Genomic DNA, 271,830 nt, shown 5'->3' with positions numbered 1-271,830 from the left:
TCAGACGGAGGGCAGTCTAACCCGAGGATTTGTGATGTTTCCTTAAGTGTGCAAAAGTAAACAAATGTGAATTAGGTGGTGGTGACTTTATTTCAGTGATAAAAAATAAAATAAAAATTGCAATGTTTCTTTAAAAAAAAAAAGGGGGAAGATGTTGTGAGATTTGTTTTATGATTACTCTATGCTACCGTACTCGAAACGTCATATTGACGTAGCAGGAAATGTGTGAGGAGTAGGAGCCTGAGCGGGAACGTGTATATTGTTGCTGCACTGATCTGGAATAAAGACCGTGTTAAACTCAACAAGGCCGTGCTCCTTTCGCATGACAATGGGTAAAACTGTTAAATGCTCTTCTATTTGATGGCACAATGTACAATGTGTATGCACCATTTCTTATTCATACTGCAGAATAAATCATTGCTTAGACTGAGACTATATAAATTCAGTTTAACAGAGCCAGATTTGACACTAAATTAGTAACACACACACACACGCACAAACACAATAAAAAAAAAATCAGTTTCCAATTGTTAAAAAAAAAGAGCACTGTAATTTATTAAAAAAAAACAAAAAACATAATAAAACATAAAAAGAAGAACGTAAAGAAATGCACTGGCCGAGTTACAACAACAATTGCAGTATTAGATGTGCCTTTCAGGGGCGTGGCCTAGTCAGAGACAGCAGGAGCTGCAGTGGAGTTGGCCCAATTTGACAGGTGAGTGAACGTGTGGAGGTGAGTTTCAGCCCACTGTAGCTTCTTGTGATTGTTCTCATTTTGTATTTGCGTGTTACTGGATTTGATTGTTTGCCCCATTCAGTTAATGGCTGAAAGTGCATCAGCGCCTGTGCGGTTCTACCTTTTCTTTCACGTCATTTGAGCGGAAGTGTATCTGAAGCTCACTCTGAACTAAAATTTTGGATTGAAACAACGCAAAATAAAGTAAGTCAACAAAGTGACATGACTTGACAAACCCAGGTAACTAACTTTACATGGAAAGTCAAGTAAGTACCACTGTAGAAGTGCCCGTACGCATGTGCATCCACAGCTAAATATTTGAATTTGAGAATTTATGGCTGTCATTCAGCAATTCTTTGTAGAGCAACAGATAAACTGAACAAGACATCCTTTGCAAACTCACCTCATGAATTACGTGACACAAAAGAGCCATAAAATAGGATGTTACTTATCTGTTCTATCAGCGGCCTTCTCCAGCACAGATGAAGTACAGAGATCTAAGATGCATTGGGGGGGGGGGGGGGGTGAGCTCGGTGGCCACCTAGATCAGAGCAACCAGAATTTTACGACCCCAACCTGGAACTGGACGTCTCGGCTCATTCGGGCTTCCTACCTCCCTTCTGCCTCCCACCCATGTCACCCCGTTTGCTTTTAACAATCCCACTGCCACCACAACTCCTTCCCCACAAGTAATGCTCCATTTCTTTGTGTCCCCCCCGCAGAACTCCCACTCATTTCTTGTCTCGCACTCCCCCCAGAGTATTTGTTTTTTCATCAAATTAAATTAGAGGAATCAAAAGGTATCCCGGGCATCCTTTCACTAAGTTGAGTTAGGGAGCGAGGGACGGCAAAGATGAAAGGAAGTTGAGTGCAGTTCAGATGCAGGTCTTGGTGCGTGTGTTGCAATTTGGGGGTTGACCTTTGCCTGGGCCTAACTAAAAAAAGCATCGCTCCTTCCTAAGACCCCTAGAAGGATATTAAAGCAGCAATGGAGGACAGTATCAAGAGAATACAAACAGCAGACATGTTTTTCTTGCCTTTTTGTTTATTGACAAAAGCAGAAGTTCGACTTAAGCTATGATGAAGCACTGACTAAGCGCTTAACTGTCTCAAGTGTGATAGCCACCAGTCACCGTGAACACGCTATAAAAAGGGCATTCTCATTTCAAGGATGAAGAGACATTCATAGAAAAAACAATGTCATGGTTTCTGGCAGAAGAAAAGGCAGACATCTTGAGAAAACAAATGTTTCCTCTGAACAACTTTCAGATCAATCCGGATAAATATGATGTCATCAAAAAAAACTTTCACAGTAAAAACTGACACGCAGCACTGACAGCAGATAATCACTGATGACCTCTGTTGACAGGAAATAACCGCATCCTGACCTGCCCGAATAACCAATCTCATGGGCAATCTCTCCGAATGTCAGAAATTACTGAGAAAAAGTCAAATGTGTTTTAGATCTTGCATCATTTTCCCCTTCAATGACCCATATGGCCTTTCTACCACTGCAAAACTATGGCCAGTTTGTCACTTACAACAGAACACGCTTGACTTGGTACATGGTTGTAAAAACAGCTTTGCAATTTACATTATAGTTACTTATGATTTGGCTTTGACTTTTTTTCTTTCTAAATTTAGTTTCACAGCATGTTTGTTTAATTTTATTTTTTGAAAATGTTTTGTTTTAGTTTAATTTTTATTAGATTTTGTCTTAGTTTTATTTATTTATTTTATTCATGTATTTATTTATTTATTTGTGTGCAAAATAATATGTTGTAATACCAAAATAAATACATATAAAACCAACCCCCAAAGGGACAAATTCTTTGGCAAAGATGAAAAAAAGGACATTTTTGCTATAATTATACTTTTCTGTTGTTTTGTAAACATAAAACATAGCTTCAGTTATATATACAATATAACTATCAAACGATTACATTTTTAATCAGATTAATCACATCTTAGAATTTTGATTAATCACAATTAATCGCTTAATTAAAAAAGGCTTTTTTTTATCAACAATTTTTACCCATCAAATTTGAAGAGCACCTGTTACAGTATGTGTTAATTCTTTCGACATTTAATGTTATGAGAACGTCTTCAACCTTTTTTTGATCCACTGCACATGCTCATCCTCCTCTTTTTCCAATTAGTTAATTACTTGAGTAATTTAAAATGGAAAAAAAAGACCCTAGTAAATTCAAACATTTATTGAATGCTTTACTTTAATTCATGTAGTCATGTTTATTGCTCAAACACAACCTGTGCTTTAACGTAGTCATCCGCTGTCAAGATGAAGCATAATCTGTGGTAAAAAATTTATAGTGTGATTAATCTGCATTAATACATGATTAATGCGATATTTTTTTGTGATTAATTAATTAGTTAACGCTTTACTTTGACAGCATTTACTATATATATATATATATATATATATATATATATATATATATATATATATATATATATATATATATATATATACTGTATATATATATATATTATAACAAAATGTTATTAGTTGTTGTAATTAGTTGTTCGTTTACAAAAATAACCTTGACTGGGTAATATTGCTTTTCAAAACAGTGAAAAAATAAACATGATGAGCATTTCTGCACGCGGAAAATTGACAGTGACAGAGAAGAGTATAAAGAGTGATTTTCTGAAAAAATATGTTTTTGAGCTGCTTGCATACAGGGTGTAACACTAACAGTTAGTTATATTGCTACCTTGTGGACCTCCCATGGCAAAGCCAACAACACGGATACAACATTTTGAAAGATGCTTTCAATGTTCTACTGTAAAGGAGTGAAAGAGAGCATTGTGTATCATTGCGCTGGTCAAAGGTGGCCTTATACTCTATCAGTGCATTAAAAATAACATTTGTGATTGCATATAATTAATATTTCTGGCTACTTTGTCCTGACGATTATTTGCAGTCATAATCATGATCCACTTGGCTGTGCTCACTTGGCTCCCACTCAGTCATAAGCGTTCTCTGTTTATACACAATACTGACTAAATTGAACCATTCAGCTTCCCTAATCACATGAACTTAAAGCAATTCGAATTTAGAACATTATGAATTTGCATCGGTCATATGACTGCCTTTCACATTCTCCCCGCTTCAGACGTTCTTTGCCTGATTAGTCAAGTGTGAAATCAACCACAAGCTAGGTAGCTGTCAGAGCAGGGTGTGTGCATGCAGAACATCTCGCATCGCCAGCCTCCCCCATCCGCCACATATTAGCCCACAAAGGAGGTCAGTCTCCTCTCGGAGGGGGCAGGGAGCATGGAGGATGTTCACCTGGGACAGTGCAGGTAGTATGCCGCCACCCCCCACTGATCACCTGCTCTAGCGCACAAATCCATCCTTACTGTCTGAAGACAAATGAGCCCATTCAGAGCAGAGCGCAAGTACAGTACTAATGTCTTGGAGGGCTCAAAGGAGAGGGAGTCTAAACTCGCCATCCTCTTACATGCCTGTATAATGTCTGCCACCATTACCAGCACTCCCTTCCACCCAAATCACTTTCACTGGCAGGTAACTGGAGAAATGCATGAGTGGGTTCAGGACAGCTTGGCCTGTAGCCAGGAGAGGGGAGAGGAGGACCTTCCCTGTATGGATCCCCCTCCCACAGGGACGAACGAGTGAGACAGAGAATGGGAGGACAGTTGCCGCCCACAGAGACCCCGCCGTGCCTTGCTTAGACTCCTACGTTGTTCAGCTCTCTATAGTGGGCTAATGATGGTTGTGAGGGATTAAGTGACATGGCCTTTCTTTGGCTCTCCTGAAGTCATTCTCAAGCTTACCGCTTTCATAGCATTTCCTGTCAACAAACCCAAAGACCAAGGTCACAGCGAAAACGGACATGTTCAAGGGGATACGATAATGGAGATTTTGCAGATCCTTAAATCTTATAGTCACATGCTGAATTGTGGAACTATGAAGTCCTTGCAATGGTAGGATTCAGCTTCAGGTAAGGACTTGCATGGTTAGGGACCAGACAGTGCCACGATCAACCAATATTTAGTTTAAAGTGAAGATTCACTTTTGGAACCCATCCTCAGCCTCCTACTTTGGGTTGCTTTTTCAAATCTGTTCGCCTCAAAAAGTTTTGGAATGACAAGGTCAATTCCTTTGTTTTTGTTATAAATTGAGCAAAAAGTATTGGAACGGACATTAAAGTGAATAACATTTGATGGTGTAACCTTGACTTGCAATAACTGCATCAAGCCTGCGAGACATTGACTTCATCAGACTGTTGCATTCCTCATTTGAAAGGCTTTTCCAGGCCTTTACTGCAGCCTCTTTCAGTTCTTGTTTGTTTCTGGCTGTTTCTCCATTCGGTCTCCTCCTTAGGTGGTAAAATGCATGCTCTATTGGCTTAAGGTCGTTTCACCATGCACCAAAATACGACCAAGTGTTATCTATTTTAGAATAGCGACCCCCATTGGCCATGTAATTAATGAAAATATAGTAAAGTCAATCCAACCCCGGTCGTCTGGTCGGAAGATGAACGTCTGTCTATCTTACTGAGCTAACAGGCCTGTAATTACTTTAGTGTTTTTCATCATCACTGGGACTAATGGTTGGGGTTAGTAAGAGGCTCAGATTGTAGTATGGTTGACGTTACGAAACACATAGTCAACACACAAAAAAATACTGGCCTGTTAGCTCAGTCAGAAAGAAACTCTTCTTCCGACCACACTACCTGGGTTCGAGTCCCAGTAACTACACTTATGGTTCACTTTACAATTTTTTCGCTATTTACATGGCTGATAGGGGTCGCTAAATTTCAATACATAACACTGGGTCGTAATTTGGCACATTTAGAAACGAGCTATGTAGACGTATTAATTGGAAGACTGCCTCGGTGATTGACTTGGCCAGTCTAAGACCTTCCAATTTGTCTCCCTGATGAAGTCCTTTATTGTGTTGGCAGCGTGTTCTGGGCCATTATCCTGTTGCACGACAAAGAGGCTCCCAAATTAGTTTGGCTGTATTTATCTGTAAATTAACAGACAAAGTGGTTCTGTAGACTTCATTCTGCTGCTACTATCATGATGGTATTCTGAACGTTTGTCTGATATTCATCTTTTTGATCTGAAACGCAAATATCTTCAGTACACAGCATAAACAAAGGCATTGACCTTGCCGTTTCAATACTTTTGGAGGCGACTGAACGACCAACATGAGCAATGCTTTCACCAAAACAAAGTGGGATCTGGAAGTTCTCTACTGCCTTTACAAAAGGCAGTAATATAAGCTGGGAAGAGCTGAAAACCGTCTGATTTAGAGAACATAAAAATAATTTCATGAGAAGCACGAGTGGAAGGTCAGTGCAGTTTCCCTTGTTGATTTATTCAGACACTCATCCATGGTAACAAGCTTTGAAATTGTGGATATAAATGGTTGGAATGGGTTTCCTCCATGAGTGGCGCCACACTGACTCACTACGCAGAGTGGCCTTCAGGCTAATTTATATTTCTGCATTGAACTGATGCACTAAGATAGAATGCTGGTCCCAACCATGTACCAAACTGAAGTACACAATGTAACCTGACGTGCATATACATCACGTCCTCCCATGCTGCTATTTGCTGCTTGGTGGCAACATCAGTAAACTTTATATTAATGCAAAATTGTGACAGGGAAGCCTGTGGCCACCCAACTTGCATTTTGGTATGTAATGACAGCAATGCAAACGCTAATCAAAAAGGTTCCATGCTGAGCACATACGGCATGGCAACATTTACATAGAAGAAACAGAGTGGAAAGTTTTTTTTCATTACTCGCTTAATACTTCTCCTGAGTGTGCAATTCTTCACTGCCATAACACCCAAACGTTTAGCCGTGATTCATGTTTTTTAGTCCTTGGTTTGATTTCACTGGAAAAACACACACATACATAACACATATTGGCTTGATAAAATAAATAAAGGTATAAATAAATAAAACTTTTACAGTTTTGATTGGAAAAACCTCCATCTTATATGATGTCAAGCACCTGCAATGACAGACCGGGAAATACTTTTTTTTTCCCCAAACACTTTTTAAAATGCATGTACAGTCCTGCCACCATTACACAGGAGATGCATAATTTTTTTTAGGCGAAGAAATCATCAGCGGCATCATGCGCATTTACACATGCACAGCAAGCCTATCTGTCGATGATCGGTATGAAACGGCATTGTGCTCACTCATTGGCCCAGTGGGATGTTGCAACCCCAGCAACTTACCGGCCCTTATCTCTCCAGAGCAGACTGCGGCGTGATATGCATCTGTCATATTTGTCGGAAAGAAAAGACACCGTGGTGAGAGCAAGATGAGCAAAACTAAAAAAAAAAGAGAAAAAAAACAGGCCAGTAACATAAACTCACTTCCCTGCGGTTTGTGCATGACCGTAATCATTTGGTTGTTTGAGTCAACGTGATGGTCGAGGACGGCGCTTTGGACTTTTATTTCTGTTCCTATTATGACATAGAAGTGGCGATTGTCTGTCAATCAATCAATGGCGTGACACTTATCTGTGTCTTCTTTGTTGGTTTTATATAGTTCAAAAGAAGACCAAGCGAAATCATCTCAAAACCTTTTCCATTCAAAACCTTTTCTGTCAATAATAAATTAAAAATAAAGAAAGAAATTCCCTCCACTGTAACAAAAGCGGTCATTCAGAAGCACTTTTAAGTGCTTGCCGGTGTGTACTGATTGTCATTTATAATAAAATTTGAATGCAATTGGTTCATTCTCTATAGACGTCACACATCCCACAATGCACTGCGGCAAACGTAACTAATGTCACTTTGGTAGCACAAAAAACGTACAAATGCCACACTTTTACAATGGTAGACAGCGGTCGGTTCTGTACCAGAGTGTCTAACTAGAGGAGGCAAAATAAGAGGCGAGCATTTTACAGGCTCCCAAAAATGGAACCAAGGCATAGCCAATGGATCATATCAGCCATAAAAAGGGCCTAGAACAAGACAGAGAAGTGAGATCCTTCTCATAGTGGTGGCTATTGCCTGTATAGTATAGCAATCACTTCATATCAGGTAAGTCAATTACTGGATTAGTTAGTTAGTTATAGTTATTTATTACTAAATGATGGCCAAAAGCGTGATTCTGCACTTAGCAAATGGCGGCTGAACCAGCAGATGCTAACCGGATGCTAACTAGCAGATGCTTCCCACCACCTGCAGCATTCGGGTGAAAGAGTCTGTTTCGTTTATGTCGTGAAAACTTTAATTTTGCGCCACTGCGATTTTATAGATATTACACAGTTGAAATGAAAAACAGAAGCAGCAAAAACATTGTTTATGGCCAAATCAACAGACGCTAACATACCTAATAACAAAAGTGCAAAACATGAGTGAAAATGCTATCTTAGATGGTATATTGACCACACAGAAAGGGGGACATCAAATCCGAATTACACACACTTGTAACCTCCGAAGCTTTTGTATGATCGCAAGTACTCACCAGTGTAGTGAGAAGGAAATTCATTGCAGATCTGGAACACTCTCTAACATCCACATTTTTATATTTCTCACCAAAACCCGGTATTTAAGCGAGGGTGTGTAAACTTTCACTTTTCAATGTATCACTCCCGAAAACATAAGAAGGCCGTTAAAAAGTGGCATCAGCTATTTTTGGTAACACCTACCTCTTTGACAATGGAAGGAAGAAAAATGATCTTACATTGCTGTAAATTTTGACAAAGAAGGCCTTGCATAAACTCCAAGCTAATTCAACCTCTGACGATGAGATCAGACCATCCAGGATTTCATCATCCCGCAGATTATTGTAACCTTGTAACTTTGTGCAATCACCACAATTTATATGGAATATGGGTCACTTAATGTACTATATTTGGAAATATCCCTTGCATGGTTTAAGTGGCATGATTCTGATTATTTGCTTCCACGTTTCACAAGTCCCGTATATGTCATCATGGCAGTGTAAAGAGAAAAATATCGCATGGAATCAGATATCAGGCCTCTTCCAAAAATGAACATGATATGGATAGAAATGAAAGGCAAACCCTATTGGTCAGTGACTTACACGCATCTGCATCTATTAAAACACAAATAAGCAATGGTGAGGTAACCTGGATCTCAAGAAATGGGCGCTCAGGTCAACAAATGTAATGTACGTAACATTATATAATTATAATTACATTATTAGTCATCATTGTTTGGTCTTAAGAGTAATTATCTGCATTTTGGACATCTGTGAATATGATCAGCGACTGATCTCCGATATGAGTTATTTGAAATGTATAAGTAATGAAATTGGGCACTATGACCTGCAGTATAATTCTAGCCCTCTATGTATGACTGAAATAGACTTTTACTTACTTTAAGTGTTTGGTACTGGACAACATCCCAATTACTGTGACAGAGTTGTGATGCTGAGAAAACCAGAAGATGATCCTTTCTCAAAAAAGGAAGGTCAAGTGAACAAATATACTTTTTCTGTCGTGGTCTCATCCCTCTCTATGCTCCATTTATCATCTCAGACTGACTTTTAGCTTGCAAGTCCATCATTAATTGGCATCAAACACACACTCAAGCAAATTGCACACACACAGAAGTACACAGCGAGACATTTGTGTATGGAAAACATCTAATCCAGCTTATCCAGGCTGCCAGCCGAACAACTGGTGACACAGTTAATCACCAACATAAAAGGTAAAGACAAGACCAAATTGACTGATAGAATTATTCAATTTGCCAGTCTGATTAAAACATGCCGCCACTGTTACGGTTCAGTGGAGATCGTCTTCAGCAAAAAAAAAAAAAGAAAGACCACAAGAAAATTAATTTAAAAGTCAGTCATCTAAATGGCTTCATTCAATTACTGGTGCAAATAAAAATGAATCATAAAAGGCACGGACAAAAACCTTGCATAAGCTTTATGGTAAAAAAAAGTAATCAGGAAAGCACTTCAGCATTCTTGAAACAGGAGTCAAATTATCCAAACAAGGGAAGTTCCACTGGAACGGAAGACGGAGACTTCTATGACACCCTCTCCGATGCAGCCACGCTTGCTAGGTGCAACTCACGTGACCTTTGGTCCCATCCCAACAGCCCTTGCTCCTGGTGTGACCTTGTGCTACGTGGGTCAAAGCGAAGGGTGCGAATGAGCCAAGAAAAAACACAGGGAACGGAGACGGGGCTCTCTGATTTGTTTCCTTGGCAGGATGACAAAACTGCACGGAATGTTGTGGAGAGGGGAAAGAGAAGTGATCAAGAGCTCAAGGAAAAGGGGGAAAAAATAGATGACAGACACGGGGAGAGAAGCGCGTTGAGTAAGCCAGACTGGCAGTGCCTTCCATTGATTCATTTCCCCTCTCCTACTCTATTAACATTCTTTCTTTGTCCTTCTTCACTCTTTTGTTGCACAAGCATCAACTACATGCTCGCTCATCTTTTCGGCATTATGCCTCTTTCCTTGACTAATGAAAGCAATACAGGCTATGTGAGGGGCTTCTCTCGGCATACTGACACCAACGCGTTAAATACAACTAAAAGTGTAATTTATCTCCGAAGGATACACGCACACTCATACACGCACACACATAGCCACAGGAGACTGCAAACAAAAAAACAGAAAAGCAGTCACGAGAGCAAGCGGCTGCCTCTGTCAGCTGCATTTCACAGTGGTCTATCACAGGCAAAGGCTACACACACACTGAGCAAATGCTACCATCTTAAAAATACACAAATCGAGTGTCGGCGAACACACAAACACAAGTCCCAAGATGTGTGATGAATGCCGTGCGACAGCAGTAAGAAGCTCCTGTGATAAAGAGCCAAAAAACAGACACTCTGCTTTTAAGCACATCATGTCAGTTGACTAACTGAGCATTATGAGAAGAAACTGGGATATTGTCTTCTTTTATTATCCTGACACACTATATATTGGTTGAAAGTTAGCTGTCATTGGTTTAATAAAATATATATCAAAAGTTTTTTTCACAATCAACTCACTCAAAATGTTAATATTGTTGAGGTACTATGATTGTCCTGCATACCATTCCAAAATTGTAAAAAATAAATAAAAATAGATTAGGCCTCCTCACATTGTAGTATAGGGCTGCAAAAGACCCATCATGTCTGCCATCTAGTGGTGATAGGTGATATTACAACTTAAAACTACAGTCAACTGCATATTCACAGATTTTCACAGATCAGCACCCATGGATTTGCATATTCACATATCTTTTCCCTTAAAATAAAAAATTCCTTTTCCTCCATTCCTTATGGAAAACATACAGTAAGTTTTCATCTGTGTATTATGAAGAATGTTTTGGGTTTGTAAAAAATTAAACAAACAAAAGTAACGGTATACACACATACACACGCACACACAAATATATATATATATATATATATATATATATATATATATATATATATATATATATATATATATATTAGACTTTACGCTGGCCTGATCGGCTTCATCATGATCACCAGATTTTTCGCATTTTATGCTTGATCGGTGAAAGCCTGTCTAATGTCATAATTTGTTTGATCGATCAATGATGTCATTGATCGGATCCGCAAAATAGGACATTACAGCAAAAACAAACTAAAGCCAAAATTCTGTGCTAGTGTATGGGCGGCCAAAAGCTAATCTAATTTTAGCGTCCTTGTGTGCCGCGGGAGCTTTGCGCTGAGAGGCAGAAGTTCCGCCTTTGCGCCTTCGACCATCAAAATACAAAGTAATATAGCCTTCATATGTTTTTTATTATAAATTTTTTTTGATTGGTAAAAAGTCAGAAAACCATTTTATTTATGTCAAATAAAAGAAATAGACCAATGTAATGAATGGATGAACAAATTATTTTCCCGTGTGAACCAAAAAAGTCTATTCATCTGTGGTGACTTTAACATTGATTTGCTAAATCCAGCAATCAATGTTCTAACAATATCTTAGAGCGCCAGGACTGGAGTTCACTCTACATGGACCAAGATGCTGACAGTGCTCATAGTAAATTTGTGAATATATTTTGTCATTTGTATAATGAACATTGTCCTAGGAAAGAATATTGTACTAAGAGAAGACATAGAAAAACTATGATGTTTGGTAATGTTAAGAGTAATTATGAATTGCATATAACTATTGATGGTGTTCAGATTGAAAATGTAAATGAGACAAAATGTTTAGGAGTTATAATTGATGAGAAGTTGACATGGAAGTCCCACGTCAGACATATAAAAACAAAAATCTCCAAAAGCCTCTCAATTATTAACAAAGTGAAACATTGCTTGGATGGAAATGCACTTCGAAGTGTGGGGCAACACTTGTCAGATGTACAATTAATCCTCTAGTATTCTTACAGAAACGGGCAATAGGGATCATTCATAAAGTTGTTTTTTCTGGTCACACTCATGGTCCGTTTATTGTTGTATACTGTCTGAGAAGAGAATAGCACATTGTGAGCTGAGATGAGTTCCAGTTATCTGTTTTGCACAACGCAAAATACATTTTTTTACAACTTCATGTATTTTGAAACAGGCGTCGTACATAGACAAATTCTAGCAGCAAATCATGTGGATTCGTTAGAGGAGAGATCCAGTCACTGCTCTGTTTTAAGCTAACTTTAAACTAGAGCAAAAATTAACCAATATGGTCGTTTGGGGCAACTTGTCTCAGTCGTTTTGGGGTTTGTTGTCACATATGCAAAGAATGGGCCAATGAAAAATGCACCACTGGCAACTCGGCTTACCGGCCAGAATTGCCCTTCAGATGATGAATCTGAAGAATGAGGAAATTAGTTTTGTTTCTTTGTTTAAAAGTGGATTTTCTAGTTGTTGGAACTACAGTATGCCCACATGTCAGAACTGGTTTAAGTTTTATGATGAACCATCCAACCAATCCATTAACTCAAATGCTTTATTTTTAAAAAAAATTCAATTTAATCTCAAATGTCCAGTTTAAGGGAAGCAAAACAGGCACTTGAGGCTGAGAGCCATGACCTACATGCCATCAGTTCCTAAGTACTTTAATCTATTTCATAATATTTTATGTTAAAGTTTGCTCAATGACTATGATACATTTTCAAGATCAATGACAAACAATTTCTCTGGCTGTAAAAACAAAAACAAAAAAACTGGGGAAAATTGATATTAGTTGCAAAATCTAGTGTGACATCTTACCCCGTATAGTGTGACAACTTACATGTCTTAACATGTCACATGTTCACTCCCTCTATTTAATGGCTTATACTGTAAGTCTGCACTGACACAAAGTTTTTACACAAGGCACACTGTTCAATGCCTTCACTATTAATAATTACTATAATAACCTTTGTTTGTTATTAATAATCAAGATATATTAGCTGTATACTAGCAGTTGTTTTTTGTTTACTATACATACCCACTATTAATTCAATTGTGTAACGTATGTTAAAAGGGGTAGGACCTGATAAGTTTATGCTTCTTCCTACTCCTTTTCAAACATGTATGTATAGCTTATGACTGGGTGAAACACTGTAAAACTTTCTTATGTTGCTTGAATGTTGTGTTTGTTGTTTTGTTTTTAAAATATTTTGTCTTTACACATGTACTTTTATAAACAGTTTGTTTTTTCTTTATATATATGTTCGAAATAAAATTGAAGAAAAAAAAGTATGAAAATGACATAAATACAAAAAATATACCTAAGACTTTGGTCTTTCATCTGGTATACATTCTGTTTATATATGATGTATTCATTCCAAGAAATAGATAAAGGTATAAAAAGTGATACAACTACATAGCCCCGTTTTCCCGCTATATAGCATTAGTTTTAGTAAAACCTGAATGACTGGTTGGTTGATGTTGGTGATGGTGATTTTTCCCCCCCATTAATGTCAGAAACAGAGATGCAAACATGTAAACATTACATTATATATATGTTTATCAGCATTTTTGTGAATATAATTTTACCATTTTACCAACCATTCACACCTAGGGACAATTTAAAGTGTTCAATTAAGCTGCTATGCATGTCTTTGCGAAAACCCACACAGGCACACAGGGAGAACATGCAAACTCCACCCAGGAAGGCCCAGACTCAAACTCACATTCTCTGCACTGAAAGACGGATGTGCTAACCAGTCAGCCAACCGTGCCGCCTTGAAAGAAACATAAAAAAAAAAAGAATAAATCAATCTGCCAGTCTACCAGTTGCTCATCTAGTAGATAAGGAAAGCCTACAATAGACCTCCCTAGGGCAACATTTCCAATTTTGATGAGAACCAAATGACTGTTGAAAAATGGTCAAAATGATTCACACCTTCAAAATGAAATGTAGTTTTTGCAGGCAGAGATGCATGAAGTACATGTAGTCAATAAAATGGCCGCAGGGTGTGCATTGTGCCAAAAAAGGGAGCATAGGTGATAATGTGTTCTTTGTAAAATTCCAAGTACATCGTCTAGCACGGGGATGGCGGCTTTTTTGGAGGACAAAACTCATGTTTACACAAAGCGAGCAGCGATCACGAGTAAACGGCTCTGTTATTCAACAGTTTGAACGTAGTTTGTCTTCATTATATGCCCAACATGTGACAGCGGTCAGACCGAGTGCCCCCCTCCATGGCTCCATGGCTCCATAGCTCCGCTTCACAATTCTGCATCTTCTCTCGCCCCCGCCGACTCATCTTTACTGGCGCCTGTACGGTTAGTTAGAGATTGCCACAGGACATCATGTGACAAACAAGCAAAGCAACACACAAACACGATGCCCCGTCAGGCGCACACACGCGCGCGCACGCACACACACACTGAATCCAGCGAGGCCGCGCAAGCCTGCAAACTGGAAACACCAACACATTCATTCGTCATTCTGCCTCTCATTGACTTCTTTCATGTGGCCAAGTTGAATGAGCAGCGGCGCGCTTCAACAATGGAATCCTTTCTACAGGCAGCGTCGTCGTTCCTTGTCCGTGTGTCTTCAAGACAGTAGTGACCAGACACACCTTGAGGCAAAATGTTACCATTGGCCAACCAATTAAAGCCTATTTCTTGTTTCTTTTTTGGTGACAAGTTAATTTAAGCGTGTTGTAAATCAGAACATATATGCGTTGTCATTTTGGATGCTGTTACCAATAATATTTCTTGGAGAGAGGACAGTTGAGGTCTACGAGTACCTTGATTTATTCAGGGGGTTCCTTCATAATGATATATAGATGTTGAAATAATAGGAAATATGATTGTCTTGAAAGGGAGCCATGTTGACGACGACGACAATTCTATGGTGATCCCACACTCATTACTCAACCTCCTTACCTTCAGTATCCAACCCACCCAATGCTCCCCTGAACATTCCCGCTGCCCCCCACCCTTCTTGTCTGGCAGGCATCCAGAGGCTGAAATTCTAGACTGGACTGGTTCTGCCTGCTACAAAATTTAGGAAGCCATTAGCAACATCAAATCATTACTTTGGGAAAAGGGAGAAAACGATGCATGGGTGGCTTGAGGAAGGACACAAAAAGAGAGGAGAAAAAACACCGGGTCAGATTTCTGCCTGCTTTCAGACGCAAACTGAATGCAATCGTTTATACCACCATTCACGAGGACCATTTTGGCAAAAATCACTGACTGAGGAGAAATGAACAATAATACTAATAATTATGGGTGTCAAAAATAGGACTTTAATTTTAAGTTAATTTTAAGTTCCCTTAATGCCCCCCAATTTTTTTTTAACGCCCCTTATTTGGAAAGCCTGTACTAGGCGAATTGCAGTTGCAAAGCAGCAGACACATCCACGACAAAATTTAGCAGTAATACATTTAAGAATAATGCATTTATTTGTGGGGACTGAGGTCAAGTTGTATTTTACAATTTTGAAAATGTGTAGAATTTCACAAGTTACTTCATGTTAAATATTAGATAGCTCTTAATATGAAAAGAAAAATGCACTGTGCTGTTACCGTCTTACAAATGCAATTATGCTAATAAGTGGTAGAAAAATGACCTCAATACAAATCAATATCATGCTTGTTTTTAACTTTAACTCAATTTTATAAATTACTATGACATAACCATATCAATGACTAAAAGATGCAGCCATATATTTATTAGATTAACATTTTAACATGTTAACAAGAGTACACAGTAAATTTGACTCTATTTAGAGAGGGACAAAAAAGGCTCAGTTCTAGAGTAGGCTAAGATTTACACTAAGAAGAGAGTAAAATAATAAATTGAAAAAAAAAAGAAGACTTTTAACGGTTGAGGAACAAACTCACAACCTTCAGCTTGGGAGACACTACCACACTGAGCTATGCTTTTCTCCAAGAGCCCAAATGCATTGTTTTTGGTCTTGGAGGAAGATTCCATGCAATCATGAAATCAACTGCAGCTGACACGAATGATATACTAACAGAAAGAAGGAGCTGCATGGCTCAGGGATTAGATCAGATGTCTCCCAAACTGAAGGTTGTGAGTTCGTTCCTGCACCCTTGAGTCACTTTTATTTTATTTTTATTTTGTCCAATTCTTTATTTTACTGTCTTCCAAATATTACTCTAAAACTGAGTCTATTTGGTCCCACTCTAAATAGAGTCAAATTTACTCTACAGAATTTACTGTGTATGAAAACTTAAATATTATATAATCTAAAAAATATTTTATTGTAAATGTTATTGTACATTTAGAACTGCTATGAAATTTGCGATAAATCGTGAGTTAACTATCGAAGTCATGCGATTAATTACGATTAAAATTTTCCGCCTAACAATAATAACAACAATAATAAAAAAAGATGATGACATGTCGAATCGGTAAAATTACCAAATGAACAACACTGAGCTCTCTCTCTCAAAAATAAATATATAAATAAAAATAAATAAATAACAACAATAATAATAACAAGAACAATAATAATAAAATTTTGTTTAAAGTAGCTAACAATACTACAACACGTTGATAGTAGGGATGTGTTAAAAACTCATGTTACAGTATCAATACCCAAACAGGAGATACCATTGCTGCCTAACGTCACAATGCTACGAATGTGATTTTAATCTGATATGAATTTTTGGATTCTTTTCTAAACGACTGATTATTGATTAAGCAATTTTACATGCAACTTTGTACTCTTCCTTGTAACTTCAAAAGGAAAAAAATAAAGAAAAAAGACTTTCTGGAATAATGAATGTAGTGTTTTGTGCTGATGATTGACCAAAAAGTTTTAATTTTACACAACCAAGTCATGACTTGTGAAAAAATGTAAACTGTTAAGACAACAATCTCATAACATCTTAAGATTTGTTGTATTGTACATAAGTTACATCGATAAAAAATTTTTATGCACACTTTCTAAAGCATATCAAATGTAATCATAAGACAAATTGTGATGGCTATAAAAAAAAGTCTGATGCAAAACCAAATACATTTTGGATTCTGTTTTCTAGAATTACAGTACTTAGCGATCACTTGATCTATTTCTCTTTTTTGGACTATAATTTTATGGCAAATTTAAGAAAGAAAACTGTATTTTTCTCATGCTCTTGAAAATAAATAAAAATAAATAAATCAATACATTAAAACATTTTTTTTTTAAAGTTTATATATATATATATATATACATATATATATATATATATATATATATATATATATATATATATATATATATATATATATGCTAGAGCATACAGAAGACATTGATGCAGCCTCTGACCTGAAGAGAACGCTTAAAGCAATGGTAGTTATTACAAAAAACGGCCAGCAGGTGGCAGCAGAGTAAAAGAGATCAACCTGGGTCATGTTGCAAAAAGGCTCCCCCGCCCAGTTTTTTAAACAGATTTGTGAATAATGATGAAACGTATATACTATATTCTAATGCTAAATGTTGCAAAACGGAAACAGATACAAATATACTTTTTTTCCTGATGAAAAAAAAGACTAATCTTTCTTTTGGTAGGTTCCATGTTTTAATAGCAATAGAACACAATATTCAGTGGGCCTTGCAAAATCAGTCAAAATCCAGTAAAACAGCTGGGAGTGAAGGGGGTTGCTTCAGTGAAAATGGTTGGGAGTGAATGAGTTAATAGCTTTGTGTGCAAAGAAATGCAAATTCTTGCGATAATATTCCATCACATTCACATGCATGGCCAATTAAGAGGCTGTAATGACCCTTACATGCAAGTTTTTGGAACGTAGGTGGAAGTCAGAGGAGAATATGCAAATTCCACACTGGGAGGCCATAGCTGACATTCGAAACCCCAAACCTCTCAGAAGTGTCAGGCAGATGTGCTAACCACTAGGTGACACAATTGCCCTCCCCATTTCAAATCCTTAGATTTTATGAACAAAACTTGTATGAGTACACTACAAGCTCTCTGCATTTCTGTATCGAAAGGAATGCAAACTTCTAAACTTTCCAAACCCGACTTCTGTCATGAGCCTGAACACTTTTACTTTTCCCAACTTTCAGTTGCTGCGCCATCACCCCAACACTAATCCAGTTCAAATGTAAACAGACTTAGGTCTTCATTCCTCACTTAAACCGTATCAAATGTATCAAAGCAGAGGCTCAGTGGTGTCCCTGGTTACAGAGAGGTCAGGCCAGGGTCAGACAAGGCCACACACTCTACTCAATTAAGAGAGCCAGAGTGTCTGTGTGACTAACAAAGTGTATATTTCTGCTCATGCGCCGAAGGGAACCAGTGTATTTGGAAATGTATGCATGTGTACACAGTCCAGTTATAATGTCATAATGCGTGAGTTTGTGTGACTGAATGTAAATGTTGCGATGTACTGGGTTAATAGGTCAGCTCATGGATATAAAGGGTAGTGTATATAATTGTGTGTGTGTGTGTGTGTGTGTGTGTGTGTGTGTGTGTGTGTGTGTGTGTGTGTGTGGTTCCAGCAGAGACACGAAGTCTCAAAGCTTCAACACCCAGAAGGGAAAATATGCGAAAGGTTGTCTCTGGGCTAAAGACAATAATACAGTCAGTGTCTGCAACAACATTTTTTCTCTGGTTAAGTTTGATGCCCCAAAGGAGTCTTTGATGGTCTTGCAAAGCATTTGACTGAGCATCCTTGTTTTTCTTTTCGATACAACATGTCCATTCCCAGAATCCATGTGCAGGGATTTTGCAAGCAGGATAAAAAAAAAAAAGGATAAAAGGATATTCCGCCTTTCATCAAGTGCCTCTTACTGTGAACAATTAACAAGACATTATTAGCACCATGAAGCCACAGGAAATGGAATTGTTTACTCAAGTCAAACAAATGAATGATTGTTTTATTTCTGCTTAATTAGCATTTCAGCCATTTCAACAGATAATTTGGCCACTTTTTGCTCTGCCCTGAGGGAGATTGTCAGTTTTCTCTAGATAAAATCACCCATTTACCCTTTGACCCCTCTTAAAATGTATCGGTTTATCAATGGTCAGAGCGAATGTGGGAATCAACCACAACCACAGCTCCCAATACGCCACCATCTTGTCTGCTCGTTGACAATGAAGTGGTACCGTCCCAGGAGACTCTACAGTTTGGCTGTAAAGTTCCAATCGCAACATCAACAAATAACATGTTCTGTCACAAGAGAAAGCTATTTGGATTGAATCACGCTGATTAGCAAAAGGAAATGACGTCCAGTTCTATCTAGGCAAAGCAAAAAAAGGGATACCAATGTAACAATGATATTCAGATTCCTACCTAATCAAGTGCTAGGTACTATTAGAGTCAACAAATATGGTGGCCTCAAAATGTCCCTGAGGGCCGTTCAAGCAGAAGGGTTCTTCTCTCAATGCCAAGCCCATCACTCTTCCCCCCAGCACTCAACTGTCAATTCGACCCTGATCTGGGAACCCGGTCTTATCTGATCCCTCAGGGCTCCCTCAGGGGGTGGTGAAGAGGTAGCAGTGCTGGGGTGTCCCAGCCAAGCCAAGCCAAGCCAAGCCATAAACAGTCAAGTGTCTGACCTCATGGAACCTTTATCCAGTGGTGTGCAAGCTACCGCAACAGTGAGTGTGCAGTTATGAGGTGAAATGGATACAAATACACAAAATCCAGTTCACGTGGTTGAGATGTATTCGACATAAACAATGAAATTTAATTTCCCCCAAATTAAGTTGGGATAGGCTCCAGCTCTCTTGCGACCAGATCAGCTGCTATAGAAAAATGGATCGATGGCGCTCCATGAAAAGAACATTCTGCAACTGTTACGGTTTATTCCATAGAGAACTACGAAAAATAACAACATATGGTTGGAGTTGGCCACAATGTATTCCACAGGAACTCTTCAAGAAGAAGAAAGCGCAGCGAGCATTACCTGATGGGGAACTTTCAAATTCAATTTTGTGCCCAATAGAAAATGTAAATTTGTTAAAAAAAAGGAGATAACATCCATCCGTCTAGTCCTAAACGCTGGTAAAACATCTCTGATGTTAGATAAATATTGTATTATAAGATGTTACTTCTCCATCAAATACAAAAAAAAAAGTTTTTAAAAAGCCAGCCAAGTCTTAAGAAAAGAATGACACTGAGGGCTTTTTTTTCATGAAAGGCGTTAATTTGGTATCCTCCGTATTAGGGCTGGGTTAAAAAATAAATAAATAAATTGAATAATCAATACCAAATCGATTTTCCTTTTTGAGCCTGATATCGATTCATAAAACCATGAATTGAATATTGTAATACATATTTTCCCCATGAATTCATAACAGGCCAAATTGTTTTTTATTGTACTGTTTTCTTGAAATGTACTGTTCAAGTATTTTCTTACATTGATGAAAGGTCTGACTTATTGCACTTTAAAACAATTCAGAATCTTTTTAATTTCATATTTAGAATTATTGAAATAGAATTATGAAAATATTTTCATCTCATCCTTGCTGATGTCAATGTTTGAGTAACACTACAGTGATTATAACATGAGATACCATCATTAATAAACTAAATCATTTAACCAGTTACTGCCTCTGCAAAATCTTAATTTTATGGAGTTTTTATCATGTCAATATCGGATTAAACTGAAGTGAATCGAAGCAAATTGGGAAAAATCTGAATTCAATCCAACTGAACTCTTGTGAATCGAAATCGAATCGATTATGACATTAGAATCGATATTCAGCATATCTCTGCAAGGGAGGCGGGTTAGACCCGATCACAGCCGACTTCAATCATGGCCAGTCAAAGCTGTCCAATTCATTCCCTTAAGTGCTAGTGGCACACCAAAGTCTCAATATGGCGGGAGCCCGTCCTATGCTATGAAGTGGGCACATGGAGACCGCCCCCGTCCCGATCATTCGCGTGGGTTTAGCTATTAATGGCTGTATTTTGAGGGAGAATTAAATTAACACCGTCATATAAGATGGACACTGACACTTTTCATTGTGTCAAAATGTCATTTCTTCATTGTTGTCCCACATGAGGATATAATTGCAGAAATGTGACTTTTGTGAGATACTATAAATTCAAAATAAAGCAGCAATTGTTAATTTGGGTACTGATTTTTTTAATTTCCCTGATTGAGTTTGATTCAATGTCATGCACGCAGCAAGGTAGACAAGACAGCGTGTTACCTTGTCTCTCCCTATTTATCAAAACAGTCAATCATGACATAGAAATAAGCTTTGTCAGGTCTTGTAGCTAATCGTTGCAAAGATTCCCAGCAGACGCAGATCAGATTCAATTGGGGCCTTTTAATTAATAAAGCTGTTTATCATTGGCGGACATCAGGTGCTGGGACGTGGGGGGACATTGGGAACTTGTCTTTGTAATTGGGAGCTCTGATTAAACTCCGGAGGAAGCTTTTAAACCAGCAAGGTTATCAGTGTCCTTCGCTTCTTCTGTCATCATCTCCTCAATGAGGGAAGCCATTTACGGTGGCTTGATCACTTCTATTATAATCCCTGACGCCATTTCCCATTGTTTGACTCTGCTGAATTCAACAGGTGTCTGGTGTAAAATATTAACCATTGGAAATTATTATTATTGTTCAATAAATGATCATTTTGTCAGTTTCAGTTTGGCAACTGTGCCTCAGCACTGTAAAAGCTGGACAGCTCCAGTCCAGCTTGACGCGAATGGACACTTATTGATCCCAGCAGGCTGTGGTTAAGCAGCTCTAATGCATTTACACCCCACTACACATTGTTTGCCCCTCTTAATTATAACGAGAGCATAACAGATCCATACAATTCCCCTGATATTTAATGACATTCCCATTCTACTGCTATTCCCGTTTCTCCCATTATCTCCCCCACCCTCTGTCCTTCAGGCTCCCTGGGGTTTAACTCTAACGGTAGCATTTGTGGGGACCGCCTGGTGTTGGCAGGGTTAATCCATTCTGATGGCCAATAATGCGCTCTTTACCATTCATTCAAATTGTGTGTGGCACTATAGTAAACATGTCCAGTCTTCAAACAAGGCCTTGTTTTGCTGTGGATTTGTCCTTATTAGATAGTAAACATTTAATACAGGACCTGAGCTTCTAGTAGCACATGATTATAGAAGCTGGGCTTGAAAGAGAAAAGTTGTAAACTTCTATGATGTGACTCCACTATGAGTAGTCACATTTCTCTGCAGGATATTCAATTATCTAAATTTCATCACAGATATTTGGGTCCTCAACACAAACGGCATATTAAATTACCGTTAGTCATAAGCTGAAGCCCTGTTGTACAAACTACGGCTCTGGAACTATTTGCGGCCAGCCGTGCATTTTTCAGGGGCTCACAACATGACCAAAAACAAAACAAACCAAAAAATATTTGGCACGGCTCGCAAGGCTATTAAAGGTATTATATCACGGTATTTTAAACCCTTCCACAGTTAACTATAGGCATATAATGATTAAAGCTTACCTTTGACACCATGGTGATGTACTTTTTTATGGAATAGTAGGTATTTTGCTGGCTATTTTTCGAACGCGGAAGTAAAACGCCCAGTTCAGTAAAACCCCGCCTCTCGTCGGAGCCGGCTGGTGCGCGCACCGCCCACAAAACTCTGGAGCGCTGCGTTCGAGCAGGCACTCCTCTGCCACGCAAGACCGGCCAGCCCTTGCAGTCCAACCAGGTCTTCTTTAAACGTGGATCTCGGATGGATGTTCAAGTCTTCAATAAACATTTGAAACAAAACGGCTCCTTGCTACAAGAAATTGTATTAGCATTTTAACATGGCTAAAAGCTCCAAAAAGTTGATTTTTCACGTTACTGTCCCTTTAACTCCTTCACTCCCAGCCATTTTCACTGAAGCAACCCCTTTCCGTCCCGGCCGTTTTACTGGATTTTGACTGATTTTGCAATGCCCAACAGAATATTTTGTTCTGTTGTTATAAAAACATAGAATCTACAAAAAGAAAGATTAGAGTCAATTCTTTCATCAGGAAAAAATAATATTTCTTTCTGTTTCCGTTTTGCAGCAATTAGCATTAAAATATAGCTAAGTTTCATCATTATTCACAAATCTATTTAGAACTGTGGGGAATACATTAATACATTGTTTTTTTAGAAATTGTTTTATATACTGTAGAGCTTTTCTAAACATGCAACGATACAACAAACTATTTATGACTAAAATACCAACACAATTTCTCAAAAAAAAAAAAACTGCAGTGATACTCGTGAATAAAGATAATTCAATTATAGAAGCAAATAGTTTCTTCCCTTTTCTGATCTGTGTCTGAATAATTAAGATGCCACATCAACGTCAAATTAAGCCTTATCAGTTTTATCAGAGGTTTTATCAAATTCACTATAAAATACATACAATATATAATAGCTTGATTTATTGATTTTAGCGTGTTCAATAAATTAGGTGAAGGTTCCATTTTTTCCGTATGCCGCCCTCATATGAAAAAGTTTGAACACTCCTACTTAAAAGGAATGTTGTCAAGGTTAGCATGGAATTGGTGAGATTGATTCGTGGACAAAAGGAAAGTGAGGCATGTAGGAATCAATATCTATTTGAATTTCTTGTCGAAGGCGAAAACATTTTGTTAGCGGCCTGTTAAAATGTATCTTCCCTTTTCTTTCCATGCGTCTTTGCATCTTCTTGTCCTGGTATGCCAGGATCTAAAAGGAATGTCCCAACCCGCCTCCAACTATTAACCCGACGATGTTATCAAGGCGGAAAAGAAGAGGGCCGCCCATTGCCGAAGCCTAAACTAGAAAAATTACAATTTTAAAATGACCTCTAAGTTTAAAACAACCAACAGCAGAAGAAATACACCCACGTGACTAACACGGAGCATAAGAATGTAAGGGAGAGAAAAAAAAAGATGCTGCAGCATTTAAACACTTACTGTAAAAAGTGCCTCTAAATAAACACAGTGTGACACCAACTGTTTTTGAAAGCCTGAGTTTATGTTTTTACACTTACTGAATACAAAACTGCAGGCTGAGGAGGTGAAAAGAGGGAATAAAACATATTTGTATTTCCGGGATGGCAAAAGTCACATTTTTGTCAAACATCTCAAATTAAAACTGGAAGTCCTACTACACCATTGACTGCTTCATTTTAAATCCACTGTGTGGTTTATAAAGCCAAAATCTGAGAAAGTCAATGTCCAAATACTTCTGGTCCTGGACCTAATAGCATTCAATTATGGTAATCATTACGACTATATTTAAATATGAGCACAATTTATAGTTATCAAGTTTACATCTAAAAAAAAATCCGAAGAACAAAGGGAAGGATGAAAACAAATTGCAGTGTGTCCAAACCTTTGCTAGTGGCCCCTCGGTGTCTATATGCTGAGAGCAGTTTTCATTTCCTTTCTCGAGTTGTTTTATTAAAGTTTAGTCTCCTGAAGATGTGTGTGTGTGTTTTTTTTACTAGAAAACAAAAAACGATGAAATGTCAACAATTTGTGAAGGAATGTTTATTGATATATGGTCTGGAAGGTTGTTTTCTGTTATGTTATATCTTATGTGTAAATTTGTGCCTCTTATGGCTTTTTTCTCTGTCATTGCATTCACCTGTTATTTTAACTAAACTTAGTCTAAAGAGTCCTATTCTGCATGTCATCATCAAAATTTGCAAAAATAAAAATCATTCAACGTACATTTCTGGTAGAGATAGACCGATATGTTTTTTGTTTGTTTTCCAGGGCCAATGCCGATTAGTAGTCAAGGAGGTCCATAACTGATATTTGAAGCCGATATTAATTTTCAGTAAAAAGGGGAAAAAAATATTGGTGTCAAAATCTACAATACAAATGCCAATCTTGACTTTTCTCAGATTTTTTTCTCTCTTCATTTTAAATTTGTAGCAAAAAAATGTTCAGGGAGCTGCCAAGGTTATCAATATAATAATAATAATGCATCTGATTTATATAGCGCTTTGCTAGACACTCAAAGACGCTTTACAATAGAATGGATACATTATTCATGCACTCACACATTCACACTGTGGTGGCGGTAAGCTACTTAAGTAGCTACAGCCGCCCTCGGGCAGGCTGACAGAAGCAAGGCTGCCAGTGTGCACCTACGGCCCCGCCGACCACCACCAAACACTCGTACCTTCCATACACCAGTGTGAGTAGCACTGGAGGCAATGTGTGTGACGTGCCTTGCCCAAGGACACGACGACACATGACTTGGGGAGAGCGGGGAACGAACAGCCGACCTTCTAGTTACTAAACAATCGGCTGTACACCTTGAGCCACAGCCGCCACAATATACAGTATTTCTTAAAAAGTTAAATGGAAACAAACAAATAAATACCATAGCTTAAACTTTCACAAATCTTTGTTTTAATGTTGAACAAAACAAAAGTTTCAGAAGGTTCCCATTGTAAGCAGGATATATTATAAATTAAACTGAAATTTTAAATAAATAGTTCCTGAGATTTAAATGGTTTTAGCTTGATCTTTTATTGGCCGTCAGATTTTGAAAAAAGGCCGTTACCGATATTTGTTAAAATGCCAATATTGGCCTGGCTGATTATCGGTGTATGTTAATTCTGGCATTGCGTAAATGCAAAAATAGCAAATAGTTGTTGGGGTAGGTGTAGCAGTGGAGTGAAATAAAGTAAAATGATTTCTGACAGGTAACACTAGCAGTTAATCACTGATTACAAAGAAAGATGAGTCTTCTTATGCCTTTGAGACTCAATGGATTTTGGACATTCATACAATTCTTAGTAGGCACGTGTCAAAACTGAACATCCGTGATCACGGATTAGATTTCATGCTTCAAGAGTCATCATTTATCTACAGCCACTAGATAGACCCACATGGTTTCAATGCTCTCCTTCCTGTTGCCTTGAAATGACTGCCGGTCAGTATTGACTAAATATTTGTCCACAAATTACTAAGAAATATGAATGGGTAGATGGCTATAGATAGATTTAAAAGATGATATTTTTACTTTTGATAGAGCATCACAAATTTCGTTTCGTTTTTTCAGTGGGGGATTTTCACAACACATTTTTGAGTTTATAGTCTTTGGCAGTTTTGTATTGTAGTGTGTTAAACTGAAAAGTGATTATAATATTCTGCTTGTATTATTTGTATCAATATAATGAATAAAATTTGGCAGCATTTTTGGCAGAGCTGTTGGAAAACATCGTATGTATGAGATGGTACAAGTGCAGATAGTGTTTTGCATGTGTCCGGTATGAACTGACAACTTGCAACTTAAAACTCTCCGGATTCACCTTATTAAAGTGGAAATTTGTTAGTGTTTTACCCCCCACTACCTACTGTATTGATCCCCTTACATCCCACACGGCTCTATTTTAGTGTAGCATGTTCTTAAGTGCTTGGACCAGGGAGTTCTGTCCCGCGGCCCATCCGTTGGCTGGTTCCTAATCCAGTTAGGGCTGAGGGGGTCTGGCGTTTCCCGACTTGGCAGGGCAGACTGTGGTAAATGAGGTTTTTACTTGCCCCGGGGATGAAAACTTTAATGGAGCCAGCCACATGAACACAAAGCAGAGAGTAAGGCCAGGAAGAGTTGCATGGACAGGATGTGACGTAAGGAGAGTGGCGACCATTCACAGGTTGAGTGATGATGAGTCAATGCAGCAAACTAACTAAGCAGATGTAAAATGATCAAATTCAAAGGCAAACAATGAGGAAGGAAACACAGAGCGTTGCAGCTGAAAACATTATGGGTAAGCCACCGCCTCAACTTTGAAGTCTAAACACTGCAGTTTCACAATTGTCATAGCACTTGTGAAACTATTTTCAAGTTAACCACATTTATGAAACATCGGACCCTTTTGTGGTTACAAAATAGCTCCATAAAGCCCCACTTGGTCAATCACAGACTGCCAAACAAACAGACCCCCCCCCCCCCCCCCCAACTCCACCCAATCCCACCGGGGACCTTGGGATGAGCAGTGGACTCGGGGGAAATGAGGTAACGCATACACACCCACCAATGCTCACATTCAAATAAAAACAGTGGCAGTGTCACGCCATTTGGGCCTCTGTTCCTCTTCCTGTCCATCAGAGCTGTCAATCTGAGGACATTTCTCATTGCTTCCCCTCTCAGATCTCAAGCCACCTTTGGAGGTCTGGAATATTTGCTTCAGTCGGTTGCCATTGGAAACAGCCAGATGTTGGCCTCTGATTAGCCGGCGACGGTCAAATGAAATCAGAAGAAGTGAGATAAAATCGCACGGTGACACAGACTGGAGAGTGGTGGCTGCAAAGTGAACGCTGGGGGAGGGTTGAGTCATAGATGGGGGCGGTGGGCATTTGAAAATGTTTTCTACACATTTTTTGCTCACTTGAATGCCACGAAAGAACACTTTCCATGTATAAAGGAAGATTTTTCTCAAAGAAAAGGCATCATTGATTGTTCCCCTTACTCCTCTCAGTGTAACAAATGGATGATGTGGAGTGTTATGCAAAGAGCAAAAGAGAAGATGATGTGCAATGACCCTATCATGAATTTGAAGAGAAGTGTCTTTGTGGGCCTGATTGCACAAGTGATTACAAAGGCTAAAACCTGCACTTTCAAATGGCTTTTAAACAAAGTCTAAACAGCACTTCACGTCTCCCCTACCTGTCCCACAAGTGCTTAATGACATTCAAAGTACCATTTCCTGTCAGTGAAATTACATTAAACGTCTCCCTCTAGGTCCTTGTCCAAAGTGACCCCAACTCACGACGACTGATAAGAGTGCTAACTAGGTAAAGGCTGAAGCACTTTGTGAAAAGGGCTAGATTGAGAGAAACAGAGGGAGCTCGGCCCTGTCCCTGCTCTCTCTATTTTCCAATAAACTCCAGCAATCAGATCAGAGCTGCTTTAAAAGGACGACTTGATGGCAGCAGGCCATATTAGCCGCTGGTGTTTTCTGAATCTGATTAGACAGAGACAGTGACAGTTTCCAGTCAAATGAGTCAGGTAATGCACACAAATCATATATTGAGCAGTGAAACCCTAATGAAGCAAATGTATGTCTTTAACAGTGGATGAAGTAAAGTCTCACCTGCAAGCATGTGGTCACACGTAGACAGGCAGGACCTCTGGTGGCCATTTGTGGTGCTAATTGACTGGTGCGGGCCAGATGTCATTTGGACATATTAGCAGCTCCTTCGGGGTAAAGGTCTCAGCCTCAGGCTGAGTGTTTGTGCATGCGTGCACATAATTATGGTTGTGTGCAAGTTAGTGATTTATGCATGCAAAAACAACACACTTTCACTCCTGCGACCTCCCTGCTATAAGGGTCGTCTGTTTACGATCATTTAATTACCCCCTGATTGTTTTAGGCGCACAATGGGGAACTTTTCTTAAGTGCACTTGTGATATGAGAGCCTGGCACCAAGCTACTAAGTGCAACAGGCATTAGTTGTAAAAAATGGTCGCCATACAATAGCTATGGGACCACTTCAGAAGGGACCATTTGAACGGAAAAGAATTGGCAGTTTATCTATAGAACAAAAGCATTTGGGAGACAAAACTATTGGGTTCTTTTCAGTAGAACGATTAAAACTTTTTAAATGGAGACTAAACACATAAATAAACTTATAATGTTCAAAGCAATACGTTTGTGTGGGTGCCACTCACAATAATAAGCCTGATAACACTGACTGTGTTGGCACATGACTCTGGTAACTCTATCAACCAAAATAGACGCAGTTTGACATTTTCTGGGGCTGGAATGAAAGCTGAATAAATTGAGTGCCAAACACACAAAGGTACAGTTGTGGTTAAGAGAGACATGGCATGTACTCTCGGGCAAAAAAGTATTTAATCAGTCACTAATTGTGTACGGTTCTCCCACTTAAAATGATGACAGAGGTCTGTAATTTTTATTCGATGAACGAATCTTTTGAACGGTTCTTTTTAATGAACTGATTTGAAAGATTCAGTTCACCTAAAATAACTGTCATGCCCATCACTACTTCAGAGAGCTTGGACTAAAGTAACAAAAGGTTCCCATCAGTAACACACTACGGCGACAGGCGAACCAAATCCTCCAGTGCCAGATGTGTCCAACTGCTTAAGCAAGTTCATGTCCAGGCCCGTCTGAAGTTTGCCAGAAAGCATATGGATGATCCAGAAGAGGATTGGGGGAATGTCATGTGGTCAGATTAAACCAAAATAGAACTATTTGGTACAAACTCAACTCGTTGTGTTTGGAGGAAGAAGAATGCTGAGTTGCATCCCAGGAACAACATACCTACTATGAAGCTTGGGGTGGAAACATAATCTGTAGTCACCCGAGCTCTACAACACGGCCAGCTATCAGTATTGGGACAGAGGCAGAAGAGAGAAGGCTTGGAGAATGGTGTACAAGGAAGTTAGCATACCTGTTAGGTGTATACTAACTTGTTTGCTGCAGGAGAAAAAGAGTGGGTCGGCCGCAGTCCCAGTAACAAAGTGGAAGTACTCTGCGGTGCGTCAGTAAAATGAGCGTTTGGCTGTGTTTTTGTCATTTGTCAACAAAACAGGTGACCATCGTTGATACCGACCCAGTTATTAATGATTACATGGATGGACGAAAACCCGCTTCCGGCAATGCTTAGTCCATCAATTTTTCGTTAATTGTCAACAAAATGGGCGCCCGTCATTGATGGACTGACGGAATGCCCACCTCTGCCCAAAACATTACTGCTCTAGAGGAGATCTGTATGGAGGAATGGGCCATAATAGCAGCTACAGTGTGTGCAAATCTGCTGAAGACCAACAGTAAATGTTTGACCTCTGTCAAGGTTTTATTAAAAAGTACTGAATTGAACTTTTGTCATTGACCAAATACTTGTGTAATTTTTTTGTCTGCCATGTAAATGAAGCATTTTTAGTCATTTTTTAAAGCTCTTTGTGAATCGGGCCAGGCAATTTCGTACGCAAGTCGAAATGATCACTGTCATCAAATCAGGACTTCGAAAGAAGGACGCGAAAGAGAGAGGCTTCTCACAGTGCTTATATTATAAAACAAACTTCAAGGAAAGTAAACGCTGAGTTATGTGAGATTGCCAGTGTGAGGAAGCGACTGCATGGAGACTGCACCTTATCAGGGAGCTAAACAGAAAGCAGCGAGACTGCTTAACAGATTTAGACACTCAGTGAGGCCCTACACCTGGACAGAGAAGAATGAGGAAAGCTGGAACTGGAGTCAGTCCACCCCGATCAAAGAGATACAACACCATTCGAGACAGGTAGAAACAGAAAAACACAGAGACTAAGTTGACCAGCAGCCTGCAATCCCATTTACATTTTACAACGACAGCAGTTGCACAGCTTTGATGATAAAGTCACCTACAAAGCCTCTGGCTTGAAATCTAAGCAAAAAACTATAAACGGAGATGCGTTTACTTCTTTAAGAGTGTTAGCTGATAAAAGCAGACCACTTGCTGTGTAGTGCTTTATGTTAAACACATTTGTGCAACGCTACGTTACCTGACGCCTCCTGACCGGCAGATGATGGACTGTGGATCAGCTAGTTAATTTAGGACAGATAAAAGCCTCTCATCTCTGCCAAGGTAGATTACTGTAATAGCAGCCTTTTCATCTTTTGATCTTTTTTACGGCTGCATCTGTTCATTTGCATGTGTCAGAGATAAAGCTTTATTTAGGGTGCTTATTAATGGGAACAGGAGGGATTCCAGATACTAAAACCTGAGGAAGATTAGCGCTGACCCCCCGGGATCTTGCATAGATGCTGTTGATGTTTCTTAATACACATCATGAAACCACACACTAAAGAAAGTTATGTCACACACACCTCAGACAAACAAACTGGACGCTGTTGGACTTGAGAGGATTGTTTTAGGCTGCGGCCTGTCATCCTCCTCTCGGGCTGCATCGCTGCTGCAGATATGGTCGATGCGGACGGGTACTTTGTCCAGATCATCCGTGAGATGAGATGAGAGGAAGTGGGACGTATTGTTCTTCCTGTGGCGTTAAGCCCTCGGGCGATTACCCTGTCAGGAGGGAGAACTCAGCGCTGGAGCCGACTGCCACAAACTTGCACTAAATCCCAACTGATCGCAAAAGAGGACGATTTTACACTTTAGATTCCTCCCATCTCTTAATGCAGCCGATGAGGCGAAGGATCTTCTCGCCTCTCCCTCATCTTATCCAGCGCTGCTGTGCTCCTCAGCCGGCAGCGTCAACCCCTAAGCTTGCGCTGCGGGGATAAGACTCAACGCCTTGTCAGGCTAGATCAACGTGATTTTACAATGCAGTCCGAGACGGGGGCCTGTATAGCCGAGCGTGGCTAACCAACAGCATGCAGTCACTTTACGTGCTCAAGCAATGCTCGCCAAGTCACACTTGCTCTATCAAATCTAACAACAATCTAGTACACAAAATCTGCCACCTGCATCACCTAAATCTGACTACCTCACACATACCTACACTATCTGTGCTGTTTCTGTTTATCATCGGAGATGATCTCCCTGAATGCCTCATTGAACTCCTCCAACGGTTTATCTTATCTTTTTTCGTCTTCTCAGAAACACACCTCGGGACACTTTTTCAAATTCTTCAAAAGTCGTCAAAACATGTTTTCACAGATCACTTGAGGATGTCGCCTGAAGATGACACCATTTGTGCGAGGGAACAGGGGATGTTTATCTTAGCGGGCGGTTGATGGCTAACTGAGTGTATATTAATGCAGTCGGTGCTACAGCAAATGGTATTGTCAAAGGCTTTGATTGCATTCCTTTTTACACTAGATTCAATGACAAATTGGAAAGACAGCTCAGGGGCAAACTGATTGAAGTTGATAAGACAAATAATCACAATATTCACCCTTATGCAGCTGCATGATGACATCCTCCTCCATGCTTGATTTCCTGCATTTGATTATCATATAGGGCCACACTAGTATATCATCCACTCCCTCTTGTCTCTTCTTCTCTCTTTTAGTTTTACGAGTGACATTTGGGAATAAAGTAGAGTGTAAATCTCTGGCAGTAATAAAGCTGCTCTGGTCAACGTTCCTCGCTAATGCTTGTTCGTCTCTCCCTCATCACAAATTTGTACTTTTTACAAGACAAGGCCCAACTGCCTTTCATTTCCTTCTAAGTCATCTCTCAGTGTCAACTCTCTATCCACTTTGAGGAGACGTGGGCTAAGGCAAACATATAATCGGATTAAGCAACCGAAAAAGGAGCCACATGAATAAAGAGAATGTGCTCGTCCTTCATAAGCACACTCCTAATGACAAACACGTACACACACGCACGCACGCACGCGCACACACACACACACACACACACACACACACACACACACACACACACACACACACACACACACACACACACACACACACACACACACACACACACACACACACTTCATTTGCCTGACCACATTCCTGTAAAGGACAATCATGAATCTTTGCTAGGAATCCGCAAGCTGGTATGGTAGAGCTGCTGGTGGCAGCCCAATAAAATTACCCCTGGGTGGGCAGGGAAGGCCTACACCTTCCTGACTACAATTCATCAGCCAGTGGAGAGTGCCTTTCTCCCTGCCCCACTGACTGGATCTTAAAATGTATCAACCTTGCATGCGCACACAATTTCAGCAGAATGTGGTACAACCACAGGTGTCAAAACACGTGCAAACAGCTCCAAACGCTGATCAGTCAGCTGTTAAATAATGTTGTCGATTCACCAAATTATCAGTAAATCCCTTGATTATTACTCATTTAGAGTAACACTGCTGGCTAATTATTCAGACAAATACCGAAATGTCTACTCAGTCGGCATTTGAGTAGTCTTGCTCATGAGCCAGATCAGTAAATAAGACTGGAGATAGTTCATGTGTTATACAAAATGACTAAAGTTAGATACAATGATATCTATGCAGGTATTTGGTTTTAGAACAGTAAACCATCCATCCATACAACTTGACCTTATTGGGTTTTAGGTGGGCTGAAGATGATGTCTGCTGACTTTGGGCAAGGTACACCGATTGCCTACGAATCAACCTATTTACACTCACATTCATACCCAGGGACATCTTGGTGTCTGCAAATAACCAGAGTCTTCTGCATTCGGTTTAGGGTGGTTTGCTTACTTTGTCTGGCATGAGAAAAGTGTTAAAACTCAAAAGTGAGTTGACACAGCAATGCTCGAAACAACTCTTTTTGCTAATCAATTACTTAATTTGAGGAGCAATATTCTAATTTTTGAGGAGCATTTTTTTTTGCCGGTTAATTCCAGTGATCTGTGAAAATATAACAGGGAGTTGAATGTATGGCAGAAGCTATTGTCTGTTCAATTTGGGACAGTATTTGATACCAGAATAACTTAATTACAATCAGTGCCGTGCGGTCAGGATAGGCAAGGTAGGTTGAAATGAAAGTTGAAACTGTTTGGCTTTTTCTATTTATTTTAATAATTTCTTTCATTTCAGAAAGCCTACACTATCTGTAGGTTTAAAAGTAACAACATTTGGTGATTTTCATACCTCAATTAAAAATGACTCATTACTTTGTCTGGCCTGCAGGCAAAAATGCTGCAAAAATGATCCTCCTGAAGGCACACCACAGGCACACCACTACTGTGCTTTTCTTAGCCCAGTCCGCGTAGCAATGTGAGTACGCGCATGCGTAGTCAGTTTCCCAGTAGAAAAGTCCTTTACGCAAATAGGTAGATCGCTACGTAGCCTTTTTACGTCGTTGTATTATTTCTATGCGAACGTATTCGTGAATTCAAAACACACTTAGTGCACAGCAAAGCGGTAGGATGACGCCACTCTGGAGAAAATAAACTTATTTTCACACCTTTCTTTTGAGGGAAAACGCCATCTCTGGAAAGATGGGAGACCAACGCCTTAGGTACCGGATCTTCAGAAAAATAAAGGGACAAAGAATTATTCGTACTTTTCACAAAGAATGGTGCAAAAGGAAAGATTGGCGTTGTGGATGTGCTTCGATTAAATGGCTGTTTTACTTTGCATGGTGTTTGGCATTGCTATTGCTAGCTTGATTTTGTAAAAAAATTGGCTGTTTTACAGGGAGATATATACTTAATTACATTCTTTCCGGGCGTCTGGGTGGGTTTAAATTGTCAGTTTTTCGTTGTGCGGCAAATGGGAGGCAGAGTTCACTGCAATGTTTACTGTGGCTGGCTGACGGTGGCCCAGAACTTTAGCTGAGTGGCAAGTGTTGAGCTGCCGCACTGGAGGTGATGGGTACGAACCCCAGTCAAAGTAAAAAAAATAATAAAAAGAAGATTGCGGAGAGTAATGTTTTTTTGTTTTATTTATCTACCCACACAGAGGAGGCATATGTTAAAATAGTTTGAACGTATGGCATCTTGTATCCGAGCATCAAGTATCTCGAGGTCAGGCTGAGTGTCATTAAAATATGGTCACCCTAGGATACGTTGAACACTCGCCTGCCGACACACAAATTTGTAATTGGTGTGTATATTTGCGACTGCCTGCCTACCCAAACCTAGACCTCACTGCACGTTACTGATTACAATGACTCGTGGTTGTACATTGATTTTGCATCAAAACTTTAAACATGCGAGTCACACCAAGTACATGTTGGCGTGAAGATGGAGACTTGCTTGGGAAAAGTTAATGACAATTCTCTTTGCAACTACAAAGATTTGGAGTAACAGTGTTGACAGTATCTCAAATAAGTCAAAATACAGCCATTAGTAGCTACACCACTGGCAACAAAAGTGAGTACACCCCTAAGTGAAAGTGTCAATGTGTATACCCTTACATTTTCATACCCCCCCCCCAACTCCCAATCAGTCAATCGAAGCTAAACAAAACCAAACAATAGCATTAAACTGAACATTTTCTGACTATTATGATGCATCTGAACTCTTTAATTTCACCAAAATTTCTCTTGCATGCATAGTTGGCATGTCCAAATGTTTACTACTACGACTACTAAAACTACACTGAATAAACTTTTAGTTCCTAGTACATTACTTCCTGTCTTACTGCACTACATTTACAATGAAGGTGGCAGTATAAAAACAAAATATACAAAAGAAGAAAAGCAACATGTCAGCTAATATTGAGTTTAATAATAAACTGCATCAATATTCAGATTTGTGAGACTTGAATTAGATTTTTTTTATGAAGCATAAAGGATGTACAACAATTACTTCACAAGCCCTTTAATTATACGTGTCTCAAGTAATAACTTTTCACAATAAGGCATGATTCAAAATGGTAAAAGATACATACAAGATTACTAAAGTTTATACAAAGTAGGCGTCATCTTTATATTTCTGATTTTCATTGGAGCTGGGAAGTATTTGATAGATGGCATTGGAAAGTTAGGTTTATATTTTGTTCATTATTTTGCACTTTCTTTTCTTCCTTTGTCCTTTTTTTTACGGCAAAATAAAAATAATTTTAAAAAATGATAAAAGAAGCATTAGATATATGTTTTTCAAGCATTATGATGGAGTTAATCAAACACACTAAAAACAAAGCTAAGCTGGAATGCAGGAATGGACGATAGACCCTCGTTTTGCTGACGTTTTTTTTTTCTCCTACGCAATACAATCGTGTCCAAATAAAAGTGGACATTTATTACATAAGTGGCTTGGGCAGTTTATTTATTACGTCTTTTGCTACATATACACACAGCAGCCGGTAGTAAACCTCAATCCAGATACTCTTCTCTGGCTGGCCCTCCAGCACGAGTGCTTGTATCAATCGTGCTGTTGTTTCCTCCTTACCCTACATGACCCTGGAGGTGGAATTTACATAGAAACGCTCCACAGGAAACACAAAAGTGCATGTCAGGTTAGACCACATATTCGACCTGTATGTCATTTTGTGCAATCATTTAACACAACCTTTGTTAGCTCGGCTTTTAAAGGATGTCTGACTGATGTTGTGTCGGCCGACTTGCTAGCGACAACATAATTATGAGAATTTTTGCAAGAATACACTGACTACATGCGGTCAATATTTGGTTAAGGTCAGAATTCATGTTTCTGAAACAATCGAGGTAACCCGTTTACATGCGTGGCGGACAGAGTGACTCTCGTTAACATGGTCATTTGTGCTCGATTGGAATATCCTGTATAACGTCATTACGTAATGAGACGTCATTTCCACTTTTAACTTTCTACGGTCAATAAAAGACAAAATATTTATGTCACTCACCACGCTAAATAAAGTAGTCGGTTTCCTCGTCGTTCCAGTAGTGTGGTTCTTTGCCGTGAGCGGCATGTTTGTTTACACCGGCTTGAGTATTTACGGTACCAGTAGCACGGACTTATATACTTTTATATGTGTGTATTGGCACAAACTGAGGCATTTGCGCCGTAGAGACAAAATAATATGAAAACAATATATTCAAGCGAGGCTCCTTTAGCAAGTGGGGCGAAGCTGCACATACAAGTCGTTACTACGTAAAGCAAGATTCCTTGCGAATTCAAATAAGCGAAGAAGAAGAAAAGAAGACGAAGAAGAAAATGAAGCGCATGCGCAGAGCGAAAACCAGTGTGCCGTTCAGTCGAGGTATTCCGAATGCATTTATATGAGCAAGAATTTGGCTTATGAAAGGAGTAACCCAGGGGTCTTATTCGGGTTTTTTAAAAACAGGGTTCTTGCAGAAATCACAAAGTTAAATTTGAGACCTTTTTCAGACTTTTTTAGACCATTATGAGACATTTTTTACAGCAATTTCAAGTCATAGAAAGCTGGTGCTTTCTGGCTTTCACATGTGATTCAAGGGCCTTCATGCCCAAAGTCCCCAACTTATTTGTATTTTTTTTGCATACTTTGCCAGAAGCCGAGTGTCTATCGCCTGCTACCTCTTACAACCAGCTGGAAAACTCGGTACTTTCAAGCCAATTCTTGTTAAACTGACATTTGTCCACACTATTCTAACTGCATAAACTTGGTGGAAACGAAAATTTGAAAGGTACAGTACACGGTAGTGGACACACTGAGCCACCTAATTATATTGCTACATTCACACCAAGAGGGAAGGGAGCGCTTTGCCTCGCTTTACTCACTAGCGTTTCACTGCCGGAGTGTACACGGGTCTTCATTTGCGCACACCGGAGAGAGGGGCTTTGCTTTGCTTCACTTATTGCAGCCACTTCCACTACAGCAAAACTCCTCCCAGAAAATAAAAAGTTTCAACATTGCAATCAAGTGGCTGACACTGTGCTATAATGTTTTAGCTAATGCAGGGTTCTTCTACGTTAAGCCTTTTCGGGTGGTGGCTATGCCAGAACCAGCACTGGCCCTGTATATCGCTAGCCTTGGGCCGATACCTCACATCAGATTTTGATCAATTTAATATTTTTCAAATCAATACTATTCATTGTCCCCACATGTGTGTATTTTTTAGTTATTTATTTTACAAATGATTCACCAATCTTGAGTGTTGAAAATTGCTTGCTTCCTTTGATGATGCAATGTCAATAATTGAACAAACATTCTGTTATTGAGGATAACATCAACACAGCATATCACCAAAACTCGTCACTTCATCATCGCAAGCACGACACCACTTGGCAAAAAAAGAAAGAAAAAAAGATAGCTGAAATAATATAGAATAAAATAAGAGAATAAATAATGTAATGATTCCTAATAAGAGATAAAGTAATTCACAGTTAGTAAAATGTTACTCTAAAACATTGTATATTATACATTAAATTGTTGATTTCCTCACATTTATTGATCAAATTTCTAGGGCCATTTGTATGTCCAGACACCCTGTACAATACACAATAAAATTAATTTTAAAAACTAAATACATAAATAAAATAAAAGTAAAATATCTGGTGGCCATAAAAATCACATTCAAAATATGTGGTTGTACAAGTTTTTTTAAACTTGATTAAAATTCAATACAACAGCGTGACTAACAGTAGCTCCCATTTAACCGGTTTCCACACAAACCGTAGTGTCTGCGTCTGAACACTTGGTGCCACACTGGGTCACACCCACATAACGACGTACTTCATAGACCGCCGAAGAAGAGAGCCGCAAAGGGATAGCGTCATGTGCTAATTTAGAATCAAAGTTGTTAATAAAATGAATAGACAAATACAAGACTAATTGCTGAGAATGCTGCACAGATCATCAAACTCAATGTCCGCTACAGGCAAAAGCTAGATGCTATGCTGCTAACCGCCACAAACTACCTGCGCACTCGAACTCTATTGACTACAATACAATCGCACACCCTCAAAAGCACCCCTTTGCTTTTGGTGTGGACGTTTTCCCGAAGAAACACCTCAACAGGCACATTTTTTCCCTACAGACAGATACAATTGCTCGGATTGGACGGAGCAGATATAAGAATTTAAGACTTGGTTAAATTAAATTTTAGACCTGGGATGAAAATATGGGTGTTTTTTAAGACATCTAAGATCTAAAATTGATGCTTCTGAATTTGAGACTTTTTTAAGAACCCTGGGAACCCTGTAAAAATCCGAATAAGAGCATATTATTGCGCAAGTTTACATGGCCTTACAAAACCCGAATATTGCCAATATTCGGGTAAACGTAGTCAATGTTAGCGGTTAGCTCAACTATCTATCTGCTGCATCTATCCATCCAGCTACTGTATATCCATAACTAGATTGGTGTATGGACGCAAAGGCTGAATACTTTTTTTGGGTCTCATGTTAAGTTTTAAGCTCTATTACTGTCACAAAATGAAATAAATAAAACCATACCCTCCCCTGCATATCCCCCGGTTCATTCCACTGGGATGTAATTTTTAACCACTGTGAGTGTTGTGGAATAGATGGTGCATTTGTAGAACACACCCAGATGTGTGTTTGCTGCCCATGGATCAGAGCCTCTTTCACACAGGGGAGGGGCTATGAGAACCATGCTGTCACTTCCTGTGCCCGTAGGCCTCAACCAATCAACATCTGATAAGGACATCAGTTGAGCGAATCAGAGCCGAGCTCCATATTCACATGACAGGGCCGCCGGGTAAGAAAGTTGCCTGGGAGAATGTCTTGATCTCAATTGTAACCCTTTATACCCGACCCTCGTCCCCCTTCCCACCAAAATAGTTGTTTGGAGACAAAGTTCTTTTTTGTCTGGTCAGACATAATTACTTCCCTTTCATCTGCCCCCCTGTTCCCCTTGACCCCGACTCTGGGGTCAGTGGCCAGGATATCCCACTCTCCTCTACCAATAATGTGCCTTTTAGGGCAGATGAAGAGGGGCATTCATGCCAGGGCAGACAGGAGAGCGGCGAGGAGAGTAATCACTCCATCACACTTTGTTCCCCGTCTGTCCCAGCTCCTGACCAAATACCCAAACTGCTCGCCCAACTCCTCACATCAAAGACCTGCACGTGGACTCCGGCCTCAGTCCAGCACTGCACAGAGGGTGACTGTGTCACTAGCACCAGAGCAGCTCCCATGTACATGCAAATACGCAAAAGCCCCAGTTGAGATTTGGCAATCTCAACAGACACAACATCCGCTGATAACAAGATTTCAAACTTGTTCTCGATTTTGAAGTGTCAGGCAAGACAGTCGACCTACTCTAAAGCTATCTTCATAACGGACAATTCACAATGAAATCAAACTGTATTTCGAGTGGCCGAAGGTCGAAGCATTTGCTGATGGCACCACTAGTAAGCAAACCTTTCTATGTCATTTGACCAAGGCAGAGAAAACAGGATAAATGACTTGAATGATTTCCTTCTTGCGGGGTTGTACAGGAAGGCAACTTCTCTACAACTGTAGTTTAAAATTTGTGAAGTGTCAGTTGAAAAGCAGATGCTACATGAGATAAACAGCAGAAGTTTCGAAATGTGAATTGATTAAAAAAATAGACATGATGGAAATTCAGAGACGATCATTGAGGGACTAGCTAATAAATTCAGAAGATGGTAAGAAATGAAATGCTTTAACCTTGGATACGGTACATGCTAGCATACTACCATCATTTGTAATGCGAGCCTAGCCTGTCTTTGAGTGGTTCTTTTGATGACTGATGCTGTTTGACTTACAATCTCTTAGACTTTGTTAGCTGGTCTACTTTCCTGTTATCAAACCAAGAAGGCTATGATGGCTTGACTGAGTTTTCTGTTGCTTGGATTAAGGGCACAGATGTGCTCTTTTGACGGTGAAATGGATAGTGGGTGGATATATAGTCCACTCAGATCGGCATTCACTAAAATTCCATTCAATTTTCACACACTTCAACTTCAAACCCCATGACGGAGGTCTGCATCCCAGACTGTAACTTTTGCGCTACCATATATATCTATCGTGTCTGTAGAACTATTTACGACATCCACTTGCCTTATCCTTCTCAGGCACAAGTTCCTCTGGATTCATTTAGATGGATTTTTGGGGAAGAAAATAAAAAGAAAGTACACTTTGTGAGATAACACAAGTTCATTTCATTTGAGGTCTATGGTCGTCACATTTTTGTCACCTGGAAGCATCCTGGTTTACAAACATTTTGAATTGATCAACATTATATATTTGTCTGTTGTTACTTGACTATATTTGTTGTAGGTATCTGCATGAGCAGCATCTTCACAATCATCAGAAAGTTCAAGAATGTCAGAAATTGGTATAAAATCTACCTGCATGACACAACAAACAAAGACATCTTTGGTATAGACTGGCCTGCACGCACAGTGCACCAGACTCACCGGAGCCTTAACACGGGTAGACATTTAAGAGGCATCATTAGGTCGTGATATGACCCCTGTATGCTTGGTTGCATGTCATCATTTCTATGTATACTCACTGAAGAGAACTAAGAGAATGTGACTGACAGAAACTTTCCTGGCTGTGGTTTATAAGTCAAGTCTATATCGCGTGCGGCAACTGTAGCATTCTGAAGTCCACCTCTTCCAACCATGCATGGCTGACACATGATAGATACAAAGCACTCACACTAGTCAAACCTGAGAGTAGGGCTCGGCTGGTTACCCAAAGTCCATCCCAATAAATTTGGACTGAATGGTGATAATGATATACTGTATGTCCCGGTATTTTGTCGAAGAAGGGAAGTGTTACAATTTTAGTCAAAACTTAACGTTACATATCGCTGGGATTGGGCCGAAAGCCTCATAAATCACAATTTGGTGAATTTAAAGCTGCTGAATGAAGAAAATTCCATTTTGAATCGCTACTCCCACCTGTGGCCGAAAAATGAAACTGCACACACCTTTCTTCACGTACACAATGCGCATGTGACATCACACCCGAATCCAGTCTCTAAACTATTGGCCAGAGGCGTGCAGGAGTTCCCACTGTGAACAACTAAGGTGTTAATCTACTAATTAGAAGATGTTCCAGTCATAAATGGTCAAATAAAAAGGCTTTTGTATGATATTTTTGGGCAAATTTATGCAAAGAGCAGCTTTGATATTTTAAAAGTATACTATTATAACCATACTTTTAAATGTATATATTATACTACAAATTATTATCGAAAGTGTAGAAAATGGCTCCCTTTCTTTGAAGCAAGTAAACAAATGTGTGAATGAACATGTCAGTGCCATCAGAATGTGGCCCCTCCGTACTCAGCCACCGGCACCGCCCCTCAAGTTGTGCCGTTTACGACGGAGTTTCTTGTGCGGCACACACTTTTGGCTGAGCTCGACTGAACAGAGAAAAGAACAAATCTGATTGATGATTCGATTCTGATTCGATACAGAGCATTCACTCAAAAGAGTCGCTTGATTAAACGAGCTGTTCATGAACAAAAAAAGAAGAAAAAAATGACGTATGAATCTGGAGGAATTTAGCTCAAGACACAAGACAAATCATTCTAATAGCCAACAACGTCAAACAATTATTTTAAATAAGGCCATGAAAAGGCAATATTTGGCACCTCCAAATCTGTTTTAGTCGTCTTTAGAGCTCTTAGATACTTGAAAAATTCAGAAATGCTTCATCAGATTTAAATAACACGGTTACATCAACCGGTCCCACACAACTATTTCATTTAAATTGATGAATGTTGGATGACTAAAATTTTGCTAATGTTCTTAATTTAATACTACATTACCTAGTTATGTTGAAATTACTCAAAGTAATTGTGTTGAATTTACCTGATATTGTTAAATAAAAATGATCAATCCTCATTATGTAGAATTTATTTAACACTATTTTTCTCGATTTACTGAAATAGTAGCACTTTTTCGATTATTAAAGCAAAATAAAGGGATATTAAGTTATGCTTCACACTTCTCATTCACTTACTGATGGAGCAGCATCAGGAGCAATTGGGTGCTCAGTATCTGGCTCAAGGACACTTCATCATAGTGACTGAAGAGCCAGGTATTGAACCCACAACCACTGGTTTGGGGGACGACCACTCTACCACTGATCCATGCAGTCCTACTACAATCCAATATGTTAAATATACGAAACACAAATTAGTTTTGAGAGCAAAATGTGCCAAACACTTGGCCTAAAATGCTTGATGTGTTTGTGCTTGTCTGACTGTTTGTCCATCTGCAGCAAATGGCCATATGTATAATGGACTAGAAATTTACATGCAAAAACAAGATTGTTTTAGCATGCAATTAACATGCAAAAACAATATTTACATGTAAAAACAAAGCTGGTTGAGTCAATTCAACATAACATCATTGTGTAAATTCAACACAACTATATAATGTAGCATTAAGTTAAGAACATTAGCTAAATTTTAGTCACCTAACCTTAATCCAATTTAAATGAAAGAGTTATGTGGGACAGGTTGACGTAACCGTATTATTTAAATCTGATGAAGTATTTCTCTAGCGGTACGATTAGATGAGGTTAAAGTAGAGCTTTGACCTCAACTCCATCTAACACCTTTGGGATGAACTACAACGGAGATCTTGAGTTAGGCCTTTGGTTGGCCTACCATTGGTGACCCCATAAATGTTTTTCTGGATGAAAAAAAAAATCCCCTTTTCTCAAACTGTATCAAATAAATGTAAGAGACTTAGGGCACCACTTTCAACAATTCCTAAACGTGACACTCAGGTCAAAATAATACCTGGGCTGCTACAGCGACAAGTCTGTTTAGACATCAACCAGTTCGCCGGCAGCCTCCGACCTTTTAGTTTTACTGTGATCAATAGCTAGATTAATTGTTAAACGGGTAGAATGAGGAGAGTGAGGCGAAGTGTGTGTTGGTGAGGGGTGGGGGGCTTCAGAGCCCCAGGCAGGGGAGGGTTTCAGGGGGTGGGGGTTAAGATGGTGCTGACAGCCAAGCAAAGCTGAAGGGATTTAAAAGGCGAGTGGAGGGGAGCTCGAGCAGCAAGAGCTGGAGAGGGAGACTCAACCCCCAACCCCTCCCCACTCACCTGGCAGTGGAATGGGCGGCGGGCCGTCAGATTAGGATCTGAGAGGGGGAGATAACGAGTTTATTGCCCCCTGGACGGGGACGGTGGAGCCAGGCAAGGAGGAGGGCAGGCCAAGCAGGCTGGGCTTTGAGGCTGAATGCTGGGGCTGGCTGTTTGTGTTTGCTTTAACCTGCAGGGAGATAGATGCAACCAAACAGGGTCTTTATGACACAGGGGCCCAGCAGGGCAGTAAAACGTCAAGGCGAGAATGCTTCGAATGCCAGTAGCACCATTCAGACAACAGTTACAGCAATTCATCAATCACTCTTGTGACACACGCACACAAACATGCAAGCACGCGGCGTGCTCCACAAACACAACTTGACTGTGCGTGTCAATAAATAAATAAATAAATAATCAAATCATTTTCATATGTCTTTTTCCCATAAATTCATGCAAAAATAGAATCGTACTTAAAGTGAAAATAAAATGTTACTTAAAGGTCTAAATGTAAATGTGAAATTTACTGTTCACAGAAATGTAAAAGTATTTTCTTACATTTACAAAAGACCTGAATTACAGACAATTATTTAAAAATAAAAAATATATAAATAATATATAGATATAAAATCTAAATATATATAACATCAAAATTGGTACAGCGCGAAATTCTTATCTGAAATCGAAAATCAATGACGTGGATCGTCACTCGAATGCAAGTGCTTGTCATAACACTAGTAATAATAACACTAATAATAATAATGATAATAAAAATAATTACAGCGGCCAATACCATGATCGGCAGCCCTCATGTGGCCGTTTCAAATTCATTTTATTGCATGTTCTATACAAAATATGTATTTTATGAACAAATGGGGAAAAAATAGAAAATTTCCATTAATTTCATGTAATTTTCAGGAAAATTTCTATACAGAATTGCAAGAGCTAAGTATTTTTTTTTTTAATGATCTCTCATTGATTTTTGAGACATTTTCTGTCACAAAAGTAATAGTGGTATATGTATTTACTATTCAGTATCAGTGACTACTCAAGAGTACTCATACTCGTATCGTTCTGAAAAAATTGGTATTGAACATCCCTAATAGTAACAATAATAACAGTTATTATACTATTTAAAAAAAAATCCAATTTGTTTGGGCGCAGTGAGTGCGTTGTTCTGCTTTTTCATCGATTCATCTCATGTAATTTCATGTTAACACCGGAGTTATTGGAAATTGGATAAGCCTGATATTATTATAGGTAAACACTGAATAACGTGTGAAATTTATATGTATTCCGCAGCCCTGTGATCTTTTGTCACTGAATTCTGTGCACGTACTGGGAGCCTGTATTAGCTTTGCGTGTCTGGCCCAGGCGCTGGAAGAGAGATAAGGGGAGCGGATATGAGAAATATGAAAAATAGCACTGTGATAGGATGATCAGTGAGAATGAGCAATACAGACTGCTGTGACAAATGGGACAGGGAGCCAAAGAGGAGAGCCATGCAAAACCACATTAGCGCCAAGGACAGAATGATTTTCCGAGGAGTGGAGATGAAACATACATTCTTAGGACAAATAAGTCGCTAATAAGCACCTATAATATGACTTACTTAGTCATATTATAGTCACTGAATTCAAAATGGAACACTTTTTTCACAGCAGTTGCACTTTGGAAACTGCGCTAAGACGTCAAGATTGTACATTTAGTGATCAACTATGGAGGTAATGGAACTGCACTAATGATGTCTGGCTATGGAAGCTCGTCCCTTCATCACACAACACTCAGGAAATGAGCACACTGACATTGGGTGGGCATGCAAATGCTATGAAGACTTTCAAATATAAAGAGTGATCGTCAGACAAAGTAGTAGCAGTAAATATCGGCTCAAGTTTTTGACCATATCGTATTGGACACAGATTAGATTAAGTTAGATGGCATGATAAGTTTTGTACCCGTAGCATCAAGAGAACGGAAAAGAATATCTCTTCCTCAAACACACGCTTTCCCTTCAACACGCCCTCTCGTACACACACTTGAAGAGATTTGGGGGGCCCCGTGGAGCGGCACGTGAGCGGCCCTCTGTCAGCTGTGTTTGCAGTGAGGTAGGCGAGGGGCGCTGCGCATCAGGGAAAGAGAGCAGGGACCCGGGGAAACGGGAGAAAGAGGAGGGGTGCTGTGTGCAAAGGCCAAGGCCCGGAAAGCAGAGAAAAGAGCAGCCACAAACCAGCTTTCTGCCAGAGAGAGTGAGAGGAGGGGGCCTTTGGAACAATGCCGCTTCAGCTGCAGGTGCAATGGCTGAAGGCTCTGCGTGTGTGTGCGCAGCGAGCGCTTTCTTTTTTGTGTTAATTGCGCTGATCTGTTGTCTTTTCCCTGCTGCAAGTTTAACACACAGCTGATTAACATGTGGCCTTTTGCAGCCCTTGTGTGTGTGCGCGGAATTAGAGCGTGAGCTGCTTTGCTAGTGCAAGCGGAGTAATGACGCAGTGTTAACTTGATTTGCACTTGTATGGAGCACAGAGCAATGGTTAACACATCTGAATAAAGGCTTTATGTGCTACATGTCGTACAATTGGAAGTGCACACAGGCGTCAGTCACCCACTAGATTAAATAGCATATTCAGAGGATTAAAGGCTTTGTAGGAAAGAACAGTAATGCAATATTATATCAGTCACAAAATTTGGATCACCTACTGTCGCTTGCTGTTGCATTTCTGGTATGAAGAAAACTTTATTTAAATGACACTTGTTCTGACCTCTGCATAATTTAAACCACGGATGAGCAGTTTAAAAACTGGAGGGGACCACAATTTATCCTGAGCGCAACTGGGGGTGGGGTGGGGGTGGCACATAGGTCCATTCACTTCCTAACCAGATACAAGACAAAAATGCTATTTTAAATATGGTAAATGGTACTTTTCCAACTTACAAGGCCCTCAAAGCGCTTTACATTCGACGACTGATGATGACACAGCATCAGGAGCAACTGGGGGTTCAGCATCTGCTCAAGGATACTTCGATGTAGGGATGCTTGATTATGTCGAAAATATTAATCACGATTAATTTGGTAATAATTGCAATCACGATTAGGACGATCGTTAGTTTTTTGGTACAAAACAAGAAAATATTTAAACGTGCAAAAAATATTAAGATAAACACATTTCTTTTAAAATAAAAAAAGATGCAAATATATACATTTAAACAACTCAAAATTAGTATTAATAATCTTTTATTTTTGTTTACGATTATGCCGATTTTTTAATTGTGGAGTGTCATAATTGAAATTGTAATTGAATTTCGACTAATTGCACAATCCTACTTCGACGTGGTCACAATGGCATGGGATCAAACTCACAACCTCTCGGTTAGGAGACGACCACTCTACCACTGAGCCACACCACCCCCAATATGGACAAAGTATGTGCATATGTGCAAAATACATGCTCTCAATATATTTCATTTTTCGAAAACACCATTTTCAATGCATATATAAAATATCAACTAACCCAACTGCAGGCTTGAAGCAAACAGCAAAATAACCACATATGGTGATTCAAGGATGGCACAAAACTGTTTAAAAAGAAACCAACACTAAGTGAAATAATTAATTTTTGACAATAATCAACGTGCTCAAAATTGTAATATTATTGAGCCACTATGTTTGTCCTGCATATTATTCCAAATCCGCAAAAAACAATTAGGCCTATTCATGATGTAGTACAAGGCAGTATAAGACCCATTTTAAGCGTAACAAAGCCATATCAACCATCTAGTGGTAAATGGTGATATTACAACTTAGAACTACAGTTGACCCCTGCAAAATTACAGTTCGGCACCCACAGACTTGCATTTGTTTTCTTTTAATATTTTTCATATAATGAAAATATATTTTTTTCTTCCCCAAAATAAAATTATGCGGCGGGTCAGATCTTAACTTTAACACGTTTACATGCAGTCAATATTTGGGTAAAGGCCAAAATTTTGGGTCCGAAATAACCCGTTTACATGCATTACTCCCATCATTTGCGCGACGCACGTTCGTCATTTTGCAAATAGACGTCACTTCCGCTTTTAACTCTCGACGGTCAATAAAAGGCATATTAATGTCACTGACCTCACTCCAAAAGTGGGGTTCTTTGCTGCGTCGTTATGTTTGTTCACCTCTACTAGAGTATTTTCCTTGAATTGTACGGCAGAAAACGTATATTGTGTGCATATATACAAATTATGGCATTTTCGCTGTAGCGACACAAAATAACATGAAAATGCTGCGGAGAAATCAATGTATTCAAGTGAGGCTCGTTTAGCGGGTGGAATGGCGCCACACATACAAGTTGTTCCTGTACTCCAACAACCAAGATTCCTTGCAAATAGAGCATGCACATACGGCAAACTAATGCCCCATTCAATCGAGGTATTCCGAAAGTGTTATATGAAAAAATATTCCGGTTGCACAAGAGGTAATCCGGGGGTTTTAGCATATTCAGGTTTTTGTACATGGCCTTTCAAAACCCAATTGTTGCCATTATTCTGGTTTTAAAAGGGTTATTGACTAGATGCAATCGTACTCTGTGACCACAGGTTTAACTACACTGAATAAAAATATACAGGGTGAGACAAAACGGGAACTTTTTAACAATCCAATTAAAATCTTGAGTGATGGAAGAAAAATATTTTATTCATAGTAATTGACACTTTAAAACGTGGCATTTAAGAAACAATGATGGAATTTTCTTTTTTAAATTGCGTTGCAGATGACCTCTGCAACTTCTCAATGGACTAGCTGGGATTTCTTAAATGGTATGTTTTAGAGTTTCAATTACTATGAATAAAAAAACAATTCTTCCATCGCTCTTGGTTTTATTGGATTGTTAAAAAGTTCCCGTTTTTTTTTTGGTGTCACCCTGTATATGCAACACTGTTTTTAGAGACCTACCAATACTGTAAAATTGCACATTATGGAGAGCAACTTTGTGGCTACTGATTAGTGCTAAGGGCTGTTGAGTTTGATACACACTTTTAAAATAGAACATACAATTCGACCACAAAAATCGTCCGACAAAGATTTCAGCCACGAAACGAGTAATTGATGGCACAATCAATAGTGTCTAAAAATAAATTCAATTCTAATAAGATATATTAGTGTCATGATAGCTCTAGTTATTATTAATTTTCGTGAAGACACTGATCATGTTAGTGATTTCTCATAATATTTAGGAAATAAATCAAAACCAATATGCAAGACTTTCTTTCAATAAATCTCTCCCATTATTTACATTTTCAAATGATCCCTTGTACAGCATTCCCAGAAAATCACAATGCCCCATCACTGGTGAGCTAATTTTTGAACAGGCCCGGGGGGCTACTCATGTCGTTTTTGAAGTCTACTTGGTGCACCACGTTGGTGACCCCTGTTTTAGAGTGAGCTTTTACTGTGGGAAACCTCAGGCAAACCTGTAATATGTCACAGATATTTGCCACAGTATTTGCAATAAGCGACCTTTTGTGTACATAGAAAACAGGTCTTGCATCGTTGAGTTCAGCTCATGCAAAAGGGAAGCAAAAACAAAAGTGTTGCGGTTATATTTTTGTCCAGTGTGAGTACGCTTTCATTTAGTTAAATTGGACTTCAAAACACCACGGCGACTGAACCTATTAAGATCCGGGTCCTGACGCCGACCGTCTGTCCTTGACAGCTTCCCCGTGGTGCGAGATTGTTATATTCAGAGCTCACTCAACTGGATGGCCCTGTTTGGACAAGTGGTTCCTATCCACCACTGACATGAGACATCCCTGCCAAAGGAGGAAGGCCTCGCAGCCTGAGGGCACTCCAGGGCTGTTCCTTGGTCCTCTCATGCTGGCGGAGCGGTGCCCATGTACCACCCACTGGCTTTTTGAGGTGGTCCTCCCAAACACAAGAGGAGTGGAATTTGTGTGCGTAAATAGTGCATCCACGCATATTGTGCTTCAACACACACATGCACCTCAAAGCGAGAGCCCCGAGGCTAACACAGCCCTGGTGAGAGAGAAACACAGAAACATGTGTAAGAAGACACTTCACAGGGAGTGTGTCCCGGGTCCACACCCATCCCACACCTCAATCCGTCTCCTTCTGCACAGATTATTGGGAGAGAGCAAATAGGGGGTAAAGATGGGGAAGGACGATATGGAAGAGGGGGAGCAACAAAGATGAAGACAGAAACACATTTTGCTCTCCATCCCTCTCTGCCGATATTACTGCTTAATTAAAAGGGCAGCATGTGCTAAGTATTATTCCAGCTGAGATCCCTATCTCCAGTCTATGTAATAAGATCTTCAGCAGGCTTACAGCTAAATTTTCGAGCAAATTTCCTTCCTATTCTTTCCCCTTATTTCCTCTTCGCCGATGTGTTTTGTGCTGTCACTGCAATCTCGTTGCGTGGCTGAATTGTGAGCGCGTCGAGCGTGACTGTTTTGCATGTTAATTAATGTAATATTTTGTACACTACTCTGGAAAGCGCAAGTGTTCTATTGAATATGTTCCAATTAGGGAACGTACGCCCGGCACAAATCGGTTTGGGCACAGCGAAAACACATTTTTACATATTTGAGAGACAATAAAGAGCGTAAACAAATGTGAACGCTTTACAGATCCTAGCGAAGTGCTAACAACATTTTTGGTTGAGCCTTCCTCTCAGATTGTCAGTGCCAAAGCCATGTCTCCCCATCCCCACCTGCTCAATATCCTGATGATGATTCATGTCTGCAGCTAATGCTTCAAATCCAGAGATGGTGCCTGGCGTTAGTGTCAGGCTGTCTGCTTTTAAATGTACATCTCCACAACCTTAATAGCGTAACAGTAAAAATGTGCTACACAACTGCCATGATGGAATACACCATGAAAGCTGTTCATGAGGGCGAAGCTATTTTACTTTCATTGAAATCACACAGCCTTTAGATCTGCAGAACAATTCGTAATTGGTTCTAAAAAACACTCTTTTATTCACTGACGGACATTTTCAGAGGGTTAGTTTATATATGCCGTCTGATTTTATTACATATCGTAGATTGGCTGTAATGGCATGTAATTGATCATCTCCACGAAATAAGAAATAAGTTATATTCCATGACTATCTGTGTTTTTTGAAGAATTATTTGCATCCCCCCCATGCATTTCAATTGGTGACAATTATATGTGTGTTTTTGCTGGCCTGCAAGTACAGTAGAACGTACTTACAAATCAAATATGTTTAACCTTTTGCAAGTATACTTAAATGTATTTGTAATGTATTTGCCAGTCAAAAATGTTCACTCCACTCGGGCAGTTCCATGCCTCAGTGGTTTAAGGACAATAACAATACAAGAAAGTTTTGGGAAAAGCAAAAAAACACCATTCATGAGTCCAGAACATACCATCACCATGTTAGCATATTTACTGCATTGGATAACAACAATGAATGAAAAACAAAATAAAAAAATACTATTACCGGTACTGACTTCATGTAAAGTGGCAGAATAAAAAAATCATTTTGCAGATGGACATGAGACACACAACCTCGATTTAAAGACCAGCAGATGTAAAGATCAGTTTCCAACATATTAGCTCATGAGGCAAACATATAGATTTCCATGACACACACTCACATGTTATTGCCAAGTCATTCATAGAACACCGCTACACTGCGAGCCCTTTTTTTTTGCATCCACTCCAAAAGAGTGGCTTTGGACTCCCATTCAATCATCTAGTAAATTAGTTTAATCCTGCGACAAATCTGTACGTCTCCTGGGACGCTTCCAGAGGTGTCAATCTGAGATAAGGTCTGTGTGACAATAAAGCCACCAAACAACCATGATGGGGGTGCTGGCGTTTTTTTTTTTTTTTTACCGCTTTCATAAAATCAATGCCATTTGATTTAACTGTTGAAAAAAGACAGAGTTGACAATGACAAGGGCATGTAGTGTTCTAAGTAATGTTTTATCTTAAAAAAAAAAGAATATACTTCATATCTTCATTTATACAAGACTTCATTTATACAAGATATCAGTTTTAACAAATCAATTTATTTTGAATCACATTATTCTTTCTTTAAAAAAAATAGTGTAGCCTATACGGTGCATGAGAACTATATTTCAATATATTGAACGGTGCCTTAACAATTCCAATTGTTTTTCTCTTTTAAAAATAATTGTACCTTATCTTGATAAGCATAATAAGTATAGCATATTTTTTAGTTCTGACAAATACATACACAGTCTACTCTGCATGGGCCTATCACTTCATAAAGCAAACCTCAACAGACCTCTTCTGCCCTCCATTGACAATAAACGGGACTGCAGGTGATTTTGTGACGTGTGATAGAGGGGCAATTATACAATACTGTACTTACTGCATTTATAGCCAGCGTGACTGCATTCATAATATGCAGAGAGCCATGCCTAATTACAAAAATGTTGTTATTAGCAGCCCTGTCTCTGATTAGAAACTGTGGACTACAGTAAAGAAATCATCAGTGGCAGAGAACTGAGGATATGTGTATATATGTAGAATGTAGAAATAAACTGCATATCAACGTGCTAAAATTATTACACTACATTCGGATGTAATATTTTTCGTATTTTAATGATAACACGTTTTAATTAAAATATAAATTAAAGAAGCTTTCAGAAGATGCAAGCACTCAGATAATTGAGACTACTCTGGTTTGTGTGTGTGTGTTTTTTTTACTACTACATGACTAGAAAAGCTAGTGTTCAAAATTAATCTCATCTGTTTGAAAACATTAAATATACATAATCTGCTTCCATCTTATATTACGTGTGACAAATTTTACTTCTGATGTTTTAAAAATTGTTAATCATTTAAAAGTTTATCTGTAGTTGCACTTTTTTTTCTTTTTCTTTTTTACATTTAAATGTGTTTTATACTGTTCTGTGGTCATTTTACTCTCTGTGCATGTAATACCCCAAAACAATCACAATTTTTTTCAACTCACTCTATAAATGTCTAAAGCTTTCCCCAAACAGCATGCAGAATGCTAATTCTTACATAGGTCAGTTGATTTAATGTAAATCAGTTTAACATTAAAACAAGTGGGACCGAAAAGAAACACACACAAAAAAAGCTAAAAGGGAAACTTCAAAATGTTCTTTGAGGAAGATGAGATCACAGGCAGCAATTATATAATTCTTGTCAGCCGATGGTGCCGATAGCCGGAGAGGAATGTGCACACTCGCGCACACACTTGCACGCAGACAAACTAGCAGGAGAATAGCTCTCTTGACTGCATTTTTAAATGCTGGAAATTTATGGGGGGGGGGGGGGGGTCACATAGATGTCAAACGCAGATCGTGTAACTTATATTGTGCAAGTGTGTGTATTTGTGTCTGACTACATGTGTCAGGACCTCAACATTGGGCCCATGATAAAAGCAATTCTGGTTTCCTCCTTTTTTTTGTGTCCATTTGGTCACTCTCTTTTTAGTTGTGATGAAAGTCAAAACGCCAAGTGTTCCCTGATGCCTCATACAGATTGGAACAGAGCAAGACTTATGAAGTGGGTGTCGTAGGCCTTGCAGTGAGAAGTGAGAAACATGTGCTTTCGATCCTCATCACTTCACATGGATGCTAACACGATGACCAGGATGCAAATTTGTAAAGTGAATGCTTAGTGAGTCAGTACAGTATGCCGATTCCTGATGAGCTCTCAGAAAAATCTGGGCGTATCATTGACGCTACACATCTCTACATCTCCCACTTTACAAAACCCATTTACAACATCAGGGAGTGAAACACAAAGGTCCCAGGCTGAGCCCTCGTCCTCAATACACACACACGCGCACACATGAGCGGTGGGGCCACGGGGTCTGCTGCTAGGTTCCCAGGGAGCCTCACTGGTCTGATGGAGGCACTTTGTCTGAAGCCGGGCAGACTACAGCAGACTCCAGAAGAGATGCCTATCAGCTACTGGCTATGCTACGGCCCGGAGGAGAGAGAGAGGCATAAAGAGGGAGAGAAAGAAAGAAAGAAATCCAGGGCAACAGTGGGACATGCTAAATGAAAAGATAACCAGCATAAACATTATACAAATCAGAACAAACTGTTGGTTTCTAAAGAGAAGATGAAAATATTCCACGCAATCCAATATTTTGTTGGAGTTTTCAAACTTCCACGTTCCAACGTTATTATGACAAATACCAGCATCAGCTAAACTGCAATATCAAAAAGTGCTCTCTATTGACAAAAGTATCCCTCTGGCATGTGATTTTCTGTAGAAACAGTAGCTGTAGAAGCCGTATGCAAGTGTTGACATGTGGAGTGGTGTATAGTCAAGCTGACGGAGTGTGAGGTCAGCAACACAGTAAAGGGTCAACAAGGATTGTGACCTCTCCAGGTGTGGCCTCCTCTTGGTTCCAGTACACCCTAGGCACATGCAGATATTAGATTCTGATAGTATGATAATCGAGAACAAAAATATCACGGTATTAAAATTATACCACTAAAATGACCTTTCTTGAAATATTTGGGTAAATAAAATCAGCATTTTTATTGAACACAGTCTATTCCATTTTTAAACAAAATATAAAATATTTAGTACAGAAGAAATGTGTATATTATTAAGTTTAAATAAATGAATGAATGAATAAATAAATAAATAACGTTCTTGAATTCTTTTTTAGCAAGTCACAGTGTCCCATCTCTGGTGAGTTATTTTACGACAGACCCATGGGCTACTCATGTTGTCCTTTGGGCTAACTAGTAGTAGCGGGCACTTTTTTTACTTTTTCTTTTTTTAAGAAAAATCCCATTATCAGGCCAAAAAAAAATCATTTGAGGCAATTAACTTCAATGGGGCGGTTCATTTACTCTCTGAAAGCAGCCAATCACCTTGGCTTTTTAAAACCATGGTAAACCGTCAAACTTATCACCATCAGGTAATCAGCCCATGTCTAGTTCCTTCAAACTGCTTTTAGCAGTGTCGTCATGCCAGTGCGAATCCTGCTAAATGATCAATTACAGTCTAAAAGGGATAAGCAATATATAGTTACAATACCCGCTGTACAATGTCAGGTATTGTACGGTGCTACGCAGTATGCACAAAAAGCAGATACAAGCGCCAATGCAATTTCTTTTCCTCTAATCTCTCTGATTACTGAGGTAGTATGTTGTGTGTGTGTGTGTGTGTGTGTGGGGGGGGGGGGGGGGGTTGTCTGACAGCGACAGAGCTAATGTGGACTGTCGGCTGTATGGCGACTTCTTAGTTACAGCGTGAGGACACAGCGTATCATGGGGGGTGAGGGGTAGGGGGGGTTAGGCTAGAAGGACTCGCACTGTGACCCAAGGATCTCCACGGCCTCAGCCAGCGGAAAATTAGATTACAACGGTGGGAGTGACAGAGGATGGGGCGTCAAGAAGTCTAAATATGGTGGGCTCAGTACGCCCATAATCACTTTATACAAGTTAGACGAACAGAAAGACTTATCTCCTCTTCGCTGTCCAGATTGCCTCTGCTGGTGTCAAGCGTGTGTGTGTGTGTGTGTGTGTGTGTGTGTGTGTGTGTGTGTGTGTCTACCACAAATCCCCTACAATAGTTGCACCTCTGTGGTGTCCTTTTACATGGAAAAAAAATGCAGCAGTGATATGTCTAACTAGATGGCTTTGATGCAGTAGCAGCCAAAACAGGCCGAGCTAGATGGTGCAAGTCAAAGGACTACATTTAAGAAGAAACAAAGAAGAAAAATCCACGCGTCAGAAAAATTTATGAAAACTGTCATGTTTGGGTTTGAGAAAAGCTAATGGCAAACATATTTTATGTTACACATTGGATTGATCAATAATTGGGCTGATGTTCTGGTATAAATCAGTCAGTCATCATTTAGTTATCACAACAAAAGAGGAAACGTGACAGTGGCTGGGACTGAACGATGGCAGATGATGACAAGAATGGAAACTAGTGGAGGGGGGTGATGAGAAGAGACAGAGCAGAAAATTGAAGTACATGAAACATGACACAAATGGACAAAAGTATTTAGCTAATGATTTATTATTAAACAGAGCAGGAGGCTCGTCCCAGCACAATCCCCCAGCCTAGCCCAGGTTCCGGCCCTATTGTAGGGAGATGGGGAGGCAGATAAGCGGGGCTGTAATGGTAGTCAGATGGCAGGTGGGACGGCTGAATCCGGGGTTAATCACTGCTAAGTGCTGTGGAGAAGGGAGGACACGGGGCCCTGGCTGAAACACTGTATCCTTGAGGCCAATGGGAGGCCACGTAAGTCAGCCCAGGTAACTCATCTCGGCTGCTCACCGAGACAGCTGGACTCCTCCACTGCTGGCATAATGGTGTTAACATCAACACACTCCCAAATGTTGTTCGGCTTTTTGGTACATGCACCAATCTGTCTTATTGCCTGGAGCACTTCCAAGCTACAAGTTACTTCTTCTGTGTGCATGGATGAAGATAATGACAAAGTGAAGCCTGAAAACATCCATGCATATGCCTCTTATGTGAAAAAACACTACAACTTCAGAAGTAAACTTGTGATCTGATGATTTACATAAGAACATTCTTTATTTGAAATACTTTTCCAGGCCTTTTCTGCTGCCTCTTTCAGTTCTTGTTTGTTTCTGGGTGTTCTCCCTTCTGTCTCCTCTTCAGGAGGTAAAATGTAGGCTTTATTGGGTTAAGGTCCGGTGATTGACTTGGGGCTTTGTTGTGTTTGGGTGATTGTCTTGTTGCATGTTGAAGCTTCTCCTGATTAGTTTGGATGCCTTCAGAACTCACTGAATTCACTCATGAGTTACGTCATCAATAAAGATTAGTGAGTCTGTTCTAGAAGCAGCCATCTAAGCCTAAGTCATGACATTACCGCCACTATGCTTTACAAGTGTGTTTTGGATCATAAGTAGATCCTTACTCCATACTTTGTCCTTTCTATCAGTTTGGTAGAGGTTAATCATGGTCTCATCAGTCCATAAAACTTTGTTCCAAAATGTTTGTGACTCAATCTCTGTACTTCTTCTGCAGCAGAATTAATTCCAAAGTCTACAAAACAATTTAGTCTGCCAATTTACATAAAAAATGCATACAAGCTTCTTTTTTTTTCTTTTTTCTTTTTACTAATTAGTTAATCATGGTTAAGCACATTTTACTACTTCTGCTTCTACTTTTTTTCTTCAAAGCTTGTACCAGATATTTACTTAAGTAAAATCTAGGAATTAATGTAAATATTTTACATCAAAGACTGTTCTAATAGCTTTATCCTTGTCAAACATAACATTTAAAAGGGATTCAGCTTTACAGGCCGCCTTTTTTTTCATAGAAGCAATTATCAGAACTTCTCGCTCCCAGGTTTAGTTGTGCTCACAAGCAGCACCCTTCAGAAGGGTTGATTTGTGAGGTCCCGTGAAGGGAACTTTGAGCTGGCTATTTTGCTCTGAGATTATACGCCACATCCGTACATTTAAGATGCTATCTGAATTTGGCTTTGTTAAGCGCACAATTACTTGAGATTTCTCCAACAAGCATCACGTAAAACAAAAAATAAAACTACCTATACTCCGTGTTTGTCCGTCTTCACACCCGTGGCTTAGTTTGGCTAGAGTTATACAGTAGACCGTAACGGGAAAGTAAACAAAACTGAGTTATTCTTTTTGATGGTTAAGAGAATTTAAATTAATTTCTCGCGTTAACGTTAATTTTGACAGCTCTAATACAAACTAATCGGGTGAAGCTTCATCATGCAAGACAATGACCCAAAACACAAACTTTAGCAGGGGGAAAAAGTGTAAGGTCTTAGACTGGCAAAGTCAATCACCGGACCTTAATAGAGCATGTCCTCCTTAAGAGGAGACTGAATGGAGAAACTTCCAAAAATGAACAAGAACTGAAAGAGGCTGCATTAAATTCCTGGAAAAGCATTTCAAATGAAGAAGAACAGTCCGGTGAAGTCAGTGGCTCGCAGGATTAATGTAGTGTTTGCAAGTTAGGGTTATGCCACCAATCTAGATGTAAATACCATGAAATAAAAGATGGAATTCTGAACTTTTGAAACCTAAATGTCTTCAATACACAACAAACATAAAGGAATTGACCTTGTCGTTCCAATACTTTTGGAGGAGACTGCAAATGGGTGGGTGTTGTGGGCGTGTGGGTTTTAGACGCAAGCAGCCTCTACTGCCAAAGCATGAAATGCAGGCTGCTGTGTGCCTAAATAGCGGATGACAAACCCATAATGAAGGCAGTAATTGGAACAACATTTCAAGTCCGCTGTGCACGTACTAGTCTGGTATCCCCGCCGCCATCAGGCCATTCTCCTAAATCACTCCCAAACATCCAGCAAATCAAAACAAAGCACGAGGGCAGAAGCAAAAATGTACTGAGCAGTGATTTCTGATGGAAGCTGGAGGCTGCATGGAGGTGGGCTTTTTACAAAGTTCTAACGAGAAACAGGCTGATACTTTGGGTTCTTTGAGCTGGAAAGTGATCGGTGCAGTGTTACTTCAACACACACGGGCTGTTGTGTTTGGACATGAAGTTACAAAAAAAAAATCTAAACGCGCATCTCATTTTCTCTGTGATAACCAAGACTTGAAATAAGATGACTCAATTCAATCTGTTAGTCGAAATTCACATTTTATACCACATAGAAACACAAGCTAAACTGTGAATAGCCGTTTATGTGGCACAACAAGCTATGTTGTCATCCACAGTACGTGGGGGAAGTAGAAGGCGGCAGCAAAGCGATGATAAATAAAGAAATAAAGAAGAAAATGCGAGGGAAAAAAGGACGCCAACCATAAATTCAACTCCCCCATCATATTGTCATATTTTCTATTGGTTAATAAAAGCCTTGGATCAGGTTCCTGGGATTCACCTGCAAAACCGCTCCTCAAAATGAGAAAGTTGCTCATCAAATGAAGTCAATGATTAGAAAAACTGCTCCTCGAGAATCCCCCCGCCCCCCCGCCATTATTTCTCGAGCCTTGATAAACACAGTTGTGATGAAAAATATTTACTTGTACAATTTCCATTTTAAAACATCCATATCCTAACCCATTTGTAGAATATATAGAATATATAGTATTTTTTTTTGCCCTTCTTCTAAAAAAATGCATTTGTTGTAAACAGCAGATGAACTCAGCTTGTATTAGAATAATAAAACAAGGTCAAGTTGAATAGAAAAGCTGGAGCTAAATCATCTGCTTGTAGTAAACAGTTGAGAGGAACATCTATCAGCAAGGCACGCGTCTCTGACAGTATAATAAGGTAGCAGGAGCTGGAGCGTGCACTGAAAATAGATGAAGAGAGACACTTCTCTCCAGAGGTAGGGAGAAAGAGAGGGCACATGGTGCGGGGGGCAAAGCGACAGAGAAAAGTAGCTTGTCACCTTTAGCCTTAGTGTGGCAGGTTTTGCTGAAAAGACTGAGCACAGTAACACTGCAAACAAGCCACGCACATAAAAACAAAAGTTACTGTTCACTGTTGAAAAAAAAAACCACTGTGGAAAAAAATGGCACTTGGGCTGCGAGGCTATGTGCTACAAGTGTGGATGAAGACATCGAAGGTCAGTCTGTCCTGCCATGTAAGCGACCTTGAATTTGCTTCAATCCCGAAACATTTTCCCCATGGGAAAAATGCACGTAGAAATAAATGGCCATCAGAAAATATGTACGTACATTCAACTAAAGAAAAAATATTAAATGTCATACAAATGTAGGGCTGGGTAATTAATCCATATCATATTTTGGAGGGGTCACATCATGGCCGAAACCACCTTTCTACGAGCTGAGATTCGGTTTATCTTCATCCATCCATCCATTTTCTTGATCGCTTTTCCTCACAAGGGTCGCGGGGGTGCTGGAGCCTATCCTTCATAAAATTCTCAATTACTTTTCATTTCCTGCTTCTCAAATCAAAACAGCTATGAGTTGTTTTCATCATAGCAAGCACAATTTAGAACCATTTTTTTCCCTGCAACCCCCCACCCCCCACACCTTCAAAGCATTTGGCCAGTCCATTTTTTAAGTAGACAGCTCACTATTAAAGTCATTCCATTGAAATAAGTCCCCGTTAACTACAAATAGAGGCGTCAAAATAATATCATTAATATCACAGAAGTATTTAGCTTCTCAGTGTAGAGAAGCTTTTCCTGTTACTGGTAATTTTTCCCTTTATTTTCCATATTTGAGATGGTAAAAAAAAGTCTACAATGATTTAAACTTTGGTGCCACTGTACTTGTCTTGGTCTTTGATCAGTATAAATTAAATTAAATTTTGAAAAGGGGCGGGGGGAGCTGCCATGTGAGTCCAGTTTAGTCTTTTAAGGAATTTCTGTAACTCAAATAAGTGTAATTAGATGGAAAGATAGTATTCCCGAAGTTCCTCTGACATTTTTTTTAGTCTTTTCTAACATTTATTTATAACAGGAAATGAAGCTAAATTGTCGTGGATCGGATACGATACAATAGATGCAGGATTTTTGAGTGGAGTGGTTGGAACTGATGACCAGCTGGGGTTGAATAATTGGTCTAATGCTGCACCTTGGGTCTCATTAAAGTACATAAAAATCTTATGAACATGTCATATAACATGTTTCACTGTATATTCACTCAGTCATATAATTTGAAAATGTATAGATATTATGCAACATCATTGTTTTTAAATCACATATTATCTGTTCATGCAGACATAAGACAATACAGTTTACATTCGAGATATAAGGGCAAGGCCCGTTGCCTTTCCTTTTGACTTTGAGAACCAAATGTTTTTTGTTGGAAGTTGTCTAAAAGGTTTTCGAATTTAAATTAGATGCGATTGCACCACTTCATGCACTACTTTTTATGTTTGTATGTTTATAACATACAATAGTTATAAACATGTATTTTTTTTATACAGTAAGCAAATATTTCTGATGGCGTATATAGTACTGATGCCACTTTAACATTTGTGTGCCTCCAAGCATTTAAAAAATGTGTTGAATTATCTTATTTTGGCTGCCTTCAACTTAGTTTTGTATTATTCTGTGACATAAGTAGAATAAAGATAAAATACAAACTGCTTTGTGTGATTTGTTGCACAAATGGCTTTAAAACAACAACAGTTACTTCATTTTTATTGTAAAAAACTAACAACTTAAAGTTGGTTATTTCGATTTTAAATAATCTTTTAATAAGTACAATTACTTATGATGTTATAACATTTAATGTTACAGACATGTAAGATTTACTATATATTCTTACAAGTTATTTTCCCACAGGGTGGCATGGTGACCCACCGTTTACCACACCTGCCTATTTTCCAATAGGAATCAAGAAACATTTAGTTAATGTTTATATTTTGCTTGATACGGACAAACTAGTTTTACTTAAAATTACACAATTAAAATGTACACAATTTTATTTTTGTAATGCAAATTGTACTTTTTAAGGGTTTTTAAGGAAATTCTACCAGTAGCTTATTTCAGTGTGACTTTTACGTAGTTGCTGGCTTCGCCAAATATGCATTTGGACATGGACATGGACATGTTTGTTTGCCTCTTCCACTAACACAATTCCATCCCTTCAAAATCCATTTTGCGCTTGCGGTGCACTCCCAAATGATCCATTTGTATGAAAAACACTTTGAGAACAAGAACATAAAACAATTAAATAGAAAAAACTGTTAGTATGGTGATAATTGAGCTACGATTCTCAGTCCACAAGACAATGTATTCTTACGCCACTGCACAAACTAGGTCACTGCACACACTTTGTAACCGTCATTATGTTCCAGGTCCCTATAACAGCCCTTAGAATGTCTAAAGAAAAAGCAAGACATATTGAAATAGTTTTGAAATTTGCTCAGGTCTTACGCATTTTTACTTTAGACATTTTGGAAATTGTACAACCTCCGAAAGATTTAACTTTGATGTAGCCTTAAAGACCTCGAGGCTGGTATTTGTGTATGCATGTTTTGTTTAAAAAAAAAAGTGTGTCTGCAGACACTTAAATGATGCAAAATTGAGTACACTAGCTTACACATACACACACATGAACACGCATGCATAGGCTCGATGTCAATCAAGTAGGTGTCTAATTAAAAGGAACAGGAGAAAGCTGCTGGGGACAGGATTCACTATCAGACGTCCATTTTCATATGAATGGCCTTTTTTAATTAAACTCAACAGCTAATAAGCCTCAGTATCCAGCCCATGTCGCAGTTTAACAGACAAAGAGCCTGAAAGAAAACACACACGTGCGCTTCTACGGAGAATGGGGGATGAGAGGTAAAGACAGAAGGGTGAATAATGAAGAGTCAGAAGCGGAATGATGCATTGCCTTTGAACCTGTTGGCTTCCCTTTGTTGGTGGAGGCGCTTTGCCAGCAGCTATTGTCAACAAAGTTTATTTAGCGTTGACGGTCTTAAAGAACACAGAACAACAGTATTTACATGGGCCATGAGATGGACAGAAATTAAAGTGGGGAAAAGAAAGAGCACCAAGAAATATATTTCGCTCTACAAGGACAGCCAAAGCAATCTGAAATGGTTGCGTATCGGACTTGGCCAATGGATCAAACAAAACCAAGACACTGTTAAGAAAAGAAAAACAATTAGTGTTTTGTCAAATAATGTGTGGTTTCATGTATCCTATTTAGTTCAAAGCCAAAATGTCAGTGTAAAATCGTATTTGCGTCAATGGATTTAGCCGCTATGGAATAAAACTGGTGTAAAAGAATTACAGCATGATTCAGCGACATGAATTTAACGCTTAGCGGCGTGCTATATGATGTTGAGAGTCCCACTGCCAAGCTCGAACAATGACATTTAGCAGCTCCAGCATTCTTTGTTTGGGAGCCAGACATAATTAACGTGTTGATCCTCTGCTATATGAAATGAGAAAACCGTTCAAATGGTGCCGTTCTGAAGAAGGAGTTTCGGCTCACTGAGATCTTCAACAGTTGTGGGCAATGTACGGTCACGCCAGGTTGCCAAGTTGAGAGCGAATGGGAAAGAAAAGGCGACATGAATGGGATGTATAATTCCCATACTCCTAAGATTTCTCTGTGGAAGAGATTATGGTTCCGCCTTACAAACACGACAAATCTCCATTTTCCCAACCTTTTACAGCAGATAAAGGGCCTTGGCTCCCTTTTCCACGCTAAATCCCAGATCAACTTCTCCTTAGCTATTCAAACCACCCAGCAGGTTGTTGCTAAAAGGCTTGCAAGTGAGCAGGGAGATAGCCGGCGCTGGCATCTCAAATGAGCTCTCCGCCCTGCCGTGACGTTCGCTCCGCTCGCTAATTCTCCCGCTCGCTTACTTCCCCACAAACTTGTAACATTATGACCTCCAGAAACATTTGACAACTATAACAATAAAATTAACTTGTAATGAGCAAAATAACGGCACATCAAACGCTCCTGGACGGTGTAGCGCAAGCTTGGAAGAAAGGGCCCAATTTGCAGATTACATGGCTCATGACTGCCCAAGTTCAAAACACTGAGAGATTGGTTGTGAAGTGAAAAAGAAACGACTCTGAAGCATTATTTAAACTTGTGTAATGGATATGCTGCGGGCAACTGGGCAAATTCACCATGCAAAGAATCTCCATTCTGCATGCAACACTTCAAAGACGAAAGGAGCCGTGCTTCAGGGAGCCACTGGGCACATGGAGCAGGGGGGTATGAACTTGGCGATGCATATTTGTCTCCTGTAGTGACAAAAATTGGCATGGCGTGTTCAAAATGAGAGATTTATCTGATCTGGGGCAGACTAGCAGTTCAGTCATCACTACAGAGCTCTTCAATATCTTCAAAACAGAGCAAATTGTTAAACAGTAGAAATAGTAAGTTTGTGAAAGTGCGCAAATCCAAACTCAGAGGCCGCTGGAGACATTTCCTTGGCATTTGCGGACCAAAAGAGAGCAAAAGGTAGGGCGATAGATGAAAGGGAGATAAATGATGCCAAGTGTTATATATTCCTCTATCAGGCAGAGGTCCTTGTTATGTGTTGGTAGAGGAGTTAGTGCAGCGGGAGATTGCATTAGCAAAGATAAAGTAGCCAGTGTCTGACAAGTCTTACCATCAGATACGCACATGCGCCAGACCGCAGTCAGGATTCACTGTACAGCAGCTGCAATATAAAGCAACTACTCCTGACCACCACACATTCACATGCTGGGAAAAATGTTGTTGTAGTTAACTCATGATTAATCACAAATTTTATATCTGTTCTAAATGTACAATAAAATGTATAATACTGCGGGGGGCATAATAGTGGAAGCGGGGAGGCAAATGGGTACCATTTTTATAGTCTCAGGGCTTGAACCCACAACCTCCCAGTCTCAGGGTAGACACTGTAACACTAGGCCACTGAGCTGGTCACACCAAGTGGTCTATCTAGACCAGAGGTGGGCAATCTCGGTCCTCGAGGGCCGTAGTCCTGCAGGTTTTGGAGGTTTCTCACTTCCAACGCAAGCTGATTCCAATCAACAGGCTCATTATCAGGCTTATGCAGAGCTTGCTGATGAGCTGATCATATATCAGCTGTGTTGGAGAAAGGCAACCTGCAAAACCTGCAGGACTCTGGCCCTCGATGCCCACCTGTGATCTAGACACACATTTTAATTTTTAAACACTATATTTGTATAATAATATATTGTAATCACTAATAATGATTAAACATATTTAGAATACAATAAATTGATACAATAAATATATTTCCAAGTGATCTATCTAGACTTACTTTCTATTGTAACCAATTTCATTGGTTGTTTGGCTAACCAATAAAATTTGTATCCCTGTAACCACCCGGATGGTCAATGTCTGACTATCGGTCAATCAAGCCAATATGAGCTTTACCTACTAGATTGGTCGTTTTTTTTTTTGTTTTTTTTTAAACCAATCCATTTTTAGAGTGCACAAGAGTAACCCATGGTTATTCTAAAATATAGCTCAAGTGAAGTGCTCATTGAAAATATTTGCAAAGATTTATCGAAACAAAAGACTGGCATATTCATATTTAATTGTTTCCTACTATATTTAACGAGTTGATAATTGTTAGAAATCATTAACATGTCATAACACACATACAGCAAATATGATTAATTAACATATTAGAATTTTAGCTAATTTATTTCAGAAGTGTTCATGCAACTGGCAGACCTCTGTATTAATCAGTCCCCATGTAGTAGCTCTCACTTTCAAAATAGTTGGTGAATCCCGATATAGACTATTTGGTACAGAAGAAACATGTACCGTGTTACTTTGTGGGTTTAAATAAATACATTTTGACATTCTTCTGTTTTAATTCTTCTTAGTAAGTCAGTGTCCCATCACTGGTGATCTATTGTTAGAACAGACTCGTAGGCTACTCATGTTGTCCTTGGGGCTAATTAGTACCCAAGCTGCTCCCGCCCCCCGTTCTTTTCAGTGCACAACTGTTCACCCCTGTCCTCAGAAAAATAAAAGTTAATTAGAGGCAAGTAACATCAAAGAGGCGGTTCGTTTACTCAGCTCTGCTTAGACATAGCCTTAGACTTAGCTCATTACCAGTGAGAGCCAGTATTGGCGATTATTGAAACCCGGTCCTTGACTATTTAAAACTACGGTAAACCATCAAACCAGTAATCAGCCCATGCCTAGTATGTTGTCCCACTATAATTCACAACGCCCAATACCCAAAGTTAATATTCTATACCTTTTGAATTTAAAGCTGTTCAATGCAGAAAATCGAATTTTGAATTGCTACTGGCCAAAAAATGAAACTGCACATTCCCTTTTTTAAAATGTATTTATTTATTTATTTATTTTTACTGCACACTCCCGTCTGCACGAACATAATGTGCGCATGACGCCACACCCGCTGACGGGGTGGAAAATTCGAACCTAGATCCAGTCTGAAAACTATTGGCCAGAGGCTAAGGTGTTTGTTAATCTGCTAAATTGTAAAAATGTTATGTTAATATGTTTTTTTTCAAAGGATGAATAAAAAGCTCCCCAAGACAAATTCTTTTTTTCACTTTTTTTGTGTGCTCATTTCTCAGCCAGTCCCTCCACGTTCACCCCTCCCTCATTCTGACTCTCCTCTTCACAAGGCAGACTCCTTCTCCTTCTCTTTATCTGATGGGAGCGCTGCCTCTCTTTGCACTGAATGCTATTTAGAAAGGCTTGCATATGTTAAATGCTATAAACACATTTTCTTGCACACATACAGTGCTCACATAAACACACATGGACAGGCTATTCTGACCTTGCTAAAATGCTGGGAAAGCAGATTTATTTATAGAGCTTTTATGTACTATATTGTCTAGGTATTGTAATAAGAACAATAAACGCATGATATACACATTCATAGCATGATTTATATGTCTCAACTAATAAAAACATTTTGGAAAATAAAATAGAGTTATGATTAATTTTACATCAACAGTATAATGCAACAGGATATTAGCCTACACAAAAAAAGTAGATGAATACGGCAGTAGAATAGTTGAGAAAAGGGTGTGTTTATGTGTGTGCGGGATTGCTTGGTTTGGTGAGCATTCCCTCAATGTCCCCAGTCTTTTTTGCCACCTGTGCAAGCTTTTTTAGAACATGCAGTCGTAAAATTCAAAGTGAATGATTATTTGCTAAAAACAATGAAGTTTATCAGTTAGAACGTTAAATGTCTTTGTGGTGTATTTAATTAAATATAGTTTGAACATGACTCGCAAATCATTGTACTGTATTCTGTTTTATTACAACATTCCAACTTCATTGGAAATGGGTTTGTGTTTGTAGTTATTTTTCATAAACTAAATGATATTAGACATTGTGTACACAGCAGTAGCACTGTTTTAAGCTTCTCCATGCTTCATTTCTACATTGTGGCCAGTGAGTTGAGCACTATGGCGATCACTTAAAAGACAGACATTTGTTTTCTCTAAAAATTGGGTCACGCCAGAAAATTTACACTAATTCACTTAACTAGTGCAAACTTATGGCCCGAGCCAATCAAATGGCTTAAATGTTTGTTTAACATGCAACTTGAACTTTTGTGACTTTTCCCTCAAGCCTCCCCCACCCATTATCTCCCCTTTTCCACCTCTATTCTTAGACCCTAAAACATTTATTAGTGCTTAGCTTCAGAACACTGGTGAGCTGTGATTGGTCGTTGCGTGAGCCTTGAGTAACTGTGATGTCATCTTCAATCGACAGCTAGTGGCAAAATGGCCGCCCCCTGAGATTGATATAAATGGCTGGATTTTGGTGCATAACTCATTTTCCACAAATGTAATATTAATCAGAATGTCATGTTTAGAAGAGTGAGGTCAGATATCACAAATTATTGTCAAGAAATGCTTAAGGTTGACTTCCCCATTAAGCCTAGGACACCTCAGTTTGTCCGGCTGAAGTTTGATATTGCAAATTGGACTTTGATTAGTGAAATAGATTGCAGTTTCCACTGCACTTCCCGAACAAAGTTTTGCTCACACCTCTTAGTGACTGAGTGAGTGAGTTGTTAATGTCTGAACTCCGAACAATGGCTCTCTATACTTTGGCCAGTAATGTCAAAGTGTCTCTTCCTGTGTAGAGCGAGCCCTTTAAACTCAGAAGTCCATTTCCTAGGAGGTTGAGGAGCGAGAGTTGTGTATAGATTGCAAATGGTGCTGTCAACTAAAACAAGCCTTTTGGCCTCACACATGACCTGACAACTTCCGGGTCGTGCCGTGATAACTTTCCTGAGGGTTATTCAGAGTGCCAGCGTGTTTCACATGACCTCCAACACATCACATTCCTCAGCATTAATATCATGCAACCATTTTCAACACGCACGCCTGACAAGGGTCTGCTCATGTGACACGTGCTCATATCCTTCCAAACGCAAAAGCAGAATTTGTGGATGGCAGTCGTTTGATGTGCGAGGATTTGAGCGGGGTGGGTTGATGTCAGCAGCTGAGTCATGCGGGTTAATGGAGATGAGTGAGAGTGCAAGGGTCTTCAATGTGGCACTCTCTGTCTCTGACCACGCATGACTAGGGATCATCATCATTAGAGACATGAAATTAGGCTATGAGCTCATTGTGAACAGATGATAGTAATCATTTCACACATCTATGAGGAGAACAAGTGTGAGAAAGTACAATTAAACTCTCAAGCTTGTCTGGTCAATATAATTCAAAGCTAAATAGTCTTGGACTTCGTGACTATTTGCGTAAAATAAATCAATTTCTGCTATTGAGTGCATTTTAAGGTAACCAATTCAACTCTTGATTCTGTGTTGTGCAATATCAAGAACATTATTTGCGCTTTTATGGTTGTTGACATTGACACTAAAAGTGACACTCAAAGTCACTTCTACAATGCAGCACTTTTCTTGAAAAAGATCTTATCAACTTCACCCAAACATTTTAAGCGGCATGAATTACCATAAGAAGAACATGTCCACAAGGCAAATTAATTAGGAGAGTGTAGATAGCAAAGCCATAGATGAAAGAAGCTTGCCAAAATGGTATCGGGTTTTTTCCACTGGATTGGGAGGGGGCGTGTCATTTGCTTTTTCAAACAATGCAAGAATCAGCAGGACACAGTGCGGACATGACACAACATTGTATGCTGTTGTCATTACAGCGTTTCCTCATTTTTTCATGGGTGATACATTTCAAACCTCCCCATTCTGTACGGACTAGTGAAGTAGCGTGCTCGGAGCGCATTTCCAAACGCACTCAAGATGAGAGAATGTGGATTTTGGGAGCGATAATAAGCTCCAATTTCCATGGTCTTGGTTTCTGTAAACAACAATGCCCCACAAAATAAATAAATTTAACTGGTCTAAATTTGAAGGAAGAAAAACGGCAAGAAAATCCATAAAATGGCGAGGTAAAACTATAAAGTCATGGTCACAAATGAAAATCCGCTATAGAGTGAATTCACAATAACAATGGAAGGAGGTGTGTGAATGGTGGAAGGAGAACCACACTTATAGTTTATTTAAATAAATAAAAAACAACAACAATTGATTACTGGTAAATATAAACAATGATGTATTATTAGTCATAAATCACAGCTTTCTCTTACAAGTAATATGGCAAATATAGTTTATCATTGATCATTTCTAAGTCAGGATACCAAGTATAAAAAAAAACAAATACAGTTCAGACTATTCATATATTTTATAATGTATGCCTAACATTTATGTTAGTAGCTCTGTAAACACTGTTGCAGAAACTAAAAATTCTATAAGATTGAGTGGAAATTATATTATAGGTATGTTCAAGCGGCTCAAACTGTCACCACCATAAAAATATATATAAATAAATAAATATATTTTAACAACTGCGGCAAACTGTATTGAGACTTAATCGTGTTAATGTAGATAATAACAAAAATAATATTTATAGCTTAATCACCTTTTACTATGTCAGTGCCCTAAATCCTGGCACATCAATAACACTGGTGGCAATGAGTGATGATCACCAAAACATTAGACTACTTTACCTGAATAAATAACTGAAATAATAGGAAAAAAACTTAGGATAATACTTTTATATTGCGAGGCCATTTGGTTTGTTATTGAACGTACTAAAATGTTTGTCACATTGCTATGGTTTATATTTCGATGGTGATTTTCACTCAGCATACTGGTTAGACTTTAAAAAAGATATTGGGGCGGTTTCTGTTTTTGTTACTGTATGTTTATTTATTTTTTTAAATAATTTTTGATGGATGAGTTTTTATTTTTAAGCTATTTACTTTTGGTCAAGAATATAATGGGGTATTTGCTTTTCAAAAATGAGCCTAAATGTTAAACTAAAAAAACTACTATATTTCAAATAATCGCCCAAGTAATTTTCTTTCAGATTTGTCAGGGAACACAAAAAAAGGAATCGTTTGCATCATAAGGAGATGATCTTGGTAAAAACAAAAAAAAGACTTAGGCAACCTTTTTTATGAGGGTGACGATTTCAAGACATTGAAAGTGCCTGATTTCTATTTTTATTTTTTTTTATATATAGCAGACTTAAATTTGTGAGGTGAAGCCTTGCGAATATTGTCAACTAAAAATGCAGCCCGATGGTTGCACTTTAAAATGGCACTAATCTGTTTGTATTAGCCTGATAGAAAATGGTTGAATGTTATATTGAGTTTATGTTCAAAATTCATGGACAATATCCCTTACCGTTGTTTCAGATATTTCTATTCAATTATCATATTTACTTGAGATTAATTAATTACAAAGTCTTTAAATAGGAAGAGACAAATTTTAATGAAGGCCAACCTTAAAACTTAATTGAATCTTCAGAAATTTGCCAGCCAGATCACCACAAAAAAGTTCAAACCCATCTGTCATTAGAGTTGAATGTGTAACCATTAGGCTCGGTCATACTGGTGCATACAAAAGGATGCACTTGGTAACATTAAGGGATGCTCAGAAACTATATTTCCCAAAGCTACAACCTAAAGCTGAGTTGTGGGACAGACTAATTAACAATCATTATGTTTGCTGGCTTTGCACACTCTCACTTAGTGTGAGAACATGAACCTTCTGGGTCCCCAGCATAGAACGAAAGGGATATCTGCACTTTATTAATTACAAAAATGATAGCCCATTTCCACATTTCTTGGCTTTTATTCATTTTAATTCCTACTCTTGTTGAACCATGTCCCTTGCTGTCCTGCTCTCCTCAGTCAATATTCTCCATGCTATCTCTTAAGTTTCCTGATTGGTGGAACTGAATGTACAGGACAAATTAAAAAATCCTGCAAGAAGAAAAGTCTCTACTATAATAAACAATCTACACTTAATGCTCAGACTCTTTGAAGACAAAAAAAAGTCTATGTTCATTTGGCTTTGCTTAAATAAAACTGGCCCTTGCATTCCACTAATCACCCTTGTATTTAATAGGAGTGCCGGTGAAGAAGTGGCATTGCCGAAAGGCAGATCATCAAAGCACATTTGAAAAATAAGTCAATTTTTACTTCCTCTGCTCTGTTTCATTCCATGTAAGATAACCCAGCATTAATTGTTACAATGTATGACAGCATTCTCTAGTCTCAACACCTGTGCAGGTGGTCTGACATGGGCTAAAATGGATAGATGAAAGGCTGTATGACTACGATTGTTAAAGTGTGCTTGAGAGACAGCCAAAAGACAGACCCCCAAATGAGGCAAAACAAAGCAGTCTGGATGGTGTTTGCATGGTGTGTGTGTGTGTGTGTGTGTGTGTGTGTGTGTGTGTTTGTGCGTGTGTGTGTGCGTGCGTGCGTGTGTATTTAGGGGCTGCAGGGATGGGAGATGTCAACATTTTGCCTTCAGAGTGCCCATCGCCATTTGCATAATATCCATTCCTCATGAAGCAACAAAGAAAAGACAGACGTGCTGACACAAAACTCAGCTTGATGAGAGAACAATGGTGGCATGATGAGGATTACTTTGTGGCAACAAATATTCATGGTTTCGTATTATGTCAGGTAGTTTTTAAAAGTGAAACTTTGCCAGAGTTCCGTTCAGTACCCTAACTTTTTCTGACATGATACTACAGGCGGCCCTCTGTTTAAATTACAACGCACATGGTTATGTTGCTAAGACAGCAAAATAGTCCTAATGAAATATTTGTAACAAAAACATTTTGAGCCTATAAATATAAAACATCCATTCCTCCAAACAATCAAATAAAATATAAACAAAAAAAACTACTGAAAAAGAGAACAGTTTTTTAAACTTTTAACATTGTCAGGAGAGCAAACTAGTTTGCTGCATAAGGTTCCGTGATGAAGTAACATGTTACCGACTCCAAAATGTGCGTGTTTTCCAGTAATGACTTACCTTACGCATTACTTTTCCCAAACAAGTAATAAAACTACAGTTACTTATCTAACTCACATTATTAAACGTTACTATATGTCTTGATATTTATTGAATTTCAACAAGGAAACACCTAGGAGAATACTAGTATTTACAGTTTGAAGTGAGGAATTGTGGTAGTCTTCAACTTCACATTCGCTTCTGGGGGAGTGACGACACGTCACATATGCGCTTGTCACATTTTCAGAACGTTGACAACTCGCGTGTCCATATTATAACACATAAACAACCATGGAAAAAGGAGAGAGTTTTGCATTAATAATATATAAATAAATAAATAAAGGTCAATATTTTTTGAGTTTGTGTCAGCTAAATACATAAACATTAAGGTTTGTTACACACTCTATGCTGTCGGAAAAGTGTTATCTAGCTTCAAAAACCCAATTTCAAATAAAGCAAAAAAAAAAAAAACACGGAGGATCATAGCAGTGTGTGTCAAGCTGAAAGAGAAAGTCCAAACAGATCGTGTAACTGCAGGATGTCCTCAAATTTGTTACATTTTTAAACAATGCACATTATAAACTGTAAGGTTTGCCATTACAATATTAATTCAATTGTTAGACAAAAACATTTTCCTAAAAAAATTATTTATGTTAAATGAAGTCTAGAAAAAGGAAAGTCTAGAAAGACTGTCCATTAATTTTTTGGGGGGAAAAAACCCCACAAAAAACGCACAAGCACATTAAGATCTCAGACTATATATTGTTATTAAAAACGTTTTAACCACTATTTTACTTCCTTAGTAGTGTACATATTTTCAATTAGAATGAATTATTTCTGTGGTATAGAGATAATGTAGCGCGTTGATGCTCACACTTGTGCTGTCACTTGCTCGCGCGATTTTGATTTACTGTTCACAATGTTTTGTGGTTTATATTAAAGGGATACTTGACTCATTGAGCCATTTTCAGCAGTAAAAAGTTAATATTTTGTCCAGGATGAATTTGCTTACTTCATTATTTTTCATGTGCAATTAATGCCTTTAAAACACATTTTCCCATTTGCTGTCGACTGAAGAGGACGTCACCTGTGCTGAGGAAATAGGTAACGACTGATCATGGCTCAATTTCCTGACCAAACCCAGAAAACAGGTGAGCCGTGATTAGTCATTACTTATTTCCTCAGCACAGGTGACATCATCTTCAGTCGACAGCATGTGGAAAAAATGTTTTTTAAAGGTATTAATTGTACGGTACATGAAAAATAATGAAGTTATCAAATTAATTCTGGACAAAAACTTTTTTACTATTGAAAATGGCTAAATGAGTCAAGTATCCCTTTAACCTGTTAAGTAACCATCGATGTTTGCTACTTTTGCAAGTGCATTGTGGGTAATTTTGAGTGCACTACATTTTGACCCCTTAGTAGAGCACCATATAGGGAATATAGTGTGTACATTCAGACAGAATTAAAAAAATATATATATATCTTAAACATCACTGTTAAAAATGCACTTCCAATTTAGTAAACTGGCAAAACCGGGTGTCACTTTTATGTAAAGCAGAGTTATCAAGCAATCAGATGTAACTAAAGTTACCTTTAAAAGCAAATAATCAGGTTCGTAACCAAGAAACACCATAGGTTGAGATGGTCATAAACCGAGGACTATCTGTATGTCACAAAACAAAATTACTCTCAAGTACCCCATCACTACTGTTGATTTAGCTGTTTAAGAAAAAATAATAATGTACCAACAGCTGAAAGTCACAAAAGACACTGCACACTAAAATGATTAATGCTTCTTCCAAATCACATACTGTAACTGCCATAACATCAACATGCTGGAGATGGTCAATGGAATTAGACCTACTGGTTATTTCAAAATGTTTTCTATTGATGAGCAAATTAAAAAAAGCCATCAGAAACAGAAATGAAGCTGCATTCAATTCTTTGTGGACAAGATGACAGTATAAGTGTGCACTGTGAACACAGCTGGCAGAGGGGCAGGTGTAGCCGAAGAGAGCTGATCTGAGGGTGAATTAGAACATGGAAAAGCAGACAAAGATGGATGATGGATGGTATTGATACAGGCGGCAGAAGCCTTGCTTTATCTGGGCAGCACAAGCTAGACCTGCCCGGGTGATGTGTGGGCTGTCAGCCCTTTGTTTATGGCCACCACCCATCTTTCATCTCTTATAAGCCCCAAAAGCTTAGATCACTCAAAACTGCCTCCCCAGTTTTTGTCTCTTGATCTGTGGCTTGCATCCTCTTTTTTTCTTTTCTTTGACAAACACTGTTTTCTTCTTCTGAGTTAGTTTTAGATGAACAGCCACAAACTTATATAAAAGTTTACATTGCTCTGCAGTGACTGGCAAATATGATGCAATTGATGTATTTTCTTCGATTTTTAACTTCAATATTAGAATGGATCTTTACAATGTATACGTCAACAGACAAGGAAAGAGAAGCAAAGGAGAGACAGCAGAGACAAACCTAATCCGACTATATCCCCACGAGTTGCACGCTTCCAATTAACGACGCGTTGGTTTATCAGTCTCCAATGGGTGATTGCTGTTTTTAATCATTTTCTTCCTCTACATGATTTGCTCTCGCTCTATCAGTCTTTGCCGCTCTTATCATCTAACCCCCCCTCCTGCCTTACTTCCCACCCCACCCGTATGGAGGGCCATTTCCCTATGAAGCCATAGTGTGACTAACATTAGTGAGGTCCTGCATGTAAAGTGAAAACTTCAATGTGTGCATTTCCAGTCTTCTTTTGACTACTGGCACAGAAAGTTTCTCACATTAACAATGCAAACCCAGGACTAGGCATTAATTATTATTTTTTTTGTCACACAGCATGGTGTTACAAAGGTTAATAGTTCAGAAATTAATAGCAAAGGCACAAAATGTGCATTGCCACTAGAGATGCACCGAAATAAAAAATCCTGGCAGAAACGGAAAATCGAACGACTGGATCATGAGCTATCCTTCTCCCAAATTTGGCATTTCTATCAAGTTTGAATCTACTTGTACATCTGTACTTTCGTTCATGTTCTTGACCTTCACTTATGCCTTCTGGAGATTGTTGTCGGGTCATTCTTTATAGCTCTCAAAATGTTTGACATTCAAGGCCATGTCTGCCCACCACAACTCACCGCAACGGGCGACAGAGTAAGAAAACAACCGTGTATGTCATGCGTGCACAGCCATCAAACACCACAGATTGCCATGCAGACTGGTTCAAAGTCTCACAGACTGCTCACCAGTTTTCAGATCCTTCCACTCTGTGTGATCCTAACAAGTCGAACCGAATTCACGTGGCATTGACCTACATAGCAAAATAGCCAGTGTTAAATCTAACACTAGAAAAGTATTTATATGTGTCCACACCAAATGAGTGTAAATCTTTCACTTTACAAAATGTAAATTTTTTCACACTTAACCAGTGTTACTCCAACACTGTATAGTGTTAAAATGAGTAGTGGTGAAAGTACTCTATACTAGTGTTAGGGTTAAACATTTAATTCTGCCAAACTACACTTAACTCTGGTGTTTAAACACTTATGTGTGTATTGCACTAGTGTCAGTGTTAAAAATTTGACTCAAATGACACTTTACTAAATGGTACTTCATTTATATTGCGTTTACCTACTTACAAGGCATTCAAGTCGCTTTACATTTTGAGTGCTAGATGACAGCATAAGAGGTTCTGAGGGTTCAGTACTGTGCTCGAGGATACTTTGACATAAGCCACACTAGCCTGGGATCGAACCCACGCTCTCAGGGTTGCGAGATGACCACTCTACCACTGAGCCACGCCACCTTGATAATAGGAATGGATGTATCGCTATTGAAATGTAACACAGCGCGCTGGTAAATTTTCTTCACTGGAAATGAGGGTGTGGTCAATTTAACACAAGGTAGTGCTATTCAGGTTACGCCTAACATCTACCCCAACGCTCAAGGAAATGTTCTCTGAAATGCTCTCTTTTATCCCGTGCCAAGATAACACTGCTTACTGCACATTTGATCAAACACTGGAAATTTAACACTGACCTATTTGCTGTGTACTCACAGGACGCATTGAGCAAGTGTAAGAACCACATGCAGCCCGCGGGCCTTTTTCTGCTGACTCGGAAAAACACAAGAACATTCTCTTCCTGCTGGTTTTGCTTGTGTGATTGATTCGGACAACCGAAATGTACCTGTCACATTGATCGATTTGCCCAGTTGGTGTGGTGTCGAGTGGAGGGGAGTTTAATCCCGCCGCCTTGTTGGCATGGTAATAAATGAGAGTCGACGTGCAGTTGACAGAAATGCGGTTGTATCTTCTTTCATTTACCCAACGTCTCACTTTGACAGAGACACATAAGAAGGTGACACCCAACTGTAATGCTTCTGCTCAGTCACCTTTGATGATTTGTATAACTTTCGGCATGCGCAGCCTCATTCTCCTCTGGTCAAGGTGCTTTTTGCAAATGGGGCAGTTATCTCTGTCCATGAGGTCGCCCACTGCCTCATGAACACCGGGAATAGCAATCTTGCGAGCCGAGCGACGTGTGCGAGTAGGTTGTTGCTAGCCACATCCTCTTGGGTGGGCAATAACTCATCTCCAGGCAAGGATAGGTCCTTATCTCAGTCGCCTTCCACAGGCCTGCCTGGTGCCTGTTCTGTCTTAGGGAAGGATTTTCTGCTGCCCACTGCGTGAGTTATAGATGGGGTTAAGGTGACGGAGTAGGCCTGTCTGTTGAGGTTGTCTTATTGGATTTATGTTTTGGATGTGGAGACCAACGCGAAGGTGTGCGCCTGTATATGTATATCCGAGATTAATATACGCAAGTTGTGCCAGCTAGTATTCATATATCTCATCTCATAAGGCCAAGTATTATTCTCGTAAGTTATTTAAGCATGTGAAGGGCATCTTTACAGTTGCATCTGAGCTTTGCCCCTCCCTCTTCCACGTGCATACTCACACAGACGCGCACACACACATCTCTCCACCCTTCCATCCCATCCACACTGCCTTTCTGTGTCATCTTGGCCTATCAATCAAAAATGTATTAAGTCCAGAGTCGGGGCCGATCAAAGGCAGAATTCCTGGGAGGAGAGCAGATAAGGCCTATCTCATTAATAAGTGCTTTACCATCGTAGAAGCCTGCGCGCCTCGCCACACCCTGCCTGCCTCCCTTTGATATCTAATTATCCATCCGTTTCATTCTGTCAGAGGAAAAGAGTGAAGATTCACAGTGTCATCACAAGCAAATACCGTTGCGTGAGTGGATCACGATCGGAATGAGGGGCTGCACCAAGCACTTCCCCGCGCACAAAAAAATTCAAATGTGCAGAGAGTGACACGTGTAAACAAATGCAAATGAGATGTTCTTGCAAGAGAGACTGGGTTTACCCTCCAGATAATCTGTCTTGCAGATAGATAGGAAACAGGATCGATTTGAATGAGTTCTTGATAGACTTCATATACAAAACGCCAGACTGCAGCTGAAACTGGAAAAAGCTCATACATCGCTCTCTCTCCCTTAGGAAAGAAATGTAAAAAGAACACTACATGGAGCTGATGAAGGATAAGACAATAGTGGGAGAAGGAAGTAATGAGCAATAAAACCATCAAAGTAAATACTGGGGAGAGGAGACAATGGAAGGCGTGGAAGTATGAAGAAGGTCGATGAATACAGAGAAATAACAAGGAAAGACAGGCAAACTGGAGAAAGAGAATTAGGATAGAAAGACTGGGGCATTCTTTTGCCTTCTCTTCTTGGTTTTCTGTAAGAGTAGCTCAGGAAGATAAGGCCAAAAAGGTCCGTCAGTCTGTTGTGGAACAAACCGTTCTGTGTCTTCCCCTAAGTCTCGCTGAGTACTGACTACGATGCTGCCTCGCTCTCAGTCTAATGGGCACAACTCCGATTTCCAATGATGCCTCTTGTGATATGGCTCATCTCTGTTGGCATGCTGTGCTGACATCACTTGTCCAATAGAATATATACGATCATACCATAAAGCCAGAACAAGCCTGAAGCTGACTGTAACAAAAAAAGCTCTCCCAATACTCCTTTCAAGAGCAAACATTCAAACCAGTGTCATGTATTGATACAAAGAATTAATTACTATTCAAAGAAACATTAAAAAGGCTGAAATTACGTCTTCATAGCTGTTCAAACCTTTGTCTGTAATCTCTCAGAGCAGAGCCAGGAGACAAACACAAACCGAGGATTTAGAAGAACACAAAACACAGACCCAAATGCTTAACAAAGACTCCAAAGTCTACCAACCCGTTCGATGTCCTATTCTAAGAGAAACCTTCATCTCAAGGCATTCTTGTTATAAAGAGACTTTCTTTAAGAAGAGAAAGGAGGCGTGTCAAAGATATGGGCCACAATGTTTACAAAGACAACTTTTAATCCACTCATAGTGTACCCCTTCTTTTATTACCTATTTCATGGGATTAAAATAAAATGAAACATAATAGAATACAAATTAATTTATAAGTGAATACCATACTTTGTTGTTTTTAAGGGATGGGTTCTAAGAAATCAAAAGAGAAATAAGGACAAAACGAGTTTCTTTGACTAATGTGTGCAAAATGCTCAACACCTACTGAATATTCAAATATTTGACTTTATTAGCTCAGGCATATGTTTTCTGTAAACAATTACATGCATGCATTTGCAACTCTCACCACCTCCTCTCATCTCTCTCTGACCTGTTGTGAAGCTGCCTGGGGGTTTGAATAACTGTCTGGTGCCAGGCTGCCTCACCCCAAGGCTTTTTGGGAGATGAAGAAGAGGTCAGCTGCGTGTGTGTGCATGTGAGTGCGTGTGTGTGTGTTTATGCAAATTAGAATATAGGTAGGATATGTAGCAAGAAATATTTGAGTTATGGGACCACAAGACTATACAAATGGATATGTTATGATTTGTATATACTATCTATCTATCTATCTATCCATCTATATACTGTATATATATATTTACATACATACATACATACATACATACACGTCACAATTAGGGGTGTGAATTGCCCAGAACCCGGCGATTCGATTTGTATCATGATTCATAGGTCAAGATTCGATTTGATTCCGATTAATCCCGATGCAAATCTATAAATCGATTATTGCGAGAAAAAATTAAATTCAAATTTAGAAAATACTAATCAGTAAACTTGTACATGTACACTGTAAGATTTGTATGAAAGTATATTTATTTATCTGAAAATTCAGGCTTATAACTGAGCCACTGCATTTAACAAACAGGTTGCAGTCTGTTTCATGTTTGAACAGCACTGAAATAAAATATTAGGGCTTAATGTTCCATCAATATAACATTTTTTCATGCTTAATGTGTGAATTGCAACCTTAAGTAAGACGTTTTGTTGAATATTCCCATAAAAAAATTGATGTTTGAAAATCGATTTGGCCGCATATGGAATCGATTCGAGAATTGTGCGCTGTAATATCGCGATACATTGCCGAATCTATTTTTTCTAACCCCCCTAGTCACAATACTGTAAAACTAATAGGTACCAAAACCAGACTCTATAGTATATATTTTTTGCATTCTTAAATCAGTTTAAAAAATACATAAATAATGATAATAAACAATAAATAAAAAACAAACAAAAACAAACTGAAAACATACTGGGAGATCTCCATTAATGTCCAATCGTCTGTTCTAGCATAAAATCCACACATCAGTACAAGACAAGACGGCAGGAATTTGCTCTGTCTAATAGGACTTGGCTGTTCAGAACCAACCTGGGCTGCAAAGAACTGAAGGACAAACAAAAAAAAGACCCACTTCTTCTCAAGGTGACGGATGTTCGTTATTCTTGTCCAACCCTCCGCTTGTTTAGTTGTGGCCCCAAACTGTTGAGGCCATTTCACACTGCACTTAGGGCCCGTATTCCACTGAGCAGGGAACATTTGCGAGGGCAGCAGATATTGTTTTTTCGTCAGGGTTTGTCAAGGTTGCAAAGACGTTCGCCAACAGTTTTAATGGTTGCCGACATTTTATTTTTTTTATTTTTTTCTGTCAAGACAAGAGGAACCTTTAAAAACCTCTTGGCAAAAGTTTGTTGAATATGTGTAACCTTTAACCCTATAACGCCAAACTTATCATATTAAATATAAGACATTTTGAGTCCTCTATTTCACGAGTATAATATTTTTTCCCCCATTAAAACCCTAACGTATATGATCGGACACATGCATTGCACGGATAATCCATTAGAGAGCAATATCACCCAGCTGATGGCTTTTTCAGCAAACTTGAAACACACCTATACTTATTAATAGTAGGAAATGTTCTTTCTGATTTTTGGAAATACTAATATGTTTGATATGTCTGTTTATTATTATATTTTTGACAGTTATAAATGTAAGAATTAAAGCATTGTGACCGGATGTATAAAATATGACACAAATCAAAAGTCATATGCTGATTTTCAAAACAAATGTTTGTTTTTTCAAATGGACCAAAAAATACTCTATTCACAAAGAATCAGAATTGTTTTCATATATTTGATGGTTCAGGCTTTATAGAGTTAACGGGCCCTGACGAGAAATCAACATTCACTACTTTTGCAAACAGTGTGCGGTTGACAAAGCCATTCAGTGTGCATGTGCAGCCACAGCACAGCATCATGTTGAGGTGGGCACTTGCAGTGTGCTTGATGCATCGATGTGGCAGAGTGATTTCAGAGTGGTTTCAGAGTGACAACAGCAAGATTTTGACTGAGTTGTACACGTTATTGAAAATAGAGTGATGAATGGCACTACTTTAAATATAACAGGTTGGTTGAAAATGGTAGAACTGTGATTTTAGCATTAATAACAATAAAAATAAATAAATAACAATAAAAATGTATGCTTGAATTAAAATATATCAGAGCCACAAATTCGACAATTGTATCTCGCCTCCTTCTCATAAGCAAAGCCAGAGCTCTCCGATGTAATTGTGTCAAATATGTTGCCGTTCTATGTCCTACCCCGCAGTGTATAAGCGCCTTCATGTTTTGAGTTGCTGTGCATATCAATGACAGTGTGTGTAGAGACACAAGTTTGGCCTACTTTAGTGCCTTGTTAGCTTTAGCCATACTTGTTTCACCAGAATGCATTGTTTACACACAATGGTAATTTCATGTGAAAAGTTCATGTATAAATCAGTGAAACCGAGGTAATCGGTGGTGCGGTCTGTCTTTCAGAATAGGAGCATTGAAGTGATGCGTTGATTGTGTAAATGTTGCTAACTTACTGTGTTCTTCACAGACATCATTTGTTTATGTATTATTGCTATTATTTATCCTATTGTTGAAGTGTGAATCCCCTGAATAATAGGACAGAAATATTAAAATAGTATTTTTTTTTTATGTTGTTGTGAGTGCAAACAACATTTTGTTTTGAATATTACTGTTTTATTACCCTTAACGGACTTTTGAGTCAGTGAAAAAAAATGTATTTGAGTACCCTTAATGGGAGTTTTGTTGGTACAAAAAGGTGGTCAATTCAATTTTTTTTCCAATGTCCCATCATAACCCCGTCCACCAAGTTTGTGTTTTTTTGCACTACTACAAAAATACACTGGCAGACAACAAATGCCCAAAAGCCTGCTGTTGCAACAAACTAAGATGGCTTGTCCACCTGACACCTTCCCAATCCAGCATTGCTGGGTGCAAGAGAAGATTGGAGACCTACAAGCAGATGAAAGTGAGGTCAACCTGCAGGGATGAACCTCTTCTAAGACTGACCAGAGCCAGGGGGTTGCCTACCTGGGTGGCACTGCCTGCACCCCCATATAAACGAATCTGTTTGTGATTTAGTTGGGTGGACACTAAGACACTGAAGAGTCTCCCTTCATTTGCTTTTCTGTTCCCAGGATATGTTGGCTAACGTGGTTTAGAAGGGGTGACAGCGGGGTCAGGGGGGCTCCAGTCGACTGTGCCCTGAGGAGGAATCCTGGGGAGGGACAGCAGAGTGGTAGTCGAGAGAGGGAGGGGGTATCCCTCTGGGACTGTGGGTCCCTCCCAAATCAAAAATAAACAAACAGAGTGGTCCTCTGATCTAATCTGGCTAAACTAAAACCCTCCAAACAGACCGCCCAAAGCAGCTACTACACTGGACATTGAATTGTCATGGGCCTTAAAAAAAGTCATTGAGCATCTTCCCATCAACAAAATGGAGTCTTTAAAGCGCTACACTTTAACATGCATTTACCAAAGAGTGTATAAATGAATGTTCACAGATGTTCCAAAAACTGCAGCTGTAAACTATGAATAGATTCATTAACTGAGGTCAGTCATGTTTGTACATATAACACAGAGGAACAGAGCCAGAAATATTACATAGGCTTCTTGCCAGGGAAAGTCAACATTCGCAGTTTGGGTCCTTTAATTCTCACCGAAACATTCCATTACTGTGTATTGGGCTTTTTTTTTTTTGCGGTTTGGACATCAGACTAAACTTGGCTAACAGGCATCCCCACACAATGCTAAACAATTTTCCTTTCCTCTGCAGTGAGCACACCAATCGCAGCGCAACGTTCTGTCAGCTGACCGGCTCGAGACGATGAGGGTGAGATTAGACCAATCATGGGTCATGCTCAGGTTATCACAACCACTGGAAAACTAAAACAGATGGAGAACATATTCCAGCGCGACTCAAAATCTACTGTCGGAACCGTATCTTTCGGCCCTGTATTCTCCTGCTCCACTGGACTAGAAGAATGTCAGATTTAGCTCCGATTTGGAATTCTAGGTCATATTGCTTTAACAGCCGTTAACCTGACACGCACACACAAATGAAAAAATAAATAAATAAAATGGAGGAGGAAAAAAAATCACCAAGTGTTTTTGGTAAACTGTTATATTATTTATATGAATTCAACATGTGATCTATGTCATGCCCATTTTGACCACATTAAAATATTACACACATTTGGGGGGGCTTTGTCAACAGCCACTTTGCATTTTCTAACACAAAAATGCACTCACTTTGCAAAAAACAAATTACACACTGCCCAAAAACTATTTCTTAAAATAGTAAAGTGATGTTATACTTTGAACAAAACCCTATAAAGAGCCCATTAAGCCCATAAGCATTTTTAGACACACCATCCCATACTAGTGAAGACTTACAGAACAAACGTTTCGTTGGCAAATTTTCCCTAAAACATCAATCCTAACGTCTGTCATAGTGCCTATGCTTTGTTTGACTTGTTTTGTCTATTTTTATAGGTAGTAGTCGCCCATATCTGTTGATCTGAAATTCAGCCCAAATTGTGGCTAAACGCACGGCTTCTTTTGCTCCGTGCCACCCTTGCACTGAGATGAGAAGTTGATGAGCAGTGCCGTGGCACGAGGACATGAGACGCTCATCACGATGGAAAAACAAACAAACAAACAAAGCACAAGAGATAAACTGATGGAAATATGTACAACGTCTTATCACAGATGCTAATTGTTTCCGTGTGGGAAGGGAAGGCGGCGGTGGAGGGGGGGCACTCAAGGGAGGGAAAGAGGAACTTGAGAATATCCTGCATGTGCCTTTGGCCTGCGCCTGACTTCAGAGCTAAGCCCTCTCTCAAGAGAGGGTCAACACCAGGTTCAACTTTTCACCTCGGCAGCACTAGAGAAGACACTAAATACCGAGGATTACACCACGGCCCGCTGCAATATTGTCTGGACTTCCGCTGTGTTTTAGTGGACGCACTTTCAGAATCTTCTAATTCAGTCTTGCACTTTCAATACAATACAAACAGCACAGCAAATAATCAAAACAGAATAGTGTATTTGCTTTAACACAATCATTAATCTGGCTAAATTGCAATATTTATTAAATAATTTTGTATGGTTTGGCTCAAACATTTGGAAAAGCCCATTAGCTGCACAGGCCCCACCTCGGGAAGTCAGGCATGCAATTAGTGTGTTCATAACCACAAAAAACAACAACAAAACTTTGGTTAAATGAGTTGCAAAGTAAGAAAAGGAAAACTGCAAAATATGATGCATGTAAATAATACACAATATTTTTATTTTAGCTCTGAAAGCTTCACTGAAATTTTGAAAAGAGCATAATGTACTTTCAAAATCAACAAAATGAGTCAAATGAGACAGAATAGTGTTTGAATAAAATAACTGAGAATTAATATTAAAAAATATATAATCCACCATGTTTGCTTTGCTTACATGCTTAGTAATCTGACAGCAACCCTATGATTGCTGACCATGTTGTATGAATTGAAACACTGCTTCTATTACTGACAATGCACTCTTTCATTTCCGCTTTTACAATGTAGCCCAAAATGCCGCTTAAACGCCATCGCTAAGAAACTTAGATGAAGACAGAGATGGGGGGAAAAATACTGTAATCTAACAAACTAGCTTGCGATTTTAATGGACACCATTTTTAAAGCAAAAATACACAACGTAGTATCTTTCAAAAGTGAATTATTTTGTCATAAATGATTACTTAAACATGAATGGGTGACTTTAGTGCTATACTGAAATGAGGAGAAAAACAATGAGTGTTATTTCAATTTAAACAATTTATTAGTTAACAAACGAGCAGCACTTGATTTTTTTAGTAAAAATGTAGCTGCTTTCAAAACATGCCTCAGGGAAAAAAAATTACAACTAAATACTTTAGTTGCAACCTTTTAAAAAAAAATTATGAAGAATTTAACTTGTGGATTAATGAGTTGTAAATCCTGCATGGCAGAATGAAGTGAAGTAGAACGTTGATGTAGCATAGTAGTCTTGATTGATGGACATGGAATTTATCAAAATCTTTGAAGGCAGTGAGGGTGTTATAATATGTAGCCAGGTCATTACATTGACAGGTGCATAATATATTATTTTCACAAAGATAATTTACACAAATTTGAAACTGAATAATGGTGGCCAATTGAGTTAACCGAGCTATGCGCTCTGAAATATGCATGGGGTGAAATCAGTCATGATGTTTATGGCCAGTTCATTTCAAATATTAGTTTGAAGAATACCCTGACGACTGTTTGTAGGCTTTTCTCAACATGCAGTGGTGTTAGTTTTTTTGCCTTTGTTTGAATGTGCTGTGCCAGTGACAAAACAGCTGTTACGCCTGCTGGGGTGGCGGAGGGGATCAACACTACCTGAGCTGCCGATGCGTCTAATACCACCAAGATCAATTCTTAAACTTAAAACATTGATATGTTTGATACTTAAGCCACTGTGTTTGTAGTATCATACCACAAATGATCAGCGTGACTTTTTCATCCAGCAAAAGAAATTGCATATTGACAGGTGCCAAAGTGGTTGCCAAAATTAGTTTGTGGCATCCGGTCACAGGAAAAAATATATAGTATCCTATAAACTTATGAGCACAGCTGTATGGTAGAGAAAAAGGATTAATAAATAAAATCCAAAATACTGTGGCAATTGTTTTGATATTTTCAGAGATTGAAGTAGAGATGTGCATTTCAATACTGATGACGATTCATAGCATTTTTGCGTCACTGAGATTTAGCTTTTGTACATTTAAGTTTACCATAGCTTATGTAAGCTTGTGAGCACAACGGCTATAATGTTTATAACGTCTTATTAAAGCCACTCACAAACTGTGCATAAAATGCTGAATATTGGCCGATAATGATTGAGAATCAGAGGAGTGGGGACAGCTGCAGTTGTGCTCATAAGTTTACAAAACCCTGGCAGAATTTGAAGATGCGTACCATGCTAATGTAATTTTAATGGAATTCATATTAAACTAGAAGCCACTTCAGAATCATCCATCATTAAACAAAAAAGAAAAAAGAAAACAATAAGACGGCCCCTGTTGATTCACATTTTTCCAAAGAATTGCCAATCATTCAGAAAGTCAAGGTATGTAAACTTACAAGCACAACTGTTATACAAAGTTGGTGGTATAGATCTATCTAAAAATATTTGAAGCATGCGGTGGGTGGTGTTTTTCCACTTTGTCTGCTTACGACCATTTAAAAACAATAATAATAAAATGCGTTATCATGACTAACATTTCCAGGCTGGCGGATAGACAGAGCTGGTTTCTAGGTGTGTGGGTACAGGTATGTGCCACCAGTTGGGTGTAAAAGCACAGACAGGCAGCCGGCTGGCTGGCTGGCGTCAGAGGCAACGCAGCCGTCACAACACAGCACACGGCGAAGAGTCGCATACCAGGCACCCACATTGCGCGCACACAATGGGCACTCAGTGCTCTGTATCACGCACCAGCAGCATCAGCAATGTGAAATATTCACACAGGGACAAAAGGTAGATAGACGTGCAGGGGAGGTGAGGACTGAAGAAAGGTTCAAGAAGTTAAGAGTTCAAAAAGGACGAGAAATTGTCCGGTCACACTGGACTGATATCCGAGGAAACTTCTAAACAATTTTTTCCAATCCAGGTCATCCCGATGAAGCAAATTGTACTTTTTGTTATAAATGCAACAATAATTAACATAACATTGTGTAGCAATTTTCTCAAGTCATGTAAATTAGTTGGAATTATTGATGCTTTGTTTTTGATAACAATTACAGCAAAACATTTGGCATGATTACAACATTTGTAAAAGATGCTTGAACTGTTTTGCAAATTGAACACATTTGGCTGCAGCTTCAGCCTAATTCATGTTACAGTTTGGTCAGTCAGTCGTTTTTGGGGGAAACAGATCACTTAAATGAACATGAATTTACTGCTAATTAAATGGTGGCAAATTATATTTAATATTAGCATTGTATATGATATAAAAGAAAAATAATATGTATATATTCTTTTTAAGATATATGCCGGTCGATAAGAGATGTTAAAATTTGGTAAACTTCATGAAATTATGTATTTATTTAAATTTGCGGTTAATTTTTAAGAGATGCTATTTTTGGTTTTGATATGTGAAATATTAACATTTTAGTTCTACTGACATTTTGGACAAATGTTTTTACTGTAGAAAACTTTAGGTAGCTATTTATTTGTTGAAGTTTTTGTTAAACTTTCTAAGTCAGACATGTTGCTGAGCCCGGGAGCACTTTTTTGTTAAAATGTTATATTCAAAGAAAAAAAACCTTGATGTTGCACATCTGAAAGTCTGTTTGATAAAAATGAATGCTTAAAGGTATTTTAACCAAGTGTTGTAGTATTATTCAAATTTTCAAAAAGTAGGTCATTTCCTTTTTACTGTTAACAAATATCGGCTCACAATATACGCTTCCTTGGCAACAGATTAAAAAAAAACATATTGTCTCCCTTTAAACTGTATAATATTTTTTTTTAATATATTTGACATAAAGGTAGAGACGTTTTAAAATTTAGTTGGCTCTTCATCCTGAGTTTTCAGATGTATGTAAACAATTCACGCCATAATTCCTGTAATGGTTGGAGCACAGCCAAACACTATAACAATTGTGTAAGCTTTCAGGGTGCAAAAAGTATGTACAGTGCCTTGCAGTTGTGACCATAGTCACGAGGACAGAATTTAAAAGGCTCTCTGCCGCCCTCTGCTGGAAAAAGAGGAGACATTCAAATCAACACCCTGCTTTGGCTGGACAACATCCTTTTTTCTTCTTTTTTTAAAGCATCCTTCTGCTCCGACTGACCTAATGTTTCTAACCTTAGGGGGGATCAGGGGGATGAACAGCGAAGATGTTAATGTCAGCCATGTGTGAAGAAGTCGCTTGAGCATTTTCAGCAAATACAGTGGGGCCCTCTCAAAGTATTGCCAACACCCTGAGCCTTGCACATCTGGCGTTAATCACTAACACACACACATACACGCACACACACACACACACACACACACACACACACACACACACACACACACACACACACACACACACACACACACACACACACACACACACACACACACACACACACACACACACACACACACACACACACACACACACACGCACACACACACACACGCACAGGCAAACACTTCTGCAAAGATCCCCTTAAGAAAATCCCTCTCAACTCCTGAACTTACAACATGACTAGGGTCAGCACACGTGCTCTGGATCTAGTCGCACCACAGCAAAGTAATAAGATCTGCAAGGTTGATACAGCACTCATTGGACGAGCATGCAGTGGGAGAGACGATGCTTGCTCAATTGTAAACAATACAAAAGGTGATATAAGACTCAGTTACTGACCATATGTAAGGACAGATCAGTATTTTTATTTATACAGTTGATCCATCCATTTATTTTCTGTTATTTTAATTATTTAGTTTACTTTTTACTGTTTACTTCCTGAATTTGACCTCCCAGATGATTTTGCTACATGTTTGTTGTTTAGTTATACATACCACTTAGTTATACATACCACTTAACTTGTTCAGGGTCGTTAACCACTAGTCCATCGTGCTACCTACCTCAAAAGTTGAAAGCCCTCCAATTATGTCATTTGGAGTTTACCCCAAATGCTCTGGAAATAAATACCTCGAAAGGTCAAAAAAAACTTTCGAGTTTGAGCAGCTTTCATGTCGTGCAAAATATCCACACACTGAGACTTCAGCTCAGTGGGAACAAAAACATAATGGTCTAAAAGTTTGTTTTGCATTTTCTACCGCTTTTTTTTTTTTTTACAGACACGCATTACATTACACTAAATCGACCTCTTAATAACTCATGTCACGATTTTAGAAACCATCAACAGTACTTCTACAAAAATGCAAAATAAATCACAGACGCACGCAACTGTACCCTGCGCGTCACCTGACGTATTTCAGACTAAATTTTTCAGTAATAACATGTTGAAAACATGAACCTCCCCCCCAATAAAATACATCACACTCACCAGGGATGCTGATTATTGTGCAGCTTGCTAGACATGTCTTGCTATCGTTGAACTTGGCTTTCTCCGACCAACTAATCAGAGGGCAGAACAAATATTGATGTTATATTGTGGTCCAGCTCGCTGACCGTGTGAGATGCATTTGAAATCTGAACGATTAAAAAAAACAGGCCGCACTATTACTAATAATTCTGAATGCCCTGAGCAGACTCAGCACACCCACCATGAAATCTGTTTGGACAGCCAAGCAAAAAGTTGCAAAATGAAGACAAGAGACTCTTCGGAATGAAGTAATACAGTTTCATGGAACAAATATTTGAATTTAGGTTGTCAATTTTGGCCAGTGTTTCTGACCTCGGCGCCTATAAACCTGTAGAGAAGGCCACTAAATCTACATTTGTAATTAAACAACAAAAACAAAACAATCCATTGAAAAACAAGTGCAGCGGGAACTGGCGCATATAACGCAAAAAGATTTGGTGGCATGCAGTCAGATGCTTTCCAGCACACTAGAGAGAAAATTGCACCCAAATTAAATGATAATTAACGTTACGTTAGCATGCTCAATGTAAATGGAGGTCTACATTAGCATGCTTTGTTTACCTTCCAAGTAGCTTACAGTCGGCACGTTTTACACAGCAGCCAGTTTGCTTTTGTAAATTACAATTAGAGTTATTTGGTGTTTGTTTACTTACCTTTCTACTGCAGCTTTTGTAGTTTATGCGTCACCTCTACCTGTTAAAACGAACAATTCGCCTGATAAACTTTTTGAGCAGGCAGTATGGCAACTCACTTGGACAAAATACTTTTGCCTTTTTGTGTTGTACAGATGAATTAATTAATCGAAAATATTTTGTCCATCCATTGAATATAATTGTACTAATTAGCCCATCCAGCCCCTACATCAACTGAAATGTATTGTAATTTTTTAATTCTGGCCTTTGTGTACAAACTTTCGAGGCACATCACAGTAGTGCTTTTAGCTTTTCTACTGAAGGAAGCCAGAACCAGATTGCTAATTACATTGAAACACTTGGAAGAAACTTGTAGTAAAGTACTTGTTAAAATATGATTTGTATTTATTTTCTTTCACACATAATATCAAACATTAGTCATCATACAGATAAAATGAACTTTTGGGGTTCCGTACAAAACAGCTATAGTTGACAAAAATAAAACAGCTCTGTCTGTCTGTCTGTCACTCTTTCACACATGCAAACTAATGCTCACACAATATTACCTTTTTTTTCACAGTTCCATTCAGCTTGGAATTGGCCCTAAAGTACATCATTTATTAGAAATAAATGCGTTGCTCCATTCATGACAGCAATTTTGGGGTATTTTGACAGCGGCAATAACCTACTTTAACATTCTTTACATTCAAATCTCCCTTTGGTCATTTGAGCTACAAGTTGCTTTCCACGAAAATCTAATATAGCCTACAACATTAGAATGAAAACAGTGTTGTTGTTTTTAGCTCCACCAAGTGAGGATTTCCTTATACCCTCAATGTTTACACATTTATTAGTGCTCAAATAATACAGTGTCTCACCTAAAGCAAAAACTGAAAACTGTTTTGTGCTCATCTTCTCACTTCTCAGTAATTCATGTCCCTCATATTAGCCCACCCGTAAGTACCTTTGAAAATAAAACAGTTACGTACTTCAAACATTCATTCCCCAGCAATCTCCCACACTATGATATAGTTTGTGGGTCAGGGAACTTACAAATACTTTCTGTATACATATATGTATATTTTTAAAAGGATTTATAAGAGATTGGACACAATGTAATCCGATGTACTCCCGTCAATGAGACCAGCTCCATCATTGTCGACAAACCAGCAGGAAATATTCTCCCCGTTGATCACATCGTCGCTGAAATCCTTCTGCCAGTGTCTGCACAAGCGAGAAAACCAACATCACTTTATGCATGACTCTTTAACACGGGTGTGTCGAGTGTTTAGCTTTACAAGCTCAGCATACCTGGTCACATTGAGAGTCTGTCCCTTCACATACATGATGGCATCCACTTTCTGCTGCATATTCCCCAATTTTAGATCTGCCACCTCAAAATTAACACCATGGTAGAACTGGCCTGAGGTTCAAACAACATACATAGCTGGGTTTTATTTAACCATGAAAATCATTTTTGTAGTGATCGTATGTAGAAGGAAAATAAATGGTCTACTGTGTTGCCATGGTTATTACCTAGCAACCCATGAACTGACTTGGACAAATGATGGCTGTCCAGAGTGTAAAACCCCAAATAGTTCTGCTGATCATGTCGTCTTTTCCAAATCTTGGTATGCCTGATGACCATAAATTTGACTGAGTGCCTCAGTGTGACTGTGAGACTACAGTTCTTTGTCATCTGAAGGTCTATACTGAATGAAAAAGCAAAATATATTATTATTAATTTTACTATATTGTTATAAATAAAAGTACAGAGAAAGTCACATTATACACCAGTGCATGCTATTCACAGGATTTTTACATTATAACACGGGTTTTTGGAGAAATTTCAGATGACACAGTTTGACTCACTTGTTGTCTTTGAGAGAGGCAAAATCCGTCCACTGCATCTTGACCTGTTTCCCTCCATGGAACAGCAAGATATCCTGGGTGTTCACCTCCAGTTTTACCCCGAGAGCTTTGTGGCTGATCCCAAGACGGCCAAAGTAGGTGTTCATTTTCTGATCTGGGACAAACTTCTTCTTGCCGATAATCTCGCCATTCACAACAAAACCTGAAGGTAAAAAGGATTATTTTAGTCTCTGTATTTTTCTCATTTGAGGTATATTAAGGATGTGACCTGATTTGGTGTCCCGGACCAGGTTGAATATAGTCCCTGGTTTGTCATTGATGTTGAAACACAGGGCATCTTCTCTGTCTGGGACTTCTATCATGAAATGTGGATCTCCATCCACTGTAAAAGTATAATGGGACATGTAAAATAAATACACAATAAATCCCTTAAGCATCTTTCTGTATTCATCATTTCACATGCACTATACATCGGGGTTAAGAAAAAAAGACATTAGCAAATGGTTCTCGATTAAATCATCTCAAATTTCAACAAGATGTAAAAGTAAAAATAAAGTTAACCTTTGTACTTTTTTCCGACTTTTTAATGTTCTTTCAAGTTTTCAAGCTTTTTTCTTGTCATCGTTTGTTCGATCAACACGTAATCGCCGTACGACGGTTTCAAACACCGCGCGACAAAAATCACAACAAGGAAAGAGAAAAACTTGTGGCGGTTGCCGTTTTTTTCAGCTTTGTGTTATGTACTTGGCATGGATGGATGGTTTGCGTGAGAGGAGACGGCGTTGAGATGAAGAATTTGAAAAGGCTAACAATAAAGTGGAACAAAAATAGGCAAAGGATTATTAACAGAATTGTTTTGGTGGAAGAGACTTAAGCCGAGAATGCATTAACGTCACGCATGAAGGTAAGATAATTTTTTAAACTGAATAATTTTTAGCCAATCAGCACGAAAGCCCAATCGAGAGTTTATCGGGCCGGCGGAGGACCTCCCTCAAGTAGGACCTTTGCCCGTCTCGTTCCTGTAAATGTAGCCCGGTTGGGAAGGCTCCTGCAGTGGAGACGCGTCTTGTGCTAATGGTTCCTCATTGTCTCATTGTTTTTTTTCTTTCTCTGTTCTTTTTATCTATTTATGTTATTTATTTTTATTTTTGTCTTTGCACTGAACGGCTCGCACTTTCTATCGTTTATGTTGTCACGTCTCCTGAGTCAAGTCATGCTAATTTATAAATATGCTTTATTTTTCAACACAAAGATCTTTTAATTTAATTTGCCTAGAATATTTAGTTACCCAGGTATTTGTATTCCAAATCACTTTTTTGAGAAACCGTGAATGTATTATTTGAATGTGAATCCTATGTAAAACCAACAACAATATGGGATCAAAATAGTTTGATGCAACAAAGAAAGTAATAGTAAAACTACCATTTGAATGTTGCCGTGGACGTGCAGCATGGGCAGAGGAACCTGAGACAAATTATTTGAATACTGTGTTTATAGTAGTAGAGTCAAAAAATGCAATTATAATAAAGACAAAAGTGACTTTCGTACCATGGGTTCTCGCTTGTTGATCTGTTTGACAAACAAAACACAAACAGACCAATTCAGATTTATCTTAGTTGAAGTACAAACCTCTCATGCTCTATGATGCTGGCATTCACAATCAAAGAGCAGAGGCAAATTTCCCTGTTTAATTCTCTGGACATGACATATTTAGCAAAAACAGAGTCTACAAAAAACATCTAAATATATTCTCAATATATTATATAATACAATGAATAGTTCATATAATATACATTACATATCATATAAGTATTGTGCAAAATAAAAACCTTGATAGATTCATGTAAATGAGTACGGAAGTAAGAATGAGAATTACTTTACGTTTTGATTGGTGGCCTGGACTTGCAGAGGCCGAAGAGCCTAAGACAAGGAATTTCATATCATACATAAGTAATGTTGTCATAATGTTAATGTTAATGATTAAGAAAGGTATCATACCTCTTTGTCTCTCTGCTCTTTGTCGTTGATCTGTTAAACAAACAAAACACAAACACATTTACACAAAATACTGCTAATCAGTTCCGTTTCTGACTTTTTCAAATGCTGTTTTTTTATATGGATTGGGATGTGGAAGGAAGGTGGAGTACACTGAATGAATCCGTGTGAATATTGCAAACATGGGATTCACAATTCCTAAAACCACGTATGTACTTTACCCTCTGTCAGCTTATCAGCAATGAGGGGGCTGTCATGTCCGTCCTCACTTTCAGGCTTGGTGACCACCAGGGATGTGAGTGGGGTGACAAAGTTGTAGCGTAGCGACATGTCCAAGGCCTCGGCAGTGAAGTTGTCCTTTTCCTGTTGACTACCAACGCGACTGGGAGAAAAGTTAGCTGCTCAGTAAAGTATTACACAAGAAGCACAAGAAAACTTGCTTCTCCAGAACTCTTTTAACGCGCTTTTTATCGATGTCTGTGATTGTGACTGCTTTGGGGGAAAGGTCAATTAAATAGTACAGATAAAGCTGAAAGAGGCATTCCAAATGAGCAAACCTCTTCTCCAGTAGCTGCTGGATGGTAAGGTAAGCCCACAGACGCTCTGTGAAGTCCCCAAAGATATACTTGTCTTCCGGATAGATCACATCCCAGTCTGCCACACTGGCCTTCCCCTGCTCTTTGAAATCTGTCTCTGGCTGAAGGAGGAGAAAAAGAACCAGATCCATTTTTGATGGCAGTATATGAACAGGGTTCAATTCAGTACAGCTTAATAGAATGCATCAAGAGGATCAAAATAATAGCTGCAAATGAAATACATTTTATGCAAGTAGTACGGATCATCTGACACATCTCCATTTACTTTGTCAAAGGAAATCATTTGAATTGATACAAAATAGTTGTATAGTTTGTTCCCTCTGTATCATGAATCTGTATGTCATTGAAGAGCATTTCAAACGAACTGTCAACGGTTCTTGTGGGTGGGGGATGCTCTTGTGTACTTTTGTGACTGGGGTTCTCATAGCGGCTGAAATCATTCAGGTAGTCTGGTAGCTTCTCTAAGGAGACAGATAGATAAGGTTTGTGTTTAAATTTAATCTGCCTCATATTTTACCTGAAATACACCATTTGAACTTATTTGGTCATGGTGCCTTCTTTTTCTTCTCAGGTGGAGAAGTACGGTCTTGGGGGTGAAGACATTCTAAAGCAATGTCTGCCATCTAGTGGTGAACACCGTTATTACATCGTAACATCTTTATTTCGAAAAATGAGATGAGGGCCACTTTCCTTACCCTGACCCAAACCTTTATGTTGGGTATGTTTATTGGAAACCTGCAATTTAACATTTCAACCACTAGATCAGGGGTCGTCAACCCAAAATGTTGAAAGAGCCATACTGGACCAAAAGAGAGCCGCAAAAAAAATAAAACCCTTATACAGTATCCTATAAGCCTTACTGTAAATGTCTGTATCAGCCTACTATCAAAATGGCTATAGGCTACAAATGCACAATGTTCATGATTAAATGTTTATTTCCACTGCAGCGCATCCTGCAGGGACTGGCACGCCATTTGACTGCTCTGCTGTATGATGGTGCTAGAAATACAATAAAGAAACCTTTAATATCTTTAAAAACACATTTTTCCACTTGCTGTACTGAATCTGAAATATCCAGAGCTGAGGAAATAGGGAACAACCAATCACGGCTCACCTGTTTTATGGGCTTGTTCGTTACCTGTTTCTTCAGCACATGTGATGTCCTTCAATCGACAGCAAATGACAACATTTGTTTTTAAAAGTATTACTGTAATTGTTTAGGAAAAATAAGGAAGTTTTCACATTAATTATAAACAAAATATTATCTTCTTACTTTTGAAAATGGCTCAATGAGTCAAGTATCCCTTTAACTTGTATTTTTTGTCATACCACTTGGAGCAACTATAATTTAGTCCATTCAACACCTGGACAAATTGAGTTCATAATTTGCACAGTATTTTATACATTAATTCCTATTCACTCACCCCCTGCGCCAACACCTCCACGAGGAAGTTATCAAGGTCATTGCTGTCATCTAGCCGACCAGCCACCACAATCTCAGAGCCGTTGAACAAATGGCTGTGGTGATTTTTTGTCAGGAAGTCTACAGTATTGCCTGGATAGTGCAGGTTCACCTCCAAGAGCAGTGGACTGGACACTTCTGCATAGAAACCCTTGGGGGATGGAATCAAAGCCATATATAGTACAATGCTGTTTTTTCCCTCACTTTAAAAATATAAACTATTTGTCTTATACTGTACTTGGAGTTGAAGAGCTGCATCTGAAGCCTGAAAGATCCTGCGGGCCAGCCCTTTGTTTTGTTTGCTCATCACATCCAGAAAGGAGTAATCCACATTATTTCCAAATCCAAGACAAAAAAGAGACATGTTTCCATCAATAGCCTGGCGTACATTCTCCTGGATTGTCTGCAGGTTGGACACGCCTGTGTGTTGTTAAGAAGCTGTGTGAGTATCAGGTCACGCAATCCCAATTCCCTTTAGAGTTGCATTGTTTTTCACCAGATAAAATGAAAATGCATAAATGTGTGTGGAACTTGCTGGTTGTTTTGCACTGAGATGAGGCTCACCGTGGTTTGGCATCCCATCAGTCAACAGTATAATCATATCCACACTCCTCTCGGGAAGCTGTTTATATTCTCTTTCCTTCTTTAACATTGTCACTGCTTCCAAAAGGGCATTGTTGATATCAGTAGCTGAAAGACAAATAGAAAATGAGCAGATTAAAGATGACATCAGCTACAATACACTTTGTGAAAAGGCACCCTTAGATAAATCTCGCAATATGTAACTCATTCCCCAATTCGAGGACATTTTCTGATATCTTCTTCTTTGGTCAATTATGTTCTCCTGAAACAATATGTAACTATAGCCGTGGTAAAACTGATTCCGCAATATGATTTTGAACACCAAATAGCACTTGAGCACCCCATAAAATAGCTTCTTTTTTTTTTATATAATTTACTCTCATCCCTCCCTTTCATAACCACCTTAATGTTAAAGTACCACTGATTGTCACACCCACCTAAGTGGGACGAAATTCTGAATGATCTAAACCCCCCAATTCCAACCCATAATGCTGAGTGTCAAGCAGGGCAGTGAAGACATTTAATATTTTCAATTTGATGTTTTACTGTTTTTGAGTTTACTTATAGGCATGTGATATAATCATGAGTGTTTAAAATAATACAGTGGAGTAATGATTTTGTGAACTTTATTTTATCCTCTCACCCTCAAAGCTATTGAAGATAGGAATGTGCATGATGTTATTTAGAGCCTTTTGGCATTGGAGTCTAAAAGTCTGGGGTTAGATCCTAATTGCATTTGTTCCCCCAGTCAAGAAGGGGAACTGTATGTAAATGTCTGTTTACTAATAAGATTACACCTTTGGCCAACCTGGAATCAACATGTCTGTATGTAAACGTCTGCTTACTAACAACATTACACCTTTGTTCAATCTAGGAGATGACATGTTGCCCTTTGTTCAATCAAGAGCCGGGAGGAGGAACCTTTTATCTTTTTTGTATAAATGAGTCGATGTTCTGTAAATTGTCACACACTTGGGGGAATCCACGTTGCATTCTGATGTGGTGTCCTGACTGTGTCTTTAGAGGCCTCTAAATAAATTCTTGCAAGAAAACTTCTTCATCAGATCCTGAATACAATTATTTTGGACACGCAAAGATTACACTTAATATAGTAATTTAATATTCCTTCAGCAGCAATGTCATATTTTTTATAGTCTTTTGGCATGACCCGGTCAGGGATTGAACCCAAGACCTCCCTGTCTCAGGGCGAACATGCTAGGCAATTGAGCTGGTGATATAGCCTTATAGCCATAACAGATGATTTAAGTTATTAATTGTTTTATCACACACACACAAATTTAGATTATGCTGTGAAGTTGTTTTTCTTAACATACATGCAACCCTGGTGCTAAAACGTTTTTAACCATCCTGAGGAAGAAAAGAAAAAAAGAGAGCTACATGACTCAGGTGAAATGACATCCTCAATTATATTGCTTTGGTCATAGAGTGTGTCACTCAAACAACACAACCATGTTAGCTGTTACTGTTATCATGAAAACACATATTACTACTGAAGTATTTATTTTTTTCTTGCTAAGTTTGTTCTTCACCAATTAGTATAGCAGCTAACACAGCTAGCATGTATGCTTGAGCGAATACTCTAACATAAGCATTGACAACATTGTTAACTGCAACCCAGTTACTGTAATCAATTACTAGAGTAGCCTCATACTCATTCAAAATAAACATACTTTTATTTATTTGTAAAGTATTTACTTATTAGTAAAAAAATAAATAAAATAAATATTGCTGGCGTCGGGCCAAAACCTCGTAAGTCACAATTTTGTAAATGTAATATTTTTTCAAAAATCTATTCAAAAATCTATACTTTAGGTCAGTCCACGTGTGTACGTGTCATTTTTACGAGATATTGAACAATTTAAAGGGTTAATAATGGCTGACTCTCTTTGCTGTTTTAACGTTAAAAGTTGAACAAACATGTAGTTTTTGGAGTCTCCTAAAAAGTGACAATTTTGGAGGTACAAGATTTTGCACCAAAGGCAAGCGCTTTGCTTTTCAGCTGCCTGACAATAACAGGGCTATGCCAAACATAACATAATAAATCTAAATTAAAAAAATGTTGGTGCCTAAATAATTTACCTCCAATTCTGGCATGACCAATATACAGTAGATTAGCGTTAAGCAAAGGCTCATGGGGAGAAACATGTATGCCCCTGGCCGGGTCATACCAAAGACTATAAAAATGGGACCCAATGCCGCCCTGCTTGACACTCAGCATTAAAGGTTGGAATTGGGGGGGGGGGGGGGGGGCGGGGGTTAGATCACCAAATGATTCCCGAGCACGGCCCCTGCTGCTGCTCATTGCTCCCTCAGGGGATGGGTCAAATGCGGGGAGCAAATTTCACCCCACTTCGGTGTGTGTGACAATCAGTGGTAATTTAACTTTAACAAACGATGCTAATCTTGGTCTCACTCCTCTAACCTCCCCTCTCCTTCAGTTTCCTGATGTAAGCAATGGCGTCTGTCACATTCTTTTTTGTGGCTTTCATGACAGAGCCCTTCCAGGTGACAATCTCAGAATCAAACAGGATGACAGCAAAGTGGTCGTCCTTGTGGAGATCCTTCAGAATGGCTGCTAAGGCTTCCCGGGTCTGCAGAAGATTACATACAAAGATGTTTACATGCAGAAAGACACACAGGACTTGCCTACACAATTACCTGTTTGATCTTTTCCCCGCTCATTGAGCCACTCCTGTCAACCACAAATATCACATTCTTTGGGACTGTGGGTAAGTCAGGTGGAGAGAAGAAGTGCACAAAGTAGCCATTTACCATCTGAGGGAAAATATACACGAACATGGCACAGGTATTATTCGGAAAGGGGAAATAGCACGCTCTAAGGAGCATTGCAGGTGTCAATTTAGACGCACACTGGTACGGTTGAAAGTAGCAAAGCTTACCTGGACTTCCCCAAGACTTTCTTCTCGTTTGACATCATACTTGACAATAAAATCTCCATCAATTTGTGTGGCCACACATGACGGACACGTCCTCTGTTGTTCCATTGTTGGTGAGAAAGTGATGAGGGCCTGAAATATAAAGACAGATTAAAACTGTCAACACGGAATTACTCTGGCTGGTTGTGTTTTGTGTCTTTTCTCTTTCAATAATGCATGAGGTGTAATCTATCTGTGACAAGAATCATGTTTTAGATCTAATGGCAACATTTGCTTCTAAATGAAAATTTAACACATCTTGGAATGATTGTGCTCAGCTTTGTAAATTCCACTGGAAAGCTTAACCTTTGTATCTGTGACAGTTTTCTCCACCAGAGGGAGCAGTTGATTAGAGAGGAATGTCGCTGTGGCATCCACTGAAGCAAGGCCCTGAGGCTCAAAGATGCGAACTGTGATCTACACACAGACACAAAAGATTACTTTTAGAAGTAAATTCATTGTTATTTTATTATGAAAACACACACAAAGTGTTGTCAACCTGAAAGTCTTGAACCGGTTGTTTGGGTTTCACTCGGGTCAGAATCTCATACTGGCCCAGTTTCCTCTGAAGCAGTTCCTCATACGTCAAAACGAAAATGACATTACTTTCGGCTGCAATGTTGACAGACACTGAAAACTGCTCCATCTGTCTTCCAGATGCCCTGAAATGATTTGTGGGTAGGCTACGGCGTTATTGTATTATTGTAATGTGTTACATCCTGTGCCCTCAGTCCAACTTACTTGACCAGTCCAGCAGTCTTTCCTGAAGAAACTGCCTTCTCATACTCCTTTTTTGCTTTCTCTTTCCCCTTCACCTCTCCAACATAAACTTTGCTATCAATTTCCCTGAAAGGCACATAAGAATTTCTGAAAATGTGGGCTGTTTTGTGGAATACATTCATACATTATGCATTTTGAACTTACATAGTGAAGTTGGTGATGAAGGCCATTTTCGGCAGCTCCACTTGAAAGGTGATTTCCTGCGAGACGTTGGCTTTGTTCGCAGCCTTGGAGGTCATGACGGTGTGGGCGAAACGAGACGTCACTGCACAGTCAACTGTGAAAGTGTGCACCTCCACCATCTGACAGGATCAACAAAACAGCAGGAACAGAGGGAAAAGGGGACTAGCTGTTAAATGTATTGTACATTTATTTATTTATTTTTATGCATCATTCATTATAACCTGGCTCGTGTTCCCTACGTTCTCAGAGTTGGTGCTTCTTTTCTTTTGGACAAAACAAAGAGGAAAAAAGATTTAAAAAATGTTGTTCTCAGATAAACTGTTGCTCATTTGAATCACATTTTTCTGTAACCGTGCGTCTGCTGGTTGCAGCCAAAGTAACACACTCACTTTTACAACCAATTACACGCAATCATGAGAAGCCTTATGTGGGTGTGACAATCAATGGTACTTTAACTATCAGTTATGATTATTATTCAGATCACTATTGGCTACCCAGTGTATATAATAAAAATGACAGTTTATGTGTAAATAATTTAATTTAATTTAAACATTATTGACCTGGTTCCCCCAGCTCTGCATTACTGAAAAGTGTGTCACAAGATATTTAAAAAAAAAAAAAAAAAAAACAGTGATGCAGAATTCGGATTTTAAGAAAATATATTCTGACTTAAACATTTTGCACCATCTGATAAAATCCATATGAATCTTGTTATCTGTAAATGCTGCACAACTAAAAGACATTTTTAGATTATTTTTCTGTCCGTATTTATACAATTACTTTGGCTTCCACCATATTCATAAACCATGTACAGTATGTTAGGTAACTTGAATACCGGTACTCTAAATTGTACATAGGTGTGAAGGTGAGTGGCTATTGGTCTATGTATATGTGCCCCTATTGACCTATTGATTATTCTATCGACCAGCTATGGGCATCTGGAATGATGGAGTGGGCCACAATTTTTCATCAGCACTAGTATTAGGCCACATATGACCACATAAGACCATGCACATCCAGACAAAAATTGTACTTCACAATATCTTATTATAGTCAATGTTTCATGACTCATGCTCATGCGCAATAAAAAGATCCAGCCTTCAATCAAAATTTGTATATTCACTATGTTTGTTACTCCAAATCTCCAAATTAATCGGCTTACTCACGTGACAATCAGTGGATCTTATCTTATCTTATCTTATCTTATCTTATCTTATTATGGCAGTATAAGACCCGGTGTATATTTTAACCAAGCGATACCTGCCATCTAGTGGTGAATGGTGATATTACCAAATAAAACTATAGCGTGGAAAAAAGTAGGAAAAATGTGTCTATGTTTGACGCCCAATGAAATACATTGGGGAGGGGTGGGTGGCTTATGGGAGGGGAAACATTTTTGTAAATCTTAAAAAAATAAATGAATAAAAAACACTTATAAACCTCCAATAACATGAATTTTTTTTTTTCGTTTTTTTTTTTTTTTTTTATGATTTACAAAATGTTTTTGTTCCCTCCCAATGCATGAAAAAAAGCTGGAGTCAACTGTAGTATAGGAAATGTGTCTATATATATATATTTTTTTTATCTTAATCAAGGGCACACTCAGTTTGGGTGTGCTCCACCTGTGGCCCACTCACCACCAGTTACTTATCCCTGATAGAGCCAATGGATGAATAAATTAATAGTTATGCAATATAAACATATTTACATGTCCAGAATGTCTTTTTAGTATGACTCAATATTACACATACTGTATACTACTAAACTTCACCATATCTTCAAATTGCACTGTGCTCATTTGAACAAAGTTTGCTGGGTTTTTCATATGCCTGACTCGTTTTATTCCTGTTATTTCATGTGACTGGAACACACGACAATAAACATCCTGTGTTTTGAATCTTATATAAGTGCTAGTTGGGGTAGAAAATCAATAAACTCCACCACAGTTAAGCCACAAATCTCAATTTTAAATAGCTTTTAATATGTTCTGACTAAATTGTGACTTCTAACTTTACTCCCCACCAGCACTCTGACAGCTGTGCACTGCCAAAAACTTTTCTTTCTGAGGATTTACAAGACATCCAGGCATTGATTGGGGGTGGGGGGGTGGGGGGTGGGGGGGTCTAATGTAAATACTGACATTCATTTATTTAAGGAACAAGACAAAAAGTTTAAAAAATAATACAAAATAAAATAAAAACTTAGGATTTTCAATATCATGCATTACATATCTGCATTACCTCCACATGAGCCTCTCTGTGGGAAACAAGCAGAGCTCCTTGCCCCTGAGCTGCAAGCACAAAGCAGACCCAAGCCCACGGTAGGACTCTCCAGAACACAGGCAGGCCCGCGACGAGGAAAGTCCGATCCCCAAGCATGGCTGAAAACAAGTGCTCTGGGAATTCAAGGCATGTAAAAGAAAGTCTTCCCAAGATCTTTACTCCGCCCACGCATGTTCCTGGAGGCGGAACTTCTGTTTCCACTCTGACAGCATGAGTCAGTGGCCATCAGTGTGTGTTTTCCCGGAAATTGGCATGTGTGGGATAGAATTAAGAATGCATGGAAGGCTTTATAACCTGAAGTCAAATCTAGACTTGTCCATTCAGATGGATAGATTTGCTGCATCCAAGAAAACAAAGGCTTCTTTGTGCAAAAGGGAAGCCTTACATGAACTGTGATTGGCAGCACGTTTTGCTTCTTTGGTGAGGGATCATAGTATAACAGTGCAGATGTGCAGTTTTGCTTTTCTTGTGCGAGAATTGGTGGAGTTTAAAGACAAAAGGGTGCATCCAGACATTCCATCCTGTATACAAAGGAATGATAATAAAACTTGATTATGATTGCTTGCTTGCTTGATAATGTAAAAAAAAATCAAAACTGTTGAAATTTTTTTTTTTATTTCACGCATGTATGTTATGTTTTGTCATTGTAGATCAAGACACAATCATAATTAGAAGGTTTGGTTTCTAAACAGTTTTAAAGAGGCCAGAGACAATGTAATCCGAGGCATCTCCGTCAATGATCCCTGTCCCATTATTATGAATGAACCAGCAGGGAACATTTTCTCCATTCTTCACATCTCTTCTGAAGTCTCTTTGCCAGCCCCTGTGAATCAGGAACACGTTGCATTGAACAAATGCTGAAACAACGCCGCTTATTTTAAAACACCACTGATGTCTTACCTGGTCACGTTGAGCTCATGTCCCTTGGCGTACATGGTTGCATCTGGTTTCTCTGGAACTTCTCCTGGACGCAGGTTTGAGACCTCGTATTCAATCCCGTGATAGAACTGACCTGAAAAACGAGCCACCAATGTAAGATCATTAAAAGTACTGTATATTCTGAAGCTTTTGGTGCTTTTGTCACATTTGAGGTTTTTACACATAGTCCTGATTGCGCAACCCTCTCGCGTTAAATTTTGGAGGTTCCGCTGTATTGACTTGATGGGTGCATGCGTGGACCAGAACTTGGCGGAAATTCTGGTCCACCCTCCGGCGTCTCAGGAGGGGATAGGGGTGCACCATCAACACCGTGTATAGTGGAGATGGGGTGCTGCTAAGCTCGACTCGGGACGTCGTGAGACGATGGGCAAAGTACTTCGAAGTCCTCCTCAATTCCACCGACACGTCTTCCGCTGAGGAAGCAGAGTCTCGGGACCCTGAGGTGGGCTCTCCTATCTCGGCGTTTGAAGTCCCTGAGGTGGTTGGAAGGCTCCTCGGTGGCAAAGCCCCGGGGGTGGATGAGATCCACTCGGAGCTCCTAAAGGCTCTTGATGTTGTTGGGCGGTCGTGGTTGACACGCCTCTACAACATTGCGTGGACATTGGGGACAGTGCCTCTGAATTGGCAGGCCGGGGTGGTGGTCTACTTTTTAAGAAGGGGGACCGGAGGGTGTGTTCCAACTACAGAAGGATCACACTCCTCAGTTTCTCTGGTAAGGTCTATTCAGGGGTGCTGGAGAGGAGGGTCCGTCGGGAAGTCGAGGGAAGGGAAGTCTGGGCATCCCTCCTAAAGCTGCTGCCCCCGCGATACAACCTCGGATAAGCAGTAGAAGATGGATGGATGGATGGATGGAGTGCATGTGTGGTTATACCTAGCAGACCGTGAACAGAAGGTGACAGGAGGTGGGTGTCCAGTGTGTAGAAGCCCAAATAATCCCGGTGGTACGGGTGGTTCTTCCACACTTTGTGTAGCAAGATCACAAACTTGACAGAATCTTTGAGAGTTACTGTCAGGCTGCGATCCTTGGTCAAGAGAATATCCATGCTAGAAAGAAAGGAGAGACGAGTAAAGTAGGGAGAAGGGACATGATGGCAGATGACGTCTCAGTCATCATCAGTGTTGGGAAGGTTACGTTAAAAAAGTAATTAGTTATAGTTATTCGCTACTTGCTTAAAAAAGTTAGTAATTGAATTACTTCATAATAAAAGTAACTCGTTACCAGGCAAAGTAACTATTATTATTTTTTTTTAATATATTCAATAATTTTGATTTTGTTTTCAATATTCTTCTTCTTCTTCTTCTTCTTCTTCTTATTATTATTATTATATTTTTGTATAAGAAATTTTAATTATGTCCAACTATACAGGGTGTTTTCATTTATTTCACACAAATGCCTTACTCCGTAATGACATATCATATAATAATAATAATAATAATAATAATTCATTAAATTTACAGTGGTGCCAATTACTACAGCAAACATAATAATAATAATAATAATAAAATAATTACTGGACATAAGGTGATTTGTGGCACATATGTCATCTCTAGGTAATTTGTAGACAGTCCTAGCTAGTCCCTCCAGGATTTCCCGGGCATTTTTTATGATTGTTGCGGGCTAAAATAATCAATAATTTACAGTATAAAAGAAATCGCCACTGCTATGAAATATGCAGTGCTTAATACTATCATGGCCAAAATCATTGCCATAACTAGGCCATACTACTCCATTTACTCCTCAAAATCATCAGCTTCCACTTGATCTCTCTGAAAAACTTTTGTACACTTTCAATTAAGAGAGTATGGTGATATATCTTCAGTTTGTAATTCTACACATTTAGACATGTTTAATGATTGATTTTCGTCAGACAACTGCCCAACTTTAGGCTTACATCATTCACATACAAAGGTTATATAATTGTGCACAAATCTTTCCTGTTATTTTGATTAATGTCACTCTTGTCAAAGTTGTCAAACCCGATGACTTCCAGGCGAGGAACGTGGACTCTTTGCTAAAATGCTAAGCCTTAAAGAAGGAAGACACGTCGTGACACGCTTCCCGCAGCACCTCCAAATTAAAAGTCACTACACAGTTCAGCTGTCAAGACACTTTTATTGTGACGAGCCCCGACAACAACAGTGCCTCTAACTGTGCGCAAATTTTCAGAGCAAGAGTTCCGCAAAAGAGCAACACGACCGTACAATGTCTTGTAGCTTACTTCGAGCCTTGAAACTAATAAAGGAATTGCAAATTAACACATTTCACATACAATAACGATAACTGCGTTTTCAAATATGGGGAGAGTAAGATTTGTCTGTTTATGAAAAAAAAAACAACAGAGTTACCTAACACTGTTCATTTAAACGCCGTTATTCCCAACACTGGTCATCATAAGTCAATATCACCCTTTGAAATGTAGTAGACATATTTTTATTTTTATTTAGTTTTTTGACATATTAGCGTTTAATGAGCTAAAAGGTGAACCTTCAGTTAACAACATGATACATGTAGCAAGCTGTGTTTAACAAATACTCTATATTTTGAATGTTTGAAGGTTTTTATATCACTTCACTATGACCGAGCGGATATGTTAACCTTGAGAATATCCCTGATGTGCGACAATTTCGACCTGCAATGGACAGGCCATACGGGAGTTCTGCCGAACTTCCCGATGGCCATCACGTCCCTGATACTGTATGTGTGAAAATGAAAATGTTGGGCCACTTATAATAAATAATACCATTGAGTTTCATTACTCCACTACATTTTCATGATGACTGCATGACGTGATTCAGATGAGGACAACAGAAGCTTTTTACAGTGCTATTGACCCATGAACAAACACTCACCTGTCTCCTTTGAGGGAAGTTGTGTTGGACCACTGCAACCTGACCCGATTGCCATCTTGGAGCACTAAGACGTTTTTGGTGCTCACCTCCATTCTCACCCCTAAATGTTGGTGAATTATGCCAAAACGCCAAAAGTAGGTGTAGATTTTACCATCCGGAGGAATTTGCTTGTCTCCTATGATCTGGCCATTCACCAAAATACCTAATGAATGCAAAAACAACAGTTAGTTACCATTGTCAGCATTAGACTGCAGGTTATAGTTGAGTGGGACAAGAATGACGAGGAGGGTATGTGAGGTGAGTGAGAAGGTCAACAATCTTGGCCTTTGCTCCTCATGAAAAATAATTAATCTGTATGATTTGCATTAGGAATGATATTTTTCCACATATGGTATGAATGAGAACTTGATTTGACCTGACTTTGTGTCTTTAACAAGGTTGTAAATAGTTCCTGGTTTGTCATTGATGTTGAAGCACAGGGCATCATCTCTGTCTGGGAGCTCTATGATGAAATGGGGATCGCCATCAACTGCAAACAATTAGAAATCAAATTATACATATCAAAAGTGGATTTTCTTTTGTATTAATGTGTAGTAGGCCAAAAGACAATGTATATTAAACATTGAGAGTACTTACCAAAATATGAGGGTGAGATGGCGCCAGTATAACTTGGGTAAGGACTGGCTGGGGCTGAATTGTAATAAGGTCCTGTACAACATCCCAGAAAAAAAATGCTGGTCCATTATCATTAATTCTTTCCAGAAATATACAACTTTAAATACACATTATCTGTTAAGAAAAAAATCTGTCTTACTGTGCCGCTCTGCCTGTTGTCTTTCCTCTGTCAGAGAAAAAGGAGGGAAAATAAATTGGCGCATTTTTGGAGAAAAGTTTGAGCGCAATTACAGTTGCGAAACTTTTATGATTCAATTAATCAAAGCCCATTCAGTGATTTCAACACATTTTTTAAAGGAATTTAAAAGGAAATATAAGCAGTATAATTTAACTGGAAAAATGAGTCAAAGAGAACTTGGATGGAGTTGACACCATCAGATCACTACAAAGATCCATGTCATACCCTCTGTCAGTTTATCAGCAATGAGGGGGCTGCCTGGGCCATCATCAGTCTCAGGCTTGGTGACCACCATGGAGGTGAGCGGCGTGACAAAACTGTATTGTAGGGACATGTCCAAGGCCTTGGCTGTGGCATTTGCTTTCTCATCCTGGCTACCAATCATGCTGTAAGAAAGAACACTGACATTATTCATCCATCCATTTTCTATGCCACTTATCCTCAATAGGTAATGGGGAGAGCTGGGGCCTATCCCAGCTGACTTAAGGCGAGAATTCAGGGTACAAAATGGACTGGTCAGAGCTGGACATGTCATGGAGGTTTTCCATCCAGGTTTTAAGATGCTGCATAGAACAGAGTCGGTCCAGAGTTTTTAATGACTTCCTCCTGGCAAATGACACTGGAGACTATGTGTGTTTTGTTTTGTTGGTTCTGACTGCAGTGTTTAATACATCGGACCACAGCATTATGTTGGTTGGTTTGCAGCACCAGTTGGGCATTCGCATTCCAGAGTAGTTTAGATCTTATTGGGCAGGCATGACTTGTGTTAGTTGTTGGGTGCTCAGAGTCCCACTCTGCACCACTGTCGTCTGGTGTTCCACAGGGTTCCATTTTGGAGCCCCTGCTGTTTTCATTGTATTTGCTTAAGGCCACTTTCGTCCTGTCTGGAGGAAATCAAAACCTGGACCGTACTAAACTTCTTTAACTTCAACAACAAAAAGAAAACAGAAGAGCTAATTGACTGACCTTTTATCCAGCAGCTGCTGGATATTAAGGTAAGCCCATAGACGCTCAGTGAACCCCCCAAAGATGTACTCTTCATCCGGGTAAATGGTGCCCCAATCCAGAGCGCTGGTCTGGCCCTGCACCTGGAAGTTCTCCTCAAACTATAGGGCAGGAAAACAATTTAGGACATCTTGATATGGAATATAGGCAAAGCGGACTGAAGTCCTCAGTTTGGTGGAAAGGTCAACAAAAGTCAAATGGTCTCACCCCCTGGGCAAACACTTCCACTAGGAAGTTGTCCAGGTTATTGTCCACCAGCCGACCAGCCACCACAATCTCAGACCCATTAAACAACTGGCTAAAGTAGTTGGTGGTCAGGAAGTCCACCGCGTTGTCAGGGTAACGTAAATCCACTTCGGAAAGCAGTGGACTTGACACCTCCTCATAGAAACCCTGGAATGAATTCAGACAGACATCAAGACAACCAAACGAGATTTTAATGTGTCTGCTGCTCATGGCTGTAGTCAGACCCTAAAAGATACTGCTGGTGAAAACAGCTGTAATTATTATTTATTGCTATTTTCCAAATATTGTCTTATTGGGTGACCAGCAGAGGTGGGTAGTAACAAGTTACATTTACTCCATTACATTTACTTGAGTAACTTTTTTAAAGTACTTCTAAGAGTAGTTTTACTACACAATACTTTTTACTTTTGAGTAGATGCGAGAAGAAGAAATGCCCCTCTTACTTCGCTATATTGGGCTACATTAGAGTCGTATACCCCCATTTCATACATTAGATTTTTACGGCCTTGCACACTTAAAAGTCTTACATCTTCTCAGAAATTGACAGCCTGTCTAATAATGAGATGCGCCTTATGTGTGCGCCGAGCTCCAAAATCTGTAAATGTTGTAGTGCGACTTCGGTAAGTGTTCTGCTTGACTGACTGTGTGGGAGCATTTCCGCAGACATTGGTTACATACAGGAAATGCAGCCCTGGTTGAGGACTGGCAGGCATGACGAGGACCTGAAAGAGTCAACTGAAAGATGACGTCTTGGTGCTTTCGCTTTAAGAAACTGCCACCTATGGTGATTAGACTGGGAGGCAGCGCCGAGCGAGTTATGCCACAATTTGTTAGCATGCTTGGGCTAACGTGTCTGCTTGCACTGTTGTTCAAGCTTAAAAAGTTTTTTTTGGGGGGGGGCATTTTATGATTTGAAGATGCCAGAATTTGCACATAATTGTATGTTTGTGTCTGTCTGATGAGATTGTTTTAAAAAAATCAGTCTTTATGTTCAAGCTGTTACTCAGTACTTGAGTATTCTTTTCAGAGACTACTTTTTTACTTTTACTTGAGTAATAATATTTTTGAAGTAACGCTACTCTTGAGTACAATTGTTGGCTAACTCTACCCACCTCTGGTGACCAGTCCAGGGACTAGCATGCCACCTCGAGTCCAAAGTCGGATGGGATAGGCTCCAGCTAACCCGTGACACCAATAAGGACATGTGCAAGACAGGATGGATGTGTGCTTTTCTTTTTCTTTGACTTTGTGGATATGTGATGCCATTGTGGAATTGTAAAAATAATAAAAAAATAAATGTACAACAAACAGTACACACGTGTCTGTACTGGCTGCAACACAATATGGTGAAATTCAATTTGAAAGCCAAACAAAATTATGTTGATGCTGTGTTGGTACATTTTTGTAATTTGTTACCACATTTAGAATATTAGCCCTTAGCTTTACTTATTCTAATAGTGGAAAAAGAATGGATAGCCTGAATTCCCCACCTTCAATTGAAGAACCACATCTGAGCCCTCAAAGATTCTACGAGCCAGTCCCTTGTTTCTTTGACTCAGCACATTCAAGAAGTTATAGTTCACATCATTTCCAAATCCAAGACTGAACAGAGTTGTGTTTCAACCATTCGCAGAAACCATATTGTCCTGGATCTTTTTCGGATTGGTCTCACCTTCAGAAGACAAAGCATTATTACAAAATTATTATACATTATTATTAAAAAAAAAAAAAAAACATAACCCTTCGACTGAGACAGCAGCAAATGCAGACCGTTCCACCCCAATGAAGACACAAAAGTGCATACTCACCAGAAAAGGCCATTCCGTCAGTGAGTAAAAGGATCATGTCAATGCTTCTCTCTGGGATCCTCTTCTCTGCTCTGTCTTCCAGCAGCAGTTTTACACTTCTTAACAATGGACTATTTATGTCAGTGCCTAGAAAGACAACATGCAATAAGAAAAGCATTTGCAGGTTTATAAAATTGTGGTTCTTTGGTTTACCTCCTTCTGCGCTCAACTGATTGACAAATTGTATGGCTTGAGTCACGTTCTCCTTTGTCGCTTTGGTTAGTGTTTGTCTCCAACAATTGACCTCATGATCAAATTCGACGATGGCAAAATGGTCATCCTCTTTCAGATCTTGAAGGATGGCTCGCATTGCTTTTTGGGTCTGGAGGGTAAGCATCTGCTCATCAATAACTTCAGACTTTCCAAGCTTGAGGGCTCCACCACTCACACATCATGTTTTGAACATGCAGAATTACCACCAACTGATCAGTGCTTTTATTCTCTTCACTATGGTTAATTCCAGTGGCGTGCAGTCTGGATAGGCAAGGTAGGCACTGCCTACCCGAGGGTGAAATGAAAGTTGAAACTATTTGCCTTTTTCTATTTATTGTAATTATTTATTTCATTTCAGAAAGCCTATACTACCTATAGGTTTAAAAGTGACAACGTTTGGTGTTTTTCATACCTCAATTAAAAATGGCTCATTACTTTGTCTGGCCTGCAGGCAAAAATATTGCAAAAATGATCCTCCTGAAGGTACACTGCTAATGTGCTTTTCCCAGCCCCATACACGTAGCGCTGTGAGTTCGCACATGCGTAGTCAGTTTCTCAGTAAAAAAGTCCTGTACGCAAATAGGTAGATCGCTACGCAGCCATTTTACGTTGCTGTATTATTCCTATGCGAACGTATTTGTGAATTCAAAACACACTTAGTGCACTGCAAAGCGGTAAGATGACGCCACTCTGGAGAATATAAAACTATTTTCACGGCTTTCTTTTGAGGGAAAACGCCGTCTTTTGAACGATGGGAGACCAACGCCTTAGCTACTGGATGTTCAGCAAAGTAAGGGACAAAGAATTATTGGTACTTTTCACAAAGAATGGTGCAAAAGGGAAGATTGACTTTGTGGATGTGCTTCGATTAAATGTCTGTTTCACTTTAAATTGTGTTTGGCATTGCTATTTAGCTTAGCTATTAGCTTGTTTATGTGAGGAAATAGGCTGTTTTACAGAGAAATATTCACTTTATTACATTCTTTCCGGGCATCCGGGCGGGTTTGAAATTGTCCGTTTTTTGCTGTGCGGCAAATGGGAGGCAGAAATCACTGCAACGTTTACTGTGGCTGGCAGACTGCGCACTGGCTGACGGTGGCCCAGAACTTTAGCTGAGTGGCAAGTCTTGAGCTGCCGCATCGGAGGCGATGGGTACGAACCCCGCTCAAAGTAAAAAAAAAAAAAAAAGATTTCGGAGCAAAAAATGTAAGACTTCAAAAGAGAGTAATGTTTTTTGTTTTACTTTCTACCTATACAGAGGAGACATATGTTAAAATTGTTTGAATGTATGGCATCCTGTATCTGAGCATCAAGTATCTCGAGGTCAGTCTGAGTGTCCTCTTTTTTTGTATAATAATACTAATTATTATTATTATTGTGATGATAAATCTAGTAACTCAGCTTTAACTATCCTGCTGGTTAAAATAACATGTGGATCGAGTTTTATTCGGAGATTCATCCAAATGGAACAAGCTGCTACTCACAATTAGAGAAGTAGGCATTACCTTTAAGACCTCAACTTCAGCTGGGTCAAAACTGACATGTTACATTCCTCAAAATATTCTGTATGATCATTATATTTTGTTTAGAAATTACTTTAAAATCATTTCCTTTCTTCCTTGTGTTTATGTGTGGGTATCCGTACTGTATGGTATTGAAATCTCTTGACAATGTACACTGACAAAAAAATTCCAACAGTCTCTTACCTGGAGCATTTTATTTCCATCCATTGAGCCGCTCGTATCAATGACAAACACTACATTTGTTGGGACTCTTGGCAGGCCGGGTGGTGCAAAGAAGTGCACAAAGTATCCGTTGACAATCTGAAGGGCGGAAAAACTCTATAAATCCAATGACAAGCGTGGCGATCCAAACTATCTCATCATAAGAATTTCACAGATGACCTGTATGTCCCCGAGGCTCGTTGCGCGATTCACGTCATATGTGACGACAAAATCTCCATCAATCAGCGTTCCATCACAGTCTGGACATTTTCTCTGCTGATCCAGACTTGGTGAGAAAGCAATGTGTGCCTGGAAGTAGGATCAAATTTCAAATCAACCAACTTGCAAATGGAAAGCATTTTGGAACTCATTCACATAGCGGGTTTGTGATCTTGATTTTGTTTATTTCATTTGTAATGTTCATAAAATTGTTTGACAGACACAAAGGCTGAATTGAAAGGACTATTCCGAACAAACACTTAGAATCGGATAGCTTGTGACCGGAATTAGGCCTCTTTTAAATGTGGGTACAACTCTGGTATGTATCGGACATCCGCCAAGTGAGTGAAGTTTAAACGGTCAGATGGGATGTAGGTATACCCCGACGATGTGAGCTTGACGTCATACAAATACTCCGACCGTGGATGTATAATGACCCCGCTCCCCCAAACAACACAAACAAACAAAATAACACCTTAAGTGAATCTAAACTACAGCAAATGTTAAGAGAATTAAATCTATTGCTGTATGATCTAAATTCGAGCTTATCATAAGGAAGTCCAGGTGCACCTAAGAAAGTATAATGTGTAACGTGTTTTTTATTTGTTATTGTTCACTTCCTTGTTCTCACTGTCAAGTGTTGTTCCCAAGATCAGGGTTGGGCAATCCAAGTCCAGAAACCTGGATTTCGCAACCCTTCCCAAGCTGTAGTGTACCTTCTTCTCTGTGACAGTTTTCTCCACCAGGGGAAGCAGCTCGTTGGAGAGGAATGTAGCATGGGTTTCAACGTAAGAAATGCCTTGAGGCTCGTAGATGTTTGTCACAATCTGATTCAAATACATGAGCAAATTGTGAAACTTCATTCAGCACCAGTTGCAAGATTGGTAAATGAATGTGGATATTAACCTGGAACTCCTGGACAAGTTGTTTGGGTTTTACTCGGGTCAGAATCTCATACTGGCCCAGTTTTCTCTGAAGGAGCTCCTCGTGGGTCAAAACGAAAGTGACGTTACTTTTGGCTGCAATGTTGACAGACACTGAAAACGTTTCCATCTTCCTCCCAGAAGCTCTTGATAGAAGCACAAAAGAAGTTATGAGAAGATGATTCAGAAAACATCTCATTTGACTTGACCAGTCCAGCAGTCGACGACTTACTTGACCAGCCCGGCAGTCTGTCCTGAAGAAACCGCCTTCTGATACTGTTTCTTGGCTTTCTCTTTCTCCTTCACTTCTCCGACATAAACTTGACTATCAATGTCCCTAAGAAAAGTGAAGAAAGACAATTGAACAGTGACAAACTCAAGGTCAGAATTGACATTAAATCTCTTCAAACAGATAAGCAGTTTTATGTCTTGCTTTATGTTCCTTTCCTGGACTGAAGCATGACCTTAAACCAGAGGTGGGCAATCTCGGTCCTCGAGGGCCGTAGTCCTGCAGCTTTTGGAGGTTTCTCACTTCCAACGCAAGCTGATTCAACAGGATCATTATCAGGCTTATGCAGAGCTTGCTGATGAGCTGATCATATATCAGCTGTGTTGGAGAAAGGCAACCTGCAAAACCTGCAGGACTCTGGCCCTCGATGCCCACCTCTGCCTTAAACCCAGGTTGGATACCGCACACGGATTTTTGGCATACCGCCACACCACTAGGTAAACCCCTTTGTGGTTAAATATGAATGTGGTTTCAGTTTTTCAGAGCAACCATAACAACACTAAGTTGGGCCCCCCTATTCTAAAATATCATCATGGGATCTTACATGGTGAAGTTAGTGATGAAGGCAGTTTTTGGGAGCTCCACTTCGAAGAAGATTTCCTGCGAGACGTTGGCTTTGTTCAAAGCCGTTGAGGTCATGACGGTGTGAGCAAAACGAGACGTCACAGCACAGTCCACCTTCACACTAAGCACCTCCACCTGAGATGAAGAGAGGGAAGCATTGTGAAAACCTTTTGAGCATTCCATCAATATCATTAAGGAAAATCTCTCCAACTGATGACAGTTTTTCTGTCGATAGGACTGCTGTCAAACATTTCACATGAGAATTTCAGGAAGATGTGCTGTTGTTTTGAGTTATTCTGCTAGGAATGATCATGGTGGTAAACAGGCATGGGGAGTAACGGAATACATGTACCGCCGTTACGTAATCAGATTGCAAAAAAAAAAAATCTAACTGTATTCCATTACGGTTACAGGAAAAAACATGTTATCAGATTACAGGTAAATTTATAAAAAAAATACTTTGAGGGATTACAATTTCTACGTTGAGAGAGAGTGCGAAAGAGGGCGAGAGAGAGACAGAGCGAGAGATAGAGAGAGAGAGAGAGGGACAGAGCGAGAGAGAGCGCGTGCACACGCGCGTGAGTAGGACCGTTGCTACATGTCGAGAGGAGGAAATGGCGACCGGTATTCACTGGAACTTACTCGGAGCGAAAGTTTGAGCTGAGAATCTATCTATCTATCTATCTATCTATCTATCTATCTATCTATCTATCTATCTATCTATCTATCTATCTATCTATCTATCTGTGAGGTGTGGTTGCTTTCAGTGACAGTTCGAAAACAGTATATGGCCTTCAATCAATCAATCAATCAATCAATCAATCAATCGCCTACATGCTTTATAATTGCACAAGGATTTTTGCTATTTGTAGTCACCCCAGGTCCCTATCACCCGCAAATAGCAGGGGCACATTGTATAGAATATATATTGGGGTGATATTTATTTTTAGTTTGTCTTCATGAGCATACTCAATATTGGAGTAATCCAAAAGTAATCCAGTTACATTACTATAATATTATGGCACTTGGATTATGTTACTAACTACATTTTTTAGCCGGTAACTTGTAACTGTGATGGATTACTTTTTAAAAGTAACTCTCTCAACCCTGGTGGTAAATACGCTAGTGACAATTAACATCAATAGGCCTATCCATCACTACAATAGAATACAGTATATGAATTCAAGCAGATCCTTTCCTCACCGTGACAGCCTGTGTACTTCTTTTCTGTAAGAGAAGAACAGACAATTACACATTATGATAAGCAAGCCAATGGTTCACATTTTAAGTGCTAAACCACTCGAAGCTCATCAGAGGAAAGAGTGACTATTTTGAAGAAACTAGAATATAAAAACATGTTTTCAATTATGTCATCTTTTTAAAGTACATAACTCCACATATTCATTCATAGTTTTGATGCCTTCAGTGAGAATCTACAATGTAAATAGTCATGAAAATATAGAAAATGCATTGCATGAGAAGATGAGTCCAAACTTTTGGCCTGTACTGCACGTTACCAGGAAGTCTTCCGATCTTCTTTCTAAAATGTTTTACAACATCCACTAGATTTATCCTAAATGCTTATGATTGAGCTCTTTTAAAGCATTAAATGACTTTTTTTTCCACAATCGTTTTCTTGAGCTGGGTGTGTTTTTTGGTTTTAGTAATTTTAGTAGACTATCTTTTATTTCTGTAATTTCATTTTAAATGTCTTTACAAAAACAATGATCTTTGTTTTGCTTTTAAATGTATTTTTAATCATGTAAAGCACAATGCGTTATATAAATAAAGCTGCTGAATCCCGTTTATTTTCTTTACATTCTGTTTTATTAGGTTTTTATATTTTACAACACAGTGCTATTTTTTGTTTATTAAAAATGTATCCAAAAAATGTGGTGAAGTAACTTGACTACAAGCTTGTCTACACTATTAACTCATTCATTGCCATTGACAGCTATAGACTTTTTAAAAAATCATTTGAACTATTTCTATAAGTTAAACTTTTTTTTTGTTTTGTTAACAAGAGTATGAAGGTATACATTTACAACAGATATAAAATTTGTGATTAATCGTGAGGAAACTAGTGAAGTCATACGATTAAAAATTTTATTCGCCTGATGTCCCTAATTTTTAATAATCTTTTCTTTAAAAGAAAAATACTGCGCTTGCTCTGTCCTGGCGGGGGTCGACGGCTCCCCTCTTTGGTGGAGATTTTCATGCATGCTAGATCCACCACACCAGCATCTATCGAGACTCAGACACAATTTGTTTCTCCCTCAGGTCATTGATTCGGTGGAGGCTGGTGTCTGTGGATCTCACTCTGCTTCGTCTGTCCTTTCTACCTTTCCTCAGTTTCTCCTTTGGGCCCTTGAGGTTTCCCTGATTTGTTGGAGTTTAGATGTCTCTGGGGTTGGTGAAGGTTAGTGGCCCGGTGGGTGGTGTCTGGTCGGTGCTGGGCTTCGCTTTTCTTTCTTTTCTTTGGTCCCCCTTCGGGTCTCCTGGCGGCCCCACGACTCTGGCTGGATTTTGAAGTGTTCGGTTTAGGTGAACGGTATGGGAATTCTTCTTCTTATTATTTTTTTCTTTCTCACGCACGCACGCACGCACACACACACGCACGCACGCACAAACACACATAAAAAATAAAAAATAAAAAAAAAGGGAGAACAATGATGATGACATTTCAAATGATCAATACTGAGATCTCCCCAAAAAAATAAAAAAATAAATAAATAAAAAAAATAAAAGAAAAATACTAATTGTTAAATTTTTAATAATCTTTTTTTTTTTTTAAGAAAAGATTATTAAAAATTAGGGGGGCCAGGCGATTACAATCTTTAATCGTAATTAATCGCATGACTTCACTAGTTAACTCACGATTAATCACAAATTTTATATCTGTTCTAATACAATAAGAAAAAATCTAGGTTTTCATACTCTTGTTAACAAAAGTGGGAAAAAAAAATTAACTCATAGAAATAGTTCAAATAAATTTTTGATGTCTATAGCTGTCAATGGCAGTGAATGAGTTAAGTAGGTACCGCTGTGCAATCATTTCTGGCAAATACCTGCAGTGACCTGGCAGGACGTCTTGCCTCCTATGAAAACAAACACAGCAAACAAAAATGGAGGGTAGAACTCAGAAAACGTTCCTGGGATGACCAAGGCACAAAAATTCTTCAAATCTTGCATCTAAAACTCCGTTTCACATGTCATAAGTCAGAATATTACCTCGGCAGCTCCATCTGGTCCAGGGATGACCAAATCTGCCTGAGCCGGGCTGGGCAGCCACAGGCAGGCGCTGCCCCATAGCAGCACTAGTCCAACAGTCAACGCTGCAGACATGACCAAAGCTCAACTGAACACAGGGTTACTTCACCACCCGAGAAACATAAGTGCTCTGGCCAGGGGGCGGGAGACAGTGTTGACCAATTAACTTACAGCCATGGCGGTGGAGGACGGAAGGTGGACATTTTGGGGCTTGAAAATAAAAAATACACCTGGCATCTGGAGTGTGTTGACTCACATTGCTGTTTTATTTAAAGCGTACAAGCACATTTGCTTTGCCAGATACGTTAAATATTGTTCAATATACAGTGCTGGGCAAACCAGAGTACTTGGAAAATGTGGTGACCTAAGCTGCAAGTTATTATACATGAAATAAAGCTTCACTACACATGCAAGCACATAGTGCAGTAGGTTACTGTTTGAATTTTTATCCATAGTTTAATTATATAATCATGTGCTCACTTGTGCTGAATTCGTCTCGCTGCTGCTGTAGAGTTAGTGCAATTTAACAGACTTAACAAATAAGAACGGCCATAATTCCTCATAGTGGGTGGGGCTTTTATTTTCACTAATTAACAGGGGTCTGGTTATCTTTTACAGGTAACGAATAGTTAGCTTTGTTTTTCTAACAATAAATAAATAACAAGCCTCTGCAGCCCCAGACCATGCAGCGGCACGTTTCAGATGGTCAGCCATGGCATTATAAATTTCTTGTTCTGTGGCCTTCCATCCCATATTTGACAGTAGCTGTAAACACAAAGAAACAAAACAAACAAACAAAAAGCATTTATTCCTGAAAAATAACATATAGTTTTTTCGTAGATTGGCGCACGTGTACGCGGCGTAAAAACGCGTGCATCTCAATTTTTGTGTTAGCGCAACAAAACTGTTAGGGGACGGATGCGCTTTCCGGCGAACACAGCTGCCGTACCTCCATCCTTCAAAGAGGCTATTTGGAAAATTGTATGAACTCTCCCGCCTACCAGCAATCCTATACCCATTACTCTCACTTGATCCCAGCAATTAATCCTATTTCCTATTATCCGTCTTCTTCAAATCAGATAGAGCTTCAACAATTTAAAGTAAATTTGGACCTCATTGGACAAGCAACATAATTTTTGGGCAAAATTTTGACCGCATTTGATAGGCTAAAAACTACCCAATTTCGAACGACTATTTTTGCGCTAAATTTAGACCAAATTGGACGGGTTATAACACGACCCAGTTTTCAACATCTATTTTGGGTCTTAATCAAGTCTAAGACGGACGGACACGTGTCTGGTGCTGGGTGGGTTAGAACGTACTTGCAAATATGTTCATACATATTCCCAAATACGTTCAAACGTACTCACAAATATGTTTGAACATATTCGCAATTACGTTCAAACGTATTTGTAGGCTAAATGCTACAAAGTTAGCATACCTTCCCATAATGCCACGGGGTACTATTTGCGTATGCGCGAGTGAAAACAAAACCCCGTTTTTTTAGGCATTTGGGCCACATTACCAATTTGTTGAATTGGTAATTGAAAAATGAAGTAGAAAAAACGTTGTTTATTCATAACGTTTAAAAATGTATTATGTCTGCAGTGCATGATTTAGGTTCTTCATTTTATGGTTTAAAGTAAACCAGAAAAAGACAATAACTATAAACAGAAAAAAAGTTACTTATTTACTTCTAGGCATTGATTAGCACATCAATATGAGTCACGCACATTTGGCTTATTCACCAACGTGAATTGCAAAGTGCAACTGTTTAAATAAACTCCCATCGTGTCAACACAGACTTCGTTCGGCCTTGCACCCACAATTTCTGGGAGATGCAATATTTAAAAATTAAATGTAAATTTTTGTCAAAAATCAGGGAACATTTTTCTTTTCTTTTTTCTTTTAATGAATATTGCGCTTTTTTCCTCCCACTTTTTCAAAAAACATTTTGCATTTAAAGCAAGACAAAACTGACAGAGACAATTGTTATTTCAACATTAGTATGTGTTATGGTATATATCTGCAATTTGATATTTTTACCAAAATTGCATCGGGGGAAACATACAGTATATAAGAAAATGTTGTAACTTGCAGTTTTATATCGAAAATTATAATAATAATTAAAATAAACTTCACTTCAGAGTTGTAATGGAAGCAAGCACCATGCCCTTTGACTATTATTTACTTTGTATTGTAACAATACAGTACTATATATAATCCCGTGTCAGTTGTGAGTAGTTTTGTAAAAATGAGAAAGACAATGTTAAAATTATATTTTAACATACATAAACAGCGCTGTGAAAGCCCCAATGTGGTCGATCGGGCTAAATATATATGATGGATGAGCACTAGATTATGGTTTGGGGCACACATTGTTCGATTTGCCCTTGGCGCTATGTCATCGTGTGTTGATCTGGAATAATATTGACCCATCCTGTAAATCGGTGTTGATATCTCAAAATGCGTTGGCGGGAGGCAGGAGCATGCAGGGCTGGGTGGTTAACTACTGAACTTCGCGTGCCGCTGGAGGAAGCTTGGACAAATGAGCAAACACACACTGATGAAAAAATCCCCCCCTGGGTAGAAGTAATAACATTTAGAAGGAAACATTGTTGGTAGATTTGTTGCAATAGGAAAAGTCTACGTTTGTGAATGTGTGACACCATTTGAATGACGTTCGTGAGAGGAAGAAACAACCCGTGTGACTTACCACACTCCGCCATGACCTCATAGGTCTTACTCTTGACTTCACCCTTCAACCCCAGTTTGCTGCGGGCTCCTTTCAGGTCCTCCTCCTTCATGGGTGGACGCTTCTTCTTTTTCACTTCGTCTGGCTAGGATGGACCGAAGAGCAGACGGGGATAACGATGCTAACAGTGTATATTCAATGATTAAAAGTCCATTTGAAATGATTTTACCTGTGACATGTTGCTCCAAGTTGTTGCGTTGGTTCGTTTGAGTGTGTCTGCTTCACGCCTGGGGTGTGTCTTTTACCCCCTGATAGCCTGACGTGATATATATAGTCCAGCTACAGACCCAGTTCAGATCACTATTGGCAACCCAGTGTATATAATAGAAATGACAGTTTATCTGTAAATAACTTAAACAGAATACCTGTAAATAATATCTGTAAATGCTGCACAAATAAAAGACATTTTTAGATTATTTTTCTGTCCGTATTTATATAATTTATTTGGCTTCCGCCATATTCATAAACCATGTACAGTATGTTAGGTAACTTGAATACCTGTACTCTAAATTGTACATAGGAGTGCCTATTGGTCTATGTATATGTGCCCCTATTGACCTATTGATTATTCTATCGACCAGGTATGGGCATCTGGAAAGATGGAGTGGGCCACAATTTTTCATCAGCACTTGTACTGGGCCACATATGACCACATAAGACCATGCACTTCCAGACAAAAATTGTACATCACAATATCTTATTATAGTCCATGTCTCATGACTCATGCTCATGCACAATAAAAAGATCCAGCCTTCAATCAAAATTTGAATATTCACTATGTTTGTTACTCCAAATCTCCAAATTAATCGGCTTACTCACGTGACAATCAGTGGATCTTATCTTATCTTATCTTATTATGGCAGTATAAGACCCGGTGTAAATTCAACCAAGCGATACCTGCCATCTAGTGGTGAATGGTGATATTACCAAATATCAATAATAAAAACTATAGCGTGGAAAAAAGTAGGAAAAATGTGTCTATGTTTGACGCCCAATGAAATACATTGGGGATGGGTGGGTGGCGGTTGGGAGGGGAAACATTTTTGTAAATCTTAAAAAAATAAATTAATAAAAAACACTTTTAAACCTCCAATACCATGATAATTTTTTATTATTTTTTTTTTTTATGATTTACAAAATGTTTTTGTTCCCTCCCAATGCATGAAAACAAGCTGGAGTCAACTGTAGTATAGGAAACGTGTCTATATTTTTTATTTATTTATTTTTTATCTTAATCAAGGGCACACTCACAGTTTGGGTGTGCTCCACCCCACTCACCACCAGTTACTTATCCCTGATAGAGCCAATGGATGAATAAATTAATAGTTATGCAATATAAACATATTTACGTGTCCAGAATGTCTTTTTAGTATGACTCAATATTACACATACTGTATACTACTAAACTTCACCATATCTTCAAATTGCACTGTGCTCCTTTGAACAAAGTTTGCTGGGTTTTACATATGCCTGACTCGTTTTATTCCTGTTATTTCATGTGACTGGAACACACGACAATAAACATCCTGTGTTTTGAATCTTATATAAGTGCTAGTTGGGGTAGAAAATCAATAAACTCCACCACAGTTAAGCCACAAATCTCAATTTTAAATAGCTTTTAATATGTTCTGACTAAATTGTGACTTCTAACTTTACTCCCCACCAGCACTCTGACAGCTGTGCACTGCCAAAAACTTTTCTTTCTGAGGATTTACAAGACATCCAGGCATTGATTGGGGGTGGGGGGTGGGGGTGGGGGGGTCTAATGTAAATACTGACATTCATTTATTTAAGGAACAAGACAAAAAGTTTAAAAAATAATACAAAATAAAATAAAAACTTAGGATTTTCAATATCATGCATTACATATCTGCATTACCTCCACATGAGCCTCTCTGTGGGAAACAAGCAGAGCTCCTTGCCCCTGAGCTGCAAGCACAAAGCAGACCCAAGCCCACGGTAGGACTCTCCAGAACACAGGCAGGCCCGCGACGAGGAAAGTCCGATCCCCAAGCATGGCTGAAAACAAGTGCTCTGGGAATTCAAGGCATGTAAAAGAAAGTCTTCCCAAGATCTTTACTCCGCCCACGCATGTTCCTGGAGGCGGAACTTCTGTTTCCACTCTGACAGCATGAGTCAGTGGCCATCAGTGTGTGTTTTCCCAGAAATTGGCATGTGTGGGATAGAATTAAGAATGCATGGAAGGCTTTATAACCTGAAGTCAAATCTAGACTTGTCCATTCAGATGGATAGATTTGCTGCATCCAAGAAAACAAAGGCTTCTTTGTGCAAAAGGGAAGCCTTACATGAACTGTGATTGGCAGCACGTTTTGCTTCTTTGGTGAGGGATCATAGTATAACAGTGCAGATGTGCAGTTTTGCTTTTCTTGTGCGAGAATTGGTGGAGTTTAAAGACAAAAGGGTGCATCCAGACATTCCATCCTGTATACAAAGGAATGATAATAAAACTTGATTATGATTGCTTGCTTGCTTGATAATGTAAAAAAAAATCAAAACTGTTGAAATTTTTTTTTTTATTTCACGCATGTATGTTATGTTTTGTCATTGTAGATCAAGACACAATCATAATTAGAAGGTTTGGTTTCTAAACAGTTTTAAAGAGGCCAGAGACAATGTAATCCGAGGCATCTCCGTCAATGATCCCTGTCCCATTATTATGAATGAACCAGCAGGGAACATTTTCTCCATTCTTCACATCTCTTCTGAAGTCTCTTTGCCAGCCCCTGTGAATCAGGAACACGTTGCATTGAACAAATGCTGAAACAACGCCGCTTATTTTAAAACACCACTGATGTCTTACCTGGTCACGTTGAGCTCATGTCCCTTGGCGTACATGGTTGCATCTGGTTTCTCTGGAACTTCTCCTGGACGCAGGTTTGAGACCTCGTATTCAATCCCGTGATAGAACTGACCTGAAAAACGAGCCACCAATGTAAGATCATTAAAAGTACTGTATATTCTGAAGCTTTTGGTGCTTTTGTCACATTTGAGGTTTTTACACATAGTCCTGATTGCGCAACCCTCTCGCGTTAAATTTTGGAGGTTCCGCTGTATTGACTTGATGGGTGCATGCGTGGACCAGAACTTGGCGGAAATTCTGGTCCACCCTCCGGCGTCTCAGGAGGGGATAGGGGTGCACCATCAACACCGTGTATAGTGGAGATGGGGTGCTGCTAAGCTCGACTCGGGACGTCGTGAGACGATGGGCAAAGTACTTCGAAGTCCTCCTCAATTCCACCGACACGTCTTCCGCTGAGGAAGCAGAGTCTCGGGACCCTGAGGTGGGCTCTCCTATCTCTGCGTTTGAAGTCACTGAGGTGGTTGGAAGGCTCCTCGGTGGCAAAGCCCCGGGGGTGGATGAGATCCACTCGGAGTTCCTAAAGGCTCTTGATGTTGTTGGGCGGTCGTGGTTGACACGCCTCTACAACATTGCGTGGACATTGGGGACAGTGCCTCTGAATTGGCAGGCCGGGGTGGTGGTCTACTTTTTAAGAAGGGGGACCGGAGGGTGTGTTCCAACTACAGAAGGATCACACTCCTCAGTTTCTCTGGTAAGGTCTATTCAGGGGTGCTGGAGAGGAGGGTCCGTCGGGAAGTCGAGGGAAGGGAAGTCTGGGCATCCCTCCTAAAGCTGCTGCCCCCGCGATACAACCTCGGATAAGCAGTAGAAGATGGATGGATGGATGGATGGAGTGCATGTGTGGTTATACCTAGCAGACCGTGAACAGAAGGTGACAGGAGGTGGGTGTCCAGTGTGTAGAAGCCCAAATAATCCCGGTGGTACGGGTGGTTCTTCCACACTTTGTGTAGCAAGATCACAAACTTGACAGAATCTTTGAGAGTTACTGTCAGGCTGCGATCCTTGGTCAAGAGAATATCCATGCTAGAAAGAAAGGAGAGACGAGTAAAGTAGGGAGAAGGGACATGATGGCAGATGACGTCTCAGTCATCATCAGTGTTGGGAAGGTTACGTTAAAAAAGTAATTAGTTATAGTTATTCGCTACTTGCTTAAAAAAGTTAGTAATTGAATTACTTCATAATAAAAGTAACTCGTTACCAGGCAAAGTAACTATTATTATTTTTTTTTAATATATTCAATAATTTTGATTTTGTTTTCAATATTCTTCTTCTTCTTCTTCTTCTTCTTCTTATTATTATTATTATATTTTTGTATAAGAAATTTTAATTATGTCCAACTATACAGGGTGTTTTCATTTATTTCACACAAATGCCTTACTCCGTAATGACATATCATATAATAATAATAATAATAATAATAATTCATTAAATTTACAGTGGTGCCAATTACTACAGCAAACATAATAATAATAATAATAATAAAATAATTACTGGACATAAGGTGATTTGTGGCACATATGTCATCTCTAGGTAATTTGTAGACAGTCCTAGCTAGTCCCTCCAGGATTTCCCGGGCATTTTTTATGATTGTTGCGGGCTAAAATAATCAATAATTTACAGTATAAAAGAAATCGCCACTGCTATGAAATATGCAGTGCTTAATACTATCATGGCCAAAATCATTGCCATAACTAGGCCATACTACTCCATTTACTCCTCAAAATCATCAGCTTCCACTTGATCTCTCTGAAAAACTTTTGTACACTTTCAATTAAGAGAGTATGGTGATATATCTTCAGTTTGTAATTCTACACATTTAGACATGTTTAATGATTGATTTTCGTCAGACAACTGCCCAACTTTAGGCTTACATCATTCACATACAAAGGTTATATAATTGTGCACAAATCTTTCCTGTTATTTTGATTAATGTCACTCTTGTCAAAGTTGTCAAACCCGATGACTTCCAGGCGAGGAACGTGGACTCTTTGCTAAAATGCTAAGCCTTAAAGAAGGAAGACACGTCGTGACACGCTTCCCGCAGCACCTCCAAATTAAAAGTCACTACACAGTTCAGCTGTCAAGACACTTTTATTGTGACGAGCCCCGACAACAACAGTGCCTCTAACTGTGCGCAAATTTTCAGAGCAAGAGTTCCGCAAAAGAGCAACACGACCGTACAATGTCTTGTAGCTTACTTCGAGCCTTGAAACTAATAAAGGAATTGCAAATTAACACATTTCACATACAATAACGATAACTGCGTTTTCAAATATGGGGAGAGTAAGATTTGTCTGTTTATGAAAAAAAAAACAACAGAGTTACCTAACACTGTTCATTTAAACGCCGTTATTCCCAACACTGGTCATCATAAGTCAATATCACCCTTTGAAATGTAGTAGAGTGGACATTTTTTTGACATATTAGCGTTTAATGAGCTAAAAGGTGAACCTTCAGTTAACAACATGATACATGTAGCAAGCTGTGTTTAACAAATACTCTATATTTTGAATGTTTGAAGGTTTTTATATCACTTCACTATGACCGAGCGGATATGTTAACCTTGAGAATATCCCTGATGTGCGACAATTTCGACCTGCAATGGACAGGCCATACGGGAGTTCTGCCGAACTTCCCGATGGCCATCACGTCCCTGATACTGTATGTGTGAAAATGAAAATGTTGGGCCACTTATAATAAATAATACCATTGAGTTTCATTACTCCACTACATTTTCATGATGACTGCATGACGTGATTCAGATGAGGACAACAGAAGCTTTTTACAGTGCTATTGACCCATGAACAAACACTCACCTGTCTCCTTTGAGGGAAGTTGTGTTGGACCACTGCAACCTGACCCGATTGCCATCTTGGAGCACTAAGACGTTTTTGGTGCTCACCTCCATTCTCACCCCTAAATGTTGGTGAATTATGCCAAAACGCCAAAAGTAGGTGTAGATTTTACCATCCGGAGGAATTTGCTTGTCTCCTATGATCTGGCCATTCACCAAAATACCTAATGAATGCAAAAACAACAGTTAGTTACCATTGTCAGCATTAGACTGCAGGTTATAGTTGAGTGGGACAAGAATGACGAGGAGGGTATGTGAGGTGAGTGAGAAGGTCAACAATCTTGGCCTTTGCTCCTCATGAAAAATAATTAATCTGTATGATTTGCATTAGGAATGATATTTTTCCACATATGGTATGAATGAGAACTTGATTTGACCTGACTTTGTGTCTTTAACAAGGTTGTAAATAGTTCCTGGTTTGTCATTGATGTTGAAGCACAGGGCATCATCTCTGTCTGGGAGCTCTATGATGAAATGGGGATCGCCATCAACTGCAAACAATTAGAAATCAAATTATACATATCAAAAGTGGATTTTCTTTTGTATTAATGTGTAGTAGGCCAAAAGACAATGTATATTAAACATTGAGAGTACTTACCAAAATATGAGGGTGAGATGGCGCCAGTATAACTTGGGTAAGGACTGGCTGGGGCTGAATTGTAATAAGGTCCTGTACAACATCCCAGAAAAAAAATGCTGGTCCATTATCATTAATTCTTTCCAGAAATATACAACTTTAAATACACATTATCTGTTAAGAAAAAAATCTGTCTTACTGTTCCGCTCTGCCTGTTGTCTTTCCTCTGTCAGAGAAAAAGGAGGGAAAATAAATTGCCGCATCTTTGGGGAAAAGCTTGAGCGCAATTACAGTTGCGAAACTTTTATGATTCAATTAATTAAAGCCCATTCAGTGATTTCAACACATTTTTTAAAGGAATTTAAAAGGAAATATAACCAGTATAATTTAACTGAAAAAATGAGTCAAAGAGAACTTGGATGGAGTTGACACCATCAGATCACTACAAAGATCCATGTCGTACCCTCTGTCAGTTTATCAGCAATGAGGGGGCTGTCTGGGCCATCATCAGTCTCAGGCTTGGTGACCACCATGGATGTGAGCGGCGTGACAAAACTGTATTGTAGGGACATGTCCAAGGCCTTGGCTGTGGCATTTGCTTTTTCATACTGGCTACCACTCTTGCTGTAAGAAAGAACACTGACATTATTCATCCATCCATTTTCTATGCCACTTATCCTATATAGGTAACGGGGAGAGCTGGGGCCTATCCCAGCTGACTCAAGGAGAGAGTTCAGGGTACAAAATGGACTGGTCACAGCTGGACATGTCATGGAGGTTTTCCATCCAGGTTTTAAGATGCTGCATAGAACAGAGTCGGTCCAGAGTTTTTAATGAGAAGACCACATGTGTCTTGTTTTGTTGGATCTGACTGTAGTGTTTGATACAGCGGACCACAGTATTCTGTTGGTTGGTTTGCAGCACCAGTTGGACATTCACATTCCAGAGTAGTTTAGATCTTATTGGGCAGGCATGACTTGTGTTAGTTGTTGGGTGCTCGGAGTGCCACTCTGCACCACTGTCGTCTGGTGTTCCACAGGGTTCCATTTTGGAGCCCCTGCTGTTTTCATTGTATTTGCTTAAGGCCACTTTCGTCCTGTCTGAAGGAAATCAAAACCTGGACGGTACTAAACTTCTTCAACTTCAACAACAAAAAGAAAACAGAAGAGCTAGTTGACTGACCTTTTCTCCAGCAGCTGCTGGATATTAAGGTAAGCCCATAGACGCTCAGTGAACCCCCCAAAGATGTACTCTTCATCCGGGTAAATAGTGCCCCAATCCAGAACGCTGCTCTGGCCCTGCACCTGGAAGTTCTCCTCAAACTATAGGGCAGGAAAACAATTTAGGACATTTTGATATGGAATATAGGCAAAGCGGACTGAAGTCAAATCCTCAGTTTGGTGGAAAGGTCAACAAAAGTCAAATGGTCTCACCCCCTGGGCAAACACTTCCACTAAGAAGTTGTCCAGGTTATTGTCCACCAGCCGACCAGCCACCACAATCTCAGACCCATTAAACAACTGGCTAAAGTGGTTGTTGGTCAGGAAGTCCACCGCGTTGTCAGGGTAACGTAAATCCACTTCGGAAAGCAGTGGGCTTGACACCTCCTCATAGAAACCCTGGAATGAATTCAGACAGACATCAAGACAACCAAACGAGATTTTAATGTGTCTGCTGCTCATGGCTGTAGTCAGACCCTAAAAGATACTGCTGGTGAAAGCAGCTGTAATTATTATGCATTGCTATTTTCCAAATATTGTCTTATTGGGTGACCAGCAGAGGTGGGTAGTAACAAGTTACATTTACTCCATTACATTTACTTGAGTAACTTTTTTAAAGTACTTCTAGGAGTAGTTTTACTACATAATACTTTTTTACTTTTGAGTAGATGCGAGAAGAAACGCTCCTCTTATTTCACTATATTGGGCTACATTAGAGTCGTATACCCCCATTTCATACATTAGATTTACCGTATTTTTACGGCCTTGCACACTTAAAAGTCTTACATCTTCTCAGAAATTAACGGCCTGTCTAATAATGAGATGCGCGCCTTATGTGTGCGCCGAGCTCCAAAATCTGTAAATGTTGTGCGACTTCGGTAAGTGTTCCGCTTGACTGACTGTGTGGGAGCATTTCCGCAGACATTGCTTACATACAGGAAATGTAGCCCTGGTTGAGGACTGGCAGGCATGACGAGAACCTGAAAGAGTCAACTGAAAGATGACGTCTTGGTGCTTTCGCTTTAAGAAACTGCCACCTATGGTGATTAGACTGGGAGGCAGCGCCGAGCGAGTTATGCCACAATTTGTTAGCATGCTTGGGCTAACGTGTCTGCTTGCACTGTTGTTCAAGCTTAAAAAGTTTTGGAGGAAGGGGGTTCGTTTTATGATTTGAAGATAACAGAATTTGCACATAATTTTATATTTTTGTCTGTCTGATGAGATTGTTTTTAAAAGTAAACCAGACTTTATGTTCAAGCAGTTACTCAGTACTTGAGTATTCTTTTAATTAATTAATTTAACTACTTTTTACTTTTACTTGAGTAATAATATTAAAATAATATTTTTGAAGTAACGCTACTCTTACTTGACTACAATTGTTGGCTAACTCTACCCACCTCAGGGACTAGTATGCCACCTCGAGTCCAAAGTCGGATGGGATAGGCTCCAGCTAACCCGTGACACCAATAAGGACACGTGCAAGACAGGATGGATGTGTGCTTTTCTTTTTCTTTGACTTTGTGGATATGTGATGCCATTGGGGAATTGTAAAAAAAATTAAAAAAATAGATGTACAACAAACAGTACACACGTGTCTGTACTGGCTGCAACACAGTATAGTGAAATTCAAATTGAAAGCCAAACAAAATTATGTTGATGCTGTACTGGTATATTTTTGTAATGTGTTACCACATTTAGAATATTAGCCCTTAGCTTTACTTATTCTAATAGTGGAAAAAGAATGGATAGCCTGAATTCCCCACCTTCAATTGAAGAACCGCATCTGAGCCCTCAAAGATTCTACGAGCCAGTCCCTTGTTTCTTTGACTCAGCACATTCAAGAAGTTATAGTCCACATCATTTCCAAATCCAAGACTGAACAGAGTTGTGTTTCCACCATTCGCAGAAACCATATTGTCCTGGATCTTTTTCGGATTGGTCTCACCTTCAGAAGACAAAGCATGCCCATACATTATAAAAAAAAATAATAAATAACCCGTCGACTGAGAAAGCAGCAAATGCAGACCGTTCCACCCCAATGAAGACACTAAAGTGCATACTCACCAGGACCGGGCATTCCGTCAGTGAGTAAAAGGATCATGTCAATGCTTCTCTCTGGGATCCTCTTCTCTGCTCTGTCTTCCAGCAGCAGTTTTACACCTCTTAACAATGCAGCATTTATGTCAGTGCCTAGAAAGACAACATGCAATAAGAAAAGCATTTGCAGGTTTATAAAATTGTGCTTCTTTGGTTTACCTCCTCGTGCCCTCAACTGCTTGACAAATTGTATGGCTTGAGTCACGTTCTCCTTTGTCGCTTTGGTTAGTGTTTGTCTCCAACAATTGATCTGATCATCAAATTCGACGATGGCAAAATAGTCATCCTCTTTCAGATCTTGAAGGATGGCTTGCATTGCTTCTCGGGTCTGGAAGGTAAGCATCTGCTCATCAATAACTTCAGACTTTCCAAGCTTGAGGGCTCAACCACTCACACATCATGTTTTGAACATGCAGAATTACCACCAACTGATCAGTGGTTTTATTCTCTGCACTGTGGTTAATTCCAGTGGCGTGCAGTCTGGGTAGGCAAGGTAGGCACTGCCTACCCCAGGGTAAAATGAAAGTTGAAACTATTTTCCTTTTTCTATTTATTGTAATTATTCATTTCATTTCAGAAAGCCTACACTACCTATAGGTTTAAAAGTGACAACGTTTGGTGTTTTTCATACCTCAATTAAAAATGGCTCATTACTTCGTTTGGCCTGCAGGCAAAAATGCTGCAAAAATTATCCTCCTGAAGGTACACCGCTAATGTGCTTTTCCCAGCCCCATCCACGTAGCGTTGTGTGTTCGCGCATGCGTAGTCAGTTTCTCAGTAAAAAAGTCCTTTACGCAAATAGGCAGATCGCTACGCAGCCCTTTTACGTTGCTGTATTATTCCTATGCGAACGTTTTTGTGAATTCAAAACACACTTAGTGCACTGCAAAGCGGTAAGATGACACCACTCTGGAGAATATAAAACTATTTTCACGCCTTTCTTTTGAGGGAAAACGCCGTCTTTTGAAGGATGGGAGACCAACGCCTTAGCTACTGGATGTTCAGCAAAGTTAGGGACAAAGAATTATTCGTACTTTTCACAAAGAATGGTGCAAAAGGAAAGATTGGCTTTGTGAATGTGCTTCGATTAACTGGCTGTTTCACTTTACATTGTGTTTGGCATTGCTATTGCTAATGCTAGCTTGTTTATGTGAGGAAATAGGCCGTTTTACAGGGAGATATTCACTTTATTACATTCTTTCCGGGCAGGTTTGAAATTGTCCGTTTTTTGTTGTGCGGCAAATGGGAGGAAGAGTTCACTGCAACGTTTACTGTGGCTGGTGAAGACATTTAATATTTTCAATTTGTGGTTTTACTGTTTTTGAATTTACTTATAGACATATCAATGTGATATAATCATGAGTATTTAAAAGAATACAGTGGGATGGTGATTTTGTGAACTTTATTTGATCTTCGTACCCTCAATGCTGTTGGAGGGGGAATGTGCATGATGTTGTCAGAGTCTCTTGTCATTAGAGACTAAAAGTCTGAGGTCAGATCCTGATTGCATTTGTTCCCCCAGTCAAGAAGGGGAACTGTATGTAAATGTCTGTTTACTAATAACATTACACCTTTGTTTAACCTGGAATCAACATGTCTGTATGTAAACGTCTGCGTACTAACAACATTACACCTTTGTTCAATCTAGGAGATGACATGTCTGCCCTTTGTTCAATCAAGAGCCGGGAGGAGGAACCTTTTATCTTTTGAGTATAAATGAGTCGATGTTCTGTAGACTGGTACACACTTGGGGGCTTCACATTGCATTCAGATGTGCGTGTCTTGACTGTGTCTTTAGAAGCTTCTAAATAAATCCTTGCAAGGAAAACTTCTTCATCAGATTCTGAATACAATTATTTGGACACGCAAAGATTACACTTAATATAGTAATCGAAATATTCCTTCAAAATGGTGACCCCGACGTGATGTATTGAGACGTTTTTTCAACAGCTGTGATTGCTCCTGAACACCGGATTTCTAAAGCGCAAAAATATTAACAAGGTGAGTGGACATTTTATCCACGTAGAGAAATTCTGGTTGTTTAGGATCAATACAGTTGCATTTCGTCTGTGCTAAGTTGTATTTGGGATCTGTGAACAAGTTAGGGGGGTTGTAGTAGTATTTCTTACGGAGGGACGGAAAGTCCTCGATTTTGAAAATTACTACGACATTGAACCATGCATGGGAGTTTTTTCCGCGGTGGAATAGGCTGTCTTTTTTATTTTTTCGTATGAATAAGCCGTCCGTATACTTCTACTGGGCGTGCGGAGTGGATTAGCCGCCCGTGTGGTATCATTCACACAAGGTGTGTGCTGTGTGGAATTACTAAACCGAGGGATATAATTCCTCGGTGTGTGTGTGTTGTGTTAAATCAAGCCGCTCGTGTGATATCATTCACATCGGAGTGAGAGCTGTGAAGAAGCCGCGAAAATCCTGGATAAGTTTTTATTAAGTCGCGCATAAAGATGCCCCGTGTTTACGGAAGTGACGTCAAGTCGGAGCGCTCCGCTGTTTGAAACGGCATAAGACATTGAGTACCACGGGGGAATAGGCTGTTGTGGTTGTTGAGGTGTGTTATAAGCCGCTAGTGGTGATCGCACTATATGTGTGCTGATGTGTGTTGTGAAATAAGCAGCTCGCGTTGATCACGCGTAGTGATTGCTGAATTAAACGCCCGTATATCGCGTGTATCGCTACGGTGCGTGGAGTGATATAAAGCCTGCCGTTTCTACGGTTCAAGTGCTGTGTGATATAAGCCGCCCGTGAAGATCCTGGATATATTTATTAAAGTCGCGCAGAAGGTATTTAACATCTGTTTTATTTTCGTCTTGTTTGTATTTGTCTGAAAAAAAAAAATAATAATAATAATATTTTTTGGGGGGGATTAATGAGAATAGTTTTGATCTGTTATATCGTAGTATCATAAGTGAGACGTCACTGACTTTATAAATATTAAAAACGACTAATTACTACATATTATGGACGAAAATATTTGACCGTAACTAAGGAGGTTCGATTTGCATAGACTTCCGGTCGAGAGTCAGAATTGGTCGCTAAGCGAACAGTGAGTTCATGATGCTGGACGCATTTCCACCACGGCATCAACGTAAGTATGAAACTCTTTTAAATGTTTGAATGCGCACTAATTGTGATAGTGGTTGGTTCTCACCGTTGTAAAATGTGGTGTGTTCGTGGAATCTGATTGTGTAAACAGCGCCAGACGCTGATTACCTCCGTGAAAAACACATCTATAGTTTCTTCGAATGGAAGAAAAGTTAGACGGTGTGGGGTCGTGGACCAAATGTTGGTTTGTGCTAGAATGTTAGCGTTGGATAGCTCTGTGAAAGTTGCGAGGATGACGGTGTAAGTGATTTTGAGAATGAGGAGGCTGATGCTAAGCTAGCGGCTCTGCCAGCGTACGAGTTGCCATGCACAGGAGATGAGTTTTTGGTAAGACGCTACCGCGCGAATCTGTTTTTAAGGCTAAGGATGAGTTAGCTGCGGGCAGCCGCATCTGTTAAGAAATTGGAACATAAATTGGATGAAGTGTTGACTGTGAAAGATGACCCGCGGGGAAAATTTGAACCAAGCGAGAGCTCTTGGCTTAGAAATGAATTGTTGAGTGTACGCGTTTGTTTGTTAAGCTTCATGGTGTGTTGTGGCCACGCGTTTTTTTTCGTTGTTTGTCTTACAATGTGCGCGACGTGTCTGTGTCGCAGCCGTAACGTTGCGATGGATTGTGCGCGAATAAGTCGACATTTGAGCTATACGTACGTGGTGAAGTTATTATTAGACGAAGTAACGGTGTATTTTACAAGTGAGTCCGCGCACTTCGGAGAGGTTTGTGTTCGTCTGTGGTTATTTTATTTTTGGAGGAGAAATGAGCAACGTTGCGGTGAGAATTATGGTCTTTTGAATTGGTTCAACAACTGAGACGCCACTGAATTAAGTTGAGGAGTTTGTGTTGTGTGTGAGTGTGTTCTGGGTCTAGTTTGGTGAGTTGAAACTGTGAATATGTGAAGTATGTGTGAATTGTGAGTTTAAAGGGGGGATTTGATTTCTTCTTGGTTTTGTGTTTTTTCTCCTCAATGCCTTTATGACAATGGAGAGGAACTGAAGTTAAGTGAAAGAAGAAGAGTTTGTTGGAAGGCAGGGATTTTGTGTCTCCAAAAATGAGCGAGATAAGATAGGAGGTATATGAATGGCGTCCAGTTTCTTTGTCCTCAAAAAAGGGTGAAAAAGAATGGTAAGCAGGAAATCTGCATATTTTGAAAGTAGGGGGAAATTCTGCCTTTGTCTGTGACAATTTTTAAAGCCCTTCCCCCCACGCTTGATTAGGGACTAAAGGTCTGTGAGGATGGGGGCCGAGAGCTGCTGTTATAAGAAGGTGGTGATTTGTACTGTTGTCTGTTAAAATTAAATTAAACTAGATAAAAAGGACAGGGGAGTGTGTATGATAAGTTTTTCTTCCACCCCCCTTCTCTCTCTCTCCTTTTTGTCTCCTGTGGGGAGGGGTGTGTGATAAGTTTAGTCCTCTCTCCCATTGTCTCCATTTGGGAGACTTGTAGTCTGTTGTGTGTGAATAGCAGGGGTCTTCTAATGCTAATCAAGTTGTTCCTGTTAAAAGGAAAGATATAGAGGTCTAGATGATAACTACAGGCCACTATCCATATTATTTTAAAATCAGATCTGTGTTTTTTATAGTTGAATGGGTAATAAAACCAAATTTTAATATAGTTGAATAAGTAATAAAACCAAATTTTAATTGAAATAGACTTTTCATTTTAGATTTTTTGCTTTCCCCTGCATCTCTGATAACTTATTCGTAGGTGTGAAAATGATTTAACCTTTGTCCTTATCTGAGTCCCATTCTAGAAGTCTGGAGAGGACTTTCCTCCAAGTGGCCAGGGTGACTGACAGCTGTCACATTTTCTTAAATTTGAGGTAACACGTAATGAAGATGTCTATGGTAGACATATGCGTAAATATAGTACTACTGCTTGCTATAGTGTAGTGATCAAATTCAAATAAAACCACAAAATAAATAAATGAATAAATTAGGGGTTTGAAAAACAAAATATTTTGGGGGAATTTTTTATTTTATTTTTTCTTGGAAATTGAATGACAACAAGCAGTGTTCTCTTGCTATGACAACAAGCAGTGTTCTCTTGCTATGATCTCATCTTCCTCTGTCTGTTACGAGGTGTAGTGTTTCGAGCAGGTTCAATCTTTGACTGAAAGGTGTTTCACTTGGGTGACTCAACCAAAAAGTGCTGGAAATGGAATGGACAGCATTCTCCTGCTATGCTTGATGTTCAGAGTGGACGGCGAACTGAACAATGGTCACTTTCGGGGGTGGGGGGGGGGGGGAGTGACCACACGGACTGCGAAAAGGATGGTACACTGTAAATCCGCTCGTCCTGTGACTGTTCAATGACTCTTATGCATTGTTTGAGCATAATGTCCAGCAACTTTTTGAGCAGACAGGATCATCATCGATTCTGCCATGATGAACTTTTCCTGAGAACTCCAGTGCACAAAGCCCAGTGCCCGCTTTGAACTTTGCCCTGCATAAACTGCTATCGACAAGGACAGGAAGGAATATGAACTCCAGTTGTGGACTCAAAGTTCTGGAATCATCTGAGTTTGGTGCCTGAGGTCGTATGTTGTATTCTGTTTGTAGACATTTGCACTCTGTACTATGTCAGAAAGGAGATGTGATCTATAGCAACGCAGTTTCGAAATTGAGAACAGTTTATGTGAATTAGGGTAGTATAAAAAAAAATTTAATCTTTAAATACTATATTTTCCGTTGTTTGATGCTTGTTGAATTTGGCCTTCTATTTTTTTTTCCCATTTCTCTTTTATAACTTTGGCTTCTCAGAGTGGACTCAGATATGGAACACTTACGGCGAATTTGCTGGTTAAATATTTAATTTTTGATTTAGGTCGCAGCACTGATTTTTAATTGGGTCATGATCTGCAAAGTTGCCTGCTGTGTTTTTACAAGCCCCCACTACTCTGTAGAAGAGGTGAGGTTAGGTAGCATTTTAAGAATACTTTTTGGTTGGTTTAAAGTAGGGATTTTGTTTTGTTTTTCTGATTATAACTCGTTTCTTTTACTAGTTGAGATGGCAGATATTTGGAAGATTTGTGACCTGCAATAGATTAATGGGGTTGTTTAAAAAAAATGATTTTCTTCTCATCCTGACCCTAAAAGTCCTCCGCTGCATTATCTTAATTTACATCTGCTTAAGTTGTTTGTTTCTCTCACTTTAAGTTGCCTGAACAGGATTCAAATTTACATTACAAACTCTTGCCTCAAAGGCTTTTGTTTTGATGGCTCATGGCTAGCTCAGCTGGAGATCTTTTTATAGTTCTGGTGTTGGCCAAATTGTCACAATTTGGTTGTTTTTCCTAATCTACAGGACACAAGGTGTCTGTTTTTTCCTCTTTGAAGCAGCAATTTGGAAGCGGCTGCAGTTTTCACATTCAGGTCTGAAATGATCAAAATTGATCTTTATCAGATGGGGGAATGACTGGTCTGTCTGTGTATGGTTGAAAAGGAAGTTTGAAGTGAGAATGACTGGTCTGTCTGTGTATCAAAAGGAAGTCTGATGTGAGAATGAAGTTTGGTGTGAGGAATTTACAGGCGAAGAATGGAGCGGAGAATGGAGAGGATTTGACTTGGAGGAAAGTAAGTTCTACAAAGATGACAAAAGACGACCCGAATAGCAGAAATACGGTAAGTATGTTCCATTTCAGAAACGATTGAAAAGTATAATTTCTAGAGCCCGTGGAATATGCCATTTAGGTGTGGAAGGAACATTGACACACCTAGGTGACATTTTTTCATGAGACAAGTTGTTAAAAATGAACTGCAGTGTTTATTTAAGGTATAAGTATAAATCTCTTCTCAGACTGTTCATGGCCCGGCCGGACATGAATAGTTCTGAGTTAAGATGATGTTGTTTTTAAATGATTTACACTGCTATAATAAGAAACCAGCGTTAAAAATACAGAAATTTGATGTACGACAAAGAGCACATTTATGCTATATCTACAACAGTAAATATCATGGTAAAATATTTGATTAATCATTATCTACCATCATAAGGGTTTCCTAGGAACACTTCATAAGATATAGAAACAATTAACATTTGCTAACAAAAAAACAGGTGCTCTTTTCAAAGTAAAGAATGAAGACTATGTATGTTATGAGTGACTAAATGAAAATGATTTTGCACACAGATTGGTTTGCTGATCATAATGGTGGGGCCACATCCACCACGTGAGCCACGAGGTCCTAGGCTCATCAATCACATCAATTGACCCCGACCGAGGGGGTTGACTAAGCTGCTGATCTGCACCCACACCAGTTGGAGCCATCTAACGGATCCCACCACACCCGTTTGGAGTGCCTTTTCCCTGGGCACGCGGAGGAGGTCGCTGAAAGAAGATTCGTTCAAGTGCTTTTCCCCGAGCATCATTTCATGATTGGATCACTTTTTCCCAAATAGTGATCCCAGAGTGTGTCAATTTTTGAATCTCTGGCTGTTGAGGAGTGCCAGGTTCAGAAAGAGGCTGACAAACGCCTCTTTTTTTTAAAGAAATTGACCAACTGTCGAACACACTTTTCATTCAACAGAGACCTTCATCACGAGATGGCTTCGAGGGACGGACACATCTGCTATTGCGTCGTGACACTTAACCACATCACATAGGGTTATGCCTCACATTTATTATGCCCCTTCCACCGAATTTTTAATGAATCAAACTGAATTTTGACTGCTAAGCCCCTCTATCTATCTTTCTCTTTCTCTCTCTCTCACCTGCTATTCTTATTTCTAAACTTCACACATAAACATTGCTTCATTTTGCGACGATCAAGATTCGCGCTGGCTTTCTCCCTAGACTATTGTGGGATTAAATGTCCAGTTTTTGAACTTATAGAAGTTCAAAGGTAGGACTGAAGACATTTAATATTTTCAATTTGTGGTTTTACTGTTTTTGAATTTACTTATAGACATATCAATGTGATATAATCATGAGTATTTAAAAGAATACAGTGGGATGGTGATTTTGTGAACTTTATTTGATCTTTGTACCCTCAATGCTGTTGGAGGGGGAATGTGCATGATGTTGTCAGAGTCTCTTGTCATTAGAGACTAAAAGTCTGGGGTCAGATCCTGATTGCATTTGTTCCCCCAGTCAAGAAGGGGAACTGTATGTAAATGTATGTTTACTAATAACATTACACCTTTGTTTAACCTGGAATCAACATGTCTGTATGTAAACGTCTGCGTACTAACAACATTACACCTTTTTTCAATCTAGGAGATGACATGTCTGCCCTTTGTTCAATCAAGAGCCGGGAGGAGGAACCTTTTATCTTTTGAGTATAAATGAGTCGATGTTCTGTAGACTGGTACACACTTGGGGGCTTCAAATTGCATTCAGATGTGGGTGTCTTGACTGTGTCTTTAGAAGCTTCTAAATAAATCCTTGCAAGGAAAACTTCTTCATCAGATTCTGAATACAATTATTTGGACACGCAAAGATTACACTTAATATAGTAATCGAAATATTCCTTCACTGGCTGACGGTGGACCAAGAACTTTAGCTGAGTGGCAAGTGCTGAGCTGCCGCATCGGAGGCGATGGGTACGAACCCCGCTCAAAGTAAAAAAAAACACAAAGATTTCAGAGCAAAAAATGTAAGACTTCAAAAGAGAGTAATGGTTTTTTTTGTTTTATTTTCTACCCATACAGAGGAGACATATGTTAAAATTGTTTGAATGTATGGCATCCAGTATCTGAGCATCAAGTATCTCGAGGTCAGGCTGAGTGTCCACTTTTTTTGTATAATAATACTAATTATTATTATTATTGTGATAATAAATCTAGTCACTCAGGTTTAACTATCCTGCTGATTAAAATAACATGTGGAGCGAGTTTTATTCGGAGATTCATCCAAATGGAACAAGCTGCTACTCACAATTAGAGAAGCAGGCATTACTTTAAGACCTCAACTTCAGCTGGGTCAAAACTGACATGTTACATTCCTCAAAATATTCTGTATGATCATTATATTATGTTTCTAAATTACTTTAAAACCATTTCCTTTCTTCCTTGTGTTTATGTGTGGGTATCCGTACTGTATGGTATTGAAATCTCTTGCCAATGTACACTGACAAAAAAATTCCAACAGTCTCTTACCTGGTACATTTTAATTCCAGACATTGAGCCGCTCCTATCAATGACAAACACTACATTTGTTGGGACTCTTGGCAGGCCGGGTGGTGCAAAGAAGTGCACAAAGTATCCGTTGACAATCTGAAGGGCGGAAAAACTCTATAAGTCCAATGACAAGCGTGGCAATCGAAACTATCTCATCATAAGAATTTCACAGATGACCTGTATGTCCCCGAGGCTCGTTGCGCGATTCACGTCATATGTGACGACAAAATCTCCATCAATCAGCGTTCCATCACAGTCTGGACATTTTCTCTGCTGATCCAGACTTGGTGAGAAAGCAATGTGTGCCTGGAAGTAGGATCAAATTTCAAATCAACCAACTTGCAAATGGAAAGCATTTTGGAACTCATTCACATAGCGGGTTTGTGATCTTGATTTTGTTTATTTCATTTGTAATGTTCATAAAATTGTTTGACAGACACAAAGGCTGAATTGAAAGGACTATTCCGAACAAACACTTAGAATCGGATAGCTTGTGACCGGAATTAGGCCTCTTTTAAATGTGGGTACAACTCTGGTATGTATCGGACATCCGCCAAGTGAGTGAAGTTTAAACGGTCAGATGGGATGTAGGTATACCCCGACGATGTGAGCTTGACGTCATACAAATACTCCGATCGTGGATGTATAATGACCCCGCTCCCCCAAACAACACAAACAAACAAAATAACACCTTACGTGAATCGAAACTAGAGCAAATGTTAAGAGAATTAAATCTATTGTTGTATGATCTAAATTCGAGCTTATCATAAGGAAGTCCAGGTGCACCTAAGAAAGTATAATGTGTAACGTGTTTTTTATTTGTTATTGTTCACTTCCTTGTTCTCACTGTCAAGTGTTGATCCCAAGATCAGGGTTTGGCAATCTAAGTCCAGAAAGTAAAAACCCTGAAACTGTGGCTAAAGGTTTTCTCGGGGTTTTCATTTTCTGGACCTGGATTTCTCAACCCTTCCCAAGCTGTAGTGTACCTTCTTCTCTGTGACAGTTTTCTCCACCAGGGGAAGCAGCTCGTTGGAGAGGAATGTAGCATGGGTTTCAACGTAAGAAATGCCTTGAGGCTCGTAGATGTTTGTCACAATCTGATTCAAATACATGAGCAAATTGTGAAACTTCATTCAGCACCAGTTGCAAGATTGGTAAATGAATGTGGATATTAACCTGGAACTCCTGGACAAGTTGTTTGGGTTTTACTCGGGTCAGAATCTCATACTGGCCCAGTTTTCTCTGAAGGAGCTCCTCGTGGGTCAAAACAAAAGTGACGTTACTTTTGGCTGCAATGTTGACAGACACTGAAAACGTTTCCATCTTCCTCCCAGAAGCTCTTGATAGAAGCACAAAAGAAGTTATGAGAAGATGATTCAGAAAACATCTCATTTGACTTGACCAGTCCAGCAGTCGACGACTTACTTGACCAGCCCGGCAGTCTGTCCTGAAGAAACCGCCTTCTGATACTGTTTCTTGGCTTTCTCTTTCTCCTTCACTTCTCCGACATAAACTTGACCATCAATGTCCCTAAGAAAAGTGAAGAAAGACAATTGAACAGTGACAAACTCAAGGTCAGAATTGACATTAAATCTCTTCAAACAGATAAGCAGTTTTATGTCTTGCTTTATGTTCCTTTCCTGGACTGAAGCATGACCTTAAACCAGAGGTGGGCAATCTCGGTCCTCGAGGGCCTTAGTCCTGCAGGTTTTGGAGGTTTCTCACTTCCAACGCAAGCTGATTCCAATCAACAGGCTCATTATCAGGCTTATGGAGAGCTTGCTGATGAGCTGATCATATATCAGCTGTGTTGGAGAAAGGCAACCTGCAAAACCGGCAGGACTCTGGCCCTCGATGCCCACCTCTGCCTTAAACCCAAGTTGGATACCGCACATTGATTTTTGGCATACCGCCACACCACTAGGTAAACCCCTTTGTGGTTAAATATGAATGTGGTTTCCGTTTTTGAGCGCAACCATAACAACACTAAGTTGGGCCCCCCTATTCTAAAATATCATCATGGGGATCTTACATGGTGAAGTTAGTCATGAAGGCAGTTTTCGGGAGCTCCACTTCGAAGAAGATTTCCTGTGAGACGTTGGCTTTGTTCAAAGCCGTTGAGGTCATGACGGTGTGAGCAAAACGAGACGTCACAGCACAGTCCACCTTCACACTAAGCACCTCCACCTGAGAAGAAGAGAGGGAAGCATTGCGAAAACCTTTTGTGCATTCCAACAATATCATTAAGGAAAACCTCTCCAACTGATGACAGTTTTTCTGTCGATAGGACTGCTGTCAAACATTTCACATGAGAATTTCAGGAAGATGTGCTGTTGGTTTGAGTTATTCTGCTAGGAATGATCATGGTGGTAAACATGCTTGGGGAGTAACGGAATACATGTACCGTCGTTACGTAATCAGATTGCAAAAAACAAATCTAACTGTATTCCATTACAGTTACAGGAAAAAACATGTAATCAGATTACAGGTGCGTTTATAAGAAATACGAAAGAGGGCGAGAGAGCGAGAGAGACAGAGCGAGAAATAGAGAGAGAGAGAGAGAGAGAGGGAGAGACAGAGCGAGAAATAGAGAGAGAGAGAGGGAGAGACAGAGCGAGAGATAGAGAGAGAGAGAGAGAGGGACAGAGCGAGTGAGCGCACGCACACCCGCGCGAGTAGGACCGTTGCTACATGTCGGGAGGAGGAAATGGCGACCGGTATTCACTGGAACTTACTCGGAGCGAAACTTTGAGCTGAGAGTCCAGTGGCATGCTACGCGATCTAGCTTCTTGCTAGCTAGCCCGCTAGCCTACAACCATAATGTGAGTTACACCTTACAAACAAATCTCCCTCCCACCAATTCACTATTTAAACATCATACACAACATATACACGGCTAAACTTGTGACTGGGATAAAAGTTAATTTTGCAGTTAATGTCACACATCGTCATCCTCATTGGATGACTATCTATCTATCTATCTATCTATCTATCTATCTATCTATCTATCTATCTATCTATCTATCTATCTATCTATCTATCTATTGAAGAGGGTCTTCTGCCCTGATTTAGTCATAACTGTTTTAATTTTCCTTATTTCCTCAGTAAAGCTTTGTGAGTGTTATCGCAATTTCTGCCAAGTGTCTAATCAATGATGTTTTTAAAGTCTTATCGTCATGACTGGGACCTCATCTATTTCCACAACAATGGGCCATTGTCTGTGGTTGAAGTGTCTGTAATCATTGATGTTTTTAAAGTCTTATCTCATATCCGGTGAACTCCAGGTGGGCTGTTTGGTGGGGGCTTTGTGGTACCGCCCTTCAAGATAGTATAAGAAGGTTGTAAGTGTCTGTAATCGGGACACTTGCGAGAAGCTGCAGCCGTTGTCTGTAAACTCGCTTGTGTCCGGAATATTCTATTCTGAAAATAAAACCTTCGAAGGAACTGTTCACCGATCTCCAGCCTGTATTCAGATAATTAATATTCTCTCCACCCGAAAGACAACGAACACGCGGAAGAAAAAGCTGTTCTTCCTATACACTATCTATCTATCTATCTATCTATCTATCTATCTATCTATCTATCTATCTATCTATCTATCTATCTATCTATCTATCTATCTATCTATCTATCTATCTATCTATCTATCTATCTATCTATCTATCTATCTATCTATCTATCTGTGAGGTGTGGTTGCTTTCAGTGACAGTTCGAAAAACGGCATATGGCCTTCAATCAATCAATCAATCAATCAATCAATCAGTCAATAGCCTAGATGCTTTTTAATTGCACAAGGATTTTTGCTATTTCTAGTCACCCCAGGTCCCTATCACCCGCAAATAGCAGGGGCACATTGTATAGAATATATATTGGGGTGATATTTATTTTTAGTTTGTCTTCATGAGCATACTCAATATTGGAGTAATCCAAAAGTAATCCAGTTACATTACTTTAATATTATGGTACTTGGATTACGTTACTAACTACATTTTTTAGCAGGTAACTTGTAACTGTAATGGATTACATTTTAAAAGTAACCCTCCCAACCCTGGTGGTAAATACTCTAGTGACAATTAACATCAATAGGCCTATCCATCACTACAATAGAATACAGTATATGAATTCAAGCAGATCCTTTCCTCACCGTGACAGCCTGCGTACTTCTTTTCTGTAAGAAAAGAACAGACAATTACACATTATGATAAGCAAGTCAATGGTTCACATTTTAAGTGCTAAACCACTAGAAGCTCTGAAGATCTTACGCACAGCACAGGCCAAAAGTTTGGATACACACACACCCACACACTCACGCACACGCACGCACACGCACGCACACGCACGCACACACACACACCTCATTCAATGTGTTTGCTTTATTTTCATTGCTATATACATCGTAGATTCTCACTGAAGGCATCAAAACTAAGAATGAACACATGTAGAGTTATGTACTATGTACAAAAAAAAGGGTGAAATAACTGAAAACATGTTTATATTCTTCAAAATAGTCACCATTTGCTCTGATTACTGCTTTGCACATTTTTAATAATCTTTTTTTTTCTTTTCTTTTTTAAAGAAAAGATTATTAAAAATTAGGGGCGCCGGGCGATTACAATTTTTTAACATAATTAATCGCATGACTTCACTAGTTACCTCACGATTAATCACAAATTTTATATCGGTTCTAATACAATTTAAAAAATCTAGGTTTTCATGCTCTTGTTAACAAAAGTGGGAAAAAATGTTAAACTAATAGAAATAGTTCAAATGAATTTTTGACATCTATAGCTGTCAATGGCAGTGAATGAGTTAAGTAGGTACCACTGTGCAATCATTTCAGGCAAATACCTGCAGTGACCTGGCATGATGTCTTGCCTCCTATGAAAACAAACACAGCAAACAAACATGGAGGGTAGAACTCAGTAAACGTTCCTGGAATGACCAAAGCACAAAAATTCTTCAAATCTTGCATCTAAAACTCCGTTTCACATGTCATAAGTCAGAATATTACCTCGGCAGCTCCATCTGGTCCAGGGATGACCAAATCTGCCTGAGCCGGGCTGGGCAGCCACAGGCAGGCGCTGCCCCATAGCAGCACTAGTCCAACAGTCAACGCTCCAGACATGACCAAAGCTCAACTGAACACAGGGTTACTTCACCACCCGAGAAACATAAGTGCTCTGTCAGGGGGCGGGACACAGTGTTGGCCAATTAACTTACAGCCATGGCGGTGGAGGACGGAAGGTGGACATTTTGGGGCTTGAAAATAAAATACACCTGGCATCTGGAGTGTGTTGACTCACATTGCTGTTTTATTTAAAGCGTACAAGCACATTTGCTTTGCCAGATACGTTAAATATTGTTCAATATACAGTGCTGGGCAAACCAGAGTACTTGGAAAATGTGGTGACCTAAGCTGCAAGTTATTATACATGAAATAAAGCTTCACTACACATGCAAGCACATAGTGCAGTAGGTTACTGTTTGAATTTTTATCCATAGTTTAATTATATAATCATGTGCTCACTTGTGCTGAATTCATCTCGCTGCTGCTGTAGAGTTAGTGCAATTTAACAGACTTAACAAATAAGAACGGCCATAATTCCTCATAGTGGGTGAGGCTTTTATTTTCACTAATTAACAGGGGTCTGGTCATCTTATACAGGTAACGAATAGTTAGCTTGGTTTTCTAACAATAAATAAATAAATAAATAAATAAATAACAAGCCTCTGCAGCCCCAGACCATGCAGCGGCACGTTTCAGATGGTCAGCCATGGCATTATAAATTTCTTGTTCTGTGGCCTTCCATCCCATATTTGACAGCAGCTGTAAACACAAAGAAACAACAACAACAACAAAAAAAGCATTTATTCCTGAAAAATAACATATAGTTTTTTCGTAGATTGGCGCATGTGTACGCGGCGTAAAAACGCTTGCATCTCAATTTTTGTGTTAGCGCAACAAAACTGTTAGGGGACGGATGCGCTTTCCGGCGAACACAGCTGCCGTACCTCCATCCTTCAAAGAGGCTATTTGGAAAATTGTATGAGCTCTCCCGCCTACCAGCAATCCTATACCCATTACTCTCACTTGATCCCAGCAATTAATCCTATTTCCTATTATCCGTCTTCTTCAAATCAGATAGAGCTTCAACAATTTAAAGTAAATTTGGACCTCATTGGACAAGCAACATAATTTTTGGGCAAAATTTTGACCACATTTGATAGGCTAAATAAAACCCAATTTTGAACGACTATTTTTGGGCTAAATTTAGACCAAATTGGACGGGTTATAACACGACCCAGTTTTCAACGTCTATTTTGGGACTTAATCAAGTCTAAGACGGACGGACACGATTTAGCCTAAACTTAAACGTCCAAAAGATGTCTGGTGCTGGGTGGGTTAGAACGTACTTGCAAATATGTTCAAATGTATTTAAATATGTTCAAACATACTCGCAAATATGTTCATACATACTCGCAATTACATTTAAACGTACTTGTTGGCTAAATGCTACAAAGTTAGCATACCTTCCCATAATGCCACGGGGTATTATTTGCGCATGCGCGAGTGAAAACAAAACCCCTTTTTTTAGGCATTTCAGCCACATTACCAATTCTTTGAATTCTACTTCATTTTTCAATATTGGTAATTTTAAAAATTAAGTAGAAAAAATGTTGTTTCTTCATAACATTTAAAAATGTATTATGTCTGCAGTGCATGATTTAGGTTCTTCATTTTTCGCCCCATAATGCAACGGGGTATTGCGTAATCTAGTGTGTACTTGTGGGTAACATAGAAGCCAATGAGTGATGTTTATTACACTGTAACCAATAAGGGAAAAACATGAGTTTTTAAGTCACAATTTTTTATTTAGTAAACCAGAAAAAGACAACAACTAAAAACTGAAAAAAAAGTTACTTATTTACTTCTAGGCATTGATTAGCACATCAATATGAGTCACGCACATTTGGCTTATTCACCAATGTCAATTGCAAAGTGCAACTGTTTGAATAAATTCCCATCGTGTCAACACAGACTTCGTGTTGCGCCCACGATTTCTGGGAGATGCAATATTTAAAAATTAAACGTAAATTTTTGTCAAAAATCAACGACTTAAGTACACCGATTTTTGTCACAAATGAATCTTGCAATATGGTGCTACTTGTTAAACACGCTGCCTCCCGGGGCTTTGGTAGGAGGCATGGCCAGGGATGTCTCGGTTCCTGTTCTGACGTTGCTAAACACTGATGGTGCTACTTTCCCCATCCGCTCTGAAATAATAAAACAAAAACAGGTACATGACACCGTTAAGCAAATTCAGGTGGCGTGAGACTGTGAGTGGACAAAGTTGAAAGTTCATGAAAAACAAATTAGAGGTCCGTTGGAACGATTCACTCGTCGGATTGTTTGAACATATAAGTGCAGATTTTTCGGTGGAGGGAGCAAAGATACCAAACGTGCCCAGCATTAAAATTACAGTAGGCCCTATATAAAACAAACACACACCTGTTAAAATACCCGGAGACCATATACATTTACTAGTCAGTTGTCATCATTACAACAAAAAGAGAATTTGGTGGCGTATAGTCAACATTCCCTGGTGGTCTAGTGGTTAGGATTCGGCGCTCTCACCGCCGCGGCCCGGGTTCGATTCCCGGTCAGGGAACACATTTCTTTTTCTTTTTTTTTTGGAGTATTGCGCTTTTTTCCTCCCACTTTTCCAAAAAACATTTACCATTTAAAGCAAGACAAAACTGACAGAGACAATCGTTATTTCAACAATAGTATGTGTTATGGTATTGTTTAATAGTCTATTCTGCAATTTGATATTTCTACCAGAATTGCATCGGGGGAAACATACAGCATCTAAGAAAATGTTGTAACATGTAGTTTTATATAGAAAATTATAATAATAATTAATATAAACTTCACTTCAGAGTTGTAATGGAAGCAAGCACCATGCCCTTTGACTATTATTTCCTTTTTATTGTAACAATACAATACTATATATAGTTGTGAGTAGTTTTGTAAAAATGAGAAAGACAATGTTAAAATTATATTTTAACATACATAATCAACAGCGCTGTGAAAGCCCAAATGTGGTCGATCGGGCTAAATATATATGATGGATGAGCACTGGATTATGGTTTGGGGCACACATTGTTCGATTTGCCCTTGGCGCTATGTCATCGTGTGTTGATCTGGAATAATATTGAGCCATCCTGTAAATCAGTGTTGATATCTCAAAATGCGTTGGCGGGAGGCAAGAGCATGCAGGGCTGGGTGGTTAACTACTGAACTTTGCGTGCCGCTGGAGGAAGCTTGCACAAATGAGCAAACACACACTGATGAAAAAATCCCCCCCTGGGTAGAAGTAATAACATTTAGAAGGAAACATTGTTGGTAGATTTGTTGCAATGGAAAAGTCTACGTTTGTGAATGTGACACCATTTGAATGACGTTCGTGAGAGGAAGAAACAACCCGTGTGACTTACCACACTCCGCCATGACCTCATAGGTCTTACTCTTGACTTCACCCTTCAACCCCAGTTTGCTGCGGGCTCCTTTCAGGTCCTCCTCCTTCATGGGTGGACGCTTCTTCTTTTTCACTTCGTCTGGCTAGGATGGACCGAAGAGCAGACGGGGATAACGATGCTAACAGTGTATATTCAATGATTAAAAGTCCATTTGAAATGATTTTACCTGTGACATGTTGCTCCAAGTTGTTGCGTCGGTTTGCTTGAGTGTGTCTGCTCCACGCCTGGGGTGTGTCTTTAACCCCCTGCTAGCCTGACGTGATATATATAGTCCAGCTACAGACACAGTGAATGACTCTGCCCCCCCTCCCTGTCTATTGGTGCCTGTTGTCAGAGTCTATTATTAGGTGTGATGTGAGGGATGGAGCAGCTGGAATGAGTCTTCAGTAGAGTACGATGATCTTACAGGCCAAACTAAAGCTGGTCTTCCCTCACCATCTCTCAAGACTCTCACTGTGGCTGAGATCAAGTGCTTTATATGGCACTAATTCGTATGACAATGCTTAGTCAAAATTAAGGCCTACTTCACTTAAATAGTCTGTACCTGACTCAAGGGCGAACATCTGAGAAGGTAGTGAATGTTGATTCCTCGTTAGGCTTCGCTCAAGAACATGCTGAAAATTTTGTTGAAAAGAATGAAACAACACTAAAACAGTTGGCAAATGTTTTGAGAATGTTTCAACATTTGAACAAATCCTGATGAGAAATCAACATTAGCTTGCTTCGCAAACATTCCTCAGTTGGATACAGGCTCAAGGCAGTTGAACCACTTCCCAGCTAGTCTAATGCACTTTTCACACTGCACTTGATAAGTGTGAAAGAGTTGTCTGGCAAAAGGGTGCCCATATGTGGAAGTGCTGATGTAGCAGCTACCAGGAAGTAAAAACTGAGATTTGTCGTTGGTTATGCTGCATTCAAGGAAGGTGGGAAGTCGGATTTATCCCGCAGTTCCGACCGCAAAGCGTTTGAGACAAATGTAAACAACAAAGATGGCTGAACAACCTCCTCTGAATGTGAGAGAAATTTTGTTCCCTCTTTTGAGTCACTTCTGAAGACCCACTTTTATAGACTGGCTTTTAATTTTTGACAATTTCATATTTTGTTTCTTAATCATGGGGTTCTTATTTAATTTTAATTTTCTTTTATTTATTTTTTGGAATTATCCGTTTTACATTGCTTACACTATACCACCTCCTGGTCTCAGTTGGATTGTAGGATTCCTGTCTTGCCTCGAATTGCCCTTGCCTTTAGGTTTCCCTCCTACTTGTTTTTATGTGTGTATGTATGAAAGGATTTGTCAATTCTGTTTTATAGTTGTTTGCATTTAATGATCTGGGTTTTCAAAGCACCTTGTAAACACTTGTTTTTAAAATCACTTTACAAATAAAGTTGATTATATCAAAAAACTACATTAAAGTTACAATAAAGATATATAAATATGTTTAAAATCCCAAAGTGATGTTTTGCCGTTCACGGCCTGTGTGTACATTTGAGTTGAAAGGGGCGTTCCCATGCACTTCCTGTTATGAAGTCGGAAAAATTCGACTTCCCACTTTCCTCAAATGCATCATTAAACCACACCTTGCTTGACAATGATTAGACGCATATTTCAATTTTGCAAAAGAAAGCCCGGACTTTACTCATTTATAATAATGTGGATGAGGACAATAGCAGAGAAAAACTAAAGGCTTGAAATGTCTTCATTGCAAACGCATCACAGCAACCCTCAGATACCATGCAAGCATGAGGATGCGCTAATATTAGCACAACTGTGCCACAGTTGATCATTCTTTATTGGAAAATCTTCTCTAATACCTCGCAACCTTTTTTCCTTCTCAGAATGCATCTCCTTGTCACGGTTGAGATAAATGCTCCAAAGATTTCCCTCCTTTCAAATCATTTTTGTCATGCTACCACGAAATCCTCCGCTGCTGCTGCATCATCACAGTCACAGTAAACATCTCGCTCCGTTTACTTTAAAGGGTTGCATCACTCACGTCAACTGCAAACACGTACAGGCAAATATTTGATACAAACAGCCTTTCTGCCAACTGTTTGGTCCACAGTCACTTAACAGTATTGAGGTCTATGCATGTCACATTCTTTAAAATCAGAGTCTCACGAATGTCCCGTCATGACCCCAAAAAATACTAAAAATCACTCAAACTAACAAAACATCTGCTGGTAATGTCACTGTGATCAATTGTGCAAGAAAATGATGGGATCAAGAACACTTCTGGAGCAAAGCATAGTCCATCTTTTGGCCCACAAATAAAACCTGTATGAAAAATAATACAGGAGACTCAAACACAAAACATTTAGACAGGGACTAACAAACGAAAGTGGAGTTGCAGTATTTAAGGACTTTCTGACTTTTTTTTTAAGTTAATCCAACGGCATACCTCTACTGTATGTGCAACCTCCGGCATGAGCATCATTTGCCGAAGGGTGGAATTTGTGCTGACGAGCACATGTGCACGTCCATGGTGGTACATCGACATGAGACCACAAATGGAATCAAGAATACGCAACGACGAGGAAGAAAGCATTTGCATTGTGGCCGTACACTGTCGTAAGACCGGCGTCAGGTGCCGTATTTGCCGATTATACTCACAGCATACACACTCGGGTATGTCATGTCAAAATGCAAAATGTGTTGAACCCGCAGGAGTCATTTAGGCTATTGGAGACTGCCAATTAAAGGGGTTCCTATGTTTGAAAGGGTCTTTGAGGAGGTGGATGTTTAGTCTGTGGAGGAAGTGCGGGGAAGGAAGTTACGTTGCTGGACGAGTTTTTAATCAAGGAGCTCGCTCAAACGGGGATCCCCATGCGCAGCTTCTTCTTCTTTACTGTCTTCAGACCCGCGAGGCGACGAACATCGTCCTCGTCCGACTCGTCCATTTCGTCGTCTGCTGAGAAGAGGATCTTAAAAAAAGGAATGAAAGGAGAATTGCCAAGTCACGTTCATCTAACTTTTTCACATAATTTTTTTTTTTTCTGAAAATGTTGATTGAATTCCATGATTGATTGAATTCAACTTGCATTCCACTCTAAACACTTTGAGCACGGTTGATGTGGAATCGAGAGTCATCAACGGGAATCCTAACGTGGAGTGCCAGCGACGGCAATAGTCGTCAACTACTACAGGTAGTCCTCAAGTTACGGCTATGCTAGAAAAGCAACCCGAATTTCGACTTAAGACGGATTTCCCTGCTAAAGTCGATATTTACATTAAAATACTTTGTGCAGTAATTAAAAAAAACATATTTGCCCGGCCCCGAAGAGCCGGAATCATTATTTCATGTTTTCCGCACGGACATTCATTGCTGACGGACGGCAGAGCGGAGCTAATTCAATCTTAAACACGGACATGTGATGCGCCTGATGGCGAGCCGAACCTGCTGATGGACGTCTGTTCGCGTACGACGTAACTTGAGGACTCCCTGTACTTAAGTTTGAAGCACATGCATTTTGAAGCATTTGTACTACAGTGCCTCAGAGAGACCCACTTTGCATGTCTAGTAAGCTAGCAAGCGAGCAGTAGTGGCTAGCAAGGACTCGCTGGAGCGGCTAACAAGAGCGGTAAGTCTGAAGCTAGCAAATAGCAAAAGCTAGCAAGAGCAAAGTAGAGGAAGACAAGCTGCTGTGGAAGGTAAGCGGCGGACCAACCATTGGGTCCGAAACAAGCTGCAACCACCACCACAGGCTAATTCGCTAAGTTCATTCGCTAAGTTCTTCTCCTTGAGGTATCCGCAGCAGAAACATGTCAGTCTCCTGTAAGGCACGCGCAACCTATGTAAAATAATTAGCGATTACTATACCTTGATTGTATAAAAAAAAATGTACACTGATGTGATAGAACTTTTTTTTTTTTTTGCATACTATTGAAATTAATTGTGGGTTTTTAAAATGGATGAATTATTAGCACCACTAGATGGCACTAAATAGTTTCTTTAAGATGGGAAAAACAAAATAAGTAAACAAAATAAGAAAAAAAAAGACCAGCAGATGGCAGCGTTGGGTCTGTTTTAGACGAGATCATCTGTATCAAAACAATATCATTGATCAACATGTTTGACACGTTAAATATACTATCACTAAGTATAATAAAAAGAGAGAAAAGATGATGGAGATTATTAAACATATTTTTACACTTGCACGTTACTTGGGTCAATTTGAACCAATTTCCTGGATCAATATGACCCAAGTAGTGGGTCGGTCCATTTTGATCCAAATAGGATTCATTTTTGACCCAACCGTTTTTAAATTACATTTGGTAATGGAAAGTTACCCAAAAAACATCCATGTTCAGGAAAAAAAAGCTCCCACAAGAAAATGAAAAAGTCGAGCCAGCCAGGAGTCGAACCTAGAATCTTCTGATCCGTAGTCAGACGCGTTATCCATTGCGCCACTGGCCCTGTGCTTCTTTCAAGCACAACTGTGTGAATTATAAAAAGCTGCCCCTCCCCCCCATGAATAGAGGCAGTGAATCACTCTGAGAGCAGCCCTTTGTGTGCAATTCTTTGAGCATTCACGCTCATGTTCACTACACACAGCTCAATGTGACACATATTATATTCCTCAGTATTAGATGGGCAACTTTTGACTGTGTGACAAATTTCTCTTCTCACCTGAAAATTGCATTTTTTTTCATTTGGACTTTTAACATGAATAAAAAAACATCGAGCCAGCCAGGAGTCGAACCTAGAATCTTCTGATCCGTAGTCAGACGCGTTATCCATTGCGCCACTGGCCCTGTGGACTCCTAGGTACTAAAACTACAAGATCCAGTGGAACTTTATAGTAGCTATGATCCATCATCAGAACCACTTCTCCTCACAAGGGTTGCAGGTATGCTGGAACTATCCCAGCTGTTTTAAATTGTGCAGTAGGCGAGAATCGGCGAGACACACCCTGAACTGGTTGACAAAGTAAGTTCAAACACAAGAATGGAAACAAATAGTTTACCATTCAGCCTAAAAACAATATTGCGGTCTAATCGTGGCTGTTTGTCACTCTTTTGGTTCATTGTTCACTAATTATTCTTTTACAATATTATTTATATTGGCTATTTGTGTCATTATAAATACGTTTTACATTAACTCAGGTTGCTTGTGTTACCAGTAATGAAAACTGCTCGCAATCAAGTCATGATCATTTTATTATTGTGAGCAATTACACAAATGACACTTGTTTTTTTCATGTCACGTTTCTAAAACAGAACGTTTTTCTGGACTACTGTGGTGGACTTTAGGACCATGCCTCTCACCCAGTAGGCATACAGCAGGGGGCGTGTTTGATTAAATGTTTGTTGGCGCAAGATTCGCCATTCTGTTGTTGGCAGTTGTAAATAAAGACGTGTTTTCCAGTCAGTCGTTTACGCTCCTTACTACTGCCACATTGGTGACCCTGACGTTGAAAATGTTTCGAACAGCGGATGAAGAGGTGTCCTCCTCGGCCATGTCGCCCCAACTCCCGCAACTTTCAGCCGTCGCCGCTACCGCGAGGCTGCCGGAGTTCTGGCAGAGCGACCCGGCCTCGTAGTTTCAGCATGTTGAAGCGCTTTTCCACTTACGAGGAATCACCGCTGATGAGCCAAGGTATTACATGGTCGTGGCGGCCTTCGACCAACTGACTACACGTCGTGCTATGCAGCTATTGCGCGCCTCCGCAGAGCGGGAAATACGCCGCGCTCAAGCAACTTCTGCTTAGGAGGTTCAGTTTGTCGGACTCGGAGAGAGCAGACAGACTCCTTTCCCTGCCCGGGTTGGGCGATGGCACAGCAGTGGACCTCATGGACAGGATGCTGTCGTTGTTAGGCTCGGATGAAGGCGGATTTGTTTTCCCGCATATTTTCCTCAGACAGCTACCGCCTACACTACGCGCGGTGTTGGCTAACTCCGCTTGCCTGGCGTCCCGCGATTATCGGGCCTTGGCCAAAGAAGCGGATCGAGTGTTGCTGGCTACGAGACGACTCGCCGTGCAAAGTGTGGCAGCCGATCACTTCCTGTAGGAGACGCCGGACGCGGGCCCGACGGTGGTGGCCGGAGTGGTGACACGGAAGCGGCGCGATAAGGCCCTCTGTTTCTTCCACCAGCGGTTCGGCGTGAAGGCTAGGCGTTGTGTTCCCCCTGCACCTTCGAGGCTCCGGGAAACTCCAACGCCGGCGTTCCATAGCGGCTGTGGGCGCCGGCAATGAAAGCGAGCTGCTCTTCATCACAGACTCGTCATCAGGGAGACGTTTCCTGGTGGACTGCGGGTCGCAAGTTAGCCTGCTTACACTCACCGCCGCGGACAAGGCGGCCAGTGGCAGCGGACCGTCCCTGTGTGCAGCTAACGGCTCACCCATTATCAGTTTTGGTTCCAGGCTGGTGACTTTGTGCTTCCATGGACGCGATTCAGTGGAACTTTATTGTTGCTTCGATCACGGTTCCAATCATTGGCGCGGATTTTCTGTGTGCAAATGGACTGCTTGTTGATGTTGCTAACCGCCGTTTGATTGACGCTGTTTCTTTCGCCACTTTCCCATGTGAGGCTGGGGGACTCGGACCATTAGCAAACGCAAATTTTTTGGCATTGGGCGACGTTTATCAGCGTTTGCTGTCTGATTTTCCGTCGTTGATGACTCCCGCCTTTTCCACCGCCGATACTAAGCATGGGGTGGAGCATTTCATCCCCACCGTTGGCCCGCCCGTTTTTGCCCGCGCGCGCCGACTTGACGCGGCCAAATTAGCAATTGCGCGGGAGGAGTTTGCTACAATGGAGCGTTTGGGGATTGTGAGGCGTTCTAACAGCCCGTGGGCTTCGCCCTTACACATGGTGCCTAAAAGCGATGGTTCCTGGCGGCCTTGCGGTGATTTTCGTCGGCTAAACAGTGTTACTACTCATGACCGTTACCCCATTCCACACATTCAAGATTTTTCCGCGCGTCTGGCTGGCGCCACAATTTTTTCTAAAGTGGACTTGGTCCGTGGCTATCACCAGGTGCCTGTGCAGCCGGTAGACGTGCCCAAAACGGCAGTGATAACCCCGTTTGGGCTTTTCGAATTCCAGCGCATGCCTTTTGGCCTTAAGGGGGCAGCACAGACTTTCCAGAGATTGATGGACTGTGTTTTGCGCGACCTCGACTTCGTGTTCGTCTATCTTGATGACATTTTAGTGGCCAGTCCTTCACCGGAGGTGCATCTGTCGCACTTAACGCAGGTTTTCAAGCGCTTCGATTCACATGGCCTAATCGTCAATCCGGCTAAGTGTCAATTCGGTCTTACTGAGATTGATTTTTTGGGACACTGTATATCGGCACAGGGTGCAGTTCCCTTACCTGCCAAGGTACAGGCAGTGATTGATTTCCCCCGCCCAGCCTCGGTTAAGGCGCTGCAGGAGTTCTTGGGTATGGTTAATTTTTATAACCGCTTCCTTCCGCGTGCAGCCCACCTCCTGCAGCCTCTTTACAGTGCCTTGAGGAACAAGAGGGCTAAAGACCCCCTCGAGTGGTCTCCGCAACGGGCACAGGCGTTTCAGCAAGCTAAGGACGCCCTCGCGAGCGCGGCCCTCCTCGTCCATCCGATCTCCACTGCGCAGGTGGCCTTGACTACAGATGCGTCCGATATAGCTGTAGGGGGAGTGGTTGAGCAACTCGTGGCGAATGTGTGGCAGCCCCTTGCGTTTTTCAGTCGTAAGTTGCGGGATAACGAACGCAAGTATAGCGTTTTTGACAGGGAGTTGCTGGTGCTGTATCTCGCGACGCGACATTTTCGTTTCCTCCTGGAAGGGCGCCGTTTCACGGCTTATGTGGATCATAGGCCGCTTACGTTTGCGATGCCAAAGGTTACTGAACCGTGGTCAGCCTGCCAGCAGCGCCACTTGGCGGCCATTTCCGAATTCACGACAGACGTTCGGCATGTGGCCTGTAAGTGTAACCCTGTGGCTGATTGTTTATCGCGCGCGATTGTATGTCCGGTCCAGCACGGGGTTAATTTTTCCGAGATGGCTGCAGAACAGTCCGACGACCCTGACATCCGCAACGTCAAGGAGGCATGTACGGCTCTTAAACTTGAAGAGGTGGTGATGGGCGAAGGCGATCCCGCTCTCCTCTGCGATGTGTCCACAGGCCGCCCTCGACCTGTGGTTCCTTTGGGATGGCATCGGAGAATTTTGGATTCTATCCACTCCCTCCCACACCCTGGCGTCCGGGCGGCGGTCAAGCTGGTTGGTGCCAAGTTTGTCTGGCCTGGACTGCGTAGGGATGTCAGGGAGTGGGCGGCGGCGTGCGTGGCGTGTCAGCGTGCCAAAGTTCACCGGCACACCAGGGCGGACCTCGAACCTTTTCCGAATCCAGCTAGGCGTTTCGACCACGTGCACGTTGATCTGGTAGGCCCTCTTCCTCCGTCGCAGGGTTTTACGCATCTGCTCACTATGGTAGATCGGACCACGAGGTGGCCGGAAGCTGTCCCCCTGTCCTCCACAACTTCGGTGGACATAGCCCGCGTGTTCCTGTCGTCTTGGGTCGCGCGTTTTGGCACGCCGTCCGATATCACCTCGGATAGGGGGCCCCAGTTTGTGTCGGGACTTTGGTCTGCCTTAGCGGAGTCCTTGGGTGTGCAGGTACACCGCACTATTGCCTACCACCGGGTAGTGTGAACGTTTTCACCGGCCGCTTAAAGCCGCGCTGCGGGCTGCGCTTTCCGACGATAACTGGGTCGATCGTCTTCCTTGGGTTTTGCTCGGGTTGCGTTCGGCTCCGAAAGAGGATCTTAACGCCGCCCCGGCCGAGTTGGTGTTCGGTCAGCCTCTTCGCGTCCCGGGTGAATTCCTGCCCGAAGGTCCCGACGCGCGGCCCTTTCTGTCGGGGATGCCCCTGACTCCTGCACCGGTTCACCACTGTGTTCCTAAGGTTTTTGTACCGTCGACACTCAGTTCTGCCCGTTTTGTTTTTGTGCGCCACGATGCCCACCGGTCGCCCCTTATGCCACCGTATGACGGCCCGTTTCGGGTGCTTGAGCATGGGGTTAAATATTTTGTGCTTGATATGGGTGGGCGTAGGGAGTCTGTTTCGTTGGATAGGCTCAAACCAGCTCATTTGGTTGTAGGCGAGGTGCCGTTGCCAGCTTGGGTCCCTCGCCGTGGTCGTCATCCGAAGCCCCCAGCCTCGTTTCCGCACGATGATGTTGAGTGTTCTCCTGCTCCTTTTTCGCCTCCCCCCCTGCTCAACAGGTTTCACCTGCTCCGCCTGGAGATGGGCTGCGTAATCGATGTGGTAGGCTGGTGAAGCCCCCTGTGAGGTTTTCCTTTTGAGTGCTCTTCTGGGTGTTCGGGGGGGCTGTGTGGTGGACTTTAGGACCATGCCTCTCACCCAGTAGGCATACAGCAGGGGGCGTGTTTGATTAAATGTTTGTTGGCGCAAGATTCGCCATTCTGTTGTTGGCAGTTGTAAATAAAGACGCGTTTTCCAGTCAGTCGTTTACGCTCCTTACTACTGCCACACTACTTTAAATAAAGAAAAGGGGTGAAAGTTTTGAGTATTCCCACTTCTCACTTCAGCACTACCTACTAGAACGACTATCGTTCGATAAATAAAATGGATACAATAGTCTTTTCCAGCTTTGATAAATTAGAGCTTGTTGAAGTCAAAATTTATAATTTGCACCTCACCTTTGCACTCTTTTACTGCCAAACATTATCAAAAAAACGTGTGTGCTATGACTACATAAACATGGTGGATACCATATGAAAAGATTGGATTCCATTTTTTTCATTGGAAAAAAAAGTATGTTTCTACCTTATTCTGTTCTTTAGTAATTGCCATTTGAAAATGTTTTTTCTCTGCACTACAGTGACTTTGACACTAATATTTTTTGTTTAGTGATGCCCTGTGAATTAGATTTAATGTGATAAACGCTTTGTTCATTTACATCATCCTTGAAAACGTTCTATTTCCTAAGATCCACCATGTTTTCATGTATTTCTATACCTGGGGGCCCATTGAAAAGAGATAAAATGCTGCCATCTGCTGGCCGTAGTTAGTGGGTGTTTTGGGATTTTCACAACCCCATTCACAAAGCAACGCTGCACAAGACGTTGCACTACTCATTAAGAAACAAACTAAACACAGTTGACGTCAATTGACGTTATTGGCGGTATACAGTGGGCGTGTCCTTAACGTCAGTTGACGTTTTTGGCGGTATACAGTGGGCGTGTCCTTAACGTCAGTTGACGTTTTTGGCGGTTAAAGAGTATAAACATTGACTTGTAAAACTGAGATTCCAACACTTTATTTCATGTTTTGTTATATTTTTTGTTATGGGGTGATTCGGTGTTACTTTAAATTTAGCAGAAAAAAGTTTAAAATAGTAAAGTTTTTTGTTATTTTGAATTTCTTTTAAGATTTATGTACAGAAAATAAAATAATTCTTAATATATTTTATTTTATAACATTACATTACAACGTGCATTGGGGAATTTGTCACGGTTTTTCTCACGACTGCCACCGTTGGCCTTAAAGTGTAACAGCCTTTTGTGTCAAACTTGTGCGAGTACGTGTGCTTGAATAAACTCTTCATTTTTTCAATTTTCTTGGAGTCTGAGCTGGAGCTTGGGCTGCGCTCGAAGCCGGCCTTTTCTTGTTTTTTCCAGTTTCTATCCCAATTACGTCGTGCGCTCGCTAACACACAATATGTCTAATAGGACGAGCATGACGTTCACTCTCCACCCTCAAGAAACTGTGGAGTGTTTAGGAAAGATACAAGCTGATAACGCTAGACCTAACCCGAACCCTAACCTAATGTGAATTTAAGAAACAAACAAAAACTTGATTCTAGAAAAACGAAAAACGATAGTTCATTCTTTATATGATCATATTTTTATTGTATTTTTTTTTTTAAAACCCTTGCTTCAGTTCCCTTTGATTGAGCTGCCAACAAAAAGCTTGACAGTTAGAAATGTGCTCCTCAAATGAAGTCATTTTAAGCAAAACTGCTCTGCAAAGAAAAACATTTATTTCTAGCCTTTCAGTGTATGCTGAAGAGAGCAGCACCTTGACAGCGCACGAGGAAAACCAACCTCTGACTCCGAGTCGTCGTGGGACAGAGCTCGTCTGTAGCGCACCTTGCCGTTCCCTCGCGAGTCTTCGTCCCTCTCCTCAAGCTTCGCTTTGGTTCTGTGTTTCTTCATGAGGAAATTGTCCACCACCCAAAACATGAGGGCCTGTGAACAACAAGTGGATGGTCTCATCAAGCGGTTTGTATCATTTACAAAAATTGCACTTTTTCCCCCCTAAAGACCCAGTGTGTAGTCCTTAGCACCATCTAGTGCTCAAAGCACGCAGGAAAACGCACACTACAGTAGCTCAGAGAGACCACCTTTCACAAGCCTACCACTAATTCTTATTTTGCATGAGCAAACGAGCATCTCGACGAGTGACAGCGTCACTCGATACATTTTCAAAACAAGGTTGTTACTAAATGCATGGAATCAATTAAAATACTTGACCTGGAAGAAAAAGCAGCGTCAATGTCTCCTGACTATGCCAACCATATGAAGCGTTACACACGGTCCCTTACATCCAAGCTTGTGATTGGCTCTATGACATGACGTGCAATTGGCTAGATTTAGAACAACCTAAAAATATGAAGGCAATACGCGCGTGCCGTCACTACAGAGGATAATAACAACTAAAGTTGTTTTTTTACACAAGTTATTTTACTTTTACTCAAGTAGATAATGTCAGTAGATTACCCATCTCTGATTGGGTCCGACACTCATTGCAAGCACCGCCCTGGCTAACTACATTCGCAAAGTTGTCCTTTGGGAATCCGTAGCAGGAAGATGGAAGCTCTAGTAAGGTGTTGGGGTGTAGCGATAGCCAAACATCATGATATTGTAGGGAGGTTAGCGATATGCAAAAAGATCACAATGAGGTCATACAAAAAAAAAAAAACACATAATATTGTGCTTTTGTACATAACAGCAATGCATATAAACAAGGTAAAATCTAATAAGACTTAATATTGAGGCACTAACTTGCTAATGTACGCACACATTGAGTTCCTCCACACATCGACTCGCTTCACAAGCATATTACGTTCCCCTTCATCTGACAATTAGCGTGGATTTGAAAGGGACAGCAACGTGAAAAATAAGCTTTTGGGAGCTTTTAGCCATGTTAAAATGCTAATGCTTCACCAAAAACATCACCGAAGTGGTGTTTTCCTCCATTCGCCCCTCTATGAGAAATTCTAGGTCATTCTGCTCTCCAAGCACCAGCCCCTCCCAACCTGAGCAAACGAGCTGTTGGCACTTTTTGATGTCATTAGGAGCGAATCCACCCCCGCATCACCTCTGCGGACTAAATGCACACCCACATTCTCTGAGACCTCCATGGGATAGTGACAAAAGTAGCCTTTATCATTAAACATTCTGTCCAAGTGAATTCAAAGCAATCAATTATCATTCACATTTGCAATGACACAAATAAAAATCAACCTGACTTTTTTAACAGCTGTGTTCTTTTTAATAATGTGACATGACCACGACGATATTGTGGTAGTTTCAATATCGCGATATCACAATATTGCCGTCCCTAGTAAAGTGAGACTACAGCCATGTAATTGAATTAGTAGACCTATGATTATATATGTATATCAAAAAAAGTGTATGCAATATAACTTTTTTTTTTTGCATACTATTCACATAAACTTTTTTTAAAACGTTTTTAAAACGTATCAATTATTAGTTCATCACAAGATGGCGCTAGGGATTACTGAATGTCCTCATTCACTGCCATTGACAGCAATAGATGTCAAAAATTAATTTGAACTATTTCTATTAGTTTAACATGTTTTTCCATTTTTGTTAACAAGAGTATGAAAGCCTAGATTTTTGGGGTATATTTAGATCAGATATAAAATTTGTGATTAATCTTTAATTTTTTTTAATAATCTTTTTTTTTTATATAAAAGATTATTAAAAATTAGGGGCATCAGGCAATAATTTTTTTTAATCGTAATTAATCGCATGACTGCACTAGTTAACTCACGATTAATCACAAATTTATCTGTTCTAATATAATAAAAAAAATCTAGGTATTCATACTCCTGTTAACAAAAGTGGGAAAAATGTTAAACTAATAGAAATAGTTCAAATGACTTTTGACGTCTATAGCCGTTGATGGCAGTGAATTAATTAATAAGTGATGGGTGGTAGCAAGACATCACACGTGAGCAACGTGCAGACACAAACTATAAGAGAAGAGCTACACTTACGTTAACGAAGAACGGAACGATGAGCATGACGATGGCCAGTTCCAAATCAGGATTCTCAATGGGGTTGAGGAGCGCCAACTGCAACGCACATTTCACACATACACTTGTATAGCAAACATACATACACACGTAACAGGAAACATAGACAGCATTTAATGCAGGGGTGCCAAATCTGGAATTATGGGCCGAATATGAACTATGCTTGACACTGTCATAAAACTTTCAAGAACTCTACACGCACAGGAAAGGCTTTAACTAACATTTTCATTGCCACACAGGAGAGATGTTGTAATGAAGAAAGAACAGGAAGGTGTTTTGTTTAAAGATATACTATCACCTAGTAGCTTCATATTGCTGAAATGAACTCATTTACTGCCATAAATTCATTTAAAAAAACATTATTAAAAATTAAAGGCCAGAGGCGATTATTTTTTTTTAATTGTAATTAATCGCATGACTTCACTAGTTAACTCACGATTAATCACAAATTTTACATCTGTTCTAAAGGTACAATAAAAAAAGTATAGGTTTTCATCTTCTTGTTAACAAAAGTGGGGAAAAAAATGTTAAACTAATAGAAATAGTTCAAATGAATTTTTTACGTTTATAGCCGTCAATGGCAGTGAATTAATAAAAAAAAGAAGAAGAAAAGATTAGGGCGCCAGGCGATTAAAGTTCTTAATCGTAATTAATCGCATGACTTCACTAGTTAACTCGAGATTAATCACAAATTTCATATCTGTTCTAAATGTACAGAAACAAATTCTAGGTTTCATACAATTGTTAACAAAAGTGGAAAAAAATTTAACTAATAGAAATAGTTAGAATGAATTTTTGACATTTATAGCCGTCAATGGCAGTGAATGAGTAAATAGAGATAATGATTTCCAGTCAATCGCAGGGCACATATAAACATACAACCGTTCAAACAAACAAACCAATAGGCAACTAGAATCTTTTTTAGAAAGTGGGAGGAAGCTGGAGTGCCCTGCAAAAACCCACAGCACACACATAGAGGCCGCCGCTGAGATTTGAACCATGAACCTTCGAACTGTGTGACACAAGCTTCATAAAAAAACATTCTCGTGATGTTAAATGAGCCAAAAGTTCAAGTATGAGTTGACAGCCAGGTAAGTAACTGGGAAGAGAACAAGAATGAGTGACCCACTTTACTCTGACTGAGGTGGTTTGTTTAAGGCGGATTGCTTCTCACTGAGCTCTTAGCTTTGGAAAAAGTCGAGTGTGTGCTCAGTCAAAGGGCAGTCTGTAGTGTGTACACCTAAACCAAAGAACATGCAATATTGCCTGAGAAATGTTCAGGTCTGGTGGTGGTGGGGCCGGTCCCAAAATCTAATGGGATCCTCCTTGGGTCGTTTTCCATGAAAGCCGGGCAAGTGGTTGCGTAATTCTTTAAATAAACAAACCTACATAGAAGTGACAACATGACCTTGGGGCAGGGCCACTAAATGTGTGTGATGATTCTAAGGGCCCCAAAAAAATATCCTCCATTAGCAGCTTGACTGGGAGGAGGCTAAGTGAGAGTTATATTACGGGGTCCCAAATCCTTGGCAGCGCTCCTGCTTCTGGATGAAGGTGATACAATTATAAGATGAAAAGTGCGATTGAATAAACTGAGCTGCCCAAGCACTCACTACACACGCTCTTACTTCAGATATATATGCGGAATCCATTACGAGATGATAGATCTGAGTATTAAATTGAGGGTCATTGACATGATCTAAAAAGGATCGACTATTTATACTTACAGGATTGTTGACGGGCATCAAGAGTTTCATATTGAGTTTTTTACAAACCATCAACAGTGCTCCTATAATTAAATTCAAGTGTACTTTAAATTTAAAAAAAATAGAAGACATCACATAGAGTGTTTAAACACAACATGCATTTCTTATCTTCACAACTGTTTATCATAACAAATACTGACCTTCTTCCATTGGGGAATGAGGAGGACCAGCATGATAAGGACTTTCTCAAACATCATGATGAGGATGTAAAGAATACATTGACCCAACCATGCCGTGCATTGTATAGGCTCTCCTAAACACCACACAGAAGGACATAAAAAAACAATTAAAAAAAAAAACAATAAGGTACAGTAACCAGGTACATGTGTGCAGCCTACTTAAAACAAGCTTCCATTCCTACAGCTATGATGCAATGTGAATTTTTTGTTGAAATGTGCATCAGTTTATCGCCAATAGATGCTTTTACAATAGTTAAGTCATTATTACAGTTAATATTGGTCTGAAAAACACCTCACCAGTAAAACAATCAAATAAAAATAATGAAGATTTACAGTATGCTGTACTGGGGAAAAAATACTTAATGATTGTCTTTATTTATTTTTAATTATTAATAATAATGTAATTAATAAAATTATTTAATTATTGTCTTTATCTTCAATTAAATAGTAGACAGACCACTCCAAAGAAGTTGTTTTTTTATCTGTTTGCCGCCATTCTTGTCATTGCCATTTATGACATACATTTATGGTCCAGAGGCTATTTTGCAGAGCTCATCATAAATCTCAAGTTAAACATGCTTACGATTGGACTAACTGTAAATGACTATTTCATAGAGGTGTATTTATTGTATGACATTCGATTCCATGTGCTTTTGCAAGACTGGAATCGTGTTTAATGCTGCCCTCCTTTGGACATTAATGGCATTAAAGGAAGGTGTTGGGTGACACACACACACAATAGACACACAGACCCACGCACACACACACACCTCACCATATTCTCCGAAGCGAAGAGACTCCCATTGCCTCCACTCGACAACTGCACTGACGGCTCGTACGCCAGCGTAAATGAACAACATGCCCAGTGAGGCATCCAATAGGAAGTTAATGAGGTATCTACGAAACAACAGTTAGTTCCAATGTGCCTTTAACTACGCTAGAATGACGTTTGACGTGCACTTAACCCTATAAAGCCTGAACCATGAAATATATGAGAGAAAATTCTGATTCTTTGTAAATATAAATTTTTGGGGGGAAAATCAACTTCCACATATGATTTTTGATTTGTGTCATATTTGATACATCCTGTCACAATGCTTTAAATTTGTACATTTATAACTGTCAAAAATAGCAAACATATTAGTATTTCCAAAAATCAGAAAGAATATTTCCCACTATTAATAAGTTTAGGTGTCTCTCCTTTCTCAATTGGGGCGATCTTGCAAGATCGCTGGAAAAGCCATCAGGTGGGCGATACTGCCCTCTAATGGACTATCCGTGAAATGCATGTGTCAGATCATATACGTCACGGTTTTGATTGGGAAAAAATATATCATTCTCATGAAATAGAGGACTCAAAATGTCTTGTATTTAATATGATACGTTTGGCGTTATAGGGTTCATGTACACAATTTTACAATACAATGTAGCATACTACTAAAAAGAAAAGGGGTGACTCACAGCGAGCAGGGATCCTCCTCAGTAAGGTCTGAAAGGTAAACGTTAGCAAAGTGGATGAAGAGCATCCCAATAGCCTGTTTGGAAGTATCCAAGAACCTGCAAAATAATAAAACAATAAAAAATATTTGTTGGCGTGGGTGCGTTATTATGAATCTCAGAACTAGAATGATAGTGGTATGTATACATGTGGCCTCATTTCACGATGGCAGAGGAATTGTTATAGTCAACAACTTACCAGATTTTCCAGGGTCTCCTTTCATGTTTGGGCTCCCGGAAGCGTTTCACTGTGCACCAACGAAACAGACAGGATGACGTTAGTGTAATGATGCAAATCATCAAACCATGTATCTATATTGCTTGTCCTCATTAAGGCCATAAATGTGCTGGACCCAGGGGCGAGAGATGGGGTACAGCCAGGACTGGTCGCCAGCCAATTGAAGAGCACACGGATAGACAAATAATTCACACTTGCATTTGTACCCAAAGACCATTTAGAGCAGAGGTACCTAAATAGTAAATACATATCCTAGAGTGCTGTCATTTGTGAGCAAGAAGTATGACAACGTTCAAACTGAACACACCCAGCACACTCCCAGGCCGTGATGTGAGAAGGCTTCACACACGGACAGACACACACAGTAAACGGCCAGCTCACACTGCTGCTTGGAGCAAAATTCAGACTGAAACATTCCTCAGTGCTCTCTCTACAAGAGGCTACAGTGTGACGGGACAAGCTCATTAAGTCACATAGCTGTCAGTGCCGTGCCAGACACTGACCCAATGGAACCACAGCTCTGTTCATATCAGCACTCTCAGCCTCAATGCTCTGATATATTGGAGAGGAGAACTTACCGGGAAATTGCTCTTCAGTCTTTTAGGACAGATTTAAAGCGGGAGTCCAGTCAAAAATTTTCTTCGCAATAATAAGTTCTATGTGTCCCCACTAGTCTAAACACAGTATTATGATTAATGTTTTGCTTTTGGAATAAGAATTAAACGAGCTTTGTGGTGTTTGTCACTTTTTTTACTCGTGACTGCCACCCTATGGCCCAAAGCATAACTGCAACCTCTGTGTCAAGCTCACATAATGCTCGTTGAATCCTTAGTGATGTGACAAAAGGTGCAGAGGCTTCGGTGTGTGTATCGAGCAAGAATGGGTGCGATAAACGAAGCCTCAAATCGGAGCTGTCAGTTCCAATTTACACTTGTTGTGCATTTGTGTGTGGTCTTGTATGTATGTGTGAATGTTTGGTGACGCACTTGGTAAGCTATGGTTACCTGCACACCTGTGGGGTGTAAAGTAATCAACCAGTCAGCTTAGAAAAGGAAGACACAGGTGTGCCCAGTTAGGGTTTTTGAGCAAGGAAGCTACACACTTTTTCAACCGTCAGTGCGTGCATGTGACCGTTTGAAAGCACCGTTAGCATTTTTTTTTTTGCATGTCTTTGTTTTGTTTTTTAAAGCTTTTGCAGTTGACAAAATAAACTTAAAACGCACCTCTATGGTGGACATTGGTTTTGGAAATGACTTCAAAACCCTCAGGCGGCATTTTAGCAGTGGATTGCCACTACATCATGTGATTGATGACAAACGAAGCCTCGGATTGTGCAGGTGATATCATTAGTCCATTCAACGCTTCATAAAACTGGAGACCTCGTGCCGCTTTGTGGGTTTTGTCAGCATTTGTTGTGAGCTTCAAATAAGTTGGCGAGTTAAAGAGTCACTCTGTGCGCGAGAAAATAATATTTGTGCTTAAAAGTACTCGCGGATTAGAATTTGTGTGTACTTTTAATTTTGACCCGTGTAGTCACTGTATGAAATTATCTTTGCTTGCTGCAAGGTGTCATGCATCTTGTTCAGCTGGCTCTGTTGATAAAGCATTGCTCTTTTAGATACTGTGTCCTTGGTTTGATCCACGTTTTAGATTTTGGCCGTTTTAAAGCTCGTTCTTATTTACACCCATAAACATTGTACTCACGATTGTTTCTTACTTATGCCGTATTTGCCCTACTCACCTACTGCAAAGAGACTTAATGGGCATCTTGCCACAGTTTAGCCTACTATCTTATTTCATTCTGCATATTTCCTTGCTTGGCCTTTTGACCGCTTGATGACGCCATAGAGCAAATGAAGCACCATGAAGCCTTGAACCATGTGCAAACCAATTGGCTGGAAAGCCGCAGTGCTTCATGAAGCATTGTTTGCAAAGTGAGCCCGTGGGCATCAATTTCAGTCAATAACAGGTGGAAGTATAGGACAAAATGCAATTTTACTTACAACCTGTTAGGCTATAGTCTATGTCCCTGTTATCTAACTAAGCAGGCTATGGCTGTTTGATGATTTTTGTGTGTGTGTGTGTGTTTTTTTTTTTTTTGCTGTACGGATTAATGGCACAGATGTGCTGTACTAGCCTAGGATGAAACCATATCTGGCAGGTTGCAATGGTGCATGTAAATCTTCTAAGTGGAACAATGTCCCAGCTCTTGGAATGGCTCAATTAAATTTCTATGACAGGATTTTCCTCTCAAACACAGTGACACACTTCTGGACAGGATAGCTTGAGTCAGATGTACAAGTGTGGTTGTACTCACGCATGAGAATGCTGAACGCCATAACAGCCAGGAGTCCTTGAAGGAAGATCCCAAACGAGTCCATCAGGGCGCCATTCTCACAACCCCTGGTATCACTAGCAGGGTTCGGGCCCGAGGACGTGTTGCTCAAGGACACTGCAGACAGTCCTGCCACGTCCCCCTGCTTGGACAGTGTGTGTAGCCCACTATCGACCATAGTTGGAAAAAGTATGAACCAGACGCACGGAGGGGAAACGCCTCGGAAGGTTTCTCCTTGCTCACAGGCCGTGGACAGCTCTGTCCTCCGGCTGCAGCAGATAATGGTCAGCTAATCGATGGAGTAAATAGGACAGCCTTGTGGGAGAGATGGAGATCTCTCATACTTATTTTCCCACTTCACACATTTACTATGTACTGCTAAATTCAAAGTGGGGCCAGGAACTTTTATATAAACGTCGTTCTGGGACATTAATAACTTAAAAAGGTTCGGCGTACATCTGCTGACTCCAGTCAGCAAATCGAGTAAGTCACCAAGCTGAAATCGATCAATTGGAACGTAGCAATCATGCTTGTTTCGACAAAAAGCTAATTTATCAAAATGTGCGACATATAAAAAAATATATATATATTTTTTTACACAAGAGACAAGCCTAGTGATGCTGCTTCACTAGCTTAACTACTTAGCTTTCAAGCTAACTATTCAACAATGCTAGGCTAAAACAACAAACCCCGTTTATTGCTGAAGACGTCGAAGGCATTTGGCCGCTCACTGCGTCGTTTAAATGACGACAAAGCACTCTATTTTTGGGTTCTTAAAAGGGTGACCGAGATGAAAAATTGCAGGTCATGACTCGCTTGCATCCCGCAGCTTCCCTACACAGCACAGTGCCCACTCATGTTGACAGACGGAACAGTCACGTGTCCCGGGCATCGGCGAAATGCATTGTGGGAAATGTAGTCAAAAAGGTCGACAGCGATATCAAATGAGCTGAGCGGTTTTTATTGCAGTGTTTTCTTCAAACAGTAAATTTAAAATAAAACACGAATGGTATTGACTGTAACAACTGACGAACGAGAGAACAAGGAAATCTACAGAAGTTTTGTTTCAAAAATACAAACATAAACTTGACTAACACTACAATGACAGAATGAATAATTTATTTTCTTTACAAAGCATCCCATTGCTTTAAATCCGTCGGTTTATTTGCTGCGCGCATTGAGCTCATTTAAAATAAATTATGGTGTAAATTGGCTTAAACGATCTCAGGAATACTGCTAAAAAAAAACTGTTTAATTGAGTTTAAACTATTCAGTGCATATATAGTGAATATTTAGAGCATTTCCACATTGCTTATTAGGAGTATTTATCACACTGATTTTTCACTGAATAACCCTGTTGCATTAAAGATATTTGTGTACATTATATACAACCATGCAGCCACATCAGTGTTGCTATACGGTGCATGGTTTCACTTGTGCCTGCATTAGTGTCAGTCCATGTATCAAACACAACTAAAAAAACAATTAGCACTTTCCTCACAAAAACCAAATCATTATCGCTCATTGATATTCCCGAGCAATATAATTTTAAGATAATGATGCAAATTGTATTGTGTTTGCCTTCAATTGTTTCATCACTGTGATAAAGGGTGTCACTTCTGAGGTGTGACTTGGAATTTTTCAGTGTAGAGAAATTTTCTGTTTTTAAGCGCTTGTATCCAAATTATCTTCTTTCTTTGCACTTCAACTGGACTGGTGAATGTGAGCGTACCAGTTTCTGCCTTGACACAATAATATCAAATATTAATAAGGACGTATGAAGCAATATTGCCATGACAACAAAATTTGTAACACAAATAAATTAACATGCCTTTTCTAAACTTAACACAAGAAAGTTAGCTTCACAGCCTAACAACAAGATCACCTTGTATTCAAAACACAATTTAATAAAGGCTTTTAAACGTATCCAAAGGCTTCAGGGCAGCCCTTAGTTTAATTTCAGTCCTTACCCGAAGAGAGCCTGCTGTGTTTTATTTATCCTTCGCAGCTCTCTTTTTTAAACACCCAGAAATATCTCCGTTGATGTAGCTCTTTCCAGCTTTCTTCTATTAGTGTCCAACACCACATGGTCATGTGCACGTTTCAAGATATCCAGTGTAAGCAAGGTCAAAATGGGACATGACAGTGTTTTTTAAAGTATGAACAAATAGTCCCTTTGTTATTTCTTCACCTTCAGCTACGTGGCAAACTGTTGATAAAATGCAAGTTTGACTCTCTCAATGTGATGGCACAACTTGATGGCCGGTCCCAGCTTCAGGTCCATACACTCCTGCACAGTTGGCAGGTTGAGTAGCAGAAGAGCCTGTCCGTCGATTTCCTACGAGCATAAGTTTGGCTGTTGTTACAGCAGATTGGAGTTACCCTAAGGAATTTACATGTGCATGTATCTCTTACTTGATCCATAAAAATGCGTGCAAGAGGTGCACAGTCAGTAGTCCTGATGAAACGAACCACATCAGTCACACTCCACTCGAGGGGGCTGGTGTCCAAACACAACTTCTGAGGAGGTTCCGTCTTTGACGTCTGCAAAATAAATTCAATGAAAGACGCATAGTAGTGTTGTCCAATCCAAAACTGAAGACTCTTAATTTAATGAGCAAAACATTAGTGACCACGTATTGTATGTACACCAAGTGACAACAAAATTATGGCCAATAGCACCATGAGATCTTGTGCAGAGCAGATTTTTTTAAAATTATTATTGTACAATAATAATAATTATGTTCAGAAGGAATTGTTGCAAAAGGAAAATATGGTAATCATCCTTTCACTTTGACATACAGTTAAACACAAAATTATCATACACAGGCAACAGTTATCATTTTGTCGGAAATGGTTCCATAAAGTGGCAAAAGGCTGTAAATTACTTCATCAATTTTTTTTAAATGCTATTTTCATTACTATATATATATGCGAAAGAGAAGTTAGATGGTTAGATGGAGGCAACTGATTCGCTGTGGCGACCCCTGAAGCAAATAAGCGAAAACAAAAGAAGAAGTAAAACATCCTCATACCATTTCTCAATGCATGCATATCCAATGTTGTAAAACATTTTTATTATGATTACGGTAGTTCCCAAAATACTCTGGAATGGTTCGACTGTTTTCTCAAAACGGACCATCAAGGATATAAATACTTTTCATAATGTTAAAAAAAAAATCCCCTCAAAATCTGTCACACAACTTGTTCAAGTATTCTTGTGTCATTTCAAGCCACTCTACGTCAGATTAAAACAAAAATGGGGATAATTTAGTTAAAGTTATGAATTAGATGGGGAGAGAATGCAAACTTTTTGTGCAATATACCTGCAAAATTATGTTACAACTCTGGCTCATCAACAACCACCGGTAGGTCCCAACTGAAGGACCTCACTATTAACATTGTTTTTTTTTAGAGGGATGCTTACATCTGGTGAAATGTATTTGCCATTGACTGGTCCCTGAAGCTTCTCTCAGGGTATTAAGATCAATATTTGTGGCTTCATATGACATTTGAAAAGCGATAACAATAGCATTTTATACAGATCGAGACTCATACTCCAAGATGAAGTGTAATAAAAACACTGGCTGGTTAATAAACGTTTCGCTTCTCATCTGGTTGTGCTCTCGATCATCAAGATATTATCGTTGGCTGTTGGGTTTACAGTACAGTACTTGGATTGTGATAGAAGATGGAAAGTGTATGACAATCACACAAATCTCAGAAGAATTCATTGGAATATGGTATTGTTCGAACATGCTAACGGCCAAGAGCCAACATTCAACCTGCTTAGCAACAAGAATGTTAAAGATATAGCAATATTACATCACACTACAGCCATAAACAAGATGTTTCTTTTTTACTACCTTTGGTGACGGAGGGTGGTTCTCGTCATCGGAGAAAGACGGCGAGCGGGGTTTCCGCCGCCGCCGCGTGGGCCTGGGCGTTGCAGGCGGCGATGAGGACGGTGTGGGAGGCTGAGATTTTTCTACCGATTGTTCGGAATCATCTTGGAGATCATCTTGTAGTTCTGAGCCAGAGTCTTCACTAAGGGAGTCATCTTCATCAAGATCTTCTTCTTCACCACTTCCCTGTGAGGCACAGACAAGAAGGTCATTGTTTTGTTAGCAGATATTCAATGACAGCGGGGCACATGAATTAAAATGATCAGATAATCATTTCACTAGTGTCTACTGCAGTGTTCAGGCCTAACAAATAATACATTGATATCATTTTATTTTGTAGTTTGCCCAGTAGCAAACATTGATTGAACAAAAATCAAACAGGAAACAGTATGTCCAGTTGGGACAGCACAGGTCCGTGTGTGAAAATTTAGTATGCGGAGTTCCACAGGGATCTGTGCTGGGCCCAAAATTGTGCGTACTTTACAAACTAAAGTTTGTCCTATTTGATGATACAACAATATTATGCTCTGGCGAGAATCTCAGAACATTGATATTAGAGATTACAATTGAAATGTATAAACAAATAAAAATTGATTTGCCGTAAATAAATTGTCTCTAAATATAATAAAAACAAAAATTATGTTCTTTGGGAAACGTCACATAAATCCGGAAATTCAAATTGATAATGTCCTGATTGAAAGAGTCTATGACTACACATTTCTTGGTGTAACTCTTGACCATAAAATATGTTGAAAGCCAAATGTTTCAAAAATCAAAAATGAAATTTGGAAAAAATGTGGCCCTGATGATTAAATCTAAATATCTTCTCGATAAGAAAACATTGCGTACCATATAATGTGCCCTTGTATTACCACATTTAATATATTGTGTTAAAGTTTGGAGAAATGTATATAAGAGCAACACAGAAGTTTTGTGTAAAATACAAAAGAAAGCTATCAGGAAACATTGTAACTCTGAACTGAGGGATTATATTTTGTTTTTGTCATCAGTTTGAGGTTCTGTCGTATGATAAATATGTATAACTAAATAGTGGAAAATAAGGGGTAGGTTCATTATAAGTTGTCTGAACTTCTACTTACTCCTTATTGAGCTTATTGAGTTTTTTTTAACTTGATGTTACTCAAATAAATGAGAAAAAAAAATCGTGGCAGTTATCTTGATCGTGACTTTTTGACTGGAGTCTCGTCTGACCGCAGTTTATATTGCCATCACTTACAGTTCTCACACACCATCCCAAAATAATTTTCAATTAACACACTAAAACATACGCTACACAAGTGACGTCACACACGCGGCGACTAGATTACAATTTAAGCATCTTAGCACATTCATACGGGTCTGTGGAGACTTCAATCATCCTTTTTTCATCATATCATTATAACAAAATATTTTAATGACTGTGATTTATGTTAATGTACAGCACTTTGTTATAGTGGCAGGTGATAAACTGTTCTCGAGATAAAGACGAAATGAACAGTATGTACACAGTACGGTTTTAGTTAAGACCAGGCCGCAGGAAAAAAGTTCCTGAGTTTGTGTTACCTGTGGAGAGCCAGCAGGTGTGTTATCTACAGACGTTGACGAGCGTCGCTTTTTATGGACAAAGAGCTGCTTCCTTCTCTTCCTCTTCCTCCCTCTTCTTTTCACTCCAGCCTCGAGGTTTGTGTGGCCTCCAGGCGGGCGGCCCACTCGTTTGCTCTTCTTCTTCCCGTAGTAATACGCAGCTGGCAAGACAACACACCCTGACTTTTAATTGTCATCGTTTGAGTGCTGTTGAGAATCTAAATGAACGTGCAAAACAAATAGATATGACATGAACGTAATCAGAAGATTAGCTTTCATGCAAAAATAATTACAGTGGAGCCTCAAAGGTTGAACACAACCAAGTGCTATTATAATATGTATACACTATTTCTGCTATCAGGGTGGGTTGTAGCCTATTCCAGCTGTCTTTGGGCGAGTGGCGCAACTCACAGGGGCACATATAGACAAGCAACCACTAACATTTACACCTATGGACAATTTAGTATGCAGTGAACCTAGGGCTGCTCGATTATGGAAAGAAAAATAATCACGATTATTTTGGCAATAATTTAAATCACGATTATTCAAACTATTATTTTTTGGTACAAAACAAGAAAAATTTTAAGCATTTAAAAATATTAGGACCAAAAAATTGCAACACTATAATTATGTAAGTTTTTTTTGGGGACCAAACAGAAGTTCTAATAATATATATTTATTTATTTATGTTGGCAAAAACTTGAAGTTGGAGTACAGCACTGTGCAGTAGGACAATAATTTACTTTTTGGTACAAAACAAGAAAATGTTTAAACAAATTAAAAAAAAGAAAAAAAGAAATACAATTCTTTGAAACACTATAATTATGCAAGTTTCTTTTGGATGAAATTATTAAATTAGTCATTTTAAAAGCAAAAAAAGGTGCAAATGTATAAATTTAAACAACTCAAAAATTTGTATTAATAATCTTTTCTTTTCTTTTTTTACGATTACGCAGATTTTGTAATTATGGAGTGTAATAATTGAAATGGTAATTGAATTTTGATTAATTGCACAGCCCTAAGTGAACCCAACATGAATTTTGGACTGAGGGAGGGTCCTTTAAATGCTCTCGTAACTGGACTCTCATAAGGCACGCTGATGTCTCGATTGATGTGACACATTCAAACAGTTCCAACTCTGGTGCAATTTTAACAACGAACTTTCGACTCAACTTTAGTGATTCAACTATGTACAGTATGTCTCCACTTACTGTATTTTGTCTTGGTGAGGACAGAGCAATTTTCTGAGCAGCGCTCCAGAACCATGCGAGGTCCAAAGAGGTTGGGACAGCACTCTAACTTGATGCAGGTCTTCCTGCAGAAGTCGGCCACACGATCTGCCGTGCGGACTATTTCCACTGTGGCTCGGTAGCTTTTCCCCTTGTATCTGAAAAACAAAGAGAAGCACATGTTTACGTCCACATTTGCAGCTGTGAGCAGTTGTACTACTCCTGCTAGTTGTTGTAAAGGTGTGAGAGGAGCTGTAAATGAAATTTTCTCTCACTTGGCTTTGAGTGTCTCTCCATTGCCTTGCCAGCGACTCTCCTGATCCAGCTGCAACTCTCTCAGCACGCGGCTTGGCTTGTACGCAGAGTTGATCAGAAGAGTCAAAACCTGCACAAACAGTCAAAAATGCAACACTTAATGTTGCTTTGGTGGTTTATTCTTTAGTTTTACACAATATACTGTATTTAGTGAGATGCCGCTGTATGGAGGTACTTGTAAGGTAAATAAGGACCTTTTCTTCTTGACATATTCAAATTTTTGTTTTTATTTCAAACACATATAAAGGAATCTCACAACAATTCAGTGATAAAAAAAAAAAACCAACCTCTTTTATCACAAGGACACAGTTTCCAGGGCCAATGAACTGAGGAAGCTCAGCTATGCGTCCCTTGTTAAGATACGGCCCGGAGAAACAGCGATGGTTAAAATAGATCTTGGGACAGCAGTATTTTCCATTTCCTGGTCCTGTAATGTGGATTAAAAAAAACACAACATGCAAATGATTAATGCATGCAACAAACAGGAAATGCATTTTGAGCTTTGCCAATGATAGATTTCACTGACCAGCCTCTGGCTGATTTGCCATCTGCTGCTTAACCGTGTCAGGTGATGACTGCTTTGGCAGAGCTCTGCTGCAAAGTGAGGCAAAATGAGTCAAACAAGAAAGTTGATTCAGTTGGAGAAGTTCAGGCATGCGACTCATACTCATAATTATACTCACTGTTTTTCAGGCTGCACCACTGCAACCTTCCTCTCATTTTCTACTGAAAAATAGAAAATGAGTAGAGATAAATCAAGATTTGTTGTGTTGGTGTTCCCTCACTTTTCGCGGGTCAAACATTCCACGCCAGGATAGGCGAATTTCGGTGAAGTAGAGACTTTTTTTTCCCTCCAATAACCCCTAATACTGTCTGACACCTTAATGAGCATTTCATGCTGAGTTGTAAGAGCGGCCTCAAGTAACTTGTTTTTCTACTTCTCCTGAGGGTGCACGTGCATTGAGAGGGGTGTGTGTGGGTGTGGGTGTGTGTGTGGGTGTGTGGGGGGGGGGGGGGGGTAATGAGACACAGTGTAGGTGACAGCATGTAGGGGTCTGTTCTAAAAAATAGCTCAACAATGATGGAAGTCTGTCTCGATAAGAAGAATTAAAAGAAGAAAAATGGCAACATTTTTAAAACTTATCATGGTACAGTTTTCTTAATTTATCATATATACTATAGTTTGTTTAAAAATGTAATAGATTGTGTTGAATGAGAGAAAGAGATGTTCTCAAATATTACGATAAAGGACAAAAATAGCAGCAAAATTGAATGGGGTACTCACGGGGGGTTGAGGGTTGGGGGTTGATCGCATAAAAAAACACGAGGCAAACCGAGGTGTATGATTTATGGATTATGAATAAAAATCTGCGATAGAGTAACATGTAACTGTTCTGATATCTGCTGCTGAGTACTTAAAAAAACAAAAACGCTACTTCGCAGGTGAGCGTGGAACGTAACACCCGCAAAAAGTGAGGGATCACTGTAAATACAAAAAAACAGCTTGTTTATAATAGGCCCTTTTTTATTCCGTTCTTTTTGTATTCAAAATACAACAGTGTATCCTTTCCTCCAGATCAGATTTCAATTGTATATTCAGCAGCAATGCATATTCACAGAACATCCCATTTAAAACCTGCCACGTCTCTAGGTCTCTCAAATTATATCGGATTATATTATGTTGTGTAATTTACTGCGTTAATGTAGAAGAAGGTAATGTTTGTTCTAGGTCTGAGGAAACAAAATACAGTATCAATAACCACAGTTGAAGCTGTTCATTGATTTTGCAGGAAAAAAACGTATTAAGCATAGCTGCACATTGGTTTGTGAAGGGATGCTTAGTTTACCTGCGGGCTTGATGGGGTAGACAAGTGGATATCCGTTTGTTTCACACCAGCTGACAGGGAAGATGTCCAGAGAGTCCACATGAACTGTCAACTCAGGCATGGGCTGTTTTAAACCTGAATAAACACGCACAAAACATTGATGCTGAGTGAGCAGTTTCCTATAATAGATTGTTTTACTATGTTACATTCCACACTTAGTTTCTCCTCCGTGAGAGATCAAAGCGTCAAGACTCATCTTATAGCCTCCTAACACGTGATAATGCAGACTAATAAAAGCATTTTACACCCAGGAATCTTTCTTTCAATCCTCGCGCTCACCTTCCAGGCTGAGCCAAATGTATTGCCCTTTCACCCTGGTGACTGTTGCCACGTGAATGTTCTCTGGTGACAGCGGGTTCACAGCCTCCAGTTTCATGGACTCTTTAAAGCTATGTTCACATGTCTCCTGGTGGAGAAAGGAACAAAATAAAAAGTGTTTTAGGCAAATAAGTGGATGACATATTTTCTGTCTGTTCAAAAACATTAATAGCCTATGTTGTTTTTTTATGCTGTTCTTGCATCTGTTAGAAGGGAAATTTCATACTGTATTGCTCAAGTGTGTTTCTGCTTACAAGGCCACATCTTCTTCAGTCTTTACATAATAGCTAAGTGACAACAGCAGCTAGCAATAAGCTACACATTTGATTTTCGCTGGCACTTCACTGGTAGATGTTAAAGCTGAGTTTGACTTACAGTGGGGAAGCAGTGCTGAGGAGCTGCTTCGGCCTCACACTGTTTTAGGTAATCAGCCCAGTCAAAGTCTGGACCCTGGTAGCCTGTACATGACACGTGATAAACAAAAAGGAATTATGATGGATTGTTCAGAAAGGAATAACAATATGTGTTAGACAGAAATTTGATTCCAAGAAAATAAGTGTGATTGATCTAATCAGGTGATGTGAGTATGAAGGACAACATGTCACAGAGCAAACCTGATGGTGGGCTGAGAGGAAGTCCATTTTTAAGACTCCATTGAGCAGGAAAGATCCCTGGACTGTCTTTGTGGCACAGGAAGGAGCGCCCTGAGCTTTCAGACTCCTCAATACCACAAAGGTCATCCATTGTCACCAGGAAGTACTGCTCATTGAACACCTAGAGATGGCAAAAACATAACTTAAAAAAAAGTTTTCTGTTCACCTCATTTTGGTTAAAGTTGTGCTAATTCAGTGCAAACATTAGAAATGAGACTGATTTGATCATGAAGTATGTTACCTTGGCGACAGTGGCCGGCCGGATAGAGATGGGTGCAGCAGGGTCGACGGCTTCCAATTTCATTCCTTCTTTGAAACAATGAGTATCAATGCCAGGCTGGTCCTGAGACAAACACACAAGGACATATTTAGCAACACACACTAGAGATTTTTTTTTGTTGAGAAATATTTCCAAGAACCCTCTCATAGTCCTAAAGCCAAATAAACATAACTAAGTAGGGATGTCCAATACGTTTTTTTTTTCAGACCAATACCAGTACAAGAACTCAACTCTTGAGGAGTCACCAAAATCAAGTACAGATGATGACGCAAGTATTTTTGATACATCAAATTCCCCTCCCCCAAAAACAGTGACCTACAAAGACCAATATTTACCAGTATAGGATTTTGCATGAAATTAAAGGCAATTTTCTATTCTTCTAATTTCTAGTTACTGATCGTAAAACAGCCGTGGCACGTACCGATACCTGGTATCGGTCTCTGCCATCCCTAACTATATGTACTCTAAATGCCCCTGGAAATAAAACGTTTACGATTTTCCAAATAACATGATGATAACAAATTTATTTTATTTTTAATTTTTTTGGGGGTGGGGGGTTTGTAATGTTATCAGAATGAGTCAAATTTCTATTTTAAGATGACGTTGTAATATCATGTTTTGAAAATAAAGGTTTTACCAGGGAAGAAATTAATATTTTAACAAGTGGATTTCAAAACCACAACTTTGTACATGCCTTTTATTCTGGAAAAGACACAGTCCTTTTCTAAAAAAAAATGTATTATTCTTAAAACAGAAAAAAGAAAAAAAAAGAAAAAATATAGGCCTTCATCATATCAGAGTTTTCATTTGGCACAAATCTAAGGTAGAGAGCTGCTGGTTATGCACTTTCTTTTGTGAATTATATGACACAATCCACTGCAAATTATTTTTCAAAATAAAGCTTCCCACTTTAAGAGACGAATAAAATCAACACTCATGTAAAACTTAACATAAGGAAAAACGAAGAACAGTTAATGCTGTCAGCACCTTATTGAGCTCTGCAGTCAGAGCTTCATCTTGAGGAAGTTCCGTGATCCTCTGCCTCACCTCCTCCCACTCTTCTTCTGTTCGCAGGGCCAGCAGTTCTGAAACAAACAAACAAATCAGCTCCAGAAAGCCAACTGCTCACGTGTATATACTGTATATCAGGACAAACTAATAACGTTTATTAGAGTACTCGTGTACTGTTAGGTCCATGCACTTAAGTAAACAACACAGTTATTAACAAAATCCAAGTCGAGAAAGTACAATTTTAACACCAAATCTAGGTTTGAAATCGATTGGGCCTGAAGCAAAAGTGTGGCAAGCTGTAGAAATAGTCTGCAGAGCGTGTTTTAGTTTAATTATTAACAATGGTTACTCTCTTAAATACTCAAACATAGATAACTGTTTGCTCTGTCAAGAAACAGTTGAACACCACTCTCATATGTCATGATTATTCACAAATTACAGTACGACTAAAATGGTTGATTGAAATAAATCTCTTAAGCTAGTAACTGACATTACAGCTCTCATAAACATTTACTATTGTTCTTATCAATTTGGTAATGACCACAACTAGAGCGTCTCTCAATGGAGCGCAGACCTCGTTTGTGGAAAAACAGTGTAAATGCTTGATTCTTTCAGCATTGCGACAATACTGGCACGGTATCCACCATTGATAAGCTTTGCTAGAGCGCTAACATATTAGCATACTGAATTTCCTTCTTTTGTTTCTAAAAATGAATATCAATCTCAAGCTTCATCGTCCGAGCCACTAACCAGAAGGAGGCCTGAGGGCGCAGCCATGCTCTTGAGCCCAGCCTGGTGGGTGGAGACGTGGGTGGAGGTAAAAGAGCCAAAGGGTCGCGGGTGTGTCCGGGAGTTCCTCCGTGCCCATCAGCCGGAGTTTCAGCCTTCCTCCGACATTCTCTTCTACCTCAGCGGCCCAGGCCAGCCCCGGGTCAACGCAGTCCTGCAGCTCCACGTAACAGCCGGCGCTCAGCAGCTCCATTGGGTCTCGACCATGCTGAGGCTGAGGAAAGGAGGGAAGGGGTTAAATGAGGAGACGAGAGCGTACGCACACAAATGCAAATGGCCACACAGTGAGACGAGGTAAGGAATTCACACTGGGAGAAAATGTGCTGCATGACTAAATTGCAGAAGTCAAGCGTGGCCAATGAAAAAACAAACATTTCACTTCTTATTGTGCACAACATACAGTAGATGTATTTTTATGATTTGAATGTTGGAGGCGCAGCACAGTCAGATAGTGGTTAGCTTGTCTCCTTCACAGTTGAAACGTCACAAGTTCAATTTGTGTGAGTTTTTGCCAGCTTTTTCTTTAATCCAGTCACTTAGCATTTACAATACATTAGCAAGAGCCCTGTAATACTTACATCAATTTAAACAATTTTTTTCTCACAAATTTTGTGAAATTTAAGGACTAATTTAATTTTAATTACCGGTATTCATTTATTCATCTCATTAAACAACTGGTTAGTTAACTTAGTGTCAATTAAAATACAGAATTTTGAATATACATTAAAAATACATTAATTTGATTACACAGTTGGTTAATTAATTCTAATTAAATTAATTATGAATAATCAACTTTATTTATAGAGCACTTTAAAAAAACAATCACAGCTGTAACATTTTGTGCATAAGATCTCACACACATACACACAATAATAATAATAATAATAATAATAATAATAATAATAATAATAATAATAATAATAATAATAATAATAGATGAGCAAGTATCAATACTAAGTATCCGTACTCAAATTGGTGGGTGAGACCAGTATCAGCCGCCCTCTAGTGGCTGTTTTATGATCAGGAACTAGAAATGAGGAATTAGAAGAATAGAATATTGTTGTAAATTTCATGCAGTTTTAAGGAAAATGCAATATTGAGATATATATAGGTGTTCATTTAAAATGATCTGCCATTGTTTTTTGGGGGAATTTTATGTACTAGTGGTATTAGTTTTGGCATTGGTGACTACTCAAGAGTTGGGTACTTGTACTGGCGTCATTCTGAAAAAAAGTGGTATCAAACATCCTTAATAATATAATAACTCATTAAAATTAAATTCCCTTAAAATAGGTGAGTTTTTATTACCATCGATTACAAATAATACGATAGAGTACAATTAAACTGTGAATGAATAATCATTTCTATTTATTATTAATAAAGTAATTTACTAACATATTTTAACTTTTCATTTATTTTGTTTTCATTATTTCATTTCCTCTTCAAATGTTCAAGGAGCTCTGTCCATTTTAAAACACAAATATGTCCCTTATGCTAAAAAGTTTGTCCATCTCTGCTTTAAATTATCCATCGGTGCAAATGTCAGTGTGAAAGGTTGCTTGTCAATGTGCCCTGTAATTGACTGGCAACCAGTCCGGTGCACCCAGCCTCCCACTCAAAGTCAGCGGCCAATAGAATGACACATGCAAAAAAGTGTTTCTCTCACAAGGGCATTAAAAATATGAAACGAATGACTGATGTGCACAGTGCTGTAAAGTGCCAATAATGCGTGCTAAAAGTGCATCTTACGGTAAAATCTGTCACCTTTGATTTTTCCTATTACTTTGTCACATAATAAGACAGCACTTTAATTGGAAGCAATTTTCAACAAGTTGTCAAAGTGTTCAAATCAGCAGTTAGAGGAGAATGTGCTTGGCATAGATGCACACATGTGAGAGAAATGCTGCTCAAGCTCATGTTGAACGGCAGCTGCTGCGGTTTGCTTGCCTTACCAATTCCAGCAGGTTGGCAGGCGCGCTGCACTCCTCAGCCAGGACTTTCTCAAGTAAAGCCTCCCAGTCCTGGTGCCTCTCACGCACACCTGTGGTGGATCACGCATATATAGATATATTAAAAAAATAATAATGTGTTAGTACCCAACTCACTTTGTTTGGACTTGCTCTTAAATCTGCTAGAGGTGTAAAAATTACCCAATTGATTATCAAATTAATCAACAACTATTTTAATAACTGAATAATAGTTTAGAGCCATTGTTTAACTTAAAATTGTCCCAATCCTTTGATTTCACCCTTTTTTTAAATTATTTTCTGATTTCTGAAGTACTTTTTTACTTTGGAAAACAATGCCCAAAACAGCAGCTCAATCCGTTAAAAAAAAAGTAGGTGGGTGCAACATCAGTTCCTATAATGTGATATTGCTTAATTGTCGTTTAGTTTTTTTTAAATTATTATTTTTAATCTAAAAAATCGCAATTATATGTTCTATGCAGCTCCATTAGTCTAAACACGGAATTGTGATCAATATTGCATTTGTGGAATATGAATAAAGCTGCAAAATCCAGCCGTTTTTATCCATCTCAGAGGGCGGCCATTTTCCCACTTACTGTCGACCGACAATGACAGCACAGTCGCTCAGGCTCAGGTTACGACCAATCACAGCTCAGTTTGGAAATGTCACATGACCAAACTCAGAAAATAGGTGAGCTGTGATTGGACATTACCTAAGCCCTGCGCAACTGTGAATTCATTTTCAGTCTATAGCAAGGGGCCAAATGGCCGCCCCTGAGATGGATAAAAGTTGTGTGCCACCATTAATCTAAAAACATAAATAAAAAAAAAAAAACAGTCTCAACACAGTCTTCCCGCTTCCCACTTATGCTGCATTCGAGGATGGTTGGAAGTCGGATTTATCCCAGTTGGCTTTTCCCAGTTCTGACCTGAAAGCGTTTGAGGCGAAAGTAAACAACCAAAATGGTGGATAGTGATAAATTGTTTTCTATTTTGGTCCTCAAAACACATTTTGACCTCCAGCAAACTCGCCTTTTCGCAATTTTGCTTCATTTATTGTTTTTATCTTATTTCATAAGCATTCCATACAGTTCAGTAGTTTATATGCATGAAATTATACTCATGCAGGGAGATAGAAGCATGCTGTCACATAAATTGTGTTACGTTATGTCGAATATTTCTGAATGAAGAAAGCTATCTAGTTTCTACTCGAGTAAATTGTGTTTTACCATTCACGCCATTGTAGAATGACGTCACATTCTAGTCGGTCGCAAGTGGGATTTTCGAGTTCAAGGGGGCGTTCACGTACACACTTCCTGGTTTGAAGTCGGAAAAGGTCGACTTCCCACTTTCCTCGAATGCAGCATTACTATCGACTGAAAATGACAGCACAGTCGCTCAGGGCTCAGGTAACGAGTTGACCAATTATGGCTCAATTCCAGAAAACAGGTGTGCCGTAATTGGTTGTTACCTGAGCCCCAAGCATCTGTGATGTCCTTTTCAGTGGCCACCCCCTGAGATGGATTTAAAAAAACAGCTGGATTTTGGTGCTCAACAATTCCAAAGACATTATTAATCAGAATGCCATGTTTAGAATATTGGGGGCTTATATACAGTAACATATTACAATAAAGAAAGTTTTTGGGTTGACTTGCGGTTTAAATTAAGAACAACAAAAAGATTCCAACTTGATCTCACCGTCAGGGGCCCTCATGATCTTGCCATGCTGCCGGCTCCATCCTAGCGGGTGCAGGTCAGCCGTCATGGTGTCACACCAAAAGTCAGCGCTGCGGTTATCCTGGTATCCTTCGTAGCGGAGCAGCAGCAGCTGGCCGCATGTTGTGATGATGCTGGCCACCCAGTAAGGGCTGTCGGCCTCCGAGCGCACGCACACCTCCAGCTTCATTCCTGGAGTCAACCCTGTCTGCAGACCCTGGTCCACCTGAGACAAGGACACATTACAAATGTGGACAGTTCGTTTGGAGTAGCCTAGTCTGTAAGGACATCAGCTTGGGGAGAAGAAGACCCGTTATGGATCAAGTGTTACTTGCTCGAGCAGTGCTAGCCTGCTTCCTGAGCTCTGCCAAAGTGCCCTAAAGCAAGGCACGGACCAAACGGTCCACTGCTAGCCTTAGTGCTGAGTATATTTAAGGAGCATGTGTAAGCAAAAACACTCATTTAGAATGTTAATGAGTTTCCCTAAGGACACAATAAAGCATTTCTTCTCTTGCTGCTTTACAGCAGGTTGCAAAAGCTGCTTGGCTAAATAATGAAAAGAAAATACGTGCACAGAAGGCACACTAGAAGTGATCAAGGGAACATTCATATTCAGGGGGGGGCTTCGGTTTACAGTGGTTATGAACAGCACACAATGGACTTGTTTGCCTCCTTCCAGCATGCAAGCCAGCTTTGCTATTGTTTTACATTTTATTATTTAATATTTATGGCCTGTGAAAACAACTGTCTTACGACTAGTGTTAATTTTATCAGCCATTTTAGAATTTTGTCTCAGTTTTAGTCCAGTTAGTTTTTAACAGTAAGTCAACCTCATTCCATTTTTATTTAGTCAATTTTTAGTCGACTAGTATAAATCTAGCATTTTAGTCTTTATTTTAGTCCACGAAAACATAATTTTATTTGTCTAGTTTTAGTCAACAAAAACTGTCAACATTTTAGTCAGGACAATCATTTTACTCCTGTATTTTTTTTTGTCAGGAGATAATGTTGAACATTTTGGATCTAAAACTATTTCACATAAAATTTTCTCTCATCTTTTTGATGAAAAAAACGACAATTACAGTATATCAACAAGTGGCTACCTCCATTCTAGGAGATAGTAAGTTAGCCAGCATTAGTTAGCGGTCGGAATAACATTATTGTTGGAACGTTATAGCCGTTGGATTAATGTTACCTTATAACTATAACTACTTCTTTTTTTTTTATACGTTCACAGCTTCCTGTCTGTCCCATGTGTTTGTGCATGTTGCACTTGCTAGCTGCAGATTTAAAAGGGGGTGTGTCACTGTGTGTCACAGGACAGTGTCGCAGTTACAGATTAACAGAGACAAGATTTTACAAAATCATATAATATTCGTCTCATTTTTGTTCATGAACTAAAATGAATGTAGATTTTATTAAGTGAAGTACATTTTCGTCATATCTTCATTAGTCGACAAAAATGCATACTGATTTAGTCCCAGTTATTGTTTATTAATGAGGGTTTTAGTCCAGTGTCTAGTTTAAGTCCGGAGAAAAATGTGTGTTGACGACGAAATTATTTTTGTTTGGTTTTCATTGACGAAATTAACCCTACTTACGACGAGTAACATTTTTCCACAACTAGCATCCTCTTTGCCCTAGTTAGTTAGTATTAACCTTACTTGTGAAATGCTTTGTTGCACTAGTAACACTACTCACCCATAAATTCTGAACCATGAACCAATTGTTCACTCTTAGTGGAAGACGTATCAGTATAGAGCTACCTCTTTATTGAAGAGAGATTGTTTCTTAGTAACCAATTTCACTAGAGGTAAAAATACATTGCCATGCCAACACAAGTGATAGCATTTTGCGAAGCACACACATCACCAGAAGATAAAACAAACATCAATGTAAATTTAATTGGGAAAATGAGAGTCTTGTATGCTGCATTCACTCTTGCTCGTTTCTAGAGGCACTTTTTTAAGAGGAAGATAAGTAGGGACAGAAGGGAGGGCAGCAAGAATAGAAGGAATAAACTGCACAACATGTTTTTTTAGCTTGGTGAGAACTATTGACCATGTGATATCAGCGGCCTAACTTGCACGTGGAAAGTATCTTGGCACAGATCTCGTACAGTGTCTCATTTGACATAACTTACATGAAATAGTAGTAACCTATTTCCAACAGTCATAGCGTGTGTTTTGTCTGCGACGCTTCCAGTCGTTAGTTTGTTGTTGTTTTGTCCAATCAGATTTCAGCTTCTATATGTAACTTACCATGTAAATCTAATTTTCCTAAAGCCTCGAGAATACCCAATGATGGTGTCCACCACATACAAACAGTTGAAATGTGTGTGTGTGTGTGTGTGTGTTTTTTAACCAATCAGATTTCAGATTCACCAAAAAAGGCCTGCTAGCTGTCGTAGCATTTTTTTCGACCTCTAATTGGTTAAGCTTGAAATGCTCACCAAATATATTTTGATTACTATAGCTAGCTATAGCGAGATGGCTAGCTATAGCTAGCAGGATAGCTACTGTAGATAGCTTGATAGCTTGATTGAATGTTTTAGTTTTTCAAGCAAGTTAGGGCTCACATGTTTAAAAGCATGATGAGGCACAGACGCAGCACCGGTTTCCTCCAAATAGTCATCCCAGTTGAAGTCGGATACATCCTGTGCAAAGTCTCCATCTGGAACACAAACACACATTTGTTTCCTTTTGCAACCTGCTTTCTAAAATGTGATATTCCACTTTTCACTGTGCTGTTTACAAGAGAAAAATTCTAAATCCTACCCGAATCCAGTGACTGCTGGTTCATGCTGGTGTGATGTCCTCGTCAACAGAGATTAGGCCCCCTGGAGAAGAATAGAAGAGGATTCCAATCTATCAAATGAATAAGGTCATGCCCAAAAAACAATCCCCCCCAAAAGTCACTGATTTCTCATTTAGATGAGACGTCATCATATGTTCCACCTGCAACATACTGAATGACACATGACTGCGCAACTTGCAACCTTAAACATGTTTTCCATATTTAAAAAAAAAAAAAAAAACGTGTACATGTGTAGGTGCCAGTGTGTACTAGTTAGCCCCAAGGACAACGTAACCCATGGGTCTGTTCTAAAGTTAGCTCACAAGCAGTGATGGGACACTGTGACTTGCCTAAAATTATTAAAACAGAAGAAGAATGTTAACATTTATTTATTTAAACTTAACATGGTATACATTTCTTAATGTACCAGATATTCATATTTTTTGTAAATGAAATTGATTGTGTTCAATGTTAAAAAAAATAATAATAATAATTTTAAATGCTGTTTTTATTTACTCAAATATTTCCAATAATAACATTACGGAGCTGTAATTTTACTTCCGTGATAGTATTTTTGCTCATATTTATCATACCGTCAGAATCTAATATTGGTCCACACCTAAACAAAGTTTCCATGAATCCGGCCAGATGCGTCAGTTCAAATGAAATGTGAAATTTTTGAGGATACATCCCTGTATGATACATTTTATCATTCATTTGTGATGCATATTTTACTGTTCAGTGGTTAACACATCTACAATTGCTATAGTACATAAAAATGGGAAATATCCTGTCCAGGCTAAACTCTACTTTTTTACAACCTTGACGTGAGCATTTGAAACCGAGAGAGGCTTGACGTTAACATGGACACACATCAAGCTTTGACACGTCAGTGTGACCCGCGGGCCGCATTGTGACACACACATGAAATCAAGTTAATTCAACAAGAGCTGCGGTGTGAATGAGGGGAGCGCTGGGCGGGACCGCGACTGCGAACGGGACGCTGGTCTGTCACAGCAGCTCCATTCAGGCGACCTGTCAGCCTCGTCTTTGTCACACGGGACGTCTCTATTAAGCGGGGCCCACGTCGCACACCACCCCTTCTCAGCCCCCCCACTGCCACGGTGACCCCCGTGCTCCACCATGATCTGCGCCGCCTTTCACCCCCGACCCCGCCCTCTGTCTTTTTACCCCCCCACCGGCACATACATACACCAGAGGATCGCATTGTCCATAGGGTCACACTCCCTAACGTAAGAGTGGAAAAAAAGAGCAATGGAATAGAACTAAAGTTGACAGCCTCTATTCTCACATCTGATGCTTATCTCATTAATGAAAGCAAAGATGCTTTAACACACCACTCTCTCTAGACATAAATGCATCAGTCCTAAAATAATATAACATGCACTATATTTATATGCATGAAAAAATAAGTACCACACTAAATTGATTAAATCATCCTTTTTTTTTTTTAATCACATAAACACCTTAAACTGACCATGTTGTGACGTTGTTTATTCAATTGGAAAACAAATCAACTCACAAGTGCAGAGACAGACCGATATGCTTTTTTCCCCTTGGGCATCTACCGATACCGATTATTAGTCAAGGAAGCCGATAACCAATATTTGCAGCCCATATTCAATTTCAGTAAAAAGGAAAATATTGTCCTCAAAAATTAAATAAGAATACAAACTCCTAGTCTTGACTTTGGAGAAATGTCTTTAAGTATTTTATCTTGGACAGCAAAAAATTCTGTTTGAAAATTCTGTCAAAAAGTTCAGGGAGCTCAGCATGTCTTAAAATGTTAAAACTTAAAACATTAGATTCCAACAGTTTTCTACAGTAAATAAAGTTTTCTAAAATGTAAAAATAACTGAAATGTAAATCGTGACACTTATCTTTCGGTTAATTTCAAACAAAAGGTGCAGAGAGTTCCCAGGGTCAGCTGAAATCTAAATCTTATCAACAGTAAGATTTAAAAAAAAAAAAAAAAAAAAGGCTCATGTCAGTATTCGTCAAAATGCCAAATATTTGTGCCAATAATCGGCTCGGCCGATAACTGGTATAAAATAAATTAATGCGACAGCTGCTTCAACAAATTAATAAAAGTCTAACAGATGAAACATAAGAAATTCTGTTGTGATTTTCATTGTCAGATTGTCTATTTTAATTCAATGGTGAAACTACTCTGAAAAGGGTGTCTGTTCTGTACAGTATTTTTTTACAATGCCTCTCATTATCCTAATTACATTCACCTTAAAAATAATAATGGCAGTGAGTGCAACCCACAAGGACTTCCTTTCGTCAAGTACGAATGCGCAAAACATCATGTACATCATAATCAAATCATGTATATAAAATATTAGCCTGCTCTGCTGAGTGCATTTTTTTTTAACAGTAAATGAAAGCAAGCCATCAGAATCTTATTCAACCCACGCTTATCATACCAGTCTTCACTTATGTTTGGCAACCAATCATTCTTGGAGGACTTCCATGGTAGTGTCAACAGTTGACAAACTCCCGGAACATTCTGTGATTTCTTTTTTTCTCTCCTTTTAGTGCCACCACAACCACAAGAGTCGAGTCAGGTCTGTTGTGTATAAATCATAAGCTTCTGCCAGGTAGCAAGTAGCAACAAGACACTTTTCTTCATTAAAATTGAACAACTAAATTAGATGAAAAGCATATCATCACCATCTAGCGTGGCGGAGGGATGACATAGTGTGTCCAAGGAGCGAATTGCAATCAGTATGTAAACAGAAGCATGAAAATGACCATGTATTTTTGCATGTAAACACACCTGCGATTATTTGCTGACTGCCCTTTTCGAAAACTATCCTTTGCGATTTTTATTTCAAGCCTTCCTTCTTTTAGCCTTTTGCAGAGCAGCGCCACTTTGGCTTACGCGAACACACACACACACACACACACACACACACAGACAGGAAGAAAAACAACTTCCCCTCTTTCTTATACAGAACAGTAAACGGTGTGCATGGAGCACAACTACCAGCAGCCTACCAATCTCAATCTCCGTGCACTACCTGAGACTGACCGAGCCTGAAAGAAAAAGGGACAATTCCCACCCCAACCGGCATTTCTTTCCCCCTATTTTTTCTTCAACAACTCAAGCGCTCAAATGTTACAAATTAAATTCTCATTGGCACTTGCCATGTGATTAAGATTTGTGCAGCATCCAAAACCACTGAGGTCTCTCAGCAGCAGGAAGTGCGACATGACGAGCGTCACGATTATAGACAGCCACAGCGTTTCTTGGAAATGAAATAAACATCATCTCATCATCATCACATTTAATCAGTTGTTTCTTTTTTTAATGAGTGAATACTTGTTTCCTCTTTTTATTGATGTTTTACTTTCTACATGGAAACGACCGGTACCTCATTTGTGACTGAAAAATCTTTACCTGTCTATCACTTTGAGGTTCCTATTTAAGTGTCACTCGATTTGAAAAAGAAAAAAAATCTATAGTGTCATCTGCATGGTTAGCCAGGAAGGTGCAGATTGAAATATTAACCAATAGTTGATTAACTGAATGTTAATTATGTTGATTATCCGTTAAAAAAATATTTAGTTGTATTTATGGGTGCTTGCTTTCCCCCCACACTTTGGGTTTCTGTTCCCGGCAAGTAGAAGCCATGTAAGTCTCAGGATCGAGCGTTGGCCTTGGTTGTCATAATAACAAAAGCCAGATTCATCATTGGCCAAGCAGTATGTTGGGGCGGTTACGTAAGCTAGGTAGGGTCAGCCCATAGCTCAGCCCAAGATCCAGGGTGTCTCAAGTGTATTATAATTTTTGATCGATAGGATATTTTGATAAAAAGCATATTATTAGAGACTTGGGAATTGCTATGTGTAAAATGTGGGTAAAATACTAATGTCTCCTTTAATTTGAAAACGTCCTTTACCTGTGGAATCACTATTTTACATGTCTTCCTTTCACATAAAAAATGGGAGAGAAATAACACAAGTATGTTTCAAAATGTGTCGAGCGGACAATGGAACTGTTCCCTTGCGAGTCCCATCAGAAGAGAATAAATTGAGAAACATGTTGTTTAAGCAATAGCAAGTTATAACAGACTAGAAAACTCCCGGAAATGTCAACAGCGAAGAAAAGCTGAGCGCCTCAGATTCACATTATGAAGGTATGAAAATTCAGGGGTATAAATGATTTGTTTGTTGGGTCAAATCAAGCAAACACTAATTGAAGTCACCTTCTTATTGCCTTTATACAAGTGTTTGACAATGGAGTGAATAGGGAAGCATGCAAGAAAACAGTGTCCACGGGGAATTGAATTGAAAATATCAGTTAACCACCTTCTGCGACTTTGTAAGTGAAGGCAGCCTTTATAGAAAACTCCTCAGTTTAAATGCCATCTGGCCATGTTATCAAAAGCGTGAATAAATGAGCTAGATGTACCATGTGATCTGGATATGCGCAACAATGTCCACTGTTGAGCAGAAAATCTCTCTTCAAGGATAAATAAGAAAAAAACTCAATCAACAAGCACATACTGAATATTTCTTTAAATAACTCTAATAAAAGGAATTGAAACGGTTGAAAGCATGTATGGTGACTTTTTAAATGCACTGAGTGTATTCTGTCAGATGTTGTTAATACCATAAATCAGCGGATCTCAGCTAGTGGGTTGGGACCCAAAAGTCAGTTGTAGACTCATTTTAGCTAGCTAGCAGCTAGTGAATACAATTACAGGTATTTGTACTCAGATTTTTTTCAGGACAATAATTACCAAGTGCCCACATGTAACATACAATATTGGTATGAAAATGTTATTCGCGTATGCTCTAGCTACTCTGTAAACAAATACAGTGCAGTCCAACCTTTGGCTAGCTAAAGTCATAGCTAGCAAAATGCTTTAAGTTTAGGCGGTATGCCAAACTCATTTGAAACTGCATTTAAAAATCATATGTAACATAGATAGTGTGATATGTACAGTATTTTCAGGCTACTTTTAAACAACAACAAAAATGTGTTATTGTTCTTAACTTCTATAAAATGGGTGGCAAAATCGCAACAATGGAAAGATGCAGATTCCAGGGTGACTGGTGGTAGTAATCTCATGGATTTTTGAGTGCGCAATCATATGAACACTTATCTGATCAAATGACTAATACACTTTGGACGAATCAAAGATTAGATTAAATAAATAGTAGTGATAGTTCGTTAGAGGCCATCAAATGATTAATGATTTCCTGAGGAAGTTTATATTCCTTGGGTGATGATCATGGTCTGGTTCTTTTTTTTCATGCTGTTTGTAATGGATACATTTAAAAAATAAACAGCAGATTGAACATTTTTCTTTGGGGAACTGAATTTAATATCATAAATTTGAGTTCATTTAAATTAGGTATTAATTTCTACAGGCATTTAAGTTGACAGAGGGAGGCTTGCGCTGAGATTCAAACCCAGAATCTTAGAACTGTGAGGCAGATGTGCTAAACACTAGGACTAGGTCAATGTTTAATTACCACATTACTACATAGGGGTCAAAAAAAATAATTGTACCAGCATGGTGAATGGATGATTCAAATTAGCAAAGTCACAAGGAGCATTCTTGCTGGAATTTTCTAAAAAAAATAATAAAATAAATAAAAAACACACACAGACGTCATTTGCACTTCAAATGCCTCTAAAATCTTCCAAAAAAACCCAATTGCTGACTAAAGTATATAACCTATTCTACTGCCTAAAGGTGTTTAATGTGCACTATTTACATTAAGTCCAGTTTTTAGGGCAAGTTACGCAGTTTGAGACATCACGGTAATTTTAAGGCACTCACTTGGACGACATCAAAGAATTTCAGCCCATATGCGCCTTTTTGTGGGTATTTTTAGCTGAAACTTGCCAGCTAATCAAACAAAAGTTGACAGAAAATTGAGCTTTTATGGGGGAGTACTGAAATTGTATTAAGGTAACAGCATTCCTTGAAACTGATAGCAACAGTTAATCCAAAATGTCAAGTAGTGCTGAGTTTTCAGTTTGGGATTGAATGTAGAAACGATAGATTTCGCAAGCAAATGCGACTCGCCGCACATCGCTGTAGACCAGTGTACAACTGAATGTGCAGACATGAGAATATTTACCGTTGGCAGGCTGAAATTCCAAGGATACACTTTATAAAGCAAATTTATTTCTCTTATCCTATTTTTTTTAATCCATACTTTACAATTGCAATTTTTCTGGGCTACAACAGAGTAAAGGCATTTCAATTGCGTTGAGTGGTGTCAATTGACATAATACGCTAACAAGTAAACTTAGTTACAAGCTCGATAACTGAATAAATTATGCTCATAAATCAAGGTAGTAACGTGCATCTTACAAAAGTGACTACTGCACAGCCCTTACATTTTTTATTTACCCTAGAGGTGTACTCACTTTTGTTGCCAGCCTTTAATTGGACATTAAAGGCTGTGTATTGAGTTACTTTTGAGGGGAAAGTATATTATACATGCTGTAGACTGACTTACATGTGGAAAAGTGTCATTTCAGGGGCACCTCAATAAAATATATAACGAAATACATAATTTGCAAAAATGTGATGTTTGTACTCACTTTCACTATCGTGAATAATTAAAATTGTCATTTCACTATGTTTTCCCTACTTTGCGGATCAGTCAGGTTGCACAATGGGGAAGTTGGAGGTCACAATTGGCGGTTGCAAAAACACAACCTGAACATCATCTGCTTCTTTACAAGCGCCGACAAAACATTTGGAATTGGAAGAACATTTGACATTATGACTTGCCCAACACTCGACATATTGTATTATGTATTATGTAAGACTGTTAGAGCTATTCAAGGGCAAATGTCCTTTTACGTGTCTTTAGGAGAAGTGCACTGTTTCCCACACTCCAGTGACGAGATGAGAAATTAATGGTTGTGCGCCGCCGTAACTTTCACACTGATGCGTGCTCGACGCATGGCCGCTCACGGGCGTCTCGAGAACGAAGATGAAACGTGTGCATAATGCATATATGTGCGAATGTTTATGTGTGCGTAGAGACTCCGTGGACGCGTGGAACGAGCGAGTCAAGTTACTGCACGTCACGGGCTCCCAGCAATAAGAGCGAGCACAGGCTGACGAGCAATAAGGAGGCGCTTTACACGACCGAACCGGACTCGTCTTTTTGAGAGACAGGAAAAAAGACGAGTGCCACACCGCGGCGCAAAGTACAAACAGGTAAATGTAACAAACAGTGCGGAGTACGTGAATATTTAGTCACCGAATTCGTCTCTTACCGTTAAGTAGTTTTTCCAAGTCGCTTTTTTAGATGCCGATCCTCTCACCGCCTGTCTGCTCGCTAGCAGTTGTGTGAAGTTAGCCTGATTCAAACACTTACTTAGAGTTTACTACTTTCAAAATAAAAGTATAGTACCTGCGTAAAGGACCGACAAGCAATAGAGGATACGTTTGGAGGGATATTTCCGGTATTACACGCGTGACGCCTCGCTAGCTTGATGCACTTCTGGTCCACGACCTCATTCCAATATGGCACAAACGGCTACTGCGCATGCGCCTTTTGATATGCCTCTGAGCCCGGCTACATCACGCCGACTTCCATCTTCACACAATAAAAATTTCACACAACCGCAATCCACGGCAACATCTGGAACACGCACAAAAGAAAAGCGACAAAAACAAAAACATACCAAAATAAATCTCTTTTTTTTTTAAGAGATGTGTTATTTCTCATGTTTAGAGAAGTATTCCCATCAATCATGAGTGTGTTTAATCCCCAGCGGATGATTGGGGTGTAATAAATTACCCTTTATCGACCCACTTTTGATTTGATTTGAACTAGAAATGCACGTGTCACGAAAAAGCTTTTCGTTTCGTAACGTGCAATTTTTCTGTCACCAGGTACGTTCACGAGTTTCTATTCCCAACACTATTTGACCAACAACCCAAATGTTGCTCAAGAAAAAAGCTTCACGTGACAATCGATTGGAAACGAACCAAGAGAAGCTCATTTTAAATGGCAAATGTTGCACTTGTGCTGCACAAAGCTCTCAAATCGGGGGTGGGGTGGGGGAGGAGGCGGAGGAGGGGGAGAGAACAGGCGTGCGGGAGGGAGAAACTGCTGGAAATGTGCACTGACACCGCGAATGCAACGCTCCAAGTTCACCCGTTCTGCGTCACCAAATTGACTTTCTTTGTTCAGTATACATAAACTAACTGCATATTGTCTGTATGATTAACGTGGAAACGGGTTTTGTCGCTCACTTAGACAACGAAAGGCAAGAGTCGCTAATCCTCCACAATAGACAAACCCTTTTCGGTGCATATTACAAACAAAAGGGGTGAAAATACACATCGCATTTATGGGACGCTGAGATGGAAGCACAATGCTGTCATAAATACGAGGTGCTGCAGCAAAGCGATCCAATCTTGCACCAACGGCAGAAACAATGGCAGAGCAGAGCCTTGAAGAATTTATTTCCAAATTCACCCAGTCATTTTGTGGAAAGTGTTTTGGTGAAAACTACTACGAGGGGTAGTGATTTGAACTGCCATTTTAATGCAAAATGAATGTATGGACTGTGCATGTTTTAAGAAGGGGTGGGGGGTCGTCGTCACCTGACATTTGTTAGTGGCAACTTCCACTGCAAAAAAAGAGAAAAGGATCATGTGCGCAAATACGTATAAATTCGAGTTTGTAAAGTGTCTGTGCTCCCTTAAATGGCCATTTATTTTCATTTTCACCTCCCACGCCAGCCGATGGGGACGTTGCCGAAGACAGAGGACACAGAACGGGTCACTGCAGGAATGTCTGCTCGCCTGTCATCGACTTCACATTGAACCGGTGGGTGCAGTCACAGCACCTGACCACTAGGTGGCAACAGAGCGCACGAGTACGCCACACAAGGATGAAACCATGGGCCATGTTCAAAGCTTCAATAATTAAAGGGTCTATACTGTATACTAAAAAGTGAAAGTAGGTAGGTTACAGTACAAATATATATTTTAACATGCCGGGGGTCAAATTAAACTCAAATGAAAAATTCAACTAATTTGAAAAATAAACACTCGGATACTATGTGGATGCAGGAAAATCTAGTACAGTACAAAGTATTGGTACTCTGTTAAAAAATGACTTCAGATGGTGCCCTGTGATTGACAGGTGAGAAGCATGTACCCCACTTGAGTAAATGACAAAATACGGTCTAATGGATAGATAAAAGGAATGTTTATTCATAGTCATAATCAAATGTAAAAGTAAAATGTTTAAATGTACAGTTATACCTCAAAGGGAAGCACAATAATGTCCACATTTGATTTATGATGCAGTTCCAACTTCCAAGTTATTTACTTTAAAAATACGCATTCCAACACAAAACACAGCAACATATATTGCCTACAGGTAGTACCATACTATTTCACCAACACTAATGGTAACCACTGAGTGTGCTTGTAGTTCGGCGGGCACTTTTAATGCAGCTGAAAACTGACAAAGAATAAATAAAATCTTTTTTTTTTTAAAGGGCATTTGTGTATTTACATATACATTGTGCAGCTTTACTACAGCATCATCAGTATTAAAGTCAGTGCAGGAAGTAAGGATGTGACTAGTGATTTAAATCACTGTAATGTGTATTTTTTTCCCTATTCTATCATCTGGGGAATTATTATCCATTATAGATGTGTGGAGTAATGCTATTATTTAGATCTATTAATATACAGGATGTGGTAGAAATGGCGTGTGTGGCTATTTGTCTGTTTTGTTTTTAAATATAAATTTCAAGATACAGTACATAGATGATTGGGTTAGAAGTGATTACATGGTTAAAATAATAACACATATGTAAAAAGCTTCAGTTTTGATTATAGTTACGTTGGTATGTGAAGTAGGTCCCTTCATTATACATAAAGACTGTTTTCAACTTTTCATATCCTCTGATAGAGGTATTCAGTAAAATCCAACCATGAGGATAAAGGCAAATAGGATCGAGCTTTTAAGAGAGTGTAAAAACCGACTTCAGTGACGGTACCGGGTCAGCCAGTTTGTCTTTTCATTTTCTTATCAGATGTTCCAGTTTGGGGTTGACAAAAGAAAAGCCAGCAAATGCTGACTGATCCATCGAGTCGATGAGGTTCTTGTCGGCGTGGGAGAGTCGAGGCTTTTCGCTCAGGAACTCTCTGTCAAAGTTGCTGCAGTCACTTAGGGATTTCTGTGGACGGCATCATTTCAGTTAACAAACAATAGTGTGCTGGAAATGGACATACTCGCCAATGCCATGATGCAGCTTGACGTATTTACACCATTGTGTTTTGGTCAGCATGAAATTAGAACATCAGAATGGTTCGCACCACTTTGGGCTTGAAAGGGGGCTCCACTTCTCTCCTCTCCAGGGCAGGCCAGTTGATATTTCTGAAGAAGGGCTGTTCACGGATGTTTCCCACCACGCCAAGCCTACGAGAGGGATCTCGCTCAAGCAACTGCAATTATGATGGAAGAAAAGAAGTCAACTGTTTAGTCTAAAAGGCAATACAGTTCTTTCAAATATTACTGGGGGTCCACTAGACCACATATGAGGCTAAAGATAGATTGCTTTGAACAGACATCAATAAGTTAACGTTGTTTTGCACAAGCTAAAAATAAATGCTTGAGCTGAATGACGAACGGAAACGTGAAACAGGAAACAGAAGTACGGAGCGGGTTTCCAAATTAAAAGTACAGATTTCAAAATAAGAGATTTAAACATCACACACAAAATAGCTTTAAGAATACAGCTTAGCACTTATTCACTTAGTATATATGCCCTAGAGTTTTTATTCTAGAAGTGGGGGCTTTAATAGCAGGATTTAATAACATTATTATTAAATAATAACATTAGTAATACTATGTGGTTGTAAATAAAGTGCTACGAGTAACACATTTCTTTTTTTTTCATAGGGTGTGTGGAAAATGAAACAAGAAAATATGACTTGTTCCTTAAAAGAAACACATTTCAATTTTCATACAAATTGCAAATTTAATTTATGTTAAATACTGTTCATTGTTTGAATATTGTACATTTTGTCCAGAACATTATGGGCAAAAATCTCCTGTATGCTATAATCCATCCATGCATTTCCTGAACCGCTTACATTTGCTTTAATATGTTCTTAAATATATTTCAACATTTAGAGACTACGTTTGAAATTAATTGTTTATAAGACAAAAGTATTTGGCATATTCTTTGAAAACGCATAATAAGTATCCTTGGCCCCTCTATGCCCCCCCCCCCCCCATTTATAAAAGTCTGGCATCAAGACGTTACGGAAAGGACTCATCTATTAGTTTCGCTGCTAATGAATGAACAATGACGCATTATGTCTCCCGAGCACCGCCATGATCAACATATACTGAAAGCTCCTTAGTGTTGCTTTAAAGAGAGCCTCAATAATCACCAGTTCAAGCAATTTCTTGGCCTCCTTGGTTATCCAGCGAGGGTAATGAGGAGTGTCCTTCCGGATGGACTCAAAGAGCTCGTCCTCATCGTCACCTTGGAAAGGTGACTGGCCGATCAGCATTTCATAGACCAGCACACCAAAAGACCACCAATCCACTGAGAAAGTATACTTTTGTCCTAAGAGAATCTGTTATGGGAAATGAAAGAGCAAGACACTTTTAACTAATTTGCTCCCAAAAATGTATAAATACGTTCTATCTTAAATATTACCATGGTCCCAAAAACATTTAGACATTTTTTTATGCTAGAGCATACAGAAGGCTTTAATGCAGCCTCTGAATTACAGAGAAAGCTTAAAGCAATGGTAGTTATTACAGAAACGGCCAGCAGGTGACAGCAGAGTATAAGAGATCAACCAGGGCCATGTTGCAAAAAGGCTTTTTTCCCCACTGTTTAAAACAGATTTGTGAATAATGATGAAACTTACCTATATTCTAATGCTAACTGTTGCAAAACAGAAACATAGAAATATACTTTTTTTTCCTGATGAAAGAAGAGACTCTAATCTTGCTTTTGGTAGGTTCCATGTTTTTGTAGCAATAGAACACAATATTCTGTGGGCCTTGCAAAATCAGTCAAAATCCAGTAAAACAGCCAGGAGCGAAGGGGGTTGCTTCAGTGAAAATGGCTGGGAGTGAATGAGTTAAAAGGAAGGAAGTTGGTTTGCAGCAAGACAGGAAGGGAATGTGATTGGACGAGTGTTCAATGGCCATATCGGAATTTTTTAAATCGATAGATGGGCCAGCTTGTTCGTAGAGGAGGTTAAAAAAATGTTTTGTTTTAAGAATAAAATAATAATGAATGCTCAAGTATTTAAATGTCTGTATTGTTTTAATTTTCTTTTTTTGAATAAGTAAATTAATTATTAATTAATTTGTTATTGAATGAGCTAAATGGAAGAAAAAAACAATGATAAAAAACGTCTGATGACCCAATCATGGGGAAATCCTGCTCATGCCACAAATATTACAGGACTATTGATCATGTAAACGACTGTGTTGGGCATGTGGACCACAATTATGGCACTGCATATTAAACAACACTACAACAACATTAAATGCCGTACCTCAGGTGCAATATAGTCTGGTGTCCCACAAAACGTGGAAGCTCGGGCATCTCCAAACACGTTCTCCTTACACATGCCAAAGTCTGCTATTTTGATATGCCCGTCCTTGTCCAGCATCACATTGTCCAGCTTCAGATCCCTGTGAATTATGACAATATTAAACTTATGTTCAAATTCCATTGTCTAACATCCAAATTAGAGCTGCTCCAGGTTGGCGATGCAGTAAAAATGTTAAATATTAATAAAAAAATAAATAAAAAAATAAATACATTTTAAATAAGAAAAGAAAAAGAGAGCAATGATGATGACATGTCAAATCGGTAAAATTACCGAATGAACAATACTGAGCTCTCCAGAATAATAATGAAAAAAATAAAATAAATAAAAAATAAAATGTTAAATATTCATTATGTATGTCCCTCGAGAAGCTATTACCTGTAGATAATTCCTTTTGAGTGGAGAAACTGCAGTCCCACTATTATCTCAGCAGCATAGAATCTGGAGGTTGGCGTACAAAACAAACACAACAATATACAATTATATGATGACGTGAACAACATTAGTAGATAATCATGGCTTCCATTTGGCTTTGCTGAAGCGCTTACGTGGCTCGGGTGAGATCGAAGCGGCCTTTGTCTTGGATGTGGAACATCAAGTCGCCTCCATTGAGATACTCCATCACAAAGAAGAGGTGCTCCTGGGTAAACAGCATGACCTCATCAGCTCATTGTTGCAGACAAATGAATTAAGCGTTCAAGATAAAGACTGCTGAAACAGCAGTCCGCAGCTCGTCTTGGTGTAACGGGGTCGAGAAAACCGCAGTGCGGTGATGATGTCAGATTTTCATGCTCACTTTGGACTGGAAGGTGGAATAAAGATGCGTGAGGAAGGGGTTCTCCCAGGCAAGGGCAAGGACTCTCTTCTCCACCATTGTACACTCAACGTCGTCATCCATGAGAACCACATCTTTCTTGAGAACCTTCACGGCGTAGTACTGGCCTTGACCCTTTAGCTCAGCCAACAGCACCTGAGGAGTCGTAAACGAGTGAGATGAGTGCAGCGTCCTAACAAAGCACGAAGCACAGTCCTCCATTTTCAGTCTGTTGCGCGATATGGAATACAAACTCCGCCCACCTTGCCGAAGCTGCCTTTGCCCAGAACCTTGTGGAAGAACAGGTGGTTGAGGGTGAGGTGTGACCGCTTGACAGAAGGTGGGGCTGGGCTTGAGCCGTTGCTCACTTTGCCATTCTTATCAGCTAGGAGAATTTGCACGTCAGAGTGAATACACTATCATTAAGAAATTCATATAAACTGCACCCGTCCCCAAAAAAGATTTGAAATTGAATCTAATGGCAAAAAAAAAAAAAGAATCTAATGATCTAAAGAATAAATTTGAACTTTTAGCAGTCTCAAATTGTAATGACAACATCTTACCAGCAGGGTCAGCTGCTTCACGGATGTCTTGGTAGATCCCAATATCTGCTGTGCTGGAGCTATCAGCCTTCTTCAGGGATTTCTAAGATATAAAATACTTTTAAAAAACTTTCTAAGATGTAAAATACTCGTGATGCTCACTTGTACAATGGTGACTTGATCATCCTATATTCAGTCATACTGTTATCACAATAAGGTCCCTGGTGGTCTAGTGGCTAGGATTCGGCGCTCTCACCGCCGCGGCCCGGGTTAGATTCCCGGTCAGGGAAAAGTCTTTTATGATTACACGCGGTATCCAGTATTCTTGTTGGTTACTTGATTGGCCAAGTCAGACTGTCATTGAATATTAAGTTGCTAACCGTTATTTTGAGTAGTGTGGCCCGTACTCTGACAGTAGCATAGCGGTGTGAATTGCCTAGTATCTGGCGATTCGATTCTTATCACGATTCGATTCGATACCGATTAATCCCGATGCAGATCTATAAATTGATTATTGCGATTTTTTTTCAGATTTAGAAAATACTAATCAGTAAACTTGTACATGTACACTGTAAGATTTGTATGAAAATGTATTTATTTATCTGAAAATTCAGGTTGCAGTCTGTTTCATGTTTGAACGGCACTGAAATCAAATATTAAGGCTTAATGTTCCATTAACATAATTTTTTTCCATGCTTAATATGTAAATCCTAACCCTAAGTAAGACGTTTTGTTGAATGTCCCCCAAAAAAATTGATGTTTAAAAATCAATTTGGCCGCATGTTGAATAGATTCGAGAATTGCACGCTGTTATATCGCGATATATTGCCGAATCGATTTTTTCTAACACCCCCTAAGCATGACCATATATAATCTAGTGTGAAATGGTTCTGTCCAATAAGTGTGTAATGCTAACAAAATCATCTTCTGGGGACATAAAGTAGTCCACAATTAAATTATAAGAATAAAAAAAATAAGGTACTTTTACTTATATTATCTATTGTGTGCATTCACAATTCACAGTTAACACTCTACAATCTCATTAAAAATTGTGAAGTACAAACCTGTGAGACTTGAGAAAGAGCTTCAGCCAGTAGCTTCTGGTTGATCCCACACAGATTGGCCACTTTTTTCTGACAATAACTATGAACGTTCATGGCACAATCTGATGTGGAAAAACACAAATGCTGCATATGTCAAGTTGCAAACGGTGGCGCAAAATGTCACAAGTTCAAGAAATGATTTTCTATCAGACTAAACAAGGATTGACAGGCTCACCTTCACATTTAAGGCCCTGTCTGTAGAGACCCCACAGCAGGCTGCCACAGTGGTCACAGAATGTGGGGCTCCTGTAGTTATTGTACTTGAAGCGATGCGGCATATCGATCTTGAAGCGCTCTTTCTGGAACTAGACACAGATACACTATACCCGGTTAGTCATTAGATCAATGAATGCTACAATAAGATAATTGCACAACAAAATGTTTCATTCAGTTGAGATGATTTGATTATTAAAATTTTTTGTGTGTAAAAAACAAAACAAAACAACAACACACATTTGTTGCACAACTGACAATGTATTTGCAGTTAAACTGAATTTAAGCCCCTTAACTAAATTCCCAACTCACCATCGTGTCACGACTGTTTGCTGCAGTACCGGTGCACCTGCCAATAATCTTTTCGATGCATTTCTTGTGAATTGCTGCATTGCATTCTGGGTGAAATACATGAACAAATATTGTGTCCACATTTGAAGGTAATGTGAAGTGAAATTGACAAAATAATCAACTGTTGGGCTATGCTGTAGTGGTATTTGATAGGAGGAAAAACTCACGTCTGCACTTGTAGCCTTGCTTTTTGAGTCCCCTGAATGGGAGAAAAAACAAAACACAATTTTGTTTTGTAGTAAATGACCATGCAGGAAACGTAGACACCGCTATTAGTACAATGTACTGACTTAGCACAGATTATTCTAATGATAATATAATGACATGGTATAAGTATTATCATACTCTAGTTTGCAGTGATAAGAAAAGGCACTTCATCACATGAAAAAGTGCGACATATATATATTTTAGGGCCCGACCGACATGGATTTTTGAGGACAATGTCGATTCCGATATTTGACAATAAAATTCTGATAACTGATTCGTCGGCCAATTAATAAAAAATACATATAATGAATAAAAATAGCGTATTTTTGGGTCCTTTAACACAACGAACATATCTATTACAGCTGGATTTGAACATTTGATTGTTTTACAAAACGTCCTTTAGTATTTAAGTTTACACCAGTGAGAAAATAATGTTCCTGTAATTTTTCCCCGAATTATTATTTGTCTTATGCTGTAATGTGTTAAAGAAAAAATGGGGGGTCTGCCGATTTTTGCCGATTTTAAAATATTTAATATCGGCAGATTAATTGGTCAGGCACTAATGTATTTTGATGGCCTTGTGTAGCTAAATAAGAAGACAGCCAAATGATTAACACTGCGCTGGTCCAAATCACTGCAAACTATAATCATAATTTCAGTTACAAACATTGATTACTTCAAAACGGTTTCATATTATTGAAAATGAATGCCAATTTCATTTTTGTGATCAAAGAAGACATCAACTAAGCTTGTTAATGAAAAACGGACCATCTTGATGCTGGTATGTTTCACACCTTAGATGAAAAGAACACATTTTATCTACATATATTGTGCTCAAAGAGCTCGAAGGGGAGTTTAACCAACAGGTTAGTGTTGTTGACTTACAGCAGTTGGAATGCAACAAGACCTGGTGGATTCCACTGCTGACTCACTCTTGTTGCAATAAAAATCTTTGTTGTTGTTGTTGCTTCTTTCTTTTTGTGTTTTGATAAGATGACACAAAGGCTGGACTTACCAGAGAAAGTCCCTACATACAGAGCAGAAGGTAGGCTGGTGGAAAAAAGTGGCAGCAAACTCGTGGTTCTTGATGACGTGAAGCTTGGGCTGCTTGAACGCTCCCCTCCTCTTGTTCAGGGTCGTGAGTCCATCCTCGGCGGCAACTCTCACAGATGGGTTGTTTGGAGCTGAAGGGAAAGAGCAATTGGTAGCAAACAGCTTGGTCAGAGACTTACTGGATAAAATATGAGATACAACCACAAAATCTAACAAAGTGTTATGTCAGAAAGCTATTTGTTATTGTGCTTCTTTATTGCATCGGTATAGCCCTGATCAGAGGTGGGTAGTGGCTACTTCTAAGAGTAGTTTTAGCACACAATACTTTTTACTTTTACTTAGATGTGTGTACTATAGATGTGTAAAGAAGATCAAATTTCGACATGTTGAAACGGTGTCGGGGGCATTTGATCACTGTGATTGGCTGTTAGCAAGCGAATCAGAGCAAGTGACAACGCGGATAAACAGTACTCAACACAACTTTGTTTTTTCAGCAGAGCACACGTGAATATTAAAGTCAGGGGGTAGGCGTCGGTCACATTTGGCCGACGTCGGATTGGTGTATCTAGGTCAGGGGTGGCCAAGTTCGGTCCTCGAGAGCCACAATCCAGCCTGTTTTCCATGTTTCTCTCCCCTAACACACCTGGTTCATGATCAGGATCGTTATTTGGCTTCTGCAAAGCTTGCTGATTAGCTGATCATTAGATTCAGCTGCGCTGCAGGAGGGAAACATGGAAAACAGGCTGGATTGTGGCTCTCGAGGACCGAATTTGGCCACCCCTGATCTAGGTCTTAAGTGCTCTGCTTGACAGACTGTGTGGGAGCATTTCTGTGTGCTTATATACAGGAAATGTGGCCCTGGTTGAAGACTGGCAGGCATGACGAGAAACCGAAAGAGTCAACTAAAAGATGACGTCTTGGTGCTTTTGCTTTAAGAAAGTGCCACCTAAATTGCGCTACAATTTGTGAATTAATCTCTACTGAGACTGTGACTATTGCGTGCAGTGGTACTAAGAGTTCAATGTGAAGCTTGAGTCGCACGTTTGTTTGACTCGGTGACGGGCAGAAGAGAGCAGTTGTGTGGCGCATGAGCCAACCTAATGATACATGTAATATTAGCATTATATATCGTTGTGATATTATTTTTAATCTGTTTTGTTCCAGGTTTATGACCTGTGGTCTTATGTTCAATAAACAAACAAAAGCAAAACATGAGTCATAACAATGTGTGTGTCATGCTGAGCCTTTTTGGAGGGCTAGAATAAATTTTTTCGAACACTTATGCTAATGTGTCTGCTTGCACTGTTATTTGAGCTCAAAAGTTTTTTTTTTTTATTCTATGATTTGGAAAGGCCAGCATTTGCACATAATTTTATGTTTTTGTCTGTCTGATGACATTGTTTTTTAAAAGTAAATCAGACTTCATGTTCAAGCAGTTACTCAGTACTTGAGTATTCTTTTCAGCGAATACTTTTTTTACTTGTACTAGAGCGATTTTTCTGATGACTACTTTTAACTTTTACTTGAGTAATATTATTTTGAAGTAACGCTACTCTTACTTGAGTACAATTTTTAGCTACTCTACCCACCTCTGGTCCTGATTAAAAATGATATTGCTTCTCTTATGTAGCTAATGACTTTACCAAGTGAAACAAATGGTTGCTTGGTAGATTGATTTCCTGTTGAACTGTCCCAGGAGCATTAAGAAAGGTAACACAATGGCCATTTATTTTAAGCACCATTTTCGCTTAACCTCTCCTTAACATTTTTTTTATTTTTTATGATTCAACGTGCTAGAAATTCAAGTCAAAACTCTCAGTTACAAAAGGATGAAGGCCTCGCTCAAATTTTTTCAAAGGAGGGTGAACACGGAAAAAGTCAACTGTGAAAAAGCAGCTGACGCAAGTCAACAGCGTGGGGTCAAAAGTCACTTGGGGAAGACGGTGAAAGAGGCGTGAGAGAGGTAAACAAAGCAGGCAGAAACTAAGGCGATAAAGAGAGTGAATGGGAGAGGGGGGAAAAGAGTGGCCTTAAAGAGACCGCTGATTAGACTGACAAGTGGAAAGATGTATAAAAAGAAATAAACTAATTTGCTCTTCTTTGCCTTTCGAGTGACAGCTGCTTGTGTTTGGACAGAGCTTCAGTGGACTGAGCCAAGAAAGCAGCGATATAAGAGAGGCAGAGAGGCAGAAAGCTGTTCTCACACACAAAAAATACCAAGTGTTGCTTTTCAGGAAACGTGGCGTGCATGGCGGAGAGCTGATAAAGTATGGCGTCAACCCCAAAAACACCCTCCCTACCCTCAGGCCTTCTCCAATGGAAAGTGCTTCTAAACAAGTAGAATAACCTTCCTGAAGGGGTTGTAACATGACAGCTAAGCAATTAGCGAGCTTATCTAAAAAATGTAATAAATAAAAAATACATTCGAAAATGTCACTGTTCTTTCAAGGATGGAAAGCTGTAATGAAAACGCTAAAATTGCAAAAAGCTGAAACTGTGACAACACTTGAAAGAGTCAACAAAACGACACAAAAACTAAAAAAGTCAGTGGGCATGAATGAGGTCATGTTTCCCAAATGACCCTGAAAGATGGTTCCGCCACATAACACACCCTGCAAGGTCATATCAGAGCAGATTAAAATCATTTACAGTTTAACTGCAAGTTGAAGTCTAGGTAATACAGTAAACGAAGACAAGGGTCAAGTAACATACATTTAACACTTTGACACAGCACCTAGCTGTGCATAATTGACAGGAAAAAGTCTTCTTCCAATTAGGGTGCTTTAAAAAAAATCTCAATTTGAATACAGGGTTTCTAACACCACACTTTACATGTGTTTAATATCACAAGGGATTTTAATGCTACCACAAATCGTATTTTTGCTGCCAGTAGAGGGCGTAACAAATGCAGTACAGTACTGTATGATGAGGCTGTCTTACCTGCATCACTGTCCTCCAGGAAATACTGTACAGCGATTTGGACCTTCCCAGAAGGGATCAGGTCCAACCAGAACTCAGCACGACCAATGGTTTTGGAGTTCTTACAGCGTTCTGCGAGCACAGACACACCAACAGTAGCCTTGGCCAAAGCCTCCTCGGCGCTCTGCATCAGGACTACTTCTAAAACACGACCCTCATAGATATGAGCATCAAAAGTGGACTTCCACGATGGATACATGGTGGGCTTCTTCTGAATCAGGGTCTTTCCTCGCTCTGTAGAAGAAGAGTGTTTTTTAGTTTGAGGAAACAACAATTAAATCTACATTTTGATGTGTTTTAAAGCTGCAAGCAAAAATGAACAAGCCCGAACGAACGCCCTTTCTCATAACAAATCTTTGAAATATGAGTTTGTTCAAGTATGCGACCTTGAACTGACCGCAAATAGTTGAAACAAATTGTCCCATTTTCGGCATAAATTGGTGAAACTATTCCATTATGAAATATTGGTGGTGAAGGGGCCAGCAAGAGAATCCTATCCCTGGTGGTCTAGTGGCTAGGATTTGGTACTTTCACCGCTGCGGCCCGGGATTCCCAGTCAGGGAAGTCCGCTTTTAAATCCTTGCAAATTACATTTAAAATGAAACAGGAACTGTTAACTGGTAGCACCACATTTTTCAACCAACGAAAGGTTGTCAATTCTTAAAGATAGTGGTTAGAATAAAATAAAATGTAATATTTCATATTGATAACTTCATTTTCATTTAACTCATTCACTCAAATATGGCGATTGAACACTCGTCCAATCACATTCCCTTCCTGTGGTGTTGCAAACCAACTTCCTTCCTTTTAACTCATTCACTCCCAGCCATTTTCACTGAAGCAACCCTCTTTGCTCCTGGATGTTTTACTGGATTTTGAGGGATTTTGCAAGGCCCACAGAATATTGTGTTCTATTCCTATAAAGACATGAAACCTACCAACAACAAAATTAGAGTCTCTTCTTTCATCAGGAAAAAAAGTATATTTCTATCTGTTTCCGTTTTGCAGCAATTAACATTAGAATATAAGTTTCATCATTATTCACAAATCTGTTTAAAACAGTGGGGAAAGTAGCTCTTTGTAACATGGCCCTGGTTGATCTCTTAAACTCTGCTGCCACCTGCTGGCCTTTTTTTTAAATATATAACAACTACCATTTCTTCACTCGTTCTCTGTAGTTCAGAGGCTGCATCAAAGCATTCTGTATGCTCTAGCAAAAACAAAAAAACAAAAAAAAAAAAACGTATAAATACGTATTTGGGACACTTAAAACATTTAAAATAGAACAAATTTTCACGTTTTTGCGAGCAAATGAGTTAAGAGAGTGTAACACCTATAAGGAGATGGGCAATGCAAATGGCATTTGTCATTGATTTGGTTCGTTGCACTAAGCATAATGCAGTTTTGACGAATTAATTAATTAATTTGATGTACTGCCAAAAGCATATCACGACCCAGAAGCTGAGCTGCACTGTATTTGATTACCGAGTAAACAAACATGTGGCTAAAGAGGCTGTTATACTTCCAGTCCATTTGCTGCACATACCCGTACTGACAGACTCCTTCATCTTGATGGCACAGATGGGGGGTTCAGAAGAAGGAGGGAGTTCACCCATATCATATGCATTGAAGGTGATGCGCAGGAAGGGCGCCATGGCAACAGCTCACCTTAGCCTCCTAGCGAAACATCAAATTGGCAATTACATTTGGCAGACACAGGCACTACAAACAAGTCACACACTTAAAAATAAATACATAAAACAAATAAAAGCAAGGTAACCAACAGTCTCATCATACGGGAACAAGAGAGGAAATAGAAGTTTACTGGTCATGACAGTAGTAATAACTACAAGAGTACGAAGAACAAAGTCGTAATGAAAGTAGACTAGTTACATAAGTATCACTTTTAAATTCACTTAACCCTATAGCGGCAAACATAAAGTATATACAAGACATTTTGAGCCCTCTATTTCATGAGAATAATAAAAAAAAATTCCCATTAAAAACCCTGACGTATATGATCTGACACATGTATTGCACAGATAATCCATTAGAGGGCAGTATCGCCCAGCTGATGGCTTTTCCACCAACCTTGCAAGTTCACCATAAATTGAGATAATAATAATTGAGATAGGAGAGACACCTATACCTATTAATAGTGGAAAATGTTCTTTCAGATTTTTGGAAATACTAATATGTTTGATATGTCTGTTTATTACTATATTTTTGGTTGACAATTATAATGTATGAATTTAAAGCATTGTGACCGGATGTATCATATATGACAACTCAAAAGTCATATGTGGAAGTTGATTTTCAAAAATAAATGTTTTGTTTGTTCAAAAGGACCAATAATTACAGTACAGTACTCTATTTACAAAGAATCAGAATATATATATATATATATATATATATATATATATATATATACACATATATATATATATATAATGTTTGAGCATAACGGTTATATTTTCTTTGTTTATAAAACAATCCATGTTTGCAGATTCACATATTCACTGTTTGAAATTAAAGACTACAACAACAAAGACACCCCCCTCTGAGTGTCACTCATGCCTACTAGGTCACAGTCAAGTTAAGAGGTCAAGAGGGATGAGAAGCGCTCCCATAACAGTGGGTTCATTTACACTACACATAGCTACCCTGTAGTCCAACACAAACATATAAATACTTTACAGACTACTTCTAAATTCTAAACAAGCAATATAAAAAAATACAAAATAAAAATTGCTGCTTTGGTGGGAAAAGGTCTCTGTGTCCCCAAAGGGACTGGAAAAACTGAGTACAGTACATGTAATTGGGGAAGGGGCAGGACAGGAAAACATTCTGGTGGACCCAAGACGAAAGAATACATTGACAACAGAACATTGCTCCTAAATAGTGTGTGTGTGTGTATGTGTGTGTCAACAATTTTTACTCAGGAATTTGAATGTCTGATACATGTTGCTCTGAGCAACAGTGGGCCACATGATATCTTACATAGCAACTTAACTGGAACAGGCAACATTTACAGTATGTAGCAAAAATAAAGATTTAATGTCAAATCAACGGTTAGGTATGCATTGTATTGATGGAAATTGTCATTTCACATAAGCACTAACCAAGCCAGTCAGACAGGTTGGGTAACTTTACAATGACATCTGCTCATTTGTACGAAAGGACCCATCACACGTGCATACAGTCAACAGCATTCTTTACAGAAACAAGAATTAGAGCATTGTACAAGTCCTTTGTGCTAAAAGCACTTCATAATCTGCCAAATGAAAAGTTGAAGCCGAATGTTTTGGATGTAAGGCAGTTACTGTATAATCCGGGGGCCACCAACCTTTTTGAAACGGAGGGCTACGGCACATCTAGGTTACTAATTACTTGGAAGGGCAACCAGTCTGATACACACTACTAAAATAACAAATTGAATTACCTTAAGTTGCTATTAACGCCATGGCCCTAGTGACGATAAGAATATGGAGTGATGGACAAATATTCATCTATGTGAATAATAATAATAATTGCTCACAAAAATGATCAACAATGATTTAAAGACATAGGCAATGTGCTTCACAATTTGTTTCTATACATCTCTTTTTGAGTGTTTAAATTTGAGAAATGATCACTTCTAACAACATTCCTGGGAAGTCATGCCCCATTACTGTTGAGCTATATTTAGAACACGCCCACAGGCTGCGCTTATGGGGGCTAACCCCTGGTTTAAGCCATTCAGCAAATCAAATGAGGATGAAACAGTCTAAGAAATATGAGGAAAGCAAGAGTACAACATTTGACAACAGCTTCAAAAACAACAGTAATTATTCATCAAGCCATTTTCAATACTACTTCTCCTGTTCAGGATCACGGGTTAACTAAAGTGGGAACTGAACCCATGCTGTCTGCATCACCAGCATTTTGGGATCTTGGTAGTCGGTACATTTCGTGCTGCTTCAGCATTGTCACTCTGCTCATAGCAAGTCCAGTATCCCAGTTGAGTTGCGTTTATGTTCAGACTGGATGACTACCTAAACAAGCATTTGGTATTCAAATGTGTGTTGAGGGGGTCAGTACACTAAAATGTTATGTAACAGTATATTTTTTACTTCTTCTTTTTTTTTTTTTTAAATAGTCTTTTAAAGTATTTTTCTTGACAGAAGAATACATAGCAGCAAGTGTACAGCTGTCAGTGTTTGCCTCCATGATAGATTTTGAGCAATGAAAACCTGACTAACAACAGGCTAAATAAAGATGAAATGTGGGATGAAGGTAACAGAAACACTTTCAAAACACCACACATCAGTGCAGCTTCAGTAGTTAGTTACTGAGCTTTAGACCCTAACAATTCAGCTAATGGATTATGTTAAGAATGATCGAAGTCTGGATGATATTCAAAGTGAGCTCAATAAAGGAGAATTATTTATTTTTTTTGCATTTTAGTGTTGCTCTGTTTAGCCACCAGACAAGGAAGTGGAAGTGCAAGGCAGAGTGAAAGACAACAAAGTACTGTTGAGCAGACGGACTTCATGGAGCGACGCCAGTTGACATGCAGTTCAAATAAAGCCGTGCCAGTCCTTCACGTGGCGACGGTTAACAACCTGGTGTGTCTTTATGAATAAATATACATGACTGAAATAATTATGATGATGTCATTGCTGCGATGTAATTAAAAAAAATTCCAACTGAGAAATGCAAGCTGAAATATTTCTTTCCAATGGTTATTGGGCTTTTTTGGAGTACACATTTGATTAGGGGTGGGAACCTCTGGGTACCTCAAGATACGATACGATATGCGATACAAGGCTCACGATAACGATTATCTCACGATATGACAATACCGCGATTATATATATATTGGTCAAGTAATAAATCCACCATAATCTACGATAAAACTACTCAAGACATAAATTTATGTTTTTTCAATGAGAAAATAGTTTATTTTTGTACCGTCACTGAAACAAAAATATTAAAACTGGTGTCTTCTTCACACTGAGTACTTAAGTGTATTTTTTTTAACAAATACAAATGTCTTCTTGAGACCACTCTCAGAGACCACTTTCTGTGAACAAAGGTGTGCCTTTCTTAAACACTATTGTCATGCAACGTGTCAGTTACATAGTAAATTGTTTCATTTTATAAACTGTGACGATTTTTTTGTGTAACATTGCAAAAGTAAATAAATAAAATGACTTAAATATAAAATCCAATTAAATCAATATTAACTCATTCACTGCCATAAATTCATTACAAAATATATATATATTATTAAAAATTAGGGGCAAGAGGCAATTAAAATTTTTTAATTGTAATTAATCGCATGACTTCACTAGTTAACTCACGATTAATCACAAATTTTACATCTGTTCTAAATGTACAATGAAAAAATTCTAGGTTTTTATACTCTTGTTAACAAAAGTGGTAAAAAATGTTAAACTAATAAAAATAGTTAAAATATGTTTTTGACGTTGGTAGTGCAGTGAATGAATTTAAAAAAAAAAAAGAGAGAGAAAAATTTCTTAAAAATTCGGGGCGTCAGGCAATTAAAGTTTTTAATCGTAATTAATCGCATGACTTCACTAGTTAACTTGCGATTAATCACAAATTTCATATCTGTCCTAAATGTACTATTAAAAAAAATCTAGGTTTTCATACTCTTGTTAGCAAAAGTGGAAAAAAGTGTTAAACTTATAAAAATTGTTAAAATATTTTTTGGACGTTTGCAGTGCAGTGAATGATTTTTTTAAAAAAAGAGAAAAAATTCTTAAAAATTCGGGGTGTCAGGCAATTAAAGTTTTTAATTGCAATTAATCGCATGACTTCACTAGTTAACTTGCGATTAATCCCAAATTTCATATCTGTTCTAAATGTAATATATAAAATATCTAGGTTTTCATACTCTTGTTAACAAAAGTGGAAAAAAGTGTTAAACTAATAAAAATAGTTAAAATAAAATGTTGACGTTTATAGCTGTCAATGGCAGTGAATGAGTTAATAATATTCCTCAGAAATTGTGTGCTTCAAAAAGTCGAACCATAAAATATGTTTTAAAATGTTACGTATGCAAAACTGAGTCAGTTGCTGGACATATAATAAATGTCTTACACAAGTTAAAGTAACCTCATGAGACTTCTTCGCCTGAAGACTTCCATACATTTCCCCGGCACTCTTATGAGGCATTCCCCCTAGTGGCCTGCTAAGTAATTGCTCAATAAGTAATAAACAATGGAGCCGTTATAGTGGCTGTATATTAACTACAAATATAGCGATACTTGCGTAGGCGTATCGATAATCTATCGGGAGACAAAGTATCACGATTTATCGCGATATCGATATATTGTCACACTCCTACATTTGATAGTCACTTTTAAAAAATGTGTTCATAAACTGACACAAGAATAAAACCTTAAGGAGAACGTGAGCACTTTTGAACCATTTAAATGGCAATCAATCAGACAGTGTTCAATAACGCAACATAAATTTTAATCGGTCAAAACATTTTTGGAAAATTTATAAGAGATGGGGACCATTTTGGATTTTGCAATGACTACTTATTCCACAAACAAATAAATGTAACTTCAATGTGTTATACAGTAAATGTCCAAAAATGTCTGTGGTCATCAAGTCTTTTTGCTGCAGCACAGTGGCATGTAATATTAGCACACGCTAATAACCTTGAACAAAGCAGTCTTTAATGAATTTCAGCAGAGAGCCGCTTGACAGAATCAAAACCCTCCCTTCGTTAACTAAGTAAGATTAATGTCCAACACTCGCTCTCGTTGCCCATGGGCAACATGTGCGTTATGCGCACACACAGGTCAACAACTTCAGACTCTGGTGACAGCACATTGTCACCATTGTTATCACTGGTGCCACCATAACTGACATGACATGTAATTAAATGTAATTTTGCTTCCTGAAGCAAAATTACAAGTGGCTGTTACATACCCCATAAAAATACTGTGTTATACTTCTATGCATAGATTCTGTTTTTGACTCCTACGCTCATCTCTTTTACAGGGTGTCAAACCTGCTATACTGGCAGAGCAGGAATGCTTCTACTAACAGCGGTGTGCATTTCTTCCCCAGAAAACCTTTCGTCATCGCATCTGAGCTGGGAGAGTGTCTCTCAGCATGGTGGCGAATCACAACGACTCATCCCAACACAAGATTTGGGGGTAGAACTTTCCAAAACTACAAATGAATGTAAATGTTGCACATGAGCGACTATTACAAAGCGAATGTCCGGCGAGCATCCTCAAAGCGACGCAGGATACCGCAAGCTAATATTGACACGGCGCTGCCTCTGCCTGCAGGCAGATAGTATTACTTGTCCTCACAAATACTGCACTGCCTCCAAAAACATAGACAGTTCAGTGACAAGCAAAATTGATGAGCAGGCTGCGACTTTTCCAGGCAAAAGGTAGGAATAATGTAAAACATATGGGATGTTTACTGCCACAAGAATGCAACATGGTCAAACAATTAGAAACCGAATATGATTTTATTTTTATTTTTTTGGGGGGTGGATAGATAATTCAAAGCGAAGGCAAAGTGCAGTTGGTGTGGTGAAGAATCTCTAATTCTGAAAGCCGTCATTTGAGGGTCACACAAAATGCATGATAAACAATTTAAACATGATTCAAATATTTATGATGACATATTATAAGCATTTGAGCATAGTTCCCTGCCTGACCGGTTCAAACGTCGTGGACCTAATATGACCTATACTGTAGCTTTCTGTCAAAGTGAAGGTTATTATGTACATGACGCCATTCATAAAATCGACAAGATTTAAAAAATATATATATATTTGTTTGTATACAGGTTGGTATAAAATGAAAGAAACGAAAACAACAATAAATTATGCTTATTCAGAAAGGTGATATTACTTCTGGCCCACCCTGTGGACTTTAAATAAAACTTGATTTTGCAATATGTGTAATCTCATATCAATCACACTACAGCTTTGATATCTTTTAAATGGGAAATCTGTTGTTTTCTTTGCCTGAGCTCAATGGGTTACTGTACAAAGTTAACTATAAGCGCCACTGACTCGGTTGCTATAGGCTACCATCTGCCGCCAATGTGTATTTATAAAGCAAATCCTCTCGTCTTACTGTGTTTTATTGACTGTTCAAATAGCCCGTTGTCTTAACTTGATGCAGAAAAATCGCTTGGAATGTGTGAAGTGGAAAACGGTGAAGCGAAAGCAACTAACAACCAAATGTCAACTAACAAGTCAACAGGGATTTGTTTTGTTTTGTTGTCGTGCCTACATTTGCCAAGTGAAATAAAACCAAAGTTCCTCGGCTGCGTCTCTTTACGTTGCGATTAAACGCGTTGTCCCACAAATCATTACGGCGACCTACACTTAGAAGTTCCAACAGAAAATGGACTTACTGCTTCCGCCAAGTCGCAGAGTGTCTCGTGAGCGGAGACTTTCCTCCTACAGCACACTTTTTGTCCCCTCGGTGTAGTCGACTTGAGATTCTTCGCCGCAATTTTCAGGTTGCGTGTTACTTTTGAGGTTTGTGGTGCGTGTTGACATAGGCTGTGAGAGTGTGTGCGTGCGTGCGTGTGTGTATGTAGTGTGGCTGGCGCCGTGTACGTGTCCCCGGTGCCGTCCTGCTGCTAAGTGCTGCCACACGCGGTGGACTTGCGCGACATCTAATAAGTCAGAAGTATGACGTCACCCAGGTGATTTCCGCGTAGTTGTCCTCTATGCAGCAATTTAACAAACAAAGCTTTAAAAGCACAATTTTTTTGTGCTTCCCTTTTTTTTCTCTGGAGAGCTCAGTATTGTTCATTTGGCATGTCATCATCATTGCTCTCCTTTTTTAAATTTATTTTTTTAATTTTTTTGTACGTGAGTGTGTGTTTGTGCTTGTGTGTGGGTGCGTGCGTGCGTGCAAAAAAAAAAATCCCATACCGTTCACCTAAACCGAACACTTCAGAATCCAGCTAGAGTCGTGGGGCCGTCAGGAGACCCGAAGAAGGACCAAAGAAAAGAAAGGAAAGTGAAATCCAGCACCGACTAGACATCACCCACCGGGCCACCAACCAGAGTCCTTCACCAACCCCAGAGACATCCAAACTCCAACAAATCAGGGAGACCTCACGGGCCCAAAGGAAAGACTGAGGAAAGGTAGGAAGGACAGACGAAGCTTATTTGTGCTTCCCATTGTGTGTCTGAGAGTCAAACATTCAAGAGTCAGTCAGTTAAAAACTGCTAACAGTACTGATTCAATTCCTTTGCCGCATCCATCCATATTTAAGTATAAAAGTAAAAAAATAAAAAAGTACAGACATTAAATGTATTTTTGTATGAGAGTAAAAATGTGTTACCTACTGTAAAAGACAAATCATTTGTAGTATGTTTTGATACAGTGTTGCTAGATATATTGCATTTGATAATTTTGTTTAAAATAATTGTATTTTTATTTCATGCATATATTAAAGTTCATTTGTTTAAAATTACAAAACGACGAATTGTTTATATATTTCTTAATTGGAACGGTTAATGCTGATGTTAAGAGCTAGCTAACGTTGGCTCAACTTTTGTGCTAGGTTGTTTAAATTTGTGAATTTAGCCAATTCAGCTGATGAGAATTAGTTAGCGAATGATAAAAACGGGGGAAAATAATACATCTTAGCTGTAGATATGTTTTGTTATGTTTTTCAAATGACTTGAATAATGAAGTTATAGTGGACATACACATTTGTCATGAATCTTAGCAGGACCAAAATAGTTGGAGACTCTCTGCAAGAAAACCAAAAGCTGTTGGGTGATGGAAAGAAAATGTCGTACTAAAGAACATTTGTATTCGACATTAACTCCAGCAGACAGGTTCTAGTCTTCAATTAACATAACATTCATGTTTTGATTGATTTGTAGATGGAGAGCTAAACTCCATGCAGGAAGAAAAGAGCTGAATCTCAAAACTCACAAACTCTTGACTGTGAGGCACACGTGCTTTAACCGCAAGGTCATCATGTTGCCCAATAATACGTATCTGGAAATTGCAAGATAATATAATAGCCAGTAATAAGCTTGCATTAATTTCTTTGGCAAATAAAGTATCATCTCTCTTCTTTGCTGAATGTCTCAACGTTGACAACTTTTCTGCTTCTGACACCATGACTTAGAGATCACTAAAAACACACACACACTGAGCAATGACTCCTCTGATGTTTAAGCACATTAAACACAACTTTTTGTTTTCATATCCTTTAATCTATCAACTCTGACAAGGGACTTAAGGGAGTGTCTTTACAACCGTTGCACGTAAATATTATTTTAATGTTCGTCACTAAGTTTCTCATCTATAAAATAAATTAATTGAAAGAATGGTCAAAATTGTGAAATTAGGTCACTGTGCAAAGTAACGCAAGTTATACATGACACTGCATCAAATTGGTCTGCGTGGCTGTTGTCTCAGAAGGAAGACTCTTCATAGATGATGCACAAGAAAGACCGCAAACAGTTTGCTGAAGACAAGCAGACTTCGGATGTGAATTACTGTAACCATGTGCTGTGGTCTGATGAGACCAAGATCAATTTATTTGGTTGGTTCAGATGGTATCAAGTGTGCGATGTCGTCTTTGAGGAGTGAAAGAGGATTTCAGTGGCAACCTATGAAGCTCTGGTGAACTCCATGACCAAGAGAGTTAAAGCAGTGATGGAAATAATGGTGGCCAAGCAAATGGCATTTTCACTTAGGGGTGTACTCACATTTGTTGCCAGGGGTTTAGCTTTTAATGGTTGCATTTTGAGTTATTTTTAGGTAACAATAATTGTGCACTGCTATGAAGGCTGTACACTGATTACTTTTCATTGTGTCAAAGTGTCATTTATTCAGTTTTGTCCTATGAAAAGATCTAACTAAATAACTGCAAAAATATGAGGGGTGTACTCACTTTTGTGAGATACTGTATGCGTGTCGGTTTCACCCACACACTGGCACAGAGCGCATATTCAGTGGGAAGATCCAGACAGCCGTGCATTACACGGGGCCCTGCCCACATCATTTCCACTGTCCTACTCCTGCACAAAGCAGAACGGTCCACATGGTGCTGAGTCATCATTCCCCACCCTCCAAATCTGTACAAGTGTATGAGGGAATGGAGCAGTACATTTAGACGGTCCACCTCAGCACCTAAAGCGCTATTTATAGCTGTGAAAAGAAAACATAAATGACGTACAGAAAAGATCACCAAGATGAAACCCTGGCAAATTCACTTAGTCAGACCAACAAGTGACTCATCGCCACCAGAAAGACTTTGCACACTACAACGTCATTAATCACATACAAAAAAGTCTTTACATGCAAAATGGTTGAACATATGTCATAATATGTCAAGTAAAAATGTTTATCAAATTTTATTAACTCCCAAGGTGAATCTTGACTCTTTTTTTCCCCCTCCCATAGATAATCAAAATAGAAAATATTATTGTAATGTTTCTGACCATTTGTGATCAAAAGGCCAGGCATGTCAGGTGTAGAAAAACTTACTCTAATTTCAGCACTACAGCACAAATACTACTGTGCAAACAGCAAAAGCGTAAATGAGAATCGTGCCCACTCTCTTGCAGATAATCGTACTTTCCCAGTCGGGACACATATGCACCGCTAAAAAGATTTTAAAAAATCCTCACCTGTGGTTTGGGGACCACTGCACTATGGTGTAATTTATAATTGAATTCAATAATGGTCATCAAAACAAAAACAACAGTTTACACATCCTGATGGTACTCACATATAACATAGATATTTTAACTTGTGAGATAAACTGAGTCTTCTCAGCAGGAGATATGTCCTGTTTTTTTAAATAAATTTTTTTCCTCTGTTTTTCGGAATAATTTTTTTTCTGTTTTTTTAAATAATTTTTTTTCTGTTTTTTTAAATAATTTTTTTTCCTCTGTTTTTCGTAAAAAAAAAAAATTCTGTTTTTTTTAATAATTTTTTTTCCTCTGTTTTTCGGAATATTTTTTTTCTGTTTTTTTAAATAATTTATTTTCTACGGAAGCGTATTGCATTCACTTGAAAAAAAAAAGTCCTGTTTTTTTAAATAAATTTTTTTCCTCTGTTTTTCTGAATAATTTTTTTTATGTTTTTTAAAAAAAAAATTTCCTCTGTTTTTCTGAATATTTTTTTTTCTGTTTTTTTAAATATTTTTTTTCCCTCTGTTTTTCTGAAGAATTTTTTTTCTGTTTTTCGGAGTAATTTTCCGTATAGAAAAACAGGCTGAAAAAAAATTATTCAGAAAAACAGGGGGAAAAAAAATATTAAAAAAAAACCAGGAAAAAAAATTATTTAAAAAAACAGGACTTTTTTTTTTTTTTTCCAAGTGAATGCAATACGCTTCCGTACAATACGCTTCCGTACAGTACATCTAATTTTGGATGAACACGAGAAACTTCCTATAGCGTTCACTGGCTTTACTTCCTGACACTTGGGTTACTTTACGCCACTGTGCCACTTGTCAAAGTACAGCTTTTGGCAGTACCACGCAAGACAGTTTTGCATTGTTAATTATAAATGCCTCTTCTGCTGTATCAAAGGACAGCTAAATTAAATACATTCTCTTCCCTTCATTATCATCTGGTTAATTTCCTGTCATTAATATTGCAAAAATAAAAAAGGCCAACGTGTTTAGTGATCTTTCCATGCATTTAAATATTAATAGCGATTTTCATTGTTTCAGTGCAATGCATGCAGTCAGTCAGATAATTAACTTATCCGAGCTGGGTTGAGTTACCCAGCAGTCTGGCTCTGATAAGGAAATGCTATGAGCCTGGAAAAGTGAAAAGTTGATTACAGCCTGTATTGTGTCGTTTGCAAACACTTCGTTCAAACTAACAAATGTGTTGACTAAATACATTGATTTAACCCCCTTTCTTCCAATCACTGCAGAGAACCAACAATTTGTATACAGGCAATTCAAAAAGTCAAGTTTACATCACTGTCACATTTTACAAAATTGGATTAAATGGCTGCACTTAGTGGTTTTAACAGAGGCAGAGACACGCTTGACAGTTTTACAAGACAGGAGGCCTATCTGTATATCAGTGTGACACGGGCACACGCAAGATGACGTCAAGGAAATTTCCTGCTTGTCATAGTTAAAATGCTTTGACAAACTATCGCAGGAATGTAATTTGTTGGCTAGAAAGCAAACTATTATTATCACAAGGCCCAAGTGACTGTAACCCCTTGACAGATTTCCAGGCCAGGTAGCAAGCAGAAACTTCTGTATTGTGTATTCCATTAAACATTTAGTTATTTCAGCAGAACTGTACAGTACAACCAATTGTAGAGATTTGGATACCTGTCTTTGAATTACTAGGACTAAACTGCATATTTGCAAAAACACATCACATTGTTAATATATTTATTTGTAGCATTCATGCATGATTTAAAATGGCTCTTTGGGCAAATAAAATAATAGAGATTCCATAGTTTTCCTTGGTTTCTTTTTTAATTTTCTCAAATTATTCTTGAAATTTGCAAAACAGTAAGTGCATTTCTCTAAACAATTCATCCAAATAGCAAAATATCTCCTGCTGAGAAGACTCAGTTTATCTCACAAGTTAAAATATCTATGTTATATGTGAGTACCATCAGGATGTGTAAACTGTTGTTTTTGTTTTGATGACCATTATTGAATTCAATTATAAATTACACCATAGTGCAGTGGTCCCCAAACCACAGGTGAGGATTTTTTAAAATCTTTTTAGCGGTGCATATGTGTCCCGACTGGGAAAGTACGATTATCTGCAAGAGAGTGGGCACGATTCTCATTTACGCTTTTGCTGTTTGCACAGTAGTATTTGTGCTGTAGTGCTGAAATTAGAGTAAGTTTTTCTACACCTGACATGCCTGGCCTTTTGATCACAAATGGTCAGAAACATTACAATAATATTTTCTATTTTGATTATCTATGGGAGGGGGAAAAAAAGAGTCAAGATTCACCTTGGGAGTTAATAAAATTTGATAAACATTTTTACTTGACATATTATGACATATGTTCAACCATTTTGCATGTAAAGACTTTTTTGTATGTGAGACTATTCAATAGAACATAATACTGTACGACATAATACATTTCGATCAATATGATATAAGCAATGGATATGGACAATTTCTGAGCTTAAAAGTGATTTATGTCACAAGTCAAAATGGCGGGCGTAGGTAAAATTAAAGCCATTGAAAAGCATTGGACTTTAGATAGTTGTGATTTAATTTGTGAGGATTATTTTGATTTCAAAATGTGACGAAATGTCGTATGACTGGTATAATAATCTGGCAAAAGCAAAAATAAAAAAATAAATAAATACGCCGTTTGTTTTCAACGTATGAAGGAAGCGTTTGCATTGCGAAAATGGGAAATATCACAAATGCCCTGATGTTCAGATTCCTCAATTTTAGAAAACAGTAGAGAATGGTTTAAATTAATTTGCATGGATGTACCAAAGCATGTGTAACCTGTTCAAATAAATAAGAAGCAGTACCAAAGCAACTGAGAAAAACTGCAAACCACCCCCCATCCATTTTCTGAACCGCTTATTCCTTAGTCATTTTAAAATCTGCGCTGTGGGTATGCTTCCCTCTGCTGGACAAAGAAGATATGAACCCAAAAAGAACACACCGTCTGCAACAATCAGGTGGAAAGATATGCTAACATGTTTGCAAGTCAAACACACTAACAACTCCGATGTCTAAATTCCTTCCTCACAATGAAACTCTCCACAAAAGCATGTCATCTACGTTAACTTCCAATTTTACATCACTGATAGCTGGTCAAAAATGATCTTAGCTTTGTGTTAATTAAGAATTTAACTGAGAAAAAAATCAAATCGATATCGCTCATTTTTATATTCCACATAATAATTATTTTCTACTACTACTTGCACTTGCTACACTTCAGGTCAAATCGTCATTGTTTTATTTCAAATAAAGAGCATGATATATTTTTTTCAGAGTTTATTTTAATATGCATCTATATACATAAACATTTACATTTACAATACACTGGATGCAAGAGGTACAATCTCATGTAACACTTAAGGTCTGGCAAAAAGAAAAAGAAAAGAAAAAAACGGACAATTGAAATGAAGAAATGAACGTGAGTTTCAGATATGGTAACACTTCACTCCGGTTTTCTTTCTTTTTTGTTTACTCTGTGATAATAAATAGTTTAGAGCACAATAATAATAAACCTATGAATCCTGGATGAATAAATTTTCAAAGTATGATTTTTAAAATTAAAGAATGTATAATTGACAAAACAAATGGTGTATATTTATAAAGAAGCTATAGCCTATAATTATCCTCAGTCTGATTATTATGTCATTACAGTGTGTTTGCAAAGTGTTTTTTAAAATGATCTGTTTGAAAGGGCTGTACGTATACAAATAGTATGTGATACATGTGGTATATTTATTTTATTTTTTAAAAATCTGTAATCGATAACAGACAAAAATGTTAGCTGGAAACTATCAATGGTAGAGTTTTGCGCAAGTGTGAAGCTTCAGATTTTCAATATTTGACATTCAACATTTCAGGCAGGTACAGTAAATCAAGTCGAATTTAAACCAGCAGTATATTTACAGTGCTAAAATGGCACAATAGTATATTTATAATTTACCTCTGCTGTAAGTGAAGACCTTAAAAATGTAGTAGTAGTTGGAAGCTATAAGAGCAGATAAAAAAAAGCACAATTCGTCTGTTGACATAAGAGTACAGTATTGTCTAACATTGTAACAATTCTAATTCAAAATCAGGCACATTTATCATTAAATGCAAATTGCACTGAATGCAACAGGAGGAAATAAACTGGCACTTTAGAAACATTTTTCTAAATTTCAAAAATCTACAAATGCAAAATATGTTCATTATTATAGAACCGTTGCTGAGGACCAGTCACTACATACAGTTTATACGTGAAGCCTACTTCACAATATACAGTATACTCAGAATAAGATTGAAAATAGTGAAATGGTTCCCCTTTTTTTCCCATTTAAGATGATGCCAGCAATGAGGCATTACAAAGCAGCTGGCAGTGTTTAAATACCGCATTTAAACACTGTATTGACTTTTATTTTTTATTTTTTTGCAGTGACACCATAATACATTCACAACAGGAGCCAGGCTTCAGTTGCACAGATACACAATCCATAATCCAATGGCACATCACTTTCAAAGGTAGAAAAATATAATCCAGGTGGACAGATGGAGTGGAGTTAAAAACATTTTGTCTCCTTCTTAAATCTTATGTTGTCTTAGCTGCTCCTGAAGAGTGGACACTCAATTAGAAGCTTGGCACATTTACAAAAAAAAAAAGGAAAAAAAAGTGTGCGCTAGATGATTCGCTGAGCAAGATATCCCTCACTTTTACCTTCTTACCATTCCGGGTGGCTGTTTTTGCTGCGGTTTCTTTGTTGGGACAAACTTCCACGAGAGGGAGGTTCTGACATTGCAGATATGAATGAAGGTACGAAGATGACAAATAACTACATAAGGTTCTATTGACTGTTCATTGTCAGAATGGTTTGCTTATTTATTAAGCTGGTGCTATAAAACTGTAGCCTCCTCAATGGCGTTGACCCATCTGGAACACATAAAGGAGGAAAATAAGACTCTGGGGGAGTAGAACTACAAAGAAAAATAATTATTTGTGGAATCGGCTGTTTTGGGGAAAATTAGCTGTTTTTATTTTATTTTAGTAAGGGTGGCTAAAATAGATGAAAGGTTGTGCTTAGTGAAACAAATGATACAATAATTGAGATTGTTTTTTAAAGGCTTTTATACATTTTTAATAGTGCTTTAAAAATAATAATATTAGGGATCTGATGTGTCGATAGTCATTTACTCACAATTCTTAACCAATTAAAAGGAAGTTGAGTCAAAAATGTTGTATATGGCCCTCTAGTCAAACACCACATCCTGATTGATATTGTGTTTGTTCAATATGAATTAGGCAGCAAAATTCACCCGTTTTTATACATCTAAGGGTCGGACATTTTTTTTTTTTAACTTCCTGTCAACTATAAATGACAGCACAGTCGAACAAAGAACTTTTTAAAATGTAAAATTTATCATGTTTTCAAATTAATTACTGAAAAAATATTAAATTTTTTACTGCTGCAAATGACGTAACCAACATAAGTTTAGTATCCCTTTAAAAAGGGAAGTCAACCCTTGTCTAGTCTAAACATGGCATTCTGATTAATATTGTGTTTCTGGAATATATATAAAGCAGAAATACCTACCTGTTTTTATCCATCTCAGGGGGGGGGGGGCATTTTGCCATTTGCTGTCAGCTGAAAATCACTTTTGCCGATGTCCTTTTCAGTTGACAGCAAGTGGCAAAATGGCTGCCCTTTGAGATGGATAAAAACAGGTTGATTTGTTTTGCTGCTTAATTCATATTTCACAAACGCAATATTAATCAGAATGTTGTGTTTAGCCAATGGGGGCACATAAACACACAATTGTCAAGAATGATTGATCTGATAGGGTCCTCTTCATTCAGATTATTTCCAAAATGAGAACCCTACGGATTTCAGTTTATAAGACCGGGTTGGATGCATGTATGCATGTGTGCTTAGAACAAAACGTTTACACACTACTGGTAAATGCCAGCTGACTATGTGATGCAATTGACTATGTTTTTTCAACATATACATGTGTGTGTGTGTGTGTGTGGTCTTGTTTTTGTTACATAGTGGGGCCAACATTTCAGGATTTCAAAGAGTTGTGGGGCCCACCCGTCCATGTGGGGCCATTTTGCTGGGCCCCACAAGCTTAGACCTCTTTTTGAGGGTCAAGCCTTGGTTTTAGAGTTTAGGTTTGAATTGGGTTATGGTTGAGGTTAGGGTAACAAATAGGGGTAGGCAATCATTTTTTATGGTTGGGGTTAGGGGGAGGGGCTAGGAAATGCATTATGTCATTGAGATGGCCCCACAGAAATAGTAAAACAAACCTGTGTGTGTGTGAGGGTGGTCTTGTTTTTGTGTACATAGTGGGGCCAACATTTCGGGATTTCACAGAGTTGTGGGGCCCACCCGTCCATGTGGGGCCATTTTGCTGGGCCCCACAAGCTTAGACCTCTTTTTGAGGGTCAAGACTTGGTTTTAGAGTTTAGGTTTGAATTGGGTTATGGTTGAGGTTAGGGTAACAAATAGGGGTAGGCAATCATTTTTTATGGTTGGGGTTAGGGGGAGTTTGTCCATTCATCCATCCAGTTTCCATCTGGTTTGTCCTCAAAGCCTGCAGTGACTCACATATTTCATCACATCCACGAGCCCCCGCCCCCTTACATGGTCCAGTTATCATGATATGATGATCTCGCCTCAATAGCCCTGCCACGTTTGATTCTTTTGACTTGATGCGCTTCATTTCCAGAACGGAGATAAAAGTCACATCAAAGAGAAGAAGAACGATGCTGACCTGCGTGCTGTTTGATGATCATCGGCCCTGAAAGTGTAGTACAGGGTTTTCTTGTGGTAGAGATGGAACACGTTACTGCTCTCGTCTCCCTCGGGCCGCTCAGTCAGCTTGACGGTGAAGCCTTGCAGAGGTAGACTCTCTGAAGCCACTTTATCCTAAAGAAATGTCCAGGGGTGTTAAGTGCAATCAACTTGAAAAGATTTTCAGAAAACATCTTGTCGAAAGAACAGCGAGGGCAAAGAGTCCCTTAAAAAGTCGCAGAGAAGGAAATCTTGAAAGGTGAAACAAATGCATTCAGTTGATGAAGGGTTGTACATGGGTGTGTGAGTAGTTTGGGGCTGGTGTGGGAGACTCTGTGCCCCCTCACCTCACAGGCTGTGAAGGTGTAGAGCACCTTGTCTTTGAGGAGGAACCACAGCCGCTTCCATTTCCTCTTGCTCTTCTTCCGCCGCTGTAAGATGCCGCTCATGGTGGAGCCCTCCATCCCAAGAGGCAACTGATAATAGTGCAAAATATTGCAAAGACTTAAGGCTAGATGTCACACTGATTATGCAAATCTATGCAAAATTGAAATGTAATCATCATTAATTCAGTATACAGTACTATGTAATTTTGTGACACTTTGGTGACTTTCCTAATGTTAAAAAAAGTCCCGTTGCTCAATAAAGACGGTAAAACACTGCATAGTTGGTTAGTGACCTCTACTGGTTAAACGTTAAAACTGCACCCTCCACGCATTGTGGATGCCATAGATTCCAACAGCTTGTTCAGGGGCATTATATATCCCTGATGGTCTAGTGGTTAGGATTCGGCGTTCTCACCGCCGCGGCCCGGGTTCGATTCCCGGTCAGGGAATAACTTTTATTTGGATACCCTTGCCCAAGGGCAACCAAGGTGTACTCCAGCTGACCCGTGACCATGCGGGAAAAGTGTCATAGAAAATGGCTGGGTCAACTTCTGCATAGCATAACCTGCACAAATGCACCACACCTGATTGAGGGATGATGTACTCTTCCTGCTCTTCCAAAGACTCGGCGTCTGTAAGCTTTGGAAGACAGCAGAGAGGGGACGACTGGCCCGAAGAGTCGGCGGACTTGAGCTACCGCACGCCCCTGACACACTGCTACCTATCATCAAACACAATATGATTCCTAAATTGAAATACTATATATATATATATATATATATATATATATATATATATATATATATATATATATATATATATATATATATAATTTAAAAATAACAACAAACAGATTTCTAGTCCACCTCAACATGCCAGTATGTAAGCGTCACCTCTTTTCCTGAGCTCGGCATAGCAGTGGTCACACACTTTGGCCGCCCTTTCTTTGAGGTACTTGAGCGGATATCTATTCCTGGAACATGCTCGACACACTACCTGCAGGATCAGAATACAAATGACATCTGGAATTAGATGAATGAACAATAGCAAAACATAGTAGTGAAAAGTCTGCAAACAAAATTGCTAATGAGTGATTGCGGGCAAGTCTCGAACCTTGCCACAGGCATTGCAGTGGTGTCGTCGGAGAGTGAGGCTGAAGTCAGAGGTGCAGTTCATGCACATCATCACTTGAGACACGGGGACCAGAACTGGAGCAGCTTCACCCAAGGCCATCCATAACTTCTCACGGGCCTGTTAGCGCATGAATTGAACGAATGAAAAACACAAGATGGAAAACATCGTATTTTTCCTTTCTCAATAATGATGATAATGATCAATAGTTTAAAAAACAACCAGTTGGTAGAGTTCCCTCCTAATATGTATTTTTTATTGCATATAGAACAGTGATTCAACTAAGCAAAAATGAATGCGCAAGAAATAAACCATTGTGGCCATCATAGGAATGTGCCATATTGTTATTGGCCTTTGGTGCACTCATGATTGAGCTCCACAAATTCTGCCTAGCAACAAGCGTGACGTGACTCTCTGGACTCTTGCAAACGTATTTTTGTTTACCGCAATAACTACCAAGTACATTACTCATATTTAGATTTGATGTTACAAGTGCAATGGCCAAGGTACTACTATTTACATGAGCAATTATACAAGTACAAAATTAGCATCATGTTTGTAAGTGTAATAAATCTCAGCATTGCTCACAAGAGTATCCAATTGTTCACATGAACACTACTTTTCTCTGCTTTGTCTTATTACAATATTTCACTCGATTCACTGTTTTTTCAGCTATTTCCAGAATTTTCATTATACATGTTTTTATCTTCATTCTCTTTTTTACCTATTCTATTGTATTATTATGATTATGATTATTATTATATTGTTTTCTATTCTATTCTATATGTCTATTCCAAAAGGGTAAGATTTTTGTCATTGTCATTTTAACAAACCCTTTCCATTCATTATTATGTAACAAATCACATGCATCTTATTTGATCTCACCTCATTACAGGGTCCTCCAAATGTGCAGAGTCCCGCAGCGTGGTCCGCAATGGCTCGACTCAATGTGTGGAACCAGTCCTCCCTCTCTCCAACCGAGCTGAAAAATGCCCCCACCCCACACAAAAAAAAGACAATGTTCAATGATGTAAAAATGTTATGGTCAGCGAGGTATAAACTTGTTTATAATTTTCTGTAATGGTGACTTGTGCTACAACACACTGAGGGGTGTGTGGTTCTCAGTGTGATATAGTGCAGTTCTACATCATAGAAAAAAATCACAAAAATGTTAAATTAACACTAAAGTGACATTGATAAGAAAATCTAAACTAAGTATTATTATATTTGTGATAATGCAAATCCCCCCCGATAGTAATTATGTTTCAGATTGTGACTTTACCTGGCAGAGAGTGTAATGGTGATATCAGACACCTCGATCTTGAGACAATTCAGCACGTTGTCCAGTACAGGTTTGCTCACCTGCGTGTGTGCGTGTAGGAGAAATAGTTCAGTCAACAATTTCATCTTAACCTATGAAGCTATATGACATGGTGCTGCATATTTCAAATGAAGGTACCTTCATTCCAGACAGGGATAATGTGTTCTTTAGCCTGTATTTCCCATCCTGCTGCGGGTAGGTGTACAGCATTATATCATTCATCTGATGGAGGACACAGAAAAAAATATTTAATCCTAATAATAATAATAATAATAATAATAAAGATGTGCTGTTGACCAACTTTGCAGTACTCCTAATCACCACAAGATGGCGCTAACGCTATAAAGATATATTTTTAAAAAAATCAACACAAACCACTGATAGATACGTAAGCCTATTGCATTCACTTGAAAAAAAACCTCCTGTTTTTTTGACACCTTTTTTGGGGTTGCTTTGTTTTTTTGAGTATTTTTTTTAAATTTTCAGATTTTCTGAATATTTTTTTCTGTTTTACTGAATATTTTTTTGACAGAAAAAAAATATTCAGAAAAACACGAAAAAAAATATTCAGAAAAACAGAGGATTTTTTTTAAACAGAAAAAAAATATTTCAAAAAAACTGGGAAAAAATATTCAATAAAACAGGGGAAAAAAAAAACAAAAAAAAAAAAAAAACAAAGCTCCCCCCCAAAAAAATAGTCAGAAAAACAGGACTTTTTTTTTTTCAAGTGAATGCAATACGCTTCCGTAAATAGACACTCTAAAAACAGTTGGGTCAAAAGTAACCCAATTATGGATCAAAAATAGACCGATCCACTTTCTGGATTGTTTTATACAAAATGACCCAATTTGTTAACCCAAGTAAAGGATCTGACCAATATTTATGAGCTGTTTTGCGCTGAAATACGTATTTCTTGACTCAAATTGAGGTCAAATCGACCCAAGTGGAGGATCGGTCCGTTTTTGACACATAGTTGTGTTATTTTTGACCTAACTGTTTTTAGAGTGTACACACATTGCTACCTACATTCATATGGATTATTAAGTTATTTCATTTCCCAGCATTCCCTACAAAGTACGCAACTCCCATGTACACAGAGTGCAGAGGAAAATAAAGCAATAAAGGCGTTTATTTGCACGGAAGAGCAGAGTATTGTTATTCCCTGAACACACCAAGAGTCCATTGTGTTGCGCATGAGAGGTATTTCATTTCTCACCCCCCGAAAAAAGAGATGACATAATTGGTCACACCTAATGTGCGTTCTAAACATCCGCTGGGGCCATAAAGACCGCATCCAGGAATTCTCCACCCTGCGCTGGGTTCTGGGCCTCCCCTCGCTCTCCCAGCATTCTCACCCTATGCTGTCAAGGAGGGCTGGGTGGGACAGGCCACCTTCAACACAGCACAACAAACAAACACGCCAGGGAAAATGCTGCCCTGGCCGATGGCCTTTCCAGCATAACAATACGTGATAGCCAATCCTGACCCAAGCCTGTGAACTCGGGACGCTTGCTCCACCTTAGCTGCTCATTCAGGCAAAGAATGTCTCCAAACACCCAATCGACTCATTGATCTTTCACCTTGTTTACCCCTGGGAGATTTTTTCGCATCGATGATGTCAAAATGCAAGCCCCGGTCAGGTCCTTGCTGGCCCCGTCATTTTGTATGTCCTGCTAAGGCAAATCAAGTACGCCCATTCGGGCCCTTTTGCCAAGTCTAGCACAAAGTGCAAACTGCAAAAAGAGCTCCACTTGCGGATGATGTAAAGTTTGCCACCGTGAAGTGGACACTTGCACTTCCACCCCCAATTGTGCATCTGTGTGTAAAAGCCCACAGCTGTGCCGTGGCCAGGGGGATGATTTTAAAAATGTGTTACACCAACTGCACCACCATTTAGACCTGCTTTTAGCCGGTCTAAAGAAAAGTCTATTTTTAGTCATCAAATTGTTAGGTGCGCCGGGGGGATTATTTTCTTCAACCTATGACTTATCTTGTTGTGTATATGTAATGATTTATGAGGCAATTACATTAGTGCTGTCACTAACGAATAGCTTTAGAATCAATTAATCTATTAATTATGCAATCGATTAATCGACTAATCTGATTCATTTTAATTTTGCATTAAAATGTATTACAAAAGCATTTTTTCCCCCTGATTACTGTTTATTAACCTGTTTATTTTGTACTTCTTATTCATTTAGTGATTTAAAATAAGGTGGATTGATGTACTATGCTAATAGTTCGGTCATTGTTCTTTTGTCTTTTGTCATCAAGGACTACAGAAATCAGTGAACTGTTGATATGCTGAAATCAGAAGATTTAGATAACTTTAAATTAAAAATGGCTCCATACGATTAGTCGATTACTAAAATAGTTGTCAATTAATTTGATAATTGATGACTTGTCGATTAATCAATTAATTTTGACAGCGCTCCATGACATATTTATATAAGGGAAACCATAATTACAATGCGATCTATGACAAAAATAAGTTTGACAACCGTGATTTAGAGGTATCGGCCCATAAAACTTTCCGATATGGTCAGCAGTTATCTTGATTCAGCAAGTGTGGATGATGGATGAAGGTGTATGTCCATGAAATATGAATGACTACAAAGTCTCACAATGCTAAAATGACATTAGGGTAACCTGGTCTCAGGTAAACAGTAAACAGTTGCTCTTATGTGCATCTTGGCAATAGACAGAACTAATTACTTATGAAACAATAGAGTGAGCTCCTCTGTTTCATGTGATGTGTTTGTCTAACGCCCCACACCCCTTCAAACTCTTCAACCTTCCCCTCCCTGCATTCTACAGGCTGTCTGGCCTTCACTTTGCTGTCAGTCCCCTCCCAATACACAGGAAGCCAGCATCCAGTGACCCACACCAAACATCCTGTAAGGAAGCGGGGCCCTGGAAAACAAGCCCTGAGGGGAGGAGAGTGGAGAGGGAGGCCCTTGCAGGTGGGTGCGGTGCCCAGTGGAGATTTTACAACTTTGGCCATGCGCCCTTTCATAGTTGCAGACTAACCTACGCCCCAGAGTCGCCCATTTTTTTGGGTAGCTTAAGTTGGCATTGCCTACAGCAGGTGCTCTTCATTAAGGTGTCAAAATGACTACATAATACATTTCACACACGGGCACGTATGACCTACAAATCTGTGACCTCCCAGGTCAACTTTACATCCATATAAACATAAAGTGTTGCATTTATATTTTTGTTGAGTATACTTTACATGTCAGATTTACGCAAGCAAATCAGTGTCTTCTTCCACCTTGTCAAAGACTATTAGCGCACTTCTTGCACGCAGCTTTTAACTCATTCATTGCCATTGACGCCTATAGACGTCATAAATTCATTTGAACAAGTTCTATTAGTTTTACATTTTTTTCCACTTTTGTTAACAAGAGTATGAAAACCTAGATTTTTTTTTGTACATTTAGAACAGATATAACATTTGTCATGCGATTAATTACGATTAAAAATAGTACTCGCCTGACGCTCCTAAATTTTAAATAATCTTTTATTAAAAAAAAGAGAAAAAAGAAAAAAAATTAATCACCTGACACCCAATGTCAACAATTTGGGATGGGAATGCAGGTTCTGGAGCAAAACACAACTGGCATTTTGCCCAAGAATTGGATGAAATAATGCCAACTTTTGAGAGATGTGTTCAATATTTATGTTGTAATGTTAACCTCATTTCCCACAACAATAACTTGAATCAGAAGTGAGGAAAACAGCCAGCCGTGCTTGGCCTGATCACAGCACCACTAAATCTCACTAATTATCACACTGCATATTGTTAAAAGCTTCTATGTGTAGTTGCCAAGCAACCGACACCCAAAGATGCATTGCACGCTGTCAGGAAATAGTCACGCACACACTGTAGCTCTCGATAAAACTACAAATTTTCTCTTTACACAATTGAGATGAGGTGTTAAATCATTCACTGCCATTGACAGCTATAGACGTCAAAAATTCATTTGAACTATTGCTATTAGTTTAGTTTTTTCCATTTGAAGAGTATGAAAACCTAGATTTTTTTTGTACATTTAGAACAGATATAAAATTTGTGAAGTCATGCGAATAATTACGATTATGAATTTTAATCGCCTGATGCCCCTAATTTTTTTAATAATCTTTTAAAAAAAATTTTTTTTTAATTAAAAGATTATTAAAACTTGGGGCGTCAGGCGAGTACTATTTTTAATCGTAATTAATCGCATGACTTCACTAGTTAACTCACGATTAATCACACATGTTAGATCTGCTCTAATACATAAAAAAAAGAACACACTAGGTTTTCATACTCTTGTTAACAAAAGTGGGAAAAAATGTTAAACTAATGAAAATGAATTTTTGACGTCTATAGCCGTCAATGGCAGTGAATGAGTTAATTAGCGTGCTAAAACCAGGCGGGGACTTCAGCTTTTTATTAAGGTTTGGCAAAGATCTAAGATAATTGATTAACCTTTGTATTTAGATAAATTGCAGGGTAGCATAAGCAAAAGTTCAACACAAGCTTTGAGCTCTTTTCATGTGACAGAGTTAGAGAAGAGTTACCAGAAAAAGGTGTCTGGGCTGTCTGCTTTTCCTGGAGACCTTCATGAGTGTTCCCTCTTTGACAAACATCTGCCAACAGAATTATTGTTACCACATTAGACACACAAGATTTTCAAAAGCTTTTGGATTCTGGTGGTGAACATGCCCGGCTGCCGCAGCTGTGCAGTCGGTTTGCTCACCCTGCCGGCCTTCAGGATGTCCCTCTTGCCTTTCACGCTGTATTCTATGTGGACCATGCGCAGCAAGTTCTCCTGGGATATTGGAGTGAGCAAAGACATGCTGTGTGACTATCCAAGGAGGAGAAATAGAATGAAACTGCTCTTGTTTGTTTGTGAATGAAAGGGATGTGATAGGGGAGAATGAAAAGGGGGGTACAGTGATAGAGGGAGCCTGTGTTTACACTGTCTGGCGGCCTGTGTGTGTGTGTGAGTGAATGTGCAGTTTGATAAACAGAGGAGGCGAGGAACACGGCCATCTTGACAGTGAGAAGCCAGCGAGACACAACAGGGGGAGGATTTGGAATGATCGCTATAAAAAGCTCATTGTTGATGGAGGTTGTAAATCTTTTCCACTTTAACAAAGCTCATCTTTGTAAAGATGCACCTGAGACCTTTGCATGAGCTCAACATGGAGAAAGCAACTTCTCCTTCCCGGCACAGAAGAACCGTAGAAATCTTTACTCTCCTTGCTTATGAATAAATACATAAAGAATGTAAATAAAAATACGACTTTTTCAATGATACAAAACAAAGCCATACTGCAAAATTAGCTAAATTTGATGTGGTGCTTGAATCTAACAACTATAATTCTTCACATATGTTTCTTTTTTTGGTGAAAAGTTAAGGACTGTGGCCACACTGAAAAACACACACACAAAAACTATGAAAATATATCTCATGAGGAGAAGTTGTAATTTGATGCGGGAAAGTGAAGGAAGGATATCAGAGAGAAAAGTGTGGGAACACTGTATTCTGTTTCTTAACTCATTCACTGCCATTGACGGCTATTGACGTCAAAAATTAATTTGAACTATTTCTATTAGTTTAACATGTTTTTTCCACTTTTGTTAACACGAGTATGAAAACCTAGAATTTTTTTGTTGTACATTTAGAACAGATATAACATTTGGATTAATCGTGAGTTAACTCGTGAAGTCATGCGATTAATTACGATAAAAAATTGTAATCGCCTGACGCTATTAAAGAAAAGAAAAGATTATTAAAAATTAGGAGCGTCAGGCTGTTAAAATTTTGAATCGTAATTAATTGCATGACTTCACGAGTTAACCCACGATTAATCCCAAATTTTATATCTGTTCTAAATGTACAATAAAAAATTCTAGGTTTTCATACTATTGTTAACAAAAATGGAAAAAAAAATGTTAAACTAATAGTAGTAGTTCAAATGAATATTTGACGTCTATAACCGTCAATGGCAGGGAATGAGTTAAAATTATGTTTTGCTTTAAAAAAAAAAACCTTCACTCTCCTAAGAGGACAGATTTCCTCTCTGAACAGTACGACTACAGACTTTAGGGATCTATGGGGTTCTATAGGCTAACACATCTGTTGCTTTCAAATTGATCTTACCCCCTGTTTCAGATTATCATTAGCCTGGTCCGCCACCTCTGACACAATCACCAAGGCAGCTGTAACACAAACAGAAAAGAAATAGCGATGCGACGGAATTCATCTATGATGCATCTCAAAAAGTAAGCCTTGTGAGTGTCACATCTTGAGAAACGGCGTCATGCATAAAAGTTTGTCTTAACACAACAGGTTTACCTTGTGTGTCCTCATATTCTTTCGAATCAGGTGAGAGGTTGTTTAGGTAATCTGTGGATGTAGTCAAACAGAAAGTCCAAGACATAACAATTATGATTTGTATACAGTGCATCTCTTTGAAACTTGTGTTCAACGTGCCTTGGTTATAAACTTTAAGCTTGCTGCTACACTCACAGAATATTTCAAGCCTAATTTAAAATTTAAGCATTTTTTACATGACAAATTCCCATTTAATTTTTTATTGTTTTTTAAACAATACATATTTATTTGTCTAATAAAGCCTATTTATTTGAAATGCATAAGCCTCAGGTTATGTATTTAATATTAATATAATAATATAAAAATAATATAATAATAATAATAATAATAAAATAATATATATACCATAATTACCCCAAATTAATAATTTAGTGTGAAATAAATAATAATCAGGTTACTTATACACAATATATATACTGCTATGTAAAAAACACTTTTTAATTTTTTTTTAATGTTTATGTTTTGGCGATGAAACTGAATGCAGACATCCCAAAAATGTAATAATAAAAAAATTATAATTATTCTTTAATTATACTAAATACATAAATAAATAGACTATTAGACAAATGAATATGTATCATTTAAGTTTTATTTGGTAGGTTTGTGTTAAAATTATCTAAATGGTAATTTGTTATGTAAAAAAATACACAAATTCTAAATTAGGCTTGAAATATTTCTGTGAGTGTAATATGTTACGTACATTACCTGTAAGAAGCATGCGATATTGCAGTACTCTCACTATGACCTGCAGCAGCTGGTGTTTCAATGGGACTTCGGCATCTTCTGGACTTTTCCTCTGTAAGATACATTTTTTAAAAAGACCCCAAAAAAACATTAGCATGTTATTTATTGCCGATGTTGATTCATACCCCTAACAAAAAACATAAACCAGCCTTTTAGGGAAAATATAAGAATACAAAAATATGATACATTGACAGCTGTCTCAACTCAGAGGCACAGGCCCCAATCATACACCACATCACTGTCACATCTCTCTTGCATGTGTGTGGTCTGCTTCTGTGTGCCATGTACCACAACAAATACCCTCAAGGGACTGAAAGCACAGTAAATAAAGTCTATAGTTCAGTGTATTTATTTATTCTAATACAAGCATAAAATAAATTGCTTAAACAGGAGACTTAACATGCTAAAGCCTTTACATAAAATGGCAAATACAATATTTTATGCACTCTTCCCAAAATTAGGAACCTACCTCACTGATACAAAAATGGAATTCTAATTATTATCATTGTTAAAATCTGTCTATTTACTGTGTAGCCCCTTCAAACCCACAATTTTTCCGTTGGGCAAATTTTATTTTTTTCTTTACATTTTGTTGTTGTTGTTAAGGACAAGATGGATTTTTTTAGGGGGGGTGTAGTTATAGTGAACGCCAGGATAATATGCCTGTAACGTGTTGTAAACTTAGCAAGCTTATATGCAACATTTTTAACATGAACATTATGCAAATCAACTTGCGATTGTGATTGGTTAGTTAAGATCCAATCATGAACCGGAAGTGTTGACATCATCCAAATTATGCGTTTTATTGGTTTAGACACGCAAATAGGTCATGTCCACTACAACCATCTGTTGGTCTGAAGGGGTTAATTTTGTGACAAATGCCTGTTGTCAAAAAAGGTAAACACGACAAAGATTAAAGCGGCCTATAAGTTTTATAAATTTGTGTAAAAAATCAAATCAAATAAAATACTTGAACCCCCCCCACACACTCACACAAAAGCATGAATGTTAACCTTACCAGTGTAACACAACGCAAGGTCAGAAGTGACTGAGGCAATTGCCTTGGCTAAGGTGACCTTCACGTCTTAACGGGAGACAAAAAACCTGGGGGGGATCCCTTTCTTTTTCCTCTGATGAGTCATTTGCAGGAGAAAGGGTGCAGAAAAAGCACACAATCGAGGGAGTATTGGAAAATCAATCAGTCTAATTGTCTCTGACAGGTATTTACACCCTGAAGGGTAGAAACACATGCACACGCACACACATAGGCATGATTATTTTGTGCAAAAAAAAAAAAAGTCTCATTTTCTATCTTTGCTTTTTTCTCTCCTTGTTTCCCGACCACCACATTGGGAGTACAAAAATTGCGCTTGGGAATCAGAAAACAGAATAGTTAACCCACTTTCCACGAAGCATCTGCTCTCCTCAAGTGTTGCATGTAAATTGTCATCCAATTGACACTTCTTCAGAGGAAGTGATCCGCTGATGCGTGCCAGAGATGATAATTAGCGTTTGGCTTGTTTGGGCTAGCGAGCCGGAGAAGAAGAAGAGCGATGCTTCACGCTGCGATGCAGACACGCAGACACCCGCGCAAACAAGCACACCTTTCAGCCTCTTTCACGGCCAGCTGATTTGCTGTCTGCACACACAAAACTGATCTAATTGGGGAGTTGTAAAGGAGTCTGCGCCTCTAATTACTTTCTATCCGCCTCATTGCCCAGCTACATTGACTGGCAAGGGATTCACTCCACCTGCTGCAATGCTCTCTTTTGCCACCTTGACCTTCGTGCACATGTCAAAACAGATGGGCTTTGCACAAACTTGGTGAACTCCCTCGCGTTGTCATCTAAAAATAGATTCATAAAAGCATCTTCACGAAATCCATTACAATTGCGCGGGCCCGTGGCGGCCAATGTTTATAGATGGTGTGGCAAACAAGGAGCAAGCTGTCGAGGGGAGGCTTTAATCCTGTAAGGGCTAACTCTGATCTGATCAGGGTCTCGGGCTACTTCATCACTGTCACCACATCCACAGTGAAATTGCCAGCACTTCTATTCCTGGGGTTTTGCCTTACCACAAAGAACAACATCAATGTTGAGAGTTTGCTAAGTAGATCAAAAGTGGTGCAATAATGAACACTTTTAATTGTCACAAACGTTGCAATGGATGAAAATGACAATATTCAGCAAATTGATTATTGAATGTCTGTGGTAGGTCTAGTGAATCCAGTGACCCATACAATCCTCCTTGCGTTCCCTCGGCGCTCCTTCACCCTCATTACGGAAGGGTCACGCTCTGCACACTAGTCCCAAGACGATGCTCTGACACAACACAGCATCCATCACTTTCTTCCACAAAACAAAATGGCCACAGCATGCAGGAGGACGCACAAAAATCCAACGGCTAACATACAGTGAGGGAAAATGCAATATGCAGTCAGTGTTTTTTTTTATTTCAGTTTTAGTCCAGTTTTAATACCGCTTGTTAATTTTTAACATAATCAACCTCATCCCGTTTTTATTTAGTTCATTTTTAGTCAACTATAAATCTAGCATTTTAGTCTTTATTTTAGTCCAAGAAAACAATTTTATTCGTCTAGTTTTAGTCAACAAAAACTGTCAATATTTTAATGTAATTTTATTCAGGATAATCTTTTAACCCCCATATTTCTTGGGGTCAGTAGATTATGTTAAAACTCATCTCTCATCTTTTTGATGAAAACAACTTGACACACAATTACAGTATATCAATAAGTTGCTACTATGGCTCCATGCTACGAGCTATTAAATTAGCCCACAGTCGGATTAACATTATTGTTGGAGCATTATCCCCTCCGTGAGTCATCACCTTATCGTGGTGGAGGGGTTTGCGTGTCCCAATGAGCCTGGGAGCTATGTTGTCCGGGGCTTCATGCCCCTGGTAGGGCCACCCAAGGCAAACAGGTCCTAGGTGAGGGACCAGACAAAGCATGGCTCAAACGACCCCAATGACGAGTACAAACCTTGGATTTTCGTTTCCCTTGCCCGGACGCGGGTCACCGGGGCCCCCCTCTGGAGCTAGGCCTGGAGGTGGGGCTCGAAGGCGAGCGTCTGGTGGCCGGGCCTATACCCATGGGGACTGGCCGGGCACAGCCCGAAAAGGCAACGTGGGTCCCCCTTCCCATGGGCTAACCACCGGTGGAAGGGGCCAAAGGGGTCGGGTGCGCAGTGAGTTGGGTGGCAGCCAAAGGCGGGGGCCTTGGCGGTCTGACCCCCGGCTACTGAAGCTAGCTCTGGGGACATGGAATGTCACCTCTCTGACAGGGAAGGAGCTCGAACTGGTGTGCGAGGCTGAGAAGTTCCGACTAGATATAGTCGGACTCACCTCCACACACGGCTTGGGTTCTGGTACCAATCCTCTCGAGAGGGGCTGGACCCTCTTCCACTCTGGAGTTGCCCACGGTGAGAGGCGCAGAGCAGGTGTGGGCATACTCATTGCCCCCCAGCTAGCCGCCTGTACGTTGGGGTTTACCCCGGTGAATGAGAGGGTAGCCTCCCTCCGCCTTCGGGTGGGGGGACGGGTCATGACTGTTGTTTGTGCTTATGCACCGAACAGCAGCTCAGAGTACCCACCCTTTCTGGAGTCCTTGGAGGGTGTGCTGGAGAGCGCACCCCCTGGAGACTCCCTCGTTCTACTGGGGGACTTCAACGCTCACGTGGGTAATGACAGTGAGACCTGGAGGGGCGTGATTGGGAGGAATGGCCCCCCCGATCGAAACCCGAGTGGTGTTTTGTTATTGGACTTCTGTGCTCACCACGGACTGTCCATAACGAACACCATGTTCAAGCACAAGAGTGTCCATATGTGCACCTGGCACCAGGACACCCTAGGCCGTAGTTCGATGATCGACTTTGTAGTCGTGTCATCGGACTTGCGGCCGTATGTGTTGGACACTCGGGTTAAGAGAGGGGCGGAGCTGTCAACTGATCACCACCTGGTGGTGTGTTGGCTCCGATGGCGGGGTAAGATGCCGGTCCGACCAGGCAGGCCCAAACGTACTGTGAGGGTCTGCTGGGAACGTCTGGCAGAATCCCCTGTCAGAAAGAGTTTCAACGCCCATCTCCGGCAGAGCTTCTCCATTGTCCCGGGGGAGGCGGGGGACATTGAGTCCGAGTGGACCATGTTCCGCGCTTCAATTGTTGAGGCGGCCGATCGGAGCTGTGGCCGTAAGGTGGTTGGTGCCTGTCGTGGCGGCAATCCTCGAACCCGCTGGTGGACACCAGCGGTAAGGGATGCCGTCAAGCTGAAGAAGGAGTCCTATCGGGCCTTTTTGGCCTGTGGGACTCCGGAGGCTGCTGACGGGTACCGGCTGGCCAAGCGGAATGCGGCTTTGGCGGTCGCTGAGGCAAAAACTCGGGCATGGGAGGAGTTCGGTGAGGCCATGGAAAACGACTTCCGGACGGCTTCGAGGACATTCTGGTCCACCATCCGGCGTCTCAGGAGAGGAAAGCAGTGCACCGTTAACACTGTGTATAGTGGAGACGGAGTGCTGTTGACCTCGACTCGGGACGTCGTGAACCGGTGGGGAGAGTACTTTGAAGACCTCCTCAATTCCACCAACACGCCTTCCTTTGAGGAAGCAGGGTCTGGGGACTCTGAAGTGGGCTCCCCTATCTCTGGGGTCGAAGTCGCCGAGGTGGTTGGAAAGCTTCTCGATGGCAGGGCCTCGGGGGTGGATGAGATCCGCCCGGAGTTCCTGAAGGCTCTGGATGTTGTGGGGCTGTCGTGGTTGACACGTCTCTGCAGCATCGCGTGGACATCGGGGACGGTGCCTCTGGATTGGCAGACCGGGGTGGTGGTTCCCCTTTTTAAGAAGGGGGACCGGAGGGTGTGTTCCAACTTTAGAGGGATCACACTCCTCAGCCTCCCAGGTAAGGTCTATTCAGGGGTGCTGGAGAGGAGGGTCCGTCGGGAGGTCGAATCTCGGATCCAGGAGGAGCAGTGTGGTTTTCGTCCCAGCCGTGGAACAGTGGACCAGCTCTACACCCTCAGCAGGATCCTCGAGGATGCGTGGGAATTCGCCCAACCAGTCCACATGTGCTTTGTGGACTTGGAGAAGGCGTTTGACCGTGTACCTCGGGGAGTTCTGTGGGGGGTGCTTCGGGAGTATGGGTTACCGAGCCCCCTGATACGGGCCATTCGGTCCCTGTACGACCGATGTCAGAGTCTGGTCCGCATTGCCGGCAGTAAGTCGAATTTGTTTCCGGTGAGGGTTGGACTCCGCCAAGGTTGCCCTTTGTCACCGATTCTGTTCATAACTTTTATGGACAGAATTTCTAGGCGTAGCCGAGGCGTTGAGGGGGTCCGGTTTGGTGACCTCAGCATTGCATCTCTGCTTTTTGCAGATGATGTGGTGCTGTTGGCTTCTTCAAGCCGTGACCTCCAGCTCTCACTGGAGCGGTTCGCAGCCGAGTGAGAAGCGGTTGGGATGAGGATCAGCACCTCCAAATCCGAGACCATGGTCCTCAGTCGGAAAAGGGTGGAGTGCCCTCTCCGGGTCGGGGAGGAGGTCCTGCCCCAAGTGGAGGAGTTCAAGTATCTTGGGGTCTTGTTCACGAGTGAGGGTAGGTTAGAGCGGGAGATCGACAGGCGGATCGGTGCAGCGTCTGCAGTGATGCGGACGCTGTATCGGTCCGTTGTGGTGAAGAAGGAGCTGAGCCGAAAGGCAAAGCTCTCGATTTACCGATCGATCTACGTTCCTACCCTCACCTATGGTCACGAGCTGTGGGTCGTGACCGAAAGAACAAGATCCCGGATACAAGCGGCCGAAATGAGTTTCCTCCGCAGGGTAGCCGGGCTCTCCCTTAGAGATAGGGTGAGAAGCTCGGTCATCCGAGAGGGACTCAGCGTCGAGTCGCTGCTCCTCCACGTTGAGAGGAACCAGTTGAGGTGGCTCGGGCATCTGGTTCGGATGCCTCCTGGACGCCTCCCTGGGGAGGTGTTCTGGGCATGTCCTACCGGCAGGAGGCCCCGGGGATGACCCAGGACACGCTGGAGAGACTATGTCTCTCAGCTGTCCTGGGAACGCCTTGGGGTCCTGTCGGATGAGCTGGCTGAAGTGGCTGGGGAGAGGGAAGTCTGGGCTTCCCTGCTAAAGCTGCTGCCCCCGCGACCCGACCCCGGATAAGCGGAAGAAGACGGACGGACGGACGGAGCATTATAGCCGTTGGATTAATGTTACGTCATAACGATAATTTACTTCTTTTATTTAACCTTTCACACCGTGAATCCACCTCCTGTCTGTCCCATGTGTTACTCGCTAGCTGCAGATTTGAAAGGGTGTGTGTCACATGACAGTGTCACAGTGACAGATTAGCAGAGACAAGATTTTACAAAATCATATCATTTTCGTCTCATTTTTGTTCATGAACTGAAAATGTCCATACATTTTAGTCAAGTTTTTATTAAGTGAAGTGCATTTTCGTCTCGTCTTCATTAGTTGACGAAAATGCACACTGATTTAGTCCCAGTTATTGTTTATTAATGAGGATTTTAGTCTAGTATAGTTTTAGTCCGGTGAAAAATGTGTGTTGACAAAATTATTTTTGTTTGACGAAATTAACACTATATATACAGTGGGCATATGTGTTAGCAAGTGTGCTATGAAACATCCCTCCGGGTAAGCCCCCTTTCCCCCCACACATCATCTCTCACAGCGATAAAAATAAACCGCCCTTTGATAAGACAATATCTTTTCATGCATTCACCTTTCTCTGAGGATCACTTCATTTACTGCAGGTGCCAATTAGTGTAACTCAACTTCATGAAGCAAAAATGAAAAGGCCCATTAGGCCCAACTTTTATGGAGGTTATCGAGAGACAAGTTCTCAGCTGACATAGACCAGGTGTTGAGGATCGTGAAGTGTTTATTTCATCCTTCTTTTTATGTAGATTAGATCGTCTAGCTAGCATCAATGAGGTACAAGTTTTGTTTTTTTCTCTCCAGGAAGAGGCAGCTGCTGTTAGATATTCATGAGTGAAAACAGTTAGTGCTTTGTCCACTTTCTTACCCAAACCAGAAAAACTTAGAAGCACTTTGTCAACAAACATGGAGTAAATCAAAGTACGTGGAGGTAGTAATGTGAACAGCTGAATGCAAACAGTGAATCTATTCTGTGGACCAGCACACAGCTGCATGGAAATGAGAATCTGATGCATGTGGTTATCTTTTCTCGCTATCTTAATATCCTGTCTTTTTTTATTAAATGCTGTCCATGTTTCCATTAACACCAGTGTGCACATTTACTTTCAAATGTGCTGAAGAAGTGAATTAGGAAAATATATAAAATAAAATGGGCTATAAAATAGTGACAAGCTGATTACTCCTTTTACCTAAACCTTTATTGTGCGAGTCTTTAAGAATGAAGAGATAGATAAGGGACAAAAAAAATAGTATTGCTGACTAGATATAGAAACTGTGAGCTAGACAGAGGAAATGTCAGTCCCATAGAGAGAAGAGAAAGAAATTTAAGGTCAAGTCTGTCGGATGAATGCAAAGGAAGATAGCAGACAGACGGATCACAGCAAGGTGTCTTTTACAAATATGTAAATTATGAATGAGCTTTAAGAAGCACAGTAAAGTGTTTAGAGCATCTGCCTCATAATTACAAGTTCTGGGTTGGGGTCTGAGACCAAGACTCTAAACAGGATTTTTGGTTTAAAATGGATGACGTACAGCATTTTAAACTAGAATAAGTGAAATTTCTGCAGAAATTGCATGGGAATGCTGAAAGCTGAATGCTAATAGCTGTATGCTAAGTTGAATGCTTTTGAAGTAAATAATTCAAGATAAATTTTGTGAAAATTACAAAGTATTAATTGTAGTTGAAAGATAAATTAATAAAAAGAAAACTGTTGAAGTTGAAAGTTATATGGAAATGTGTTATCTGAAAGTACCCTCCATTCATTTAGATGGAAAAGTAGAACTATGACAGTCAGTTGGTTAGCATATAATCACTTAACATAATTTGCAATGTACAGTCAGAGGTGGGATTTCAACCCGCAGATTCTTGGTTTTTTTTGCACAATGCAATTTACCAAGTGCGCCACTGAGCAGTGTCAGAGAAGTGGTAATGATGATCCGTTGTATGTGTGGAAGTGGGTGTGGAAAGTTCAATGTCAGTCCCATTGAAAATGAATGGAGAACAGTTGATATTTAAGGTTAAATTGTGCAAATACTGTAAGTCATGTGGAATAAGACGATAAATACCCCGGAGGATGTGAATTTTTTTAAGCAAGTTGAACTTTGAACGGTGAAAATCGGAAGCATTATGTGGGAGTTGTTTCTCAGCAAAAAAGTGAAGAGAATAAAAATCACAATAACAACAAAAAGTGCATTACATAGCAAGCTTTGCAGAACGATCCTGATCATGAATCAGGTGTGTTAGTGGAGAGAAACATGGAAAACAGGCTGGATAGGGGCTCTCGAGGACCGAACTTGAGCACCCCTGAAAATAATCGTCTAACCAAAGAGCAACAGAATATGACTTCATGGTTTCATTCACAACATTTTTTAGATTTTACCTCAAATTCCTTGACAGTGCTGGCAAAGTCTGGATTGACCTTACAGCTCTCCTCCAGTAAAGACATGCTGCGATCATACTCAGAGATGAAGGTGTCAAACAATCTGAAGTCCTCACGATATGACAAGATCACATCCACCACTCTCTGGCCTTCCTCCCTAAACACGAAACATTAGAATCTCCTTAAAATATCGAGTATTAAGTGTTTATGGTGCTGCGTACCAGTGATCAATGCGCTCCTCCAGCTCAGCGAGGATGTTGCTGTGTAGAGTTAAGACCTGAGGAAGAACACCCAATATCTCCTCCAGCCTCTGATCGTCCAGAAGCGGACTCCCGTCCTCAGCCACGGCCTCGGCCACTGCTGGCCTGAAATCCTTCACAAGACAAAAAGGAAGTTGATTCGAAAAAGATTACTTGAAAAGGCTGGAAGGATGGACAGAAGAAAGGGGGAGAGCCTGGGGAAAGAAGTGTAGCCACTTTTCAAATTATTAGGTACACCTGAAAAAAAAAAAAGTCTATTTGTCCCAAGATCTTCATTGACAGTAGCAGTGTTCAGGTTTGACTGGTGATTATCAACATTTTCATACTGAATTTACATTCAACTGTGCAGGGCTACACAGTAAATTCTGTAGAGTAAATTTGACTCTATTTGGAGTGAGACCAAATAGACTCTGTTTTAGAGTATAAGAGGTTACATTCAGAAGAGAATAAAATAAAGAATAAAAAATAAATAAAAGTCACTCAAGGGTTGAGGAATGAACTCATGACCTTCAGCTTGGGAGACAGACGATCTACTCCCTGAGCCATGCAGATCCTGCTGTGTCTTAGTATATCGCTCGTGTCAGCTGGCATCTTCCTAACTCCAAGACCAAAAATTATGTTTTTGGTCTCTTCTTGGAGATAAGCAAATACTAGGAGGGGCATAGCTCAGGCGGTGGTGTGGCAGTCTCCCAAGCTGAAGGCCATGAGTTTTTTTTCTCAACCCTTGAGTGACTTTTATTTATTTATTTATTTCCCCAATTCTTTATTTTACTCTCTTCCAAGTGTAAATATTAACCTACTCTAAAACTTAGTCTATTTGGTCAAATTTACGCTAAATAGTGTCAAATTTACTCCACAGAATTTACTGTCTACCTAATGCTAGTGTCAGGGAATGCTAAAGAATAAGCATAGCGGAGGAAAGGAAAATGGGTCTTCCTAAACATCCTTCCTGCTGCCCTGCCTTCACTTTGGGCTCTGTCCAGGCATTCAGGAAAGGCGCAACTGTCTGCAGAAGACATACCACCAGGTGTTGTTGCATAATGGCCTCCGTGTCACAGTATTGTTTTGCACTGACAGTAGAATCTACCGTATGTTCAGTTTCTCAGTGGAAAAGAACATAATGTTCCCGGATGTAATCCAAGTGAAGAAACAAGCATTGCTAACTCTTGCATGAAGAACTCTGACACGTTGGAGACAAATTATAGCAAAGAGGCCCAAAATGAAAGGAATTATATCAGAAAAAGGGGCTGACACAGTAAGCGATTGACTTGTGGAGCCCATGAATTGTAGTTTTGTGCAAAGTCCAAACATAAACCAAATAAAGATGTTCAAGTTGGCTGTGACATAATGTGCTGACACTTGGCACTACCAAGCCATGCATCTTGCACAATTGAGCTCATTCACGTTAGCATTCATCACATCTGCCGGAGAGAAGATCGGCTACATACTCAAATACTCGGTCTCCTAGGTTACATAGACACACGCACGCACACACTTTACTTTGTGCAGACTATCCCCATTTTCATCACGTAAGGCCGGTCAAGAAGCAACGTGAGCGGCTTCCTAAGCAGATAGTCATGCTTGGCTGCCATAACATTTGTCTAGAGGTCACAGGTTACAAATAAATACAAAATAACAAGCCCATATGTTGAAGCTGTTGTGCGAAAATCCTTTAAAAGAGGAGCACGGCCTCCCTTCCTTTGCGGAGACAGGCCCTGGAAATTCTTTGTGCTCTTGTTATTCCTTATCAGACAATGGAACAATAGCTCATATAAGTCTCAAGCTCCCCCCCAAAAACAAACATGTTGAGCCACTGTAGTGCTTCCAAGCTAAATGACTCCATTTTACACACTACACTTGTTGGTATCCAACCATTTTAACAGCACATTGATAAAAACAAAAGTACAAGACTTAACAATGTTACAGACAAGTAATGCTGTAGGTTGGCTTCGATTTCCTCTTGCAAGTGTAGCAACAGGGGATAGACCGATTATCGGCAACGATATCCAGCATTTTGACAAAAATATCGGCATCGGCCTGTGTGGAAAATCTTAAGGCTGATATAAGATCAATTTAAAACTGTTTTTTTTTCAGTTAACTTTATAAGAGATGTTGCTCACCCTGGAAACTCTCTGCACTTTCTGTTCTTGTTTGAACTTAGATCAGTACATATTTGTCGTTTTAGATATTTTGAAATTTTGGAAAATTTTATTTACTCTAGAAAACAATAGGTAACACTTGTTTAAGTGTTTATTTAACTTTTTAATACATGCTAATGACCCTGGGACGTCGTTGAACCTTTTGTTAGAATTTTAAAACAAAGAAGTCTAGGATTGGAAAAGAACCCCCCCCCCAATATTTTTGAAATCTTAAAAGTTGGTCAAAAAACATATGCTTAACCCCTTCAGACCTGTAGATGGTCCCAGTTTGCGTGACTAAACCAATAAAACGCAAAATTTGGATGATGTCAACACTTCTGATTCATGATTGGATCTTAACTAACCTATCACAATTGCAAGTTGATTTGCATGATGTTCATGTTAAAAATGTTGCATATAAACTTGGTAACTTTACAACACGTTACAGCCATATTATACTGGCGTCCACTATATCAACTAAAAACATGATATATATATATATATATATATATAATTTTTGAATAAAGTTAAATCTGTTTCTATCCGTACCATGCATCATTGTCATTACTGAGGCCCCTTGTATAATATTTGCATTCTTTAAAGTTGAATGTCATCAAATTACAGTTTTCATACTCACAGCAGACTTTGATAAATCACTGTACAGGGGCATGTAAAAGAGATTCGGGGTAACCTTGTTCAAGGTTAAAAGGTACAGGCTGACTGATGACCTCAATGCCAAAACTGTCGGATCTTTACTGGTAGTCATTCATCGTCATTATTATACAATTTTGATGAAAATGTTTTCTTGTAGTAATCTCCTCTTTTGGTTATAATTGATTCACTGAAGTAATTGTTTACATGCCCACACTCACAGCTTGGTGCGTGTGCAATACAATTGCACTACATGACAACAGCTGGCTGTGATGCATGGCCACCCTACTTACTTCAGCTCACCTTGAAGTCCCTTGGCGAGCATTGTATTAAAAAAAAATAAAATAAAAAAATGTGTACAAATTGTAAAACTGTAAAAGAAGCTTTCATGATTATTGGGTCACTAACAGTTCATTGCTAGTTTCCACAGGGGATAGTCATAATCAATTAATTAATCGTTAAGATTTTGTCAATATTTGAGAATTGATTGTGCATCAAAATGCATAAAATGCACTCAATATATAGATAAAAATGAATAAATTAGTTAATCAATCAGGGTTAGTAGGGTTGTAGTAGACCAAGTTATTCACATTCACAATTTATCTACACCATCAAAACACAACAATTTTGGCCTGGAATGGAACGGCTGTTCAGGATTCTCCCAAAATTCCCGATGGCCACCACGCACCTGCTGACAGTAGAATATCATTCAAATGATCTTTTTAAAATCTATCCCTCTCTATTGAACTCCAGTCAGCAACAAAAATTTAAAAAATATATAGTAAATGGTTTGCAACTACTGATCTGGTCATCAGGTAAGTTCATCTTATGTTTTTAATTGATTGTATCATCCTACAACAAACTCTAGCCGGTAACATTGAATTTTTGGCAGTTCTCCATCATGGATAAATCAATGCTAGCAACGTAGCTGCCTTGGCATGCCGCCGTGCATCAACTTTAGTGAGCTGTGGGGGTTTCTTTGGGCAGAGATGTGAGGAGGGGAGTGAGCTAGTAGTTTGAAGTCTACATAATCCAACTTTAAGTGCCAGAAATTACACTTTTAGTACTCTAAGTATTACTATATACTATACATAGTCTATCAGGTAAGTAAAGCTACAATTAGAATATCAGTAGGCGGCCGTAAACACACTGCATCACTTTACAACTGACCACACCACAGCACAACATGTTAACTTTGTCAAGACCAGGAAGTAGCTCTCACTGCAACAACATTGATAAACTTCAGCAGAGCTTTACAGCAGGGGGAGGAGGAGACGCAGACAGAGGCTGGGGAGTACACTCACATGATAAAATGCTATCAGCGGGTTTTCAAGAAAGTGGAATAGGAGGACACACATTTAAAATTTTTATTTATTTTTTTACCTCTTGAAGGTACTTGAGGGCACTGACATGTCTGAAAAATACAGAAAAGGCAAAATGAAACAAGGAATAACAACTGATGTGAATGTTGAGAAATGTTACCATATATGAAACAAAAAAATGATTTTAAAGCTAGTTAAGAATCATAATAATCAGCAACAGCAAATATGCCACCATGCTGTTGTGAGCAGTATAAGGATTATGTGAGAAAAAATTGGGGCAATGTCATCACTGACACATCAATACTTCAGTTTGCAATTTACTGCCTTAGCCTTTTTTTTTTTTCAGAAAAAAAAAAGTCCATCACCACAATATTTTTCATCAAATTAAAGTTATGGTCAGCTGTCCCAAAGACATTATTTTGTAAACTCTGTTATTGCCATCATCTAAACCAGAGGTGTCAAATGTACGCCCCGTGGGCCGAATTAGGCCCGCAAAGGAGTTTCATCAGGCCCACGAGATGATCTTGTAAAGTAAAAAAAGTGAGTCATCGCCAATCGTTAAAGTCAAAGTTATAAACCATGATTTTACCGATCCAGCCCACTTGGTAATATGTTTTCCTCCATGTGGCCCTTGAGCTTATACACTCTAAAAACAGTTGGGTGGACTGATCCTATACTTGGGTCAATTTGACCCAACTTTGAGTCAAGAAATGGATCTTTTAGTGTAAAACAACTCATAAAATATAGGTCAGGTCCTTTACTTGGGTCAAAAAATTGGGTAATTTCATATAAAACAACCCAGAAAGTTGGGTCAAATTGACCCATAAAGTGTATCAATCTATTTTTGATCCATAATTGGGTTACTTTTGACCCAACTGTTTTTAGAGTGTATGAGTTTGACACCCCTGATCTAAACATTCATGCTCTTACATTTGTCATATTGTACGTGACTGGTAGAAGGATGGTGGACCCAACAGCGGGTAAGCAAGGAGCGAGGCAGCAATGGAGTGCAAGAAGAGGAACTTTAATAACACATAGTGGGAAAGATGAGAAGACAAATATGACTGGACGAGATGTGACTGGACGCCTTGACTGGACAGGATGTGAGTAGACTGGTTGCCATGACTGGACAGGATGTAAGAAGACTGGCAGAACGTGGGCGACTTGGCTAAACGAGGACAACTTGACTGTGACGAGGATGACTTGACTGTGACGAGGATGACTTGGTTACCTGTGGTGATGATGGTAATTTGGCTGTGACGAAGACAACTTAGCGATGATGACGAAGACTGCTTGGCGGTGAGGACAAGGAACACTTGGCTGATACAAAGACTACACGCATAAACTTCCACACGTAACATAGGCAATCTGTCCTTGTTCAACCAAGTCGCCCACGTTCTGCCAATCTTCTTACATCCTGCCCAGTCATGGTGACCAGTCCACTCTCGACCTGTCCAGTCATGGCGACCAATCTACTCTCGTCCTGTTCAGTCACGGCGACCAGTCTACTCTCATCCTGTCCTGTCATAGTGACCAGTCTACTCTCATCCTGTCCAGTCATGGTGACCAGTCTACTTTCGCCCTGTCCAGTAATGGCGACCAGTCCACGTTTGTCTTATCCAGTCATGGCGACCAGTCTACTCTCGTCCTGTCCAGTCATGGTGACCAGTCTACCCTCGTCTTGTCCAGTCATGGCGACCAGTCTACTCACGTCCTGTCCAGTCAAGGCGTCCAATCCAATCACATCTCGTCCAGTCATGTTCACCTTTCCCACTATGTGTTATGAATGTTCCTCTTCTAGCACTCCATTCCTGCCTCGCTGCCTTGCGGGGGCATTTGGGTCCACCATCCTTCTACCAGTCACGTACAAAATTACCTCTGCCTGTTCACTGCGCCTCCTTGCATTTGGGTCCACTTCTCAGACTCTACCACCAAACCCTAACAATATTAAATCCCACAACAACTGAAACATGTTTTTGAGTTTTGAAAATTGCCTCTTTTTTGGGAAGGGTTCTTATTCTTTGTCATGTTGAAATTGACTACTATGAATCCTGATAAAAACGAGTGGACAATTAACAATAACGATTTGAAAAAATATTGGTCTGATCAGCATCAACTTGGTGTGGAGCTTTAAAAATGTAGTGCAAAAATGTGGAGGTGAAGTGGGAGTATTACGACCCACTGAAAAGATCAGAAATAAAATATATAGAATAAAGCCGTAGCATTTGCACTTATACAAAAATAATACAGGTTGGGCAATGATCACAATAGCATCAGATTGTTGATTGTTTTACATAAAAGTAATGGCGCTTGTCTCTCAACATTCACACAATGAAACAAAGTTCATCTGTCTACAAGACCTATACATTATGCATGATGGCAAACCGCATTAGAGAATTAGTTTGGTAGAAAGCAAGGTGAGGAAGAGATTGTTGCTCTGCATGCAGCCTGATGGATTAGCTCACACGTGGGTGACATTAGAGCAGGCAAAACACCTTCACGATGCATATGCTTGGGTGTGACGACACCATGGCCATACTCACAGTCTTTCCGAATCGACAAGCTCCTTGGCGACATAGAACGCTCGGGATCGGCCATCAGTCTGGGTGAAAGCAGTGACAGATAAATGACCACAGTTAATGTTCAAAAGGGCACTTATTGCTCTCAAGCATTAACAGCAGCTGCTATACAGAAACCAAGGGGAATGATTAAAAGAAAGTGTAGTTTTGCTGTCAGAATGAGACTGATTATTTCATTAAAGTGCAGCATAGACATGAGGGCCCTCTCAAAGATGGCACTTTTAAATACGGATGCATTATGTATGAGTGTGTGTGCACATTGACAACAATGATTTAGAGGCTAATCAAAAGGCCTCAACACATCACATTCAAACCATTTAGGGGTTTACTGGCAAGGCTACTGTAATCTGTGTTGAGAGGGACACTTCCCAAACAATTTCACTTAGACTCAAACACATTTCAATTCAACATAATTATTCTTTAGTGGCCGTTTATGTCTCTAAGGCCATCTTCCACAGTCGTGTACTATAGCTAGCCTGGCTGCAACCGAGAGAGTTAAACGGGCAAATTAAACTGCGGCATAATTTGTATGTCCCATAACTCACTTGTCGATCGTAGCTTTGCTCAGCAGCTCCTTCTTCCTCTTCTGAGGTACGTCCATGGTCTTCCTCAGCTGATCCGGCAGAGACCGAGCTCAGCGGGAAAGGTTCTGTGTAGGCACTGCAAGACAAGGGAGAACCGAAGTGCAACATCAAATCATAGGGAATCCAGTAAGGAGTTGTTTTTGCTTGAGAGGGTTAAGTGGCTTCCTCCTAAATTCCAAAAAAAATCAACAACAAGTCAGGTTTATTCAAGGCTCAGTCAGTGGTGTCCAAACTGCGGCCCGGGGGACATTTGCGGGCCACCATATTTTTTTCAGCAGCCCGCAGCATATTCTAAAAATTAGGGCTGGGTTTAAAAAAAATCGATATCGAATCAATCTCTTTCCCCCATAAATTCTTAAAAAAAAATAGAATTTTAAAGGCCCTAAAACTTGTTTTTCTGACTGTTTGCTTGAAATTTACTGTTCAAATACAATACAATTTTAAAGTATTTTTTTTACATTTCATCAGAATCTTCTGAATTTATATTTATAATTATTGAATTAGAATTATAAAAATATTTCCATCTCATCCTGGCTAAATTCAATGTTTGTGTAACACTTAAAGGGACAGTAACGTGAAAAATCCACTTTTTGGAGCTTTTAGCCATGTCATTCTGCTCTCCAAGCACCAGCCCCTTCCAACCCGAGAAAACGACCGGGTGCTCCCTTTGTGACGTCATTAGGTGCGGATCCACACCCGCACCGCCTCTGCGGACTAAACGCACACCCACTTTCTCTGAGACCTCCATGGGATATTGACAAAAGTAGCTTTTATCAGTAAACATTCTGTCCAAATGAATTCAAAACAATCAATTATTCTTCACATTTGCAATGCCAAAGTGCAATGACTATTGGCCCTAAAAAACCCAGAAAAGGTTGTGGCTGACACTTGTCAGCACTGCTGAACCTAACTGAAAAAATGTGGAGGGGTGCTTAAATTCGGTCCTCAAGACCCTATCCAGCCTGTTTTCCATGTTTCCCTCCTGCAGCACAGCTGAATCTAATGATCAGCTAATCAGCCAGCTTTGCAGAAGCCTGATAGCGATCCTGATCATGAATCAGGTGTGTTAGTGGAGAGAAACATGGAAAACAGGCTGGATAGGGGCTCTTGAGGACCGAACTTGAGCACCCCTGGTTTAGTGGTTATTGCGCTCGCCCTGTAAGCAGCAGGTCACCTGCTCAGGTTTTTTTTTTCTTCCTTCTTCTTTCCTCTCTCTTCTTTCTTCACCTCCCCTCCTCCTCCACGATTTCTTGCGGCAAGGAGCCATTTGTTTCAAATGTTTATTGAAGAATTGATGGCTTGTGTGGCCATTTAGAGGAGATCTCAAACGCAGAGCTCCAGCTGCAGGCTGCAGCCGGCTCCCCCGGAGCGCGGCAAGCACACGGGGCGAGGCGGGGTTTTACTGAACCAGGTGTTTTATTTCCGCGTTAGAAAAATAACCAGCAAAACACCTAATATTTCATAAAAAAATTACATCGCCAAGGTGTCAAAGGTAAGATTTAATCATTATATGCCTATAGTTAACTGTGGAAGAACTTAAAACACTGTGATATAATCCCTTTAAGAGATTATAACACATGTTGCTTTCATTAATAAACTAAATCATTTAACAGTTACTTCCGCAAAATTTATCTGGAATGTAATGTTTGTGGAGTTTTATCATGTCCTTGATATTTAAGAAGAATTGATGTTCCATAATTAAAAAAAGTGAAGTGATTCGAATCCAATCGGAAAAAAATTGAAATTGAATCGAACTGAACTCTTGTGAATCAAAATTGAATGATTGAGGAAATTACAATCAATACCCAGCCCTACTAAAAATGATATTTGAAAGAGGTGGTGTTAAAAAAATAGGCATCACTAAATTGGTTTATATACGAAAGAGCTTTTCTATATATGCAAAGATAAATAAATAAAAAATATTATTAAGCAATAACAATAGAAGCAATCATTGTTTCTTCCACTTTATGCTCTCTGTCAAGGTCAGATTTATGAACGTTAATGTTTCTCAAATTTCTAACAGTTTGCTGATTTGCGTTCTGAATTTGGAGATTGGGATTTGGTCGCTATTCAGTGCAGGGGTGGATCCAGTCTAACGGGATTCAGGGCCGAGGCCACCCCAAATATTGTAAATCCTTAACTAGTTGCCTTGTCACCTGTAACAAAAATGTAGCAATTTTCCAAATATAACTAGAAATTATAAACATTAAACAAGATGTAATTATTTGCTTGTCTGATTTATTTCAGTGTGTATAGTAAATTTAATTTTAAGAATTTTAAAGCGGCCCTTCAATCCTTTCATTAGTCTGTTTGTGGCCCACGACTGCTGCTCCAAATCCTTAAGTGTGATTGTGAATGGTTGTTTGCCTATATATGCTCTGCCATTGGCTGGTGACAAGTCCAGGGTGTAAATCCCCCTCTCACCTTAATTCAGCTGGGATAGGCTCCGGCACACCTGCTACCCTAGTGAGGATAAGAGGAATAGAAGATGGATAGTGCCTGAGCTGAGTCATTTCATTTCTCATATGCAGCACAGTGCACATAATAATCCTCTTCCCATTTCACCCTTTTATCGATGACAAGGTTGTGTATGTCCAGTGATAATCCTTCGGTGCAGTGGAGAAAGGCTCGAGGGGGTTACACTATAGGTCAATTTTCTTCTAATCCCTTTAATGCTTTCTGCGGTAATTCTTAAAATTCTCCTAACCATTAACACCCAATTAGTGTGTTTGACCATATTCCCCTAACAAGGATGATGATCTAAAAGCAGTAAGGAATAAAGGGGTTCACCACAACCAAATTATTACATTCTGGATAAGCATCCACAACATCATAAGGTACCCCTGCACCTGCCTCTACAAAAATGTTACGTACTTTTTAAATGTCAAGGCAGTATGAATTAACAGTATGTTTTATTATTGTGATTGCAGTGGTATAAAATTACGCTGCATCATACTGAGAGCTGTTCCTAATAATAACATAAACCACGAGAGGGGATCTTCCAATGAAATTTATTACAATTTTGTGGCCTCATAATGAATAGAACCTGCTGTCTTTTAAAGCTCCACTGTGTATGTCACACAATATTGTGTACTCAAGTACATTTCAATCTATTATTCCAACACACAACGCACACTCCATTAGGTGGGCTATTACTCATGGTGGCCCTAAATGAAGGCAAAACAATTTGGTCTCCAGGGTTATGTTGGCTTCTGATGGAATTAATTCAAATATATAATAGAACCTCTTTGCCAAGTTTCTGCATCTTCAGGCGTTAACAAAATGAACTGAGATATTACAATATAGAAATCCTTTTAACATGATCATTATGGAAACACGCGCTCCCCCTGGGGACTCTCTCTTTCTGCTGGGGGACAGGTCTCAACCTGGAGGGGCGGGATTGGGAGGAACGGGCCCCCCAATCAGAACCCGAGTGGTGTTCTGTTATTAGACTTCTGTGCTCGTCACGGATTGTCCATAACAAACACCATGTTCAAACATAAGGGTGTCCATATGTTTAAAACTGGCACCAGGACACCCTTGGCCGCAGTTTGATGATCGACTTTGTTGTCGTTTCACTGGATTTGCGGCCGCATGTGTTGAACACTCGGATGAAAAGAGGGGCGGAGCTATCAACTGATCACCACCTGGTGGTGTGTTGGCTCCAATGGCGGGGGAAGATGCCGCTCAGGCCAGGTAAACCAAAATGTATTGTGAGGGTTTGCTGGGAACGTCTGGCAAAATCCCACGTCAGAAAGAGTTTCAACGCCCACCTCTGGCAAAACTTCTCCCTTGTCTTGGGGGAGGTGGGGGACCTTGAGTCAGAGTGGATCATGTTCCACGCCTCCATTGTCGAGGCAGCCGATCGGAGCTGTGGCCGTAAGGTGGTCGGTTCCTGTCGTGGCGGCAATCCTCGAACCCACTGGTGGACACTAGCGATAAGGGATGCCGTCAAGCTGAAGAAGGAGTCCTATCGGGCCTTTTTGGCCTGTGGGACTCCAGACTACCAGCTGGCCAAGTGGAACACAGCTTCAGCGGTCACTGAGGCAAAAACTCGGACATGGGAGGAGTTCGTGAGGCCATGGAAAACAACTTCCGAACGGCTACGAGGAAATTCTGGTCCACCATCCGGCGTCTCGGGAGAAGAAAGCAATGGGGATGGGGTGCTGCTGACCTTTGAAGATCTCCTCAATTCCACTAACAAGTCTTCCTTTGAGGAAGCAGAGTCTGGGGACTTTGAGGTGGGCTCTCCTATTTCTGGGTTCAAAGTCACTGAGGTGGTTGGAAAGCTCCTCGGTGGCAGGGCCCCGGGGGTGGATCAGATCCGCCCAGAGTTCCTATAGGCTCTGGATGTTGTGGGGCTGTTGTGGTTGACACCTTTCTACAACATCGCGTGGACATCGGGGACAGTGCCACTGGATTGGCAGACCGGGGTGGTGGTCCCCCCTTTTTAAGAAGGGAGACCAGAGAGTGTGTTCCAACTATAAAGGGATCACACTCAGCCTCCCTGGTAAGGTCTATTCAGGGGTGCTGGAGAGGAGGGTCGTCGGGAAGTTGAATCTCGGATTCAGGAAGAGCAGTGCGGTTTGCGTCCCGGCCGTGGAACAGTGGACCAGCTCTACACCCTTGGTAGGATCCTCGAGGGTGCATGGGAGTTCGCCCAACCGGTGTACATGTGTTTTGTGGATTTGGAGAAGGCGTTTGACCGCGTCCCTCGGGGAGTCCTGTGGCTGGTGCTTCAGGAGTACGGGGTACCGAGCCCCCTGATACGGGCTGTTCGGTCACTGTACAACCGATGTCAGAGTTTGGTCAGCATTGCCGGCAGTAAGTCGGATTCGTTCCCAGTGAGGGTTGGACTCCGCCAAGGCTGCCCTTTGTCACCGATTCTGTTCATAGCTTTTATGGACAGAATTTCTAGGCGGAGCCAAAGCGTTGAGGGGATCCGGTTTGGTGGCCTCAGTATAGCATCTCTGCTTTTTGCAGATGATGTGGTGTTGTTGGCTTCATCAAGCTGTGATCTCCAACTCTCACTGGGGTGGTTTGCAGCCGAGTGTGAAGCGGTTGGGATGAAGATCAGCACCTCCAAATCCGAGACCATGGTCCTTAGTCGGAAAAGGGTGGAGTGCTCGCTCCGGGTTGTATCTTGGGGTCTTGTTCACGAGTGAGGGTAGGTTGGAGCGGGAGATCGATAGGCAGATCTGTGCAGCGTCTGCAGTGATGCGGGCTCTGTATCGGCTTATGGTGGTGAAGAAGGAGCCCGACCGCGGATAAGCGGCAGTAAATGGATGGATGGAGTATATTATTTATACCACAACAAAGTAAATTTGCAGACTCAAATTTAGAGTGCAAAATGCTTTTCTAAAAATAGAACCTATATTTAAATTAGTTCATTTGATGATGCCTGCAATATGTAATTCAGTTGAATTAAAATATATATTAAGTGCAATCACAAAGGCTTTTCCCACTTCTAATGGCACTATTACAGAAAATAGGTACAAGAGAATAGTTTTTTCCCGCCACAATAAACAACAAAAGGAATACTGATGGGGGAATTGTGAGAATTGAATGCTTTAGTTTTAAATTGCTTGCTGCTTTTTGTAACGGTTATGTGTTGCCTGTGGCGCTTGTGCTTCTAATGTGATATCGCATGATGTTCTAATAATACAGGTCCGACTTTTCTCAGACTACCTGCAACATGGCAGGTAAAAGATTGTAAAAACTGCACTTAATGTGGCAAAGATCAAGAGGTCTCTATTGTGTGTGTCTGAACAAGAATTTCTGAAAACCTAACACTAAAAAGGCAGACCAAGCATTTTTGTGAAGACCACACCTCAGAGTCTGCAAACCTTCACGCCAGCACGCCATGGCCACATTCTTCTTCTACACTTTCATGCTATCTCCAGTCAGGTCTCCCTCTCCCTGTCTCCTGCCACAGTCTGACCCTTGTCCTGCATTTCCTGTAAACAGCCTCTAGGCTGGACATTTTCTCCCCGGGGATGACCTGGCAATGACCTAAGAATGCCTGGCACGGAGCCTACCTGGTGAGCCAGAGGCACACCCTGTCCACCACCTCACCACAGAGCCACCACCCAGTACAACAATACACATGAGGGAACTCCTTCATCCCATAACATAGCACAGACAGCCATGACGGCCCTAGCAGGAATCTGCACAGAAAAAAAGATTTGTGCTACGCAGATAATTCCATTACAAAATTAACTGTGCATAACAGTATAACGGCGCAACTACACATTTGCTTTGTTAAGTGGAAATGACTCAAAGTGACATCTGGGGACAACGAATGGTCGCAAAGTTGCATACAATCGCATATCCAGCACTTTCTTTGCCAAAATGTTGTTTACTGCTCATTTGTTGCCACACTGCTAATTGGCTAAATAAGAGAGCGTTCTCAGCAAGGGTGCCATGTTTGACAAAGCACATGCACACTCGACACACACTGTTGCAGAAAAATACCTTGGCTCGCATCATTAGTGAGTTTCGTAAATCATACTAGCTTGTAAATGAACATGATTATTTCATTAACCTGATAAAGTCACAGCAATGTTACCATACAACATGGAGATTTGTTGCTTAACAGCTTTGAAACTACACTGGAAATACTTCACCGCCTTTGTAAGTTTGCTTTGTCTACAATGCTGTGAGACCATTTGGTAATTCTTACCACTGATTTTTTTTTTTTCCTCTGTGAGTGTACCATCACATTGACCACACTGGCTGTGTTCCCAATCAATCACTGCCATTGTAAGATGACCAGCTTGGAAGCATGCTTATGTTGAAATTAAAGTTTAGAGTACAATATACCCACAAAGGGTTGTGCGTTCTAAAATAGATGGTGTGCAGTTGCATTCAAATAAGCATTAACCAGCCCCTCTAGACACACTAAGGAGTGGCTCTGGCAACACAAGGCTCTCCAGGGGAAATGTGATGAAGTGGAGGCGAAACGACCGATTGGCTCGTTGCATTATAGTGAGTGCGATGAGCTCTCCAACTCACAATGAGCCGCATCGATGACATCACTGAGAGAAAAACAGTGCACAGTGAATCTATGTGAAAAACAAAAACGCAACAAATGATGATATTTATCAATTTAAAGTACATTTGAATAAATGGTGTTGTGTATTCATTTTGGCAGAAGTAACCACAATGTTGATGCCTGTAACAATACACTGAGAAGGGATTGGCATAATGAGTTATTAAATCAGTCACATTCTTCGGAGAAGTTTTGCTATTTTATATGGAGTTGAGTTTGGATTGATGGCATTTTGCAATCAATGCTTAATTGAGTGCACTGGGTGCCACCAGCTGTGGCCTATATATATCCGCACATCCACTACTAAAGCACCCCTCTCTCAGGCAGTATTATTACTTTGCTCTGTACGATGAAGGAAATTAATGAATATAAATTGGAGTTAATTTCAAAATAAATTCTCCTATCACTTGATTGTAGGCATGCACACAGACAGTGATGAACAGAATGACTTGATGTAATTATCATTCTTGCAACAGCATCTTTGCAGTTCTTCAGCCATCTGTTTATGTCTATATATTGAACTTCTTATATTTCCCAACAAGAACTATTAAGCTGTAGATACTTTCCTTTGGTAAAGTAGTTCAATTGTGTGTGGGTTCTTGAATTTAATAAATAAATAAATGATGACAAACACACTCCAACGTGTATATATATAAGTGAATCACATGGACTCACACTGGGCAACAAATGCACCGTAAAAATCTAAATATTTCAATTTGTGCCTAAATGAAGTACAATTACCAAGTGAATGGGTTATTAATCTTCCCCATTGCACATTTCTTTCCACAGTCTCAAATCGATATAAAGAGCAGTCAAGATAATATTCATTGTAGAATAAAAAAACTTGAAAGAGAAAGGGCGTTCAGGACATAAAAATCGCGATGGATGTTATCTACTCCAATATTGTCTTGAAGTCTTTTGGAGAGTGCACAGTAATGGACCGTGTTTTTGACCACACACAGGTCATCAAGCACTACTACTTAATTAGGAATGGGAAAGATTGTGGCCTCTCAGCAACTGAAGCTGCTGGTCAGGCTGAGGTAATTTGGCACTGCCCGACCACGGTGATTCCTCACTCCATCACACACTGCAGTAAAGCACGCGGTCCCCCGAGGGTCCAATGAACGAGAGAGAGGCGCCCGTGAGAGTGCTACTTTAATAAAAGCACTTCTAAACTTAACCATAACTGTCAGGTACAGGAGAGCAATTACAGTGCAACTGCTTTCTCCCTTTTCTCTTGTTTTAGCTGCCTCTTCATTTACTCCACTATTCTTTTGTTTTCTCACGCCTCTGCTCTATCTAATTGTACATGCACCGGTCTTATTTCTTACGTAAAATATGCTCTTCTACTGCTAATACCCTCCCCCCATTTCCCTCCCACTTACTTTTAATTGCTTTGATTGCAGCTAATAATGACTATGTAATGTGAATAATCTCTGCTCAGTGAGCTGTTGCTTTTATATGTTCTATCGTTTCAAATCTTCACAGGAGGCAGATGCACTCAAACTGACCTCTAAATCTATGAAACATTAGAAAGCTTCCTCACGAGGGCTATCCTAAGAACCATCAGGGTGGTAATCTCTCATTTAACAGATTTTTACAAGAGGTAGGTCTCACTCAGCCTCATGTAAGATTTTCTGAGACTTTGTAGCACATTATTACACCGTTAAAGAGTCAAGACTGCAATTAGAGTGATTCTTACAGGACTACAAACATTGCAGGTGAGCGCAAACTTGAAAATGTTGTATAGCGTTCGTATTGTATACACTATAATAATTTGTAATGGCTTACAAAAATAGACACATTAACATTACAATACATTAACACTTGCATTTAGTTTTTATGCCAATAAAAAACACTGTATAATCCAGATCATGCAATGTCAATTTATTTTGTCTCCCAAATTAAATAGTCTCGGGGGGATGGACAGGGGTCTAAGGATTATCTATAGTCAATCTGTTTATTACTGACAGCATCATAAATGGATATAACAGAAATGCTTAAAATCCATTAATTTACCAAAAACTAAACTCTGATTAAAATACATTGAGGCACAGGTTGTAGGAGTGCACCGATCACAATTTTCCACGATCATTAAAAAGTCTAATTTATCTATCCCAATTTTTGCCCGTCCCGTGTTTTTTTTTCCATAATCAACAGCATGTACCTTCAACGTTCCACTCTTGTTTTATTGTAAAACATGGAACAATACCCATGAATTATTACAAACATGCTACTTTAACCGCACATGAATCAGTTCTCGCAAATAAAAATGAAAAGCCTATTAGCTCATTCACTGCCATAAATCCCTTTGAACTATTTCTATTAGTTTAACATTTTTTTCCACTTTTGTTAACAAGAGTATGAAAACCTATAATTTTTTTTATTGTACATTTAGAACAGAAAATTTGTGATTAATCGTGAGTTAACTAGTGAAGTCATGCGATTAATTACGATTACAAATTTTAATCGCCTGACGCCCCCAATTTTTAAATCATCTTTTTTTTAAATCACATCAGGCGATTATAATTTTTTAATTGTAATTAATCGCGTGACTTCACTAGTAAACTCACAAATTTTATATCTGTTCTAAATGTACAATAAAAAAAATCTAGGTTTTCATACTCTTATTAAAAAAAAGTGTAAAAATGTTAAACTAATAGAAATAGTTCAAATGAATTTTTGGCATCTAGAACTGTCAATGGCAGTGAAGACAGTGGTTGACATTTTCAGACCTCTACAGAGAGAAATGAGACTGGTCTTAAATGAAATGAAATCGGGGCTGATATTGATTGATTGATGGTGCACCTCTAAAAGGTAGAATATTTGTTTGTGAAAATACTTTTAAAAAAAAGTTTGTAAAGATGTACTGTACCTTTCGGCGTCTGCTTTTGAGAGTTTGTTGTCTATCCCAGGGAAACTGTTCATGTCCACGTATCCATCATTCTCATTACAAGGCGCTGTCATGCGATTCGGATCCTCAAAAAACTCTGTTACAGTGTGTGATCTGGTAGGTCTGCCTGGAATTTGGATGTTCTCATAGTCTGAACTCATAGCAGGAATGTTTTCATAGTCAGAAGTGTCTGCACTGGGGAAGGAGATTGAGCGCGGTTTGGTTAAAGGCAGCGGCATGGCAGAGCGATGCGACCGTTCCTCAAAAGACTCAACTCTGGAAACGCCTCTGCCATAAGCTTTAAGGTCACCTTTCCTCCTCTGATGATCTTTGTAGAAGGCAAACGTTGATGGAAGGTCTGAGGGAGGCTGCTGGGGGTTTACAATAGGAGGCTGGAGTTGAGGGGAGCTGGCGGTGCTTCTATGGTCAAGATCAATGACTCTTGCAGGGCCATGATGACTAGACTCAGAAGAAGACCGAGAGGAACGGACGGAACCATCATTGAAACCTTTTGAGTCTGTCTTCCTCTTGAACTTCAGAGCCAGAAAGCGTTTAAAGGAGATTTTCTTCTTCTTGAGTTTGTCATCTGGATCATGCTGGATCAAAAGGGAAGGGGAGCTCTTGGTTACTGGTCTCTTGGTGATGTATGCCAGTTCAAAGGGTGGAGGAATGTCCACTACAGAAGTTGGTGTAGAAACACCGCTGGAGGATTTGTGACTACGTTGGGAGAAACTTCCAGAAGAAGTCATGACACAAGGAAGCGAAAGAGTGTCATCTTTCCTCTTGATCTTGAGCTCATCGAGAAGAGATTGTTCAGCCAAGGACAATTCTGGACTCCCCGCTGATCGAGAGTACAAAAGGAATTGGCGGGATTTTGTAGATGGGATTAGGCAGTTTTCCCCTGCAGGTGTTTGGGACTTGTTGATTGGATCACTGTTCTGGTCCAAGGACACTGTGCAGTAGTCATGCGTTTGGTACTCAGTGCCGGTCTCTTCTGGCACAGTCTCTGGGACGTAACCTGGAACTTTCCCAGAATAAGAGCGAGAACGTGTCACAATAGTCTTTCTCTCTAGGTTCAAAAAGTTCTCGCCCTCAGAGTCAAAGCCAGCCTCCTCATAAATATGGTCTTCGCTCTCTGAGTCAGAGTCCTCATAGAAAGGCACAATATGGCAGTCCAGTTCCTCGATGTCTTCTTCAAACGCCTCAGTGGTGTGGGCAAAAACCACCCTGTTGGTAAGCTCCGGGGTGCGGCCCAGGTCCAAGTCTTTTGGCACAGTGATGTTGCATAACCTGAGCCGAGGCTGGCAGCTTCTTCTATGACTGAGGAAAGCCTGTTCTCGTTGAGCTGTTCTCTCTTTTATACTTTTTCCTTTAACTTGTTTCTTTTCTGGCTCTTCCTCTTCATCCTCATCACCAATTTCCACATAATCTTCTGACGAGACACATTCCAACTGCTCAAAGTCATCACCTTTTGGACAGGAAGAATCCTCAATGTCTGCATACTCATCTGCTGACTCAGTGTCATTTGCTTTGTCTTTTTGCTGATTCCAGTGTTCAGCTCCCTCCTCAACCTCAGCCTGATCTATGAGGGCTTGCTTATCTTCAAGTTGGTCCACATCATCTGATGACACATAGAAAGGCTCCGGGTGTGAAGCCACTGAGGTTTGCTCAACATTTAATTGATTTTCATCAGTGTCATCCTCCCCCCAGTCAGGGTCAGCAGTACAAGTTTTATTTGATGGGACAGATTCAATGACGGAATACGGGCCAAACACATCTTCATTGCTGGATGTGAAACGGAAGCAGCCAGAGACATCTTTGGTGGCCCGTTCTGGTTGCCATACTTCAGCATCAGCACTTTCACCTGGGTCACAAGACTCACATGTATCACTGGTGTCATCTGTGGGGCCAATCACATCATAGGGATACTCTTCGGTTACAGTCGGGAGTGTGCGGAATCCAAACACAAATCTTCCCATCTCAATCTCATCGTTATGTGGGGGCAAGTTAAATGTAACACAGTTTGTCTCACCCAGACTCAGTGAATCCATTTGTTTAAGCTGTTGTTCTGCTAGATGTTCATCTAAGTGTTTGTCAGTCTTTCCACTCAACTCTTGATTGCTGCTTTCCTCGTTCTCATTTTCATTTGCAGGAGACAAAGGAGGAGAAGCAGCTTTGTTTTGGCCACTATAAGATTGAGTTGAGTCATTGTCAGGATTTGCATCGTCGGTGGTGTCTGCAGTCAAACCATCATCTTCTATAAGTGTGCCTTCAGAGCCCATGCTTTCAATGTCATCATCCTTATTCTTATTAAATATTTCCACATGATCTGTTTTGCCCTCAATGTCTCCTCTTACACCATTGACCTCTTCCTCCGTCTCACTTTTGCCCTCATTGTCCTGGTTTTTATCAGCCTTATTAAGACCTGTGTCCCCATGAGAATGGAGCAGGTCTCCATTAGTCAGGCTCGGAGGACAGCATTGCTCTTCCTGTGGTACAAACACATAGAAGCCTTTGGGTTTGGGGGCAACAGGGGGACAAGGCCTTTGCATTCGTTTGGAGTGCACTTTGATGGTCAAATGACTTCGGACCTTTGGTCGAGGAACTTGCAGCGGATTTTGGAAATCTGTAAAGAGAGTAAATAAAAATCATGTCAAATAAAATCCTACATAAAAAAAAGAGTACTTCTTTGACTTAAAGTAGATGAACACAGATAAACACACAAAGAGCCCTGTTTCTCTATAGAATGTGAAGGGGAAGCCATGTCCTGTCTAGTAGTCAGTGACATGCAGAATGCTGCAGGGGACATTATCAGCAGGAAAAACAACAGAACCAAAGCGTACTTTGAGGAGAAACAATAACATCTCCCTGTCTGGGAAATGATACATGCCTGTTACAGGTTCACACTCAACAGTAGCTTGTCTGATACCGCACTCCAGAAAAAAAGGGTGAAAAATGTAATTGGCTAAGGTTAGTCATGCAATATTCCTCTTCAAAAATACACACAGTTGAGCGTTAGCTGAGATGATCACTCCTCATGAAGTTTAGAATTATCATGAAACGCACCCGTTTTTAACAAAGTGTGCACACCCCTTGTCGCTTCCTGTTATTGAGCACCTGCCCTGACGCACATCCTATTAGACACTGTGTCTCGACGTGTCCATCACTTTTCGTAAAATACTGAATATCTTATGTGAGACCAATTTTTTATTTATTGAAAAACAGTTTAGTTCCGTCTGTTCTTTTCTTGAAGGAGTCCACACAGGATATCCACAGGAAGGACATTAGCAGACCTCCAGTCACCATGAATGTCTAAGAGTACACATTTTCACAACACAAATGGACTTCCTTCTCGTCATTCTTCCACTGAAAGTACATAAACACACTCACATAGGTACACACGCACACACCGCACAATGCTGCTGAAATTGCTCTTTGAGTATGCCAAAGAACAATAAAACAAAAGAAAAACAAGGGTTCCAGGCTGACAAAGCACCCAACTGCAAACAACAGGATATGAATTATGCAACAAGAATTCAAGTCAAGCAAATGTTTGAAAATCAAAAAAGGTGACAGACAGTAGGACCTTGGCAATTCCAAACACAGGATATGATTTCAGACAGTGTCCACATAGTGAAATCCGACCTGAACAATCATAACAACACTACTGTATTTAAGCATGGGCACATGCAAGCGCACAATGACCATTTAACAAAAAGGAAGGCTATTACTTGTGAATTTAAATATATTCCAAGTTATCTTGCAGTTGACCTTATGTGCATGTTTTTTTCTCAGTAAACACTTAATTTCATGGAAGAAGTTCTGCAGATACTGAAAATGCTTTTTAAAAAAAATATGTGTGACCCTATCATGAAATATTTATGTAATAAATGTACCCATTTACATTTACCCTCTAAAGCAATCAGACAATAATTGCTTAAACTTTAAGCAATGATTGGAGAGGTCAATTTTAACTTTAAGCCTTTAAATTAATTTTGAGCTCTCTTGGTATACTTCAGGTGAAAAAACGTATATCAGGTCATTCAAAAATTAATCAATGATTTTAAATTAAACCACAGTCCCACAAACATAAGCACGTGATCTACTTTACTACACCGCAAAAACAAGTTATTTAACTGTGACAGCGAAACGAACTATTAATAAAAATGTTAGCAACTAACCTGTGTTCATCGTGGGACATCATCATCCACGGGAACCGAGAGTTACGCTCATATTTCGACACAATGACTGCATCCCCCGTAAAGTTAATCCACAGACATTCGGAAAGACGTTGGTGGTAAAGTCAGGTGTCAAAAGCAAAGTTGCAGCTCATATCGTCTCGTTTTTGCCGGTAGATTAGCACCAGATGATGATGCGACTCCGCACTTAGAGGAGCAGATGTGTGTTCAAGCGTTGAGCCGGTGTGCAGTGTGCGCCTCCTCTTCTGCTGATGCTCCACTCAAGTGAGCTCCTGTGTGCAGACGGGAGGTGCTCTTGAGGCTTCCTGACTGAGGCAGGACTATGGAGCGCAAACCCATTGCCTTACTGAACACGTGTGTTTTATTTATGTACACGAATCAAATACGTGTGTTTTGGATGTCTTCAACACGTTACGGCGTTACTATTTTTACGACTGCTTCGCCCACCCCCGACTCTACTATACATGTATAAACGGCTACGAACTAAAAAGTATTTTTGTTTTTAACTCTGGTGACAAATTACAACTATCGTGGCAAAGAGCTACACAAACAAATCATGCTAACAAATAATAATAATAATAATAATAATAATAATAATAATAATAATAATAATAATAATAATAATAATAATAATAAACAAACAAACAACAACAACAAAACATGCATGCTAACGCTGGTCCTGAGTTCCCCACTGTAGTCCAGTTGTTGGCTAGCGGCTAAATGGCTAACTCTGTGCTTATACTGGCCACAAGTGTGCCTGAAAATTGATCAATCGCAATTTGACGAAATTGTGTTTTTCTATTTAAATTTTTTTTGTACAAATGCCGAAATTTAATCAAACAAATGTTCTACTTACATTTGTTCAATTAAATATTTAATTAAACAAATGTTCTACTTATATTTGTCTAATTAAATATTGGCATTTGTGGTATTGTTAATGTTAAATATGTTTTAGCTTTTAAAAAAATGAATTCATAATCATGAATATACATATTACAGTAAATGTTTTCATAAGTTGTTGCCCATCCCTAAAATCTGTTTTTTATACCGGTTGTCCTCATTATCGTCACAGGTGAGCCCTGGGCCAGCATATCCCAGCTGACTTGGTCAAGAATTGAGGTACACCCACTTATGGTTGGAGAATTGATAGGCCCCTCACAGCTGAAGCCAGAGGGAAGCCATCTTACATTGCCACCGTTACTGACAACTTTTGTTATTTTTTTGCTGAAAATATTGTTCAGTGCGCGTTTTACGCTAGGATCTCTGTATGGTGTAATGAGAACTATTATTAAAAAAAATGTTTTAATTAATTAAATTAAAATATTATTACTTATTTTATTACTTATTTTAGCAAGTTGTTCGCTTGTGTGTGTGCTTGATGTAGAAAAAACGTCGGACAGCTTTGGGATGAACACCAACAGAGACTGTGAGCTCTCTAAATTCTGACATGGTCAGTTAACTTCTGGCCTCACAAATCTTCTTCTGGATCAATAGATGAATTTTTTTTTTTGCTTGCGTAGATTTTTCCTGGTACTTCAGCTTTTCCCCACATTCCAAAAACATGCATGTATACATGACTCTAAATCGTTTGGTGCGTGTGTGCGTGCGTGTGTGTGCCCTGCGATTGGCTGGCCACTATTTCGGGATGTTCCCCTCTATTGCTCAAATGCATCTGGGATAGATTTTCAGTCTCCTGACCCGGAAAAGAACAAACAATATCGAAAATGGATAAATAGGGATTAATTTCCTGTTCATGTAATTTTCAGATTTTTTAGCCCTTTTGCTAGTGGTGGAAGTTCCTTACAGATATAGATATAATGCACACAAAAAAAAGATGAATAGAAAACATGTTGAAATATAAGTCTATGATATTGAAACACAGAACCAACCATAGAAACATTCATTCATTGAATACAAACAAGAAAAGATTAATCCATTGTCAGTGTATTGTTTTTTGTTTTGCTTTAACCGACACTGCATATAAAAGTTCCTAAAAACAGTTTCCAAAAACAGTTTCTCTCAGACACCAAAGCTTTTGCTATTGGCCGAGCTTCCTGGCCCAGCATCTGTTGCCTGATTGAATGAGTGCAACCCTTTAAAAGCCTCTCTTCATAACAGGAAACCGCTCTCCCTGTTTCCTGCACAACAGGCTACACTTCCTTGGCAACAGATGGGAAAGGTTGGCGATGTTAACCCCTTAGGTAACCTTTCTCGCCGATGATTGATTGATACTGTACGAAGGCTGATCGCTCGAGGAACATGCAGACGCTGACCGGCTTCAATGAAGGACTCGTCAGGCTTCAAGGACACCTTGTGTTACGCAGGTGGGCTGGGATAGTCGTCTGCTTGGTGTGATTTGATGGCTCACAGCTCCAGTTTGATGCCCGCATACTGGGATGGGAATATTTCGCCTCATTTCTCCTTTTCATCAACATACTTGAAAGTCAATCTATGCAGCCAAACTGCATTATGGGAGATGAAGTATACACCCTTTGAGCAGCGGGACGTAGTCAAAGAATTAGCTCTGCTGTATTGGGATTTGGACCTGACTGCAGGAGAGCGCATATGCCCGTACAATACTTCTGAGTCAAAACTCCCATTCCAGATGGTTTGCTGCAAGGGGATTATGTTAAGTTCAATCACAAAGAAGGGATAGTCGGGGAGGGTGCTTGCTGTAATCATTACATTGTTTTTAGTTTTGTTTTTCACTAGCATGAAGGTCATCACATTAAACAAACTGTTTTGGTGTGTCAGTAAAATTAGGGACATCATAATTAAATGTAATTAATATCTATAATTTGAAGTAGAACATTGCTACTGTTCTTTCTGCAGAATTTAAAGACAGTCGCGCATTGTGCAATCCAGACTGGACTGGGAAATTGTAAGGCGACCCCCGGCCATCTTGACCCTCTCACCTAAATCCAGCACTAACTAAAACTGCAACCCCCAGCTTTCTTATTGTGGAACAATGCTTTGAGATGTCTTATTTTGATTATATATATATATATAAAGTTAAGATTTGTATTACAATATAGAAATGCTGATTATTTTAGCATTTATGACACAATCTTCTTAGTTTCAAAAGTTATTAATACCTGATTAGTATTATTTATTAAAATTAATTATGTGCTCAGTGTATTTGTAAAATTGTTTATTTTTTCAATGTTTTTATTCCATTAAATCAATTACTTGATTATTTAATGAAATAAATGAATTCATAATGAAAAATAATTAATGCATGTAAACTAGACTTTACATTGATCTGATCGGCTGGATCGGCTTCATTTTGCATTTTATTCAGAATCGGTTATCAACTTTATTGTCTTTATTTTGCTAATGACATCATTGATTGGCTCCGCGAAAAAGACATTACATGTTATAATTAATGTTTATCAGCGTTTTTTTGAAGATTTTTTGGGGGAGGGTTAATCCCCCACCCCCTATGCATTTTAATTGGTGACAATTTTTCATGGGTTTTCGCTATTCATGGGGCTACTCCCCACTCTGTCGACTATAGAGTAAATATAAATGTTGTTTTAACTGATATATTGCTACATCTTCTGATCGAATCGGTTATTGGTTTGTTTAAACTAGTTGATAGATAATTGGCCCAAAAACCTTGATCATACAAAGCCTAGTATAATTTACGTAAGCCAATTAATTTTAGAAAGAAATAATTAATTCCCATTTTTAATTCTATTAGTTAGAATGAAATAACCAATTATTCATTCAAAACACTGATAATCGGATATGATTTAAAAAAAATGTTTTTGCTTAATTGTAATATTTCAAATAGATTCATCATGCAACTATATAATCCATTTAAAGTCTTTGAAATTAATAATTCAATTTTAGTTAACCAAATTTACGATAACAAATCATAAGTAATGTAATACATATTACAGGATTCGAGATAATGTAAATGCTTGGTGGACCGGATAAAATAATGGAGTGGGCCATGTGTGAGCCACAAACCATACTTTGCCCACCACTGATCTAAGGCATAAATAACATGCTGAATCTACTGTATCTTGCATAATACATGACTCAGTTGTTTTGTTTCCACTTACTGCATTGTACTACTGTCAGAAACCAGGTTGCAGAATTAGTGGCACACTTGTGGCACATTTATGGCTGCAAAAAAAAAGTAAGCTTTTGTTTTTTTTAATGGATGACTAAAGATAGCTCTTTTCAGTTTTTTTGTTCTTGTCTTCTGTTCACACCCGCTACAGTTGACCCTTTTCTTCTCATTTGTCCAAAATGTGTTTTGCTTTTGCATGGTGTGCAAATAGATCCTGTCAAGCATATTGTGTCATATGACTGCCGAAAAGAATGGAGAAAATATCCCTCCAGATGTGGCACAGACGGTCAAAACATGTTTTTTTGGATAGAGGACACAAATTTCCTGGACCGCCCGTGTCTGCGCTCCGTCACTCCACCTGGAACATGACATGACTGAAATAGAGGAGAATTGTGATATGAGGAAAACATGCTGTGGTGGCACGGAACAAACCAACTGTATCTCCATTCTGCTCGGCTACTCGCTGTTCCAAACAGGAAAGGGATCAGGGAAAGGGGTCAGCGACTTGTTCCCAGAGCTGAGACAATCCATACACCTGCTTTGCCAACGCCTGCCCACTAGACTGAATGGATATGCTGAGTGTTTTTATTCCCCTCTGAGACCGTGCAAGTGTGACATCACACTTAAGCCCCGCTGATTACTGGAAAGCACATTCTCGCCTGTGCTCCACATCATAGCATCTTCTCACTAGGTTTTGAATTCTAATTAATATCTAAGATGGAGGTACTTAATCAACCCCTTCTGCAAACTAGCTGAAGTGCATTAAGCTCAGGGAATGATATATGTGATAGTACAATCAGGTTGACACTTTAAAGTGACCTGACCGCCTTTGTAATTGGATGGCAAAGCCTTTGACTGCTGTAATGGATCAGCTCATTATTGACATGTATTATTGATTTCCAACCAGTGCTCTACTGAGATGTGTGTGTTTGTCCTGAGCTTTATATTCTGATAAAGAAACTCTAGACCCAAGGATATGTATATAAGTACGCAGCGACTTTAATTTGAGTGCGAATAGTTTAAGTTATTTTGTAGTTTGCTTGTGAAAAACATCAAATGCTTGTCCTCAATAAGTCATATTTATCACAGACATTGAGGTAATCATATCATTGAAAAATGTATACCTAAATACTGTTAAGTAGAATGACATATGAAGATTAAAAAAAATCAGAAGTAAAATTTTTGTTAATGTCGATGATTCTGGATTACATTTTTGTCATATGAGACTATTTGCTAAAGGGTTAACAGCATTTTATTTAAGAAATAAATCCTGAAATAAAAATGTCATTCAGCAATATAAAGTCAGTGTCTGCTCCAACACTCCCCCAGCAGCCTTTGCATTTATGCACACACATGCACAAGCTGCAGAGCATTGAGCTCAGCACTTTGTCAAATAAAGGTTACATTCCCCAGTGAATTATTCACAGATAATCAATGACAGAGAACTGTTGTCATGTCTGTTTGTTTTTTAAAAAGACAATATGCATTAAAACGGGAGGGGATTAATTTATTCTGTTAAATTTATAAACAGCAACGTTCAGATTTCAGCAGTGCCGTTTGTGTACAATCTATCCCCCCAGAAGTGGGCTAGGGAGTACTGGTAAAAAGGGGCAGTGTTGCTGTATCACAAAAAAAAAATGCTCTGTAGTAAAAGGCCACATCCACAACACAATAGCTGTAACACTGCCATTAATTAGCCTGAAGCCTCTGGAGTAGGTCAGACTCCGATAACAGACACATTTGTTATTCTTTTTCACTATTAGTGCAAGGACAATCTTAAAACATGACTGTAAAAACATAGATTTACTGGTTCCAAATAAAAATTCTCAAGATGCCCTATATGTAAAAAGTAATTATATTCAAATAAAGCACAATCGCACAGACAAAGTAATATACGGTGGCTTTTGGTGATAACTGAGCAGCATTGTGGATTCACATTGCGAGACTGTTTGTTGTTTAATTTGACCACACAGGTCTATATGGAAGCATCGGGTTCCAACTTGGACTGCTTGATGGGGACATTGTTATTTATTTATTTTTCTTAATTTTTTTTATTTTTGTTTTAAATGAAGGGGGGGGGGGGGGGGAGAAATCACTTTTCCTGGAACTGTTTTCAAATTTCAGAGCCAAGGGAGACTGGGAGGATGCAGATACTTGTGCAAGTGAAAAACACGTCTTTGGCACAGCTTTCACTCAGACACAAGGCCAAGAGTCGGTGTAAGAACACGGTTTGAGTTACATAACTAACTACTAACTGAAGAAAGTCATTCAGCTGCGATGAGGCTTTTATGATTACGTGATCACACTTCAATACCGTACAATAATTTGACCTTGAGAAGTCGCACAGGAGCAGAAAATCCTGCCATTCTGAACAGTATCAGCATGAACCATAAGTCAAAGGCTCTGATAAAGCAGTTCTATTCATACAGAGGAATAATATGTTCATAAATTGCGGCAGGGACGAAAACAATGATCCTCATACGCACAAGAAGGAAAAAATATCTGGGGTCTTTCCAACTTTTTCTCACAATGCATCTTTTATCATGCTGCCTGTGTGCGTAGATATCAGTGAATGATGTGATGGCTGCATGTGTGTGTGCATATTGTGCATTATGTATTCTATATACTCAGTACTTCATTGTCATTGGTTGAGAGGCAGCATCTGATTTCTGCTCCTTCCGTCAGGACCGTGAGACTTTTGGCTCAAAGATAAAATGGTGGTCTCTCCCTATTCTACCACCGTTTCTTCCGGCTCTGTTAAGAATTCAGCTTGGTTCACCTGATGACGTCCACCATTTGAGCTTTTGATAGAACAATATCAGCCAATGATACTGCCTTTAACAATATCTCATCATACTTTTGGAATAATTACATTTTCTTTCATAAAGATAAAGAGAGACAGGAAATGAGAGATCAGTTTCTAAAGAGACACACAATAATACCGTTTGCAACCACAAAACGCTTTTTTGTTTGGTACTAGTATATGCATTGAAATGTCATTATATTTTGTAGTTCAGTTATCTATTGTATTTTATGCATGAGTGAATGGGTGGGTTGTGTCAGGAATGGCGTGTGGGGGAAAAAACTGTGCCAAACAACTGTGAGTGACTCACTGTGGTGACATCACAAGGAACAAGCCAAAAGGTGCATTAACTGTCATAGTAGTAGAGCTGTATTTTTTGAACTGATACATGCACCTGTTCTGCACTACATGCATTAGCACATATACCAGTACAGGGCCTCATAGCTCAGTGGCTAGAGCACTGGTCTTGTAAACCAGGGGTCGGGAGTTCAAATCTCTCTGGGGCCTGATGACTGATGGTTGTGCTACTGTAGGTTTGTGTTTGGACTGTGCAATGAGATCTTTTCTTTCTAAGTACTGTATCCTAAGCAAAGTGATATGAATATTCCTTAATTTATTAACAGAACTATTTAGTACTTCCAAGTTTATATTCTAATGGAACATTTATGCCGTGGAACTCAAATTTTTTTCAACCATTCAAATTTGGTAGGCTTGTTAATATCACTCTTCTTTGTGGTGTGTCAAATAAGAGATTTTTATTTTCACTTTATAGGGATTTAAGCACATTTATTAAACCATGTTTCACACATGTTAAGGATTGACAATAAAAACAAACCATATCATACTATACCATACCATACCATACCATACCATACGCCATGAAAACACAATGAGACCATCTTATGCTTTAATGCTCACTTATGCAGTTTAATTGAGCTGTCGGGAATGGAGGAATTTTTAACGGAATTCAACAATTTCTACAAAAAAGCTGTCAAACGATGACATTTAAAATCATATTAATTATATCTTAGAATTTTGATTAATCACGATTAATCGTTTAATTAAAAAGGCTTTTTTAATCAACTTTTTTTTAAATGGTTTTGAGATTTAATTTTATGAGGATGTCTTCAACATTTTTTGATCCACTGCACATGCTCATCCTCCTCTTTTTCCAATCAGTTAATTATTTGCAGAATTTAAAATGGGAAAAAATGACCCCAATATTTTTGACATGAACAAATATTCTTAATGTCATACACAAACATTTATTAAATGTTTTACTTTAATGCATGTACAGTAGTTGATTGATAGTACCTTATAATTTCAACCTTCTACCTTGAAGCAGACAGATATGCTTTCCATACAAAATTAGTGAGACAAATTACATATAAAATACAATATATTTTGGCATTTAATATAAATAGAATATTAGTGGCTTAGGCCTGTACACATCATTGTTAACAAATGATATTCTTGTTTTCAAAATGTTCCTTTTTTCTTTGACTATGCCAGATACCAGCAGTGGTAAGAATGCTAAAAACAACGCTTGCTGTGGTAATGGTAAACTGCAGTCATGACAATACTGTACATGTCAGTGAGTGCTAATTTTGCTTTATTTCACGCAAACCCAAATGCAGTCTCATTATTCTTGACCAACAATCCAATGAAGACATTCTCTAAGCTGTCAATCGCAGTTATCAAGAGGAGGATTTAGCATGCAGGATATTGCTTGGGAATCAATGCAGCTCAATCATGGCTTGGATTTTCTCTCGAACCTTTCACCACTTTATGGCTTTCACACAGACACACACTGGGAGACAAGACATTAAACCATAAGGGGAGCTTGTGTGTGCCACACTTGAGTTGTGATGATGCTGTTGTATTTTCCGCTCAATCTGCTCCACCACTACAAAGCTTGTCTTACAGCTTCTATATTATCAGCGCCATAACACTACAATAGCTTGAATTCAGTGTGTGTTCAACAACCTTTGTAGGCTGCACAATGTAAAGCTTTAATGATAATAGTGGCCAATGTCATCATTTTCAAAGTATGATTGTAGAAGATCTGTTAGCCTTTATCCATGGTTTGATGAGAGCCATATATTTGTCGTGGCTATATTCTTCCCATGGTATCACTGATGTTGATAAATGTCAAGAGGATAAAAGCATAAATGCTGGTAGGAAGCAAAGATATTGCTCAGAAGA

At 39.5% G+C, this 271,830-nt stretch overlaps 8 protein-coding genes, 1 long non-coding RNA gene and 6 other non-coding genes across 21 annotated transcripts; 4 read left to right on the top strand and 11 right to left on the bottom strand.

Moving 5' to 3' along the window:
• Positions 1-48,652: 48,652 nt before the first annotated feature.
• Positions 48,653-88,698, bottom strand: LOC144056999 (uncharacterized). Its single transcript, XR_013295151.1, has 3 exons — positions 88,616-88,698; positions 87,924-87,994; positions 48,653-49,394 (listed from the first exon to the last, which is right to left on the bottom strand). It is a non-coding gene; the product is annotated as an uncharacterized LOC144056999 (long non-coding RNA).
• Positions 88,699-88,970: 272 nt separating this feature from the next.
• LOC144056962 (inter-alpha-trypsin inhibitor heavy chain H3-like) lies at positions 88,971-101,784 on the bottom strand. Its single transcript, XM_077574129.1, has 22 exons — positions 101,262-101,784; positions 98,983-99,140; positions 98,800-98,904; positions 98,558-98,720; positions 98,365-98,475; positions 98,023-98,151; positions 97,781-97,897; positions 97,545-97,713; positions 95,084-95,209; positions 94,758-94,939; positions 94,482-94,670; positions 93,019-93,158; positions 92,683-92,843; positions 92,465-92,494; positions 92,348-92,386; positions 92,015-92,035; positions 91,889-91,930; positions 90,735-90,848; positions 90,467-90,668; positions 90,131-90,306; positions 89,906-90,017; positions 88,971-89,818 (listed from the first exon to the last, which is right to left on the bottom strand). Exons 1-22 carry the CDS (start codon positions 101,397-101,399, stop codon positions 89,689-89,691), a joined length of 2,754 nt encoding a protein of 917 aa, XP_077430255.1. The 5' UTR covers positions 101,400-101,784; the 3' UTR covers positions 88,971-89,688.
• A 117-nt stretch (positions 101,785-101,901) lies between these two features.
• Positions 101,902-121,009, bottom strand: LOC144056961 (inter-alpha-trypsin inhibitor heavy chain H3-like). Its single transcript, XM_077574128.1, is given in 25 exon segments — positions 101,902-102,126; positions 102,204-102,315; positions 103,114-103,286; positions 105,093-105,294; positions 105,508-105,621; positions 105,729-105,800; positions 105,907-105,933; positions 106,171-106,331; positions 106,912-107,051; positions 107,158-107,343; positions 108,687-108,868; positions 109,005-109,130; positions 109,197-109,365; positions 110,963-111,079; positions 111,161-111,289; positions 111,916-112,026; positions 112,106-112,268; positions 112,355-112,459; positions 112,956-113,110; positions 114,179-114,202; positions 116,044-116,073; positions 116,207-116,310; positions 118,962-119,085; positions 119,170-119,256; positions 120,880-121,009. Coding segments are annotated over 24 exon segments (2,874 nt in total). The 5' UTR covers positions 119,179-119,256; positions 120,880-121,009; the 3' UTR covers positions 101,902-101,987.
• Positions 121,010-121,519: 510 nt separating this feature from the next.
• LOC144056964 (inter-alpha-trypsin inhibitor heavy chain H3-like) lies at positions 121,520-143,028 on the bottom strand. The gene is made up of 22 exons (XM_077574131.1): positions 142,880-143,028; positions 142,717-142,746; positions 142,013-142,036; positions 139,901-140,055; positions 139,294-139,398; positions 139,045-139,207; positions 138,855-138,965; positions 138,046-138,174; positions 137,848-137,964; positions 128,789-128,957; positions 128,597-128,722; positions 128,296-128,477; positions 126,746-126,931; positions 126,495-126,634; positions 125,776-125,936; positions 125,512-125,538; positions 125,334-125,405; positions 125,113-125,226; positions 124,698-124,899; positions 122,732-122,904; positions 121,822-121,933; positions 121,520-121,744 (listed from the first exon to the last, which is right to left on the bottom strand). The coding sequence occupies exons 1-22, from the start codon at positions 142,991-142,993 to the stop codon at positions 121,606-121,608; spliced, it is 2,751 nt and encodes a 916-aa protein (XP_077430257.1). The 5' UTR covers positions 142,994-143,028; the 3' UTR covers positions 121,520-121,605.
• Positions 143,029-144,726: 1,698 nt separating this feature from the next.
• Positions 144,727-147,011, bottom strand: mustn1b (musculoskeletal, embryonic nuclear protein 1b). Its single transcript, XM_077574103.1, has 3 exons — positions 146,576-147,011; positions 146,368-146,491; positions 144,727-145,143 (listed from the first exon to the last, which is right to left on the bottom strand). The coding sequence occupies exons 1-3, from the start codon at positions 146,582-146,584 to the stop codon at positions 145,031-145,033; spliced, it is 246 nt and encodes an 81-aa protein (XP_077430229.1). The 5' UTR covers positions 146,585-147,011; the 3' UTR covers positions 144,727-145,030.
• trnae-cuc (transfer RNA glutamic acid (anticodon CUC)) lies at positions 145,467-145,538 on the top strand. Its single transcript has one exon. It is a non-coding gene; the product is annotated as a tRNA-Glu (tRNA).
• Positions 147,012-148,091: 1,080 nt separating the features above from the next.
• Positions 148,092-166,586, bottom strand: stimate (STIM activating enhance). 3 transcript variants are annotated; one of them, XM_077574102.1, is made up of 9 exons: positions 166,412-166,586; positions 165,705-165,889; positions 163,349-163,397; positions 163,114-163,209; positions 162,428-162,549; positions 161,614-161,726; positions 159,669-159,746; positions 157,468-157,611; positions 148,092-149,334 (listed from the first exon to the last, which is right to left on the bottom strand). In XM_077574102.1, exons 2-9 carry the CDS (start codon positions 165,766-165,768, stop codon positions 149,221-149,223), a joined length of 780 nt encoding a protein of 259 aa, XP_077430228.1. In that variant the 5' UTR covers positions 165,769-165,889; positions 166,412-166,586; the 3' UTR covers positions 148,092-149,220. The 3 variants fall into 3 exon arrangements, with proteins under 3 accessions (XP_077430228.1, XP_077430226.1, XP_077430227.1); XM_077574100.1 differs by having other exon boundaries at positions 165,705-166,586; XM_077574101.1 differs by lacking the exon at positions 148,092-149,334 and adding an exon at positions 152,076-157,385 and having other exon boundaries at positions 165,705-166,586.
• trnar-acg (transfer RNA arginine (anticodon ACG)) lies at positions 150,755-150,827 on the bottom strand. Its single transcript has one exon. It is a non-coding gene; the product is annotated as a tRNA-Arg (tRNA).
• On the bottom strand, positions 151,093-151,165 carry trnar-acg (transfer RNA arginine (anticodon ACG)). The gene has a single exon. It is a non-coding gene; the product is annotated as a tRNA-Arg (tRNA).
• A 76-nt stretch (positions 166,587-166,662) lies between the features above and the next one.
• Positions 166,663-191,626, bottom strand: sfmbt1 (Scm like with four mbt domains 1). 4 transcript variants are annotated; one of them, XM_077572844.1, is made up of 21 exons: positions 191,454-191,626; positions 184,153-184,214; positions 183,954-184,048; positions 181,358-181,601; positions 179,645-179,733; positions 177,654-177,906; positions 176,880-176,977; positions 175,854-175,955; positions 175,574-175,733; positions 175,335-175,417; positions 174,921-175,047; positions 174,603-174,716; positions 173,439-173,481; positions 173,282-173,346; positions 173,043-173,182; positions 172,716-172,825; positions 172,423-172,598; positions 171,191-171,372; positions 169,589-169,813; positions 168,138-168,266; positions 166,663-168,060 (listed from the first exon to the last, which is right to left on the bottom strand). In XM_077572844.1, the coding sequence occupies exons 2-21, from the start codon at positions 184,175-184,177 to the stop codon at positions 167,920-167,922; spliced, it is 2,601 nt and encodes an 866-aa protein (XP_077428970.1). In that variant the 5' UTR covers positions 184,178-184,214; positions 191,454-191,626; the 3' UTR covers positions 166,663-167,919. The 4 variants fall into 4 exon arrangements, with proteins under 4 accessions (XP_077428970.1, XP_077428971.1, XP_077428968.1 ...); XM_077572845.1 differs by having other exon boundaries at positions 173,439-173,478; XM_077572842.1 differs by having other exon boundaries at positions 173,282-173,349; positions 191,454-191,625.
• Positions 191,627-193,380: 1,754 nt separating this feature from the next.
• LOC144056254 (protein kinase C delta type-like) lies at positions 193,381-212,712 on the bottom strand. Its single transcript, XM_077572846.1, has 17 exons — positions 212,460-212,712; positions 205,600-205,730; positions 204,015-204,287; positions 201,037-201,205; positions 199,982-200,013; positions 199,776-199,861; positions 199,426-199,555; positions 199,212-199,312; positions 198,169-198,250; positions 197,869-197,990; positions 197,588-197,761; positions 197,340-197,431; positions 197,170-197,232; positions 196,735-196,873; positions 195,607-195,795; positions 194,524-194,652; positions 193,381-194,384 (listed from the first exon to the last, which is right to left on the bottom strand). The coding sequence occupies exons 2-17, from the start codon at positions 205,706-205,708 to the stop codon at positions 194,226-194,228; spliced, it is 2,049 nt and encodes a 682-aa protein (XP_077428972.1). The 5' UTR covers positions 205,709-205,730; positions 212,460-212,712; the 3' UTR covers positions 193,381-194,225.
• On the top strand, positions 198,366-198,437 carry trnae-cuc (transfer RNA glutamic acid (anticodon CUC)). Its single transcript has one exon. It is a non-coding gene; the product is annotated as a tRNA-Glu (tRNA).
• Positions 212,713-219,030: 6,318 nt separating the features above from the next.
• fgd5a (FYVE, RhoGEF and PH domain containing 5a) lies at positions 219,031-262,990 on the bottom strand. 2 transcript variants are annotated; one of them, XM_077574071.1, is made up of 21 exons: positions 262,724-262,990; positions 258,525-261,168; positions 248,560-248,674; positions 247,979-248,037; positions 245,497-245,527; positions 241,286-241,437; positions 241,065-241,221; positions 232,464-232,554; positions 231,720-231,770; positions 231,525-231,583; positions 230,115-230,186; positions 229,936-230,004; positions 225,508-225,591; positions 225,331-225,410; positions 224,934-225,030; positions 224,031-224,168; positions 223,811-223,913; positions 223,502-223,638; positions 222,879-223,007; positions 222,512-222,666; positions 219,031-220,670 (listed from the first exon to the last, which is right to left on the bottom strand). In XM_077574071.1, exons 1-21 carry the CDS (start codon positions 262,731-262,733, stop codon positions 220,634-220,636), a joined length of 4,470 nt encoding a protein of 1,489 aa, XP_077430197.1. In that variant the 5' UTR covers positions 262,734-262,990; the 3' UTR covers positions 219,031-220,633. The 2 variants fall into 2 exon arrangements, with proteins under 2 accessions (XP_077430197.1, XP_077430198.1); XM_077574072.1 differs by having other exon boundaries at positions 222,906-223,007.
• trnae-cuc (transfer RNA glutamic acid (anticodon CUC)) lies at positions 223,295-223,366 on the top strand. Its single transcript has one exon. It is a non-coding gene; the product is annotated as a tRNA-Glu (tRNA).
• A 7,069-nt stretch (positions 262,991-270,059) lies between the features above and the next one.
• Positions 270,060-270,132, top strand: trnat-ugu (transfer RNA threonine (anticodon UGU)). Its single transcript has one exon. It is a non-coding gene; the product is annotated as a tRNA-Thr (tRNA).
• The last annotated feature ends 1,698 nt before the right edge of the window (positions 270,133-271,830 follow it).

The sequence above is a fragment of the Vanacampus margaritifer genome, chromosome 8, assembly GCF_051991255.1.
Source record: "Vanacampus margaritifer isolate UIUO_Vmar chromosome 8, RoL_Vmar_1.0, whole genome shotgun sequence".
In the NCBI taxonomy this organism is placed as follows: Eukaryota; Metazoa; Chordata; class Actinopteri; order Syngnathiformes; family Syngnathidae; genus Vanacampus; species Vanacampus margaritifer.
This window is presented reverse-complemented; position numbering and strand designations above follow the sequence as displayed.

What these genes read in the sequence shown, in the direction of transcription:
- LOC144056962 (XM_077574129.1), bottom strand. Translation starts at nt 101,399, where the DNA reads ATGCTTGGGGATCGGACTTTCCTCGTCGCGGGCCTGCCTGTGTTCTGG. An exon ending in AACCGGTTCAAGACTTTCAG is followed by an intron (nt 98,476 to 98,557) that starts GTTGACAACACT and finishes GTCTGTGTGTAG; the next exon opens with ATCACAGTTCGCATCTTTGA. An exon ending in GTCAGTTCATGGGTTGCTAG is followed by an intron (nt 90,018 to 90,130) that starts GTAATAACCATG and finishes TTTGAACCTCAG; the next exon opens with GCCAGTTCTACCATGGTGTT.
- LOC144056964 (XM_077574131.1), bottom strand. Translation starts at nt 142,993, where the DNA reads ATGTCTGGAGCGTTGACTGTTGGACTAGTGCTGCTATGGGGCAGCGCC. An exon ending in TTCATGACTAACTTCACCAT is followed by an intron (nt 139,399 to 139,900) that starts GTAAGATCCCCA and finishes CACTTTTCTTAG; the next exon opens with GGACATTGATGGTCAAGTTT. An exon ending in ACAACAGGCAGAGCGGAACA is followed by an intron (nt 125,406 to 125,511) that starts GTAAGACAGATT and finishes GATGTTGTACAG; the next exon opens with GACCTTATTACAATTCAGCC.
- mustn1b (XM_077574103.1), bottom strand. An exon ending in TGAGGTCATGGCGGAGTGTG is followed by an intron (nt 145,144 to 146,367) that starts GTAAGTCACACG and finishes TTATTATTTCAG; the next exon opens with AGCGGATGGGGAAAGTAGCA.
- stimate (XM_077574100.1), bottom strand. Translation starts at nt 165,900, where the DNA reads ATGGTCGATAGTGGGCTACACACACTGTCCAAGCAGGGGGACGTGGCA. An exon ending in TCATTCCCCAATGGAAGAAG is followed by an intron (nt 159,747 to 161,613) that starts GTCAGTATTTGT and finishes TGTGCGTTGCAG; the next exon opens with TTGGCGCTCCTCAACCCCAT. An exon ending in ACGACGACTCGGAGTCAGAG is followed by an intron (nt 149,335 to 157,467) that starts GTTGGTTTTCCT and finishes CCTTTTTTTAAG; the next exon opens with ATCCTCTTCTCAGCAGACGA.
- sfmbt1 (XM_077572842.1), bottom strand. Translation starts at nt 184,177, where the DNA reads ATGAACCAGCAGTCACTGGATTCGG. An exon ending in CTCATCATGCTTTTAAACAT is followed by an intron (nt 181,602 to 183,953) that starts GTGAGCCCTAAC and finishes TCCTTGTCTCAG; the next exon opens with GTGGACCAGGGTCTGCAGAC. An exon ending in CACCTGCTGGCTCTCCACAG is followed by an intron (nt 169,814 to 171,190) that starts GTAACACAAACT and finishes TGTGCCTCACAG; the next exon opens with GGAAGTGGTGAAGAAGAAGA.
- LOC144056254 (XM_077572846.1), bottom strand. Translation starts at nt 205,708, where the DNA reads ATGGCGCCCTTCCTGCGCATCACCTTCAATGCATATGATATGGGTGAA. An exon ending in ATTCCACCTTCCAGTCCAAA is followed by an intron (nt 197,432 to 197,587) that starts GTGAGCATGAAA and finishes CTGTTTACCCAG; the next exon opens with GAGCACCTCTTCTTTGTGAT. An exon ending in TTCGATCTCACCCGAGCCAC is followed by an intron (nt 197,233 to 197,339) that starts GTAAGCGCTTCA and finishes GCCAACCTCCAG; the next exon opens with ATTCTATGCTGCTGAGATAA.
- fgd5a (XM_077574071.1), bottom strand. An exon ending in AGCAAAGCTACGATCGACAA is followed by an intron (nt 248,038 to 248,559) that starts GTGAGTTATGGG and finishes GCTTTCACCCAG; the next exon opens with ACTGATGGCCGATCCCGAGC. An exon ending in TTGGAGGACCCTGTAATGAG is followed by an intron (nt 224,169 to 224,933) that starts GTGAGATCAAAT and finishes ATGCGCTAACAG; the next exon opens with GCCCGTGAGAAGTTATGGAT.